The sequence below is a fragment of the Balaenoptera ricei genome, chromosome 3, assembly GCF_028023285.1.
Source record: "Balaenoptera ricei isolate mBalRic1 chromosome 3, mBalRic1.hap2, whole genome shotgun sequence".
Classification (NCBI taxonomy): domain Eukaryota; kingdom Metazoa; phylum Chordata; class Mammalia; order Artiodactyla; family Balaenopteridae; genus Balaenoptera; species Balaenoptera ricei.
The window spans coordinates 13373952-13662309 of NC_082641.1; the positions used below are offsets into that span (position 1 = coordinate 13373952).

A 288358-nucleotide genomic window follows, 5' to 3' on the forward strand; every position below is an offset into this window, starting at 1 on the left:
CAGAATGTTCTTCTCCACTTACCTGATTGGCAAACTTCTACTCATGCATCAACGCCCAGGTCCCGCCAGCTCCTCAGTGATGCCTTCTCCAGTTGCCTCAGGGCAACCTGACTGCTCCTGTGGACCGTCACTGCCCTCCACTCACCTGTGGCCTGACACTTACCATGTTGGGCGGCACTTCACCCACTCTGAGTCTCCCTGTGAAGCTGGGTCATTCCGTGGCCACAGCTCACGGTGTCTGGCACACAGCAGGTACCCCATCAATGTTTGTTCTGCAGATTAGTGGTTGAAAAGAGACAGACTGGATACAGGTCTAAGTTTCTATATATTTGAAAAGATTTTAAAAGTATTTCCAACTAATTTCTTCTTTTTTTTTTTTTTTTAACCACAAATGGTTTTGAGATTTAAGGCAGCCTGAGTTTGAATTACAGCATTCACAATTGAAATTTAATTGTTTATATCATAACTCATACGGCATATTAGAATTTTATTTATTTATTTATTGGTCCCCTGCCCACACTCCCGTGTGGCATGTGGGATCTTAGCTCCCCAACCAGGGATGGAAACCATGCCCCTTGCAGTGGAAGCATGGAGCCTTAATCACTGGACCATCAGGGAAGTCCCTAGAATTTTTACTTTTAAGCAGTGAATTCAATTCTCTAAATGCACCTATCCCACCCTCCACCCAGAGTGTTTGAGTCTCTATGTAATCGTATCATGGATTGTACATTTTGTTGAGTGGAAATTCTGCCAGATCCTTATTCCAATATTGATTTGTGTCACATATGGGTGTGTGAGTGTGTGTGGGCGTGTTAGGAGCTGGGGCCTATGAAGATGGTGAGGGAAGAAAATGGGTGTAGACAAAAGGGGCATCCAAAGTGCAAGGCCCTGGGAAGGAGGGGAAGCTTGGGGCACACTTTCCTTTCAGGCTGACAAACCCACTGTGCGTCTCATCTCCAGGTGTCTCTGCCTTGTGCACCCCATACAGGGGTTACAGAGAGAGGGTTTCCCATCCTCTGCCCCTCCTTGCTTTTGAGTGAGCTGATACGAATACAGAGGTGTACACTAGTTGGAATACAAACGTGTATGCTTGCTAAATACTGGAGCAGTGATAGTCTAATCTGTGTCTAAAGTCTCTTTATCTGGTATTTTTAACACAATGCTCTAAACAACAGCACCCACAATTATTCTCCATTAAATGTGGTGCCACTGATGACTTCCCTTAGTAATTAAAGTGTCCAGGACAAGTACCCACACCTGCGGGGCACAAATAATGGATTGCTGCTTTGACAGCAGGTCTGCATCCCTGGCTTCTCTATTAAACAGTCTGCCTTCCTGTCCCAGGTGGCAAAACTCAGGGCAGAGACCAGGTTGATAGGACTGATCTCCACCTCTCAGTGCCTCACCCAGGATTGTGCTCATGTGACGTCAGATTCAAACAATCAACAACACTCTCATTTCCTAGATGTACCCCGAAAGAGTGGTTGAATTTTCCTTCTTTCGTTACTTACTGATTCTTCATATTTCTGCAAATGGTCACATCTTTAATTCATTTGTGACACAGTTTTTCAACTGGGAAAATATTATTTCAAGTTTTGGTAGAATTTGCTATGTAGGAATCATAATGCTACCTGTAAATGTTAACTATTCTATTATGAATCATTCAAAGGTTATTTTTAGAAAATATTAATAGAATGTAAAGCATTTTACTTCATATGCTTTAAAATCTAATCATCAATTACTTCAAATGACCTACATGTCCAACTCCTGTTTCTAAGGAAAGCATGACCTCCTGCCTCCTCATCTATTCTGTTGCTACCCATTAAAATATGCCATTTACCTCTATTAGAAGGAGAAAAATGTGCAAAATCCCCAGGTATCACTATTTAGCAACCTGTTCCTGGGGAGTCAATAGCCTCATTTTTCTTTTCCTCTTTTCATTTGAAAAATACTTATCTAGTAAAAGAGAAACATTTCTCGCTGCTGGAGAATATATTTCCCAGGACTTCATTAAACCAAGTAATAGAATCAGTGTTTAGATGATTAAATAGGTATATAAGTTTTCACAAAAAGAAAATCTAATTAAGATGGTACTCATAGAAATCAAGACACGAATAATTAACAAAAATAATTGCGGCTGGTCTATGAGAGGGCTATGCAAATGTGAGGCAGTGTTATTATTACACGTGCAATGGTGTAACATTTTGGTGAGCTTTTAGGGTTATAAGTATGCAGGGTGCCCTGCCTGTGTAATATGTACTGCAGGACAGGCACACCTCGTTTTATTGCGCTTCATCTTTTTTTTTTTTTTTTTAAATCGTGCTTCGCAGACATTGCGTTTTTTACAGATTGAAGGTTTAGGGCAGCCCTGTGTCAAGCAAGTCTATTGGCACCATTTTTCCAACAACATTTGCTCACTTCGTGTGTCTGTGTCACATTTTGGTAATTCTTGCAATATTTCAAATTTTTCCATTATTATACTTGTTATGGTGACCTGGGATCAGTGATCTTTGATGTTATTATTATAACTTGAAGGTTCAGATGATGGCTAGCATATTTTAGATTTTTAGATTAAGGTATGTACATTGTTTTTTTAAGAATTAATGCTATTGCACACTTAACAGACTGAAGTATAGTGTAAACATAACTTTTATATGCTCTGGGAAACCAAAACATTTGAGTGGTTTGCTTTATTGAGATACTTTATTGCGGGTCTGGAACTGAACCTGCAATATCTTCAAAGTATGCCTGTAAGACTATTTTATTCCAATTATCTTTATCTTTTTACAAGCTCTCTGTACTGTTTCAGAAGTTAGAAAACAAGCCATAATTCCTAGAACTTGCATTCCTGGTGACAGGTTAATTCATCCCACGCAAAAAGTCATGCTCAAGTTTGCCAACCAGCCTGAGGCATGAGGAAGACCAGTGCATCACAGAAGCACCTCTGTGCTTCGTCCTTGATGGGCACTTTGGAATTTGCCCACAGCATTCTAAACTCTTCCCCATTGGTAGCATGCCTGAAAAATTACACATGGAGCAAAACGTTTGATAAAAATATATTTAAAACAAGCAAGAAAAAAATAGTTTTGACCTTAAGGATAACGTTCGTCATTCTTTTAACCAAGTAGAGTCAAATAATATGTATAATGATTTCAAGTACCAACTTATAAAAGATGTGATAAATCAGAAAGCAAAGAACAGGAGGACTCTTTTTTTCAGAAAAATGTATTTGCAATTCAAATGTTCATATAAAAAGCATAGATTTTAAAAAGTTCATAGATGTGTGTTTTTAGAAGTGCTATGGTTTTGCCATTCATTGCAATTACATTCCAAAATGTGCAGGGTGGTCCACACCGCACCTTCTTAGCTTTGTCACACTGAAGTCACTCTCATCACAACCTCCCCCGAGCTGTTATCTTCTGACAAATCTTCATGGCGCCTCATCCGATTGAACAGATGTAATAACATGTAGCCACACTGAAACCTTGGGGAGGTCAACTGTGTTGGGTGGACCAAGTTCCTGTTTCGTAGAGCCGTCAATGGCAACCATAAAGTTCTGCTTGTGGAAGACTCTCCCCGGCTACTTTCTTCGATGTCTGTGGCTTTGTCATAATTTAATACATCCCAGTGTAAGTTGACAGCTCGCCAGCGTTTAAACACTCTGTAAACTGCAGCTCCTTCATGGACAATGAGACCTAAATTTGAGGGAAAAATGAAAAAGACTGCTCATCATCAGAAGTTGAGAATGTTATTTTGTATACAAGTATGATTAAAGAAATAGTCAATTCTCTGTTACGCATCATCATCAAAAACGTGGTATTCTCACTGCTTAAATACTATGTCTAATGGTAAGCTACTACCTGTATTACGCAGGAGTTGTCAATATTCAAAAATAAGAATCCACTGACATGCAGACAGTAAAGTCATCATGGGTATAAATTACTTGCTCCATTATGGCTCAGAACATGCTTAGGTATTTACGTTGCCTTAGGAGAACCATTAGGTTCGTTTATTCATTCAGCATCTCTTTCTTGAGTGCCCACTGTGAGCCAAGCAATGTGTTAGGGACTTGGTCCCAGTTGGCAATTTGATTTGCGAAAGAGACAAATATCAAGGTCACTGCCATCTCCCCAGCTTCTAGAACAATGCCTGACACACAGGAGATACGATCGAACCTTTTGTTATTTTTCCTCTCCTCAACAATTCAACAGATATTTATTAAGCGCATACTTGAGAGCTTTATGTATATTATCTCATTTATTTCTCACCACCCCCTCACAAAGTAAGTATTAGCATGTCCCCCATTTTACAAACAAAAAGTTGCTCAAGAGCAGACAGGTGGCAGCAGTGGAGCAGGGATTCAAACCCAGGCAGGCGGGCTCCAGAGGGCTCTTTGCTGCTATACAGGGAATTGATGATTACACATTTCTGAGACAAACGTTCAGGAAAGTAAACAAAATAATACGGGAACCTTGGGGACTACAAACTAGCCATCCGTAAGTCGGATATGGTGCCCTGTTGCATAGCTCCATCTCCACCATCCACCCCAGATCCCACCATACCCTGCATTTTTCACACGTTTATATTTCAGTGTGTAGTCCAAAAGCTTTTGAATCTGTGACCTATCACAAAAAGGATTCCCTGGTGGGGAGGTCCCTTCAGATAGAAAAGTGGGGAGGAGCTTCTCTTAGAGGAATTTGAAATTCCATTGAAAGTTGGAGGAGAAGCCAATGAAGTCTTTCTTAAGATGGAATATGGCATGTAAGGAGGATGTGTCAGTTTTGACACAATTACTTTTAACCAAAATTTGAAAATGAGAAGATCCTATCACCTCCTAGCATTTAGAATCTTGGGAGTATGTCCTAGAGAAACTCTCATAAATATGAAAAAGGAAGCATGTTCAAAAATGTTTATTACATATTTGTTTGAGAAAAAAATCGCAAACAATCTCAATGTCCATCCTGAGAAGAATGGATAAATTGTACTGGGTGGATCCAAAGTACTACAGCAATGAAAGAGAAGGGAACAAAGTCACATGCACTAACACGGATAAATCTTAAAATAATAGTGGAAATCTCAAAGCCACATAACAAATGAAAATTTCAGAAGTATAAATGATTGGAGTGAAGAAATACTATACATTTTTATGGATACAGGTACATATGGTTAAAAATGTTAAAACATGCATGGGAATAATAACCATTAAATTCATGATAGTGGGGGGGGGGGTGAAATTGGAGAGAGGCTTCAAAGAGGGCTTTCTATTGTGTCTTTAATATCGTGGTTTTTTTAAGCTGGTTGGTGGGGATATGAATGTTTAATGTGTTATTCTACATACTTTTCATGTACCCAAATAATTCATAATTTCAAAAATTATGGAAAATTTATTTGGAAAGTTGACCTAAGATGGGTTGAAGAATAGACAACAGAAGTAAGGGAGACAGATAAGGAGGTTACCACATTATATGTGAAAAGCAGAGTGTTAGCAGCAAGGAGAACACAGAGAAACAAAGTAATAAACTTGTCAGAGGAAAAACTGACAGAAATTGTAAATGCAAGAAGGGGGAAAAAAAATCAGAGGCTCACATTTTTAAGGCTAGAAGACTGGGTGACTGAAAGGATGATAGTAACCTTCCCAGAGGTATAATGAGTATGGGTTTTGAACAAGTTTTTATTGAGGAGATTATTTCTTTTTTTTTTTGTCAACTAAAACAATGCCACATAGGTGATGGAGATACCCAGTCTTTGGAAAATCACACCTACCTAATATGAGAATTTAAATTTTACATCTATCCCTTACCAGGAGATAAACTTCTGGCACACGTGACTTAAGAGCATTCCAAAGATACTAACATAGGCCACTAAAAAATGCATGTGCTCTAATAAATAAAAACGTCTTAAGCCCAATTATTGTACACCACCAAAATAATGAGAAGTAATGTAAACTTCTGTTAATCATAGCAATTCACTTGTTTGATTCTTTTTTCCTAAGGAATAATCAGAGTTGACCCAACTGACCAGATGTTTTGGGGAAACAGTCAGAATTATAAGTCAAGACTACCAGATTTTAATTGGTAATTCTAATATTAGCTTTCTGAAATCTCCCTGGCTAATGATTTAACTTTTCTGGTTCTGTTTTTCCTTCTTAAAATGCAATTGCAATACCTAATCTATACATTCAGTGGGATGGTATGAATATAAACTGGAATTCATCAACTATAGAGCACTCAGATTTCTTTGGAGATGGTAACTATCTAAATACAAGACATTATTATTGATTAAAAAATCAATAGTGAATCTATGTGGCGAGGAGCATTCATTCACACTAATCATAAGACCATTACAGTCTGTGACAGGTTCATTCTTGGTAAGTGCAGTGACGGGGGGCTGACTTCACCAGGGGAAACCACTCATTTCACAGGATCCTCTTCTTTTTTTTTTAATGATTTCCTTTGAAAGGCCAGAAATCAGATCATTTACTCAAGCTGAAAGTCATTTTCTGGGAATATATTCCTGGTAGCACTTTTCTAAATATTATACATAAATCTACCCAACATGCAGAAATAAATCCCACAGGTTTTTATAGTACATTTTGAACTGAACTTAAAGAAAGAGAACTACTTGAAGTTCTCATGAAGACATAGTCCTCTTGAATTTCCAGCTCCATGTGCTGCTTCTTCATTGCATTCAGGTTATGAGTGATGTTTAGACTTTGCTTTATTCCCCATGAAAGTTTGGAATTACTCCTCATCCTCTAGAGGCTTAAATTTTACTGAAATAGGAGGAACCCCATCTCACCCTCCTTTGTAATGTACACTTTTCCCCTTTCTCCTTAAGATTTTTCTGGGGCAGTGGCAAATGCCATTTGTACTAGTGGTTACGAGAAGCCTTGACTACTGTGATCATTGAAATCCAGAGGTAAGGATTCATTTAACTCTAGTTCAATGTGTTGAGAATCTGGCTATTAAAAATCGTACTGCCCTCCTGTCTTACTGATGATAGGTCCCCTCTTGTTTCAAAACTGATCAGTTCACATCCTTGAGTAGCCTTCACTCTCTGTGTAATACCTCAAGTTAAGCCTTAAAATGAATCTGTCACCTTGACATTGCAGGTCATAGGAAGACAGGCTTGGATTTGCTTCATCTGAGTCACTAACTCTGAAGGGAAAAGCAATGATAATTTCTATAAAATGTAAATATTAAATATTTTATGCCAACAAGGTGTGATTCATGGGAACTTGGGGTTTTGAAATTTGAGGAGCGTGTGTGTGTAGGTGTCCCTGCGTGTGCAGTTCGTTGTTTCGTATCATTTTCTTGCCAGTAACATTAATTGGAGCATTCCCTTATTGATGTGCAAAGAAACATTTTTGTTAGGGAATAATCTTTAACGACAGAGCAGATTTAAGTATTTTCTGGTTTAATTGAAATAAAAGCACAGTGTTTTATGCAAGTAAAATATATCCCAAATTTGGAAGTGGTGCGTTAGCTGAAATTCTTACAAGGTAGTAGAAAATGGGCTAACCACCCACGAAATAATGGGAAGACTCTCAAGGTACACAGACTCACACATGTGCATGTGTGCGCACACACATACACACTCACCATTCGTCTATGTTTATTTCAATATAGACAAATGGTGTGTTACAATTAACAGAGACTTGCAAAATTTATGTTCAAATACAGACAAATGTTGATATTAACTACCAAACCACTAGTCTAACCATTTCACTTCTTGTGTTGCTTGTTTCAGCTTTTGTTTGAATAGATTTGGTCATTTTTCATAATTTAAAAACTAAATTTTTATCAAGGATCTGTTCTGTGCCAAGCGCTTTTACATGCACAATTTTCATTTAATCTTGACTGTGACTCTACAAATATGTATTATTGAATAGTTTCATTGTTAAGGAAATTGAGACCTAGAGAGATTTAGCCAATTGTCCTACATTATGAAGATATCAGCTCTGAGAAGGAAGCCCAAAACTTGTCTATATGTAAACCTTGACTGCTACAGTGCTAGTCATTCTAAATATCCAGTGGATGGCAGCCTCTCCTAGTCAAAGAATGACCAACTGAAAGAGATATTGCTATGGACTGAATGTTTGTATCTCCCCCAAATTCATATGTTGAAGCCCCAATCTGCAACATGATGGTATTTGGAGGTGGAATCTTTGGGAGGTAATTCATGAGGGTGATTAATGCCCTTATAAATAGAGGAAGAGACATAAGTTTTCTGTGTGTGTGTGTGTGTGTGTGTGTGTGTGTGTATGTGTGTGTGCATGCACCAAGGAAAGGCCATGTGACAATATAACGAGAAGATGGCTGTCTGCAAACCAAGAAGAGAGCCCTCACCAGACTGAATGTGCCAGCACCTTGACCTTGGACTTCCCACAGCCTTCAGAACTGTAAGAAATAAATGTTTGTTGTTTAAGCCACCCAGGCTGTGGTATTTCGTTATAGCAGCTCAAACAGGCTAAGACAGACCTGGTATATAAACTGCATCATCCTCATTTAAAATATGAGTAAATTAAGCCCTGGAGACTACGATTTGGGCAAAGTTATACAATTAGTTGCCATTTTTAATATCCTTGTGTGTCACCGACACTGTTTCATCTCTAGGAGTGCCAATAAAACAGTGCCTTCCATCTGTCCCCATCCTAGGAGAGAAAAGGGTTGAGGAACCTTATATGAAGGCAACACTGTAAGTGGTGAACACTCCATCTGGTAAGCTGCACTCATCCTGAGCTTTCCCAAGAAATGTAAGATCCTGATAACACAACCTAAACGCCTGTGTGCTGTTCAATCACAGAGACCCTTGGGAAAGCTAAAGAGCTCGCAGCAGATATTTGGCCAGAAAAGGCTCTCTTGATTGTGAAAATGTCCAAGATTTCTCAGTTAAATTTAACCATTCTCCCTGGCCAAGATTCTCATTCTCATTCTCTCTCTCTCTCTCTCTCTCCCCCTACCTCTCTCAGTGAGTTTCCATATAACCAAACTCTATACATATAATCTGTGTCATTCTGGAAAGTCAGTGTGCACCAGGAGCAGAATGGTGACTTTGGGGCCCCTATAGTTACAGTTAAGAAGAACAGATTAGAGAAGATTAGAGTCAACCTCATAAAGTGGCTCCATTGTTTAGTCCTTAATTCCCACTGGAACTTGGGGAAGACCAGAGTGTGGTTGCACAAAAGAGGGTTAACTAAATGAGACTGTGGCCCAAGATACACTTTGTTGGGATCATCGTTGCTAGAATGTAATCAAACGCATGAATCCTCCTGGCACATCTGCCTAAGATACTCTACATTTAAATGCCAACCATTATGGAAACTTAGATATAAGGGTAGAGGTAATCACTTTAAAAGTCACTCTTCCATTGTTGAATCTTGTTAATATGAATCTTGAAGAAATAACCACAAGTCATTTCTATATATACTGAATGGTTTTTGTTGGGACTCAACTATATATGAAGCTTAAAGTAAAACAAAAACCAGGAAAGAAAAAGAAAAGCAAAAATATAAAACTTAAAGAGAGATACAAAGATTGAAAGACAATACATATTCCATTACAGAAATCACTAAGCTCACAAAAGAAAGCTATCATCAGCTGATATCCTAAAATCTAGGCCTCTGGGAACTACAATATCCTGATTATATATGGGGATTTTTGTGAAACATATTTCCAATATTGCCCATCAGAACAAATAATGAAAAGAAATATCCTACATAAAATGTACTCATATCTCTAAAAGATGAGTTGATTTTTCTATTGTTGAATACTATATATATATATATATATATATATATATATATATATATATAGTAAGAACCAAGTTGAGAATGGCAGGCTGGTCATGAAAGTTTAAAGCTCAGGGGTTCAAACACAGATTCATCATTAGCATTGGTAGCAAAATCTTCTTTGTTAAGAAATGTGATAAGGACAACGAATTATTCAGAAACTTTCCACAACATGAAAACCCTTGACACTAGAGGCTGGCTAGTTTCCACATATGGGTGATCTAATCCACCTCACCCCCAAAGTAAAGAACAGCACACATGAAGAAATGATTATGACAATGATTATGACAATAGAGCCTAAATGACTGTTTCTCTGAGAGCACACAAAAGGAAATTCATGGTGTTTGTCTTACGACACTGCCACCCTCTATGTCTTCCTCTGCACTCAATGAAATCTGCCGTCATCAGCCTGGTTGCAAAGACCACATTCGTGCTGTTCCTTCAATGCTGATGACCAACACTGCCTGGGCACAGAACAAGACGCAAAGGGAAATTTTAACATGGAGTGTAACCTCTCACTAGCTGGCAGTGAGGGAAGCACCCCCTTTTCTAGAAGGTCCTGACATAGGTTGGATCTGGTTCTTAACCTACCATCTTTATTTCAGTTAACGATCATCCCCCAAGTCAGTTAAGCTGAAACCCAAGAATCACCTAGTCTATCCTCTTGCACTAAATTCTTCTAATTCTGTCTTCTTAGCAAATCTGAGCTAAAACCATGAAGCAGAGAATCATCTATCTGTGACCCCAATCAGTCATGTTGCTCCCTGAGGACAGGAACCCTATTCCTACTTCAATTACTGTCATGAACCCAATAGTTACAAAATGACTGTGCCCAGGCCAAAAGCCTAAGAGGCAGACATGGATTCCTCTCTTCTATTTCCAGGCAAAATAGGAGAATAAAAAAATGCTGTCCATTTATCTGACCACTTGCTCTTCTAAGAAGCCAATCCATCAATCAATTATTTTAATGATTTTTTTTCTTCCTTAGTAGAGAGGAGATTCCCCTGAACTTTCAATTACTAGCCCTGGAGCACAAATCTACCATAGGCATATTCACAGAATATTCCTCAAAAGCTGCAAACTTGTTATACATTATAAAATACATGGTATGTTAATTTTTAAAAAGAAGGATTAAAAGAATTCACTGGAGAGAAGAATTGTTATACTATCTAAGTTTCCATCCAAAAGTGCTTGAGGAAAAAAAGATCTATGGATATGATTATTTCAATAAAAGAAATAAAGGAATGAGTCCAATACTTTTATAGATAATAAAGGTATCCTAGAGTTCCCCTATAACTGGGAGCATGATTTAGAATCGGTTTAATTTCAGCTGAATGCAACTCCAATTCTGTCCTTCAATTCATGGACGGATGGAACACCTGGTAGCAAAGAGTAACATCATATCACAGAGATGAGAAGTTGTCAAACGTAGTCACTGAATTTCAAAATTAGGAAATATTGGGTATGATTTAACCCAACCTGTTCATGTGGGGGAGATGAAGTCTCTGAAGACCAGAGGAGTGACATGGCTTGACCAATGGGCCACAGTTAAGTGTCCAAGCCCAGAATCAGAGCCAGACCCCTGATGCCTGATCCAATGCACTCCCTCTGCAAGAACTCAGATCTCAGGAGCCACCCCTGGCTGAAGCTGGTCCTCACTGGTGTCTATTTGGCCCAAGGGATATTACACTGACTATGAAGTAGACAGAATCAAAATCTCTTTTCAGACTAAGATGGTCAGTTCTCCTCTGGCCTTTATTCTAAAGTGTGCATTGCAGCATCTGGGTAGGAGATGGGAGTGATCCTCCCAGTTTATAAAATAAATAACTCTGCAAACTTCAGTATTATAGTATTTGGTTAAAAAGCCTATCAATGTCTATCTTCTGTGTTAATTAACGCCTCAAGGATTGGGAATCTACTTTGGTAGATTTCCATTTGTTTCCCACACTCTGGACCAAAGCCAGTTCTTAGAAGGAGTCTATTAGTGCACTTTTCCTAGTGGCAAGTCGAAATATGTACAACTAATTTTCCCTTCCATCTCCAATGGATAAACTGTCTACTCCAAACTTGCAGATTATGATTTTATTAATCTTTGGGGTAAACAATACATGTATTGATTGTTCCATTTCAGGGGTGAGAACAGCATTTTAAAAGTTTTAATTGAAATATCTAATTAAAACCTGTTTATCTTTGGACCTGACATAGGCTATTTCACATTTGTTGGCTTTGCTTTTCATTTCTCTTAAATCACACAGACTGTGGGTAAAAATTCCAAACAGAAGCTGCCATCTCAGCGTAAGTACAGTTTCTAACTCTTTGAATTCATCCACATAACATCAGTAAGATTTTTTAATTGAAAAAGCAATAAAAATTTTTAACCTGAATATAAAAATGCTCAGACCTTAAGTTTCTTTAATATTCTATTCTGTGATCTAGCAAGAAAATTCAAGGTTGAGATGTGATTCTTTACATCAAGAAACTGTTTCACTCAGAATAATGCAAAGAGAGAGAAATGGCTTTTGGTATGGTATATTAAATACTTTCCATTCTCTTTACTAATGTTTCTGTATGTTTTGGTTCTATGAATTTACAATAAATAAAGGCTTCACAAATCAGCTAAATTATTTTGGGTTTCTAGGGAAAATTTTTTCTCCATTTCTGATCTAAAATCAGTAGTTTAAGAAAGTATTTATTCCTGATTCCATGCCTTAGGTGTTTGAGACAGCAACTAACGAAGTAGGTTCACTTTATTGAATAGACAACATTTTGTAAATTAGCCATTTGAGTTCACCATATAAGGAGATAGATAGAATTAATCACATAAATATTTTTACACAGGCTCTGGAGCCACAGTGTCCGGAGTCCAATCTTGGGTCCCTCTTCCAATCTGTGTGACCTCCGGAAACGGGTTAATGGCGCCTGAGTTTTCGCATCTCTGAGGTGAGGAGAACAGTACCTACACCTCATAGGGTTGTTGTGAGGACTGAGTGTGAAAATGCAGGTAAAGTGCTTAGAATGTTGCCTGGACCAGGGTAAGCACACTCTTAGCCATCACTGGAGATTTGGTTTTAAAACCTCCTTTCAACATATCTGGAAGCAGTTGAAAACATACACAGGCTCCATTTCTATGCTCCTCTCTGCTTCCTCATGAGCCAGAGACACCCAGTCAGCACACCGCAGTCCCGTACCCTCCGTGTTCTAAGTAGCAGCATCGTTTACAAAAATCATGTTCACACCCTCCGTAGTGAGAAAGTTCTTTGTTGCAAAATAGTGTGAAGCCAGGAGGCCCCCAAAGAGGTCGGTGCCAGTTCTGAAGAACAATCTCCAGGTTCTTAGGTTAAGGGAGCTGTGTCATCTTGTCATGGTTCCCATTACCATGGTCTACTCTGCTTTCTCTTCCAAGGAAAACTTCCCATGTCCAAGTTGAATTGGCCTCTTTAATAACCTCATTTTAGAGTAGCCTAGGGATGTACTCAGATCTCTCTAAAGTTGTTGCAATTGTTCCAACCCTCATGTGTTTAGAAATCACACAACCACTCTCATGGAAAACAGGAAAGACAAAGAAAGAGTGAAGTCGCACAAAACACACACACGCGCGAATGCTCACGTACAGAGTGAAGCCACAAGGGAGGTCCCCTCCTGACGCCTCAACTGCTCCCTACAATCTCAATGATTTGTCCCCTGGCTCCTGGATCTCCTCAGCCCCACAGACCCACACTCTTCAGGTCCATGTGGAAGACCTGACCATGACCTGACCTGCATAACCCTTGCCCTCCGCTGTCCCTCCTTCACTCCACCCTGGGCCTTTCCCTTCCAGAAACTGGTCCAACTGCAAAAGCCCTGACACTGTACCAGCACTGCTGACAACCACCACCTCCAGTGCTTCTCACTCACCCACTTTCTTCCTTTCAATGAGTGCACCCGTTCTACTTCCTGCAGACCTCGAGCCCCTCTATTGGGCAATCGTTCCCCAATCTGCCAGCTTCTTCCTGGCTCTGGCTCCTTCCCCAGCCACTGAGAAAGCAACCCCATCCTGGAATCACCCTCCACCACTCCAGGTGAAGGGCAAGGCTGATCTCGCTGCTGGTCTTCCAGCAGCTCTGCATATAAAACCTCAGCCTAGCCCAGTCTCACCATTTCACCGCTCTGCACTCACTCTCAGCGCTAGTGGGTAAGAATACACAGCCTCATAGCCCTGGATGTTGGGGCCACCCCCGGCCCAGCCCCGGGAGGGCACTCAATCATGCCCAGTGGTTCTGCATGTCTCCTGGCTCAGCTCCCCTCCCCAAAGCCCTGCGCTGCTGATTGTCATTTTTAATTCTCTCCGCAGACTCCTGTCCCCACGCTGTGCCTTCCCTGTCTCCACAGATGACCATACTATCTGCCTGCCTGAGAAAGGAGAGATCTTTGGCAAGGAGGACCATCCGTTTACCCTCCCAGAGCAGTGTGTGCGGCATCTCCAGCTGCGCCCACCCTCTGCGCCCCCGCCTGCCCATCTCAGGGGTGAGGGGCCCCTTCCTGTGCAAGACACGGACCCCTCCTCTGTGTGCTGGGCTCTATCTCCGCACCTCAGGGGCATCAAGCTGTCCCCTCCCACCTGGATTTTCAATCTGCCTTCTGATTTCTTCTAGGTCTGTCTTCTCAGCATTTTGCTCAAACCTTGCTCCTTGCTCCACCATTAAAACAAATAAACAGGAACTTTCCTCAATTCTGCCCGCCCCCCCCACCCCAGATTCTACCCTCTTTTAACTGTGCCCCTTTTTAGCCAAGACTTATAAACTTACATTTTGAGCCCCTTCTGCCTATCCCAGCCATTCTCAGCAATCTTGTGTCTATCCACTGAACCCCCATATTGCCAGATCCAGTGATACGTTTTGTCTTGATTTCACCTACTCTTGATAAGGCATCTGGCACTGTTGGCCACTTGCTCCTCTGCCCCCAAGTCCCTTCTGCACCTCGCCCGAGCCCACTCTCTCCTTCTGTGGCCACACTCCTCTCTCTGCCTGCTCTCTCTCTGTGTCTCACTGTGCTCCTTAAACTGCCACTCATATCACCCGAATCACTTTCCCTCGCAGACGCTGGTTTCAACCACCAGATATAAATCCCCAGCTCAAATTTCCAACCCTAAGTATGATTAACCTTCCCCCACCTGCACTCACATATATTTCTCTCCTGGCACTTTCCACGTTGTATTTTAATTGCTTATTTCCCTGACTGTCTCTTGCCAGCAGCTGGAGAGCAGGGAGGATGCTATATTCCAAAAGCTTTTCTGCAAAGGCCCAGATAGTAAATATTGTAGGTCATGCACACATCATGGTCCCCCTATGATGAGGCTGCAAGCACTCACTGACAACACATCAGTGAATGGATATGACTGGGTTCCAAGAAAACTTTTTTTATGGCCACTGAAATTTATATTTGATATAACTTTCATATGCAGTGAAATGATATTCTTCTTTTAATGTTTGGCCATTTCAAAATCATTCTCAGATCATGGATTATACAAAAAACAGGCAGCAGACTGTGAACTATTTGTATTTCTATCCTGTACTTTATTATTGGGACACAATAAATACCCAGTGAATGTTGGCCCAATAGATGACTAATACTTATTTGGCTAAACTGCCTCAACTGAGACAGGCTGAAAGAGTCACACTATTTCCTACGGAGGAAACAAAAGTCAACAATAACAATATATTTGGTCTGCTGCTTGGCTAATCATGTCCATGTTTCTCCAAAAGAACTTGAACTGTAGCAGGTCACAAGAGGGGAAGGTTTGGGGTTGGGTTTTCTCCCCCAGGAGGAGGCCTAAAGAGTTAACTCACTTTGAGAGACCATTTCAGGCACAGCCCTGAGGACAAGTAGCAAAAGCAAGCTCCTTTCTACATTCTCTCCTGGGGTTTTAAAGGCATGGATACCACTAATAACAAACTAGGATAATCATCTTTGGAAAAACTGGTAAACATCAGTGTGATCAAGGCATAGAATAGCCTATAATTGGTTCTTCCAGAGTAAAGAGATAATAACGGCCTGCTTCTCAAAGCATATAAAGGGTAAAGATCTAACGATGTTGAATTACAAGGGCCCATTCTGCCTCTCCGTCCAAGGGGCCTGGCTAGATTCTAAGTGAAGCTGGGGCATTTCCTGGGGCATCAAGCACACTAATACATTCTGAGATCAGGAAATAATGATCTGTGCTTGTAAAGGAATTCTGCTCTGAGAAATGATTCCAAACAAGTCAGGAGGGCATTCGAATCTGGTAACAGTCACGGCTGCAAAGATAACAGACCAACCAGCGCGGCCCACCTCGCAGGCCAGTCCTCGCCTGGGAGGAAGTTTGAAGGGAAGCCCAGGGGGGGCTCTGGGCCGGAGCAGAAGGTCTCTCTCCAGCGGCTGGGCAAGGGTCTCCCAAGTGGCCAAACTGAGACGCTGGAGGGACGTTGGTCCCCGATCAAATTAGAGATCAGGAAACAGAAGCAGAAAATGGAGCAGAGGTGGCTGGCAGTCCTCTCCCGTCTGGAGGGCAAACTGCGATAGGACGATTCAAAAAGGAAACACCGGGCTCATCGACTTCCTTAGTCATTTTGCCAGACACTGTTCGAGCTGAGCTGCGTTTTTCTCACGCCTTACGGTTCACGCAGACTCACCCACATCCGCGCTTCCTATGAAACTCGGAGCGAGACGAGGGCAACAACGCCTCCCATCACCCGCTGCAACCTAAAGTGCCAACCGGGCACTCAAGCAGCCTCTGCGTCGCCCCCCAGCCCCCCGCCTCCCCTCCGTGGCCGAATGTGGACCTACTGACGTCCGAGCTCCGTTTTCCTGAGTGACCCCGGTGGCTCAGATCCCAAACTTGGTGGTAGTGGTGGTGACTGGGGTGGGAGGGGGTGGAGAGTGATGAAAGGTGGGCTCCGCCCACCAAAAAAATCTACTTTACGTAGATTTGAAATCTTACGATCAAACTCCCTGACAATTTTAAATGGGTTGGCGCTGTACCATTTGGCGGCCCTGAGAAGAGGTGTCCCCACTTCCCAGAGAGAAAGTCTCTTCGATGCGGAGACGCCCCATGTCAGGTCACACTGGACTGACTCCGGGGTCCAGGCTGTCCCCCGGGAGGGCTGAGACGTCTGTCTGGCATCCACAAGCCGCTCTGCGAAGGACAGCGCCCCACAGGCCCTCGGGAGTGTGGTGAACTTGAGTGTTCTCTTGGTAGGTTTACATCTTTCTCCTGGAACTATTTGATAACTTTTATATTTGTCCATAAATATACTGCAGCTTAAAAAAATGCTATTTCTCTGTCACGACCCGCGAGCTGAACTTTTTATAAATCCCTCCAACTGCTGTCCTTTCAGTCACACATCTGTATGGTCATGACCCTGTGTGACAAGGTCAGAAGCAGAAGCCCTCTGGAGGGTGCTCCCCAGCAAACCCCTTTTTTTCCGCTCTAAATTATGGCATGTTTCAATTCCAATGTTAATTTCTTTCAGTAAGTATGTTTTTCACCTAAAATACTTCAAGAAATATTGTCACCTTCTGAATCATGCTGGGAAATGCCAGCGAGCATGGACAATTTTAAACAGGGGATGGTTTCAATGTCATTTATATTTTGCTTGGAATGCATTAGAATTTTCTTCCCTTAGTTGATTCACTTTCTTATGCTTTGCTTATGCTAATTGGGTTATACGTGTTGAAAATGAGCCACAGGAAGGAAGATGACCTAAACGCACCATTTTAGGTGGAAATAACCCTGGCATTCAATAGACAACTGGTCATCCTCCGTGGCAAGGACTCATTTGTGGTAACCAAGACTCTGATTATCCTGAAATTCTTTGTCAAACTTCTTCACCTTTCCTCAAATAATATCAAAAAAAATAGAAAACGTACACTTTACATTTCACATCAATAAAATGTTAAATCATGTGTTACTGTTAGCTGCTCTATCTGGAGAAAAAAATAGCAAAGTAAAGCAATACCAAAAGCAAGAGAGAATTACTGTGTCTTTTAAAAAGTAAATATAGGTCTTATATCATCAATCCAAAACCATAGGAATAGGTTGTATTTATGTATTTATTGTTCTAAAGTTCTATAATGAAATGTGAATAAAAGTTACCAACTGGTAACTCTAAATAGTTTTCTTACATGTGCCCAAGCAGCTTTAGCTAGATATATTACCAACTGTGAAAAACAGATTTTCAAAAGGGCCATGATATATATAAGAATTTATCTGAATTTAAAAAAAATTATTTAGATTTGAAACTTAGGAAAAGAAAACTTCATGTTGAAGAGTATGAGATTTCTGCAGAAGAAGCATTCTTCAATATGGACTATAATTGATACAGAAAGAAGAAGAAACTTTGATCAGATCCTCGTCCTAGTATATTTCAGGTTATTTTTGAATACCATACTGAAATACTGTATCTGCACTATAAACACTGCACTGATTCTTTTAGAAAATAAAATCCAGCAGGGGTGATCCAGATCACTGCCTCTCAAAACCCCTGGCTTCTCCATGTTTAGGAGCTCTGGGGTCAGTTTCTTCTACCTATTATACTGTTGACACTGAGGGGATTTCACTTTTCAATCTCTTCTTTTCGTGTAGTAAATGCTCCCTGAAATTGCTTTAAGAAAAATTGCTTCCCTCTGTCGCATGGCTCTGTGGCTAAAGTACCGATTCTGTTAGTGCTGGATCTCCTGATTATTCTATTTCTCAAATTCAAGTGCAAGCATGCAGAACAGAAGAGGTACACACACACACACACACACACACACACACACACATACACACAGAGGAAACCAGCAGCAACCAGAAGTACCTCTCAGGGCGCTTTTGAAATAATGAGATAAAGTATAAGATGATTGTTTGTGCCGTCCTGCTTTTGAAAGCTTCACGTGGCATCCCTGGTGTCCCCCAAAGATGCCAGGCAGGATGAGCCGCATAGCAGCAATGCCCACTCTTACTTTCTTAGATAAAATTGCCCCACAAACCTAAATTGTCATAGAATGGATCTTTAAGAAAACCACTAGAACGGGGTTAAATATAGTCCAAACTACAAATGACAATGTCAAAAAGCAAACTGTGAAGAGGCTGTCTTTTCTCCACTGTATATGCTTGCCTCCTTTATCAAAGATAAGGTGGCCATATGTGCGTGGGTTTATCTCTGGGCTTTCTATCCTGTTCCATTGATCTATGTTTCTGTTTTTGTGCCAGTACCAAACTGTCTTGATTACTGTAGCTTTGTAGTATAGTCTGAAGTCAGGGAGCCTGATTCCTCCAGCTCCATTGTTCGTTCTCAAGATTGCTTTGGCTATTCGGGGTCTTTTGTGTTTCCATACAAATTGTGAAATTTTTTGTTCTAGTTCTGTGAAAAATGCCAGTGGTAGTTTGATAGGGATTGCATTGAATCTGTAGATTGCTTGGGTAGTAGAGTCATTTTCACAATGTTGATTCTTCCAATCCAAGAACATGGTATATCTCTCCATCTATTTGTATCATCTTTAATTTCTTTCATCAGTGTCTTATAATTTTCTGCATACAGGTCTTTTGTCTCCTTAGGTAGGTTTATTCCTAGATATTTTATTCTTTTTGTTGCAATGGTAAACGGGAGCGTTTTCTTAATTTCACTTTCAGATTTTTCATCATTAGTGTATAGGAATGCAGCCTCTTCAATAAGTGGTGATGGGAAAACTGGACAGGTACATGTACAAGTATGAAATTAGAACACTCCCTAACACCATACACAAAAATAAACTCAAAATGGATTAAAGACCTAAATGTAAGGCCAGACACTATCAAACTCTTAGAGGAAAACATAGGCAGAACACTCTATGACATAAATCACAGCAAGATCCTTTTTGACCCAACTCCTAGAGAAATGGAAATAAAAACAAAAATAAACAAATGGGACCTAATGAAACTTAAAAGCTTTTGCACAGCAAAGGAAACCATAAACAAGACCAAAAGACAACCCTCAGAATGGGAGAAAATATTTGCAAATGAAGCAACTGATAAAGGATTAATCTCCAAGATTTACAAGCAGCTCATGCAGCTCAATAACAAAAAAACAAACAACCCAATCCAAAAATGGGCAGAAGACCTCAATAGACATTTCTCCAAAGAAGATTTACAGATTGCCAACAAACATATGAAAGAATGCTCAACATCATTAATCATTAGAGAAATGCAAATCAAAACTACAATGAGATATCATCTCACACCGGTCAGAATGGCCATCATCAAAAAATCTAGAAACAATAAATGCTGGAGAGGGTGTGGAGAAAAGGGAACCCTCTTGCACTGTTGGTGGGAATGTAAATTGATACATCCACTATGGAGAACAGTATGGAGGTTCCTTAAAAAACTAAAAATAGAACTACCATATGACCCAGCAATCCCACTACTGGGCATATACCCTGAGAAAACCATAATTCAAAAAGAGTCATGTACCAAAATGTTCATTGCAGCTCTGTTTACAATAGCCAGGACATGGAAGCAACCTAAGTGTCCATCATCAGATGAATGGATAAAGAAGATGTGGCACATATATACCATGGAATATTACTCAGCCATAAAAAGAAACGAAATGGAGTTATTTGTAGTGAGGTGGATGGAGTTAGAGTCTGTCATACAGAGTGAAGTAAGTCAGAAAGAGAAAAACAAATACAGTATGCTAACACATATATATGGAATCTAAGGAAAAAAAAAAAAAGGGTCATGAAGAACCTAGTGGCAAGATGGAAATAAAGACACAGACCTATTAGAGAATGGACTTGAGGATATGGGGAGGGGGAAGGGTAAGATGTGACAAAGAGAGAGAGTGGCATGGACATATATACACTACCAAACGTAAAGTAGATAGCTAGTGGGAAGCAACCGCATAGCACAGGGAGATCAGCTCTGTGCTTTGTGACCACCTAGAGGGGTGGGATAGGGAGGGTGCGAGGGAGGGAGATGCAAGAGGGAAGAGATATGGGAACATATGTATATGTATAACTGATTCACTTTGTTATAAAGCAGAAACTAACACACCATTGTAAAGCAATTATACTCCAATAAAGATGTTAAAAAAAAGAAGCAAACTGTGAAAAAGATCTGGAGGATACACATCAAAATGTTGAGAGGGGACATTTCTGCAAAGGAAGTGACATAACAAAAGGGCAGTGTGAGGGAAATCGTCTTTTTTAAAACTTTACATATTTCACAATTGTAAACACAAAATGTTTTTTAATTTGAATAGGCATATATTTATACTGTGAGGACGATTAAGACAATCTTTTAAAAGAACAGAAGTAATTCAAGTTTTTAAATTTTGTAGCCATAACCAGTTCCTTCCCTTATCATCCCAGGGAAGATACAAATATTTTCCCGACGTGGTTTTGGCACTAACTTGGAGTGTTAATGAGATTAGGTATAAGCACTGCTACCTCTGTTTCGGGAATCCCATTTTTCGTTTTAGTTTGTTGCTTCTACAAAGAGACTGAACTCACCTCATGAGGTTCTACCAGACACTGACGAGACTTGGTAAACTGCCCTCACCTTCCAGAGGCAAGGTAATCAAATGACTCCCCGTCCTTATGGCCGAGTCTTACTTAGTCCCTCATTTCTGTGAGTCATTCACAAACGTATTTCTCTCGTGGCCCAAGCTTCCCTTGAGTTACACGGCGGATGGAAGTGTTTTATGTGCGAAGCGTGGAGCTGAGACCCAGGTCCTGTGCCCGGAGCCTTCGCCAGGCATTTGCTTTTCATTTCTAAGTTTGCTAATCTTTCTTTGTCCACTGTGCAAATCTTCTTAGGGAGCCAATGCAGGCCTGCTGTGATTATTACTTCTCCCTAAATTGCTGACCCTAGGCTACAACATCTTGGTGATTTAAATCCTTTATATTAGTTTTCCTGGTGCACAATCATAGTCTGAATGCCATCTATGTAAATATTTAAAAGAGCTCCACAAATATAATACAAAGTTATATCTCTTTGTACTTCATTTCCTTAAGACGTCTCCCTCTAACAGCTCTTTGTTTATCTCTTAACCACCACCCTCTCACCTTTAATACCCTTCTCCGAATACTCTTGAACTCATTTTCACTTTATTCATCTCTCATGGAACAGAGTTACTTTATCATTTAGGAAATACAGCCTGTTTATATAGACAAGGTGAAACTTGTTCATCAAACCCTCACACATTTACCATTCCATCATCTAGAAATCTGTCCAATATGGTAGCCACATGTGATTGAGTTAAATTTAAATTAATTTAAATAAAATTAAATTTAAGATTCAGTTTCTCATTCTCACTAACTACATTTCAAGTGCTCAACAGCTAAATGTAGCTAGTGTCCATGGTATTGGACAACACAGATATACAACATTTTCATCATTGCAGAAAGTTCTGTTGGACAGCCCTGATCTAGGTATTTGAACAATAATGGTACCTAGACCCTTGGGATAATTCAAACTTTAACAGTAAGAAGAAACTGGATCTTGGGAAAGCAGAAAATGTTTTACATAAAAATAAATGAAAGCAACAAACAAATTTACTTTGCCTGGAAATAAATAAATTTCCCCAAGTAAATAAATTTTCTACAAACCTTTACTTTTCTATTTAACAATCCAATAAAAATCTCTTCCTAAACATTACATACACTGGCTGGATTATAACATTTTTTTGATTCTGCAATAATCTTCTGTGGATTTGCAGAATTCTTTTTTAAGAAGAACATTTATGAAGCTGTCAATCTGCTCCTTTTCATTTAGGTATAAACAAGTTTGAAAAGCTTGGATGAACAGGAATACGGGCATGTTTCCAACCACTTTAAAGCCCTCTGTATGGGGAGCCAATCCTACATCCTCCAACGGTGACAGCGGGGCCATCTCCCCACTTGCCAAGCATCCCTTCATCCATCAGCCCGCTTGGCTATCACTTCCCCCATGAAATCTGCCTGAAAATGTGCCCTCCCTGCATAAAACAGCCAGCATCAATCTCCCCCTGCTTTGTCTGACTACCATCTCCTGTGCATACATCTATCACTCTGCACATCCAGCTGAATTCTAGTTATTTCCACGTCTGTCCTGCTCTTGTGGCTGGGAGCTCTTAGGGGGACACGAAAGTGACCGACTCTCATTTGCATCCCCAGCACTTAGTACTGTGTTTGACACATACAAAGTTTATTGAACTGAGCTGAACAAATCGGACTCAGAGTTGAAAAGCCTGCTTTTCACTCTAACTCTGACTCTGCTCTTGCAGTCAGGGGTATCTGAGGTATAATCAATGTAATCTACTTTGTTACTGTCTACATTTAATTAGAAGACATTTTAATTAATTCGAAATGCTAGCAGGAGCTATTACCTGCTATGATCCAGTTGGCTATTGGTAGCCTACATGTATTTGCTTTTCTGACTATAGTGGTTTCTCAATTTCTTGGGAAAAAAAAAATAAGATTTTCTCTGGGTCCAAACAGGCTAATTAATGAGATTGCCAAATGAAATAAGCACTGTTGTTCAATCTGAATTCTTTAATATTTTTCAAAATATACATAAACTATCATATGATGGGATTTTGATTTGATGAACAAAAAGACAATGAAAAGTATTGTCAATATTTAAAACTTAGATAAAAATCCACTCTCCAAAGCTTATTCAGGAAAATGTCAATTGGTTTTTGTTCCTAAGAAACTCGACTTTATAAAAAGGGCAAACACCCAGATTTCAAAAGGGAGGCCCAAAGACGTCATACTTTGTCAAAAAGATCATTCGTTTATATGTATGTGCTCTTAAAACCAGAATCCTAATAATCTTGATTAAAAGACTGGCATTAACAATGAAAAGTTAAGATATAATAACTCAGCATTAAATGCAGGCTGTGTAATTCAACAAAATGATTTCCTAACCAAGAAATACATGGCCCTTTTCAGTGCTGTAATAAAGTCAACTGGAAGTTTTTTCCCTTCAGGTTGGATTGGGAGCCTAATGGCTCTTTTGCTTGTCATCTCCCCTTTTAATATCAGTGGAATACCACGTTTTATAACTTTTATGTTGAAATATAGAATAAACACTATTTCTGAATTTGCTGAGGGATTTGTAGAACAATTTTGTAATCCTTCTTAATTTAAAGCAATACCCCAGAGACTATATTTGTATAGAGATTTAGAATTTCCAAATGCTTACATATGCATTGTCACATTTAATGCAAATTGTTCATATACATGATTAGCTCAATTATTCAGGCAACATCTGTTCAGTTTATATATTATTCATGACATTTCCCTCCCTTCTGTTTTCGTTTCTGGCCTGAAATTTTATACATTTCTTTCTTATTAGTCTTATATTAGTAACAAGAGAGGAAAGAAGAAAAGGAGGTGAAATCCAAGCTGATCATATTTTTTAAATGTATAGAGTTCTTTTAGAAAAAAATGAGACTATTAAAACTGCTAGTTAAATTACGGGTCTAGTGAGTAGAGGCATTAATTTAGGTGGTTTAAAGTATTTCAATGTTTGTGACTTATTTAAATACTCTTAATCTACAACTTCCAGTTAATAGCACAATTATTTTATAATAGTTATTTCCTTTATTTAAGCCTGTGTGCTAGGGATGCTTATTCCCATCTTTATAGGTGAGAGAAGAGGAATATGGAGAGACGAAGTTGATCTATCCAAGCAGAGGCCAGCGTTACAAACCAAGGCACTTGATCCCAGGTTGAGAATCCTTTCCCTGAAATCAGCTGCTCTCAAGCTTCATCGCACCTTGGCGAGCTTGTGAACACAGACTGCTGGGGAGGGAGGCACCTGGAAGTTTCTGATTCAGCAGATCTAGGGTGGGTCCTGAGAATGTGCATTTCTCAAAAAAGCACTGCAGATGCTGCTGCCATGGGTGGCCCTTGGACCATTCTTTGCAAACCACGGCTGCCTCCCTCAACTCTTTTTACATCCTTTAAGCTGTAAACCACATCAGAGCAGGGAGTCTCCTGGATACGGTGCTGTCTCTCTACATCTCCATCTCCTATTGCCAACTGGTCACCACCACAATGCCTGTGGCACCTCACACACACCGGGTAGATGCTGCATGAATAGAATCAACCTCCATTTTCCCATGGTATAAGGGAAACAAGAGATGGGTTAAGTGAAACACGTATGGAACCTTTTTTGTACAGTCTATTTAAGCTAAAATGTACTATCCTTTATTTCTCTTCTAAGCCACTGAATTTAATAAGTGAAACAAAGAGGCACAGGACAGCAAGGAAAACTGTCCCCAAGTCCTTACCCTTCCAAGGGGCCCTTTATGCCCTCGGAGTCACCACACCACCATGTAAGACCTCCAGGTTATCAGTGCTCTCCCCAGATGTACAATATCGCCATTGGCACTAGTCAGTGCTTTCCCAGCTTTGTGAGGGGGATTTATTTGCTCCTATCCCTTAGAAATAAATGACTATCCTTCCATCGCCCACCCCAAATAATTTCTTCAACTCCTCCTTCTTTGTATTGCAAAATAGATCACTTTAAACGGGCATTATCCTGTTCATTTTTTCAGACTACTTGAGAATAGAGATGCTATGCTTTTTGAGAAAAGTGGCGAGATTGTGAAGCCCCAGATAGTCAAGGAGCTGGATAACCAAGGTCACGTGAACCACAACATTCTGTGTTAGATCCAACTGATGAAAACGTAAGAGCTGCAAGAAATGGATTACTGACAGTTTGTTAACGTTGAAGGTCATGATCTTACCTATGCACACTAGATCCATAAAACCATACATTCCATAGCAGATTTGGAAAAGGATGTCCTTCCTCTGCCACACTGCATAGGGGCTGAAGGCCGACCAGAGGAGCCAGGTCACACTCGCTATTAAGAACAGGGATCCTAGGATTACAGCAATCATCTGAACTTTCTCAACCAGTGTTATAGAAATGCTTTGCCACTAAAAGAAAAACAGAGGCATGTAAGAAAAAGGTGCTGTGTATAATTGAAAAAGAAAAAAAAAACATTTTCAGCCCCATGTTTCTCTTCATGTTAGACCCTTTTCAATCTGATCGGCCCCCAAACGAATTTTTCCATTTCATCCAGGCTATAAAAAATAGACAAGCAGATAAAGATTAATGAATGGCCTCTACTTCATTATTTTCAGTAATTCACCATTCTACAAGTTTAATCTAGTTTTATTCCAGATAACCACACTGAGTGTGAATGGCTGAGGAATGTTTAGCACCTAGGAATCACATTATCATCTTTCACATGTGCATGAAATTAAATACACTCTGAAGAAATATGGTGAGGACTCTTCTATTTGGAAATTTATTTTGCTCTTAAAACATTTGGCTACTGCAAAAAAAGGGAATTATCTCTTTTTTTATGAAAAAATGTAAAAAGCAAATAAATAAGCTATATAAGAACATCCGTGAAAGAGTCATTTAACACACTGAAATAATTATAAGGGAACTAGAAAATTGTATGTTATCTGTTACTGGTACATTTCATATGCTCAGATATTACTGGCCATTCATTATCTAATGAGTAATCCATGAAGCCATTCTTGTCAAGATTTAGAATTTGTACTTGAAGGAGTATCTTTGAAACTCACAAACTGTGTAAGCACACACCATTCAATGGAGAAAGTAATTTGGTGTCTGAAGCATCAACGTTTGAGAGGGTTTATAGTATAAATGATGAAAAATCTTTCAAGGGTGTTATCAACTTGAGAGAATTAATTAGTCATGTTCTCACTTTCACATCGCTGAGACAGAAACAAGACTAGAATTTCTGTTATGGTCTGCCAGTAAACAATGAAACTCAAAACAACCTGCACAATCTCCCTGTGTGTGAGAGTTACGGCTGCTGCAACATGTGGCTTGTCAAAAGAATCCCTAAACAGTTTAAATAACCTTGAAAAAACGAACTTGAACAGTCAGCATCCATTGGGTGAATCTGATATTTCCTTAACCTCTTTACTTACCTGGAGTCTGAATATGTGCATCCCCAGATAGGGGTCTATCACTACTCATAAATTCCCTCTTTCCCTCACTGCCTCTGTTTCTCATAATAAAGAATTAACATATAATGATTTTAAATATGCTTTGAACCTTGCATATTCTTAGATGCAAGGTTCTAAATTCTACACTTGTTAAAGATTAAATATCAAAATGCATTTGAAATATTTCATTCTCTCAGGTCATTTACTTCATGTTTCTCTTAAGAAAAAAAAAAACAGAACCAAATGACAAAGGTTGTAGATTCTATAAAGGTATTTCTCACCATTTTAATACTAAGATTCATTGATTGAAAAGTGGTTCTTGCTTTTACAATTTTGCATGAATAATAACTGAACTAGTCAATATAATTTTATCATTACAAATGAATCAATGTTGTATTTCAAGCACATATTTGAAGTTTTTTTTTTTCTTTACTAGCATCCTGACACAATTTTAAACACATTAATTTCAAATGACTAGGCATTTGAATTTTAAACCATTTTAAATTTGGTGTCACCAGACAAGTGTGAAGTGTCAACGTCTGTGGTCTTGTTTAGTTCTGATGCTCATTAAAATCTGCATTAAATACAACAACATGGTAAATGATATAGAAAACTACTTCCAACTAATATCCATCCTAGATGGATGCTATCATGTCTGTATGCACTATGTTAGCCTTTGTCAATTTGTTAATCACATCAAATAGATGAAAACAAATCATCGTTTTAAATCCATGAGGTAAAGGTGTCCAACTTGTGTGCGTGTGTGTGTGCTTGATTTTCCCATGATGTGCTACATGTTTCAAAATACATATGCCTGAAACACAGAAGTCGGGTAATCAAAAATGAATGAAGAGGATTCACCAAGAATGCGTTTTACATACTGAAATCTATTTTCCTTTTGCCAGGAATCCTTTATGTTCCAGATTCATTATGTGATTTTAGTGGAGTTAAATTTGGACAGCTCAATATTGTATAATTAATTCTATTTAGCTTCAGTTAGGCTTATTAATTAATTAGTCGATCCAGGCTGCCTGCATGCCAGTTCAGTAACAACACGGTGGACCCTAGCAGGCACTCGGATTTGGGTGAACTGGTGGGTATGGTTTTATGGTGCTGTGGTGCGTCCTGGGACAAGGAAACTGGTGGCTTTGGTCTCAGAGTCATCATGACTGCCAGGACCGGGAGGCCATGCTCAGGTGGCAGGCTTCCCACACACGAGGCTCAGCTGTTCCTTGACAAGGAAGGTGAATGAGCAAAGGGACAGACTTACTAGGAATAAGAAACATATGATATGGCTTATATGTGGAATCTAAAAAAAAACTGGTACAAATGAACTTATATACAAAGCAGAAATAGATCCATAGACATAGAAAACAAACATGGTTAGCAAAGAGGAAAGGGGGTGGGGAGGGATAAATTAGGATGTTGGGATTAACATATGCACACTACTATATATAAAATAGATAACCAACAAGGACCTACTGTATAGCACAGGGAACTCTACTCAATATTTTGTAATAACCTATAAGGGAAAAGAGTCTGAAAAAGAATATATATAATATATAATATATAATATATATTATATAACTGAATCACTTTGCTGTATACCTGAAACTAACACAACATTGTAAATCAACTATACTTCAATTAAAAAAAAAAAGAAACATCAATGCTTCACACTTGTTTGGTTTTACCAAATTTAAAATGGTTTAAAATTCAAATGCCTGGTCGTTTGAAATTAATGTGTTTAAAATTATGTCAGAAAGCTAGGAAAAAAAGAACAACTCTTGATTACAATACACTGGGAGGCTCAATTATTTACTATTATCATAGAAATTATTTTTTGTTGTGGATATAAGAAGTAATTTGGGATTTTTGAAGTTTACTTTTAAAGAAGGATAAACTGTTTAAAATCTATAATGAGCCCCTTAAAATTTTGGTTTTATGTCACTTCGCTAATAATGCAGATGTGCAAATGTGTCTGAAAGTGCATGGATATTCTTCACATACTGATGAACCCTAAAATTAATACCATTTCACTGAATAGCTAATGAGGACAAACTGTTATTGAAACAAAGTTTATTAAACCAATTATGAACTTAGGGATTTCCCTTTGAACACTGATAACATCTTGATAATTTCTTTTCTCACTATATACTGCTCTCTTATTTTTACCATTATGTGCGAAAAGTGGGATTGCTCACATTCTTCCCCTAGGAAAAATAATGCTGCTTCCTACCACTAGTGTCCCCACCTAGTGTCCTTGCCCTGGAAGACACACATCATCTACCAGGCTCAGCTTAAAGGAGCTGTGTTAATGGACCATTTGCTCGGACAATGAAAACAGAAGATGAGGATCTTGGGTCTTCTCTCTCTACCCCAATGGTATGCAAGGCCTGAATTTCAGTTTGTAAAGCACTTCTGAATCTTGAACAAAATTTGTCAACTGCTGAGCACACTTTTCTCCTCTAAAACTTGATATATAAGTATGTATATATATTTTTTCACTTAAATTTCTTCCCATATTTGGAAAGTAATATAACAATAACCAGATTGGCTTAGAGCCAATAATTGCTATTATTTTCTTTCTTTCCATAATATGTGAACATGTGTGACTCTTTTATAGCCCTGAAAAGCTGTTCACTTCTACACAACTATTGAACCTATTGTTTCTAGCAAAAATGGGCCCAATTGGTTCCTCTTTGGGAAATTCATTCTAATTTTGTGTACTAGAAGAAGTAATTAAATATTCATGGCCTGTATTTATCTAGGGCTAATATGTGCCAGGCACTTTGCTAAGTCATATGTACTAACTCATTCAATTCCCACAACAACCTTAGGAGGGAGGTACTATTATAATCCCATTTTACAGATACGGAAACAAGCAGAGATAAGTTAAACAATTTGCCCAAGGTTAAACACCTAGTAAGGACTGGAGTTGAGATATAAACACAGATAGTCTGACTTCTAGGTTCATGCTCTTAACCCTTATACTATTCTGTGTAGTAATTCCACTGAGCTCTGATAACAATTAATTGCATACCCCCCATCATTTCAGTGCCATGGCAATTTCCTGATAAAAGCTTCAAGTCTGTCTTCTCTGGTCTACTGAAATAGCTTTCTAGCTGGATGTCCAGCTGTGAGTCATTCGCTGATCCTCTAAGTAACTGCCCAGTCTACATTCCTAATGAAAGAAAAGCTGCCCCTGCTGGGCTGGACTCCAGGCTCCATCAAGGAGGCTAAATATTTGGTTCAGCCCATATTCCCAGGGCCTGGCACATAACTGCTGCAGGAAGGATGAAAAAAGGGATGTAGGAATATTACAAGGAAGAGAGGAAAGAAGAGAAGAAGAAAGTTGGAAGGACGAAGCTAAAGAAAGAAGGAAGGAAGGAAGGAAAGAAGGAAGGAAGGAAGGAAAGAAGGAAGGAAGGAAAGAAGGAAGGAAGGAAAAAAGGAAGGGAGGAAAAAAGGAAGGGAGGGAGGAGAGAGAGAGGTACACTCCTCAATTCAGCTTCATCTGATTCTTTGTATTCTCCCAAATGCCAGGTACTTTGGTCCCTCTCTGCCTTTGAGCACGTTCTCACCTGATGAAATCTCTCATCCATCCGTAACTGGCTATGATGCCAGCTCTTCTAAAAAGCTGTCCCCCTCCTGCCCCTCCTTTTCTAAGCAGAAATCCTCCTTAGGGACCCCACAATCCACTATGTATACTTCTGCTTAGTGTGTATTTCTTTCACTGGAATCCCAGATAGTTGTTTCTCTCCCTGTTGTCCGCGGACTGCATACCATGATAGCAGAAGCTGAGTCTCACCTCCCCTTATGTTCACCAAACAGCTGAACACACCTAGTCAATGCTTTAAATACACCATATCCTGATTTTAGTTTCCATCACCTATCTGATTGCCAGATTAACGTTCTCTCCACATCCATCCTATCATTGCCTACAAGATAAAGTTCAGCTCTGGCTAAACCACCAGTGAGTAGAGAAGTGAGAATTTAAACTCAGATCTGTTTCCAAAGCCTAAGTTCTTTCTACAGTGTCCTTCTCTCTGCATAACGTCTGCCCTTCACACCTTCTCTCTGCCTACTTAAACTGACACATTTTACATCTAAAAGCAAAACCAAAAAGGACAGAGTTACACCTATCTAAAAGGTAGCTGTAGGGGTGAAAAAAAGTCAACAAATGCAAAACGCAGCTCAGCAGAGTACTGACTAAATCTGACCTATAACTTTCCAGCTGCCGTCCTCACATACTTCTTGAGTCTGAAAGCTGCAGTTTATTAAATGAGTATTAACATAAAGATAACACTCTCAAGGAATTATACTTCTTTAATTTTAGTGAAGTTTGGAGGGAATTAAATAAACTCATATTGGAAATTTTTTAATATTCTCTTTATATATGACTGTTCAGAGATGCACCAAGTAAGGTCCATCAGCCCTGGAAAGATACAACGTGTGTGACCCCAAATTGGGCATCACTGTGTGTGAGGGTCCACGTTGGTGTGCCACCCTTCATGTGAAACTGGATAACTACCCCAATAATTACCACAGACTGCGCTGAAACCATGGCACTAATTGTTGCCCTTACCAATGAAATTATATCACAGGTTTACTACTGCCTTCAGACAAAAAAGGATAGAAGAAAAAGCTGGGAATTTTCTTTAAAGAAATGATGGGAGTCCAAGCCATGACAAGACCGAGTCTTCCCCTTGTATAAATCACTTCTAGCCAGTAAGATAAGAACCAGAGAAAGGAGTGCACTCCATCAGGCCTCCAGGAAGCTATTTAGAAAGACGCTCCTGTCGTTCCATTGTCTGAAAGAGTTGATGCAGCTTCTCAATTTAGAATCAATTTCCTCCCTGAAAATAACACGTGCTCAGAGGGAATGAGGCTGAACTCAGAGAAGGTAGATCTTTCAGTATGCATTAAATCACTCAGTCTGAAGCACTGTTTCATCTTTGTTTTTACAAGGTAGGCCAGATATGAATCTTAGCTAATAGGTTTGTAGCACAACGATTTATAGCGCACAGTGTGACAGGTGGGATTACTTACTAGTGTCACAGGAGAGGACACCTCCTCTTAAGAAGTGTCCTCTTCAGAAAAATGAATTTAGCTGAGACCTATTTTCAGTCTTCTTTAGATGGTGTTTAAATTGAACCACTAAAGTTGGGATTTGAAATGCTGGCAGAAAACATCTCAATGTGTAATCAATTTGACATGCGGATAAGACATTCCATTAATTATATGCCCATTCTTCGTAGAGTTGTATTTATAGGCTGCATATTAAAAATGATTTCATGGTTTAATATGCGTCTTCTCTGCGAGAAAAGCATTTTCATAGACTTATCAGACATGAGATAAAAGTCAGACAAAAGAAATTTGCTTTGTCCGAGAAAGGTGAAATCTAAACAACCTAGAGAAAACAATTATGGAAACATGAAACTGCTTCTTTTAAATGTTAATAAAATTGATAAAACTAGCAAGACTAACCAAGAAATGAAAGAGAGGATATGATGACGGATCCTACGGATGAAAAGAGAAGTAAAAGAATATTATAAACAGCTTTATGCTAATGAATTCAATTATACAGATGAAATAGACAAGTTCTCTGAAAAACACAACTTATCAAAACTGACTCAAGAAGAAACAGAATGTATAGAAATAGAATAAGGCTATATAAAATAAATTGAATTTTTAATCAAGAGCCTTCCACAAACAAATGAACAAACACCTCCAGGACCAGATGGTTTCATTGGAGAATTTTATCAAACATTTAGAAAACACAATGTCAATTTAACATATACTCTTTCAGAAAATAAAGGAGGACAGAATATTTCCCAACTCATTTTATGAGGTCAGCATAAACCAGATACCAAAACCTGACAGAAACATTACAAGAAAAAAATAATTTCGGGCCATATTCCTTATAAGCATAAATGAAAAAAAAATCCTCTACAAAATATTAGCAAATCAAATCCATCAATATATAAAAATAATAATGCAGCACGAGTGAGTGGAGTTTATCCTAGGAATGTAAGGTTAATATAACATTCAAATATCAATCAATGTCTAAAAAAAAACGGGAATAAAGACGGAGACCTACTAGAGAATGGACTTGAGGACATGGGGAGGGGGAAGGGTAAGCTGGGGTGAAGAGAGAGAATAGCATGGACTTATATACACTACCAAATGTAAAAGAGATAGCTAGTGGGAAGCAGCTGCATAGCACAGGGAGATCAGCTCGGTGCTTTGTGACCACCGAGAGGGGTGGGATAGGGAGGGTGGGAGGGAGACGCAAGAGGGAGGGAATATGGGGATATATGTATATGTATAACTGATTCACTTTGTTATAAAGCAGAAACTAACAAACACACCATTGTAAAGCAATTATACTCCAATAAAGATGTTAAAAAAAAACAGATAACTCATGAGAACCTACTGTATATATAGCACAGGGAACTCTACCCAGTGCTCTGTGGTGACCTACATGGGAAGGAAATCTAAAAAAGAGGGGATATATGTATACGTAAAACTGATTCACTTTGCTGTACAGCAGAGACTAACACAACATTGTAAAGCAACTGCACTCCAATAAAAATTAATTTTAAAAAATCAATCAATGTAACTGATCATAAACTAAAAACTAAAAAAGAAAAAGACCCTCTCAGTGGATGTGGTAAAACCATATGAAAAATACCCACTCACGATGAGAACTAGGAATGGAAAAAAAACTTTTTAACCTGAAAAGGGCATCTACAAAACACTTAAAGCTAGGATCATGTTTAATGGTGGGCGGGAAAAAATGCATCCCCCCTACAAAGATCAGGAATAAGACAAAGATATCTACCCCTATTATTTCTATTCAATATCGAATTGATATCCTAGCCAATGGAATAAGGCAAAAAAAAAAAAAAAAAGTATAAACATTGTAAAGGAAGAAGTATAAAATTGGCTCTATTTGTAGATGATATGATTATCTATGTAGGAAATCCTAGGGAATTGACAAGAAAACCTAATAGAATTAGGAAGTTAATTTAGCAAAGCCTCAAAGTACAAGGTTAATAAACAAAGATCAATTGGATTTAAACAGCAGCAGCAAGAAGTTGGAAAATAAAATTACAAAAATAATACTACATAAAAACATCATAAATCAGAAATTACTTAGGACTAAAATTTTTAAAGGACAATCTACAAATTATTGCTGAAAGAAATTAAAGAAGACCTAGATAAACGACACTTATGAATTAGAAATTCACTATTTTGCAAATAACTATTCTCTCTAAATTTAACTTTTAAAGTTAAAACAGAAGGAAAACAGTATCAGAAAAACAAATGTTTCTTGTTTACATTTTCAAAAAAGAAATCACTCATTTAGAATGATCATCAGTCAGTTGATATTATCGTTCTAATTTTAACTCACAGAGATTAAAGAAGAAGAACTTATCTCCATTTGTTAGCTGCAATTTCCATAAGAATTGGGCAGGAGAAAGCCCTCTGAACCACTTTCTTGTGGGGAACAATCTTTACTACCACTCGCTTGGCTGTTAGCAATGCATATACTTGGAGGGACAGTGTCTTGGCCACAGATCACTGCTTTGTTTAATTACGACTGGAACTAGATCCTGTGACCAAGAGAAAAGCAGAAAGGCTGGTGGGCAGCTTCCCATGTGTACTAGGGAATGTTGTGAGGGGTTCTTATTATTGTACAGGACCCAGAACATCAATAAAATATCTTCTTCCAGAAACATGGAAATCCCAAGAGGTTTGATAAGCCATGCCCCAGGTCTATGGAGCTATGCTCAGCCTGGTTTGTAGCTCAGGGAGAAGAAACCGAGTGCCTTGAGGTGAGGGTCACCTTGGGGGTTCCTGGGATGAGTGTCCAGAACTGTGTGCCTGGGTCCTAAGATTATGAAGTAGGAGAGAAATTTTCTTCCCCTAGGAAGGAAACCTCAGAGAGAAGACAGTCTCTAAGAAGACTTCCCTCGGGTATTGAGAGTCTTCCCAGCTTTCCTCATGACAATTGGGCTCACCCTCATGACAATGGGGTGGACACATGAATAGGCAAGGCTGCCCATTGACTTTAAGCCCAAGAGTGGATGAATCAGGACAAAGGTTAAACTGGCCTGAGGCCACATGGAACAGCAAAGGGGCCAAGAATTCAGGGCTGGGACAGAGTGATCAGAGAAGCCTGGAAAGTTTGAAAATTCAATTCCGGGATGCGAGAAAATTCCAAAGTGAATGGTTGGTCACTAAGTGGGAATCAAGACTAGCGGTTTAAAGTTAAAACAGAAGGAAAATAGTGTCAGAAAAACAAATGGACGTGGAGTAGCGAGGGATGCTAAACAGGAGAAGCGTCTGTGAACAGCCAGGGCCCAGGACACTAATTACACATGTGAGATGAGCCTTCTCAAACAATGTCTGTCCAGAAAAACCCTTCTAACAAAAGTTGTCCCTCATCCAGATCCCAAGTCTTTGGAAATAGGAGGCTGAGTCCCGGAGACTACCCTATCTGGCTGTCTCCAGATTCACAGGAAGACAGCAGATCAAAGGAGTAGGAGGTGTGACGTTTTCTCATAAGGGACGAGTATCCTTAGTTGGAAGGTTTCGCCTCACTGAGAAGAATCTCGCAAGTGACTGAGTATCAACAGGAGCAACAGCTTTTTGAACTAATAAGCAAGCATTATTTTAGCGACTATAGGGTATGGAGTCTACACGAGGATACCATAATTCTGGATCTCACTTAAGAAAAAGCATATTTATTCCTCCAGTTTTTTCTCCTAATTCTTTCAAAACCATCCACATCTCATTTCTCAATGTAATCTCTTTGTTTGTCTTGAATGCTACAGATTTCCATACTTTTCAAGGGCATGCTGATCCAGATGCAACAGTCTAAACGTTGAAATGGAAATACACTTCAGCTCTTCAGCATTCAAGAGCTTATACTGCGCTTTCCGTCCCTGTGTTAATTCTTTCTTGCAACAAAAGCAGGTGCTATCCATTATTTCAAATCAGGGAAATCTGCCCCAAGTGTCAACTGTCTAATACAGTTAATCTCAGTAACCAGATTTTGTCCCATATGAATTAAAAGTGTATGTCTGCATGTAATGCAATTTTGTTTCAATAGTCTTCTCAGTATTTGGTATTAATGATGTTTGAACACAAGCTCCCCAGGGGATCTCTAAGTAATTAGTAGGTGGTCATAATCCTATTTATTTGTTCTCTCCACAAGGAGTTGAAAGCTACCTTTGCTAAAGGAGCTTATTAAAACTCTCAGTGGGCTGTTAACTGTTTTCAACCTTGTTTTTGGAACAGAATTTTCATGGAAAGCAACTACCTTCCCATTTGAAATACTCAGTTCATGTGGACTGATAAAATAAATTTTCACATATTGAGGTATGGGGAAGTCATTCTGGCTTACACATGAGTTAATATGAATTTTATGCTAACTAAAACATCCTGTTTGTGGCCCATCAAACATACATTGTGCACCTGCTTTAATTATTAAAGAAAAGGGTGCACTGACCAGAAGTAAAGAATGTCCAGGTTAAAAATAAAGTTTAAATGTCTCCCTTCCTGGATGCCAATGCTGGTACTTCTTTGATAATAAGACTGTCTTCCCAGGTGCCAAGGCCATACTGTCTGGCTATGTATGTGCTGGTCTGTTTTTCTTGAAACCTTGAAGGAATGTATCCCTGACTTGTTTCACGTTTTTTCTTCTGACAAGATACAAAACTGTGCTGAAAACCACGCTTCTCTGGAGCAGCTCCTTGGAGTTATATGAGAGGGTGTCTCCTGGGATATACTCCTCAGTTTGCCTCAAATAAACTCTTTTCTATTCTTATTATAGATTGTTTATTTATTATTTTCATCAACAAGACCAAACACTGTATATTCTCCTGGTGGTCAGAAGAGCACCCTTGGTAATTAAGGACCATAGCACGAGTCAAGGTCCCCTCTTCTGTGTAATTTATGCAGAGTCTTTACATAGTGGTTTTCCTTGGCTATGGGGAGGCAGTATAATGTGCTGGTTCAAACAAAGAGCTGTGAATTGGCTCTTTGACCAAGTGAGTTATTCTTCTCATAAGGACCTCAGTGTTCTTCAGTATAAAGTGACATCTGACATAGTTGTCTCAGAATAACTGTGTACTGACACCTCCATACCTAGCTCTCCTTCCTTAACTGGGTTCTAGACTCTGAACCAGCGGCTGTAAGACAATGAAGCTGGTGAATCAGTAACACGGAAGACAGAGCCCATCAAACTGAGCATTGAACATGCAGTGTCTACTGCGTGAAACTGGGCTTTGCCTCAGTTCTTGGTTAGAGAAGTCTCACTGTGGGGTGACACCACCAACGCAAAGGTGCATGGGATTCTGCCGCCTTTAAATTTCTGACATGTATATGTTGTTCATTCAACATATACTTACTTACCGGCTGCCTGGTATGTGCCGGGCCCTACAGAAGGCATTAGACTGAGGAAAAAGTCTTTTTCTCATGGGATCACTCACAAATAGAAAAAGAAATACATAAGGCTTCCAGGACAAGTGAGCTGAGTTTAAAAGTTTAGGTTAAAAAAAAGGGCTCGGTGGAAAGAAAGTATGCTGAAGATTTGGCAGAGAGATGGGAAGGGCAGGCACAAAGAAGCATGTGCAAAGGAGCTAGCATATTTTGGAAATAGTGAGATTTTTATTGTCACTGGAGAGTAGAATTCATGTTGGCAGGCGGTGCGGGCCAGCTCATGAGGGGCTTCCAGGATTGGCTATGGAGTTGCACTGTACCCCATCAGGCAACGGCTGTTAGATAATTACAAGAAAGAGCGAGGTCTGAAGGTGACAGGATGCTTCCTAGTCCTGTCACACATACCACAGTGCCTGGGTACACAGCCGGTGCTCAGGGAGCTATAATTATTATTCCAAAGGCAAAAGAGCCTTAATTGAAAGCTTCTCTGAGACAGGGAAACCCTGAGCCCTCCATTTTTAGATGTTCCTAGAGGAAGTCTGATGGAGAACGATCACCAGTGTGTCTGGGGACGGCTACCCCACCCAGCTCCCAGATACACCTCAAACCGTGACCCATTTCCTGACATCCTGCCACGGTTAACATAACACTTTGCTTAAGTGCAAAAAATCCTTTCCACTGACATAAGAAACTATAAATTCCTTAAGCAAGATTTGGCAACTCATTAATCGCAAGTAAGGGGGAGGTGAGTGGTGGGAAGAATAGCTATGATATCTTCTTATATTTTATTCTTTACTTTGAGCAATATTTTGAACAAAACAAACAGATGAATGCTTCCTACTAGTTCCTGGAATTCCTCACCGTCTCGTAGTTTTCCCATCATAAAGGTTTTATAGGAATAATAAAGAAGAAGCTTTTCCTCACTAAAGAGAGCTTCCCTTTGCTTAAACTTGAGGTCATTTGTTCACATTTTAATTGAGAACCTGCTATTTGCCAGGCCAGGCAGAAGTACAGGATGGGACACTACTGTGAGATATGTCAGGCCCTGTTCTGGATACCTGAGTGTCCAGTGAGGAAGAGACACATGACAGGTGCCCGCAGGGCATCTCCCAGCAACCACATCTGTGCACACAGCGTTCTCCAAGTGCAGAGCAGAGACAGCCTTCATAATAGGGAGCCACAAAAGCATAAAGAAGGAGGTAATGTGCTCTGGGGTTTGGAAGCATCAGTAGGGGTTCATTAGGCAGAAAAGAACGTGCCAGAGAGAAGACCAAGCAGCTCTCACTCTTTGGCTACAGGTTTTGCTTTAATTTCATTTTATCTTTCACTCATCTTTTCTAATAGATTTGAGTTCAATTCCCACACCTAGTTTTGCAAGCCAATAGCAGTCAAATAGTGACTTCTTAGACCATTAACGTAAATATTCCAATATAAGACCTGGTTTCCACCTCAAATAGCCCATAATCTACTTGAGTGATGAGACCAATACATGGGAAACAGAGGGGGATCAAATAATGCAGCATGCAGTTAAGCCATAAACTGTGCAGAAGAGACTGTGAGTTTCATAATGGGAGTTTGGTGGGCAGACATCAATACAAACTCAAGCAATCTAGAATGGCTTCCTGGAGGAGATTGGCCTGCCTATGAATGGCAGGGAGAATATGGAGATGTACAAGTCTGAGATTAAGACCTTCCAGGCAGGAGCGACCTAAGCAAGGCTCCAAGGTGGGGAAATGAACAAGGGATGTTTCTGTGGTGCCCAATTTAAAGTAAGGCTGTGTCTGCAGAACCCCCGAGGAACCATTTGAGAAGTGATAAGCGATAGATAGAGAACAATCTGATAGATACAGAACATCCAGCAATATGACTAACTTTCTCCCTATTAAGTCATGCTGATACATGATTATCTGTTTACACGCCTGCTTCCCTGACCTCACTGTGAGCTCTGTGCAGGCAGGGATGGGACCTTACGGATGTCTGACTGAGTCCTTGTTACTTGGTACAGTGCCTGGCACATCAACAGAACTCACATTGGGTCAGTGAAGGAGACTTAGTTTTGCTTTTTCTCTTTATGTGAGTGATTTGTTTTGACAGCATGAAAGGACCCCAAAGGCACTGTAACTTTCTAGTGTAGTTCTCAACCAGGCCCAAAATGTCGATAGTGCCAAGGTCAAGAAACCCTAGTTTATCACACGTAAGACTAAAATAGATGCTGTGTTTGGATTGTGGCTGTTTTAGTTGTACTCTCTTCTGAACTTAAAGCATGCTTATCTTTAAAAAGAAATGAGGGGGAAAGAGCCTGATTCTTTTCAAGATAATTGCACTTAATTTCCTGGGAAACCTAACAGCAGTGATGTCCAAAGTGTGTCACGGGGCATCTCATCAGCCAGCAAACTGCATTACATGGTGACTCAGCCAGAAAATGCATGAGAAACAGTGCAGGGAGGATAATGTCAGATGGTGACTGATACGCTGACACGCTCAAGGTGCCTAATCAAACACAAATTCAAATTCCTTGTGGTCCTGCATGAAATAAGCTACAGCTATATTGTGACACAGGATGCTAATTTTTGAAATGAGGGATAGATGATTCAATGAAGCATTGATAAAGGAAGGAAAAGCATGTTGCTTAAGGAAAGATTTCTTTATAACATGGGCTAGATAGGGATGCATGGAAACAAACGAGGGAGCGATAGAGGGCGGAAGGGAGGAAGGAAGGATGGATGGGTAGATGGATGGGTGATAGGCAGATAAATGGATGGATGGATGGATAAATGGATAGATGGACAGACAGGCTGAGCTACCCTCATCCAAGGCCACAGCCAAGGTCACTGTTACATCAATAACTGTATGGTCATCCTGCACTGTGTCTCCATTCACAGAAATAACCCGGATTAGTAAAAGCAGCTGGCCTTTTCTGTTTTTGATTAGGAATTGGAAGAAAGCTATTCAGAAATGTTAGGATAATTCTAATATTTTGACACCAAACAGCTTCCGGATTAGGCAAATCAGAGAGGGAAACTACCTTACAAACTAAATGACTGTGCTGTTCTGCAGAATGGATAGCTCTTCAGATAAGAGAGAAAAGCAAAATCAGTCTGGTTCTGGGAGAAATGATGGGCACGTATGAAAAAAAAATGTGTCTACTGAGGAGAGACATCAGCCTATTCCAGATCTGAACATACATATCTGAAAACCTGTCCTCATAAAGACACATTTGGAAGGAGGCAGAAAGCTCTTCAGAGGCCCTTTATTTTACGGAAGGGAAAGAGTGGTCCACGTAGAGAAGTAAACTGCTGGGCGAGGCCACGAGCTGGCTGGCGGGTCAGCAATGTGACTGCTGGCATTGGTCCAGCCATCCTGTTACTCTGCCATGATGCCTCTGAACTCATCCTGAAACCTCTCGCTGTCTCCAACTGGGTCATCTTCTCACTCCTATGGGCTAATGTACTATTTATTCACTCTTAATTCTTTCTTGCCAGTCCCACGGAGACAGCCCATTACTTATGAGAGTGGCAGAAACCACCTGCCCCACAATGTCAGAGGCAGCTCGGGGAGGACCCTCGACCCTGGCCAGGGACCTGGTTGCAGGTCAGATGTTTCACAAAGCTGCTCCTGTACTTCTTCTTAGGAAATCTCTGTCTATCCTGAAAAACATTCCAAAATGATGCACATTACAGAAGGAATGAATATGAAATTATTCATATGACAGCTAAACTAGCTTTTAAGCCATTTTACTTATAAACAGGATTTATCTGATAGGAGATGTGAAGGCAACTTTTCTACAGCTTTCCCTCCCCCAAGAAATGCTTAGAGTGAAAAAAATAAACTAAGTGGTTTAGAGAAAAGAGAAGGGCTTGAGGGAAGTACTATTGATTTTCTTGTAAATTAGATTACCACATTATTGCTTTTTAGGAGGTTATATCCCTATTAAACAATAATTTATTCTTCAACAAACTTCTTTGACAAAAGTTTTGTAATTGAAAGCAGGAATGAATGACTGAAACTAAGCATACTTTGCAAACAGTGAAATAAGGCAACCTGTATCCCCAAATAATTAATAAATTATTAAATAGCTACAACAATATTAAATGCGCCTCCCCACTAAAAGAAATAAAGCCTAAATCTGGGCAAGTTAGAGCTAAGAGATTGGAGAGGGAGGGCAGGCCCAGGGCTGCAGTGACAGATGCAGAACTTGGAAGGTCCTGTCTTAACATCTATCAGGGAAGAGAAGGGGGACCTGCGGTGGCAGAACTGTCCCTATGCAGGACAAGCTCCAGAAGGAGAAAAGGAGGGGCACAGAGGATCAGATCTGTTCACTTCCATAAGCCCCAGTGGCCTGGGGCAGGGGAGGGAGGGTGAAGAGGGGGCTGCAAAGTGAGAGATTCGGAGTTGAAGTGGCCCAAGAGAGCAGGCACCACAAAACAAGGCCCATGTATTTCCTGGTAGCTGAGGCACATGAGAAGAGTGTGCTCTGGCCTGTGTCTCTCCTGCAGGTGCAGAAACAGAACTCTGCATAAAGAGCTCTACGGAGAGAGCGTGCGTGTAGTGTGTGTGTGTCTGTGTGTGTGTCTGTGTGTGTGCGTGCCCATGAAAAGGGAACACTGCCAGCCACTCCAGTAAACTACCACTGTTGCCCACCATCAAGCCATCAGCCCCTGCAGTGGCATCCACTGGTGTGCCCTGAGGGGAATGCAGAATGAAGAAAAACAGGAAATGATCTATATTCTGGATACTGGCCCTAGATAGTTAAGATGCATATCTAAGAAACAATTTCAATGAGTCTAGACTCCTGCATCTCCCATACATAGAAAATCACTATAATCATTTTTGTGTGATTAGCAGTATTTTTGATGTTTGACAGCGTGTTTTTTTCAGCAAAAACTCCTATATACCCTGGCTCCTTCCTCACCTCTTTGGAACTGTTCCTCAGAGCTATCTGAAAGGCTGGCTCCTGGGCTACAGTCCTCAGTAAGGTCCCCAAATAAAACTTAACTCACAACTTTTATGTTGTGCGTTTTTCTTCAGTCGACACACACGTGTATACGTGTGTGTGAGTGTGTGTGTGTTTATGACCACATACCTGTGTCCTCCTCCTGGTGTTGATGATGGTTAACATCACAAGCCTCAGTGTGGTCCAGCCTCAATGAGAGTCCTAATTCTGCTATTTCCTACATAACCTTGAAAATTTGCTTGACCTTTCAGAGCCTCAGTTTCCTCATTTGCAAAACAGGATAATAATACCTACCTCATAGGATTGTTGTGAGCATCACAGGAGATAATTTTCATAAAATGCTTAGCGGCATCCCTGGAACAGAAGTGCTCAATGAACTGCATCTAGCTATTAACTGTAAAAAAGACAGAGTTCCCAGAAATTCACCAGCTGAGCCCTGAGAGAAGGCAGGCCCAGGCATGTTTAATCCAACAGGCAAAAACAGCAAGTGCCACTTTCTTTTTTCCAGGACCACTGGTATAACATACCATTGACGTTCCATTTAGGGAATATATTTTCTTCACAGATCTCTAAAAAACTAGGCAAATTATATTCATATATTTTTATTAATTTAGAAAATTTATAATATATGCAATTTTAAAGGCCTCCTTTAGAAGACAGAAATGATAAGACAAAGAATATTGTTTAGGACACTAACTGAGACCGAGACCACAGAATTCAGTTTCCATACTTTTAAGATTGTTTTGCACAAGTGCATCATTACATCCTGTCACTGGACTCAAAGGAGACCAGATGTAGTTGAAGAAAACCATATAGCCCAGCCATCTACTGCACTTTTCCACTGCTTATATGTGGGCTACTAGTTGTGGGTGAAGACCAGCATTTTTCATATATGAATGCACAATTATAATACAATAAAATAAAACTATATAATATTAAACAGATATTTATTTGAACTAGAGAATATTAGAGGTCAAAAAAAAAAGAAGCACTTAGAAAGCCTACCTCAAGAAACAAGGAAAATCTCAAATATACAACCTAGGCTGCCATCTAAAGGAATTAGAACAAGAATAAACACAGCCCAAAGTCAGCTGAAAGAAAAAATATAATAAAGATCAGAGAGGAAATAAATAAAACAGAGGCCCCCAAAACAATAGAGAAGATCAGTGAAACCAAGAGTCACATTTTTTGAAAAGATGAACAAAAGTGATAAGCCTTGAGTCAGGCTCGTCAAGAAGGGAGAGACGACCCAAATAAACAAAATAAGAAATGAAAGAGGAGAAATAACAACTAATACCACATAGATACAAAAAAAATTTTAAAGAATAATATGAACAGTTACATGCCAACAAATTGGACAACCTAGAAGAAATGTTCAAATTTCTAGAAACAAAAACCTGCCGGAACCAAATCAGGAGGAAATAAACAACTGGAAAACTGTTCACTAGTAGTGAAATTGAATTTGTAATAAAAATTACTCTCAGTAAAAAAAAGCCCAGGACCAGACAGCTTCACAGGGGAATTATACAAAACATTTAAATAAGAGCTAATATCTATCCTTATCAAACTATTCCAAAAAGTTGAAAAGGATGGAACACTCCCAAATTCATCCTATGAGGTCACCATTACCTTGATACCACAACCAAAGACACAGACACTACATAAAAAGAAAATTACAGGCCATTATCTCTGATGAATATAGATGCAAAAATCCTCAGCAAAATCTTAGCAAACCAAATCCAACAACATATAAATAGGATAATACACCATGATCAAGTGGAATTTATTCCAGGGATGCCAGGACGGTTTGATATTTACAAATCAATTAATGTGATATAGCACATTAACAAAAAGAAGGATAAAAATCACATGATCATCTCAATAGAAGCAGAAAAAAGCGTTTGGCAAACTTCAACATCCATTCATAATAAAAACTCTCATCAATGTTGGTATAGAGGGACCATATCTCAACACAATAAAGGCCATTTATGACAAACCCAAAGCTAACATCATACTCAGCAGTGAAAAACTGAAAGTCTTTGCTCTAAAATCAAGAATAAGACAAGAATGCCAACTCTCATCATTTCCACATAATATAGTATTGGAAAGAGAAAGCAAGAAAAAAATCATGTTTAAAATCTCACCAAGAAGAATAAAATACCTAGAATAAACTTAACCAAGGAGGTGAAAGACCTGTACTATGAAATCTATAACACACTGATGAAGAAATTTGAATATGATACAAAGAAGTGGAAAGATATACTGTGTTCCTGTATTGGAAAAATTAATATTGTTAAAATGTCCATACTACCCAAAGCAATCTACAGATTTAACACAATTCCTATCAATATACCCATGACATTTTTCACAGAAATAGAACAAATAAACCTAAAATTTATACTGAACCACAAAAGACCCTGAATTCCCAAAGCAATCTTGAGAAAAAAGAACAAAGCTGTAGATATCATGCTTCCTGACTTCAAACTATACTACAAAAGCTACAGTAATCAAAACAGCACGGTACTGCCCCAGAAACAGACACACAGATCAATGAAGCAAATAGAGAGCCCGGAAGTACACCCACGTACTTATGGTCAATTAATCTACAACAAATGAGGCAAGAATATACAATGGAGAAAAGACAGTCTCTTCAATAAATGATACTGGGAAAACTGGACAGCTACATGAAAAAGAAGGAAATTAGAACATTTTCTCACATGGTATAAAAAGATAAACTCAAAATGGCTTAAAGACCTAAATGTAAGACCAGAAACCATAAAACTCGTAGAGGAAAACATAGGCAGAACACTCTTTGACATAAATCTCAGCAATATTTTTTGGATCCCACTCTTAAAGCAAAGGAAATAAAAGCAAAAATAAACAAATGGTACCTAATTAAACTTAAAAGCTTTTGCATGGCAAAGGAAACCACCAACAATACAAAGAAAACAACCTACTGAATGGAAGAAAATATTTACAAATGATGTGACTGATAAGGGGTTCATATCCAATACATATAAACAGCTCATACAACTCAACATCAAAAAAGAAAAAACCTGATTAAAAAATGAGCAAAAGATCTGAATAGACATTTTTCCAAAGAGAACATACAGATGGCCAACAGGCACATGAAAAGATGCTCAACATCACTAATCATCAGGGAAATGCAAATTAAAACCACAATGAGATATCATCTCACACCCGTCAGAATGGCTGTCATCAAAAAGAACACAAATAACAAATATTGGAGAGGGTGTGGAGAAAAGGAAACCCTCCTACACTGTTGGTGGGAATGTAAATTGGTGCAGCCACAATGGAAAACAGTATGGAAATTCCTCAAAAAACTAATAATAGAACAACCATATAACCCAGCAATTCCACTCCTGGGTATATATCTGAAAAAAAAAAATGAAAACACTATTTCAAAAAGATACATGCCCCCCAATGTTTATAGCAGCATTATTTACAATTGCCAAGACATGGGTGCAACCTAAGTGTCCATCCACAGATGAATGAATATCACAATGGAATACTACTCAGTCATAAAAAAGAATGAAATCCTGACATTTGCAACGGCATGGATGGACGTGGAGGGCATTACGCTAAGTGAAATAAGTTAGACTGAGAAAGATAACTACCATATGATATCAGTTATATGTGGACTGTAAAACATACAAGAAACTAGTGAATATAACAAAATAGAAACAGACTCACAGATATAGAGAACAAACTAGTAGTGACCAGTGGGGAAAGAGAAGTGGGGAAGGGGTAGTGTAGGGATAGGGAATTAAGAGGTACAAATTAATATATATAAAATAAATAAGATACAAGGATGTAATATACAGCACAAGGAATATATCCAATATTTTATAATAACTATAAATGGAGTATAACCTTTAAAAATTGTGACCCACTATATTATATACCTGTAACTTATATAATATTGCACATCAACTATACTTTAATTTTAAAAATCTCAGCACCATGATGTCTTTGAAAAATTTTTAAAAATACAATCCTCCCTCCTAATAACAATACTTTATTTCAAGAGCATATTTTTATTTTCAAAAGAAGGCTGTTATCTTAGTTTTTCACAGAGCTGGTTTATAGTGCAAGAATTAAAAGTTAACAGAAATCTTGGTTTTAATATGTAAACCGAGATTTATGCAACTCAAGAAAAAAATACAGAAAGAGGCTAAAATCTGAAAAAGATTTTTTGTGTTTCATTTGTTCAGTGATTAGGTTTGTAGGTCGATTGCCAACATGCCCTTTTTTCTTACTTCCAGCTTGGTTGTCTCCAGGAAAGCATCATTACTCTTGAGTAGTAATCTCCCTTTTTGGTCCAGAAGTGTCACATTGCCCAAACAGTAGATATGGAAGACCTTCTGGCATGTGCACAAGGGCTGACATTCTTGGAAGTCTTTTATTATCAGGAAGACATGGTTGCCATAATTATAAATATGAAAATGAAATACAATGTGTTTTCTCGTATTTTCCCTTGATTAAATCTACTTTGACTACTTGGATTGTTCTTTTAAGAAGAAAAAAAGACCTGTGTTGTGGAATCAAAAGCCATTAGTCTAAGCTTTTCTAGTTGATGGTATTTCTCTATGGCATTTACCTGCACACCATGGCTTACCCCGTTGTGATTATTTCATCCTTTTGCAGTGAATAAATTCCTGTCATCAGTGAAGGTCATGAATAAGATTGTGAGTCTTGACTCTGCAGTAACATTTTTAATGGAGGCTGAGGTGGGACTTTGTAAAGGGCATTTTGCAATGAGCATAACTTGAAATGAAATATTTACTCAACCTATTTCTTATGATAAAAGTTGTGAGTCGAATTTAAACCATTATTTTGTAATGAGGGCCCTCTCATTCCTTAATTCATCCATTTCCGTCATAACACTTGCATTCAGCATGCACTTAGATCCTCTTCCTGTGCTTCCCTGAATTGTGTATTTTGTGCTGCTGGCTTTCTCCTCAGGTGAGGAGCACTGTCAAGTGCAGCTTGATGTCACAGCCTCATGAGTTTAGGAGAGAAGAATGAACTCATCAGTAAATCTGAATCAAGAGCCCAGGAAGGTAGAGGAGAGGACAGAAGCAATGACAAGCAAAGAGAATACTGCTTCTTAAAAGAAGCATTTGCAGGAAGCATGCAAATTAGGAGTCATCTGGAATTTTTAACAAATTCGGTAAGAGGGACGGAATAAAAAGAGTGATATAAAAATCTTGTTATCAGTTAAACTGAAACTTGGAGCTTGTTTAGTTTTTTTAAACCTCATCTTCCTTTCTGGGAAAATTTCAGTATAAACAATTGGGTTGAGATCGGTATTGCAGGTTCCTCTGTGGGAAAAGGAAGCACAGTTTGACATGCATTTTGCATGCATTTTGTGAGGCTGAGCATCATTTACAGTGAGATGGCAAAAGTTTAGTGGCATGATTCTCGCCTTCAGAAATGTACTTGTTAATGACCGCCAATAGAGACACTGCAGGCAGCAAATAAAATCATCCTCTTTATGTTTCATTATGTCAAGCCAATGAAGAGTATTCTTTACGTTAGTGTCCTCAATCTTATCTGTCTGTCAGCAATCACAAAGTTGAATCTATCCGTAAGAAATCAAACTGACCGCACTTTGGTGCCTAGAGCCTGGGACTGATTCCCTCTCACCAGGCAATGTACTGCACTCACTACACTACCTCCATGACACGTGCCCCGTCTAACAGGGAGCTGGGATTGCCTGCTTTTCCATGCTTATGATTTCATCAAACAACTCTGAGTACCTCCAATGGCTTAGTTCCCTGTAACCTCTACCCCCAAATTGCAGAGGACTGATATTACAGGTGATTTAGAAAATCACTTCTGCTACCATATGAACTCCTCAAAGAAAGCAATACTGAACCACTGACTGTACTCTGTCTACTTTGACAGAATAAAAAGATCCTATAAGGACTTTAGAAAAATTAATCTTAGGTTACTGGAATGACAAGTAAAAGCTACTATGCTACCGTGCACAACGATATCACATTCTGAAATATTTGGAAAGAACTCAAAGGTATCACTTCATGCAATGATGAACAGGACTTCAGCATCCCAAAACAAATGGTATTCATGAATAGCATCCTTTAACATTTTAAAATCTCAAGGCTTGTAATTTTCATGGCTCTGGAAATTTAAACAAAACTATCTAAACCTAGGGACAAATGTTTAAGAAATTGAATTTGGGTAAAATTCCCAAAAGCACTCTTATAATAGAAGTTGCTTTCTCAGAGTCCCATCACCTCATGAAGGGTCAGACAGTAGGAAGTGCTAAGACTTTTTTCAGGCACAGGGATAAAAGCTCAAGGAAAAGAGCTGACATTGTCCAGCTAGGACATTTAAGGAGGACACAGATAATGGAGAAGAACTAAACTCTAATGTAAATGTCATTCTGGTGATTAGAACCTCAAAGCAATTATTTAAATTGCAAGTCAGAATTACACTGAGAAGGACAAATGCACAAACACTGCAGTGGCACCGGCAGTGGGGATCTTACCAGAGAGGTAATAACAGCAAGAGAGAGGATGAGTTTTACAGCTCTTCCATCTGAAAAGAACCACCTAACTTAACACACAGAGGAGGGGAAGTGGGTAAGCACCAGGATACCAGGATTGCTCTGGAAATCTCAAATTGATTTCTTTCAATCCATAAATAAATAAAATATGACTGAATCAGCTGTGCTGTAACATGGCTCATTTGGGATGCTGTGAATTATTTATTCCTGACTGCATACCCATTTGGCATGTTGACTCACTAACCTTTTAAAGCCATCTGATAAAATGATGCAAACTTTTCTTAAACTGATTCATTTGGGTAGATATGCTTCAGGACCAGCTTCTTTCTTTGCAGTCCTGAACTAACTTCCATTTATACATCCGGAAAAAACAACATACATGTAGGAAGTGCTCTACACAAAGCAACAGAGCACAGTCACACCCACATGCGGACTTGGTCCCTCAGGAAGGTCATAGGCCCAAGGAAACTGATGACTGCTTTCTTCCAAAATAAACTAGGAAATAAAACTCACTCGTTCATCCTATAACTTAGTGCTTACTAGGTGTCTGACGTGGGACGTGCGTTGGTGAAAAAACAGGCAAGATCCTGCATATGTGATGCTTACAGGCTAGCAGAAGATGCAGACATTAGAACAAAAATGGCACAAAGAAAGTGGCATGTAACTATACATTGTGACACTTACTATGGGAAAGCACAGGCTGCTCTGAAGGAGGAAAGTAGAAAGTACTCATCTGGGTTTAGGGGTTCAGGGAAGCCTCTTCAATCAAAAGGCTCTTTATCCTGAGACCTGAGGGATGGGTCTCAGGTCTCAGGATAAAGAATTCATCAGAAGAAGAGCCGGGGGACAGGTGTGCATGGCAAAGGGAAAAGCACTGAGCACCTGGGGGGATTTTGAGGAACACGTAGAACCGTAGATGAAATATGGCAGGTGAACATACAAGTAATGTGAAAGAAGCTCGAAGATGCAGGCATGGCCTGGGTCAGGCAGAGCCTGTGAGTCCTTTTAAGGACTGAGGTTTTCTTCCAAGCTCACAGGGGAACCAACCACTGAAGGGTTTTAAGGCAGGGGGTGATGTTTCCTTCACTGCCATATAGGCAGAGAATGGATCTGAACAGGAGAGAAGTAGAAAATCCATGTAAAAGGTCATTCAACTGGTCCAAATAAGAGGTGGCCATGACTCGGGCCAGATGGTGGCTTGAGAAGGCAAGTGAATGGGGGCACAGCACATGGAGATGGGGAGACTGGAGGAGGACAAGGTTTGAGGGGAAAGACCAAGAGTTCTGTTATAGACATGTAGTTTGAAATTCCCATTAAACATTCAAGTGGAGATATCAAGTCGGTAGTTAGATTTATGAGCATGAAAGAATTACCATATTCGATAGAGAAGGAAGAACCAGGATGAAAACCAAAACAAAACAAAGCAGTCAGAGAGATAAGAATCCAGGAGAGAGGAATCAAGAGCAATAGAAGAAAGGAAGAGTGCAGTGCCCACCGTGCCATGTTCTGGGATGTCTGAAGACCCCTCTTCCAGGCCATGACTGGGTTTGTCAAGAACAGTCTCAGGAAAGTAGCAGAAGAAGAATCTTGCTTAGAGTGGGTTGAAGAATGACAGGGAAGTGAAGAGGTAGAAACAGTTAATCATGGGCAATACTTTTTTTTTTTTTTTTTAAGTAGAGGGAAGGTTTGTTTGTTTGTTTATTTATTTATTTATTTATTTATTTATTTATTTATTTATGGCTGTGTTGGGTCTTCGTTTCTGTGCGAGGGCTTTCTCTAGTTGTGGCAAGCAGGGGCCACTCTTCATCGCGGTGCGCGGGCCTCTCACTATCGCGGCCTCTCTTGTTGCGGGGCACAGGCTCCAGACGCGCAGGCTCAGTAGTTGTGGCTCACGGGCCTAGTTGCTCTGAGGCATGTGGGATCTTCCCAGACCAGGGCTCGAACCCGTGTCCCCCTTCATTGGCAGGCAGACTCCCAACCACTGCGCCACCAGGGAAGCCTGGGCAATACTTTTAAGGAGTGTGATGGGAAAGAAAAAGAGAGCAGTAGCTGAGTGGGTCAAAGGAAGGTTTATTTGTTAGCTTTTGCTTTTTCTGTTCTGTTTCTTAGAATGGGGGGAGGAGACTATAGAACTCTATACAACTACTCTCGGAAATAATCTAATCGAAGAGGAGATGCTGAAGAGTCCGTAAAGAGAAGAAACAACCAGGGAACAAAAGCCTTGAGCTGTTGGGGGCTGAGGTCTGGAGCAAGAGAAGAAACATGAAGTCCTGAAGAGGCTACTATGTCCTCTCTGGTACAAGGTGGGGAGAGATCATGCAGGAAGCATCACTGACATTATACACAGAGCTTAGAAAAAAATTGATTTTAATCCAAACTCCCAGAGCCGTGAAGATTGGAAGCCTTGAGATTTTAAAATGTTAAAGGATGCCTACCCATGAAGACTATACGTTTTGGGATGTTGAAGTCCTATCAGCCAACAAAACAATTATGTTTACTGACTGCTGACAATACCTTTTAAGAATCCTCCAATTCTGAGTTTATTTCACCAGTTATTCCTCTAAGGCAAAGAAACCCAAGGCTCTGTGTTTTATTACTTCTATTTATAGTAATAAAAACTCAACCCACAGATTCAAATAAACATGCAGAATGAAATGAAGTAAAATGAACTAGCTTAAAAGGTACTGTGTCCTAAATAACCCTTCACAAATGGATTCCCTTAGGCTTTATGTCCATACTTCTGCCACTAAGTGCTTAACTCAAGGACCATGCCCTCCCAGCAGATGGTCCGAGGACAACAGCAGGGCCTGCACCTGAGTGGCATCCATGGGCATCCTAGAGCCAGTGGGGCCCCTGGAGGAGTTTCTGAGAACGGGGCTCCATTTCTTTCTGTAAGGTCACCTTGGAAATCTAAAGTCCAGCAGATTCATTTACTCATTCACTCGTTCAACAAGTATGTATTGAACATCCACCATGTGGCAGCCATGGTCCTAGGTGCTGAGAAAACTGTGGAAAATAAAACATTCCTTGCCCACAGGGAGCTTTCACTCAAGATGATAGAGAGCGAGAATAAGCAGGGGATGGCTTCCAACATATATCTAGAATGTGGTCAATTCTTACCACTTTCACTGCTTCCACCCTAATTCAAGTTGCCACCAAGTCTCACTTAAGATTATTGCAACAGCCTCCTAACTGGACATTCAACTTCCACTTTGCCCCTTTATGATCTCTTCTCCACAGAGCAGCCAGAGAAATACTTTTCAATTATTAATTCAGATATGTCAAAGTTCTGCTCCAAAGCCTCAGATGGCTTTCCAGCTTACATTTACAACTTACATTATGAATAAAATACAAACTTACATTTACAGCTTGCAAGGCTGCACTCCTCTCTGACCTCATGCCCTGCCACTCTCCTCAGGGTAGATCGCAAAAAAATGGCCACAGTGCTTGGCAGTTTGTCCCATCAAGACGTGGGGCCAGTTCCCCACCCGTTGAATCTGGGATTGGCCATGGGACTTGCTTTGACCAACCGAATGTGGCAGAAGTGACCCGCCATATGTACAAGCATCCAATAACCTGTTGGAAGAATATCAATGTGGACCAGAGACTGGCCATCCTGCCTGTGGTCCCCAAGGCCAATCAGCACTCAGCTTCCTGATGGCTGCCAGAGACACATGAGTGAGCCCCGTCAAGACCAGCAGAAGAACTGCCCAGCTGAGCCCAGCCAAATGCCCACAAATAGGTTACTAAGCTAAATGAATGGTCATTGTTTTAAACCACTAAGCTTTGAGGTGGCTTATTATGCAGCAAAAGCTAACTGATACATGTCCCCTTATCTGTTTCATCCCTGCCACACCCGCTTCCTTACCATTACATGAATACAAGTAAATTTTGTACCTCTGACCCTTTGCACTTGCTACTCCCAATACTTAAGAGCACTCCTCACCCAGATATCCACATATATCACTCTCTTCAGATCTCTGCCCAACTGTGAGCCCTAAGGGAGGCCTTCCCTGCACACACTATATAGAATTGCAAACCCACCACTCCAGTCCAGCACTTCTTTGTTTCTCTGCATAGCGTTTCTCACCATCTGACATATGAAATTTACCATATATTTAACCTATTTATTTGTTTTTAATCTACCTTGCCCATTAGAATATAAGTCCCATGAGGACCAGGACTTTCTCTTGTTTTGTCATCCTTATGTCTCCAGTAACTAAGACAATGCCTGGCACATGGTAGGAATGCAATACATATTGGTTAAATGATAAGCCAATGAGTGAATGAAACAAACTAGGAAATATAGGATAGTAATAACTACTATAGGGTTATGAGGTAGTAAGTGAACAGGTGCTCACTTTAGATTCAGTGGTGACAGAAGGCATCACCGAGGTGGTGACATTTGAGTGGACACCTGAATAAATTCAAGTTCTAACTATACAAGGTTCAGTTTGCATGTAAGTGTCACACCAATAATGTCACTGTCCCCAGTTGCAGCTGAGTCTGCTACAATGGCTGAGGGACAGTGTCCATTGATAGATCCAAAAAGCAAGGAAAAGCTTTGTACCCGTCCTGAAGTAGGTAGTTTTTCCTGTCCTCTTCATCAATTACACCATCAATATCATTATAGCTACACTATCACAGCTGCCAATAATCACATGAACCTTTTCAAGTGATTGTACTGTGCCAGGTAATGTCCAAGGTACATCATGGGTTTTAACTCATTGGCACTATCATTACCCTCATTGTCCAGACAGAAACTAGGAGACAGAGAATTTAGGTACTTTGTCCAAAGGCACAGGACTCAAAAGCAGTAGGACTGGATTTAAACACAGGCAATTTGAGCAATCCCACTCCTGGGCATATATCCAGAGAAGAACATGGTTCGAAAGGATACATGCACCCCACTGTTCATTGCAGCACTATTTACAATAGCCAAGACATGGAAGCAACCTAAATGTCCATCGACAGATGAATGGATAAAGAAGATATGGTACATATATACAATGGAATATTACTCAGCCATTAAAAAGAATGAAATAATGCCATGTGTAGCAACATGGATGGACCTGGAGATTATCATACTAAGTGATTAAGTCAGACAGAGAAAGACAAATATCATATGATGTCTCTTATATGCAGAATCTTTAAAAAATTATACAAATGAACTTATTTACAAAACAGAAACAGACTCACAGACTTAGAGAACAACTATGGTTACCTGGGGGTAAGCGGGGGGAGGGATAGATTGGGAGTCTGGGATTGACATGTACACCTACTATATTTAAAATAGATAATCAACAAGGACCTACTGTATAGCACAGGGAACTCTGCTCAATATTCTGTAATAACCTAAATAGGAAAAGAATTCAAAAAAGAATAGATACATGTATATGTATAACTGAATCACTTTGCTGTACACCTGAAACTAACACAACAGTGTTAATCAACTATGTTCCAATATAAAATAAAAACATTTTTTAAAAAGTACATTGCAATAACATGGATGGACCTAGAGATTATCACACTAAGAGAAGTCAGAGAAAGACAAATATCATATGATATCACTTATACATGGAATGATACAAAAAATGATACAAATGAACTTATTTACAAGACAGAAATAGACTCACAGACATAGAAAACAAATTTATGGTGACCACAGGGGAAACTTGGGGGAGGGATAAATTAGAAGTTTGGGATTAACAGATACACACTACTATATATAAAATAGATAAACAACAAGGACCTACTCTATGGCACAGGGAACCATATTCAATATCTTATAATATCCTGCAACGAAAATGAATCTGAAAAAGAATAGAAGTATATGTATAACAATCACTTTGCTGTACACCTGAAACTAATACAACACTGTAAATCAACTACACTTCAATAAAAAGTTGCTTTGAAAAATATAAAAACTAAAAAAATAAAATACCTATTTACCTAGAAAAAAAATAAACACAGGCAATTTGGCTCTGTCGCCCACACTCTTTCTCATCCACTACACACTGCCTCACGTGGATCTCAATGCCGTGTTCAGAACTTTGACAGAAAGAAACTTCTGGGCCCTGGGACCTAAGCATCATGCTTTCCCTGGGAAGCCTTGAAGCAGGCATGGGGCATGGGTCTAGAGAGAGGGAGCAGAGTCTCCCAGGAGAGAACAGAAAAGCTTCTCCACTTTCACAGTGAAAGGTGAAAGCCAGCCTTGTGCCATCTACTGACTGTTCAAGTTCCAGAACCCACTTTTGGTCAGCAATCTGAAATACCAGTGCTCATCACGTATGTGATATTCATGTTTATTACCTCTTAAGAGCCCAGCAGAAATAAGTAATATTTAAAGGAAAAAAAATTGTCTTTTTTCTGCCAGTTTTATTGAGCTATAACTGACCTACAGCACTGTATAAGCTTAAGGTGTCCAGCATAATCATACGACTTACACACACTATGAAATAATTACAGTAAGTTTAGTGAGCATCCGTCATCTCATATTGACACAAAATTAAAGAAATAGTTTTAAAAAATCGTGTTTCCTTGTGATGAGAACTCTTAGGGTTTACTCTCAACAACTTTCATGTGTAACATAGAGTGTTAACTATATTTCTCGTGTTGTACATTACACCCCTGGTAATGTACAACTGCAAGTTTTTATCTTTTAACTGCCTTTGTTCAGTTCCCCCTCCTCCACCCTCTGCCTCTGGTAACCACAAATCTGGTCTCTTTTCCTATGAGTTTGCTGGTTGGTTGGTTTTTGAAGTATAATCGACCTACAACACTATGTTAGTCCCTGGTACACAACACAGTGATTCGATATTTCCATACATTTCAAAATGATCCCCATGATAAGTCTAGTTACGATATGTCACCACACAAAGATATTACACAGTTATTGAATATATTCCCCACACTGTACACTTTATACCTGTGACTCATTTAGGAAAATATTTTTAAAACAAGGAGAATTACGCAAATGCCAGAAGCTCACAAAATGGCTTTCTTCTCACTGTGCCTAATAACTGCCTCGCTTTTCTATCTTACAGTGGTGGCCACGACGATTTTGCTCCATCGAGCCTGGAGCTCCGTGCAGACTTGTGGCTTTCTCCTCCTCCTCTCTAGCATTCTCTCATGACACACCTCAGTGGCCCTGGCTTCCCTCTGCCTTGGTTACCCAGCTCGTTCCTTTCTAATTGCAGATTAAACCACCTGGGCAGTAAGGCGAGGAGCCCGGTACAATGGAAGTTTGTTTGCCCCATTTCAGAATGAAGGGCACATCACCAAAACAGAGGGCCATGGAGATGTTTGAGAAAAACCAGACCACACACATTCATGTTCCCTGAAGAAAACACCACTGGTAAGACAAGCTCTGTTAAGCAGAAAGGCGAGTTTGCACCATCTCAGTCTTGCATGTGTTACCTACAATGAGTCATTCTTTCAGCAACCGTGCTGAGAGCCTGTAAATTCAGAGGCACTTCCTCACGACCTCACCTTGTCCATCACTGTTGAAAAGCCACCACTCTTCACACTCAACTCAGAAGCCACCTCCTCCAATGCAAACCTTTCCCTCTTTCAAACTCATCGCTTCTTGTTTGTTCCATTTATTTCCCACGTGTTATGGGCTGAATTGTGCCCACCCTAAAAAATTCCTATATTGAAGTCCTAACCCTCAGTATCGTATTTGGAGATAGGGTCCTTACAGGTATTACCACGTATCTTAGTCCATTCGGACTGTTATGTCAAAGTACCATAGATTGGGTGGCTTTTAACAAAAGACTTTTTTTCTTACTGTTCTGAAGCCTGGAAGTCTGAGATCAGGGTGCCAGCATAATTGGTTCTGGTGAGGACCCTCCCCAGGGTGGCAGACTGCCTTCTTATCGTATCCTCACAAGGCAGAAAGAGAGCTAGGCATCTCTCTGGCCTCCCTCTTCTTCTAAGGGCAATGATCTCATCATGGGGCTCCACCCTCATGACCTAATCACCTCCTAAAGGCCCCACCTCCTAATACCATCACATTGGAGACTAGATTTCAACACATGAATTTGAGACGTATACATACATTCAGTCCATAACCCCAGGTAATTGACGTAAAATAAGGTCATTAGGGTGGGCCCTGATCCAATGTAACAGGTGTTCTTATAAGAAGTGGGGATTTGAATGCAAAGACACATATAGTGGAAAGACCATGTGAACACACGGGAGAAGTCAGCCATCTACAAGCCAAGGACAGAGGCCGGGAACAGACCTTTCCCTCATGGCTCTCAGAAGGAGCCAGTCCTGCTGACACCTTGATCTTGGATTTCTAGCCTCCAGAACTGTAAGACTATAAATTTCTGTTGTTCAAGCCAGCCAGCATGTGGCACTCTGTTACAGCAGCCCTAGCAAACTCATACACCATAAATGGCCTTAGGATATGTCCTGTGCTGCCTTGTCACTGAATGCCTAGGGTTTTATTTTATGACTTGATTTGGTTACCTGGTATTGTTAGAATGTGGCGAGGATGACAAGGAATTCAAAGATGAGACTCAGTAATCCAGACAAAAATGACCCCTCTTCTCCGTTAATCCAAGAGAGGACAGAACCATGAGTTGTAGGCAAACAGTTCTACACGGGATGGAGAGTTGGATCTGGAGGCCAGCATAATGGACTGAAAGTAGACGAGCAGGGAATACAGAAGCATGTTTCCTAGAAGTGGAGTCAAGAGTGGAGGCATGGCCTCTTCCTCTATATGCTCTATTAATAAAGTTCGCTACTTCCCATAGGGCAGGCTGAAACATGCTACCCTACTAAGGAACCTCACATCCGTCCACTTCAGAGACAGCTACAGGGAATCTGGTGTTTGAGGCATGTCCTCAGCCTGTGACATCTCAGTTGCATAATCAAATTAAAACCCAAGGTAAGCCATGGTTTTGGAAATTCATTCACCAATTCAGGGTAAATAATGTCTCAAGATATGAACTGAGGTTAGCCTAATGCAAATTTGTAGACATGGTGAGAACTATCAGATTCATAAGACCTTCAAAAGGTTTGAGGCACATGAATAAAAATGATCTGCTTTGTTCAAACGTGATTGGAAACTATCTTTACAGAAACAATGTAATAGATCTGTCTCTCTGTTTTGCATATTAATCTTTGAAAAGGTCTTCGTAATGATGGATTTACAGCTGAGGTTCCCAAATTTTCTCGGTTCATGGAGCCCCTAGCATCACAGTAAATTTTCTCACATTGCCCCTAGGCCAAAAGAAATAGCTTACAGTTCAGTTTATGAAGTAGTCAGATCCAGACAATTTCTTAACAACTTAGCAGCCATTTGAAAAAATAATAATAATTGTCATTATTAAATGACCACAATTACTTGTAATAGAACATGTGACCCTGTTGGGCACTGCTCAGCTTCTCAAATTTTGGACTGAGAGAAGACACTGTCACCGCCATTCCCTGTTCCACATCTATCTTCACGGGTCACTTTCACTGTATCACTGCAATCCTGAAAATCTGACTTTACCAACTATGATATCATCAAAAGGAAACTTGAAACCTGAAACCATGAATTACCCTGAGCTAGTAATTCACCCAATTCCCAACAGGTGGTGCTGTATTTTCCTTGAAAATTTACAATAGCCGGTGGTATCCCCGGAAGTTTCTGGGCATAAATTTCCAAGCCAGAGATTTGTACACTCATTAGTTTATATCTCAAACACAACAATACACTTAAGGGCAAGATTCATAATTAACAGTAGAAGACACAAATCCACATCTTTGGATTTCTAATAATCTGTTAACCATTTCTAAGTTTTGGGCTGACTCTTCATCAAATCTGCTAGCTTTGCACTGGTATGAGGAAGGCCAGCTGAGCCATGTTCTTATTGTTTGATTAGGTGTGTATTATTATAATTGCCTTCAATCCAAGGTTTCTTTGCCAGAATATTTTTCAGCCTCTTGTCAGTTACGTGATGGTAAAGTGGAGTTTAAACCAAGTGTTGTGGTCTACGATATCAATCCCACAGGGTCCTGATGACGCGATATGTCACATTAAGCTGAAATGCAACACCAGTGAGGGTGACACTGCCAACCGCTCCTTCTTTGGAACATTGCTGATAGCATATTCATGACCATCTGACGTTTGAACTGAGCACTGGCACAAAAGCCAACCTGTATATTAAACATCAGTAAAGCTGCCTTTGTGTGGATTGAGGATAATACATGTAACTGTCCTAGAACTGGGATGGCACGTGGTTCAAGTTCAATAAATCCTATTATTATCATTATCCTAGAGCCCTCAGTGCTGTAAAGTCTCCAAAATGGACCCCTGCCATGTGGCTTTTAAAGTATGGAGTAACTCTCCAGCAATGCTGGAGCTGCCATGAAGAATCTAGCCCCAAGGCTGGCATCTAAGGATGGATTTGGAGCTTGTAAAAGTAGCCAAGACCTTAGGACTGTTTCATCCATGGACACCTCTCAGCTGGGGAACCCTGGCTACCTGTAAGTTCATACTGACCTCTGCTTCATAATATTATCTAAGGGAGCCATGTCAAGAAATCCAGAATATGTGGCCTGATTATGCGAAAATCTAACTGTATTTGCTCTGTGAGGGACAGAAAAGTTACATAAATAAGTCATAAGAAATTTAATACAAATCACTTTCAAGTTCAGCTGACAAATGTCAGGAGGCGTGTGAGGTAACCTACGTTTTCTCTATGAGAAAAAAGACACAGCAAAGACATGATGCCCCTGAAACCTGTACATACTAAGCCAATGTGATGAGAATTTCATCATGCTGATTTGTGAACATAACTTCTTGTCTGCAAATCTTTAGAAAGTGATCAGAGTATGTGCTCACTGTAAAGAATTCAGATGACTCCCTTAACTATTTTAGTTGAGCTTGGGTTTCTTAAATAACATCACTCCAGCTAATGGTTATTGTGCAAATTAAGCATTGCAATGTGATGCAGTCAAGGAGAAATTGTTAACGAAGGAATAAAGGAGTCATCATTTTAACATAACCTATGGATGGTTGTAAGCTGGGGTGGTGGGTGGAAGGAGCACATAGGGATCACTTGACATCTACAGAAAGGAGAATAAAGAATTAAGATAAATCACTTTCTCATCAGCACGGCGCTCACCAATTCCATGAAGTCACACGCCAAGAATGTGCCATATAAATGCCGCTAATTAACAACTAAATCTTTTACAAGAAAACGTTGGCACATAGACCAACTTTTAACACATGAATTACTTTGTACTTTATTTCAAATTATAATACTTTGCAGCTGGAATTAAACTTAAGTTCTTAATTGCAAAGCCTCTTTAGATTATTCTCATTGTTATAATAGCTACTTTTCTTTTTTTTAATGCCCTGCAGAGACATTTTATAAGCAAGAACTAAGTGCTTATAAAAATGAAAAATATGGAGACCTTCAAGATGGTGGAGGAGTAAGACATGGAGATCACCTTCCTCCCCACAAATACATCAGAAATACATCTACATGTGGAACAACTCCTACAGAACACCTACTGAATGCTGGCAGAAGACCTCAGACCTCCCAAAAGGTAAGAAACTCCCCACGTACCTGGGTAGGGCAAAAGAAAAAAGAAAAAACACAGGCAAAAGAATAGGGATGGGACCTACACTTCTGGGAGGGAGCTGTGAAGAAGGCAAGGTTTCCACACACTAGGAAGCTCCTTCGCGGGCAGAGACTGCGGGTGCGGAGGGGGGAGCTTCGGAGCCACGGAGGAGAGCGCAGCCACAGGGGTGCGGAGGGCAAAGTGGAGAGATTCCCGCACAGAGGATGGGTGCCGACCAGCACTCACCAGCCTGAGAGGCTTGTCTGTTCACCTGCTGGGGCGGGCAGGGGCTGGGAGCTGAGGTTCGTGCTTCGGAGGTCGGATCCCAGAAAGAGGACTGGGGTTAGCTGCGTGAACACAGCCTGAAGGGGCTAGTGTGCCATGGCTAGCTGGGAGGGAGTCCGGGAAAAAGTCTGGACCTGCCTAAGAGTCAAGAGACCATTGTTTTGGGGTGTGCGAGGAGAGGGGATCCAGAGTGCCGCCTAAACGAGCTCCAGAGACGGGCACAAGCCGTGGCTATCAGCGCAGACCCCAGAGATGGGCATGAAATGCTAAGGCTGCTGCTGCCGCCACCAAGAAGCCTGTGTGCGAGCACAGGTCACTCTCCACACTGCCCCTCCCGGGAGCCGGTGCAGCCTGCCACTGCCAGGGTCCCGTGATCCAGGGACAACTTCCCTGGGAGAACACAAAGCGCACCTCAGGCTGGTGCAACGTCATGCCGGCCTCTGCCGCCGCAGGCTCGCCCCACATCCGTACCCTTCCCTCCCCCCGGCCTGAGTGAGCTGGAGCCCCCAAATCAGCTGCTCCTTTAACCCCGTCCTGTCTGAGTGAAGAACAGATGCTCTCAGGCGACCTACATGCAGAAGCAGGGCCACATCCAAAGCTGAACCCCGGGAGCTGTGCGAACAAAGAAGAGAAAGGGAAATCTCCCCCAGCAGCCTCAGGAGCAGCGGATGAGATCTCCACCATCAACTTGACGTACCCTGCAACTGTGGAATACCTGAATAGACAATGAATCATCCCCAAATTGCGGCGGTGGACGTTGGGAGTAATGATATATATATTTTTTTCCTTTTTCTCTTTTTGTGAGTGTGTAGCTTTATGCTTCTTTGTGTGATTTTGTCTGTATAGCTTTGCTTTTACCATTTGTCCTAGGGTTCTGTCTGTCCTTTTTTTTTTTTTTTTCGTATAGTATTTAGCACTTGTTATCATTGGTGGATTTGTTTCTTGGTTTGCTTGCTCTCTTCTTTCCTTCCTTTTTTTATTACTTTTTAATTTTTTTATTTTTAATAATTATTTTTTATTTTAAAAACGTTTTAATTTAATTTAATTTTATTCTTTCTTTCTTTTTTGCTCCTTTTCTTCTGAGTCATGTACCTGACAGGGTCTTGGTGCTCCGGCCGGGTGTCAGGCCTGTGCCTCTGAGGTGGGAGAGCCGAGTTCAGGACACTGGTCCACCAGAGACCTCCCAGCTCCACATAATATCAAATGGCAAAAGCTCTACAAGAGATTTCCATCTCAACTCTAAGACCCAGCTCCACTCAACGACCAGCAAGCTACAGTGCTGGACACCCTCTGCCAAACAACTAGCAAGACAGGAACACAACCCCACCCATTAGCAGAGAGGCTGCCTAAAATCATAATAAGGTCACAAACACCCCAAAACACACCACCAGATGTAGACCTGCCCACCAGAAAGACAAGATCCAGCCTCATCCACCAGAACACAGGCACTAGTCCCCTCCACCAGGAAGCCTACACAACCCACTGAACCAACCTTAGCCACTGGGGACAGACACCAAAAACAATGGGAACTACGAATCTGCAGCCTGTGAAAAGGAGACTCCAAACACAGTACGCTAAGCAAAATGAGAAGACAGAGAAACACACAGCAGATGTAGGAGCTAGGTAAAAACCCACCAGACCTAACAAATGAAGAGGAAATAGACAGTGGACCTGAAAAAGAATTCAGAAAAATGATACTAAAGATGATCCAAAATCTTGGAAATAGAATGGAGAAAATACAAGAAACGTTTAACAAGCACCTAGAAGAACTAAAGAGTAAACAAACAATGATGAACAACTCAATAAATGAAATTAAAAATTCTCTAGAAGGAATCAATAGCAGAATACCTAAGGCAGAAGAACAGATAAGTGACCTGGAAGATAAAATAGTGGAAATAACTGCCACAGAGCAGAATAAAGAAAAAAGAATGAAAAGAATTGAGGACAGTCTAGAGCCCTCTGGGACAACATTAAACACGCCAACATTCGAATTATAGGGGTCCCAGAAAAAGAGAAAAAGAAAGGGACTGAGAAAATATATGAGGAGATTATAGTTGAAAACTTCTCTAATATGGGAAAGGAAATAGTCAACCAAGTCCAGGAAGTGCAGAGAGTCCCATACAGGATACATACAAGGAGAAACAGGCCAAGACACATATTAATCAAACTATCAAAAATTAAATGCAAAGAAAAAATATTAAAAGCAGCAAGGGAAAAACAACAAATAACATACAAGGGAATCCCCATAAGTTTAACAGCTGATCTTTAAGCAGAAACTCTGCAAGCCAGAAGGGAGTAGCAGGACATATTTAAAGTGATGAACGGGAAGAACCTACAACCAAGATTGCTCTACCCAGCAAGGATCTCATTCAGATTCGATGGAAAATTAAAACCTTTACAGACAAGCAAAAGCTAAGAGAACTCAGCACCACCAACCAGCTCTACAACAAATGCTAAAGGAACTTCTCTAGGCAGGAAACACATGAGAAGGAAAAGACCTGCAATAACAAACCCAAAACGATTAAGAAAATGGTAATAGGAATATACGTATTGATAATTACCTTAAATGTAAATAGATTAAATGTTCCCACCAAAAGACATAGACGGGCTGAATGGATACAAAAACAAGACACGTATATATGCTGTCTACCAGAGACCCACTTCAGACCTAGGGACACATACAGACTGAAAGTGAGGGGATGGAAAAAGATATTCTATGCAAATGGAAATCAAAAGAAATCTGGAGTAGCAATTCTCATATCAGACAAAATAGACTTTAAAATCAAGACTATTACAAGAGACAAAGAAGGACACTACATAATGATCAAGGGATCAATCCAAAAAGAAGATATAACAATTGTAAATATTTATGCACCCAACATAGGAACACCTCAATACCTAAGGCAAATGCTAACAGCCATAAAAGGGGAGATCGACAGTAACACAATCATAGTAGGGGACTTTAACACCCCACTTTCACCAATGGACAGATCATCCAAAATGAAAATAAATAAGGAAACGCAAGCTTTAAATGACACATTAAACAAGATGGACTTAATTGATATTTATAGGACATTCCGTCCCAGAACAACAGAATACACTTTCTTCTCAAGTGCTCATGGAACATTCTCCAGGATAGATCATATCTTGGGTCATAAATTAAGCCTTGGTAAATTTAAGAAATTGAAATCGTATCAAGTTATTTTTTCCGACTACAATGCTGTGAGACTAGATACCAATTACAGGAAAAAGTCTGTAAAAAATAAAAACACATGGAGGCTAAACAATACACTACTTAATAACCAAGAGATCACTGAAGAAATCAAAGAGAAAATCAAAAAATACCTAGAAACATATGACAATGAAAATACAACGACCCAAAACCTAAGGGATGCAGTAAAAGCAGTTATAAGAGTGAAGTTTATAGCAATATAATCCTACCTCAAGAAACAAGAAACATCTCAAATAAACAACCTAACCCTACACCTAAAGCAATTAGAGAAAGAAGAACAAAAAAAAAAATAAAACCCCAAAGTTAGCAGAAAGAAAGAAATCATAAAGATCAGATCAGAAATAAATGAAAAAGAAATGAAAGAAACAATAGCAGAGATCAGTAAAACTAAAAGCTGGTTCTTTGAGAAGATAAACAAAATTGATAAACCATTAGCCAGAGTCATCAAGAAAAAAAGGGAGAAGACACAAATCAATAGAATTAGAAATGAAAAAGGAGAAGTGACAACTGACATTGCAGAAATACAAAGGATCATGAGAAATTACTACAAGCAACTCTATGCCAATAAAATGAACAACCTGGAAGAAATGGACAAATTCTTAGAACAGCACAAACTTCCAAGACTGAACCAGGAAGAAATAGAAAATATGAACAGACCAATCACAAGCACTGAAATTGAAACTGTGATTAAAGATCTTCCAACAAACAAAAGCCCAGGACCAGATGGCTTCACAGGTGAATTCTATCAAACATTTAGAGAAGAGCTAAGACCTATCTTTCTCAAACTCTTCCAAAATATAGCAGAGGGAGGAACACTCCCAAACTCATTCTATGAGGACACCATCACCCTGATACCAAAACCAGACAAAGATGTCACAGAGAAAGAAAACTACTGGCCAATATCACTGATGAACATAGATGCAAAAATCCTCCACAAAATACTAGCAAACAGAATCCAACAGCACATTAAAAGGATCATACACCATGATCAAATGGGGTTTATCCCAGCAATGCAAGGATTCTTCAATATATGCAAATCAATCAATGTGATACACCATATTAACAAACTGAAGGAGAAAAACCATATGATCATCTCAATAGATGCAGAAAAAGCTTCTGACTAAATTCAACATCGATTTATGATAAAAACCCTCCAGAAAGTAGGCATAGAGGGAACTTACCTCAACATAATAAAGACCATATATGAGAAACCCACAGCAAACATCGTTCTCAATGGTGAAAAACTGAAACCATTTCCACTAAGATCAGGAACAAGACAAGGCTGCCCATTCTCACCACTATTATTCAACATAGTTTTGGAAGTTTTACCCACAGCAATCAGACAAGAAAAAGAAATAAAAGGAACCCAAATCGGAAAAGAAGACGTAAAGCTGTCACTGTTTGCAGATGACATGATACTATACATAGAGAATCCTAAAGACGCTACCAGGAAACTACTAGAGCTAAAGTAGCAGGATACAAAATTATGCACAGAAATCTCTTGCATTCCCATACACTAATGATGAAAAATCTGAAAGAGAAATTAGGGAAACACCCCCCTTTATCACTGCAACAAAAACAATAAAACACCTAGGAATAAACCTACCTAAGGAGACAAGAAACCTACATGCAGAAAACTATAAGACACTGATGAAAGAAATTAAAGATGATACCAACAGATGGAGAGATATACCATGTTCTTGGATTGGAAGAATCAACATTGTGAAAATGACTATACTACCCAAAGCAATCTACAGATTCAGTGCAATCCCTATCAAACTACCAATGGCGTTTTTCACAGAACTAGAACAAAAAACTTCACAATTTGTATGGAAACACAAGACCCCGAATAGCCAAAGCAATCTTGAGAAAGAAAAACGGAGCTGGAGGAATCAGGCTCCCTGGCTTCAGACTATACTACAAAGCTAGAGTAATCAAGACAGTATGGTACTGGCACAAAAACAGAAATATAGATCAATGGAACAGGATAGAAAGCCCAGAGATAAACCCACGCACATATGGTCACCTTATTTTTGATAAAGGAGGCAAGAATATACAATGGGGAAAAGACAGTCTCTTTAATAAGTGGTGCTGGGAAAACTGGATAGCTACATGTAAAAGAATGAAATTAGAACACTCCCTAACACCATACACAAAAATAAACTCAAAATGGATATAAGATCGAAATGTAAGGCCAGACACTATCAAACTCTTAGAGGAAAATATAGGCAGAAGACTCTGACGTAAATTAGAGCAAGATTCTTTTTGACCCACCTCCTAGAGAAATGGAAATAAAAACAAAAATAAACAAATGGGACCTAATGAACTTAAAAGCTTTTGCACAGCAAAGGAAACCATAAACAAGACGAAAAGGCAGCCCTCAGAATGGGAGAAAATATTTGCAAATGAAGCAACTGACAAAAGACTAATCTCCAAAATTTACAAGCAGCTCATGCAGCTCAGTATCAAAAAAACAAACAACCCAATCCAAAAATGGGCAGAAGAGCTAAACAGACATTTCTCCAAAGAAGATATACAGACAGTCAACAAACACATGAAAGAATGCTCAACATCATTAGTCATTAGAGAAATGCAAATCAAAACTACAATGAGGTATCACCTCACACCAGTCAGAATGGCCATCATCAAAAAATCTACAAACAATACATGCTGGAGAGGGTGTGGAGAAAAGGGAACCCTCTTGCACTGTTGGTGGGAATGTAAATTGATACAGCCACTATGGAGGTTCCTTAGAAAACGAAAAATAGAACTACCATACGACCCAGCAATCCCACTACTGGGCATATACCCTGAGAATACCATAATTCAAAAAGAGTCTTGTACCACAATGTTCATTGCAGCTCTATTTACAATAGCCAGGACATGGAAGCAACTTAAGTGTCCATCGACAGATGAATGGAGAAAGAAGATGTGGCACATATATACAATGGAATATTACTCAGCCATAAAAAGAAACAAAATTGAATTATTTGTAGTGAGGTGAATGGACACAGAGTCTGTCATACAGAGTGAAGTAAGTCAGAAAGAGAAAAACAAATACCGTATGCTAACACATATACGTGGAATCTAAAAAAAAAACAATGATTATGAAGAACCTAAGGGCATAAAGCAGAAACTAACACAGCTTTGTAAAGCAATTATACTCCAATAAAGATGTTAAAAAAAAAAAAGAACCTAAGGGCAGGACAGGAATAATGACACAGATGTAGAGAATGGACTTGAGGACACAGGGAGGGGGAAGGGTAAGCTGGGACGAAGTGATAGAGTGGCATGGACTAATATATACTACCAAATGTAAAATAGCTAGCTAGTGGGAAGCAGCCACATAGCACAGGGAGATCAGCTCGGTGCTTTTTGACCACCGAGAGGGGTGGGATAGGCAGGGTGGGAGGGAGACGCAAGAGGGAGGAGATATGGGGATATATGTATATGTATAGCTGATTCACTTTGTTATAAAGCAGAAACTAACACACCACTGTAAAGCAATTATACTCCAATAAAGATGTTTAAAAATAAATAAATAAAATAGTCTTAGGCAGAATTTTCCTGAAAAAAAAAAAGAAAAATATTAGCATGTATGATGGTCCTATATTTCTTAGGGCAAGAAAAGCTAAATGATATATTCTTCCTCTGGACCTGTCTTTGGTCCTAAATATGTGGTTTCAAATACTTCAAGAGTCTCATGTAATGGGACATGTAGAGTTAAGATTCTAATTGCAAAGTTAAGATTCTAATAAGTGCTGACATTAAATCAATTCACCATATTAACTGCTCAGCATAATACTGTTTGTTCTAAGCTTAAGATATGACATCTTCAGAAGTCCTGCTTTGATAAGCATCTACTTTTAATGGCCATGGACGATTTACATGGAGTTAAATTAATAACTTGATTAAAGCACTAAAAATTGGGGGCATATTTTTGAAGAGTTGTAAATCGTTAATCACAACATAAATCTACCTACTTACATCATCTCGACTCAATCAAAAAAAATAAAAATAAAAAGCATCTCCCACAGTTCTTCCAAAAATGAATGGTGGAGATAATTAAAGTCACATATAATTAAGTAATTAGATAATTAAAGCAGCATATCTAGAGTAACTCAGGTTTCACAGGGTATGGTGGAAATCCCTAGAATAACAGGAATTAATGGATATGCAATCATGGGGGCTGAGTATTCAATTAACATGGGCTAAGGAGTTCCACTCACTCTAAGTCACATTCATGTTTGGGATTCAGGCACAGAACAGAGACTGTCAAAACTCTTCAGAATCCTGCCTTTCCTTGCATTCAGGGTGGAGCCATGTAACTCAGTGGTCAAGAAGATCTGAGTGGCGAGATGCCAGCCACACCAAGCCTGGCCATAATATCATCTTATGTGATCCCCCCTCTCTCTTCCTTCTTCTCTGGATCCTGGAGGCCCCGTGTTGCAAACGGTTTATCTACAGGACAGAAGGCACTTGACCCATCTTGGACTGGAACATGGGCAAGCAGTTCTCTTTGGGTTAAGTCACTGAGATTTGGAGGTTTGACCCACATCAAAACCTAACCTCATTTGATTAATACAAGGCATGTCTGGGCAGGTCTGGTGAAGTGCCTGGGTCAACGTAGGAGAAGTTTACTTGCCTGAGTAACCAGCCCCCTGGACAAGGACTCAAGCACCACAATTACAATCTTCATTGCTCTGCAGAGAAGAGGGACTATTCTGAGTGTGGCAAGGCATCTGCTTTGCAGATTTCTACTCTGACCCAGCTCCTAGGACCCATGTCTAGTGCAGTGTGGGAGAGGGGAGGGGAAGGAAAAGCTATGTGCCAAATAGTCTTAGTTTGGGCCTCCACATCTCAATTCTGTCTTTTCTTGCTCTCTTCTTTATGAAACCATCACATTAGCTCCCCTGCCCTCTGGCTTCAGGTTGGATGTGGCTATGGGAGGAGCCTGAAGGAGGTCAGAGGGAGGGAGCAGAGTGAAGTTGGGGTATCTGCTCCCCCTGCTTTTCCTTACCTGACCATGAGCATGGCAGTGGCTACATTCTTCTAACCTCAGCTCACCTCCTCTTCCACAGCCACACCTCTGAACAGACAGTCTCCAGGAAGCCTCCACCTGCCCCTTCACACCCTAGGTGTCCACCATCTCTTATTGGTTCTCTTAACCCTGCTCACACCATCCACAAGACACATCCAGTGATCCATCTGTTTCCTACCAGGGCTGATGCAGGCCACGTGTAATTTAAAAGGCTAAAACTATCTTTATTGAAATTTCTGTAAGATGCCAAGACACAGGCAGCATTATCAGGTGAAGTGTGACCGAACAAAGGAAGTGAGGTGCTCCCCCATTCTGACTCAGGGCACAGTGCAGCTGGGCTATTTGCAGGCTCCCAGAAACCCACGGGCACATGAGGGCCCTAGTGAGTGAGTTGGCAGCCTCACACCTCTGGTTGGAGGGACCCGCAGGGACCATGCCAGTCTGCAGGCAGCTCAAATGTGGGCCCAAGAGGTTGCTGGGTACTTCCAGGCAGCTTTGCAAATTGCTGAACAACTACTAACTGCCAAGGCATACTCAAGCCCACTGAAATGACCCCTGGGGATGCCCAGGAATATTCAGGAAAGGGCCTGAAGCTGTTCAGGGTCCCTCTAGAGGAAGGAATGGCAAGAACCAGAGAAATAGAATTTAATGCTGTTGAAGTCACCAGCTATGTAATTCTATACTGACATGGCCTGGGGAGATAATCTTTCTTAGAGAAGGTGGTGTGGGAAAAGTCTCTGAGTGTAGAATGTGTCCTAACAAAAGAAATAACCTCCTTGGAATGAATTTTAGAGTTTACCAGTCATGTACTAAACTGTGTGTATGTGTGTGTGTGTGTGTGTAAAACCACCACTTCAAATGTGTCTTTCAAAGTCTGTAAGAAAACTGATCCAATATTCCAAAATTTAGGGGAAAAAATGTGAGTGAGCTTGACCATCTGTTCATACAAGTAACTAATAAAACACCAATTCCAGATGGATATTTAAACCTTAGACATTCACTTACTCTGCCCTTTGGTGCCTACTCGTTTTCATTTTCCAAAATGTCTCTTTTATTTTGTACATAAGACCACTCCCCTTTCAACATTCATGTTTATGCAAAGAAGTCCCATTAACCCTTGATTAGTAAGGGTTGATTAAAAGACGAGCTTACAGATAAATGTCTCTAATTTTAGTATCATAATTCAGTCCTTTATGTGGCAACTCAGAACTTATCAACTGTTAATCATAGTTCAGGCAATTGGCACAATTGACATGTAACTGACACGAGCTGCTAGGCTGCTGCTTACCCTGGAGTAATACTTTTTCTCATTTCTGAAAAGCCAGATGTCTTACAAATAAAACAGTATATGTTTGACCATCCAAAGACATTTATAGGTATTTAAAGCTGGGGAATGGCTGGGAATGTTTTCTATCATCTTCACACTATTATCAGTGTTTTTTGATTATATTTTCTTGGCATTGCTCAGGAAACCTTTTTCTAGCATATAGTTGTGCCCTTCATTTTCTTCTATAAAGCAATGTACTAGAACAAACAATTTTTAAAGTCACAGTTTACAGTGGAAAAATTTCCTTACTTTTCAGACAAGTGTTTTATATGAAAGAGCTATGCCAAATTTAACTTTATTTAATATAAAGATGTCCAAATAGAGATATTTAAAATATTTATTTTAGGGTTATTTTACATTCCTATTATACCTTAAGTAAAATTGACCTTAAGTAAATTGTTTTTCAAACAACTTGCTGACTGAGCAATACTTTATTTTTACACTGAGTTTCAGCGATTCCAAAAAAGACTGTATAAAAGATAGCTGTAAATTAAGTAAGATATTATTAATACAGTACCATTCTTGAGTTTGTTTTCAGGTATTTCAATAAAGAAATAGTAATTTTCAATTGACATTCATCCCAGTAAGTTACATAATTGTTTTGTTTGAGGTCATTTTATGCCACTTGTCCCAACTTAATTTTGTCCTTACATTGCACTGGGACTATGTTACCAGAGTGAGGAATGCCTATCAGTCAGACAAGGACCAAAAGAAAAATAAATCAAAATTAAAAAAAAGAGAATGCAGTCAAATTTGTGCTATGAAATACAAAGAGGATGAAATTTCCATGTTTTCCCTTTCTTAGCATTTCAAGATGTATTTCCTAGGAAATTAATAAAGACAAAATATTTCATCAGTTACAGAGAAAATGAGATAATTATTTATTGCCCTTAAGATTTTATCTAACTGAATTATGTAAATATAAGTAAAATCTCAATTTAGTAAATTCAATAGTTATAACCAGATTCAATTTTGGAAATTTGGTCCACCTCTCAGCTAATAATTCATACTAACTGCTGTGCTGATGGAAGCACCATCAATTCTAGGTGACAAACACACACATATTATAGGTGTGTTCATATTTTTACTAACCATTTGTTAAACGTTGGTCAGTGTTTCTAACCAATGAAGATCATGAGCTCTTCAAAAAGATTGTGTGTACAGACCTTGAACTTGAAGAATTCTGCTATGCTAAATACACTCAAAAATTAGGATACTGTGACACAAAATGCTGTGCTGATGATATTTGGGTATTATAAACATAGTTTTGTTGTTTTCCAGACTTCTGTAGAGCTGTGGGATGTTACAGAACAAAATCAGTGCAGTGTGCCACTCACTGGAAGACTACTCACTCTTTGGAAAATAAAACATCCTTGGTTCTGGTAAAAAAAAAAAAAAATATGGAGATTGGTTCAAGATGGCGGGGTAGGAGGACACGCTCTCACTCCTTCTTTCGAGAGCACCAGAATCACAACTAACTGCTGAACAAACATCGATAGGAAGACACTGGAACTCACCAAAAAAGATACACCACATGCAAAGACAAAGGAGAAGCTGCAATGAGATGGTAGGAGGGGCGCTATCACGATAAAATCAAATCCCATAACTTCCGGGAGGGTGACTCACAAACTGGAGAACACTTATACCACAGAAGTCCACCCACTGGAGTGAAGGTTCTAAGCCACACGACAGGCTTCCCAACCTGGGGGTCTGGAAACGGGAGGAGGAATTCCTAGAGGATCAGATTTTGAAGGCTAGCGGGATTTGACTGCAGGACTTCGGCAGGACTGGGGGAAACAGAGAATCCACTCTTGGAGGGCACACACAAAGTAGTGTGCACATCGGGACACAGGGGAAGGAGCAGTGACCCCATAGGAGACTGAACCAGACCTACCTGCTAGTGTTGGAGGGTCTCCTGCAGAGGCAGGGGGCAGCTGTGGCTCACCAAGGGACAAGGACACTGGCAGCACAAGTTCTGGGAAGTACTCCTTGGCGTGAGCCCTCCCAGAGTCTGCCATTAGCCCCACCAAAGAGCCCAGGTAGGCTCCAGTGTTGGGTTGCCTCAGGCCAAACAACCAACAGGGAGGGAACCCAGCCCCACCCATCAGCAGACAAGTGGATTAAAGTTTTACTGAGCTCTGCCCACCAGAGCAACAGCCAGCTCTACCCACCACCAGTCCCTCCCATCAGGAAACTTCCACAAGCCTCTTAGGTAGCCTCATCCACCAGAGGGCAGACAGCAGAAGCAAGAAGAACTACAATCCTGCAGCCTGTGGAACAAAAACCACATTCACAGAAAGATGGACAAGATGAAAAGGCAGAGGGCTATATACCAGATGCAGGAACAAGATAAAACCCCAGAAAAACAACTAAATGAAGTGGAGATAGGCAACCTTCCAGAAAAAGAATTCAGAATAATGACAGTGAAGATGATCCAGGACCTCAGAAAAAGAATGGAGGCAAAGATCGAGAAGATGCAAGAAATGTTTAACAAATATCTAGAAGAATTAAAGAACAAACAAACAGAGACAAACAACACAATAACTGAAATGAAAAATACACTAGAAGGAATCAATAGCAGAATAACTGAGGCAGAAGAACGGATAAGTGACATGGAAGACAGAATGGTGGAATTCACTGCTGCGGAACATAATAAAGAAAAAAGAATGAAAAGAAATGAAGACAGCCTAAGAGACCTCTGGGACAACATTAAACACAACAACATTCGCATTATAGGGGTCCCAGAAGGAGGAGAAAGAGAGAAAGGATGGGAGAAAATATTTGAAGAGATTATAGTCGAAAACTTCCCTAACATGGGAAAGGAAATAGCCACCCAAGTCCAGGAAGCGCAGAGAGTCCCATACAGGATGAACCCAAGGAGAAACACGCCGAGACACATACTAATCGAATTGGCAAAAATTAAAGACAAAGAAAAATGATTGAAAGCAGCAAGGGAAAAACGATAAATAACATACAAGGGAACTCCCATAAGGTTAACAGCTGATTTCTCACCAGAAACTCTACAAGCCAGAAGGGAGTGGCATGATATACTTAAAGTGATGAAAGGGAAGAACCTACAACCAAGATTACTCTACCCAGCAAGGATCTCATTCAGATTCGATGGAGAAATCAAAAGCTTTACAGACAAGCAAAAGCTAAGAGAATTCAGCACCACCAAACCAGCTCTACAACAAATGCTAAAGGAACTTCTCTAAGTGGGAAACACAAGAGAAGAAAAGGACTTACAAAAACAAACACCCAAAAATTAAGAATATGGTAATAGGAACATACATATTGATAATTACCTTAAATGTGAATGGATTAAATGCTCCAACCAAAAGACACAGGCTTGCTGAATGGATACAAAAACAAGACCCATATATATGCTGTCTACAAGAGACCCACTTCAGACCTAGGGACACATACAGAATGAAAGTTAGGGGATGGAAAAAGATACTCCATGCAAATGGAAATCAAAGGACAGCTGCAGTAGCAATACTCATATCAGATGAAATAGACTTGAAAATAAAGAATGTTACGAGATACAAGGACGACACTACGTAATGATAAAGGGATCAATCCAAGAAGAAGATATAACAATTATAAAGATATATGCACCCAACATAGGAGCACCTCAATATATAAGGCAACTGCTAACAGCTATAAAAGAGGAAATCGACAGTAACGCAATAATACTGGGGGACTTTAACCCCTCACTTACACCAATGGACAGATCATCCAAAACAGAAAATTAATAAGGAGACACAAGCTTTAAATGACACAATAGACTAGATAGATTTAATTGATATTTATAGGACATTCCATCCAAAAAAAGCAGATTACACTTTTTTCTCAAGTGTGCATGGAACATTCTCCAGAATAGATCATATCCTGGGTCACAAATCAAGCCTCAGTAAATTTAAGAAAATTGAAATCATATCAAGCATCTTTTTTGACCACAACGTTATGAGATTAGAAATCAATTACAGGGAAAAAAACGTAAAAAACACAAACACGTGGAGGCTAAACAATACGTTACTAAATAACCAAGAGATCACTAAAGTAATCAAAGAGGAAATGAAAAAACACCTAGAGATAAATGACAATAAAAACATGATGATCCAGCAAAATCATGGGATGCAGCAAAAGCAGTTCTAAGAGGGAAGTTTATAGCTATAAAAGCCTACCTCAAGAAACAAGAAAAGTCTCAAATAAACAATCTAACCTTACACCTAAAGAAACTAGAGAAAGAAGAACAAACAAAACCCAAAGTTAGCAGAAGGAAAGAATTCATAAAGATCAGATCAGAAATAAATGAAATAGAAACAAAGAAAACAATAGCAAAGATCAATAAAACTAAAAGCTGGTTCTTTGAGGAGATAAACGAAATTGACAAACCATTAGCCAGACTCATCAAGAAAAAGAGGGAGAGGACTCAAATCAATAAAATTAGAAATGAAAAAGTAGAAGTTACAACAGACACCGCAGAAATACAAAGCATCCTAAGAGACTACTACAAGCAACTCTATGCCAACAAAATGGACAGCCTGGAAGAAATGGACAAATTCTTAGAAAGGTATAACCTTCCAAGACTGAACCAGGAAGAAATAGAAAATATGAACAGACCAATCACAAGTAATGAAATTGAAACTGTGATTAAAAGTCTTCCAACAAACAAAAATCCAGGACCAGATGGCTTCACAGGTGAATTCTATGAAACATTTAGAGAAGAGCTAACACCCATCCTTCTCAAACTCTTCCAAAAAATTGCAGAGGAAGGAACACTCCCACACTCATTCTTTGAGGCCACCATCACCCTGACACCAAAAGCAGACAAAGATACTACAAAAAAAGAAAATTACAGACCAATATCACTGATGAATATAGGTGCAAAAATCCTCAACAAAATACTAGCAAACAGAATCCAACAACACATTAAAAGGATCATACACCATGATCAAGTGGGATTTATCCTACAGATGCAAGGATTCTTCAGTATATGCAAATCAATCAATGTGATACACCATATTAACAAATTCAAGAAGAAAAACCATATGATCATCTCAATAGATGTAGAAAAAGCTTTTGACAAAATTCAACGCCCATTTAGGATAAAAACTCTCCAGAAAGTGGGCATAGAGGGAACCTACCTCAACATAATAAAGGCCTCTATGACAAACCCACAGCCAACATCATTCTCAATGGTGAAAAACTGAAAGCATTTCCTCTAAGATCAGGAACAAGACAAGGATGTCCACTCTCACTGCTATTATTCAACATAGTTTTGGAAGTCCTAGCCACGACAATCAGGGAAGAAAAAGAAATAAAAGGAATACAAATTGGAAAAGAAGAAGTAGGACTGTCACTGTTTGCAGATGATATACTATACATAGAGAATCCTAAAGATGCCACCAGAAAACTACTAGAGCTAATCAATGAATTTGGTAAAGTTGCAGGATACAAAATTAATGCACAGAAATCTCTTGCATTCCTATACACTAATGATGAAAAATCTGAAAGAGAAATTAAGGAAACACTCCCATTTACCACTGCAATAAAAAGAATAAAATACCTAGGAATAAACCTACCTAGGGAGACAAAAGACCTGTATGCAGAAAACTATAAGACACTGATGAAAGAAATTAAAGATGATACCAACAGATGGAGAGATATACCATGTTCTTGGATTGGAAGAATCAACATTGTGAAAATGACTCTACTACCCAAAGCAATCTACAGATTCAGTGCAATCCCTATCAAATTACCAGTGGCATTTTTTACGGAACTAGAACAAAAAATCTTAAAATGTGTATGGAGACACAAAAGACCCTGAATAGCCAAAGCAGTTTTGAGGGAAAAAAACGGAGCTGGAGGAATCAGACTCCCTAATTTCAGACTATACTACAAAACTACAGTAATCAAGACAGTATGGTACTGGCACAAAAACAGAAATATAGATCAATGGAACAGGATAGAAAGCCCAGAGATAAACCCACACACCTATGGTCAACTAATCTATGACAAGGGAGGCAAGGATATACAATGGAGAAAAGATAGTCTCTCCAATAAGTGGTGCTGGGAAAACTGGACAGCTACATGTAAAAGAATGAAATTAGAACACTCCCTAACACCATACACAAAAATAAACTCAAAATGGGTTCGAGACCTAAATGTTAAGACCGGGCACTATCAAACTCTTAGAGGAAAACATAGGAAGAACACTCTTTGACATAAATCACAGCAAGATCTTTTTTGATCCACCTCCTAGAGTAATGGAAATAAAAACAAAAATAAACAAATGGGACCTAATGAAACTTCAAAGCTTTTGCACAGCAAAGGAAACAAACCATAAATAAGACTAAAAGACAACCCTCAGAATGGGAGAAAATATTTGCAAATGAATCATCAGACAAAGGATTAATCTCCAAAATATATAAACAGCTCATGCAGCTCAATATTAAAAACACAAACAACCCAATCCACAAATGGGCAGGAGACCTAAATAGACATTTCTCCAAAGAAGATATACAGATGGCCAAGAAGCACATGAAAAGCTGCTCAACATCACTAATGATTAGAGAAATGCAAATCAAAACTACAATGAGTTATCACCTCACACCAGTTAGAATGGGCATCATCAGAGAATCTACAAACAACAAATGCTGGAGAGGGTGTGGAGAAAAGGGAACCCTCTTGCACGGTTGGTAGGAATGTAAATTGATACAGCCACTATGGAGAACAGTATGGACGTTCCTTAAAGAACTAAAATTAGAATTACCATATGACCCAGCAATCCCACTACTGGGCACATACCCAGAGAAAACCAGATTTCAAAAAGACACGTGCACCCCAATGTTCATTGCAGCACTATTTACAATAGCCAGGTCACGGAAGCAACTTAATGCCCATCGACAGACGAATGGATAAAGATGTGGTACATACATACAATAGAATATTACTCAGCCATGAAAAGGAACGAAACTGGGTCATTTGTAGTGACGTGGATGGATCTAGAGACTGTCATACAGAGTGAAGTAAGTCAGAAAGAGAAAAACAAATATCGTATATTAACACATATGTATGTGGAACCTAGAAAATGGTACAGATGAATCCGTTTGCAGATCAGAAATTGAGACACAGATGTAGAGAACAGATGTATGGACAGCAAGGGGGGAAAGCGGCGGGGGGTGGGGGTTGTGGTGGGATGAATTGGGAGATTGGGATTGACATGTATACAATGATGTGTATAAAATTGATGACTAATAAGAAAATAAATAAATAAATAAATAAGCATTAAGAAACAATCTGATGATGACATACATTAAAGGGATAGACATAAAAGGGCAAAAAGCAATAACAATTTCATAGATGAAAACAACTGAGAAAGCATTATTAAACAAAGTCAGAGTGCTCAAAATATACTTCTAATTTGTCATTATTGAGGTAGAAGACAATCGTCATCACTCGCAAATCAAACCAGTAACACTGCCAGAGATCCAACCATAAGCTGACAGTCTAACTCCAGATGTGTTTATATAATAGGTACTACATTTTCCATTCTTACTGAAATTAGTTCACTTCCTAAATCTTTTTCCATCTGACAAAATTTATTGTGATCTATATGTCTGAAGGCTCATGTTAGTTTACCATGCAAATATGATCTGACAGGATCCTTCATTTTAAATAGATGAAATAATGGTGAATATTTACACATGCTTTAGATACGCATTTTAAAGCCAGCAGTAGCTTGACTCTTCCATTTAACAGAGGATAGCCTGGAGAACTAGGATAGAAGGACAGGCTCAACTAACACGGACGCACATGTAATATTAAGGCAAGTGCTACAACAGTTAAACATAATTCTTTTTTAAAAAGTTCCAAATTCTAATCCTAATGGCAATAACTCCTCATTACTTTGTAAGTAAGAAACCAAACAATCATTATGAAAGAAATAGCAGGCAGTAATGTAGTTTAATTCACAAGCAGTAACATAATCCCAGTAGAATTACCTTTTGTTTCGAAATAGAAGCAGAAAATAGTAAATTACAATTTGTTACTTATGATTTTCTCAACAACCAGAAATAGATTCTGGAAATATTTTCAATTTTGAAATATAGAAAATACAGAAAATTCTAATTATACCAGGATGAAGGTGAAAAAGTTTTAGACCCTGGTAGTAGAAAGAAAAGAAAAGAAAATACAATCTAAAATAAAATATGTTATCAGCAAAGTAGTGTAAAGAGTTGGGGGGAAAATAAAGAATAAAAAGGCAGTGGATTGATGGGACCTGGATCTGATTTCTCATTCTGGAATCATGAATGAATCATTCCTACCCCTTTGGGGTTCAGTTTCTTCCAGTTAAACCTGATGATCTCTTAGATCCCTTTCAGCTCAAATATTCTGGGAACACTGCCATCTCGCAAAGAACAGCTTAAACAGAAAGATCACTTTACTTTGTGCTTAGGAACTGAAATACATGTCCTTTTTTAATCTAAATACCTACTCAGTTCTCTCTTCTGCCAACTTCTGATGTGAGGTATTAAATAGCGGTGATGTGGCATTTAAAAGGGAGACACAATAATCAAGTCACAGATGCTCTGAGGTAGGGTAAGTTTCACCCACATAGACAGAACAGAAAAGAAAAGCAGAGAGGAAGCCAATGACTTCGGCCCAAGAGTGTAGTCCAGAGCCAGCTATGGAGGATTCCTTTCATCTCGGATCCACGGCCCCAGGGCAAGAGCTCAAAGCATCCCCAGCTGTGGCAGGACAATGTGGCAAGGGCAGCACTTCCTCTTACCTTTAAAGCAGAGCAGCTGCCATGTTCAGAACCAAGCGTAATGTGAGTTATTCTCAAGGTGTTTAAATGGCTTAAGAGCAAAGAGGAAATAATTATCTGGCTGAGAAGGAGAAGGTATAAAGTATAATGAGCACCATTCTGAATATGTTCCTTTTGGTCTGTTCTTACCAGCCTCAGGCCAGTTGAGTGTGTCCTATCAGTCCAACTTAGTCCCTATTTCAGGGCTCCATTCCTTGCTGGTCTAGGAGCTTCCATTTTGCATCCACCTTTGGCTTCTTCCTCCCTAACATGGTCCTCATAACCCCCCTATAGTGTCTGGACTGCCAGGACCAATGATGTTTAATGATGGAAAGTTTGTATAGTCCTCCCTGGTATCTGCAGGGGATTGGTTCCAGGACCAAAATCTGTGGATGGTCAAGTCCCATAGACAGCTTTCTGTATCTGAGGTTCTGCATCTGTTCATTCAACCAAGCTTGGATGTGTAGTACTGTAATATGAAAAAAAAAAATCCATGTATAAGTGGATGTACACAGTTCAAACCCATGTTGTTCAAGGGTCAACAGTACATGGAAATTTAGTTGTATATGGACAGCTTTTTACAAGCAAGGTACTAAGATATGGAAAAAGTTTCAGTAACAGGCAAATAAAGGGTTACATTTGGATTTGGGTGATTTATATTTAAAGTGTAAGAGAACAAGATGTGTGGAGTGTTAGCCTGGAGACCAAAAATAAGAGAGCTGACGTTTTATTAAAGGAACTCAAAGAACATTTTAGAAGACTTCTTGGAAGCCTCAGAAGTATGAAAGAAGCAATGCCTATAAGAACTAGAAGCAGAAAATAACAAGGAAAGAAAATCCTCAGAAGAAAAGTCAACAGGAACAGATAGAAACACAACTTACAAAGACAGAGGTAAAGATAAATAATTGCAAGGAAATAAAAAAATATAATAGGCAAATCAAAATTCACATTGGAGTAAGCAACTGACATTAACACAAGGAATAGGAATAGATACAGTAATCAAAGACATACTGAAGAAAATCTTCTTGCACTTAAAAAAAAAGAGTAAAATTAATTTTAAAATGTCTCTTAGATACATCCTAGAAAAATATTTGAAACAAAAGGATGAGGAAATACCCTAAAAGAATACAGTGAAAAAACAAAAACAAAAAAGAAACAAACAAAAACCAAACTAGTCACCTACTGTGGAAAATTAAAAGAATGTCCACAATTATCCCCTCCTCCCTTTATCCATGCCTTTTGCAATGCATTTTGCAATTCCTCCCGTTGAGAGGTGGAGGCTATTTCTCCATTCCTTGAATCTGGTCTGGTTCTGTGACTTGTTTTTGCCAATACATGTATCAGAAATAGCTGTGTACCAGTTCCAAGCCTCTTTGGAACCCTACCATTTGAACAAGCCAAGCTAGCTTGCTGAAGAAGAAAGAACTGAGTTGCCTTAGCTTAGGCCATCAGGATTCAGCCAGCCTGCCATTGCCCAAAATGCAAGAGATCTTGGTTAAGATCAGCAGAAACAACTCCCTACCCCACAGCTGACTGCAGACGCATGAGACACGCCAGCCAAGACCAGAAGACCACATAGACTGCCCAAAGACTAATAAACAATGACAAAGGATTATTGTTGTAAGACACTGAGTTTGGGAAATTTTTTGTTACACAGGGCTAGCTAACTAATTTACCTAAATAGGAACAAAAAATCGTCACATGCACACCCATGCACCCACATATTCATACACATATATTTGAAAAAATATGAAAAATCTTGAAACATTTGAAATGCCTTCAAAGGAAATAAGCAAAACTCTATACATCAACAGACAACTGGGCAAAGAATCTCTTTAGACAATTTACAGAAAAAAATACAAATGGCTAATAAATATCACAGTTTACACAATTCCACAGATGAAAGAAAGAAAAATTAAAGCAAAGAAATGCCAGTTTTCCATTTCCTATATTAAATTGACAACAAAATTTAAAACTCATAAGGCTACATGCTGAGGTTGGCATGGGAAGGCAACCACTCAAAACACATTCCTGGTGAGAATGTAAAATGGTACGGCCATTCTCATGACTAATCTCATATTTTGAGCCTGAAAAATGCTCATGCTTATGTTATATTTCTGTACATGTAGTACTTCACAATAAAACACTTAAAAAACAAACAAGCAAATTGGCACCGAAAAAACATCCTCATGCTCTTTCACTTATTAATTCTACATCTCGGACACTATCTTAATAAAAGAGTTATAAATATGGACAAAATTTGGTAATACAAGAACTTCAACAGTAAGGGAGTGACTGACTAAATTCTGGTATAGCCTTATCATTTAAAAGTATGCAGCCATTACAAAAACTATAAATAAAGAATATTTACCAAAATGAGATAACATAGCAATACAAAGAGGAAAACTTAATACTAAATTTTAGGTATTTAAATCATGACTAAAGTTTAATAAAATTATGTGTGTATATATATTTAAGACCAGAAGGAAACATAAAATCATGCTAAGTAATCTTCGTACCTGTAGGAGTATGATTATGGGTGATATTACACACACACACTCACATACACAGAGTTTTCAAATGCCCTACAGTAAGCATACATTAATTTAATAAATACAACCAATAAATACACTTTTTAAACAATTAGTTATATAGCAACCTAAGTGCCCATCAACAAACGAATGGATAAAGAGGTGGGGGGTGAGAGGAGGGAGAATTAGATGAAGGTGGTCAAAAGGTACAAACTTCCAGTCATAAGATAAGTAAGTAGTAGGGATGTAATGCACAGCATGATAAATATAATCAACACTGCTGTGTTATACAGGAAAGCTGTTAAGAGAGGAAATCCTAAGAGCTCTCATCACGAGGGAAAAATATTTTTTCTATTTTTCAAATTGTGTATCTATACGAGATGCTGGCCGTTCACCAAACTCACTGTGGCCATCAGTTCATGATGTAGGTGAGTCAGATCATTACGCTCTACACCTTAAACTCATACAGTGCTGTATGTCAATAATAAAACTGGAAGAAAAAAACAATTGTTACAGGTTTGGATGAATTTTTGAAGTCAATTCCTGGCCCAGTACATTTTATAATCTCTTCATTGGTCACTACACAGTGGCACAGTATATAAACTTAATAACTTTGGATCTTTCGCCAAACCAGAAGACTTTATGAATTCAGAATGACACTGTTAAAGGCTGAAGTGATCGGAAACGAACAGGATGAGATCCAAAAGGGACGTCTGCTGGGTCATTTACAGAGGATGCACTAATTACACAATGCAATACAGAGAGTGAGTGCAGGTGTGTCTAATACAGATCCAGGAGTTGGTGGACCAGGAGCTGAATGGATGTGAATTAGAAAGCTGTGTATAAAATCAAGTACGTTACTGAAAACTACATCAAAACTACAATAAAACATGAGATTAATTCCTCCCCACCCTACTGGCCATATATAGTCTTTATGAATATCATCTAGAGTTTTTCAGATCCAGAGTTTAAAAAGAAAAGTTCAAAGGAAAACATTATATAATAGTATCTCTTCAGGCAGAGATCATGTAGCCCAAAGGGAACACTACTGAAAAGTTTAGAAGTCTTAGGATAGGTGAAAGCTGCCAGTGACCAGGTGGTCTCCATGTCTACTGAGAAAATGCCCCCAAAAACCTTATGAGTAAATCATGTGATAATCATGCCAGCTCCCTCTCTCCCACCCCTGCTTCCAACGACATGCACAGTTACAGCCACATTTTTATTTGGCTGTAAAAGATGCGGGAAAAGATAGCAAAGACAATAAGAATGAAGGAGGGGAGGGAAGGAGAGTGAGGGAGGTGGGTGGTCGGGGGAGGTGGTGGGCAGAGAAAAGGAGGGAAAGAGGAGGAACAAACTTGGAAAGGTCTTCAATAGGAAGACAGATGCCCCTCTAAAAAGACAGAGAGAAGGTAGACCTGGGTTTGAATCCTAGCCAGTCCTGTCTCTCACTATGCCTCAGTTTCTCATCTACAAATTAAGAAGGATGATAAATGAAATATGATCTCTAAAAAGTCAGGGAGAAAGTGATGGCAGTTAGATAAGGAGATGCTATATTTGCATAAATGGTGTCCTAGAATAAGGAAAAGCAAAAGAGACAGATAAATACATACGTATGTACATACATACAGGTAAGTAATACAAGCACATGTTTAGAAATAAACAGACTGGAAGTGCACATTGGGTACCAGAAAAAAAAAAAAAGTAACAATAAACATGAAGCTAGTGGAATTCAACGATAAAGAAAAATCCTTTGGGCATCTAGATAGGATAAAGAAAAATCCTTTGGGCATCCAGATAGGATAAAGAGATAAATATATCTTGAAGGAAAAGACATGAGCTAACCTTGGCTTCTCCCCAGAAACATTCAATATTGAGACATGGTATAAGGCCTCCAAAGTCCTTGGGCAAAGAAAGCCAAGAGACAAATAAAAAACTTCAGCAAAATGCCTAGCAGTGATCACTGACTGCATTTAATCAAGGAATGAGAATTAAAGCCACCGTGAAAACAGGAAGAGAAGCCGAGAGGTGGCAGAATGCACTGGTTGACTCATCTTTTATAGCCAGGGTAAAAACATAACATTTAAATCCGGTAAAGGAAAAGAAAAAGAAAAAGAAATTTAAGCAGATTAAAAATATAAAGGGAAATAGAATAACTAAAAATACATAGTGTAATCAACTAAAATTAGGTGGTAGAAGGAAGAAATGAAATGTAGAAATAAGTAGAATTACACATATTTCTTCATGAGTCTTAGGAGGCATAAATAGATACTGGTTAAAAGATTGTAATTAACTAAATATAACTATGAAGCTATAGTTATAAAGGTTATCACTAAAAGAGTTATGACATAACTCAGGCAAGAATTTTCCAAATAACAGGAAAAAAACAAACAATTAAACTGAGACCATATAATTAAAAGTTAAGTAATAAAGCAAAGAATAGCATAAAGTATAATTACAGAGTTAAGACTAAATACATCTATTATAGTAAAAAACATATTTGCATTATGTGCAAAAGTCAAAACAAAAAGCCCCAGACTGGTTCCCAAAGAAAAAAACAAATTGTATTCTCTATGTCAGAAACACCTAAAATAAAGTGACTCAGAAAAGTTGAAAATAAAAGTCTGGGTAAAGGCATGCCAGGCAAGTACCAACAAAAAATCAGAAATCCTGATCTTAGTATCAAGCACACTGAATTCAAAGCAAATAGCATCCGATAAGAAAAGGTTACTTTAAAACTGCAAGAGAGTACAATCCACAATAAGCAGTTATAAATATGGCATCATCATTTATATAGCAAAACCTATATGAAATACAAAATCATAAGAAATACAGACTATTGAAATTTATTTCTGCTGAAGAAGGATCACATGAACAAGAAATAAGAATAAAATCACAAAGCTGTTCTAACTGATATATAAATGGAATTCCATATCTTAAAGCAGAAAATATGACTTCTTTACAAATCTCCATGGAATATTTTGACCATTTATTAGGTCAAAAATAAAGCCTCAATCAATTACAAAAATTAAAATGAAATAAAAATAATTTCTGTTCACAGTAAAAAACCAGAAAATCAAGAGATCCCACCATCTGAAAAATTTTTACTTCTCCAAGATATACTTTGTGTCAAAAATGAAATTAAAACCAAGAACACAGAATATGCAGAAAATAATAAAATGGAGTGCTCTCTATTGCAGTCTCTGGGATATAGCTACGATGTTCTGAAAGGAAAATGTACCACCTAAACTACTTATATCAATAAAAAACAAAGAGTCGTCTTTTCAAGTTAAGAACTCTAAGGCCAATAAATGAGATAAACCTCTGACTAACCAAAATAAAGAAAAAAAATAATAAAGTGAGAATACAGAAATAATCACAAATTGTTCATGAAATATATGAATTATAAAAACCTCTTGGCTGAAAACTATTATAATAAATGTAAAATCCTAAATGAATGGATGATATTTGTACATTACCAATTACCACAAATGAAACTGTAGTACATTTTTAAAGAATGACCCCTCCCAGAGATGCAAGAGGGAGGGTATATGGGGATACATGTATCACTTTGTTGTACAGCAGAAACTAACACAACATTGTAAAGCAATCATACTCCAATAAAGATGTTAATAAAAAAAAAAGAAAAGAATGATCCCTCCCAAAATGCACCAGACTTAATCAATTTCACACTTGTGAATTCTACAAATCCTTAAAGGAATGGATAATTTCAAGGCTATTTACAATGCACCCAGAAAAGGAAGAGAAGCTTTTGACGATTTCGACAAAGCCAGCATAACATCAACACCAACATCTGACAGAGACAGCACACCCACACAAAAAGAAACTATGGGCAAATTTCACTTATATTCTCAATGCAAAAATTTTAAATATGTGCTGTGAGCCCCAATGAACCAATTGTGCAGCTCACTGGGGCTCACAACAGGTGTTCATGGACTGTTCAAAGTTAGAGAATATGTCGACATAATTCTTTGTATTAGTAAGTAAAAAGAGAAAATTTATGTTTTCCACTAATTAATTAATTGGACAAAATTTGATAGAATTTAATATTTATCCACTTTTGATTTTTAAAAACTCTTAATAAAATAGGAAACGGCGACATCGCAACATCGTAATAACGACTAACATTTATAAAGTGCTTCTTACGTGCCCGGTGCTGTTTTAGGTGGATGTGTACCTATTCAGAGCTGCGCTTTTCTCTTCTCCTGACGTGCTGGTGCAGTAAGGCAATGGCAGTGGGAGCAAACGATGCAGGGGAGCAGAGCCCACACTCTAGGCTCCTGATTTCTTCTGAACGTTGCAGGGATCATCTCACTGCCAAACCAGAGGAAGAAACATCTAAAGCCTACCTCCCAGAGTTCTTTCAACCCTCTAGACAGGACACCTCAGGCACTGTGTACAAAGTGCTCTGCTTTATCCAAGAGCTGATGCATAACCCATCAGATGGCAAACACACCTGTGGAACATGCGAATATTTACTGAGTGCCTGCTGGGTGCCAGGCACCGTTCTAGGTGCTGGAGGTTTACCAGTAGAATAAACTGCCCTGGTCTGTCTCACATTCTGGTCCTAAATCTAAAAGCAGGAAGAAATGAGTAGTGCAAATCCTCTTTGTTAGTAGCAAACAGTCCCAAAATCGTAGGCACTGAGTAAAAGGAAAACAAAATTGCGGTCCTTCCCAAGGCGCCCACAGCGCGCACAGGCCGCGCAGAAACAGGAACTGTGACTACCTAGTCGTTTCCTATCGGCAAAATAAAAGAAGGGCGTCTTTGGAAAGTGATAAACAGAAACAGGAGAGAGATACACCCACCAGCAGCTAAACAATGGCCTGGGAACACCCGTATCTACACAGCAGCGTCACCTTAATATTTTGAAGGAAAATGACATTTTTAAAAACCAATAAAATTTTCTTTCCATTCACCTTGAAAATGTGAATTGAAGCTCAGAGCCAAGAAGCACGTGAAAACAATATATTCTGACCTTGAGCAAAAAGAGTGGCATTGCGTTCAAAACCTCTACGCTGTGGAAAGTACTTTCCAGTACCTGAGCACTGCATGCTCATTACCTCACAGCACAGGGACCCCTCAAGGCCTTTGGCAACCAGGATGCTGCTTGATTTTTAAGAGATTTCTCTCCCTTTTTCCTGGCAAATCACTTTAATACAGAGATTTTAAAAGGCAAGTCAGAGCCTCCCCGTGGTTTCCACATGAGTCACTGCCAAAAATTTAGAAGTCAGCCTTGTGATCATTTTTAAGAGGAAAAACAGCAGATTCTGCCTTATTCGCTGAGCATCAGCTCAGGCCAGTATGACTAAAATCCTCACTGGAAGCGCTAGCACCACTGTTTCCGAAACCAAAATAGTTATCAACAAGTACATAAAATGGAGGGGAAACTATTAAAGTGTACTCTATTTTGCAAAGGCAAGTCACTTCCGAGGTGAGATGTTTAAGAGGCAAAAGCATCCAAGAACTTGACAACCATACATGGCTTTCTGGACCACCTGGAACCTTCATCATCTCCTCTACCCACACTCACTTTCCTTGTTAAAATAACAACATGAAGAGTAATTCTGCTCTGGGACCATTGGGACAGATTTCAAAACTCCCTCTTCTGAGTCCAACAGTGTCTGAAGCCAAGTAGAGGGCTCATAACTCAACCAGATAAAAAATACATCATAGAGTAAGTACCACAAGGCAGCCTGGTTTTGCCCTGAGGATTCAAACTGCCGACAAGTTCCGGAGGCCAGCGTTTCAGTGGAGCACCGTGTGCCGTGCCATCTGGTGGACCAGGGGAAGTTCACCACCATCACTGCTTCTCTTACCCCTGCCTTCCTCTCCTTTGTCAGTCCACTCAGAGGGAAAGCCCTGCTTATACTTTGTGCGTTTTACCTTCTGTTGCATAAAAGCAAAGAGTATCAGACCTTAAAAGGGGCAAAACACCCTAAGCCCATATCTCCTCCCTCCTCCTTTCTCTGTTCTTTGCCCCCTCACCTGTCCTTGGCTCTCCACTCTGAGACTCTTCTAGCTGATTGCTTTGTTCCCTCCCTGTTTCTAAGATAGCACAGTGAGGTGGAGAGTCAGGGAGCACCGTGAACGTGCTGGAGTCGGGGAGGTAGGGTGGGATGGGAGAGGACAGCTGATGGGGAGACACATCTTGACCCGCCCTCTGTTCCTGCTTCCCAGTCATTCCCTGTCCCTCTAACAACTCAATGCCTGGCTGGCCTCCTGGGCCAAGGCAGTTCGGCTGCCCTGGTCCTCCCTGGCTGGCCTGTTCCTCCTCACTGTCTCCCAGGAGCTGGCTCACTGTGCCACTGAAGGTAGACGTTCCCCCTTCTGAAATGAACTTGTCTTTATAGAGTCCCTTTGGCCTCGCAAGCAGCTAACCTGAACGCCATTCAACAAGAACGTGTCCGTGGACGAGAGCTGTCCTGAGCAAGAGCCACGCACTAGATAGCATTCCAGGAACAAAGGAATTTTCCCTCAACTCCAATTCACTCTTTTTACCTCAACCAGACAGACTACAGCAAGGTCAAAGAGAGGGAGGCGGACTTCCCTGGTGGCGCAGTGGTTAAGAATCCGCCTGCCAGTGAAATTAAGAAAACACTCCCATTTACCATTGCAACAAAAAGAATAAAATATCTAGGAATAAACCTACCTAAGGAGACAAAAGACCTGTAGGCAGAAAATTATAAGACACTGATGAAAGAAATTAAAGATGATACAAATAGATGGAGAGATATACCATGTTCCTGGATTGGAAGAATCAACATTGTGAAAATGACTCTACTACCCAAAGCAATCTACAGATTCAATGCAATCCCTATCAAACTACCACTGGCATTTTTCACAGAACTAGAACAAAAAATTTCACAATTTGTATGGAAACACAAAAGACCCCGAATAGCCAAAGCAATCTTGAGAACGAAAAATGGAGCTGGGGGAATCAGGCTCCCTGACTTCAGACTATATTACAAAGCTTCAGTAATCAAGACAGTTTGGTACTGGCACAAAAACAGAAATATAGATCAATGGAACAGGATAGAAAGCCCAGAGATAAACCCACACACATATGGTCACCTTATCTTTGAGAAAGGAGGCAAGCATATACAGTGGAGAAAAGACAGCCTCTTCAATAAGTGGTGCTGGGAAAATTGGACAGGTACATGTAAAAGTATGAAATTAGAACACTCCCTGACACCATGCACAAAAATAAACTCAAAATGGATTAAAGACCTAAGTGTAAGGGCAGACACTATCAAACTCTTAGAGGAAAACATAGGCAGAACACTCTATGACATACATCACAGCAAGATTCTTTTTGACCCAGCTCCCAGAGAAATGGAAATAAGAACACAAATAAACAAATGGGACCTAATGAAACTTAAAAGCTTTTGCACAGCAAAGGAAACCATAAACAAGACCAAAAGACAACCATCAGAATGGGAGAAAATATTTGCAAATGAAGCAACTGACAAAGGATTAATCTCCAAGATTTACAAGCAGCTCATGCAGCTCAATAACAAAAAAAACGAACAACCCAATCCAAAAATGGGCAGAAGACCTAAATAGACATTTCTCCAAAGAAGATATACAGATGGCCTACAGACACATGAAAGAATGCTCAACATCATTAATCATTAGAGAAATGCAAATCAAAACTACAATGAGATATCATCTCACACCGGTCAGAATGGCCATCATCAAAAAATCTAGAAACAATAAATGCTGGAGAGGGTGTGGAGGAAAGGGAACCCTCTTGCACTGTTGGTGGGAATGTAAATTGATACAGCCACTATGGAGAACAGTATGGAGGTTCCTTAAAAAACGAAAAATAGAACTACCATACGACCCAGCAATCCCACTACTGGGCATATACCCTGAGAAAACCATAGGTCAAAAAGAGTCATGTACCAAAATGTTCATTGCAGCTCTATTTACAATAGCCAGGACATGGAAGCAACCTAAATGTCCATCGACAGATGAATGGATAAAGAAGATGTGGCACATATATACAATGGAATATTACTCAGCCATAAAAAGAAATGAAATGGAGGTATTTGTAATGAGGTGGATGGAGTTAGAGTCTGTCATACAGAGTGAAGTAAGTCAGAAAGAGAAAAACAAATATCGTATGCTAACACATATATACAGAATCTAAGGGAAAAAAAAAAAAAAGGCCATGAAGAACCTAGTGGCAAGACGGGAATAAAGACACAGACCTACTAGAGAATGGACTTGAGGATATGGGGAGGGGGTGGGGTGAGATGTGACAGGGTAAGAGAGTGTCATGGACATATATACACTACCAAATGTAAAATAGATAACTAGTGGGAAGCAGCCGCATAGCACAGGGAGATCAGCTCTGTGCTTTGTGACCACCTAGAGGGGTGGGATGGGGAGGGTGGGAGGGAGGGAGATGCAAGAGGGAAGAGAAATGGGAACATATTGTATATGTATAACTGATTCACTTTGTTATAAAGCAGAAGCTAACACACCATTGTAAGGCAATTATACGTCAATAAAGATGTTAAAAAAAAAAATTTACATACAACACAAACTATACAAATGTCTGATACAGAAAATAAGTGCAAAAATAACAGAATAGACCGACAGAGACTGAGTTAGAAATATAATGAGAATCTAGACTTGAACTAGACAGTGAGTAATAAGTAAATTTTGGAAGTCAAGGGGAATAGAAAGACAATTGGAAAATCAAGTGTTTGAAATAAATATTTAAAAAAAAAAAAAAAAAAAGAATCCGCCTGCCAATGCAGGGGACATGGGTTCAAGCCCTGGTCTGGGAAGATCCCACATGCCACAGAGCAACTAAGCCCGTGCGCCACAACTACTGAGCCTGCGCTCTAGAGCCCGCGAGCCACAACTACTGAGCCTGCGAGCCACAACTACTGAAGCCTGTGCGCCTAGAGCCTATGCTCTGCAACAAGAGAAGCCACCGCAATGAGAAGCCTGCACACCACAACGAAGAGTAGCCCCCGCGCGCAGCAACAAAGACCCAACGCAGCCAAAAATAAAAGATTTTTAAAATAAACAAATAAAATAAAATAATTTAAAAAAAAAAAGAGAGAGGGAGGCAGGTACTGAGAGAAGTTCGTCTTTGTCTAGCAGAGGGTGAGCACGGAGTGGCAGGTGCAGTCGTAATCCTCAGACCTGCGTTTGGGTGACTGCTCCCAAAAAAGAAACCTGGCTTAGACATCCTGATAGGAAAAGTTCCTCAAAACAGAAACTGGCAGGACATCAGAAGTCGTTTGATTTAAATGGATTGCAGTGGATCCCACTGTAAGAGCCGCCGTCCAGAGACCCACGTGCAGGGCTCCCTCCCCGTTCAGCCGTCCCTAGCAGTGAAGGTCACTCACTCGTGTTAACTGAAGCCAATTGACTTGAACTGACTAACAGAAATTCCTGCTTCTTTATCTCTGAACAAGTGATCCAGAATAAATTGCTTAACCTCCCCAAGCCTCAATGGACCCAACTGTAAAATGGGACTAATGATGAAATTAACATCATATATTTTCACATGGGATTACTGAGCTAATGCATGTGAAAGCACCTTATACATAGAAAAACAAGAAGAAAATGTTAATTATTGTTTCTCAGAGAAACAGAATTAACACTGTAAAATGAGTTTAGTAAAGAAAAAAGTCAAGAATATGTTTTTGAATCCTCTTTAAATATTCACTGAGATGACTTAATGCCCTTTAAAATAAGATTTATCAAATTGCTCCGAGACGCCCAGACCATACATCCTCTCCTGGTGTGTTATCATCTCAATCATCTTCCATCATCAGCAGGTCCTCACTTCCCTCTCCATAATGGAACACTTTCTAACAGCATCACTTACACTCTTATTCTCTCTTTTCTTCGTCCTCTAGCACTATTAAATGTGTGCTCACCGACCTTCTCCCCTCTTTATCCCATACATAATACTTCCTCTTGTTTTACCATCAGCCCGTTTGATTGATTTGGGGGGTTTTTGCTTTTAGTTAAAGCACGCAGCACTCTGATTCTTAATCAAAGCAACATATTGCAATCTGTTTATCAAGCACACAGAGGAATGCTCAGATATGAGTCACATGGCTCCACATCCCTTGAAACTATATATAGTTTAATAGCAAAGTGAGAAATTCATGGTGCCAAAGTAAGTGTCTCACTCTGCAGCGCCAAACTCTGTGATTAAAAAATAATTTTCAGTTTGTTATCTGAATTTTTAGGCTATTAGGCAAACATTTAAATTAAGTGGAAACATGAGGATAGCTGACTAAATTTTTCAGTCTTAATCTGGATTTTAAATGCCATGTGCACACAACAGAAAAAAAGGCAAAATTAAGAGTGACAGCTGACAGAAATGAGAAAAGGAGAAAGTACATGGAGCTTGCAGGAAAATCACTAGACAGAATCTTCCCATTAGAGTTAGGATAAGGATAAGAACCGGGATTCACTTAGACGTTACAGGTTAATAGAAGAGTGTTTAATACGTTCATTTAATGAAGCCAAAAATCTTACACCCTTTGAATGTGGGATGCACTTGCCAACTTGTTTTCAAAGAGCAAATTATGGAAGGAGGTGGGAGGAGGAAGGAACTGTATAGCAGAGAAACCTGACAAACACTGTCACAAACTGGGTGATCAAGGTCAACATCAATGGTTATATAAAAGTCCTGTTGGTAGCACGTACCCTTAATACAATGTCTTAAGGACGGCACTTCACGCCTATGGTCTTCCTCCCCAAAAGCCATAATCATAATCCCAGTGTATCTAAGAGAGAAAAACATCAGCATACCCAAACTGAGGGACATTCTAGCAGACACCTGACCAATACTCCTCAAATCTGTCAAAGTCATCAAAAACAAGGAAGGTCTTGAAAATGTCACAGCCACGAGGAGCCTAGGGAGACACGACAACTCAACATAAAGTGGTGCCCTGGAAAGGATTCGGAAAGAGAAAAAATTTATTGGGGGGAAATAGTGAAATTTTAGTAAAGTTTAATCAATAATAATGTGCCAGTGTTTCTTTCCTAGTTGTGAAAAGTGCACCATAGTTAATATAAGATGCTAATAATAAGGAAACCCAGGTGTAGGGTATACAAGAACGCTCTATACTAGGTGGCAGAGATGGAGATGGTCCAGTTGGAGGATGCTGAGCTCACCTCCCCTCATGAACACATCAAAACTACAACTACAGTGGAGCATCTCTCGCCGAAAGCAACCAGGAGACTGGCAGAAAGGCTCTCCTACAGGCAAGGCTGTAAAGAAAGGTCCACACAGAGTCTGGTAGGAAGGGAGGGGACCTGCACCCCTAGCAGGGGACACGGAAGAGGAGGAGGATATCACAGGCACAGTGATCCTCCCTAAGGAGCGAGGAGTCCGAGCCACATATTAGGCACCCCAGCCCTGGGGTCAGACACCAGGAAGATGAGTCCCCTTAGCTGGTTTGAACACCAGTGGGACTTACCAGAGGGCTGTAAGAAACCGACATTCCACTCCTGAAGAGCACATGCACACTTGCTCACTCCTGGTCACAGAACGGAGGCGGCAGATAGAAACTGCCTGGTCCTGAGGTTGGCTGGTCAGGACGGCCCCAGCGTGCAGCCCAGCCTGAACCAGGCACCTGCTCCGGCCCTTCTTGCTCTGGTCCTGCTCTCCACTAGGGCAAAGTTTGCCATTGCCAAGGAGAGTGTGCATACTTAGAGGAAACAGAACCAACTCAGACCCAACCTTGCCTCTAACAAGGGTGGAGGCGGCATGTACAAGTGTGCCAGTCCCTGCCCACATGTGGGAGGAGTGGAACTAGCTCCAGGGCAGAGAACAACATTCCCTGCAGGAGCAAAGCCAGCTCAGTCGTGAGGCACCAACCCCTCTGGCCCCGACTCAGCCTCTAAACAAAGGACCCACAGTGAGGACAAAGTGAAACCAGCACAGAAGTGCAGCCCCAAGCCACTTGCCACTACCCCAACCAAGGTGCAGACTACTGTCACACACTCGGGAGAAGCCCAATCCCTCGGGGCTTCTCCTCCAGCCCCTTGGGCCTCGACCTTACCCCTGATAGGATGGTGACCACCACTGAGCACAGGAGAAGCCCTGGCTCACAACTGGTTCTGGCTCTAGCCTTCCATCTCCAGCCTTGCCTCCCACCAAGGAGGTGGCTGCAGCACACCTGGGGGAAGATGTGACCTATGCTCCCTCAGATCCAGCTCTCCTACCAAAGCCTCTGGGCACACACAGACTGCATAGGGATGCTCCCACACAAGAACACCCCTTCAAGACTGGGATAGGTAGCTGTTTCACCTAATTTCATAGAGACAGAGAAAGTTAAAACAAAATGAGAAGACAGAGGAACATGTTTCAAATGAAAGAACAAGGAAAAATAACCTGAAAAAAACGCCCTAATGAAATAAATAATTTACCAGATAAATAGTTCAAAGCAATAGTAATAAGAATGCTAATTGAACTTGGGAAAAGAATAGATGAACACAGTAAGAATTTTAACAAGGAACTAGAAAATATATAAAAGAACCAGTCAAAGCTAAAGAATACAGTAACTGAAATGAAAAATACACTAGAAGGAACACTGTTACGCAGACTAGGTGATACAGAAGCATGCATAAGCAATGCATAAGCAATCTGGAAGATAGAATAATGGAAAACACCCAATCAAAGAAAAACAAATTTTTAAAAAATAAGGATAGTTTAAGGGACCTGTGAGATAACATCAAGCATACTAACATTCTCATTATAGGGGTCCCAGAAGAAGAGAGAGCAAAATTGGTAGAAAACATATTTGGTGAAATTATGGCCAAAAACTTCCTGAACCTGAAGAAGGAAACAGATACCCAGGTACAGTAAGCACAGAGAGTCCCAAACAAAATGAACCCAGAAAGACTCATACCAAGACATATATATCATTATTAAAATGGCAAAAGTTAAAGAGATAATTTTAAAGGCAGCAAAAGAAAAACAGAGTCATACAAGGGAAGCCCCATAAGGCTATCAGCTGCTTTTTCCACAGCAGCTTTGCAGAACAGAGGAAGCGGCATGATCTATCAGCTTAAAACAAGTAGATATAGTTATATTTAACATATATGAACTCCAGGGTAACCACAAATCTAAAACCTACAACAGATCCACAAAAACTATAGAGAAAGGAACACAAGCATAACACTAAAGAAAATAATCAAACTCTTTAGGGAAGAGACAAAAGAAGAAGAAAAGAACAGAGAAGCACTATAAAAACAACCAGAAAAAAAGCAACAAAATGGTAATAAGTACAGACCTATCAATAATCACTTTAAATGTCAATGGCTTTAACGTTCCAACCAAAAGATGTAGGGTGGCCGATTGGACAAAAAGACAAGACCCATCTATGTGCTGCCTACAAGAGACTCCAGAGCTCAAGACATACACAGAATGAAAGTGAGGGAATGGAAAAAGATACTCCATACAAATGGAAACAAAAAGAAATCTGGGGTAGCAATACTCATATCAGACAAAGTAGGCTTTAAAACAAAGTCTATAACAAAAGACAAATAATTATATTATATAGGCATTATATAAGCAATATAATGATAAAGGGCTCAATAAAGAAGAGACTACAGCATTCATAAACATGTATGCACCAAATATAGGAGTAAATATATACACCAAAGATTAACAGAAATAAAGGGAGATACACACTAATAATGAACTATCAGAAAGAGAAAACAAGAACACTATCTTGTTTAAAATTGCATCAAAAAGAATCAAATACCTAGGAATAAACTTAACCACAGAAGTGAAAGACCTATACTCTGAAAACTGTAAGATACTGATGAAGGAAATTGAAGATGATACAAAGAAATGGAAAGATATCCTGTGTTCATGGACTGGAAGAATTAATATTGTTAAATGCCCATACTACCCAAAGCCATCAGCATATTTAAAGAAATCCCTATTATGATATTCATGACATTTTTCATAGAAGTAGAATAATCCTAAAATTTATATGGAATCACAAAAGACCCTGAATTGCCAAAGCAATTTTGAGAAAAAAGAACAAAGCTGGACATATCATGCTCCCTGACTTCAGACTATACTACAAAGCTACAGTAGGCAAAACAGTATGGTACTGTCACAAAAACAGACACACATAGATCAATGGAACAGAGTAGAGCCCAGAAATAAACACACACACATATGATCAATTAATCTACAACAAAGGAGGCAAAAATATACAATGGGGAAAAGACAGTTTCTTCAACAAGTGGTGCTGGGAAAACTAGACAGCTACATGAAAAAGAATGAATTAGAACATTTTCTCACAGCATATACAAAAATAAACTCAAAATGTATTAAAGACCTAAATGTAAGATCTGAAACCATAAAACTCCTAGAAGAGAACATAGGCAATACACTCTTTGACATAAGTGTTAGCAATATTGTTTTGGATCTGTGTCCTCAGGCAAGGAAAACAAAAGCAAAAGTAAACAAATGGGACCTAATTAAACTTAAAAGCATTTGCACAGCAAAGGAAACCATTGACAATATGAAAAGACAACTTATGGAACAGAAGAAAATATTTGCAAATAATATCTCTGATAAAGGGTTAATATCTAAAATATATAAACAGCTCATACAACTCAATATAAAAAAAAATTTTTTAACTGGGCAGAAGACCTGAATAGACCATTTTCCCAAAGAAAACAATACAGATGGCTAACAGGCACATGAAAAACGCTCAACATCACTAATCGGCAGGAAAACGCAAATCAAAACCACAATGAGATATCACCTCACACCTGCCAGAATAGCTATCACCAAAAAGACAACAAATAACAAATGTTGGCAAGGATGTGGAGAAAAGGGAAACCTAGTACACTGTTGGTGGGAATGTAAATTGGTGCAGCCACTATGGAAAACAGTAAGGAAATTCCTCAAAAAATTAAGAATAGAACTACCATATGATCCAGCAATTTCACTCCTGGGTCTATATCTGAAGAAACTGACACCAATTCAAAAAGATACATGCACCCCAATGTTCACAGCAGCATTATTTACAATAGTCAAGATATGAAAGCAACCTAACTGTCCATCAACACATGAATGGATAAAGAAGATGTGGTACATATATACAGTGGAATATTAATTAGCCATAAAAAAGAATGAAATTTTGCCATTTGCAACAACAAGGATGGACCTGGAGGTTATTATGCTTAGTGAAATAAGTCTGACAGAGAAAGACAAATACTGTAAGTTTTTATTTATATGTGGAATCTGAAAAATAAATAAATGAATATAACAAAACAGAAACAGACTCACAGATATAGAGAACAAATGAGTGGTTACCAGTGGGGAGAGGGAAGGGGAGGGGCAAGATCGGGGCAGGGGGTTAAGAGGTACAAACTACTATGTATAAAATAAATAAGATACAAGGATGTAATGTACAGCACAGGGAATATAGCCAATATTTTATAATAACTTTAAATGGGTTATAAGCTATAAAAATGTTGAATCACTACATTGTATATCTGAAATTAATGTGATATTGTAAATGAATTATACGTCAATAAAAATAATTTAAGAAGAACACTCTATACTATCTTTGAATCTCTTCTGTAAAGTAAAACTATTCTAAAATAAAAAGTTTATCAAAATATCACAGATCATTAACTGGAAAAACTAAAATTAATTAGTTTCAATGCTAGCACTTTATAGGGCTCGGATAAATAGAAGGTAAATTTTGTTTTATTGTTGTTTCCACATCCTCAAATTCCAAATCAGGCCTCTCTTTCATCTTCTTGTCCCCCTTTCTGCCCTGGTGCTAGGTGTCTTCTGCTGCCACTAAACTGCCAAGGAGAGGCCTCCATCTCTAGCCAGCTCTCCCTCTAAAGGCCCTAAACTTAGTCCCTTTCCTGGCTCTACCCTGAACTCCACCCCCTGTTCCCTGGGAGTAACTAATCCATTCATTGATGTTAATGTATCAATAGCTCTTAAGTAATCTACAGGTCACCTGGAGTAATTCATTTAAAGACAACAAAATGAATTTAATGTGAAAGGTCCATAAATTGGGGGGTAAAGCAAGCTTTTCTGGACTTTTCCATCATGCCCAGGGAATGTTAGAGGGCCCACTCTTCAAGGAGACAGCTGGATGGAATGTGTAAACTAAATCTCAATGTCCTACTCAGACTTTAAAGAAAATCAACAACTAAACTGCTTTCATTTTGTAGTTATCTACTTAAGACCAAAAGTAAGTCCTTCCTGTGGACTGAATTATGTCCCCCAACAAAATCTGTAATGTTCAGGCCCTAATCCCCAATGTTACCGTATCTGGATATAGGATCTTTAGGAGGTAATGAAGATTAAATGAGGTCATAAAAGTGGGGCCCTAATCTGACAGAAGAAGAGAGTCCTCCATGTGAGGACACAGGAAGAAGATGTCCATCTACAAGCCAGGAAGAAAGCCACACCTGGAATCGCATCAGCCAGCACCTTGATCTTGGACTTCCCAGCCTCCAGGGCTGTGAGAAATAAAGGTCTGTTGGTTAAGCCACTCAGCCTGTGCTATTTTGTTATAGCAGCACAAGCTGACTAATATAGTTCTTTATGAAAGAAAAAGTAGTTTTAGAATATGGGAGCAAACATATTTACTCTCTATAAAATGATACTTGTTGAAAAGATCAGTTTGTCAATGTTGACAGAGTGTATTTTGGAAAAGTATAAACCCTGTCCCTTTTTTTCTCATTCCAGCACATGGTCTTATCCAATCGAATGCATAAAGATTTTTTCTTTATGGGAAAAAAGTGATTCACTGAATCACTATCTCCATATTTCAATACGCATGTGACACATGACCCTCAGATGGGTGCCCTACACACAGTACATTTCCTTCCTTTTCTAGATAAGTTTTATCCATATTTATCCAGGGAAAAAATTAGATAAAATTTTACCATTTTTATGCACTGAATCTTAAAAGAGGGTTCTGTGTGGCAGCATTTCAAATGCCTTATGTCTAATTCAGTTAATACTCCCCCAAATTTCATAACTGGGGTGCATCATCCAGTTGCATTCAGTTCGTGAACATCTGAATGCAAAGCTCATAATAATTTTCAAGAACAGGGGAAAACTGCTTGATTTTGTAAATAATTAAAAGAATTGGGACATAAGGTCAACCTCCTCAATCATGAGCGGCTGACGATCTTGTTCATCTCCCTGTGTAATTGCCAAGACCCAATGTGTTTCTATTTTATTAAAATAAAGGGGCAGGTAGTGTCCCTATGATCTCTCACAGTGGCCTTCTTTGTATTATACCAATCATTCTAACTCACCGAAGTTGATGCCTACTACTCATCAGTTAAAATCACAAGGTACAGACAAGCAAAGTCTTCGATTTGCTAAAAGCATCCTATTTTTTTTCTCTTTAGCTCTGATGACTGAAATAGTTTCAAAAAGAGTATTCATGCTAAGAAAGGAAGACCTCAACTCAAGACTGCAGAATTCTCTCTGGTTCACCACCACCTGGAGAAGAGTGAAAATATCCCTGGACTGGGGGACCGGGACTTCAGGGCTCACTCCACCAGCTCTATGATCTTGAAGGTTTGGAGTACACGATGTCTAAAGTCCCTGCAGCTCGAACAACTAAAAACCTGAAACTAATTCAAGGTTCTGATTTGAAAGGCTGAGAGAAGAAGGAGAAACTGTTTGGGGTGTGTTGTTTCCAAGTTTTTAAGTTTGCGGCACAATAGCTAAACGGGAGGATAATCAGTCATCTCAGTTCAGCTTTCTGCTGTGACACATTTGAAAGCAGTCCAGCTGGTGCTGAGGCAGAAATACAGGCTGTAGCAGGCGTGCGGCTTAAGCAGTACGACTCCTGCCTTCTATTACAGTGCTTTGTAGGAGACTAGACATTAAGGGTAAAACCGGAAATTCTAGCTTAGCTATTCTGTGCTAAAAATCTTTAAAAATGGAAACAGAGACTGACTGACAGAGACAGAGAAGATGCTGAGCTATAACAGCTTTCAGGTCAACCAGAGTGGAAACACTGGAAGCAGCTCAAGAGTTCTCAAATGAATTTTCTCAAAAGAAGGAACATTTCAAAGAACTCCCTTCATTTGCTCTCATGGTAGATGTCATGTTTGAGGTGACTGTGTTTAGAGTAGGTCACAGCCGTGACAGCACTGGTTTTGACTGGTTAATCTACAGGTGCTGCTACGAACACCTTGAACACTTTGAATCAATACTTAGTTTCTCTTTGCCTTCAACCGTAAAGCCCTTCCTTTAGAAAAACCTTGCTAATGCCAGCTGGCATTTACTGAGTGCTTACTCCATGCACCACATGCAGCATCTCATTTAATCCTCCCCAAAACTCTATGACACAATTACTATTATTATCATCCGCTCTTGACAACAGAGAAAACTGGGACACCGAGAGGTTAAAAAAGTGGCTCAAGTTTACAAAGCAAGTGAAAGCAGACAGACTCAAAACCTGACCTGTGGGATTATTAAACCAGGCCCTCACCTGCAAAGCCACTTGGGAGAAACAGCAGACCCTAGTTCTTGACACGGCTCAGCCATTAATTACCTCAGGGAGCTTGGCTACCTCATCCCTTCTTTGAGTAAAGAGGATTGGTCTAGATGATCTCTAATGTGTCCAGGGAAATCTAAAATTGGGATCACCCAGATATGCTGAAAGACCATGACTCTGTCCTAGTTATCTCAGAGAAGCCTGTCCGGGACAGTGGAGCCTACTGGATCTACTTATGCTAACTTAATATTGTGCTGCACACACAGCAATTCCTAACACTCTGCACGTTGGTTTGGAGTTAGCTGGGTCCATGTCTATGTCCGACTAGAAATCCTTGAAGGCAGGAAACATAATTCATCACTGCATTCCTCTGCACTGTCTAGCCGGTGTCTTGAGTATGATTCACGTTCAATGAGCACACCCCGATGGACTGAATCAGCTACGGAACCCAGGGAGGAACGGCTGGTTTATACAACTGTATATTCCAGGAAGTGTCTACGCCACCTGCAAGGCCACTGGGGTGCACCCTTGGTGGCACTAACATGTCATGAGGAAATTTCTATAAAGTGTGTTTTTCTTAATCTGCCTCTAAAATTTTGCACACTTTAGGAAATTTTCAGGAAAAATGGGGGGGGGGCAGTTGCATTCAACAGCACATCTACTTAATGAATGATCAGAGTACAAAGTAAGTGTGCTATTAGGAAGCAGAGGACATGAATTTAGTTTTTGTTAAAAGAAAAACAACTTGTAAGATTAAATTTATGGGAAAATCATATATGTGTATATACGTGTGTGTGTGTGTATATATATATATATATATATACACACACACACACACACACACACACACACACAATGAGTCAAAAAACATACACATCATAAATGTAACACTACTTCACGGTCCCAAGTTCAGATGATTTCTATACCCCTTACAAAACAATGGCTACCCAGAAATTGACCAAATTCAAGTGGCTACGTGGGATTTTCCTCTCCTCTTTCCTTCTTTCCTCACTAGCCCACACAGACCCCACCCCACCAACATTTGGCCATCTTCCCCTACCCCTGGCACCAAAGTCCAACTATAATTAGTATTGACCCTTGTCCAAATGCATGTGCACAATGGTGGGTTTGGTGATGAAGAGAGGGAAAGAGAGAGTAAGTCTCCCACATTTTCATGGCCGATTCCCCATCCCACCTATTAACTCTCCCCCAGCCAACACCTAGGCACCCTGTGGGCCGCCCCCTGCCCGTCTCCTTGCCCAGTGCCCTACCACCCTGTCCAGCACTGCTCCTGATCTGGAGCCCTGCTCTTCCCCCAAGCCTTCACCCCAGCTTCCAAGGCCTTCTTCTGAAACCTAAGTGAGGTCTTCCCAGAAAGTCATGAATACATCTTGTTTTAAAGACCTAGTGCCTAAATGAAATGAAGAATAAGCGCAATGGAAAGCTGAGATGAGGAAAGAGTCTTTTTACACTATGGATGCTTCCTGGTTGTGGTTAGAATTAAAAGTCGTAAGTACCAAAGTATTGGCAAGGATGTGGAACAGCTTGAGTTCTCTTATACTGCTGGTGGGAATATAAATTCGTACAAGCACTTAGGAAACTCTCTGGTGGAACCTACTGAAGTTATATATACATATGTCCTATAACCCAGTGTCGCTGACTATATATGGCCCAAGTTCTGCACCTTGCCCTATATCCATGTCCTTAGCAGTGTAACTTTGCAGTTTTTCCCACATCCATTGATACACTTTCTGCTCCTTGACTTTGGGCCCAGCCATGTGACTGGCTTAGGCCAATGGAACGTTAGCAGATGTTGCTTGCATGCTTTGTCATGTTCTCTTGTGCCTAAGCCACCTCCTTGAGAACAACATGTCCAGTGGTCCAAGGGGAAAGACAGCAGTGTAGCTGACCAATGGATGTGCATCTCTAGCGTGGCCATATGACAGAGTACTACACAGCAATAAGAAAGAGTTAACTACTGCGGCATGCAATGATGACTCTCACAGATTTAATGATAAGCTAAAGAAGCCCAAGACAAACAGTAAATACCGTAAGATTTCATTTCTATGACGTCCATAAACAGATAAAACCAATCTAGTTTAATAGACATTAGAATCATGCTTACCTTTGAGAGACCATCTACGGGGAGGGAGCACCAGGAAGCGTGTTGGGGACTGACCTGGATGGTGTTTACACAGGTGTGTCTACACACGTAGAAATGCATCAAGCTAGATTTGTGCACTTCATTCTCTATGAATCATTCTTCCATGGAAGAGTACATTATTACAAATAAATTACATAATTCTTAGGCTTTAGAGGGGTCGTGTGTCTGCTTCAGGAACAGCAGGAAGCTCTGGGAACCAGTTCTGGCTGCACCAAGAGAAGAAGCTGCACAGCTCAGAACCAGGATAGAGTAGGAGGAGGGGGTTTGATTTCCCAGGCCCTGGATGCCTGTCACGCGGTTGGAGAGAGTAGAGATGAGGAGAAGTGTGTTTCCTGCACCCTCAAATCCAGGAATCAATTCACCTGAGAAGCACAATATGTGCTGCTACTGGACATACAGGCTGACTGGCCTCCAGGGCAAGCCTGCTAAAGCTACACTGTCTCCGTGAGTGAAAAAGTACTGCTACTTCCAGACAAGTTAAATGCATTACCCGTTGGTAGGCTGAAGGCAGCCTTTTCTATCTGTGTAAACGTTCATGTTTACTTCTAGCATTGGTTACTCCCCAGCTTGCTAACTCATCCTCTGAGTTCAGCTCACACTCGCCACTCCTGGAAACTCCCCGCATGCAGCCCCTCACCCTCTCCCCCCTATTCACCACACTCTAGGCTTAGGTAGTTACCCGTTTCCAGTATTCTCACAGTGCCCTGGGCACAGCTTCATAGATGCAGTTCCCACACTGGATTGTAATTTATGTGCTTTTATTCTCCGCTAGGCTATAAGCTCCTTGAGTCTGAAGGCCACAACGTATATGTGATTCTTGGTGCCTGCCTCACTGCATCACACAAACTTTGTGGACGAAGGAATGCTTTACCCCAACCTAAGATGCTGTTCCCGCCTCTCCACCCATCCAAACCCTAACTTGGATAAATGACTCAATTCAAGTGCTTCCTCCTGTGTGAGACTCTCTTTGACCTCTCTGGCTACACTGAGCTTCCCCTTCGCTGAAACCCTGAGACCTTCAAGGGTTCATTGTAAGTATCTCTCATCACTCCCCATGAGCTTCGAGTTTGCATGTATCTTCCCAGTTAGATGTTTAATTATCAACGTCAATATTTTAGCAAATGTTTTTTCTAGCTATCTCTTTACATTCATAGATATGTTTAGATATATAGATATGAACCTACATATCTATTCAACTACTAAGTAGAATTAGAGCATAGATGTGTTCTGGAACCTCCTTTTTGTCCTCGAAATAGGTTGTAGAAATTCTCCCAAGTCAATACACTTCATTGGCTTCGTAGTACACCACTGTATGGTGTACTACACCATTATGGACGAGCATTTAAGTGTTTTCCAATATTTCTCTACCACAAACGAGGCAGAAATCAATATCTTAGTACATACATCATTTCAGACTGGTATAATTATATCCTTAGAGCAAACCTCTTGAGGTGTGATTGCCAAGTCAAAGAGTCAAAGATTTTATATTTGTATAAACATTCCTAGATTACTTTCCAAAAACAGTGTCAGTTAATAGGCCCAAATCCTTTGCCCAGAACCACTCCTCCACCACATACCACTCTTTGAGACTGATTAATTACTTTCTCTCCTAGAAGGACAAAAACCTGGCAGCTTAATTTTGCATTTTGCCTTAAGAGCGTGTGTGTGTGTGTGTGTGTGTGTGTGTGTGCGCGCGCGCGCGCACGTGCACTATTGAAAGGCGATGTCAATCAGAATTCTCCCTTCCATGTCTCTAGTTATTGCCACAAGTAAACATTTCAACTCTCACTCTTAACATTGGCAATAAACATATGAAAAGATACCCAATCTCCCCACTAATCAAAGGAATGCAAAATAAAATAATAATGACTGTTTTGGTTTTAGTTTCTTGTTGTTGTTGTCATTTGGGGGTGAAGGCAAAGAATAATATTCTCTGTTGAGGCAAGTGTGGGGAGAAGACACTTACGCTCATCGTTTGGCTCTCTTTCCTAACTGCGGTAGCTAGCACTTCCAGAACAATTTCAGACTACTGTGGTGATAGCAGCACGCTTGCTCTTATCCTCACACTAGTAGTTGTATTTCCAGCATCTCAGTCATCAAGCACAAAAAAGTTTTTAGTTGAACTTTATATTTTTATTTATATTTCACTCACAGTTCGCTTAAAATTAAATGACTTTTACCAAATGAAGTTTTTGCTTGTCTTTCAAGATAAATACACACTGATCGAGATGCTTACGATGGGTGTGATATAAACCAGACAGTTTCTACCTGCCTACCCGTCTGTGTAACAAAGAACTTTTTCAGTTTCTGTCCAAACATGAGGTTTGTTCCACGTTTCTGGACTAACGTACAAAAATATAGTTAAAACACATGTCCTGAGTGTATGTACAGCATAAGAGTAATAACTATTATCAAGATCCATGTCACAAACCGTATCAAGCCCTGTTTATTAATTTCATCTTAGAGAAATTAAGCCAGTTTTTGGCAAGATACAGTCTGATGTAAAGAAATCCTGTTTGAGACAAGATAGATATAAAACCACAGGATAAGATTACCTATAAACAGCTTTCACAGCAAAATCAGACATCCATTTCTTACCCTCAGTGAGACACAAATGGAGCCCAAGATGTTTCATCACTCCTTCCCAAAGTTTATGAAATAAAGTGCCCTCTGATGAATCCAATTTCAGGAACTGGCATTGTTTCTAAATTCTGCTTCCTCTATTTGGCTAAGAATAAATCTGTTAAAATATTAAGATATGCCAGTAAGTGGTATCATGTTTTCTCTCACCACCTGCAGCTACTTATGGTATCTTTGAACTAAAAGCATCTCTGCTTATTACTGTGATCAAGCACTGACCATGTCATTTGGACCACACAGAAAATAGATTACGTTAATGTAATGTAATACCGTAGATTTGTATAAAATAAATATTATGGCACTAAATGCACACATTTTACAAGCAATCAATCATTCACTTTATTTAACTTCCTTTATTGATGTATCATTGTCCAATGTTATACACATGGCTAAGATGGAAAAGTAACTCAGGCATCAGTTCTGCCCTCAAGTGCTTCCTGGTGTAGTGGAGAGACAAAACGTGGACACAGTTACAGAAGCACAGAAAAGATAAAGTGTCGTGGTGGTTCCAATGGGAAGATTACGCACATTTTGGAGTGATCAGAGATGTCTCAATGGACGCGTGGCTTTCGGATTAGACTCAAGAAGCAAGAGGAGATTTCTCCATGTAGAAAATAGAGAAATCGCATTCCTAGATGACAAAGGAGTGTCATCGGCACAGGAACTAAGACAGGGTTCACGGTTTGTGCTGGGAAAACAAGAATAACTCTTTGGCAGGATCACAAGAAGCAGCACAGCAAGCGGGCACACATTTGGTAGCTTCAGATATGGCCAGCTCAATTAAGCCCTTGACGTCAACACCATGCTAGGCAGCATGAACGTGACTCTGTAGGCAACTGGTAGTTGCTGAAGAGGCTCTTAAGAAGGGGTACAGCTTGCTCAGAGTTGTGTTTAAGATGTGGAAAAGGTGGAGTTCTAAGTATTTTAACAAAGATTGCACACAAACTTAAGTGTGGTGTTCTTTACACTTCAGGACACTTGTATTCAATAAACTGAGTCTTAACTGATAGATGTACGTACTGATAGAACTTATAGCAGGGACTGCTAATCATTGCCCAATACCTATTTATCCCTTTTGTTAAAGAACTCCCAAAATTAGGCTGGTCACAGGCTACCAGAATAAAGACCAAACAGTTCCTAGTTTGCCTTGCAGCTAGATGTGATCATTAGACTAAATGGTAGCCCATGGGACATAGTCTGAAGTGCTGTGCCCCACTTCTGAGAATTGGCCTCTAGACATTTCCACACATCTCTAGAGGAGTGTTCTTTCCCTTCTTTTTTCCTTTGCCCTGGAATGTAGATGTAATGTCTGGAGCTGAAGCAGCCATTATCGGCAATAAGATGAACTTGAGATGGAGGTCACATATATCAGGACAATAAGAGGAAGAGCTTGGACTCTGACACATGGAGCACCTGCACCGCCCGGAGCACCTTACCTGACATTTTTATGAAAGAAAGAAAGAAATTCTTTTATTTTCTGAGCTTCAGATATTTTGGATATTCACCACTGGCACCTAAACCAAATCCTATCTGACATGGTTGGGAAAGGAGCTTTCTGTAGCTACATGTCCAACAAATCTGTTAGCTTCACCTTAGGAACTCAAGAATTCTGTAAGGGGTGGGGCAAGTCATACTGGACAATCCAATTAAACTTGAGAAACTGCATCCAATAGCTGAAGAAAACACATTCTTTTCAAGCACACATTACACATTTACAGAAATTAACCATATAGCTGGCCAAAATTCAAGTCTCACCAAATATTGAAAGACTGAATTCATATCAAGTATGTTTTCTAATCACAAGGCTATCAGTAACACAAAGATAATCCTCATACGTTTAAAAATTAACTGCATGATGACTTGTTAATGTCTATATCCCAATTAGATTCTAAGTTATATAAGAGAAACTGACAGATCAAGCTGGCCAAGAAAAGGGGAAAAGTTTGTAATGATGTGAACGTAAATTCTTAAACAAATAAACATGATCTCAATCAAAAATAGGCAAAGGATATGAACGTATTTGCACACACACAGAAATGCCAATGGTTAGTAAACACAGAAAGCAGTATTCCACCTCACTAATAATTAAGAAAATGCAATTTAAAATAACAAGGTATTACTTTTATAAAACATTAATAATTTAGTTTACTAGTAATTAATAATTGATGATTTCCAGTGTTGGTGAAGATACAGAAAATGGCCACTGTCTTACACTGCTGATGGAGAGTCATATTAATACAGTGCTGAGGGTGGTCAATTTGGAAGTGTCTTTCAAAAGTTTAATGGCACATACTTCATAACCCAACATTTCCACATCTGGCTCAATCCTACCGTAATGTTCCCAACATGTGTGTAGGGTTATCTGCAGCATTTTTATTAACAGTGAAAAATTATAAACTACCTAAGTGTCCCTCAACAGGAAAACTGTTAAATAAATAGATTCATTCTGAAGAATATAATTAATGCATTAGTTAAAAAAATAATAGTCATATGTGATGACATACTGTCAAGTAAAAGAAACTAAAGAATAAGGCACGAAGCGAGGGAAAAATACTATAAATACACAAACATATATGTATATACATGTAAATGCCTTCTTCAAAAAGTACTAGAAGGCTACAGACCAATGTTTTAACAGTGATTACCTGGATTGGGGTGGGGCCTTGGGGGTAAAAAAAGAGAGGGATTATCCATTTTTACTGGTCTCTATATTATCTGAATTATTAAAATTTTAACATACTTTTTTTTTTTTTTTTTTTTTTATTTTATTATTTTATTTACTTATTTATTTTATTGAAGTATAGTTGATTTACAATGTTGTGTTACTTTCAGGTGTACAACAAAGTGATTCAGATATTCTTTTTCAGATTCTTTTCCATTATAGGTTATTACAAGATGTTGAATATAGTTCCCTGTGCTATACAGTAGGTCCTTGTTGTTTATTTTATCTATAGTAGTGTGTATCTGTTAATTCCAAACTTTTAATTTATCCCTCCCTCTCCCCTTTGGTAACCAACCATAACTTTGTTTTCTGTCTGTGAGTCTATTTCTGTCTGGTAATTAAGTTCATTTGTATCATTTTTTTTTAGATTCCACATATAAGGTTTATCATACGATATTTGTCTTTATCTGACTTACTTTACTTAGCATGATAATCTCTGGGTCCAACCTTGTTGCTGCAAAGTTCCCTCTTTGGAAGCCAGCAAAGGAACGTGCGAGCTGCCACCTAGGACCAAGTTCTTGCCCTCTGGGCAGAAATGTAACCACTCCCCGGAGCTGGCTTCTCAAAGAGCTATAGAAATGCTAAACAGTAACAGATCTGGAGGCAGAAAACAATGTGGCACTAATTGTTCCGTTTCCTCCGCTTTCCTAGCGGGGGAGGCTGGCCCCGGCTGCTCCGGCCATCCCACCGCGCTGCGCGCTTCTTTCTCGACTCAAGTATCCCGAGGACTGGGAAGGTGAAGGGGGAAGGCGCCCGAGGAGCAAAGATGCTCCCCACCCTCCGATCCGGGCAGCAACATACTTTTTATTATGTTTTCCTGAGTTACTTGTGTAGTTAAAAACAGTTCAGTAAATTATTAAATTTACCCCAAATCTCACAGTGATATGTGGTGACTCATAAACTAGGATTCAGTCTCCTTAACAGATCAGAAAGTGTTTTTCCATTTTCCCAAAATGATTTAAACTTTTCTGAACGCCAGAGAGTTTGATTGATCCTGTAAATGTGGGCACAACTTATACTGAAGCACCTCCAAGTGAGATACACTTTTCTAGATGCCCGTTCTTATAGCATTTGTGAGAATTAAGTCAGGCAATGCCTCTTAAGCACATAAGAGCTCAATAAATGGCAGCTATTATTATTATTATCAGTTAGAATCTCTACAAGCAGTCCTTGCAGTGCGACACAAACTTTACAATAAATGTGCTTATTTTCCGAGTTCATCAAAGGCTCAGCCACAGTCAGCCTGAGAAAGCGTGTACAAGGCGAGATGCCCGAATATACTCTAATCCTCCTACACCAGATCGCTCTCAACCACACTTAAGAAATATTTTCAGTCCTGGAAATGACATATTGGGATCTGCTTAAAGTAAACGCTTGTCTGATCTACATCACTTTACACTGTTGCTTGCTATGCAATCAAGTTAGTTTTAATCCATAAATATCTCTAAGTATACAAAGCAATATAATTTTTGTACTGAGTTCTGAATGGATTTACTAGATCCTTAAAAGATAATAATCGTACAATTTAATCATTGTAAAGTCACTTTGCTGGCACTGTTTGGTTTTGATCAGACATGTAGAAGAAATTCCATTATCAGACTCTGATACCACATGAGAAATGAGCTCTTTTCTAAAGTGCTGGCCAAATTCTGACTCACAATTGATAAGGAGTTCTGTGTTACTTTTTATATCATAGAACTGTCATCCATATATAATTAGCACCTTATCTGAAGTATAGTTTGCCTTCAAACTATAAACTAAAACTGCCTTCAACAATGGCCAATATTCTCCTAGTTCTTTATGGAAATACTAGTCTTATGTCAATGTGGAGCTGCTGGGAAATGGTTGAATGAATATGTTTTAATACAGAACGTGTAATGCAGATACATTATTGATGTAAGAATTTCTCTCCTTACTCCCAATGAAACTTCATGCTATTTCATTGAAAACTGTCCCAATTTGCTATCAACCCTTTGCTGCAATAGCACCATAAAATGAATATGCTCTGTATTTTGCTAAAGACTTAACTGCTGAAAACATGTTATTGTCCTCGTGAAATAATTTTAATTTACTTGTGTTTATTTCATTTAGCACCTATGGTCTGCTACTCAGACAAAAAAGCATTTACTAAGTAACATAAGCCATTTTTCTCACCCTATGAAAATCTAATGAAGAACATTTTTCTAGCTGTCCAAACTAAAACATACACGATCAAGATATTCAGCTATAAATTAACCATTCAGCAATTAACCATTAATTGCTAATTTATGCAATCATTATCATGTTTAGCTTTTTAAATCTTCTCTGAAATCTATGCTGGCCTCAAAATACTTTCCAATTTTTAATAAGGCAAGAGTATTACGTGTGTATCTTTATGTAAAAGGCAGTGTACTTCTTTTATATATTTATCTGTTCACTTAAAATCCGCCCCCCCCACTTTATCTCTATTTAAAATATATTTAATGAATGTTATGCTCCCATAGTCATCTATCGGAAGCCTCATGTACCTACAGGCCCCCACCCTGCCTGTGATGCTGGAAGCCACAGTGCTGAAATGGTTTTCCCCGACAGAGCATAACATCCTTTCCACCTTTTACCATGATTTCCTGTCCTTCTTAATAAATGAGTTACTCAGCCGAGAAGGCAGGGACAGTGTTACTAACCAAGTTCTTTGAGCTAGTTATGTATTGTTCATTTTCAGTAACTAATAGGTCACCTTTTCCAAGCATTGAACCAAGAGTAACTGTGGCCTCATTGCTCTGGAAAGGATAGTCACATGCTTCCAGACAAATAATCTGTTTGTCTAATACCCACTATTAATGTTCTTGAAATGCTTTGTACCTCCAAAATAAAAATATAGTTCCCATTTAAAAAAAGAAAATTCTATTTATCTTTCCTTTTTCCTTCCTCTATTTCCTTTTTATCTATTCCAGTTATTTCCAGGGTATAAAGCCTTTCCTGGGGACTCAAAACCAGACAGAAACACTCATTCTTCATGGTCCCTCCCCCGAGTGATGAACCTCAGGAGATGGCCGGGACCTCAACAGTTACCACTTAATTAAGGTTCCTCTGGTTGTTAACTAAGAACTTAACCCTCTTGGAAAAAATTTTCTCCCTCAAGCAAGATGGCCTGCCATTAGTAAAAACAATCAGTAGTAATTAAAAACCTCATTTTCACACATAGTTCCTAAGTTTTACATCATGAAAATTGCTTCTCATCTAATACTCTTTAAAAATGTTGCCCTGAGCAAAATAAAAGGCCCTCTTTGAAAAAGACTAAAGCTGAACAAAAGAAGCCAAAATATAATCAGTTTCTCTTTCAAATAATAAAACTGCCCCAATATTTGGTCAACAGTTTTCCTTAAATACATGAATCCAAATAAGGGATATTCTTTTTGTCTTATTTCAAAAATATCTAAAATACTTGATCATCAATATATTACAAATACTTTGGCAGAGACGCTAGATGTCATAATTATCTTCTGCTTAAACTTGTTGTACCCAAATATTCAATGGGCAATCAAAATGTGAATGTATTCCCTAAAATAACTTTAAATGGATTTAACATTCTGCTTGAGTTCACATGATTTATATTCTTAAACTATTTAATAAGTAGTTATTCCAAAATCTCTGAACAGACTAAAGTTTAAACCCCCAAACTTGCAAAGTAGAATAAAGAAAACAGACAATGTTTCATATAATCAAAATCTAATCAAATCGCGGCGGGGGGGGGGGGGCGGGGGGGGGAAGTGCCTTTTCTGAAACAAATTAGGTAAATAATAACAGATGTCAAAGCCTTTTAAGTAAATGGAACCTAGGCCAAATTTATTTTCAAATGAGATGGAAAAAATATATATAAATATCTCTAACCTAATGGAATTCTGGGCACCATGGGTCAAATTTCGAGAACATGACTGTAGTTATCAGGAGACACTAGAGGGCAGAGTTGCACAGAGAAGCTCTTCTGACATCTAATTAGCAAAAGGGATACCAATAATCAGATGCTTGCTCTTTATATAAACCCTCAAGATACTGACTTATCTTGAAAGGTTTTAGACTTTTAACAGATGATCTAAACTAGTCCAGTACAATCAAACAAACACAGGAAACCCACACTAGGGCTCCATGGAGAATACTTGTCCTAAGAATGATCTATCTTCCTTCCTACACATGTTCATGACTATAACATCTCACTCCCCATGAAACAACCATCACTTTTCTCCTGAATAAAAAATCTTACTAACCCACCTATGCTCATGCCTTCGAAAGCTAGGGGTTTTGAGTTTCAGAAGACATTTCCCATCAAATTTGGGGAATGGTTTATTCCAAGTACCATAAGCTCAAACAAAATTTGTCTCCGTATTATTAAAAGGTTTCTGAAGAGGAGGAAGAAGTGTTCAACCTTCAGAGCTCCTTTGTGTTCATTCTCTGTCAGTGACAGAGATTCAGCAAAGAAGCGCTGCCCGGCATTCCACTGCACTGATTAATGGAAGCCATTTATGTCAAGTGGATTTTGGAAGCTGAAATATCAATTTCTGTAGCTCTAAGAACAACATAAAAAGTCATTTCCCCTCTTTCAGCCACTGCATGACTTTCACAGTGGCCAAGTCATGTACAAGCCACATCAATAGCTCCTAATTATAGTAACTTGAAAATTACAGCCTCAAACACTCATTCTCCAAAGAGCCAAGTTTTCTAGATGGCATTCCATGAGATGATGGAGCTTCTCTTCAAAACAATCCATCTCAGAAAATGTGTGTTTTTCAACAGAAAAAAAGTGTATTTGTCCTAGAAGAGTGTTTTACTATCACTATATTTATAAAATATACTCATAAAAATCAGTATTAAAAATAGTTATAATCCAAATAGGCTGAATTTCTCATATGTTTCTCATATATGATGATGGCTTTTAAGATCCTAACCCCTTGATAATTCTGTAGCTTGAACAGTGAATGTGACAACATAAATATATATTTTAAATAACTCAGGAAGAGCAAATTGAGCATTTGTGATTCTTAGAATCTAGAATACATTTTTCACTATTTCTCCCTATTCTTTTTCTCTTAATACCTGTCTGATGGTACCCTTTTTTCCTGGCTTTTAAAACCAATGTCTTGAATATTCACCATAATATCCAAGATATACATACAATGGATCAAGGAAATTGGGCCCCTATTGAGGCATTTAATATATTGATGCAAATTATAAAACTATAGGCTGTAAAATATTGACCTCTCCAGTCCACTCATGGAAAACTAAAACTCAGAATGAAATGTACTTCAGCAGGAAAACTAATCATGGTAAACATTCACTAGTATATCCTATTTCTAGAAAGCCATAGATGAAGAATTTCTGTCAATCAATGTCAAAGATCATGCATTGGTGCCCTTCCCTAAACACTTCATCTAAAATTTTAACCACCCCTCTCAACATTTCATATCCCCCTTCTTTGCCCAGTGTTTTTCCCTTAGCACTTACCATTAATTAATTTACTAATTCTTTTACTTGGAATTTTTACTTGTATATCATCAATCTCCCTCTCTGGAATGTATGCCCTCTGAGGGCAGGGATTTTATTTCTTTTGTTTATTCTTTTGTTCATCTCCAGTCCCTAGAACAGTGCCTGGCACCTAGTAAAGTAATTAATAAATATTTGCTGGATTATTAAATGGATGAATAAATAAATGAATAAACAACAAATCCAAAACCTGGCAGAACTGTACGTGTTCCAACAGAATAATAGATCCTTCTAAATTGATAATTGTACAAAAAAGCAATCTCAACAACATTCGTTGAGTTTTGTAAGGCTCTATTTCAGGAATAACTACATACAGGTCCAAATAATCCAACTATACGCTGTCTGAAAGAGACACACTTTAGATTCAAAAACCAAATAGGTTGAAAGTAAAAGAAGAAAAAGATACATCATAAAACAGTAACCAAAAGAGAGCTGGAGTGGCTATATCAATATCTTAAAGATAAAAATTGTTACTAGAGACCAAGGACATTTTCTCATGATAAAAAAGTTGATCTGTCAAGAAAATTTAACACTTATAAATGTATTTGCTCTTAATAACAGAGCCCCAAAATATATAAAGCAAAAACTGACAGAATTGAAGAGAGAAAAAGACAATTCAACAATGACATTTAGAGATTTCAATACCCCACTTCCAACTAGACAGAAGATCAACAAGGAAATAAAAGACATGAACAACACTATAAACTAACTACACCAAGCACACCTTTATAGAACACACCACTCAACAACAGCAGAATACGCACTCTTCTTAAGAGCACATGGAACAATTCTACAAGATAGACCGTATGTTAGACCAAAATTCCTTACCCAAAACACTTTGGGCCATATGTGTTTCAGAATTCCAAATTGTACAGATTTTTAAAATATGATATGGTACATTTTTATTGTATTATGTAATATCCCACATGCTCAGCAGGATCTAGGTCAACATCCTGTAACCAATCACAATATTTCTATGGCAAAATATATGAAAATTGACACTACCTGAGATAAAGACTATAAATAGCTTCAACTCAGTTCAGGTGTTGTAATAAATTACAAAAAAATTTTTTAACTCTTGCTTCTACTTTCAAAGCATTTTTCAAATGGATCCACTTTTCTTCATCTCTGCTGCCATCATCCTAATATGAGCCCCTGTTATGTCCTTCCCACCCATCAGGGAGAATTTTAACAGCACCCCTGCTCTCAGCCCAGGCTCCTTCCAATCCAGTCTTTACAAGGCATTTGTTACTTTTATTATATTACTCCTCTGCCTGAGACTCTACAGTGATATCCCATTGCTCTTAGAATGAAACACACCTTCCTCACGATGGCCTACATGGTAAGGTGCATCCCTACTTCCCCAAGATCTCCTACTTCTCCTCACTTGTGGACTTCTTCTTATTCCCTTCAACACAACAAGCTCTTTCCTACTTAGAGTCTTTAGTCTAGCTGCTCCCCCTTCCAGAATGCTCTTCAAAGAGTTTTTTCAGAGGGGAATCATCATCAATCTTTAGATCTAAGCTCGGATGTCATCTCTTCAGAAAGACTTTCCCTACCCTTTCTATCTAAATACACTTAGCCTTCCCCATACCCTTTAAAACAAACAAACAAACAAAACACTGGGGACTTTCCTGGCGGTCCAGTGGTTAAGACTGCGGTGCTTCCACTGTAGGGCATGCAGGGCTGATCACCGGTCAGGGAACTAAGATCCCACATGCTGCACAGCGCGTACAAAAAATAAAAAAATTTTAAAAAATTTTTAAGAAACTGAATTTTAAAGTTGCTGTAGATGTACATAAAAGTTGCAAAGATAGTACAAAGAGTTCCCATATATGCTGCACACAGTTTCCTCTACTGTCAACCTCTTACATTGCTAAGGTACATTTATTTACAACTTAGTAAACCAACACTGGTACGTTACTATAACATTAACTAAGCTCCACACTTCACTAAGATTTCACTAGTTCTTCCCTAATGTCCTTTTTCTGTTCCAGGATTCCATCCAGGACACCACATGACATTTAGTCATCACGTCTCCTTAGCTTTCTCTGCTCTGTGACAGTTTCTCAGACTTTCCTTGTTTTTTCTTAACAGTGTTGAAGAGTACCGGTCAGGTATTTTGCAGACTGTCCCCCGACTTGCTTTGATCTGCTGTTTTTCTCATGGTTAAACTAGGGCTATGGATTTTTAGGAGGAAGACCACAGAGATAAAGTAGTCTCATCACATCATACCGAAGGCATACAGTAACAACATGACTTATCACTGATAGTGTTAAACTTGGCCACCGGGCTTAGGTAGCATTTGCCAGGCTTCTCCACTGTAAAGTTACTCCCTCTCCCCCTTTCCACTCTGTAACCAATCTACTCTTTGGAAACAAGTCACTAACTACAGCCCACACTCAAGGGCCAGGGGGAGTTGAGGTCCACCTCCTGGAGGGGACGGTATATAAATAAATAATTTGGAATTCTTCTGTAAGGGAGATTGTTTATTTCCCCCATTTACTGATTCATTCAGTCATTTATTTATAACAATATGCACTCATAGATGTTCATATTAGAATTTAGGTTATAATCCAAAACTACATTATTTGTTTCATTGCTCAAATCATTCCTGGTTTAGCCACTGGGGGCTCTTTCAAGTTGGCTCTTATGTTCCTTTGCTATGCCTCATCCTTTTGTCTTTTTGAGCACTTTATTTTCTGGAACAAGATACTCCAGTCTCATCTTGTGTAAGAATAGCACCTTGTATGAGACTGGTTCCTTTTACTGGAGAATGGTTTTGGAAACCAAGATCTGGTGCTAGGTAAACTTATTGTTACCGGGGTGTTACTATTAGGCCTTCTCAATAGACAGAGCTAGGAAATGTATGTGTGTATACTAACCCATGCACAAGCACAGATCTATAAATATTTATAATATTTATATAATATAAATATATATATAATATATTATAATATAAATATAATATAATATATAAATATAAATATAATATATAAATATATAAAAATATATAATATATAATATATATAATATATAATATATAAATAATATAATATATAATTTATATATATATAATATTTATATAATATATAAATATAATATAAATATAATATAATATAAATATTCTATAAATATTTCCATATGTAACCATTTGTATCTATATTAAGCAAAACATGAGTTTATACTGATGTTCCTACCTCTAATCCAGAATCACATGGTTCGTTGTAGGATTCCATTTTTTTAATCACTCAGATTCTTTTCCACTGGAATTATTAACATAATCTAAAATTACCTAGTTTGTTTCCTTATTGTTTGTCCCTCATCATCAAGAATTTAAATTTAGAAGCAGAGGTCTTGCCTGTTTTAACAAATTCTGGAGCTCTAGAACCTAGAACAGTGCCTGCAACATGGTAGTGGTTTATTGATCAGTGAAAAAATAATCAACAAAGAAGTACTGATTATTTAATTTATAGTAGAAGAAAAAAGATGAAATATTTTGAGGCTACCCCTTGATACGAGTAAGATCATCTTCTAAATGAAAAATAAACACATATTCATCCAACGCTATGCCCTGTTATATTAATAATCTCCACGCATTCACCATCACTTGGCATTGAAATTTCCCCCACAAGCAATTCAAGGAATGCTTGACAATTTTCCCCTAAAGTTTACTGTAGTAGAGCTTAATCATGTCCAAAATGAAAGTAACGTATTTCTACCTCAGATTTCCTCCTATGTAACATATACTATCTTCAGTCTTAGTAGGGTGTAGGTCAGAGAGAAGAGGCAGACAGGAGGTAGGGAGAGTCCTCACCCATCCTTACATGTTTCACTAAACTACCCAAGGAGGTTTCAGTGTCTTTCCCCCCACAGTCTAAGGACCATGTGTCACTCAAAGCTACAGTTAGTTGTAATTTTGTTGGCTTAGCATTTTTCTACTTCTTTCTACTGCTCAAATTGCTGAAAAGTCTTGTCTAGATCTGAAAATGCCTTTCATAGAAGCTATTGTGGTATGAAAGGTAAAGAAAGACAGTTTGGGAGGGGACTGAAAGGGATTTTGCATTCAAGATTTTCTTTAACCTTCCAGGTTTGCACTTGGGCATGCTTGTTGGTCCTAGAGAACACAATGTGGGCAAGGGCTGTCACCCCTGTTCACTATGTCTTTCTCTCCAAAGAACTGGGGGTTCCCCTGGAAACCTCCCATCTACTTGCTCCCACTAAAAAGATACGGGCATGTCAAGAAAAGAAAGAAAGAGGTGGAAGGAGGGTAAGAGAAATACTGAACGCTCAATGTATGCCTGGCAAATCCTGTGCTCTTTACTACTCTACTCTCAAGATTACAACTAATTTTACCAAAATTTGGTAAAGTTTTTAAAATTTTCTTTATTTTTTTCCTTTAAATTAATAGAGGGGACACTTACATACATACTGATATTAAAATCTGCAAATGTAACACAGAAAAGAAGTTAATACTGGGGCGGGGGGGAGAAAAGAGCAAAAGTATTTCCCGTGGCTTCTGGAATATTCTTTCACAATAACATAAGTAAAATCCCCTAATATTTGTGATCGATGTTATCCTTCTTAAGAACTTTTTTTTAAAAAACAAGCTGGGGCTTCCCTGGTGGCGCAGTGGTTGAGAATCTGCCTACCAATGCAGGGGACACGGGTTCGAGCCCTGGTCTGGGAAGATCGCACATACCGCGGAGCAACTAGGCCTGTGAGCTGTAATTACTGAGCCTGCGCGTCTGGAGCCTGTGCTCCGCAACAAGAGAGGCCGCGATAGTGAGAGGCCCGCGCACCGCGATGAAGAGTGGCCCCCGCTTGCCCCAACTGGAGAAAGCCCTCGCACAGAAACGAAGACCCAACACAGCCATAAATAAAAAATAAATAAATAAAATAAAATAAATTAATTAAAAAACAAGCTGAACAAACCAAGGCAAGCCTGTATACATTTCTTGAAATAGTTCCTTGTTTATTTGAACTATTTTGTACCTCGGAGCCATGACACATAAGTGTCAGTGCACAACTGCAGGTCCATATATAACAAAGGAGTGCCCAGAGGGTTCCCGAAATAAGAGCTTGATGCTCAGTTCATATGAGGAGGGCCCCCTATGCCCAAATTAAGCCTTGGCCACTTGCACATAATTAGCATACCAAAACGAGAAATGAAACCAAAAGGCACATTAGGGCAATGGAACTCTGTTACCATGTTAAGGATACACTGCCCAGGTGTCATCAGTCAAAATGAACTATGTCAAAGAGAAGAAAACCGGAGAAAAAAACAGGTTTTCAGACAGTAGCTTTCAGAGCATCTATACCTAAAGGAAGGACTGAATAAGAAATATCTCCCCAATAAGTTCTCTTATTGACTTTACCTACAAAGAAATGCTTCCAGGTTTTTGTCACATCTTCCCATGGGACTGCTTCCAGACCACCTCTACTTATGTGGGACTTCATTTGGCTGAATCATAAGAACAGCTGTTGAATTATGAGTTATGGGCACAGGCAAGAAGCTGTCAAATATCCAAGGATACAGAAAGCACAAGCCACAAGTGCAGTTTTTCTTGGCCAAGTCCTCAGTGTCTGCCATCCATTTACTTGTAATTGTAAGTGATTATCTTGTCCCCTCCCTGCCACTCTGAAGGGTCAGAAGCACTCTAGCTTTGCCCTCAGAGTCATCCCATTCTACTCTTAGAAGGTCCGAAAATAGAAGGAAGCTGAGTTTCCTTTGTTCCAATCCTTTCAGCAAACATCAGTCATATCACAGCAAAGCCACACGCCAAGACAAAGCAGGAAATGAGTAAGGGATTAAGAGTCTGTTCTCTTGCTGCCCTTCCCTGTGTTGGAGTATTGTACTCACCAGTGGAAACTCATGTTCGAAATTATGTTGCAGCTGTACAAACTGCTCATAAAAAAAAAAAAATCCGTCACCTTGTTTTCAGCCCAGTGGCAGATTTCACATCAAAAAAATTATACCCAGTAGACATTCTTAGCAGTTCATCTATATCCTCAATCATACAGTAAAATTTCCAACAAACTATTCAAATTCTCTGAACAAATGCTAGATGAAATCCTTCAACCAGTGACAACCTCAAGAAACCAAGTGTGTCACACATGGGTAATTTCACATTCACGGAGTCTTTTCTCATGACATTTTATTTTCTGAAAAGAGCAGATATGTCTCACTGGAAGCATTTTTTTTTATTCTACGTTTTTAAAAATAGATCCTGCTCTTAAGACTTCTTCCTGTGGTCTGAACATATTTTCCCAGGCAGATTCAGAAGAGAATTATCAGATCAATTTAAGAACAAGTTGAAAATTGACAGTAGATGGCTAATGGGTGAGCGGTAAATGCAACTTGTTTCCTTAAGTCCTATTCTCACTGCAGAAATATGAACATGACCCCCATGATTCTCTCTACCTTTCTAAAACACTCACTCATGTATTCATTCACTCATTCATACCACAAATACTCACTGAATACCCATAAAGTGACCGAGAAAATGACTGTCAAGCTACATTGAGCTGTGTCACATAATTTTTTCCAAAATCTGCCCCACTCAGATCTTCCTTTCTTCTACAGGCAGCTGAGTGGAGAGGCCAAGAGAGCAAAGAAGAGAAAGGAGTCGAAAGGAAAATACATTTAAAAAGAGCTAGAAAGAATGTAGAAAAGCAAACACATGTGGAGAAGAAAGTTCTGGAGAGTTATCACCATCGGGACCACATCAACCCCAATCCTCTCTGCATAAAGGATAAAAGCAAACACCAGTCCACGATGCCCTAAATGGTCCCCATCTTTTTTTTTTTTTTTTACTACCATCTCAGAACCATCTGGCTTTGAAACAAATTGTAAAATCACTGTACATATGGTCTATACAGTAAATAAGATGGCTATAGTAGTAGACAAAGTATAATTTACATATTTTATTCACTAGAAGATCATTAATCTGTTCTAGTGAGTAAAATGCAGATTTGAGTGTTTTGAGAATTAGTAAGCAAATGAAACAAAAATCACCTCAAAGGCCAGAGAGTTGCCTCGTGATGTGGTCTTTGTTAATTCTGACATTTTTAATTACCTACCAAATACGTCAGTACATGTATTTAAATATTACGCTTTAACATTGTTTCTTAGTTATTCAGGCATGATAATAAAAAGCTTCCCCTCTGCTCGTCATTTGCTATCAAACCTACAGAGAATGTTAATAAGAGCAACAGTTAGAGAAAAAGTAAAAGAAAAGTGGTGGCTTTACCACTTCAACCAGGCTGTATGTATGCAAACATTCTTAATCCATAAAATACAAACGCCTTGAAGTATTGCAACTGACAGCATGCAACACTGTCATGCGCTGACGTCTTCTTAATACACTTTCAAAATTGCAGTCAATTTTCAATGAGGATTTGTCAGCTTCTTCTGGTGCATCAGCTATGTCATGAGAACAACTTAATCAGTTCTGAAGGAGGAAATACCCCTTTCATGACAGAGCCCTACTTAGGAAAATAATGATCAGAGGGCCCTCAAGAATTTCATTAAAGTTCTATAAACGCTTTACAAATAGGTTCAGAAGCTGTACCTTAGAACAGTAGCCAAGGTGAACCTACTTGGTACCAACTTCCTCTCTAATTCAAAACTATCATGATGAACCCCATCACGATAAGAATATGGATAAAAATGAAAACTACTCTCCTTCCTAGGAGTCTCTCCAGTCATTCTCACTGCTGTAAGAAGACTTGCTGCTGACAGCCCATTTTAAGAGTTTAAAGGAAAAGCAGTAAGGGGAAGACTAATACAAAAGTTAAAGGCTGGTAAAGATGGCCAGGGCTGTACTATCCGCAAAGACAGGTGGCCCATCTGCAAGTCTCAATCCCTACCCCGCAAGTCCTTTGCCAGTCCTTTTCCAGTCCTTTCCTCTGGTGCCCTGAGTAACAAAGGAGGAAAGAAAGCTGATGGACACCACGATTCGCTGTGACTGATGCTGGACTACCTACCTGCCTGTGCCCTTTGCAAGTGCCCCTTGCCCAGGATCTCTGGGGGTTCTTCAACCTCCTGCTTTACTCACATACACCCCAACCACCAGGGGCCTTTCCAAAGCATAAACACACACTGGTACCCAGTGATGCCGAAGAGCACTGCCCTGTGCTTGGCCACATGCAAAAGCATCTCATAACTCCGCTTATGAGCTGACTCCAGTGAAGACCCACGGGGAGGGACGACTGGAGAGTAATATGCTCCCATGTGCTGAGATCATTATAGCTCACTACATCTGATTTTTTAAATGCTGATTCCTTCTTTATTTACAATAACAAATTTGGTCAGAAACCAAGGTGGGCTCGCCTAGAAAAAGCAGGGAGTAAATATCCAGAGATAAAGAATGATATGGAAAGAAGAGTCATTAACTTCATTTTGGTGACAAGAGATTGAAGGAGACAACAGGGACCTGAGAGCACTGCTGCTGTGAGCAAATGAAGGTCCCCATCTGTTAGCTGATTGAACAAGTAAAAATCATCAGAGCCAACGTTAAAATGGCACCTACTATGTGTTAGCACTCTTCTAAGCACTCTGTAGGTATATATGTATTTCATCCTCAAAATATGTGTAAAACAGGTGCCATTATTATCTTTTAAAGATGAGTTAACTGAGGCACAAATAGTTAAGTAACTCGTCCACGGTAACATAGCCATTGCCTTCCGTTAACACTCTATTTTCCTATGTTTAGACATTATAGTCCATCTCTTACAGAAAGTTTAAAGTTTCCCATACAACACTTCATCTAGTAAATGTTATCTCTTCAAACATCTCTATTTCTCGAAAAAGTACTGAAAGCATTCATAAACTTAAATATACTCGCTTAATTAGTTTAAAATATCACCATCTCAAAATAAATTTGATCTTATAGGTTCTTAGATTGCACTTATTTTATACCATACTGTGAGATTCAAAACAGAATTAGCTTTTACTCTTAAAATATCATTAACGTATCATCTTGAATATGGTAATCAATAAAAGAGTAGGAACGTAAATGCATGTTAATTATTTCTAATGTCTTAATTAACTCCTACTGCTAATGATACAGTAATCAAGGTTTAAATATATTGTAGAGGATACATCAGTTTTCTATTGGGTCATGTTTAAGCATTCAACGTGATTAAACAGATTAATCATCACTAAAATCTCACGAAATGGGGAGATTTAGACCCAAATTCTCAAAGAATTCTAATCTCAATGAGAAAAACAAGTAAAACTAAGGTTTTAGACACAGTGCAACATGTTTTCCTCACACACACCTGCTTCCTGGTTAGCTCTTCCTTTCCTTCTCTGCCCCCATGTCCCTCTGAGCACCCAGAGGTACATCATGGCAATAATCACTTCTGAAAGTGGTTTAGTATATGCATCAAGCACCACTGATGAAGTCAAACTCCCATACATTTTTTAACCTTCTTGATTTCTGAGCCCTGCGAGGGAAGTTATGGTGATGCCTGTTGACTGACCTGGACCTGATGAGGACCAAATGTAAAGACCAGAGTAGGTAGATAGTGCCATTTTAGAAGCTATCTCCTATTGTGGATTAAAGATGTCCACTCCCTTTAAAGAAGGGCAGACTCCAGAGGTGAAGTCTATTTTTCCTTCTCTTTAATCTGGTTGATCCTGTGACTTGCTTCAATCAAGGGAATGCAGCAGACATAAAGCCATGTCACTTCCAAGGCTGGGCCTTAAGAGATCTGTGACTTCCTCTTTTATGCTCCTGGAACCCAATCATCACATTGTGAGACATCCAAATCACATGGAAAGAGAAGTGAGGCACCAGCTGACAGCCCCAACTGAGCTTCCAACCAACAGCCAGCACAAACAGCAAGTCAAATGAGTGAGCCACCTTGGATGTTCCCATCCAGTCAAAACTCTAGTGATCACAGCCCCAGAATGATGCCACATGTGGAGAGGAACCTCCCAATTGATCTCAGTCAACCCGCAGACTCTTAAGAGATAATAAATGATGGTTGTTGTTTAAACCACTAAGTATATGAGGTAGTTTGACTATACAGCAATAGATAGTCAAAGCCTTTCTAGACCCTCAAAGAGACTCAGGCTGAAACCAGTTCCTGCTTGACTTAGCATAACACAGGATAAGTCGTGGTGGACCCAGAAACATCAGGATGGCTACAATGAAGTTGAAAAGAACACTTTTCAACGGGGGCACAGTGGCTAAGACCATGAACCTCGGAGCCAGACTCTTTGAACCCTGGCTTTGCCTTTTACTAGATATGCACCTAGTAGAGGTTATTTAACTATTCTGTTTCTCAGTTTGCCTTCATATAAAATAGAGATAATAATATTCTCTACCTCATAGGTTTATTTTGAAGACTAAATATCAGTATCACTACGTGTAAAGCACTTAGAACAGTGCCTGGCACAAAGTAAGTGTTCGGTAAATGTTTATTATTCTCTTGTACATCCAGGGAACCACCCACTCACAGCTACCGGAGGGCTCTATACTTAGAACAAAGGGATATGGAAAGTGAAGGGGAGGGCCATACGATGGTTCCTGTCTGATCCTGTACCATGAGGAAATGGATCTCTGCCATGCCATAAAAGCATGAATATGATAAATGCTAAATCTGATTAGCCTCACACCAGCAAGGGAGAAAACCAAAAATCAGAGTAAATGCTCAGTTTCTGGGTCATCAGTAACAGAAATGTCAGACAATCGGTCACATTTTATGTGAGAATAAACTACTCCTAGGTATAATAATCCACACTTTAGATTTTATAACTGATTTCTGTTCATTAAGTGTCCTGAGCTTTATAAGCACATAATGCAGTCCTGGTAAGTTATGTTCTCAGGCATGATCTGAACTATCATCATCATACTCATATCAATTTTGTTTCTAAATATTATTTTGCAGTTCACTGGAACAAACAGATCAGGCTACAGATTATGGCAGTTTTTGCATATGTCATAATAAAATTAATCCTAAATGTATTAGTAATACCAGGTTAGTTTTTGGCTTTTGGTTATTTTTTGTTTTCTTTTGATTTTTTTGGTCATATCATATACACACTTCGGGAACTGCTTTTGTTAAAATGATTATTGATTTTTTTAAATGAAGCAAAATACAGTAATAATTCATTTTGCTATAGGATTAGAATTAGTAAATAGTACTGTTTGCCCCAACCCTTTGTCTCTTCTCTATTTTAAAATTATATCAAGGACCTATTTATATTTACTTCAGAAGTAACCAGCCCAAGTGAATTAATATATTGTGGCCATAAGTTAAAGTTTTTGAAATATTTAGCAATCTATTTCAGCTCTTGAACATCTGACCATAGCACTTCTCATGGGACTTTTCACTGGAGCCTCAAAGCTCTCCATTTCTCATCTCCACATACTCTATTCATAAAATGATTGCAGATTCAATTATACTACTCATATTCTGGTATTTGGACAAGGTTCCCTCTGTTTTTCAAGAGAACTATGATGGATCAATAAATTGATACCAAGCAGTTCAATCAATTAGCAGTTCTGAGAAAATATGTCAGGTTTGTGCCTATCTTCACCATGATAACATCATTCATCCAAATTAGTTATTCCTCTTCTTTCCAAATTATTTATAAGCCTGAGGTCAGCTTGAGAAAATTCATACTTTCATTTCATACCTGCTAGTCATGCCTTAAATGGTGACTATCAGAGATGCAAATTAATTGCAACTGTATGAAGGCTGCACAAATTAAAAACTATGAAATTTAAATTATTAATTCAGCATCCAGATTCCTTCTGCAATCACTAACAATTTCACCTGTTTTATTGCTCAATGCAAACTAAATTTGGTAATTTAAATAGAAATAGAGAACACTAGACTTTATCACTTTGTTTCCCTCCTAACTTTAAGTCCTTCTTCCTTTTCCTTCCATTACCTCCTTCGTCTCTGTGCTTTGAACCTACTCTTTTATGTCTGCTAAACTTCAGTCCCATGTCACTGTCAGATCTCATCAATTACACACTATTCTGCTTTAATCTAAGATGTCATTCTTAATATTATTTTACATCCCACCAGTCTATTCCAAGAACCTGAATCCGTTCCACTATACCAAAAAAAACCAAAAGCCTATTTTTCCATGGGCTTTTGTCGGGTTATGGGCATTATGTTACTATGTGATTATGCACTAAAAGTTTTAAGAATATATACAATTTCAGTAGTATTATTGAGAGTAACTGTTGGGAATACTTCTGCATCCACTATGTAGCTGAACAGAACAATGAATGAAAGTAGCCAAAATGTAACTGTGAAAAAAACTCATATGAAAAAGAAAGCTTGGTTAAGTAAAAAGACTGTTCAGATTAGAACTAATAGGTTCAACCAAAGTTTCCAGACTAGTAAAGTTTTGCTTTACGTGCGTCTATTTTCTGTAAATGGAGCCCATTCAGGGTTTCAATGCTTAAATTAACAAAATAATTTGTGTAACATTTCTAATGAATAAAATTGAGTTAACTGAGTGTAAGACATTTGTACCAACTTGCCCTTTTAGAAACAAGGATGGGTATAATTTCATCAATAAACAACAAATAAAGGAGACCATTTGAATAAAAATGGCTTTTGAGTTTCTCAGATAAAAATGTCACAGATTTCTCAAAGCACATCTCTACAATTTCTAAATCTTGGTTTTAGTGTGATTTGCATAAAATGTCTTAAGTAGCATATGCAAATATTCTCATGTCTAGCAAAATTATTTCAGGGGGAAAAAAATGTCACAAATGTCTACCTGGCAAGGTTGCTTCATTTTAATGGCTATGACATGGTATCTGTAACAGCAGAGTTCACAGGTCCAGGAACCCCTCTCACTGATCCACTTCAGCAAGCACAGCTGATGTGTATACCGAACGGACCCATCACATCGGCAGGGGTTTAACAGCTCCCCCTGGAAAGAAAACAACTCAGTATGAATATTTATATTGTGTCTCTATTTTAAAAATCCAACACTTGCTTTCTTTTCTTTCAAAGTCATTTACCCAGAAGGATACAAGCATCAAACTCTATCCTAAAAAATGAAATTAAATGTTCATATCTCTGGTGGGAATGCAACTAAAGTCTTAAAACTATTTCAAAGATATTACTTAGAGTTATGACATAAATGTTCTACCAACATACGAAATGTCTGCGGGATACAGCTCCCAATACCCTAGGGGAAAAGCTGTACTATTAAATCTCTTTAATAACTTTTAAGTGGACGGTCAGATGCAATTCCTCTGCAGTTATCCTTAATCATTGCTAAAGAAGAAATGCATGCCGTCCCAGAAAGTAGCTTGCAATAGCATTATGCTTTTATTTTTTCTAACTGTAGCATCATAAATATTGACTTAGGGGACTATATTCTTGAAAGCCTGCATATTCTTATGCAATTTCCTTACTTTGAAAAATATTAAACCTAATGTTTTCTCAGACCACACATTTTGTAAGAGAGATGTATTATTCCTGTTGTCTCTGTGATTACTCGCATGTAAGTTTGCATGCACCTCTAATGGAGTTTATAATTTTAGAATTGTGTTTCTTTCTTTCACAAGGTCAAAGTACAGTTTTAGTTCTCTTATGAAAACTCTGACATGCTTTTCACCTCAGTGATACTGAGTCACCAAAATGGGCAATAAGGAAAGACCCTGCCCTTTTTGGTTTTGACATGACTCACCCCCTGTTTGTCCTCTAAGACTATCTGCCTCACGATACACCTGTAGAAAAGGAATATAGGTTTGTCTCTATGTATAAACCAGATCCATCAAGGAATTCACACAAGAGATACTTATGGCATTAACACTAAAACACCTGAGGAATGTGTAACTGCAAAACCAGCTGGAAAAAATAAAGTGTAGCCCAAAGCAAACACTATTCGCCACCGGGACAATTTTATCCGCCTTCACAGGAAAGGAAAAGGGAACGCGCAGGAGCCGCCGGGCGACCACTCAGCCCAGGAACCCAGAGGCGGGCGCTGTCCGTGGTGCTGAAAGGGCGCCGTCGGGAGCGGGAGCCAGCCAAGCCCTGCCGGACCCCACAGCCAGCTGCCCCGGGGCCCGCGGGCCTTACCTGCTCGGCGCCCTGGAAGCAGATCTTGCAGATGGGCTGGTGGTGCTGGTGCTGGTGCCCGGAGCGCCGGTCGCCGCCGCCGCTGCTGCTGCTGCGGCTGCTACATACCGAGCGCGTCTCGGGCTGCTCGCCGGAGCCCCGCCGCTCGCCCTCCCCGCCCGCGCCGACCTCCGGCTCCCCGGGGCCGCCCTTCCCCGCCGCCGCCTCCGGGACCGTCGTGTCCGGAAGGCGCCTCGGACCTGCCCCGGAGTCGCCAGCCGCGGCCACCTCCTGCCGTGCCGGCGGCAGCTCCTCGGCGCCGCTGCGCCGCGGGGCCACCTCCGCCGGCGGCTCGTCGGGCGCCGCGGGGCGCTCGGGGGACGCGGGCGGCGCGGGCAGCGGTGGCAGGTAGCGCGGGGGCGCGGGGACCGAGGCTGGCTCTCCTGGCGGCGGCGGCGGCGGCGGCGGCGGGGGCGGCTCGGCGTCCCCGCTCTCCTCCCCGCGGCGCCGACTGCCGCTGGGGCCGCCCTCAAAGCTCATGGTGGTGGGGCCGCCGCCGCCGCCCTCCTGCCAGCCCGGCTAGCGCGCCCGGCTCGGGCTGCAGGCGACGGGGGAAAGGAGGGGGAGGGAGGAAGGAGGGAGCGAAGCGGGGCGGGAGGAGGGTGGGGACGGAGGCCCGGGGCGCCGGGGGCCGAGGGGCGGGACGGGGAGGGGACGCGGAGGGCCCGCGGCGGCGGCGGCGGCGGCGGCGGCGGCGGCGGCGGCGGCGGCTGCTCCGCGGAGCCGCGGGCTTGGCTCTGAAGGAGGCGGTGCCGAATTCCGCGGCGCGTGAGAGCCGGGCCGCTGGGGGGCGGGGGGGCGAGGGCGGGGGCCAGGGAAACCGGGGGAGGGGCGAGGAGCGGCGCAGCGGAGGGGATGCGCCGGGGGGCGGGAGGTGTTTGGAGGGAACTGGAGCGGGGCGGTGGGTGTGGAGGCGCGGAGGGTCGTTCCCGGGAAGGGGGATGTGGAGGGGCGGGCGCGAACCCCGGGGGAGGTGCGGCGACCGCGGGCCGGCATTGGGGGCGCGGGGGAAATCCCTCAGGCGCCTCGGCCGACGCCGCCCCGGGGCCGCTCACGTGTGTTCCGGGGCGGATTACCCTCCCCAAGCCGCGCGGCGCTGCAGCTCTCGTGAGCGGGGCGGGTGTGGGGGGGGGAAGGGTCGGAGGCCACGGGTCCAGAAGCCGTTACTGGATGGGCGAGCGGGATGCCGCGGCGCCGGGCTGGAAGGGGCCGCGATGACCGAACGCGAGGCTCGCGAGGGCGTAGGGGCTCGCGAGACTGACGCCGCGGGCGCGCCCGAGCCGGCTAAGCGGGGGGCGAGGGCAGGGGCGCGTGGGCCCCGAGGACGAACGGGCGCTGCCAGGAGACCGCTTCCAGCCCTGTGCGCCCTCTCCCTCAAGGGCACGCTCACTGCCCCTCCAGAGCCCCCAGAACCGACGCCTCTGGAACCTGCATCCTCCCTCTGCCCTCCTCGCCCTCTCCCTCCTGCAGGGAGGATCTGGGTTTATTTGAAACTGTTCTGGTGACTTTGTGAATGTCGTTACCTGCAGTGGTTCCTCCTAGTGAACCCTGGTGCCACGTTCTGTGGCGGGCGGGCGGGCTCTTCCACCCTTGCCGTAGGGAAAAGGACTCAAAGGACACCTCTCGTGCAGAAGTTGCTGCAACCGTGGATTTCGGTTGTGTGCACCCCGAAGCCAGCTGGTTTCTCTATAGTTAACTCCACTCCGCAAAACCTCTACTGGGGCTTATCTTCCGGCAGGGCAACAGTGCCCTCAATTCTTTTCTGAAAATAAACTACGTTACCTACAGGAAACTAGACGGAAAACAGTGCACAGGCAGTAGTTTCTAAATTCGAACCGTGTAAACGCATAAAGCAATAGATTTATATATAGTGCAATGTGTCTAGTCAAAGCCTTGGTGATTTTCACTAGTGTAACCCTTTGATGTCTTTGACGCAACCGACTTGCTCTTCCGGCAGTCATTTTTGGCTGCATTTCATAGCTGAAGAGCCGGGATCAGATAGGCAAAGTAACTTGTTCAAGGTCACAGAACTATTAACACAGAACTTCTGAGCTCCCTGACGGCAGATTTTCCGGCCCAAACACTGAATGATTTTGTTTTCCCCCCAATTCTCTCTCCTGCCTCCTAAAACAATACATGGTGTGTTTCGTGGCACTGACTCCCATTAATAGTTAGATGTTCTTAAATGATTAAGATAAACTACCAGCTTAAGTTAATTTTTCCAGTATACATTTTGGCAGTAAGAAGTATATTTGCTTTAAAAAAAAAAAAAAGGTCCAGCTCTTTTGACAGAAATTGGTCTGGTTGGAAAGCAGAGACAGAGGTAGTAAAAAAAGTCAAGAATGCTTTGTTACAAATGGTCCCAGATGAAATAGTGCCCAGAAATGTCCTCTAACACTTAGCCCCCTCGGACCGGCTTATTTTTGGTGGCAGAATGGCAAGCAGCAAGCACGTTTTGTTAAAAATAATAACCCCTGAATGCCCTAGGAACTTATCACACTGAAGAAATGTGGTTGTAGATAATGCTTTCATTTTCAGTCTTCACCTGTCAAAATGACATTGCACAAGATTGTGTATTGCCACAGTCATAAGATAATCATAAGCCTTGATTCTAAATTCTTGAATTAAACGGTGTCTAAATTCAATTTATGACTAATACATTTCTACCAAGTATGATAAAGTACATTATTATTTGAAGGACAGCATAAAAGCTGTGGGTTCTGGATAAACAATGCACAGTGACTCAGGCAGCAAAGTAACATGGATGGAAGAAGAGACGGCCACAATGCTAGATGTATCCTCTCAGTTGATTGTTGGAAAATAACTCCGGTAAGAGAAAATTAACCTTCCTTGATATGGTGAGTAGCCACATAAAAACATTATTTCCTAGCATCTGTGACCTCCAAAGATGACCTTTCCATGAAAAAGGGAAACTTGTTCATGATCTTCAGTTAACTCAGTGAGTCTTCAATGGATCAAGGAAAAATACCTTTGTAACTTTGATTGCGTCCTCTGCCATAAAAATATAGAACAATGGGGAACACAAAAAGGATGAACCACTCTCAGCTGCTGGGACCCAAGTAGAAGAGCTGCTAGAGAGACACAGACATCGCATAAAGAAAAACAGGGCACCCACAGCCGCTGACAGTTATCCAATAGCCAACATGGATCCACCAATTAAAAAATGGATGAAGGGAGAGGCAATTCTATCAATTTGAGCAAATAGTGAAAGGCACATCCAACCTGCTTCAACCTATATAAATGAAGAGAAAGATATAAATACAACAAATGCTTGAAAAGTCTCCATTCTCATGTTTCTCCCTACCCACGCACCCATACATGCAGAGAGTTAAATATACCCTTTACCAAAAGAGGTCTTTCATTATGAACATGCAAACTCTTTAGACACAAGGAATCTCTTGAGTTGAATCCAAGGATGGAGGGGAGGTGGGAGGGTCCCAGGCAAGTATGTCCCAAAAATTTCTTTGGTGATATTAATGGATATCTGTAGGATATTCTCCTTGAACTTCCCAAGTGACCATGTCCTGAAGGTGTCCCCTGAAGTCACCTCAGGGATATTAGGTAGAAAACAATCCAGGCTACACTAGGTCAGAGTTGTTTCAGAATGACTTTGAAGCTATATTAGGTGTGATGACCTTGATGTGTCCTCCAATAGGAGAGTTAGCCTGAAGAGCGCTTTAAAATTGCCTTTCAGATGAACCTAGAGATTATCATACTAAGTGAAGTAGGTCAGACAGAGACAAATATTATATGACATCACTTACATGTGGAATCTTAAAAAAAAAAAGATACAAATGAGTTTATTTCCAAAACAGAAATGGACTCACAGACATAGAAAACAAACTTAATGGTTACCAAAAGGGAAGGGGGGGGGGGGGAGTAGGAAGGGATACATTTGGAGTTTAGGATTAACAGATACAAAGTACTATATATAAAATAGATAAACAACAAGGACCTACTGTATAGCACAGGGAACTATATTCAATTATCTTGTAATAATGGAAAAGAATCTGAAAAAGAATGTATATATACATATATATATCTGAATCACTTTGCTGTACACCTGAAACTTTGTAAACCAAGTATAGTTTCAATAAAAAATTAAAATTAAAAAATGGTCTTTCAATTCTTTTTAAGTTTAGCTTTTAGAGATGTTCCAAAATTTTGCACTTGGAACCTTTGAGGTGCATTTATTTGTCTCTGTGGTCACTGAGTACAGAACAGAGAATTCTCAACTGTCTTCAAATATCTGAGAGAAAAGAACTTGAGAACTCCAAGTATGTTATAGAGCAATAAGGTTATGTTGTGTGAGTGGGAGGGTAATTTTTAAAGAGGACAGTGAAGTGTGATCTGTGGATTGCGAGTACTTGGTGCAGAGTATAGCTTTGTCGTACACCAGAAACGAAGCAGTGTCAGCCCAATGCCATGTACAGAAAAGTCCACAATTTATGTCTCCTATTCTAACCTCTTGATTGAATTCCAGCCTTCTGTGTCAAGTCGCCTCTATGACTGCTCTGCTTAGATACCTAAGAGCTATTCTAAACTAACCCAGTCCAAAAGCAAACAACACTCTCAAACCTGCTCATTTCCCAGTCTTCATCATGCCAGTAAGCCAGTTGTTCACTCATCCAGTTACTTCAGCCTTGGAGTCATCCCTTGACTTTAATTGTTCCCATCATATATTCAGTGTATCACAAAATTATTTTGCATGTACTTTCAAAATATACTTCAAATTTCACTACTATATTTCACCTCCACCCCCGCCATCCCAGTTCAGACCAACGTGATGCACCAGGATCATCAAAATAGCCTGCTGTCACCCTGCTTCTTATTCTTGAAACTGTCCCCGACAGCAGCCTGGATAATCCTATTCAAATGTAAATCCAGTCATGTCATCCCACTGCTTGGTACCCAACAATGGCTCCCCAACACACTTGGTGCAATGTCAAAAATCTTAGCATGCCCTACCAATCCTCAGTCTAGCTCCTGGCTACATCTCTGAAGACATCAATCTCCATATCCTCTTTGCCACCCTCTCCCGGTCCCTATTATTCATTCCTACCCCACTGACTTCCTTGCTGCTCCCCAAGTACATTCCCTCCTCACTCCTCCAGTTATCATGGCTCACTCCCTCACTCCCCTCAGATCTTGCTCAGAGACACTTCATCAAAAAGACCTTCCTCAACCTTCCTAACTGAAATAGAATCCTCCACTCCCATTTTTTTGAACTCTAACCTTTGCCCAGTTTTACTCTTTTTCATATCAATTTACTATTCAACATTATATATTGATATTTACATATTGTGTGCATTTCTTTTGCTTTTTTCTTTCTCATCTAATATCTTCCACTGGAACACTGGCTCGACTGGAGACTATTTTGTTCACTGCTCTGTCCTTACTGTGCCTAGAACTGTGCCTGGTCAGAGTAGTGCTGGGCCAATACTTAGAGAACAATTATATGAAGAATTCAAGCAATCAAGCAGGTAATTATTAATCAGCTTCTGTGTTTAAGGCACTGTGCAGCTTGTTAAACCATAGTTTCCAGGTGGGAATGCAATCTGTAGGACAAGGAAGGATGTAGTCACAGCATTTTGGTGCACTCCAAGTGATGCCATTTTTTTTCATTGCTTAACCAAATTACCTAAAAATATTCTTTCCCTTAGTAATTTATATTTGCTGCCTAATTTGTCATTTGCTACCATGTATGTGAAGTCAAAGTCTTGGTTGACCTTGATCCTCACGTTCAATGAAGATATCAGAAATTCGAAAATGCACACCCTTGGTCTTAAGGGAAAGTGAAGGAGTGTGGATCGATGGTCTTCATCTCTGACCAATTTCATTGATCATGAATCATGCTCCTCTTTTGATTTTATACTACACTGCGTTCTAACATTTGTCAATTCTACCTGTAGAATTTGATACCAAACTCTCCTTCCATTTTTCTATCTTTGCCTCTTGTATCTCTCCACTGTTCCTTGTCCCTACCTTGGTCTCCCTTGGTCTCCCTTGGTCTCCCTTTCTCCCTTGGTCTCCCTACCTTGAAACCTGGAAATGTAGAAGGGCTTTTTACCTGACAGATTGAAAACATGGAAATATGTTGAATCACTATGTACACTGGAAATCCTAGACCTGACTGACATCTGGAATGCAGTTGAATCAGCAGGACCTGACAGGGCCACCCAAGCTTTACAAGGATCTTGAATAAAGCTAGCCCTGATTCCCCTCAGCTGAAAACCATCTATTTTTCTACCAAACTCACCTATTAAATATGATTTTTATGACCTCTATTATATTATACCTTGCCTTGTGGTTTGTTATGCACTTATCTGTGTTTTGTGTGTGTGTGTGTTTTTTTTTCCTCTTGTGCTAGATTGTAAGCTACTTGGAGTTTGAGCCTAACTGTTTAAATGAACCTTTTATCTTCATATACTCTGATGGCTGACATTAGTGGCAGCTCAATAAATGTGCACTAAGTAAATATTAACAGAAATCTTAATTCAAAAGAACTACTATTTACTTGTTAAAAGTTACTGATAGAGTTCTGCACAAATAACAACTCAAAGATAGCTATGCTTCCATGATGTTTGGATGAAGTGCAGTAAATTAGTTTATATACTAGACAGAGAACATGCTAGACAAAGGCAAACCCTTGTATGGGTAAAGGATTCAGAGTCCCTCAGGATCAATCTGAGGTTAATAAGTACAGTGAAACACCCGGGTGTCCTTTCTCTTCTCCCTTCCCCTGCCCACTCTTCCTTAGGATACTTATCTCACTCACCTAGGATGTGATCAGTTTCACCACCAATCTGAGAAGAGTGGAAATGAAGCAGGAAACATGCAAGGATGCTATGCCAGAGCTTGGCTCCAGTGGGGTCCTGGTCTCAACCCTGGTTTCTCTACCCGTAGAATCCTGGGGTCTCTACTCTTTCCACAGGGCCTCTGCCTAGATTAGGATCACTGGTCTGTTTCCCTCTGTCTTAGAAAAGTCCTTGTTCAGACAAGAAGAGGAGGCAACTCCACACCTACACCAGGTCACAAATTTCATACCCCATCCCCAATTCTACCTCAATCCACCCCTTTTCCAGACTTTAAAGTTTTCGGGAAAGGACCATGAGTGCCTCAGTCTGGAAGATGAGCGGCTGACCAGTCGCTGAAGTCATCTTCAACAGAATTACATCGTTATGGGTAAACAGCAACTTCTCGAAGAGAAATGTTGCTTTCAGGGGAATGACTGCTTGACAGATACAACTAGATGCCAACTCTCCCCACATTGTGGAATTTGACATCTAGCGCATACAATTTACAGTACTTGTCAGCTCCTTCCTCCTGCCCAGCTGAACTCCTGAACTTAGCCCCTCCCAGCTAAGCCAACAACATCAAACTGCACTCCAAAAGCTACAGAAATGCAAAATCGAGAGTTATAAACTGCAGCTATAGCAAGGCTTCTTAAATGCAGGAAGTTTTAAATAAGTGGACCTAACAGTACAATTAAAGAAAAATAACCTTTGATATTATAAGCATGAGTTCAACATATGTGTGTGTGTGTGTGTGTGTGTGCATGTGCACGTGCACGTGACCACATGTCTGTGTGGTGGGAGGATGAGTGGATGACTGGGTAGGGTATCTCACAAATGATGGGTATCATTGAAAAGAAAATGAGTGCAAGCCATAAAACACCATCTTTTTGTGCAATCAATAATCAGCAAGTGACAATTTTTGGTAATGCACTTTGAGAGATGGATGGACCTGACCTCAAAAAAGCCCTAATCCAACTAAGAAGATAGGCACATAGATATAAACATGTTACATACATTAAAAGTTACAGTAGAAGGATTAAAAGTGTTATGGAAGTACAGATATAAACAATTCTGCATGAGAAAGATGATTCATCCTAAGAAAACATTTCTCAGAGTGGGTATTTGAGCTGGGCTCTGAAGGCTAGATAGGAGTGTGCCAGGTACGATCCATCTCAGCAACAAACTCAATAGGTTAGAGAAACTGCTGTGGACCTTAGATTTAAGTGTGAAGACTATAGAGACAAGGAAGGATGAGAGAGGATATGATTCGAGCTCATAAAAAATGAAGATGGTGACAAGTAGGATAAAAGTGAACCTAATACATACTGAAATACTAGAAGAGAGGCACACCTTCTGTTAGAAAAATGTCACTATAAGTAGAATTTAGATCATTTAATTACCAAGAAGTCACTATCCCATCAAATGCAACCAGAGCCACCTAAGGACCAGGAAATAAGCAAATCAGCCTCCAAAAACCACTACAGTCCACCCCACACACTACCGCATAAAAATCCATTTACAAATGCTTCCACTTTCCTGTCAGGTGAGACTACTAAATCTGTTATATTTGATTTTAAATATAATCCTAATAAACATGCTTACCTAATTTCTCTGTCCACAGCAAATTACAAATAACAAACTTAGAAATGTAAGCAGAATAGCAGCTTCAGGAAACAACAGCTAATAATCCAGCCCTCTTGAAGAAGCAGATCCAGTGATTTTTAAACCTCCGCAGTTTAAGTGTTTATTTAAAAGCAAACAGCTCTATAGGCAGTGTAGTAAGCCACTGGAGGTCTGTCTGCCTTTTAGACTTGCACAATCACTGGTAATTTTAATGAAGGGTGCAAATATCCAAGAAACATTTACACCTGGGCATGTATGTTGATTAATCTGTAAGCATGATGAGACACGTGTTCATAAGACCCCCTTTCAACATGGTTAATTACAAATTTTTACCACTTAAAATATCCAGATTAGAAAGTTCCCTTATCCTTCTCTGGGCAACCCTCTGGGTCTCCCTCCACCCCCAACCCTGGGCTGTGCCCGTATTCAATCGCGCTGCGCCCTTGTGAGCATGCGCTACCAGCGCCCTCCCCTTACTCCACCAGCAGATGGCAAGTTATTTGAGGCCAGATCATTTATATACATATAAAATTTATAGTTTGTCCCCAGCGCTTAGTACAAATGCATTGGTATGTAATGGGTATTCAAAAAAGTTTAATATGATGAACAAGAGAAAAATGAAGTTTTTGTAACACTTTTAAAGAAGATTTATGTTAAAAATGAATGAGCCTCCAATTACGTGAACAATTCTTTTGCACTTACCAATGATAACTAAAATTGGTTGATCATTTACTGGGTCAGACACTGGTCCAAGCACTTCACATGTGTTAATTTGTTCAATCCTCAGCCACAGTCTGTGAAGCAGGTACTATTACCCGCGTTACACTGATGAGGAAAGTGAGGCCAAGGAAAATGAGTTGTGACGATTCAGGCAGCTGAATTGTGAGAGACAAGGGGCTGCCTTCACAACTGGGCACTCTGGCTCCCATGCCTGCACCCTTTACCACACAGTTATTTGCCTTCTGTGTCATTGAATTTATTACAGACCCGAAAAGAAACTTGTGCTACAAGAGGTGGCTAAGATCATCAACATAGCTTCACCAGTTTGAAAAAAAACTCAGTTTTTAAATCATTCCTCTACCCTCTGTTTTTGTAAGTTCAACTGTTTTACATTCTGTATATAAGTAAGATCATACATTATTCTTTTTTTTTCTCATTTAACAAATGCTCGCAAGTTTCATCCATGTTGTTGCAAACGGCAGGATTTTTTTCTTTTTTAATTTAATTTAATTTTTTTTATACAGCAGGTTCTTATTAGTTATCTATTTTAAACGTATTAGTGTATATATGTTAATCCCAATCTCCCAGTTCATCACACCACCACCACCCCCACTTTCCCTCCTTGGTGTCCATACGTTTGTTCTCTACATCTGTGTCTCTATTTCTGCCTTGCAAACAGGTTCACCTGTACCGTTTTTCTAGATTCCACATGTATGAGATAATATACGATATTTATTTTTATCTTTCTGATTTACTTCACTCTGTATGACAGTCTCTAGATCCATCCATGTCTCTTCAAATGACTCAATTTCGTTCCTTTTTATGGCTGAGTAATATTCCATTGTATATATGTGCCACATCTTCTTTATCCATTCACCTGACAATGGACACTTAGGTTGCTTCCATGACCTGGCTATTGTAAATAGTGCTTCAATGAACATTGGGGTGCATGTGTCTTTTTGAATTATGGTTTTCTCTGGCTATATGCCCAGTAGTGGGATTGCTGGATCATATGGTAATTCTATTTCTAGTTTTTTAAGGAACCTCCATACTGCTCTCCATAGTGGCTGTATCAATTTACATTCCCACCAGCAGTGCAAGAGGGTTCCCTCTACTCCACACCCTCTCCAGCATTTGTTGTTTGTAGATTTTCTGATGATGCCCATTCTCACTGGTATGAGGTGATACCTCATTGTAGTTTTGATTTGCATTTCTCTAATAATAAGTGATGCTGAGCAGCTTTTCATGTGCTTCTTGGCCATCTGTATGTCTTCTATGGAGAAATGTCTATTTAGGTCTTCTGTCCATTTTTGGATTGGGTTGTTTGTTTTTTAATATTGAGCTGCATGAGCTGTTTATATATTTTGGAGATTAATCCTTTGTCAGTTGCTTCATTTGCAAATATTTTCTCCCATTCTGAGAGTTGTCTTTTCGTCTTGTTTATGGTTTCCTTTGCTGTGCAAAAGCTTTGAAGTTTCATTAGGTCCCATTTGTTTATTTTTGGTTTTATTTCCATTACTCTAGGAGGTGGGCCAAAAAAGATCTTGCTATGATTTATGTCAAAAGGTGTGCTTCCTGTGTTTTCCTCTAAGAGTTTTATAGTATCCGGTCTTATATTTAGGTTGCTAATCCATTTTGAGTTTATTTTTGTGTATGGTGTTAGGGAGTATTCTAATTTCATTCTTTTACATGTAACTGTCCAGTTTTCCCAGCACCACTTATTGAAGAGGCTGTCTTTTCTCCATTGTATATCCTTGCCTCCCTTGTCATAGATTAGCTGACCATAGGTGTGTGGGTCTATCTCTGGGCTTTCTATCCTGTTCCATTGATCTATATTTCTGTTTTTGTGCCAGTACCATCTTGTCTTGATTACTGTAGCTTTGCAGTATAGTCTGAAGTCAGGGAGTCTAATTCCTCCAGCTCCGTTTTTTTCCCCTCAAGATTGCTTTGGCTATTTGGGGTCTTTTGTGTTTCCATATAAATTTTAAGATTTTTTGTTCTAGTTCTGTAAAAAATGCCATTGGTAACTTGATAGGGATTGCATTGAATGTGTAGATTGCTTTGGGGAATAAAGTCATTTTCACAATATTGACTCTTGCAATCCAAGAACATGGTATACTCCATCTGTTTTTGTCATCTTTGATTTCTTTCATCGGTGTCTTACAGTTTTCTGAGTACAGGTTTTTTACCTCCTTAGGTAGGTTTATTCCTAGGTATTTTATTCTTTTTGTTGCAATGGTGAAGGGCATTCTTTCCTTAATTTTCTTTCAGGTCTTTTGTTGTTAGTGTATGGGAATGCAAGAGATTTCTGTGTATTAATTTTGTATCCTGCAACTTTACCAAATTCATTGATTAGCTCTAGTAGTTTTGTGGTGACATCTTTAGGATTATCTATGTGTAGTATCATGTCATCTGCAAACAGTGACAGTTTTACTTCTTCTTTTCGAATTTGGATTCATTTTTTTTCTTTTTCTTCTCTGATTGCCGTGGCTAGGACGTCCGAAACTATGTTGAATAATAGTGGTGAGAGTGGACATCCTTATCTTGTTCCTGATCTTAGAGGAAATGCTTTCAGTTTTTCACCATTGAGAATGATGTTTGCTGTGGGTTTGTCGTATATGGCCTCTATTAGGTTGAAGTAGGTTCCCTCTATGCCCACTTTCTGGAGAGTTTTTATCCTGAATGGGTGTTGAATTTTGTCAAAAGCTTTTTCTGCATCTATTTAGATGATCATATGGTTTCTATTCTTCAATTTGTTAATGTGGTGTTTCACATAGATTGATTTGCATATATTCAAGAATCCTTGCATCCCTGGGATAAATCCCACTTGATTACGGTGTATGATACTTTTAATGTGTTGTTGGATTCTGTTGGCTAGTATTTTGTTGAGGATTTTTACATCTATATTCACCAGTGATATTGATCTGTAAGTTTCTTTTTTTTGTAGTATCTTTGTCTGGTTTTGTTATCAGGATGTTGGTGGTCTCGTAGAATGAGTTTGGGAGTGTTCCTTCCTCTGCAATTTTTGGAAGAGTTTGAGAAGGATGGGTGTTAGCTCTTCTCTAAATGTTTGATAGAGTACATCTGTGAACCCATCTGGTCCTGGACTTTTGTTTGTTGGAAGATTTTTAATCACAGTTTCAATTTCATTACTTGTGATTGGTTTCTTCATATTTTCTATTTCTTCCTGGTTCACTCTTGGAAGGTTATACCTTTCTAAGAATTTGTCCATTTCTTCCAGGTTGTCCATTTTATTGGCATAGAATTGTTTGTAGTAGTCTCTTAGGATGCTTTGTATTTCTGAGTGTCCATTGTAACTTCTCCTTTTTCATTTCTAATTTTATTGATTCTAGTCCTCTTCCTCTTTTTCTTGATGAGTCTGGCTAATGGTTTATCAATTTTGTTTATCTTCTCAAAGAACCAGCTTTTAGTTTTATTGATCTTTGCTATTGTTTTCTTTGTTTCTATTTCATTTATTTCTGCTCTGATCTTTATGATTTCTTTCCTTCTACTAACTTTGGGTTTTGTTTGTTCTTCTTTCTCTAGTTCCTTTAGGTGTAAGGTTAGATTGTTTATTTGAGATTTTTCCTGTTTCTTGAGGTAAGACTGTTTTGCTGTCAACTTCCCTCTTAGAACTGCTTTTGCTGCATCCCATAGGTTTTTTTTTTTTTTTTTTTGGCTGTGTTGGGTCTTCGTTTCTGTGTAAGGGCTTCCTCTAGTTGCGGCAAGTGGGGGCCACTCTTCATCGCGGTGCGCGGGCCTCTCACTATTGCGGCCTCTCGTTGTGGAGCACAGGCTCCAGACACGCAGGCTCAGTAGTTGTGGCTCACGGGCCTAGTTGCTCCGCAGCATGTGGGATCTTCCCAGACCAGGGCCCGAACCCGTGTCCCCTGCATTAGCAGGCAGATTCTCAACCACTGCACCACCAGGGAAGCCCCATCCCATAGGTTTTGGATCGTCGTCTTTTCATTGTCATTTTTCACTAGGTATTTTTTGATTTCCTCTTTGATTTCTTCAGTGATCTCTTGGTTATTTAGTAATATATTGTTTAGCCTCCACGTGTTTGTGTTTTTTTACCTTTTTTTCCCCCTGTAATTGATTTCTAATCTCATAACGTTGTGGTTGGAAAAGATGCTTGATATGATTTCAGTTTTCTTAAATTTACTGAGGCTTGATTTGTGACCCAAGATGTGATCTATCCTGGAGAATGTTCCATGTGCACTTGAGAAGAAAGTGGAATCTGCTGTTTTCTGATGGAATGTCCTGTAAATATCAATTAAATCTATCTGGTCTATTATGTCATTTAAGGCTTGTATTTCCTTATTAATTTTCTCTCTGGATGATCTGTCCATTGGTGTAAGTGAGGTGTTAAAGTCCCCCACTATTATTGTATTACTGTCAATTTCCTCTTTTATAGCTGTTAGCAGTTGCCTTATGTATTGAGGTGCTCCTATGTTGGGTGCATATATATGTATAATTGTTATATCTTCTTCTTGGATTGATCCCTTGATCATTATGTAGTGTCCTTCTTTGTCTCTTATAACATTCTTTATTTTAAAGTCTATTATATTTGATATGAGTATTGGTACTCCAACTTTCTTTTGATTTCCTTTTGCATGGAATATCTTTTTCCATCCCTTCACTTTCAGTCTGTATGTGTCCCTAGGTCTGAAGTGGGTCTCTTGTAGAACAGCATATATATAGGTCTTGTTTTTGTATACATTCAGCTAGCCTTTGTCTTTTGGTTGGAGCATTTAATCCATTCACATTTAAGGTAATTATCAATATGTATGTGCCTATGACCATTTTCTTAATTGTTTTGGGTTTGTTTTTGTAGGTCCTTTTCTTCTCTTGCATTTCCCACTTAGAAAAGTTCCTTTAGCATTTGTTGTAGAGCTGGTTTGGTGGTGCTGAATTCTCTTAGCTTTTGCTTGTCTGTAAAGCTTTTGATTTCTCCATCGAATCTGAATGAGATCCTTGCTGGGTAGAGTAATCTTGGTTGTAGGTTCTTCCTTTTCATCACTTTAAATATATCATGCCACTCCCTTCTGGCCTGTAGAGTTTCTGCTGAGAAATCAGCTGTTAATCTTATGGGAGTTCCCTTGTATGTTATTTGTCGTTTGTCCCTTGTTGCTTTTAATAATTTTTCTTTATCTTTAATTTTTGCCATTTTGATTACTATGTGTCTCGGCGTGTTTCTCCTTGGGCTTATCCTGCCTGGGACTCTCTGCACTTCCTGGACTTGGGTGGCTATTTCCTTTCCCCTGTTAGGGTAGTTTTCAACTATAATCTCTTCAAATATTTTCTCAGGTCCTTTCTCTCTCTCTTCTCCTTCTGGGACCCCTATATACGAATGTGGTGCCTTTAATTTTGTCCCAGAGGTCTCTTAGTCTGTCTTCATTTCTTTTCATTCTTTTTTCTTTATTCTGTTCAACAGCAGTGAATTCCACCATTCTGTCTTCCAGGTCACTTATCTGTTCTTCTGCCTCATTTATTGTTGTTCTGCTATTGATTCCTTCTAGTGTAGTTTTCATTTCAGTTATTGTATTGTTCATTTCTGTTTGTTCTTTAATTCTTCTAGGTCTTTGTTAAACTTTTCTTGCATCGTCTCAATCTTTGCCTCCATTCTTTTTCCGAGGTCCTGGATCATCTTCACTATCATTTTTCTGAATTCTTTTTCTGGAAGGTTGCCTATCTCCACTTCATTTAGTTGTTTTTCTGGGGTTTTATCTTGTTCCTTCATCTGGCACATAGCCCTCTGCCTTTTCATTTTGTCTATCTTTCTATGAATGTGGTTTTTGTTCTACAGGCTGCAGGATTGTAGTTCTTCTTTCTTCTGCTGTCTGCCCTCTGATGGATGAGTCTATCTAAGAGGCTTGTGCAAGCTTCCTGATGGGAGGGACTGGTGGTGGGTAGAGCTGGGTGTTGCTCTGGTGGACAGGGCTCAGTAAAACTTTTATCTGCTTGTCTGTTGATGGGTGGGGCTGAGTTCCCTCCCTGTTGGTTTTTTGGCCTGAGGCGACCCAGCACTGGAGGCTACAGGCTCTTTGGTGGGGCTAAGTTGGACTCTGAGAGGGCTCACGCCAAGGAGTATTTCCTAGAATTTCTGCTGCCAGTGTCCTTGTCCCTGCGGTGAGCCACAGCCACCCCTCGCCTCTGCAGGAGACCCTCCAACACTAGCAGGTAGGTCTGGTTCAGTCTCCTATGGGGTCACTTCTCCTTCTCCCTGGGTCCTGATGCACACACTACTTTGTGTGTGCCCTCCAGGAGCGGAGTCTCTGTTTTCCCCAGTCCTGTCGAAGTCCTGCAATCAAATCCTGCTAGTCTTCAAAGTCTAATTCTCTGGAAATTCCTCCTCCCATTGCCAGACCCCCAGGTTGGGAAGCCTGATGTGGGGCTCAGAACCTTCAGTCCAGTGAGTGGACATCTGTGGTATAATTGTTCTCCAGTTTGTGAGTCACCCACCCAGCAGTTATGGGATTTGATTTTATTGTGATTGCGCCCCTCCAACCGCCTCATTGCAGCTTCTCCTTTGTCTTTGGTTGTGGGGTATCTTTTTTGGTGAGTTCCAGTGTCTTCCTGTCGATGATTGTTCAGCAGTTCTGGATTTCTTTCTTTTTTAAGGCCAGATAATATTCCACTGTATATATAGATCACATTTTCTTTACCCATTCATCCACTGATGGGCACTTAGATGGTTTCCATATTTTGGCTATTGTGACTAATGCCACAATGGACATGAGAGTGCAGTCTTAAAAGATCATCTGAGGCATATTAAAATTTTTAAGAGTTTGAGTAAAAATTGATTCATATGGGACAGCATCAAATGTGGCAGATAGAAAGGAACTTCAGAGGTCTGTGCAAAATGAAAGACTTTTATAAGCAGAAGGAAGCAGGAACAAGGAAGTTATATGAGGTAAAAAAAAGTTGGTTAGTTATTGGAAGATTACTTTTCTTTAGGGGTGGCAGCAAGCTATCATGCAGATTACCTAACTAGTACTGATCAGGTGATTCCTGATTGACTGGTTTAAAATTTCATTTCTGGAAGAGCTGAAACTATAATTATGTCTCAATTTGGTGACATTGGGCTTAGCATAAGTAAATCCATCTTGGGCCTGTTGTTTTGTTTTTAACAGAGGTAAACTGAACTTTCATCTACATTTTCAGATTTTTGCTCCTGAGTAGCAGGGTAAGTTAGGGGGTGGGAGTGTTACATGCCTGACCTTTTGAGATTGATAGCATGATGTGTCAAAACAATACTCTTTTAATTGTTTTTTGACGCTGCTGGCAGAAACAAAATAACAGGAGTGGAGGGGCACTGAGTTGAGTAAGTAGGACATACATTTCCTGGTGTAATGTTAACTTAAAACAATAAAACAGACAGTTATTTTACCAGCATTTATTTGGGGGCAGCAAAGAATTGCAATTCAGGATGTGCAACTAAAGCAAAGGAGAGGAAGCTCTTTTATAGAGGAGAGAGGCAAACTGGGAACGACTGTTATAAACAAAAAATCCATTGGAGGAAACTGGGAATTTGAAATATAGTGGCTTTTCATTGGTTGAGTTGTGACAGTCTCTGATTGGCTGAGCTGTTGTCAGGCTAGGAGAAAATCTTTCTTCCTCCTGCCGGCAGTAGTAAGGTAGTGTCACTTCCCTCCAGAGACACAGGTATGTCTCTTCCTATTGGGATTTATGTTGATGTCCAGTGGTATGTGCATGACAGCTCTCCCTTCTAATCTCCTCACTCAGTTTTACTGAGGCTTCCCTTTATTAATTTGCACACCCTTCTCTGTGTACTGACTGAAAAAAAAAATCCTGCCATAGAAGAACTATTTACTTTAATGCTTCAGAGAATAATTCATTCATAAATCATGATTGAAAACAGAAACACAAGCCTAAAACTTACCCTAACTCTTTGTTTCTCAACAGGAAGCAACTTTGCCCCCTCTCGCTCCTATCTCCAGGTGACACTTGTCTGTGGTTGGAGGCATTTTTGATTGTCACAACTAGTGGGCTACTGCTTCTGGCCCCGAGTTGGGTAGAGGCCGGAGGTGCAGCCTAATATCCTACAATACACAGAACAGCTCCCAAAACAAAGAATTATCTGGCCCCAAATTTTAATAGTGCCGAGGTAGAGAACCCTCACCCTAGATAACAGCAGAATTTCCCCAAAGATCTGAGTAAAGGAGAAAGAGCTAAAAATTTTAAAGCAACACTAAAAAGGAAATGACAAATTATACAAAGGAGGATATTCTAATTTTTTCTTAGAATTAAAAAAAAGAAAGGTTAAAATTAGAGTTTTTTAAATCTTGAAAGAAGTAGAAACAATTAGGAAAGAAGGACAATGTCCAAAGACTAATTGAACAGGCTGTGCATAATACAAGAGCATATGCTTAAAATAAAACGCTAATTTAAAATAGATTAAAGTAATGCATGTGCATGACGTAACTCAGACTGGTGAGAGTCACTTTCTTTCAGCTTATTTTTCGTCTTTTCCAATGCTCAGTGGACAGCCTTCCCACTTATTTCAAAGTATATTTTGGCTCTGAGATTAGCTTTATAGAAGCTAAAAATTAGACATTAAAAATTATAGACTCCTGGTCATTTAGATTTTGAAACTCCTAAAGTAAAAGGACATGCTACTAAACAACGTGTACTAAACAATGATAAATATTTTGATGATGGTAATGAGAATGATATCTGTATTTCTAGAAGAGGTGTTAGTGATGATATGAAAAAAAATCTGACTAGTATAAGAAAATGTTATCCTAATAAAGTGAGTTTGAAACCAAAAACACACAGAAGAAATCCTCAATCATTAAAAAGATCATGTTAGTAACTCTTAAACAGACAAAAAGAAAATATTTAATATGATATTAGTTGCTTATTTTTCAAATTTTATCACTTATATATGAAGAGGAGCAGAATATGCCACCCCAAAATATGCCTCTTTGGCATAAGGATTATTTAGAGCTGATTATTTTTAAGAAACAGCAGACTCAGGAAAAGCTCTGAAAACTAAGAAGTTGCTCTTTGTAAGGGACATTCATATTTATAAGGAAAATCTCCATTTGTAAGGTTGTATCCTTCCCTGTATTAGAAAGAGAAGAATGACTCTAAATCTCTAGAAACTCTTGTCAATGGAGAAGGCAATGACCTAAATCTGCAAAACAACCTTATCCTTGTTTACTGTGCTTTCCCCATAACTGTACCCACCGTCCCAACACACACATATCTATCTTTTGTCTTTAATTGAAGATGGTATTTAAGGTGGTGGCTTGGGCCATTTCAAGGAGTTACTCAGTTTTCCTGCATATCTTAAATGTATACAGGAGGTATACATGTCATTAAACTTCTGTTTGTTTTTCTCCTGTTAATCCATTTTACTAACAGGGGCTTCTCAGCCACGAACCTAGAAAGGTAGAGAGAAAATTATTTTTTTCTCCCCTACCTATATGTTGTTTGTTGAAATTTTGAAAAACACGGAAAACCAAATAGAAAAAGAAAACAGTGACTCCTAATTCTATCATCCGGGAATAACAAACATGTGCATTTGTAGGGAAGGAACTTTTCTCTCCACTCTAGAAACCCCTTCCAAGGAGGAGGATCTTTGGTAAGAGGAGGAAAAGAGCCACAGTCTCCACTGGAATAATGATGCAGCAGAGGTAGAGTCAAAGAGTGTCTGCTAGGAGGGAAAAGTTATGTTGTGCAAATGCTTTCTTTTTGTTTCATACTTTTCTCTGAAGCACCCAGAGATACCTTCCACAAGCCCCTCCATTCCACCTGGGGGTGGGGGTAAACAGGAAGGTACCAACTGACTAGGTACCAATAGCCTCCAGGGAAGACAAAGACAAGGAAACTTTAAGATGGGTTTTAATGCTAGAGTAAGAGCCAGAGGAGAGACGGACCAATTACTTTAGGAGGGGACATAAGGACCAAGAACACCCTTATCAGCATAAGAAATCTTCTCTACAAGCTAGTCTTTAGGATGCATACTTATCAGAAAGATTTCCTTTAGTTAATTAACTAAACCCTCTAGCCCTCCCAAGCATTATGGCTCAGCTAAGGGAAATCTACTCTGCAGAGAGTATATTTTGATCATTTTTTTAATATCTTTCTAAAATATACTTTTTATTGGAGAGATGGCACCATATATTACATGGATGTCTCATTTATTTATTTCCTCCTAGGATATTTTGGTTATTGCCTATTCTTTTCTCTTTTTTCTATTTTTGGGTTTTGTTTGGTTTTATGTTTTTTATGGGAGAAGGGCAGGCCAGGGCTATTAGCAATAATGTTTGTATATGCATCAATACAGACATTTTTCTTTTCATTTTTCTGATTATTTCCTAAAGGAAAATCACTAAAGTAGAACCCATGGGCCAAACAGTATAAAATTGAAGCCATAATGGGATGGACACAGTACAGATGTAAAACCAAGCTGCAGTTACTCTCTAGGTTCCAGATGGCCCTGCCTTGAACTTTGAGAATCTCAACAGTTGCTGGCTGTGCTTGTTGAGATAGGTCCTTGACCTTTGCTTCCTGCAAAACTATGTAGGTATCTAAAGCTGGATCCATGTGGAACTGCTCAGTATGGCAGCTTGCTTCATCAACTGTGCAAATTAGAAGAGCCAGAGAGAGGGAATTCAGCAAGAGGGAAGTCAGTCTTTTGTAACCTACTCTTGGAAGCCATATCCCGTCACTTTTATTGTATTCTGTTTGTTAGAAGCAAGTGTGGGTCCAGCCCAACCTCTAGGCTTTTTCTTTCTTTCTTTTTATTGAAGTAGAGTTGATTTACAATATTAGTTTCAGGTGTACAACATAGTGATTCGATATTTTTACAGATTATACTTTGCTTATAGTTATTATAAAATATTGGCTATATTCCATGTTTGTGGATGTGAGATCCCACATCCCTCGTCATGTCCTAGGGGACCTGGGATCCTAAGGAACCTTGCATCTTGGGATGAGCTCCAGCCCGGGGCCCATTCCCAAGGCCTCCCACATCAGAATTCCTCCTTCACAATTCCAGAGGGAGTGAGGTGGGAATCAGTTCCAAAAGCAGCCTCTCTCTAGGGGTGGGGTTGGGGAAAAAACTAATTCTTTCTCAGCTGTTGCCTTTTCAGAATCTGGCAGACCACCAGTACTCGTGCTTTCTCCCGGTCCTGCGAATTTTTTGGAGCTCAAGTTACAGAGTGGTAAGGTTGTAGTTTCTCAGCTCCATTAGCATTTACTATTAATCAATTACCAACTGCTTTGTATGTCACAGAATTTTCGATTTTATTAAGCCACTGGCACCCCCCACTGGCTTTTCAATATCTTGTGGATTTATTTAGATATTCTAATTTTAATAGGGTTTGAGAAGGGAAGGTTCTAACTATGCCTCTCATTATGTAAACTGGACCAGAATTCAAATGTTCTTTATGTAATAAGATTGCCTATGTTCAAAATTAGGCTCCATCATTTACCAGCTGTTTGACTTGGACAAATTACTGTGCCTCAGTTTCCTTATTTGCAAAATGTGAATAATAGGACATAGTGTTGCCATAGAGAGACCCTGTTCAGGACACTCCATAAAATCTAGCTGTTGTTATTATTTTCTCTGTCATGTATATTGTAAAAGTTGTCCTCTACTTGTAATTCTGTATGTTTATGTGTGTATATGTATAGGAGTGTGTGTACATACCTTTATGCTTTTCAATAATAAAGGCTAGCACTTATATAGTACTTACCATGTACCTTTTAAGCACTTCACATATATTAATCTATGGTTCAGAAGGAGAAATTACAATGGAAATTAGAAAATATTTTGAACTGATAATGAAAACACAACCTAATAAAAATTATGGGGTGTGTTTTCCATTATGTTTCCTAATTACCCATCACTGGTGTCTTAAAAATGTTTTAGTTTCTGTTCATTTATTTTGAATCTAGTTTTAATGCTGAACAAAGCCTCAGGCAGAGGGCTTATGAGCTATTAGTTATTAGGAATTACCAGTCCCGGAAGCAGGAAAGAGGCACAAGGGGAGTGAAGGGGGGGAGATGGGCGATTCCACGTGAGCATGCGCTACGGAGATGGCTGCCTGTAGGTGTGCTCGCCCCGAGCCCAGGACCCACCCCTGAGGAGCTCTGTGAACTGCACTTCCGGTCTTGGCGGTGTGGGTGTCGGGGGATGTGAAGGGGATGGGGAAGAATGGCACATTCTTTGTCAAGGAAGGGGAAATACTTTACCAGTTTCCATCCCCTTCTTTCTCTCTGGGATATTAGCTCCTCAATGCCCAGCCTTGGCAGAAATCCAACCCAATAAGCTCCTTTCTCTCCAGGAACTTGGCCCCTCAAGTCCAAGCTGCTTCAGCTGTCTCTAAGCTTTCAAACAGAATCCCTTTTTCAATATATCCAGCTTTCCTGGTAGTTCTCCTAGAAGCATTGGTCTACTACAAACCGTATCATTGAGGTCAGAAGTGAAAGTTCACCTGTATGTTTTGATTTGTGATTTTTTTCATTTCTATTTTTCCCTAAATAAGAGTTTTAGTTTTGATTAACTCTTGGCCGAAGAATCATTAAGAAGTATATTGGGTTTTGCTTTTGTCAATTAGTTTTCTATTGCTGTTGCTCTAAAACTTGGTAGGTTAAAACTACAGCATAAATTATCTCACCATTTCTATGGGTCAAGAACCTGGGCAGGGCTCAGCTGAGTGCCCCTGGCTTAGCACCTGTCCCAGGCTGCAAGCAAGGTGCCAGCCAGGACTGAACCACCTTAAGGTTCCACTGGGAAAGGACCTGCCTCCAAGCTCACTCATGGGTTTGTTGGCTCAATTCCATTTTTCCAAAGGATACTGAAGTGAGGGCCTCAGTTCCGCCCTGGCTGCTGCCCTGTGGGGTCTTCAGTTCCTTGCCAGGTGGGCAGTTCAACAGGGCAGCTGGCTTCATCAACTGAGCAAGTGAGAAGAGCCAGAGAGAGGGAATTCAGCAAGAGGGAAGTCAGTCTTCTGTAACCTACTCTTGGAAGTAATATCCCATCACTTTTATTGTATTCTATTCGTTAGAAGCAAGTCCCTAGGTCCAGCCCACCCTCTAGGCTTTTTCTTTCTTCCTTTCTTTTTTATTGAAGTATGGTTGATTTACATTATTATATTAGTTTCAGGTGTACAACATAGTGATTTGATACTTTCATAGATTATAGTCCATTTAAAGTTGTTACAAAATATTGGCTATATTCCCTGAGCTGTAGCTTATTTATTTTATACATAGAAGTTTGCGCCTCTTAATCTAGGCTTTTTCTATGTTTGAAGAATCCCCCGTTGTACTTGGAAAAGCCTATAAACCTCTACAGAAAATGAAAATGTCAGACGCCGCATATTCACTACCTTCCTGGTGGCTGGCATACAGATATATGATCTATGCTTATTCACTGAGGTGTGCCACTGCAGACATTGAAATAAAAGCATCTTATGGGAAGAAACAGGGTGGCGGCAGCAGGGCAGTGGTATCCAAGTGCCAGGCACAGCATCAAGGTGGAAGCATTTCGGATCCAGCATTCAATACCTCTGCAGTCCAAGCTGTAATATCTTTGCCTGATTATCTGCCTACATCCTGGTTACCTGGACTCCATGCCTGATTCTGGGACCCTCTGGGAGATATTGTGAATTAACCAATATTTTTAAGTAAATTCCTTTTTTGTTAAATTAACCAGAATGGTTTTCTTTAGCTTGCAGTGAAGAAAGCTGAGTGCTCAAGTGTCCTCATTACCACTTTACTCCATTCCTTCTAGCGTCTTCATCAAGATCGGCAGCTCTCCATCTCTGCTCTTCATCTTCCATTTTCATTTCTTTTTTCTTGCTTCTTTTGCCTCACCTTTTTGTATTTTTGTCCTTTCCTGTGTATTCTAAGATATGTGGGTGTGTGTTTCACCTAATGATTTGTTTTTCTGCAGTATCAATGGGTCTTCAAATGACAACTTGACTTCTTTAATTTTTTCTTTGCATTGTTTTCAGTCTTCCCCTTTGCAATCAGTTATTTCTTATTTCTACCTGCCTCTCAGGTGTATTCTTATTCATGTGAGACTGGGATTTTCATCTCTTCAGCAATCTCTTCTTTCCAGAATTTATCTACTCTTAAATTGTATTGAGCATAAAAGCAAATGTTTCCCCCAACTAACCTTTGTTTTCCATAGTAAAATTTTAAATGTAGACTCTCTTCCTGTATCTTAAGTGCTATGTTCTCCGTCATCTGAGGTGCAGAATCCTTTCAAAGATCCACTATTATGAGGAATATAAGTTCCTTCAGGGGACTCACTATCCACCTGGTTACTCTTAGAATCATCTCAGATTTCACCTAGAAAGCATGATGATCTGCATGGCCCTGGCAAACATTTCTTTAAAATTTAGATGAAATCTAAAGTCACAGAACAAATATGGTATATTCTTTATAGTCTTGACTTCCAAACAGGAACCTTCAAAGGTAGAATATGTTGCTTATAAAATAGGTTAACATATAAAAAAATTCCACCACAATGTGATCAAAGTCAACTGACAAATAGCAAACTGCAAAACATTTAGCAATATTCATGTAAAGGTTAATGTCTTTAATGCCCATAAATATATATAATGCTTACTATAAATATTATTGATTTATTATAATGTATTGATAAGAAAGAAACCAATAATCTTATAGACATAGGCAAATGTCATGAATAGATAATTCACAGAAAAGGAAATATAAATATTTTTATACTTATGAAAATATATTTACCTCAAAATAAGAGAATTGCAAATGAAATACAATATGGCTGCATTTCTTACCTGTCATCTTGGCAAAATTATGTGGCACACTGAGTGGGCAAAGGTTTGGAGAAATAGGAACATCATACATTGTTATTGGTGGTGTAATTTTTGTACTATCTTTATGAACATTGTCAATAGCTATTAAAGTTTAAAATGTGTATACCTCTTGCCTCAGCAATTCCACTTTGGGGCTTTTATCTTACAGATGCACTTACACATACGCTTAAAGATAGTGTACTAGACTTTTTAATTGTGGCAACTTCTATAGCAGCAAAAGATTAAAACAACTTAAATTTCCATCAATAGGAAAATTATAAAATAAATTATAGGACATCATACGATGGAATACCATGCAACACTGAAAACACTGACATAACCCTGGTCATTCAAACATAGAATAATTGCCGAGATGTGTTGGAAATAGTAGAAAAGAAAACAGAGTCCTGGATAGTATTTATATCATATTATCACCTGAAAGAAATAAAAAGGAAGCACCTACCTAAATGCTGGATGTGCATTGATTAGTTCTAAAAGGATACAAGAAACAAGTCATATTATTGACTCTTAGAAAAAGCACTGTGTGACAGGTGGGCAAGGGTGGTATATAGAGTTACTTTTTACTCTGTGGCTTCTGTAGCATTTGGTATTTGACCATACACATGTTTTCAAAAATACAACAATCGAAGCCTTAATGAGATTGCATAATACAGCTGCCCATTTTTTTATGTACAAGTGTTTCAACTGTTCTGCTTGTGTATTTTTAATGGTAAAAATCGAGGCAGGAGTAATATGACTTTTGATCCTAAGATCCTCAGGCAATTTTTAAACCAAATAAAGGCTAATTTTAAAAAATAATGGAGGCAAAATTACTTGCAGAGGTATCTTGGCAGTAAATTCATTAGATAGTAAAATAGCTTTGAAGAATAATAGCCAATGCTCAAACGTTGGTCCTTTGAAATTAATATTGACCCAGAACTTGAGCAAATGACATTTAAAACACCTGTCCAATCCAGGATGTAAGCCCACATGTCTACATATGTGTAGATCCACAGTACACATATGGTACATTCTTTAGCTTCCTTGAAAACTGTCAGGTCTTTGATCTTTGCTCTGAAATAATTTCACCTATGTTGATGGTTTCATATTAAAAAAAAAAAAAAACTTGGTCTTAATCTTGCATTTTCTTTCATTTCTTCCTTTTTACTGGTTAAAATTATTGCATTTTTTCATCCAAGACTGCTGGATTCAGTTCATAATGTAGTTAATCTATAGCAGTCTTTAAAATAACATGCCAAGATTTTGAAAGGATTGGAGTTATATGAGTAAGAGTGGCTGCTTCATTTGTAATATTGTATTTAGGAAAAAAATTAAAAGGCCTTCAAGTCATTTTTCTCTCTAATAGACTAAGAATCAATTGAGTTAAAAAACAGACACATACACCTTGTATCTAATGGTGTTGGCCTATCCAGATATTTCAGAAATATTTTTGCTCAAAATTAGTGATAACTGAAGCAGGAATTCAAGTTCAAAAGGAGTTTATTAAATCAGTTTTTCTACTTTTGTGTAGGTTGAAATTTTCCAGTGTTAAAAAAAGATTTTGAGCATTGTTGACACCTAGGTTTATAATCCCCTCACTTCTCCTAACTTCTCCTTCTCTTTCCTCTCTTTAACCTCTTCCCTGCCCTTCCCTAAAAAGGAGGAGCAGTTGAGGTCACCCCATGAGAAATGGTTCATTCATTCAACAAATATTTCATGTGGGCTTCTGTGGGTGGCTCCCAGACCCTGTTCTAGGCTTGATGACCACAGTGTAAACAAGACAAAGTTCTTGGCTTCACAAGGCTTAAATCCTAGAAGGGAGGGCAACAAATAAGCAAGTATACTAATTTCAGATAGTGATGGGTATCTGTCTTCCATTGGTATACAGTCCCAAAATTTAGTGACTTAAAATGACACCCACTTATTTGTTCATGATTCTGTGCATTGTCTATTTGGGCAGGGCTCAGCTGGGAAGATTTACCTGCACCAGGAGATATCAGCTGGGTTCATGTATATATCTGTAGTAAGTTGGAAATGCCTGAAAGCTGGCAGTTGGCTTGGGTCGTAGGCTGGGAAACCTCAGTTCTCCACCACGTGATCTCTCCAGCAGACTAGCTCGGGCTTATTCAAATGATGGTCTCAGAATTCTAAGCTCAGCAAGTGAAGGCAAGACCTAATGCACAAGGAATTTTAAGTGTATGTGTGTGTCATATTTGTTTTTGCTCTATTAGCCAAACAAGTCACTAGGCCAAGGCCAAAGTCACTGTGGAGGGTGACTTAACAAGGGCATAGGCACAGAGAGGGAAATTATTGCAGCCATTTTTGCAAAAAAATATTCCATGTATGTCATGTACCAAGGATCCCAGATTCAGGCATTTGCATGCAGGTCTGGAGCACTGGCTTCCATGAGGTCCTGCTTACATTTTGCTTCTACATGTCTCAAAGTATATTTACTTTCTAAAAAAAAAAAAAAAAGTTTTCTTGTCCATTGGAAAATCCTGCATTAAACAAAATTAAACAGATATTTTTATCATTATGATTAATATCAGCATTATTCAGGGCTTCTCAGGGACTTAGACATACTACCATACAATGGGAACCCCTAAAATGGGAAATTTCCCTTGTAGCATTTCACAGACTTTTTTGACAACAAGGTGTCTTCCAAAGCAGATGTTACCCGAATCTATACAGTCGTTGCCATTAAGATTGTGGGTTCAATATTTCCAGATCTTCCAGGGATTCAAAACAAGCAAGAAAGGTTTTTTTTTTTAAATTTTATGTGAAATTGCCTAATTTGTAATAGATGTTGACAACTTGTTCAAATGTTTTTTAAAAAAATACACTATAAATAAATTTTTAAAAAGAAATACGCAAAATACAGCTACAAATCCAACATGGCTAGTTTATCCTTTATAGGACAAAAGGAGACTCTTGGGAAAGAACTCATGCTAATGGAGGGCAGGGTGGAGGCTCGGAGGTTTGGTGGAAGGACAAAAGGCCCAGCTGGAAGGGAAGGGCTTGTTCTGAGCACAGCACTGAGTCTGGCACTCAGATTGTTCTCAGCCCAGTACGAAAGATCTCACAGGAGTCCCCTTAAGGAGAGGACAATACAAGATTGAATACAAGCCAACAAACTGTTCTCTATAAGCTCCATGGGCACCAAGAGCTCAGGGAGAGCGAATCTCTGGGGAAAACATTGGTGGCCTCAGCTCGGTACTCTCAGCATCAGTGAAGGCTCTAGGCCTTGGTGTCCCAAGGAATCAGCAGGGCGAGAATCTAACTCTTTCTGATGAGTCCACTTTTCACTGATTTGTTGCTTGTCAATTGGAACAGAGATGGGAGAAAGGCAATTTTCCTACTCAGTTTTCCTATTGGAAGGAAGTTTTTCCCATGAAGCATGTTGACTGGGTCCATTCCTTTTCCTCATCTGATATGATGTATATTCAGGACTCCAACTTCAATGGCATTGACTGCTAAACTGCCCCCCTCCCCTGCACATCCAACCCCACATATATGTGTTTATGCTTCCATCTCTATTGCAGTAAATTGTATTTTTCAAAGCTGTGCCACCCACGTGCTCTAACGCAGTGTGACCTTGCCATCCCCCCCATCAACAGGTGGAGTCTCTTCCCTTGCCCTTTGAAACCAGGCTGGCTTTGTGAATCTCTTGTCATGTGTACAATGGAGAGAAGTGACTCTGCCTGACCTTAGGGAGGCCTTGCAGCTGCTGCCTGTTTCTCGTGGCTCCCTGGATCTACTGCAAAGTTCCTCAGCACCAGCACTATTGATATTCTGGGCTGAATAATTATTTGTTGGGAGGAGTGGGCGGGCGTTGTCCTATGCATTGAGGATATTCAGCAGCACCCCTGACCTCTACCCATTAGATGACAGGAGTACCTTCTCCCCCAGTTGTAACGACCAAAACTAGCTCCAGATCATGTTGCCGACTGTCCTCTGGGAGGGCAAACTCACCTTCCGCTGAGAGCCTCTGTTCTATAGGAAGCCAGCCAACACTGAAGAAGCTCAACTACTGAAGACCGCCGTGCTAGAGACGTTGCATGTAGGTGCTCCAGTGCACAGACCCAGCTGGAGCCCAGCCTGCCGGCCACCCTCTCCAAGGTGCTAGGTTCGTGAGAGGAGCCATTCTGGACCCTCAGACTAGTCCATCTGCCAGCTGAGTACCACTGGGTCATCTCAGTCAACTTCACTAGAGGCAGAAGAATGACCCAGCCCAGCCCTGCCTGAATTCCTTGCCTACAGAATCTATGACATTTAATTTTTAAAAAGTCTGCTTTTTTAACCCACTATGTTTTAGGACAGTTCGTTATGTAGCGCTAGTACGCTATGGAGCGCCTATATAGATGAAAAGAGAGAAGTAATGATGTTTTGTTATTTAAAAAAAAAAAAAAGGAAATTAGTATTCATTGCTTGTCCTTGGATGTTTATTTTAATTTTCATAACTTGCTGAGGAGCAAATGAAGTTGCTGTCACTGATGTAACACGTATTCATCGAGGGCCCATCTTGGTGCCAGGAATCATGTTGGATCCCAGAGACACAGAGACAAATATGACATTTTTGAATCATTGTATCTGTATAATTCCCTTCGTGTATCCTGTTATCAAACCAACATTCTCACTTTTGTGAGTTGGTGACCTTGACATGACCTTCATTCTTGTTTTTTTGCTTGTGCTCATGCTGGTCCTCTCTCTGGAACTTACTCCTCCCTCTCCATTTTCCTAAATCATGTCCACATTAGGGCCAAATCCAATACCACCTCGTTCACAAAACCTTATCTTATCCACTAGGCAGAATTACTTTCATCCCTTATTTTGACTTTCGCTCTTTTTTTCTTCCTCTCCCAAGCTTAATATTACATATTATCATCGTTACTCAGCATCTGGCCTTTCCACCTACTTCATAGAGAAAATGGAACCTGTGAGCACTGAGTTCTGTTGGCTTCCAGCTTCCCAATCCACAAACACAACCGCATCTGTGATGCAAGCAACCTCCTGTATTAGTCAGGATTCTCCAGAGAAACAGAAGGAGATAGGCAGGTAGGTAGAGAGAGAGATAGATAGATAGATAGATAGATAGATAGATAGATAGATAGATAGATAGATAGATAGATAGATGATAGATATTGATAGATATTGATATAGACAGACAGATAGAGATTTATTGTAGGAATTGACTCACACAGTTATGGAAGATGAGACAGCCCCTGACCTGCCCTTTGCAAGCTGGAGAACCAAGAAAACCAGTGGTGTAATTCAGTCCCAGTCTGAAGGCCTGAGAATAGGACCAGTGTAAGCCCCAGCCCAAGTCAGAAGGCCTGAGAACCAGCAACACCGATGTCTGAGGGCAGGAGAAGAAGGATGTCTCAGTTCAAGCAAAGAGAGCGAATTCTTCTTTCCTCGGCCTTTTGTTCTAGTTGAGGCCTCAACAAATTAGATGATGCCTGCCAGCATTGGTGAGGACCATCTTCTTTCCTCAGTCTACTGATTCAAATGTTCATCTCTTCCAGAGACACTCTCACAGCCACACCCACTTTACCAGCTCTCTGGGCATCCTTTAGCCCCATCAAGTTGACACATAAAATTAACCAGCACAACTCCTTAATTCCATTTTCATAGAACAACTTGTTTTCTTCAATTGAAAGCCACGCCGTCTCTGCTCTGGATACACAGTCCCCGACCTCTGGGAGCCAGGGTCCCTTTTTCTCCAAAATTTCTGTCTCTCTCTCTCTTTCCCCTTCATTAGCTCCAGCTTAAAATAATAACCCAAATCCTCTCACACTGATAAAGGGGAGAAGCCTTCTGGATTCTTTCTCTAAATCCACTCATTTGTCTTTTCAGAGTCAACGTTCTTGGAAGAGTTCTTTCCAATCACCGTCTCCACTGTGAATCCCTCATTGACTCTTTAATCTTATATAATTTCTACTTCCTCATCCCTATACACAGCCCTCACCCTCATCCCCATCCCACACTCATTCTATTAAAACTTCTCTGGTTAAGGTGGCCACTCACTTCATTGTCACTGAATTGCAGACAGTCTTCAGTCTCCATATCACAACTTTCTGTTATGATTGACGGTTGCCCACCTCCTCCTGCTTACAACCCCCTTGGCTTTCCAGGACACCATTCTCTCTTCACCCCTGCAACTCCTTCTTGTTCTTTGGGTTTGTTTTGGGGGGCGGGGAAGGGGGTGGCCTCTTTTCTCTCTCTGCACATGTGTAAATATTCTCTTCTCTTCTCACCCGTTCCTGCTTCTCTCCTGAGGGGCCACCTCAATGCTCTCAGACACTCTGGTAGCTTCTTCAGTCACCCAAACAGCTCCCAGTTCAATGCTTCCCAGTCCCAACCACTCTGCTGAGCCCTAAACTCATAGATTCAGCTGCCTCTTGGAGATACCCACTTAATTGTCCCTCGGATATCTCCAATGCTCCAGGTTCAAGACCAAACTCATCATCTGCCTGATTAAATATGTCCCTCCTAAGGTTTCCACCTTGGGGGCTAGCACTATTCTCATGGAAGCATCTGACAGAGCCGCCGTATCCTATCAATTACCAGATCCTAAGGATTCTGCCTCTGTTAAATTAGTCCACGTCCAATGACACTGACTCTGCCTTAGCTCAGACCCTCATCATTTCTCCCCTGGACTATTGCAGCAGTCTTTTAATTAACCCCCATCTCCAACTTTGCCCTCCCTCCAACTATTCTCCACTCCATTACAAAATTTATCCTTCTAAAATAAACATTTGATGACCTTGGTGACATGATTAGAATCTTCCTTGAGAAAGAAGTCCAAGTTCCTCAATCTGGCAGGTTGGGCTTTATGATCTGCTCCCTGCTCACCATTCCGATTCCACCTCTTGCTGCTTCATACCCTGCACACTGGTCACATTAAGTATGTTTGCAGTTCCTTGAGTGCATCATACTCTCTCATGTCTATGACGTGCCAATGAGACATTTTGCTCTATTATTTTTTTCTTCATCTTTTTGGTATAGCCTTCTCCCATCTTACCCCTTTCTTAATGGCTAATCTAATTAGATGAGTTAGATAAACCAAATATTAATGGATTATTGCTGTATTTAGAAGATGTGTTTGTAACTCAGCATAATAATGAAAGTATTCGAATTTAAGTATCTGGGTTTTTTTGACTATTAAGATGATTCAGTGTTAAAATACATTTCTCAGTTTTGTCCCCATAGAACATTTTAAAGCAGTTTTAGCAGCTGATATGAGCTTATATATCTACTCACTTATTCCCTCTACCCCAGGCACCCCCCACCCGGAAAATACACTCCATGAAGCCAGAGACCTCAGCTGTGTTGTTGCTATAGATCCCATATGCTTAGAACAGTGCCCAGAAGAGGGTGGAAGTCAATCCACATGTGTCCAATGAAACAGTGAATAAACGCTCAGTCCTAAAAAGCTCAGCCCAGTTGTCAACTCTTTGGGTAGCCTTCCCTGATGCTCCCAAAGGGGGATAGTGTACGATCATCTTCCCTGCGGCACCCCAGATTTCCCTCTGTGATTGCACCTAGAACAGCATATTGTAACTGTCAGTAACCCTGTCTCTTCCCACGGCCCCCTGCAACTGTATCATCACCTCCTTGAGAGCAGGGACTGTTTCTCTTATGTCTGTATCTGCAGCTTTAAGCATACTACCAGCCATTTAGTAGACATTCAATAAATGTTTTAAGTAAATAACCCCACTGCACCTTCTATGACCACATTCTACATTCTTTGTCTCCTTTGCTGCCTGCAAACTCTTTGAGAATCGGAACTTTTTTTCCCAAGTCTTTCTCCCACTGTCTATTACCATGCGGTTCACATTCTAGACACACAATAAATGCTGAATTAAATTATCATTAGTGTTTCATATGTTCAGATAAACCTAAATGGAGCTCATCAAAAACGACAAGATGTTCATTTTTCCACTGCTGACCAACATGATGCTAGGATATGGAAACAGATGGTTAGTTGTGACTTTTATAATTATGTGGAATACATTCTTTCAAACAACAAATTGCTAAGGAACCTTTGACATCTAGTCCATACATAATAGTTTGCATGCTTTCTGTTAGGATTTTGTACTAAGTTTCCCATATCTTCAATCAGGACCTCCTAGGAGGATAATTTCTATAGCCAGAGTGTCCAATCTACCACAACCTGGATAATATAGCCTGCAGAACAGTTCAACTCCCTTTGCTACCATTGTGTTCTCACCAGATCTATGCATTATTTGTCTGTTGGGTGATAAGAAGTAGAAAATTTCCTGGTCTACCTCCTGGACAGTGTTTACTTAGCCCTGGAAAATTCTGACTCTGAATCTCTTCTTGTGAGATTTTATATTTTTTGGAACATTACTCCTGACCTACTACGATTAGATGCATCAACATTTATTTTATAGTAGCTATAACTTAATTTCCTCAATACTTGATAAATACCCTTGCACCTATATTGAGATTTGGGAAGAAAAGAGGGTGTCCATATGATTTTGAAGATAGATCGCCTCAGCTGTTGGTTAATTTTATCCAAATTATGTTTAATCTTTTATAGTTTCTAATGTATATGAAAACATGTTTGCTTTTACTAATTCAAGTGTTAACATACTGATTATTTTGAGAATATAAATTTTAATCCCAGTAGAGTTGCACTGTATCCAGATTAGATTCTAAAATCAGACTATTTGGCAAAAATCATGTGTAGAAAATCACCCATCTGCCAAACAAAGGCAGACCTTCCTTCTCTCCCAAGTCCAAAGCGGCCTGATCTCTTCTTACATCACCATGGACTTGTTTCATCATTTCCACACCAAATGAAATCACCGGCTTGCATTTAAGGGCCATTTTGTATGAACAGCATATATGCAAACAAGAATTATTTTCAGTACTGTGACGTGATCATGAAACCAGAGGCGCCTGGGATCAACATCAGAGTTACCTCCCATTTAATTCTCACTTAAGAGCATGTGTTCTTTGGTACAATATCGGGCAGACCAACAACCATGTGGTGTCTCTCTCCCTCTGTCTCTCCAAGTTAGAGAATCCATAGAAGTTCTTTGTGCATGTTCGGTGTCTACACTAAATGTTTTCTTAACTGTACTCAATAGCTTATTTCAAACCCACCTGAAACCAAGAGCATGTCTGTCTAACCATCCATCCCAGCAGCTTCCCATGTCTGATCATGCAAGTCTGATTTCTCTTCTGCAGTTCTGAACTTCCCTTACTGTGGGCACTCACATAAGAACAAACTGTCTTTGTCTGTTTCTTCCATATTTTAATGAACATAGAAGAGAGTGCTGATGGCATTATGTATGGTTCTAGCTTTAGGACACTGCATTCTCTTAAATAGCTAAATAAGAAAATAAGGAGCACTCTATCCACCATCTCGGACCCTGTGGAGGACTTCTAAAATGACAAATATGTCTGGAGGGCTGTGGTCCAAGGCCATTTTTGCTGGTTATAAGTGGGGTCTACGGAATCAGAGGGAGCACACAGCTCTCCTGCAAATTGAAGGTGTATATGCTCGAGATGAAACCAAATTCTATCTAGGCAAGAGATGTGCTTATGTGTACAAAGCAAAGAACACAGTAATTCCTGGTGGAAAACCTAACAAAACCAGACTAATCTGCGGAAAGATAACTCGCGCTCATGGAAACAGTGGCGTGGTTTGTGCCAAATTCCGAAGCAACCTTCCTGCTAAGGTCACTGAACACAGAATCCATGTGATGTTGTACACTTCAAGGATTTAAACTTATTGAAAAGTAAATAAATAAAAGTGTGGGGGAAAAAAAAAAGACAAGAAGGCACAGCCTGCAGCAGACATGCCCCCCGCCCTGCCCTCCCCACCCCTTCCAATGGATTGCACTTCTGTGCTGGTGGGACCTGAATAAGGAGTAAGGGATTCTGCAAAGCCACTCACCAAACACTCCTTGGCACTGCCTGCCAGGGGATCTTGCCCGAACTTGACCCTCCCCTACCTGTGCCCAGGGCCCTGATGGGCTGGAGGGCTGCCTTCCCCAGCTGACCCATGGGATTCCGTCCCGGGCAGAGGGCAGCAGTACTCACAGGGTAGGGCCACGGAGAGGCAGGCTGAGTTGGGCACAGGGGCTCAGGAGAACTGGTTCTGGGGAGGCAGGAGGGAAACCTGTCGGAAGGTGGATCCGCACCTGCTTCCGAGCCCATGGTGCACGCTTCCTTGTCCCATAGGCTCCGCTCACGCAGCACGCATTCGGATGAATTAAAACTGAAGAATTTCAGGGCGGCAATTGCAGGAAACACCAAGCAAGGGGTCTTGCTGTGTAGGAGTTCCTGTGTGACTGTTGCGGCCACACCCTGGCTCCTCACCACCCCAGCAGCTAGCTGATTCTCAGCTGCAAGGAGCTGCTTTCTTCCTTTCTCAGAGGTGTCCATCTAGCGGCAAGAATTCTGGAGCCCAGCATCGAAAAGGGGTCAGGAGGTCTAACTGTCCACGTAAAGTGTCCAGCGTTTCACTTAATGCCCTTGTTTGCAGGGTCCGCATCCTCAGCCAGGAATTCCCGAGCCTGGATTTCCTGTTTCAGATTCTTCATAGACTAATTCTCAAGTCTTCTGCCAGGTAAAAAGAGCTGGAATCAGGACTGAACGGGAAGAAGGCAGGGGATGTGGGCAGGAGGATGGTAACTGCTTATAAATACTTGGAGACAATCTGTCGTCTGCAACCCCACGCTGAATACCCCATTTTTGGAGGCCTATGGTGTTTTTCATTTCCAAAAATGTCCATTTCTGGACTTCTGTGATAAAACTTGACTTGGCTTTTCCTCTCCAATTTTTATTTCAATTTCCTCTGCATTGCTAATTCAGTTACCACTCGCTGGTTTCCTTTCTAGCTTCCAAAATTATGTTGGTATTCTCTTTACTTCTATTCTTTTTACCCTATGAGCTTTTTCCTTTTCAAAAGCTCTCTAATTATCTTAATGGGGTTTTGCAAGGGCAGAATTGTTTGTACATGTGTAATCAAATCTACACGTTTAACTGAAAGTCTCTCTTTTTTATTTCCTTCCCCATTTTAAAACAGAAGTTCTCTTTCCCTTTTCTCCTCTTCCCCGATGGTTGTATACAGGGGATGCTGGTGGTGATTATATTTACAATTTAGGCTAAGAACGCAGGAGCCTGAGAAACGTGGCCTCAAATATGGAGGACACGTTGACACTGTATTGTCTGGAAAAGGGGTGCTTGGCTGCTGGATGACCCAGCAATAGCCCATACCAGGTACCTAATTCCTAACTGAACAGGAGCTTGAAGGGCACAGTGATTCCTGCTTCTCTAGAAACTGCATGTGTCACGATGGTGAGGCCCCAGCAGCAGCATCTGTGCCGTGGATTCCCCTGGCTCTGGACGATGGACCCAAGTTGGACCAACTGAACGATCTCCCCTCGGAGTTTGGACTTGGATCCCAGATGAGGGAATTAGGAGTTATCAGTAATCAAGGCAAATAAATGGCAGCACTCCAGAGGGAAGACCCTCCCATTCCACTGCAGAGGCCCTCAGAGCTACCATGGTCCTCACACACCAAGAGGTCCAGTGGGTCAGCTCTTCTTTGTGTTCCATGAGACACCACCTTACACCACACACATCCTATGGGTTCTTCCTTTTTTGTTGTTTTTTGGGTTTTTTGCTTAGGCTGGCTCTTGGTTGTTTTAATTTCACTCAAAATAACCTAAAAGAGTGAAAAGCACTCTTAAAGATGCTGCAGTCAGTTGCCGTGAAGCATTAGGGTTCTGAGCTACCGTTGCAAGAACCAATTATGTCCATCTCTTCCAACCTCATGTCAGTGACCTCACATGGGTAGCTTGGGTCAGCCATGGTGGGAGTATTTACACCACGAGAACTGGCAAATGCTACAATTCAGGGACTTGGGGTTCCCTCCCCTCTCCCCAGGAGAGCTGGTGTTTAAACATCTAACAACACACCACTGATTGTAATCTTAGGTGTAAATTTCCCTGGCCCTCAGTTTGCCCATCCCTAAAGTGGGTATAACACGTCTGCTTCTCTGTCAGAGATGTTAAGATTTAACCGAGGTAAAAAAAAAAACCACAAAAATTTTAAACTACTCCAATATTCAGTAACTTTTGACAATATAAATTAAAGAATTTAATTTAAATTGAATAATAAATTTTAACTAATAGCATTGATTATTAGTGACATGTCAAGGAGAAAATACTTTCTGAGAACAGGACATAGACTGGACATATACAATCTTGACTGGCTTATTCATAACTTGAGGAAATAAAGATAATAAAATAATACTCAAACATATTATGAAAATAAGTGAGTAAATTCTCCACCCATTTTCTTTAGCAAGCTACGACAACCACCAATCACAATCATAGCAGGAGAAAGCTAAGTTTGCTTAGTTTTACTGCCTTTTACCACCCTCCCCCCTCTTTTACATGGTAGGAAATTCAAAGAAGTTTTCTCTGAAAGATTAAAACAATCATCTAATCTGAAGGTGAAAAAAAATCAGCTGTCAGTATAACATATTATTATTTTATATTTGTACATGAATATATTTTACAAAGTGAATCTGTATCCCTTATCTTATTCATTTCTATGAACATCTATTTTTATTTTTGAGTTCCAATACAACTCTCACCTTGCCTTTTTTCCTTTTCTTACTATAAAATAGAGGTTCTCAGATAAAATATGGTCTGAATTTCAATTTCAAGTACAGAGTAAGGATGCACAGCTCCTACATTTAGATCCATATCTCGGGCTTTGTACTGTGTGCTCTGAACACTTGAATTAACATTAGCTCTGTGTCCCTCATTGAAAACAGATGTCATATCAAGACGTTGTGGATGTTTATCATTGCGAAAAAATATGCGTAAGGTAAGCAATTCAGATAACATTAGAAAACGACCACAAAATAGAAAACAGGTGTTCTTGTTATTTATAGGGTGCTTTTGAGAACACAAAAGAAGGGACAGCCTTTGTCCACTGGGACTGTGGTTGAAGGACACAATAGGAAATAGACCAAGTAAGACAGAAGGAGGAAGGCGAGCTTTACGGATGATATGTTACTGACGTTCCGTCTCATTTCTCTTCTTCCCTGACCCACCTCGCAGGTCTTCTCCTCCAAGGGGGAGAATTTTACTAGGGGATCAGATTCAAAAGATTTGATGAAACATAATTCTGAAAACAAATTTGCAAGGGAAGGATTTTGCTGAGAAAAACCTAAGAGAAATATGTTATTCACACATAAGAAACAGCCTAAAAAATTTTATAGGGCAACGGGGAATATCAAGATCTGGAGAAAATGATGAAAAGACTCTATATGGGCAAAGGAAGAATGAAATTTGACCAAAACAAGGGAAGGAAGGGATTCACAGGCAGTTATGATGCGTAACAGAGTATTATATGTTTATGTGCCAACAATTCAGAATTATAGAGCTCTCATGACCCACATTTGCACCTCTCTACCAGAATAAAAATTGCAAAGGGGGGCTTCCCTGGTTGTGTAATGGTTAAGAATCCGCCTGCCAGAAGCCATAGGCAAAAACTGACGTTCTTCAACTTTTGCGCTTAAAGGCGGTTTCCCCCATCCCCCTTTTCAGGTACCAAATAAGTGCTTGTCCACTAAGCCTCCTCCCAGGTCTTTTATCTTGAAACTTTATCTCTGATTTAGAATGTAAAACTTTGCCTCAGTAAAGGAATTTCAGGCATCATTGACCAGTCAAAGAAAGTTTTTTGCCCAATCCCATGGAATCTATTACTTGTGTATTTTACATAATTTTAATTATCTTTTTGCCCTTAAGGCAGGCAAAAACATATAACTTGGCAATGCTGATAACTTATTAGGGTTGAATACGTGAAATATTCAGAATGATGAAAGACTAAGCATGTTGCAAAACTGGATAATGTAATGGTTGTCGGCACAGCCGAGGGCTGGCTATAGGAGATCTTCTCAACAAAAGAAAGGCGGGTTTCATTACCATTTACTGCGATATTCTTATGTGTTACTAGCCTACATAGCCCATGCTTTCTGTAATCATTCAGCTGTGAATGGAAGTTTGAATGATCCTTGGCAACCTCCATGAATACAATTGTGACAATTTCTTCCACCCTACATTTATTCACTCATATTTTTACTCAGCAACTACTCTGTGTCACACCATGTTCATACTGTTTGTATGAACAGAAACATTACCTGCTCTTGTGGATCTTACATTACAGGTAAAGCAGGAAAACAAGCAAATACACACAAAAAAAATGTCAGATGGTGACAAAGTGCTCTTGAGAGACCTGATGTGATGGATCAAGATGGTGACTCCTTTTTTTTTTTCTTGAACTATAATTGATTTACAATATTGTGTTAGTTTCAGGTGTACAGCAAAGAGATTCAGTTATGTATATAATCTTTTTCAGATTCTTTTCCATTATAGATTATTACAAGATATTGAATATAGTTCCCTGTGCTATACAGTAAATCCTTATTGTTTACCCATTTTATACCTAGTGGTGTGTATCTGTTAATCCCAAATTCCTAATTTATCCCTTCCCCACCTTTCCCCTTCAGTAACCATAAGTCTGTTTCCTATGTCTGTGAGTCTATTTCTGTTTTGGAAATAAGTTCATTTGTATCATTTTTTTAGATTCCACATATAAGTGATATCATATGATATTTGTCTTTCTCTGTCTGGCTTACTTCACTTATAGGATAATCTTTAGGTCCATCCATGTTGCTGCAAATGGCAATATTTCATTCTTTTTTATGGTTGAGCAATATTCCATTGTGTGTGTGTGTGTATATATATATATAAATATATAGCTCACATTTTAAATTGTGTGACTGGAGGAGGTTTCTCTAAGAAGGCGATATTTAAATTAAGCAAGTATGCGTGGCAATAGGAAGCAGGCAAGGGAAGATCTGGGAGAAAGAACACTCCAAGCAGAGGAAATATGTGTCTTGGCATGAAAGGAGGCAGATGTGGCTGGAATGTGGTGGATGAGCAGGGAGGGTGTTAGGTGACGGTGGAAATGTAAGCTGGCAGCTCATAGAAAGTGGGCATCGTGAGCGGGAAAAGAGATTGGATTTCGTCCTGATTACTATGGGAAGCCTTTGTAGGGTCTTGAGAAGGAAAGTGAGGAGATGAGATTTAAATTTTTAAAAATCGCACTGGCCACTGTGCTCAGGATGGTTCGTAAGTCATCAAGAGTGAAAGCAGAGAAACAAGAAACGATCACAAGAGCTTACATGAAAGCTGTCAGTGGCTTAGATGAGGTCAACAAGAACAGAAACAGCAAGAAGTTGTCAGATCCAGGACACATCCTAGAAAGACCCTCAGTGAGAGTTGCTGATGAATTGGATGGGAACGTGTGGAGGGAAAGAAACAAATCATGAACTTTCTGCAGTGGGCTGCCAGCAATCCTTGGCATTCCTTGGCTTGTGGCAGCATCACTGTACTTGCTGCCTCCATCTTCACAAGGCTGTCTTTACCCTCTGTGTGTCTGTCTCCCACTCCTAATGATGACACCACTCATGGGAGTTAGGGCCCACCCTAGTCCAGTATGACCTCATCTTAACTTGATTTCACCTGCAAGAATCCTATTTCCTCTGGATGGACAAGGATTTTAGGGGACACTACACAACCCACTACAGTAGCCAAGGGGTCTGCACAGTTCTCCTCAAGGGACTGCTCTCGCTTTTTTTTTTTTAATTATTTATTTATTTATTTATTTATTTATTTATTTATTTATGGCTGTGTTGGGTCTTCGTTTCTGTGCGAGGGCTTTCTCTAGTTGCAGCAAGTGGGGGCCACTCTTCATCACGGTGCGCGGGCCTCTCACTATCGCGGCCTCTCTTGTTGCGGAGCACAGGCTCCAGACGCGCAGGCTCAGTAATTGTGGCTCACGGGCCTAGTTGCTCCGCAGCATGTGGGATCTTCCCAGACCAGGGCTCGAACCCGTCTTCCCTGCATTGGCAGGCAGATTCTCAACCAGTGCGCCACCAGGGAAGCCCTGCTCTCTCTTAAGTGAGCAGTCAGGCAGCACAGGCTTGGACAAGGGTGTCACCCAGGCTCATGAGGCTAAGAACTGCCTCATTGTCTTCTGAAGCCTGGCCTTGCAATGAGGTGGTAAAGAATGTTAAGTACGTGGAGACTCTACCTCTTAGCCTGGAGGGAGAGTAGGGTTGTGACTGGAGCATTAGCAACAGGTGAGTAGTAACACATGTACAGCAGATTATATCTCAACTTTGGAGGTGACAGGAAGCATCAGCAGGTGTTATGGCTTGAATTACATCCCCCCAAATTCATATGTTGAGGCCTTAACCTCCAGTGTGAGGTTTGGAGATTGGGCCTTTAGGGAAGTTATTAAGGTTAAATGAGGCCATAAGTGTGGGGCCCTAATCCACTAGAATTGGTGTCCTTATAAGAAGAGGAAGAGACACCAGGGATCTCTCTCCACACACATACAGAGGAAATGCCATGTGAGGTCACAGAGAGAAGGTGGCCAACTACAAATCAGGGAGAGAGCTCTCACTGGAAACCAACCCTGACAGAACTTGGTTCTCAGACTTCTAGCCTCCAGGACTGGGAGTAAATAAATGTCTGTTGTTTAAGCCACCAAGTCTGTAGTATGTTGTTATGGCAGCCCAGCCAACGAGGACAGCAAGTTTTCATTTCAGGTACAATAAATAGGAGTCAAATGCCCCACAGACATCAGTTACCATATTCTAGCCACTATAGACATTGCTCCTATGTCATCTCTAGCAACAAGAACTAAAATTATTTCATCCTTTTCCTTAGGTTTTCTACTTCTTACTTCATGCTCTAGTCCAAGCTGTTTTCCATTTGATTACTGCATGGGGAATTATTTTGACCCTTGATAACAAGTTTAGAAGCTTCTTGCAATCCAGTTTCACAGTTTATATTCACTCTAAGCTCTTCCTGGATGGGTTCCCTGAAAGAGCATACAAACGGGAACCAAGGGGTCACTTTGAAGGTTCGGTCTGGTTTAACATCTTTGTTGGCAACCTAGAAGAATGTGAAAACACCACAGTAATGAAATCTGATTCTAAATTGGGAGTTGCTGCAATGACAGAGGAATAAATTGAGGAGAAAACCACAGAGTAACTGAAATTCATCTTAGCAAGTTACAATCTAATATATCTGAGAACTGAAAAAGAATTCACAACATGAACTGTCAATGGATGAGTGAAGTCAGTCAAATATTAATGTCCTAAAAGACCTGAGGGTAATGGCAAACTTAATCATGCATGTTAGAACTGAGATGGGCTAGAAAATGATCAATGCTGTTTTGTACAGCAAGTAAGGAGGTAGTGTAGGGAAGGAAAATGTAGAGGACTGGTGAGATGACATCTAGAATTTTATAATGTATTGGATGTGTTATCACTTGGAAACTCCCTCAATCACAGACCAGTTGAAGTCATATATCAAAGGAAGAATGGAAGGAGAGGATTGACATTGGGAAAAGCAAGTTGAATGGAGGATTAAAGCAGATAAATACGAACTGGCAGCATTCCCAATTACTCAAAGTTACAGAAAGCAGTGTGCTTAGTAGGTAAGAACTTCAAAATCAGACTGGTTTTGTGTCTCCCATTCAGCCTCTTATTAGTTGAGGGACATTGGGCAAGTTGTGGAACTCTAGAAGTCTCAGTTTCTTGGTCTGAAAACATGAAGAAGCAGTAATACTTGATTCTTAGGGTTGTTTGAAGGGTGAATAAGATAGTGCATGTAAGAAATTAGTGCAATCTCCAATGCATACATTCTCAAGAAGTACTAACTACAGCAAGCGATAATAATAATAATGATCCACACATAATTAGATTTTTTATATTAACATACACACATTTTTGTCAAACATTTTTACCCTCTTTTAGTGATAATTTTTGCAAGGGAATTTTTCTAGACATGACATTCAACTTCAAGTTTCCACCCAACAATGTGACAGCCTCTACACCAGCAGAGTATTCATTTTAAGTAGTTCACTGTCCCCCATCACTTTCTCCACCACATAATTCTACCATCTGTCCTTCCATATCTTCTTAATCAGAATAGTCTGATAGGCAGTCCTGGATCTAGTGACTTTTTAAAACAAGAGAATATGGAATGAGAGCCAGATGGTAAATTTGAGCATATCTAGGACAATCACTTTATTTAGCTACAAAAACAAACAAAATTAAACAGTTGCTTCTCTTTTTAATCCATTGGTTTCCCTGGCCAGATAAGTCCTTGAACTTTTTTAGATGACAAAAAATTTCCAACCACTCATCAGATACCACATATCATTTCAAACCATGGGATATCAAAGAAAGAGCATATTTTGCTTCTGCCATTTTTAAAAGTCTCAGTCTTTGTGTAGTTGCTTTCTATTGTCTGTCAGGTTGTTTCTATGACTTTTAAGCTGAAGGGCAAATGGAGATCTTATTTTTAAAAAGGTAAATATTTCAAGGGAATTTCATGTGCACTAAGAGAAACAGGGAGGGACAAACTGTGATACCCGGCCCCCCCTCCAAGGTAAATGATGTAAATGACCAGGTTAAAGAATTTCCTCCTTGCTGAAGTCTGCATGCTGTTTTGCAAGCATTCCATAGAAATGAAGGTAATGAAGTGTGTTCCCTGAAAGGTCCTCTTCTGAGATTAGATCCTGGCTTGCCCCCCTATAGTCTAGAGCCTACCATATTAATTAACCAGATCAAACAAATTCCTTTTTCAATTGAAAACCTGTGGTCCAGTGGGCTTGATCAATCTGATACCATAAGAATAAAACCATTCTGGTCCCAAAGATTTTCCTCTGAGAAAAGAACTGAATGACAAAATACTTCTGCACCGCGTCCAGACACGTCAATTTCTTTTTTCAAATTGGACACTTTTCGAGGAGTTTGTAAAAACTATCTAGCAACCATGTGTAAACTAGATAGCTAGTGGGAACCTGCTGTATAGCACAGGGAGCTCAGCTTGGTGATCTGTGATGACCTAGATGGGTGAGATGGGGCAGGGAGGTGGGAGGGAGGTCCAAGAGAGAGGGGATACAGGTATACATATAACTGATTCACTTCATTGTACAGCAGAAACTAACACAACATCGTAAAGCAATTTTATTCCAATAAAATAAAAAATAAAAAAAAAGAATTATGTTGAAACAAAATAAAAAAAAAACTATCAAGCAGATTCTGGGGGAGACATTACTTTGAGATAATAGATCAATCATCTCAAACTATTCTGTGTCATCTTGGATTTTAATGCCATTGAAATAATGCTGGCCTTTAGGCTATTTCCACTGAGGCACCAAACTAACTTTTATAAATAATTATTAAGAAGTTTGGGGGGGGTTTCCATTTGATTAGCTCGTCAAATGTTTCCCTTCTTTTCTTTTCTTTTTTTTTTAACGTCTTTATTGGAGTATAATTGCTTTACAATGGTTTGTTAGTTTCTGCTTTATAACAAAGTAAATCAGCTGTACATATACATATATCCCCATATCCCCTCTGTCTTGCGTCTCTGTCCCACCCTCCCTATCCCACCCTTCGAGGTGGTCACAAAGCACCGAGCTGATCTCCCTGTGCTATGCGGCTGCTTCCCAATAGCTATCTATTTTACATTTGGTAGTATATATAAGCCCATGCCACTCGCTTACTTCATCCCAGCTTACCCTTCCCCCTCCCCGTGTCCTCAAGTCCATTCTCTACGTCTGCGTCTTTATTCCTGTCCTGCCCCTAGGTTCTTCATAACCTTTTTTTTTTTTTTTTTTTTAGATTCCATATATATGTGTTAGCATCGGTATTTGTTTTTCTCTTTCTGACTTACTTCACTCTGTATGACAGTCTCTAGGTCCATCCACCTCACTACAAATAACTCAATTTCGTTTCTTTTTATGGCTGAGTAATATTCCATTGTATATATGTGCCACATCTTCTTTATCCATTCATCTGTTGATGGACACTTAGGTTGCTTCCGTGTCCTGGCTATTGTAAATAGAGCTGCAATGAACATTGTGGTACATGATCCCTTCTTTTCTTAACACTGTGTTATGACATAACACCTGAGGAAGTGATATTTTCACATTAATAGTACTTTTTATCAGACATTCATTTTGCCTGAAGGAAATGTCTTCCTCAAGAAAGGGAAGAAGTAGTGATCTCCTTTTCTGTAGGTATAAACGTCAAAAGATTCCATATTCTACTTTGGAATTCAGTCACATTTAGAAGATTTTATTATTGATATTTAGGGAACTACTTTTCCCCACATAAAATTTGCTAATATATTCCAGATGTGTATCAATTAACCATGCAGTTTTTGGCCTGCAACTATAGATGACATGTTTTAATTCTGTTTCAGATGAATGTTATTCTAGCTTACTGAAACAGAAATGACAGAACACCAATTTGATTTCCACTTGTATGCTGTGTGTAGCAATCAAATAAGCAATTACAGAAGGCATGTTGAATTCTTTTCAGCTTAGGACATGCAGTTCACATGTCTCCCTGTCTGAGGCCCAGGAGTGTGGAACAAAAGACTGGGTACCTCAGGTGCTTTTATAACATACCCCACCTGCTCTCCAGGTGTGGCAAGCACCATATTTTGGTGAGTTGTCTTATGTCAATCTGGCCTCAGTTTGGGGCGAATACATTTTCTTTGAGAACTTGTCTGCATTGACTGGCAGTGTTTTTGGGCTTAGGAAAACAATCACTAAGAGAAGAAAAATTTATTTTTCACTCATACATGGGGCTTTTCTGAGGTCCACGTTTCTCTTTTTATCAAGTGCTTTGACTAGATAGAACTAATTCTTGATTTTTTTCTACACAAATTTTGTTAGAAAAATATTTTGTTCTTCAAGAGTCATTTGGACTTCTTTTTGTGGAAAAAAAAATAAAAACAAAAGCTGTTTCCTTGGAAGAAAAGAATAGACTTCTTATAACACCCACGTTTTGCTTCTGTCTCCATCAATGACCTGAATGATTCCATGCCCTCGTCAGCATCAAGGAGATAATGTCTCCCCCGATCTGCCTCTGTATGATCTTGTCTGGGATAGTTTGGGACATTTACGAACTTTAGTCTGTACCAATATGCATCATTATGCCCACGTATGATTGAATCATATATTTCCTGCTGCGTCAGGGTTATCCAGATACCTGGAGCGAATTCCATTTTGTTGTAGGTAAAAAAGCAAGCTGTCCTTCATTTACCATTTATTGCCTATGACTCGGAACTCGATTCTCCTAAAATGTCTTTGGTTATGGGAGGGAAAGGTTGGAGACTGTGTTTCTGTTATTTCCTAAAGAAAATGCGTCCTTTATTTATATCACTAAACCACTTCTGTCTCTAAATTGTTCTGCTTGTAATTGATACATTGTCCTTTAAATGCTTTTACACTGTGAGCACGGCATTGCTTTAAAAACAGTTTAAAAGTACTTATGCACCTGGAATTCTGTTCTGTGGGGAGGGAAATTAAAAAGAGAGACAAAGAAAGAGGAGGGAAAAAAGCTAGTCCTCAAAGTGTTTAAAGCTCCAGGGGTGAAATAAAAAATGAGGTGAAAAAATAGAATACAGTGAAATAAAATGTTTAATAAGTGTTGACATGCAGAGTGCAGAGTTCACTGGACATCTGAGAAAACCAAAATTGCAGGGAAGTGGAGACCCTTTCAGAGCAAGGATTCAGGGTTTTTCAGGATCCCTGAACCACCTGCATGAGACCCTGATGCTCTTAACAATGCAGGTTCCAGGGCCCTGTGCTGGCCCTGCTGAGTGAGAAGAGCTCAAATGAGACCCAGGAATCTGCATATTAACCACATCTCACGTGATTCATATGCACAATAGGTTCTGAGAGCTGCTTATATGTTCAGTCCAAAGCACTGAAAAATAGCACCGGGCTAATCCCCACCTGTCTAGATGGCCTTTAATTGATCAAATAACAAAACCAAATATACCTCTCACTTACCTCTCCCAGGTATCAAAGTGCTTTGAAGGGTGAAACTCTCTGTGGTGGAACATTCTTCTGGATGTCTCTCATCTCTCCCCTCCACACCTCCGACGGCCTCCCCACAGGTCTCCAGCCCCCTCCCACCCAATTCCCCAGAGAGCAGCCAGTCTTCTGAAAAATAACTTCCTCTTACTTTCCTGCCTAGAACCCTCCAGTGGCTTTCCGAAACGCTCAGAACACTCAGAATGAAATCCAGATACGTCTCCAGGGCCACCAAGGAACACAGGACCCAACCTCTGTCCTCTTCCCCCTCCAACCTCATTTCACACCATCGTCCCCCTTGATTTCTGCTCATGATTTCCCCGCCACAGATGCCTTCTTTCAGGTCCCCAGTAAACCTACTTCTCTTTAAGGGCCCTTGAACTTGTAACTGAATGGGCTAAACTTGGGAGAGAGGGTCCAATCAGAAAGGAGCCTTATTCTTCTCCTGACACTGGGCTGAAAAATACCCTGTTGAACTTCCCTTCCCGTGAAGACGATGCCCAACGGTTCTCTTAGCTTTCTGCTCATTTTCTAAATAAAAAATGTGTTCCCACCCCCAGTGTGAAGCTAGCCCTCCGCTCGGGAAGCAGCACAGGTTCCCAAGGAGCGGGATTTGTGGGAAAGATGCGACGGCTGGTTCACAGATCTGTGCTGTCTTAACTTGATTTGTCTCTGGCTTTCAAATGCCCTCAGTCCGGGCTGATACCCAAGTGTTAGCTCTTTCCTGCAAGGCTCACCATACATTCTTCAGAGACACCAGCACCGCTGACGACCACAGGGGCCTTGGTACAGCGCTCTTCCCTGATGTGAGACATGCGTTCTTGGAGCGGTTATTCAGACCTACATCCGCAGCTCCCCCATCCTATGCACACCCTTGGAATCCTCTCCCTCGCAGTCAGTCAGCCTGTGGGTCGCGGTCCTTCCAGGGCGTGCTGCCTTCTGCAGAGCCTACAGGGCTGGTGGGCACTGTCCCACACTGGGGCCCCACGGAGCCCTGGAGCCATCAGTGTCGCCCTGCTGCCCTCTCCTTTGGCTCTACCATGGCCGGTTTCCCCAGCCAGCTTCCTATCTTCAGACTTTTCCAGCCAAAACCTGGGCAACCGACTTCTTGCCACTCAAATCCCAGATTCTCCAAGAACTGCCCCTCACTTTTCTTTGATGGGAGGCTGGTCTCTGAGCTTCTGTAAGCAAGTCCTGAGAGACGGAATAGAATTCCAGTTTTCCCTTCTTGCAAACACCGCCGTCCCCCGTCCCCCAACCCCCAAAGAATGTTCAGCTGCTGCCTCTTGCCAATGACTTAGAGGAAGGACCAGAACTAGTTCCCTTCTACGCATGGAGAAAGATGAGCAAGTGCTGCCGCGTTTCCTTCCCTGCAAACGCACTTCAGGGCATGTTGCGCTCAGTGACTCTAGCTTTTCTTATACACCCTCCGTGTATGAGCGCCACGTGCACCTCCTAGCAAGTCCTGTAGGGGATGTTTCTAGCATCTCTCTTTAGAACTTGGGGAGATTTTATCACCCACTGCTCTGCGTTTCGGGAATTTAGTCACCCTAAAAAGAAAAACCCTATTCCTTAAGTTGTTCTGTTCTGATTGCTTTCGTTATCCATCCGTGCATAACAAACTCTCCCCAGAAGTAGTGACTTAAAACAACACGTTATTCTTTTTTACAGTTCTGTGGGTTGACTGGCCTCAGCTGGGTGGTTCTTCTCTTCTGTGTCGTTTGTGTTCACTCACTTGGTGGCATTCAATTGGGTTGGGCTGGAAAGCTGATGAAGTCTTCACCCAGATGGTGCTCGGTGTAGCCTCTCTTTATAGCCTGGGCTTCTTGACAGCATGGCAGTTTCAGAGCAGTTGAACTTTTTAAAAGGCAGCTGGCTTCAAAGAGGGAAAGCAGAAGTTACCAGGCTTAAAAGATAGGCTTGGAACAGGCATGTCTCTGCATCTGCCAGTGAAAGAAAAAAAGACTGCCTCTGGATAGTAGGAGTGGCATGCCCGTATAGAAAGGGAAGGAATTGACAGAAGCCATCTTTGGAGGCTGTGTATCATACTGACCCCTCTGCCTGGAATGTTCCTTCCAAAGATCTTAACATGGCCACTGGCCTCCTTCTCAGCATTCAGGTCTCAGCTCAAATGTCATCACTGACCTGCATCACCAAGGTCCTTGTCAACTCCACCCATCTCACATAACCCTACAGTCACTCTGAGTTTACTGTCTTCATTTCATTGCATTGTGTTTTGTTTATTGTATATTGACCTTGTTTATTATTATTTGTATATTGTCTCTACTTAGCCTCCCACTCCCTATGGGAATGTAAGCTCCCGGATAGAAAGGAACTTGGCTTCCTTATTCTCTGCAGTCTCTCTACATCATCCAGAAAAGAGAAATGACTCACTAACTCTTTGTGAAGAAATTAACACCTAGCTCAGCTCTACCATGTTCAAAGCCAGCTCTCAATAATAGGGGTTGATGATATGACCCAGCAATCCCACTACTGAGCATATGCCCTGAGAAAACCATAATCCAAAAAGAGTCATGTACCACAATGTTCATTGCAGTACTATTTACAACAGCCAGGACATGGAAACAACCTAAGTCCATCGACAGATGAATGGATAAAGAAGATGTGGCCCATATATACCATGGAATATTACTCAGCCATAAAAAGAAATGAAATTGAGTTATTTGTAGTGAGGTGGATGGACCTAGAGTCTGTCAACAGAGTGAAGTAAGTCAGAAAGAGAAAAAAATACCATATGCTAACACATATATATGGAATCTAAAAAAAAAAAATGGTTCTGAAGAACCTAGCGGCAGGACAGGAATAAAGATGCAGATGTAGAGAATGGACTTGAGGACACGGGGAGGAGGAAGGGTAAGCTGGGACGAAGTGAGAGAGTGGCATGGACTTATATACACTACCAAATGTAAAATAGATAGCTATTGGGAAGCAGCCGCATAGCACAGGGAGATCAGCTTGGTGCTTTGTGACCACCTAGAGGGGTGGGATAGGGAGGGTGGGAGGGAAGTGCAAGAGGGAGGGGATATGGGGATATAGGTATACATATAGCTGATTCACTTTGTTATAAAGCAGAAACTAACACAACATTGTAAAGCAATTATATTCCAATAAAGGTGTTAAAAAAAACAATAGTAGTGGTTGATGGACACAAATGTCTTTATATCTACCCAAGATTTCATGGGAGAGTAACATTTTTACAATATTTTAAAAAAATCTCCAGAACAGTAGAGACAATTTCTCAGTCAAAGTTTGACTCCAATCACACTTTGGATTTCTCCCGGATAAAATGTCCTCAGGTTTAATGAAACTTCTTAATGTTAATAAATGGCTAAACAGAATTTTATTTTCTGCTTAGTCAAGGGAGGATATTAATGTTACACCCTTGATTTTCCTTCTCATAATATGGTAATGCTGTAGTAAATCAACATCATTAAGGGGACCATACCTTAAGGTGGGAACGGACAATCTGCAGTTTTTATGCCATTATTTTTATTGGGATAATAATGATCATAGCTAAGTATCTTGAGCACTTAGCCTGAGTGCCTCGTCCTGTGTTAAGTGCTTCACGTGGACCAACTCTTGGGTTAGTCTAAGCACAATGATCAGAAGTGTCTTTTGCTGCCTTTGTGGCGAGTGTCTGTAACCTCTAGGAATATGCCCTTAATGAATATCACCATTTGAACAACTTCCTTCCTGATCCTCGGCAAACTCTACAAGAAGAGAGAGAGATACTTTGATATATTACCTTTTTTTATTAAAGTACAGTTGCTGTACAATACTGTATATTACAGGCATACAATATAGTGATTCACAATTTTTAAAGGTTATCCTCCATTTGTAGTTATTATAAAATATTGGCTATATTCCCCATGTTGTACAGTATTTTATATCTAATAGCTTGCACCTCTTACTCCCCCACCCTTATCTTTCCTCTTCCCTTTCCCCACTGGTAACCACTGGTTTTTTCTCTGTGTCTGTGAGTCTGCTTCTTTTTTGTTGTATTCACTGGTTTGTTGTATTTTTTAGATTCCACATGTAAGTGATATCACATGGTATTTGTCTTTCTCTGTCTGACTTATTTCACTTAGCATAATGCCTTCCAAGTCCATTCTTGCTGCTGCAAATGGCAAAACTTTGTTCTTTTTTGTGGCTGAGGACTATTCCATTGTACATATACACACCACATCTTCTTTATCTATTCATCAGTTGATAGACACAGGTTTCTTCCATATCTTGGCAATTGTAAATAATGTTGCTATGAACATTGGGGTGCATGTATCTTCTTGAATTGGTGTTTTTGTTTTTTTCAGATATATACCCAGGAGTGGAATTGCTGGGTCATATGGTAGTTCTATTTTTAGTGTTTTGAGGAACCTCCATACTGTTCTCCACAGTGGCTGCACTAATTTACATTCCCACCAACAGTGCACAAGCGCTCCCTTTTCTCCACATCCTCAGCAACATTTGTTATTTGTGTTCTTTTTGATGATGGCCATTCTGACAGGTGTGAGGTGAGTCCTACTGTGGTTTTAATTTGCATTTTCCTGATGATTAGTGATGTTGAGCATCTTTTCATGTGCCTGTTGGCCATCTGCATTTCCTCTTTGGAAAAATGTCTATTCAGTTCTTCTGTCCATTTTTTAATCTGGTTAGTTAGGCTTTTTGTTTGTTTGTTTGTTTTTTGATGTTGACTTATATGAGCTGTTTATATATATTGGATATTAGTCCCTTATCAGTCATACCATTTGCAAATATTTTCTCCCATTCAGTAAGTTGTTTTTCATTTTGTCAAAGGTTTCCTTTGCTGTGCAAAAGCTTTTAAGCTTAAATAGGTTCCATTTGTTTATTTTTGCTTTTATACCTTTTAACAGTGGTTACCCCAGCCCTAGAGTAACCATGTTATAATACACTTTACTTAAACATAAGACTCGTAAGCATTTCTTTCTTATTTTCATGTTAGTAGACTCTTGTCTCCAAAATAGTGTCTGTCTACTTCATCAAGAAATACTAATTGTATGAGTTTTAGCTGTCTCTATAAAATTGCATTTCTATTTAATGGCATCTTTCTATAAATAAGTAAGAACAATTGCAAGCTCAATAATTTATAAGTCTTATTATGTACCTCTGTTTATACCTTAAATAACAACTTTTGAACGTGAATCTGTAATTATATGATATGTTAAATGCTATTCTAAAACTCAGTTTTTATTAAAATCCTCCCAAACAATTTAAATGTGTTTTGACTTTCCAAATTGACCAGTTTTCATAGGCTTTTCACAAATACTATCTCATAAGGCATAAAACTAAGGAATGCTTGGAAATACGCCCATTCAGTTGTTGCCTCTCAGTGCCCATAACATAGCTGACTATTCCCTGCTGAAAACTCTGGTCTCAAGATCACTGTTCATTTAATTGATGGCTAATGTCTTCATTACACAGCTGTTGGTCCATCAAGAAGATAGTTAATGAACTTGGTAATATACATTGCATTAACTTTTTGCCCTAAGGTTAATCATGGGATTATTTTCAAATGCGCTTTTGATGTGCTAAGCTTCCCTAATAAATATGATTAAGTAAAATAAGTTGAGAGGAAGAACATCAATTCAATGAAAATTGCTTAACATTAGGCAGTAGGTTTATACTTGAGTAAAGGGAAATTTAGTGTCTGTACTTTATGGCTCTGAAAGAATATTTGGCTGTGACCCAGATGCTAAGCTTTACATGCACTGAGTTATACCAGGAACACTGATTTATACACCAATATGATGTTCTTCAACTGAGTACTATTCAGGGCCTTATTTTTGCATATAATATGCTCTTTTCCTCTTTCTTTACATCAGAATAAGCATTATACTTCTTAGCTAGAATAATAATAGAGGATATTCTAAGACTCAATCAATGAAAGGAATAAACAATGTTGAAATAGTAGACTCCTAAGAACAAAATGTGTTTTATTAAAGAAACATTCTCCCAAGCATTGTAAGTAAATTTACATTAAATATTAAAGCTTTCTAAAGAAAAATCTATTTACTCACTTAAAAAAAAAAAGAACAATGCAAAGTGCCCTTGCTATTGCTACTGAAACTACTTTTGCCAAGACTATCCCTCTAATATCCATCCTTCTGAGTGCTATAATTTTAGCCCTTACTGACTCATTCAATATTAGACTAAACTCTAGGAATAACAATAAACTGTTCAGCATTTAGAACAACAAAGACAGTAGAAACACATTTTGTGATACAATTCTCCTTATTTTATTAAGAAAAATAGTCTTGGATTTAAAGTTTCTATCATTTGTCCAGGTCTAAAATGATGTTTTCTAAAAACATTTTAATACAGTCGATTAAGTCACTTTCTTCTGTGCCAAAGTCCCAGAGAGACTATAATGATGACCTCAGTTTGGGAATGATGGCAACCACCATTGAAGAGAGGAAATTAGTTTATATTTGAATGGGATCCTTTTTTTTTCAAGTACAAAATTAGTACTCTCTCCCCTTAGCACAAAATGTACTTGCTAGGATAGATTCAAGCTTCCTTTACTCAGCCTTCCATCTGGCTTAATCTCAGCTGAAGGGGAGAATCACAAAGCAGATGTCAAGTCAAGGAGGATGGTCTGACCTCTTGGTTTAGAAGGCGGGGTGGGCAGTAGCTTCTACTTCTCCACTGGCTTCTTCCTCCAGACATAATCTCCATTTAGCCCGTTGCTTTAAGAACATGGGTTCCATTTCTTTTGTTGTTGTTGTCCGAGGTTTACTGAAAATATTACAGCACAGCAGAAAGATTCAAACGGCTCCACGTGGTGTTTTGAAATTCATCCCTCCTGTAGGCTGAGTGACCTGCAGTTTGGACAGACTGCCAAAGTCCAAGAGCTTCAGGATTTCCTTAGTGTCAGGATCTACTTCAGTGATTTCCTGATCCCGGGCTGAGACCTCAGGCTCGTAATTATCTCTCCTCTCCCTCGCCTCCTCCTGCAGCTTGATGGAGATACGTCTCACTGGACCACTCTGAATCCGCTTCATCAGATGTGTGACATAGCCTGCGATCTTGCTGTGGAGCTTCTCGCTGGGAATGATGGCGATCTCCTCGCACATGCGCTTGTTGGTGTGGAAGTCGTTGCCCGGGTGCTTGTAGTACTTCTCAATGATGACCCGGGCCGCCTTCTTCACGGTTTTGGTGCGGACATGGCCCGTGTTGGCGGTCCTTGGTAAAAGAGATCCATGTCTTTATTAGATGACAGACTTTAGGTCTCTGGAGTATTTTTCAGAGAAGAATGTTTGCTTTTCAAGAACAGCTACACAAAATAATCTTGAGCCAAAGTATTCTTTCTTTAGATTTCTACCAGAAGGGGAATAGAACTACAAAGTTTTATTTTCAAAACTCTCATGTTCAAGTCAATAAATATTTAAAGTCTATAAAGCACTGTACTAATGAGAAGACAGGGATTAGAAGAGTTGGTAAGATCGAACTGAAAAATGAAGACAAACAAAACGCCATATTTCTGCCTTTCAGTTGCTGATATCTTGTTGAAGAGACGAGGACATGTCCTAATAATCTGGTACAAACTGAGTTGTACCAAGTGATGCAAAGGAAGCTCAGACTCATTGGGGGTGGTTGGGATGTGATTATTGGGGAAAGCCTTTTGAGTGTTGACCATTGAGTTGAAGCTCCGAGGTCTTCAGCAAAGTGGAAGAGTGTTACAGACCCAAGAAGGAACTTGTACCAAGTCCCAGCAGCTTGAGGGCTCAGATTCCATTCTAGGAAAAAGGCTACAATGAGGGATGTATAGAGGATGTGATGGGATGAAGTGGGAGATAAAACTGTAAAAAGATGGAATGCCTTACTTATCCTTTTGTAATTTTTTTTGTCATTATTGGAAGTACATAAACATATATTCCCTTTCCAGAATGTGTCGTACTACCATAACACTATCCAGAATCCAGAAAATGATGCCAAACAGTTCATGCGTTTCCCTTTGACAACACTTCATCCTGTGATGAGTCCATCTCAGGGGGTCCCAAGTCAGTCTCCCCTCTTTAGCTTCTGGTACCTTTTCTCTTCACCTCTTCATCATGGCTTTCTAGATCAGAGGCCAGCAAACATTTTCTGAAAAAGGCCAGAGGGTAAATATTTTAAGTTTCACAGGTCAAACATTCTTTTTTACAGCTACTCAACGCTGCTGTTAAAGAATGAAAGCACCCATAGACAATAGGTAAATGAATGGTGTGGCTGTGTTCTGATAAAACTTTATTTAAAAAGCAAATGGCAGACCAGATTTGGACCACTGGTTATAGTTTATGGACCCCTGTTCTAGGACTATCAACTCCTTTGTCTTCTCCAAAGGATCTTAGTTGTTCCTACTCTCTGCCTTCAGTCAAGACTGCTAGTTATTTGACATCATCAGATTTCCAGTCTTGGTGAATCTGGGGTAGGACCTGATTTTGGAGGCAAGGATAAAAAGGATGGTCTTTTCTTGTCTGAACTTCAAGATGAAGGATCTAGAAGACAAAACTTTTAGCACAACTCTAGAGTGTTACTGTGCTTGAAGTGTCTCTCTTTTTTCTAGTTTTGCCAAAGACATCTTTCTGCTAATTTAGCTCATTTGGGCCAGGGCTTGAGAATGGAACTAGGTGTGTAATATATTCCAAGAAAGAGGTCAGCCAGAAGTGGAAAGATGGGAGATGAAGAAAAATACCATTTTGCTATATTTGTAATACCCAAACCTAGTTTTTGAGTGCCCACTATTTGTCAATCCACTAATTTTCCTTTAATTTAACTATTGTAACATGGGATCCAAAAAAATGAAGCATTTCAACTTAATCTATACACAGTGGAAAAATCCATTGGAGATTGTTGATCAGGAGAATAAGTGTTCAGAATTTTTTATAGAAAATATAATTCTGATAACAGTGTACAGTATAGAAGAACCAGTGGGCTTTAGTTAAAAAGTCTCAGTGGTTGTCAAGGGTTGGAGGGAGTGAGGGATGAATAGGCAAAACTAGGATTTTTAAGGCAGTGAAACTGTTCTGTATGGTATTATAATGGTGGATACATTTGATACATTAGTTCAAACCCATAGAATGTGCAATACCAAGAGTGAACCCTAATGTAAACTATGAATTTTGGGTGATTATGGTGTATCAATGTATGTTCATCAATTGTAACAAAAGTACCACTCTGATGCAGAATTTGATAAAGAGGGGATACTATACTTGTGTGAGAGCAGAGGGTATATGAGAAATCTCTGTACCACCACTCAATTTTGCAGTGAACCTGAAACTGCTCTAAAAATTAAATTCTACTTAAAAGAAGTCTCCGACAAGGAATAATCCCAGATTTCACTTGTGAGATGGCATACATAGGTGCCATTTATGGCCCTCGAAGACACCCTTAGTAAGCGCACAAAGACAAAATTTCCAAAGGGCAGAGTAGGGTTGGAAGAGATGCAAGGCGTTTGCCTTAAGACTGTAGTCTAGACAGAGTGCTGCTCTGTCAGTCAAGCAGTATGCAGGTTGTACTTTCCAAAATGACTGCAACAAAAGCTCCCATCCCACATTTCTTCTTCCTATGTGATGCTGTAGCTCCTCCCATAGACGTGTAGGGGCTTTGTTTCTCCCCTTGAATCTGACGAGAGTAGAACTGATGCTATGGAACTTCCAAGGTTAGGACATGAAAGTCTATATGGATTTCACCTGGAGCTCCTGGGACACTGTTCTGGAACTTAGCCACCATGCTATGAGGAAGTGGCAAGACCACACAGAGGTCAGGTCTAACTTTCTGGCTAAAGCTCCTTTTGAGGTCTAGCCAGTAGCCAGCATCAACCTCCTGACATGTGAGTAGGTGAGTCACAAGGTGACTCTAGCCCCAAACACCATCTGCTGCAATAGCATGAGAGACCCCACCCGCAAGCAAACACTGCCTAACTGAACCTAGTCAACACCCAGAACAATGAGAGAAAATAATAAAGCGATTTTTGTCGCTTTGATGTGATTCTTTACACAGCAATAGATAATCAAATAAGTACAAGGGGTACAAAAAGAGAGGCCCAGCTGGGTAGTAGCTGCTGTTTAATAAATCAGTAGAAAATAATAGTTAATAATATCATGTCTAGTTCTTATGTTCATTTTTTAATATTCTGATAAAGTGGCCCAAGATTCCTTTTAAGGACCACTATATTCCCCATCTTTCCTAAGAGTGCTAACAGGATTGACAAGATCTGGCTTCTCCAATGCAAATGGTCTGCAGGAGCCAGAAGCCTGGGAACATACACATCATGCTTAAACGACTAACCATGTATTTAATTTAAAAATAAAAAAACATTGCTCATCACTCAATAGGTACTAGGCTGATACACTCAAGTCACAAGATATCAAACCCTAGAAATACAGTGCATTTTTTAATTTTGCAAAAATTGCCTTTTTATCCTTAACGCATTAATTCATCTTTTACTTTTTTTGTTTTGTTTTGCTGATAGAGTCACATATCTCCTGGGATCACTACAAATCTTGATAAGGCCCTGTGGCATGTACTTTAACCTAATTATATCAGCAACTCCAATGGCCTCTCATTCACTTGGATGTGAAGAGATGCATGACTTAACAGGGTCACATTCTTGGGCTAATTCCACTCTTCAGTCAGCCAAGAGGCAGCTGCTTGAGCGTGTCCAAGGATGTAGAATGTGGCCACTCCTGCTTCCATGCCAACACCCGCCCCCTTCATTCTCTACAAACAAAATTCTCTCCCACTTAAGGGCAAAGGATAATATCACCTCCCTGGCTTCTGTTGCCCATTCCTTCCTCTAATTTGTCTAACCACATTCCTCACTTCTTCTCTCCATGACCTGAGATAATGTGTCTTTTCTACTTCAAGTCAAAATCTTCATCTTTTTTCTGAAGCCTACCACTTCCCATCCTCTCAGAGACTTTCTCCATAAAAAATTCTCTCTTTTCTGTATCTTCAACCTCTTCTTCTTTCCTGACACTTGACCCTCTGCCTATAATTTTTTTTAAATTTTCCCATTCTAAAGATTAACTCTTCCTTGTCCTTGTATCTCTTTAGATACCTCCCTATCTTCCTTTTCAACCAAACTTTTTGAAAATGTTGTCAATATTTGATTTCCCTTGCTCAATTCCTATTCATTCTTTGTTCTAGCATCATCTCAATATTGCCTACATCATTTGAATGGTTGGGGTCACCAATGATCTTCGGAAATTATTCCAAGACTCATTGACTTGCTCTTTGTAAATCTTTAGAGATTCTCAACCATTTCATCCTTTGGAAATAACCTATCTTCCCTGTTTTCCACATCACTATCTCCTAATTTGACTTGACTTCCCTCTTCCTTCCCTCCCTCCTTCCTTCCTTATTTTTTCTTTTCTCTCTCTCTCTCTCTCAACAATATATAGGGTCTTGTATTAGTCAGCTCAGGCTGCCATAGCAAAATATTATAGATTGGGTCACTTATAACAGAAATTTATTTTCTCAAAGTTCTGGAGACTAGCAGTCCCAGATCAGGGTGCCAGCCAATTCAGTTCCTGGTGAAGTTTCTTTTCCTATCTTGCATATGGTCACCTTCTCGCTATATTCTCACATGGAGTTTCCTCTGTGCATGCACAGAGAGTAAACAAGAGATCTCTCTCTCCTCCTCTTATAAGACCAACAGTCTATGGAATTCGGGCCCCACCCTTAACTCTTTTAACCTTAATTTCCTCCTAAAGATCTTATCTCCAAATACCGTCATGTTGAAAGTTAGAGCTTCAAGAAATGAATTTGGAGAGGGGACATACTTTAGCCCATAGCAGGTATAGTTTGTCACATAAAAAGTAGGCAGAGGCACACAGTTCCACGTTTGCTTGCAGGTTGGGCACCTCTCTCTTTCCCCTCTGATGCCCTTAGTGAGTTGTTGGCATTTACTTTCACACCTGTTACTTCAGAATCCCAAGATGGTTGCTACATCCTCAGAGGTTTTCCTTGAGAGGCTGAAACCAGGCAAACCTATGAGCCAAGTTCCTTTTTTTAGGAGCAAGAAAAATAATAGCGGCCCTCAGACTCCCTTTATTTCTTCCTAACCAGAACTGCCTCACATGCTCATGGATTGTCATATCAATGGCAAGGGGGATTTCCACAATTGATTTAGTCTAATCAACATCCACTTTCCCTGGGATAATGGAGGGGTGATTCTCCAGCACACAGGGTTCTGTCAGTCATGCAGGCAGGAGGACGTGGACATGGCTGACGTCTATCTTTCTGACTGCCCTCTCTCAGTCTTCTTCATAAAGGCCTCTTACTTCAACTGGCCCATTAAATTTTAGTCTCCAGGATTCTTTACTTGGACTAATATTCTCTCGATACTCTTTTCCCAGGTAACCTCATTTATGCCCACTGTTTGCATTATGCCTTAAACATTATAAACCCCCAAATCACTTTCTCTAGTCTAGATATCTTCTATTGGCTAAGCTTATATATATATCTAAAGGTCTTCCTGGCATTTCTACCAGGATTTTTCGCAGACATCTCGAAGTCAACATGTTGAAAAATGAAACTCGTTTCCATTTCCAATGCCACACATTCTCCATCTCTTTAGTACTCTCTCTGTTGTTCGGTGGAAACTTCTCATAACGATTTACCCAAGCAAACAAACCACTATTATCGTAGGTGCCTTCCACTCCCTTACCTGCCACATCCATTTAGTTACCAATATCTCACAAATTTCTACACTTTTTTTCATCCCTACTACCACGCCTTCCTCCTTCAGCTTCATTTCCTACTATTTCCTTTCTGTCATATTACAGTATTTATCAATCTAGGACCTGCTTCTAATAATGTGCACCTTTGTTTGCATACCTTTCATGACTGCCAAACTTTAAGGTACAAGAGAGCAGAGACCTTCTCTTTTACATTCTTTTTTTTTCTTAACATCTTTATTGGCATATAATTGCTTTACAATGGTATGTTAGTTTCTGCTTTATAACAAAGTGAATCAGCTATACATATACATATATCCCCATATCTCTTCCCTCTTGCCTCTTTTACATTCTTGTACCCATTGCAACCTGGTACATGGTAAGCCGTCATGAAACTAAAAGTTCAAGTCAACCACCAAAACTCATATATATAGAAATGACAATGTAATGTCCTTGCACAGGGCTTTCTTGGTCTTCTCAGCATAAGATACTTGAGGGAAGAATCTTTGTTGTTCCCTTCCTTTGTAACTTTCCAAAATACTGAGTGCAGTGCTTTTTTACTACTGATGACAAACACATTCAAAAATATCAATAGATTAACTCCAAAAAACAAAGCAATATGCTCTATAGTTGTGGATGGACATGGCATTGATATATTTTTCCATGTTGTATGTAGTGTTTTCCTGTCTGCATTACACTTGGACTCCCTGGAGTTGGTCACCATCAGAGTGTGTAATTCCGTAAAATGGAATCTTGGCTCAGATCAGGTCTGTAGTGTCTTCTCGATCTCATGTCTTGTGATTCCATGATTATAAGATTACTGAGAAAAGCAAGTTCATTTTGACGTAAATAAGCCCATGAACTGGGGAAGGAAGAGTGTTGTCCCTGATGATGTTCTGCAGTAACCGTTTGGCTCAAAAAAAAAAAAGAAAATAGTTTATTTTTAACACTATGGGATAAATCTTAATCTTCGAAGTTCTCAAAGGTATGATTTTCTTTTTGCAAAACACTATTTAAGGACATCAATATACCCCTTTGAATTTGGGTCAAAATTTGATGACATAGCATTAATGATTATGTCAGAACTACTGGAACAAATCATAGGTATTGAGATAGTCTTTCTTCAATGAAATTTTATCAGTGTAAAAGCTATTTCCAGAATACACCCCCATAATTAAAACTAAGATAGGATATGGGATTAAAATACCAAAAACAATTGATCATATTGAAACGGAGCAGGACCCTATGGTCCTTGCCCCCCATGTCCTCAGCCTGCCTTTTGTCTGTGAAAAAGTTTAGCCAAAGAACAAGTTTAATCAGAAAACGATTAAATGAGAAAATGCAGAAACAAAGGAAAACAAGAAGACTAAATAATAATAGTTTAGTCATTAAGCAGAGTCAAGGACCTTTAGTTCCTCCTCAAGGGCTATAGATAATATTCTGAGCCCTATCCTGTGAGCTGTCTTATAGATGCTGAGACCCCCACCAGGTGGAAGAAGTTAACTACAGGACAACCAGGCTGTAGCCATGACATAAGCTGCCACAGTTCCGAGAACTGGCCTCAAAGAAATGGGGACAAACTGACCCTGGAACTAAAGACTAACTGTACTTAAAACAATCAAGATGTTGCTGATCAGACCACCAATGACCAATCTCAAGATGACGGTCAGAGCTGACTGCTGTTTCTGCATGTAGCCCCCTTCCTCTATCCATAAAAGCTCTTGCCCCATGATTGTCAGTGTGGGGCGGAGTCGGCCTTTGGACAGGCATCTGCCCTCCTCATCCCCCTCCTCCCATTGCTGGCATCTGAAATAAAGCAAACTTTCCTTTCCACCAACCCGGCCTCTTTGGCTTTTGAGCGGCAAGCAGCCGGACCCCACTTTAGGTTACAATATCACATTTAAACTTATTTTGACTAAGTTGAGTGAAATTTGCTTTCCTTCTAAGAACACGTGATTTTCAATTAAATTACTAGAAATAAAAAATAAATTAGTTATCCTCTCTAAGTTCTTATTTTCATTCCATTATTGACCTCCTCCTTGCTTTGAAAGTTTTGCACTTGAGGGCTTCCCTGGTGGTGCAGTGGTTAAGAATCCACCTGCCGACGCAGAGGACACGGGTTCGAGCCCTGGTCCGGGAAGATCCCACATGCCTCAGAGCAACTAAGCCTGTGCACTGCAACTACTGAGCCTGCGCTCTAGAGCCCGCGAGCCGCAATTACTGAGCCGGCATGCCACAATTGCTGAAGCCCACGCACCTAGAGTCTGTGCTCTGCAACAAGAGAAGCCACCGCGATGAGAAGTCTGCGCACCACAACAAAGAGTAGCCGCCGCTTGCCGCAACTAGAGAAAGCCCGCATGCAGCAACGAAGACCCAACGCAGCCAAAAATAAATAAATTAAATAAATAAATTTTTTTAAAAAAGAAAGTTTTGCACTTGAAATTACCCTCTTTACTCATAAATTTATCTCATCTTTCTGAAAGTATGAGGAGCAATACACTTTATTTATACAGTGTTTTACCATCTGCAATGTCCTTTTTGATCTATTTAACCACATCTAAACCACATGTTAATCTCATGAAGCAGACAAACCAGATATAATTTCACGGATGAGAAACCTGTCACCTTTACCCAAGATCACATGATTAGAAAGTGATAAAACCAAGAGAAGACTCAATATCGTTTGATATTGAGTCTACTGCTCTTTGCAACTTGGCAACCATTCCAAACTCAAAAAATATATCTCCCTCTGCCTTTTATAAAACAGCATTAAGATCGCACTGAGATGCACAGAGTATAAAATTGCTGGTATACTTTTGATCTTTTCTTTCTTCTTGCCATTTCAGTTTTGAAATGGCAAACCTTGGGAAGGTATCTCAGGTTTATACAGTGAAAACTTTACTTCTCAGGACTTGGGAAAGTCTAGTCAATATTGCTGAAATAGAAAAAAAAACTGTTCTTCATGGAATATTCATAAGACAAATGTATTTTTAAAACTTGCAAAGCTGGCTGAGCTATAACCTCACAAGTGATATTTCAAAACATGTTAGAGGTCTTCTGCTTGTGGCCATAACAGAGTAACTTTACCAGACTAATCCTCTCACCAGAGACAACTATAAAACTGAACAAAATATAGGAAATGATTATTTTTAGATGTTAGACAATAGGCAACACAGATCTGTGATCCCCAAGGGGAACAGGGGAGGCTTAAGATAAGCATCACAGTTATACAAGCTTCTACCTGGAGGCAAATGGTAGGGCGGGGGAAGGGCGGGGAGCCCCAGCAGGGTGCAGGTGTCTCACTGGGCAGAGAAGGCAGATGTCATAGCTCTGGGCTATGAGGGTGGCTGGAAATTATGGGGCAGGAATGAAGAGAAGGGAGTCATACAGAAATGAAGCTCCAGAATTCTGCACGTGGTTCCCCTTACTCTTTGGTGCAATACAAAAGTGTGTATGCATAGGGCAGAACCCATAAGGCAGGGCAAAAACAGCTATCAAATAAAGAAAAATTACTGGGGAAATTTGAGTTGGAAAACTATTAGAACTCACCTAGTCTGGAAGACACTTGAGTACTGACCAGAGTGGAGACAACTCATTAAATATCCCTGACATTCAATGGAGATGCAGGGAAGGTCATGCTAATCTAGTTCCACAGTAAAAACTACTCTGAAGTGTCCCTAACAAAGCATAAAAATTATCCTTGAATGAGTTCAGCTTAAGTAAATGAATTACCTATCTGCTGGAACAAAATTCAATATTCTGTTAAGGAAGAATGTAAAAGCCAGCTCTTTAGCAACATAGCTAAACATAGTATCCAGTATATAACAAAACATTACTAGACATTGTGAAGAAACAGCAAAATGTGATGCAGAACCAAAAGAAAAGTCAGTCAATAGAAACGTAAATTGTTTATTTTTAGCAAAATGAGGTAGATCTCAAAAAACTTTGAATGTTTTGAAGTATGTTAGCTTTTTTGGAAAAGATTTTTTCCAAAATAGATAAAGGCACAAAGAGAAAAAATTTTAAAGGAGTCAGAAAGAAAAAAAATAAAAAGAGCAACCACTAACCTCATTCGAAATAATGTAAGCCAGACTACATTAGACTGACATCTTTAAAGTACTGAAAGGAAAAACTAAACCTAAAATCTTGTAAATATCCTCCAAACATGAAGGAAAAATAAAGACATCTTTAGGCAAACAAATACAGAAAGAATCTGTCATCAGTAGGCAAGCACTACAAGATATATTAAGAGAAGTTCTTCAGACTAAACGAAAAATGTTTCCAGATGGAAATTCAGTCTACACAAAGAATGGAGAGTTCCAAAAAAAGTAAATATGTAAATAAATATAAATTACTTTCTCTTGTGGCTTAATTCCGGAGAAAAATGGAAGTATGCTTTTACAAGTATACTTGTATACAGTATATATATATATGACAGTATATATATATATATATATATATATATATATATATAGTGGTCAGTAAAGAATGAATATTGTAAACTGAAGAGCAACTAATTTAAAGAAGAAAGAAAAGAGAAGAGGCATAGCTGAAAAACCAGTAGAGGACATAAAATGGTATCTTTAAAAATATTTAATCCAAAAGCAGGCAAGAATGGAAGAAAAAAAGAAAAAAGATCTAATGGGACAAAAACATAGTGAATACAAGATGGCATATTTAAACACAATCAATTATTTGGTAATTGCATCAAATTGCACTAGACTTTAATTAAAAGGAAAGGATTATCAGACTGAATTTTTTAAAAAGCAATATGCTGTTTATAAGAGAGAAAAGGATGGAAGAAGGTATACCTCTTAAATATTCATCAGATGAATGTTGGGCTGGCTATATTACTCAGACAAATTAGGCTTCAGGACAAAAGAATATTTTTAGAGGTAAAGAGGGACATTCTATAATAAAAATGTGGTCAACAAGAAGACATTAAAATCATAAATGTGTATACACCTAATCACAGAAATTCAAAATACAAGAAGAAAAAAACTAATGGAACAGAACGGAGAAATAGGATATTCCACAACTAAAGTTTTAGATATCAATACTCTTTCCTCAATGATAGAATAAGTATACAAAATGCTCTGTGTGGATACAGAAGACTTGAACAGCACTATCAATAACTTAACTAACACAATACACATTTTTTCCCAAGGGATCATGGAGAATTCATCGAGATAGACCATACGCCATGTCACAAAACAAATTACAAATTACAAAAAATTTAAAGAACTGAAATCATGAAGAGTACATTCTCTGACAACAAAGAAATTAAATTAAAAATGATTGAAAAATAGATATCAGAAAATTCCCAAATATTTGGAAATTAAGAAATCTATGTCTTAACCCCTTGCTCAAAGAAGAAATTAGAACATATTCTTAAGTGAATGACAATAAAAATATCACTATCAAAATTTGTGGGATGTAGTGTTTGAGGGAAATTATATACCTCTACTTGCCTATATGAAAAAGAGGAAAGGATTAAAATCAACAGTTACTGATTTCACCTTAGAAATCTAGGGAATGAAGTCTAAACCCAAAATAAGCAGAAGGAAGGAAACAGTACTGGTAAGAGTGGATATCAGTGAAGTAGAAAACTGATGAATAAAGAAAATCATGAAATCAAAATTTGGTTCCTTGAAATGTTAACAAAATTGATAACACCCTACCTTAACTGATTAAGATAAAGACAGAGAAGGCACAAATTATCAATACCAAGAAAGAAAGAAAGAACATCAGTAATGATCCATAGACATTAAAGGAATAATAAAGTTTATGAATCGCTTTATATCAATAAATTCAACAATTTAGATTAAAGGGCAAATTCCTTGAAAGACACAAATTACTAAAACTGGTGTAAGAGGAAACAGAAAATCTAAGTAGCCCTACAATAATTAAAGACATGTATTTTTATTCAAAAACCTTCCCAAAGTAAACTCCAGATAATTTCATTCATGAATTCTACCAAACAATTAAGGAAAAAATAATATCAATTTTACAAAATGTATTAGAGTTCAAAGCATGGTTTTGTCTTTATTCTTTGATTTTAAGAGTAGCTCACTAGTTTTAGAGATTGGCCCAATCTCTAAATGATATGACAATCATGAAAATCTTAAAAACTGTGTTGAGGAAATAGATAAAACTAAATGAGAACAAGAATCTAATTCAAAACACTGATATCTGTCATTCTTTCCTAAGCTAGGCAGGAAGCTGAGGGCACTAAGTGAGAGTTCAGATAGGTTTTACCATGCTCTGTCACAGGTATCCTATGCTGAGTTGAAACTATATGATCCTAGTATCCTGCCTCATTTTTCTTGTCTCTTTCATATGAGTCATTTAAATGTGCTGTATCTTCTTTCTCTTCTCCCATTCCCAGCAAAGAAGCTGCTACCTCAGCCTGGATGTGGAGAGAGGCCAGGGAAGCTTCTATGAAGACGTGATTTCTATGCTGAGCCCAGAAGTATGCACATGTGTGTATGCAGAAGAAGCAGCCAAAGAAGCCAGGAAAGCAGCATGGCCAAAGGCACAGAAACGAGAAAGCTTGCATTTCAAGAACTGTAAGAGGCTCCTCCATATTGGACCAAAGAGCAATTCAGTGGTGGGGGAACGGGGCAGAGGGGTCAGGGTAGATCACAGATCACATCTGAATGTGGCATCCTCCTGAGGATTTTATTTTCAAAAACAGGAAGTTACTGAAGGATTGCAAACATGATCAAATTTGCAATGGGCAAAGAATACTCTGATCATGCATTTGAGGGAGGGTGGACCTGTTCATCAGATATCGCAGTAGTTTAGTGCAAGACGATGAGGTCCTGATCAAAATTAGAGACAGTGGAGAACAGAGAAAGGGATACATATGGATACAGGGGCAGAGTCCATAGGACACAGTGACTGATCCAACATCAGGGGTAAGGAAGAGGAAGGAGTCTAGCTGATTCTAAGTCTTCTTGCTCAGATGGCTGTGTGGATAGTATGTCCTTCACTAAGATGAGGTCCCACTAGGGGACTAGAAAGTTACTATGCTTGCACTTGTGAATTGATGAGGTGTGAGGTGAAATGTGAGGTCTGATAGACATTTGTATATATACTGCACTCAAGAGAGAGGACTAGAGACCGATATTTGGGTTTCATCAGCACATAAAATGAATGTGCAACCAAGGTGTACATAAAATGAGAAAAAAAGATATATGTGGCTGATGTAGCCATGTGAATAGAAGAGATCTCCAAGATACAGAAAGAGGACATTACATAAGTAGTGTCAGAGGGGATTTTCATGTTATATTTATAAATATATCATTTCTATGTAAGCAAGAAACTTTCCTTGTTCCAGATCTAAGTTGTACATTCCTAACTCTGAGAGCGATTTCAAGGATGACATCTTTTAGTCCTAAAGGAAGCTACTGGAACAACAATAGAAAAGCTAACAGTCAGTGATTATGTCTTGATTATAAAATATTAGGGAAAAAACATTCAATTTATATGTACTAATGATGGTGGCACCACACGTTCAGCAAAAGTCAATTCTCCTCTAGCCTATAAATTTTACAATAAACTCCATCTCCTCTACAAAGGTCATGACCAACACCTCCTCCTTCTGGTCTTCTATTGTCACAGTAATACCCCACAGAGTTCTGTAAAGCTGTAATGCAATCTTTTTTTTTTTTAACATCTTTATTGGAGTATAACTGCTTTACAATGGTGTGTTAGTTTCTGCTTTATGACAAAGTGAATCAGCTATACATATACATATATCCCCATATCTCTTCCCTCTTGCATCTCCCTCCCTCCCACCCTCCCAATCCCACCCCTCTAGGTGATCACAAAGCACCGAGCTGATCTCCCTGTGCTATGTGGCTGCTTCCCACTAGCTATCTATTTTACACTTGGTAGTGTATATATGTCCATGCCACTCTCTCACTTTGTCCTAGCTTACCCTTCCCCCTTCCCATGTCCTCAAATCCATTCTCTAGTAGGTCTGTGTCTTTATTCCCGTCTTGCCCCTAGGTTCTTCATGACCATTTTTTGTTTTTAGATTCCATATATATGTGTTAGCGTACGGTATTTGTGTTTCTCTTTCTGACTTACTTCACTCTGTATGACAGACTCTAGGTCCATCCACCTCACTACAAATAATTCAATTTCATTTCTTTTTATGGCTGAGTAATATTCCATGGTATATATGTGCCACATCTTCTTTATTCATTCATATGTCGATGGACACTTAGGTTGCTTGCATGTCCTGGCTATTGTAAATAGTGCTGCAATGAATATTGTGGTACATGACTCTTTTTGAATTATGGTTTTCTCAGGGTATATGCCTAGTAGTGGGATTGCTGGGTCATATGGTAGCTCTATTTTTAGTTTTTTAAGGAACCTCCATACTGTTCTCCATAGTGGCTGTATCAATTACATTCCCACCAACAGTGCAAGAGGGTTCCCTTTCCTCCTCACCCTCTCCAGCATTTATTGTTTGTAGATTTTTTGATGATGTCCATTCTGACAGGTGTGAGATGATGTCTCATTGTAGTTTTGATTTGCATTTCTCTAATGATTAATGATGTTGAGCATTCTTTCATGTGTTTGTAGGCAATCTGTATATCTTCTTTGGAGAAATGTCTATTTATATCCTCTGCCCATTTTTGGATTGGGTTGTTTGTTTTTTTGACATTGAGCTGCATGAGCTGCTTGTAAATTTTGGAGATTAATCCTTTGTCAGTTGCTTCATTTGCAACTACTTTCTCCCACTCTGAGGGTTGTCTCTTCATCTTGTTTATGGTTTCCTTTGTTGTGCAAAAGCTTTTAAGTTTCATTAGGTCCCATTTGTTTATTTGTGTTTTTATTTCCATTTCTCTAGGAGCTGGGTCAGAAAGAATCTTGCTGTGATTTATGTCATAGAGTGTTCTGCCTATGTTTTCCTCTAAGAGTTTGATAGTGTCTGGCCTTACATTTAGGTCTTTAATCCACTTCGAGTTTATTTTTGTGTATGGTGTTAGGGAGTGTTCTAATTTCATTCTTTTCCATGTAGGTGTCCAGTTTTCCCAGCACCACTTATTGAAGAGGCTGTCTTTTCTCCACTGTATATTCTTGCCTCCTCTATCAAAGATAAGGTGACCATATGTGTGTGGGTTTATCTCTGGGCTTTCTATCCTGTTCCATTGATCTATATTTCTGGTTTTGCACCAGTACCAGACTGTCTTCATTACTGTAGCTTTGTAGTAGAGTCTGAAATTCGGGAGCCTGATTCCTCCAGCTCCGTTTTTCTTTCTCAAGGTTGCTTTGGCTATTCAGGGTCTTTTGTGTTTCCATACAAATTGTGAAATTTTTTGTTCTAGTTCTGTGAAAAATGTCAGTGGTAGTTTGATAGGGATTGCATTGAATCTGTAGATTGCTTTGGGTAGTATAGTCATTTTCACAATGTTGATTCTTCCAATCCAAGAACATAGTATACCTCTCCATCTGTTGGTATCATCTTTAATTTCTTTCATCAGTATCTTATAGTTTTCTACATAAAGGTCTTTTGTCTCCCTAGGTAGGTTTATTTCTAGGTATTTTATTCTTTTTTGTTGCAATGGTAAGTGGGAGGGTTTTCTTAATTTCACTTTCAGATTTTTCATCATTAGTGTATAGGAATGCAAGAGATTTCTGTACATTAACTTTGTATCCTGCTACTTTACCAAATTCATTTTTTTTTTTTTTTATTTATGGCTGTGTTGGGTCTTCATTTCTGTGCGAGGGCTTTCTCTAGTTGCGGCAAGCGGGGGCCACTCTTCATTGGGGTGAGCGGGCCTCTCACTATCGCGGCCTCCCTTGTTGCGGAGCACAGGCTCCAGACGTGCAGGCTCAGCAGTTGTGGTGCATGGGCTTAGTTGCTCCGCGACATGTGGGATCTTCCCAGACCAGGGCTCGAACCCGTGTCTCCTGCACTGGCAGGCAGACCCTCAACCACTGCACCACCAGGGAAGCCCTACCAAATTCATTGATTAGCTCTAGTAGTTTTCTGGTAGCATCGTTAGGATTCTGTATGTATAGTATCATGTCATCTGCAAACAGTGACAGCTTTACTTCTTCTTTTCCGATTTGGGTTCCTTTTATTTCCTTTTCTTGTCCGATTGCTGTGGCTAAAACTTCCAAAACTATGTTGAATGGTAGTGGTGAGAATGGGCAACCTTGTCTTGTTCCTGATCTTAGTGGAAATGGTTTCAGTTTTTCACCACTGAGGACGATGTTGGCTGTGGGTTTGTCATATATGGCCTTTATTATGTTGAGGTAAGTTCCTTCTATGCCTACTTTCTGGAGGGTTTTTATCATAAATGAGTGTTGAATTTTGTCAAAAGCTTTTTCTGCATCCATTGAGATTATCATATGGTTTTTATTCTTCAATTTGTTAATATAGTGTATCGCATTGATTGATTTGCATATATTGAAGAATCCTTGCATTCCTGGGATAAACCCCACTTGATCATGCTGTATGATTGATTCTTTTAATGTGCTGTAGGATTCTGTTTGCTAGTATTTTGTTGAAGATTTTTGCATCTATATTTATCAGTGATATTGGCCTGTAGTATTCTTTCTTTGTGACATCTTTGTCTGGTTTTGGCATCAGGGTGATGGTGGCCTCGTAGAATGAGTTTGGGAGTGTTCCTCCCTCTGCTATATTTTGGAAGAGTTTGAGAAGGATAGGTGTTAGCTCGTCTCTAAATGTTTGATAGAATTCGCCTGTGAAGCCATCTGGTCCTGGGCTTTTGTTTGCTGGAAGATTTTTAATCACAGTTTCAATTTCAGTGCTTGTGATTTGTCTGTTCATATTTTCTATTTCTTCCTGGTTCAGTCTTGGAAGGTTGTGCTCTTCTAAGAATTTGTCCATTTTTTCCAGGTTGTCCATTTTATTGGCATAGATTTGCTTGTGGTAATCTCTCATGATCCGTTGTATTTCTGCAATGTCAGTTGTTACTTCTCCTTTTTCATTTCTAATTCTATTGATTTGAGTCTTCTCCCTTTTTTTCTTGATGAGTCTGGCTAATGGTTTATCAATTTTGTTTATCTTCTCAAAGAACCAGCTTTTAGTTTTATTGATCTTTGCTATTGCCTCTTTCATTACTTTTTCATTTATTTCTGATCTGATCTTTATGGTTCCTTTCCTTCTGCTAACTTTGGGGTTTTTTGGTGCTTCTTTCTCTAATTGCTTTAGGTATAAGGTTAGCTTGTTTATTTGAGATGTTTCTTGTTTCTTAAGGTAGGATTGTATTGCTATAAACTTCCCTCTTAGAACTGCTTTTGCTGCATCCAATAGGTTTTGGGTCATCGTGTTTTCATTGTCATTTGTTTCTAGCTATTTTTTAATTTCCTCTTGACTTCTTCAGTGATCTCTTGGTTATTAAGTAGTGTATTGTTTAGCCTCCAAGTGTTTGTATTTTTTACAGATTTTTTTTTTTTTTACTGTAATTGATATCTAGTCTCATAACACTGTGGTCAGAAAAGATGCTTGATATGATTTCAATTTTCTTAAATTTACCAAGGTTTGATTTGTGACCCACGATATGGTCCATCCTGGAGAATGTTCCATGAGCACTTGAGAAGAAAGTATATTCTGTTGTTTTTGGATGGAATGTCCTATAAGTATCAATTAAGTCCATCTTGTTTAATGTATCATTTAAAGCTTGTGTTTCCTTATTTATTTTCATTTTGGATCATCTGTCCATTGGGGAAAGTGGGGTGTTAAAGTCCCCTACTATGATTTTGTTACTGTCGATTTCCCCTTTTATGGCTGTTAGTATTTGCCTTATGTATTGAAGTGTTCCTATGTTGGGTGCATAAATATTTACAATTGTTATATCTTCTTCTTGGATTGATTCCTTGATCATTACGTAGTGTCCTTCTTTGTCTGTTATAATAGTCTTTGTTTTAAAGTCTATTTTGTCTGATAGAGAATTGCTACTCCAGCTTTCTTTTGATTTCCATTTGCATGGAATATCTTTTTCCATCCCCTCACTTTCAGTCTGTATGTGTCCCTAGGTTTGAAGTGGGTCTCTTGTAGACAGCATATATATGTGTCTTGTTTTTGTATCCATTCAGCCAGTCTATGTCTTTTGGTGGTAACATTTAATGCTTTTGCATTTAAGGTAATTATCGATATGTATGTTCCTATTACCATTTTCTTAATTGTTTTGGGTTTGTTTTTGTAGGCCTTTTCCTTCTCTTGTGTTTCCTGCCTAGAGAAGTTCCTTTAGCATTTGTTGTAAAGCTGGTTTGGTGGTGCTGAACTCTCTCAGCTTTTGCTTGTCTGTAAAGCTTTTAATTTCTCCGTCAAATCTGAATGAGATCCTTGCTGGGTAGGGTAATCTTTGTTGTAGATTTTCCCCTTTCATCACTTTAAATATGTCCTGCCACTCCCTTCTGGCTTGCAGAGTTTCTGCTGAAAGATCAACTGTTAACCTTATGGGGATTCCCTTGTGTGTTATTTGTTGTCTTTCCCTTGCTGCTTTTAATATTTTTTCTTTGTATTTAATTTTTGATAGCTTGATTAATACATGTCTTGCCATGTTTCTCCTTGCATTTATCCTGTACGTGACTCTCTGTGCTTCCTGGACTTGATTAACTATTTCCTTTCCCATATTAGGGAAGTTTTCAACTATAATCTCTTCAAATATTTTCTCAGTCCCTTTCTTTTTTTCTTCTTCTGGAACCCTGATAATTCGAAAGTTGTTGCGTTTAATGTTGTCCCAGTGGTCTCTGAGACTGTCCTCAATTCTTTTCATTCTTTTTTCTTTATTCTGCTCTGCAGTAGTTATTTCCACTACTTTATCTTCCAGGTCACTTCTCCGTTCTTCTGCCTTAGGTATTCTGCTATTGATTCCTCCTAGAGAATTTTTAATTTCATTTATTGTGTGTTCATCATTGTTTGTTTGCTCTTTGGTTGTTCTAGGTCCTTGTTAAACGTTTCTTGTATTTTCTCCATTCTATTTCCAAGATTTTGGATCATCTTTACTATCATTATTCTGAATTCTTTCTCAGGTAGACTGCCTATTTCCTCTTCATTTGTTAGGTCTGGTGGGTTTTTACCTTGTTCCTGCATCTGCTGTGTGTTTCTCTGTCTTCTCATTTTGCTTAACATACCGTGTTTGGGGTCTCCTTTTTGCAGGCTGCAGGTTCATAGTTCCCATTGTTTTTGGTGTCTGACCCTAGTGGCTAAGGTTGGTTCAGTGGGTTGTGTAGGCTTACTGGTGGAGGGGACTAGTGCCTGTGTTCTGGTGGATGAGGCTGGATCTTGTCTTTCTGGTGGGCAGGTCTGCATCTGGTGGTGTGTTTTGGGGTGTCTGTGACCTTATTATGATTTTAGGTAGCCTCTCTGCTAAAGGGTGGGGTTGTGTTCCTGTCTTGCTAGTTGTTTGGCATGGGGTGTCCAGCACTGTAGCTTGCTGGTCGTTGAGTGGAGCTGGGTCTTGGCGTTGAGATGGAGATCTCGCGGAGATTTTCGCCATTTGATATTATGTGGAGCTGGGAGGTCTCTGGTGGACCAATTTCCTGAACTTGGCTCTCCCACCTCAGAGGCACAGCCCTGATGCCCGGCTGGAGCACCAAGAACCTGTCATCCACACGGCTCAGAATAAAAGGGAGAAATAAATAAATAAATAAATAAATAAATAAATAAAATTTAAAAATGAAATAAAATAAAATAAAGTTATTAAAAGAAAAAAGAAAAAATAATTATTTAAAAAAATTGTTTAATGTAATAAAAAAATGGGAAAGAAAGAAAGAAGAGTGCAACCAAACCAAAAAACAAATCCACCAATGATAATGAGTGCTAAAAACTATATTAAAAAAAAAAAAAAGACAGGCAGAACCTTAGGAGAAATGGTAAAAGCAAAGCTATACAGACAAAATCACACAAAGAAGCATACACATGCACACTCACAAAAAGAGGAAAAGGGAAAAATATATATATATCATTGCTCCCAAAGTCCACCTCCTGAATTTGGGATGATTCGTTGTCTATTCAGGTATTCAACAGATACAGGTACATCACGTTGATTGTGGAGCTTTAATCTGCTGCTTCTGAGGCTGCTGGGAGAGATTTCCCTTTCTCTTCTTTGTTCGCACAGCTCCCGGGGTTCAGCTTTGGATTTGGACCCACCTCTGCGTGTAGTTTGCCTGAGGGCGTCTGTTCCCCACCCAGACAGGACGGGGTTAAAGGAGCAGCTGCTTCGGGGGCTCTGGCTCACTCAGACCGGGGGGGAGGGAGGGGTACGGAGGAGGCGGGGCGAGCCTGCGGCGTCAGAGGCGTCGTGACGTTGCAGCAGCCTGAGGCGCGCCGTGCGTTCTCCCGGGGAAGTTGTCCCCGGATCACGGGACCCTGGCCGTGGCGGGCAGCAGCGGCTCCCGGGAGGGGAGGTGTGGAGAGTGACCTGTGCTCGCACACAGGCTTCTTGGTGGCGGCAGCAGCAGCCTTAGCGTCTCATGCCCGTCTCTGGGGTCCGCGCTGATGGCCGCGGCTCGCGCCCGGCTCTGGAGCTCGTTTAGGCAGCGCTCTGAATCCCCTCTCCTCGTGCACCAGGAAACAAAGAGGTAAGAAAAAGTCTCTTGCCTCTTCGGCAGCTGCAGACTTTTTCCCGGTCTCCCTCCCGGCTAGCTGTGGCGCACTAACCCCTTCAGGCTGTGTTCACACCGCCAACCCCAGTCCTCTCCCTGCGATCCGACCGAAGCCCGAGCCTCAGCTCCCAGCCCCGCCCGCCCCGGCGGGGGAGCAGACAAGCCTCTCGGGCTGGTGAGCGCTGCTCGGCGCCGAGCCTCCTTGCGGGAATCTCTCCGCTTTGCCCTCCGCACCCCTGTGGCTGCGCTCTCCTCCGCGGCTCCGAAGCTTCCCCCCTCCGCCACCCGCAGTCTCTGCCCGCGAAGGGGCTCCTAGTGTGTGGAGACCTTTCCTCCTTCACGGCTCCCTCCCACTGGTGCAGGTCCCGTCCCTATTCTTTTGTCTCTGTTGTTTCTTTTTTCTTTTGCTCTACCCAGATGCGTGGGGGAGTTTCTTGCCTTTTGGGAGGTCTGAGGTCTTCTGCCAGCATTCAGTAGGTGTTCTGTAGGAGTTGTTCCACATGTAGATGTATCTCTGATGTATTTGTGGGGAGAATGGTGACCTCCACGTCTTACTCTTCTGCCATCTTGAAGCTCCCCTCCCCCATAATGTAATCTTATAGCCACTCTTCAACAAGACACCGTCAATAACTTGATAGTAAAGTCGGAATGACATTTACTGTGAAGGTATTGACATTTAGCCTTGTGTTCATTTGGGTGTACAGTTTTCTAGTATTTGCAAAGGTAATTTATTTTTATATTCTTTTTCTCAGAGAGGTCCCCCAAATTACATGAGCTGCAGCACACCTGTACCACCCCCGGGTATGGACTATAATTCAAATGTTATAGACAATAGATTAGTAAGATGAATCTAGTGTTTTTTCATTCATTAAATTAAATGAATATATTTGAGAACTGGTTTTCACACTCAACTCTTCTGACTTTAGGGTCCATGACCTTCTAACTACAACTGGAGTTCTCCACCCTGTCTGTACACTTGAATTGCCCAATGGACATCCAGGGTTGAGAATCACTGCCTTACACTCCTTTTGTTAACACTTCTTATAGTTAAATACAGATTAACAATTTGAAAAAACTACATTCTCAAGGAAATTTCCCAAAAGGCAAAATAGTGGAACAAAGAAATGAAGTCTTTGCATTTATTTTTTAAGTAATCGGTTCGCTGATGATTCAACTGTGCCGAGTGTTAATGAACATTTAATCATACAAAGATAAGTTGTTTCTTCTTATCTGGAGAAATTCTAATATGGCAAGCAGACTATATTTGTTCTGCAATCAGTCATTGGTATTTTTTCTGACTTGGAATACATAATTAAATATCTAGTAACTCTCTGTGTTCTAATCTACATACGTTTGAATCAAATTATTTTTATTCAGGTTTTATTCAGTTGCCCTTTGAGCCTTCCATCAAGGACCGCCGTCCCCACTGGCATCTTCACTTCACTGATGCGTTGTCTCTTGCTCTGCATTCTAGGTATGGAGCTGAAAAGCATTTCCCTCAACAGTTGAGCTTTTATTAGCTTACATTGTCTAATTCAAGCATTAACTTTGCTTATAAAAGCTATTTTTTCAACCTATCTTTTCAACAGTTAACTTCCATTTCTAATAAGGACTAGAGAAACAAGAGCAATTATATGTGAGAGAAATTATTTGCATAGTTCCAAATTTCCCTGGATCCCTTGGATAAACAGTCTGCTTTTGCTTTGTTACTCCCTTTATCCATTTATGGTGGCACTTCTTACCCTCCATAAATGATTATTTTCCTCCTTTTAGGCAACTCAAAGAACCTGTGATGTAATGAATAGAGTAACTGACTAAAAGACTTAGATTCTGATCCATCTGAAGTGCTGTGTAAAATTGGCAAAGGTGATTAAACTCTCTGAAACTCAGTTTTTAAAAAAACTGTAAAGTTAGAATATAAATATGACTTCAGTCTAACTCACAGAGTTGGTCAATAACCAAATGTGATATTTGTATCATCTTTTATTTGACAGGAAGATATTTGCTCTTGGAGGGTCTTTGACTGCAAAATCTTGGACTGAATGCATGCAAATTTAGAAAGCTGTACTATGAAGTATACTCCAAATAAACAATTTATCCACCTAAGCTTTTCACCTGAGTGTGGTAAACCACAAGAGGCCAGATGTCTTTCTTCACTAATTGGAAAATATTATAGATATTCAATATTTCCTTTCATTTAGAAATGTCTCCGAGGAAGATATGGATTACCATATTTTGAGAATATGAAGTTTCTGAACGGTTTAAAATCTGATTGGCTTTGAGTAATTCAGGGGCCACTATTGATTGTTACACATGGGTATCTGTAAAATTAATTCCTTGTACAACATTATTTCTCAAAGTAACTTAAGCCAGTATCTCCAAATATGTGATGGTAAAAATCACAGCAAGGGCTAAATGTTCATTTAAATGTTACAGCCTAAACTGATACTCACTTGAGTCATTGAATGGGACAGGAAACACAGACATTGTTGAGTAAACTGAACCTCTCATTTGACAGATACTGAAACAGATTAAGTGGTTCTGTCAAGCAGCCGTTTTGTTGTAGAATTGGAATTAGAACCCTTAAATCAAAATGTAGGGCTCGGGAAGATGGCGTGGCGAGGCTTGGCGCAGAGAGGCTGGGGCTGTGGTCAGGCGTGGGCTCCGCCGGCGGGCGGCCGCAGCTGCGAGGAACTCACTGCGGCCCTGGCTCAGCCGCGGCTGCTCGGGCGCAGGTTTAACTTTTTTATTCAGCAAAAATGTGGATTCAGAAAAGCACCCAGGAAGGTTGAACCTCTAAGATCAGACACAGGAACAAGTAGTGAAGCATACAAGAGAAGTGCTTTGATTCCTCCTGTAGAAGAAACAGCCTTTTATCCTTCTTCCTATCCTATAAGGACTCTTGTAAAGCCTTTGTTTTTTACTGTTGGGTTTACAGGCTGTGCATTTGGATCAGCTGCCATTTGGCAATATGAGTCACTGAAATCCAGGGTCCAGAGTTATTTTGGTATAAAAGCTGATTGGTTGGATAGCATAAGACCACAGAGGGAAGGAGACTTCAGAAAGGAGATTAACAAGTGGTGGAATAACCTAAGTGATGGCCAGCAGACTGTGACAGATATCATAGCTGCAAATGTTTTTGTATTTTGTTTGTGGAGAGTACCTTCTCTACAGCGGACGATGATCAGGTATTTCACATCCAGTCCAGCCTCAAAGGTCCTTTGTTCTCCAATGTTGCTGTCAACATTCAGTCATTTCTCCTTGTTTCACATGGCAGCAAATATGTATGTCTTGTGGAGCTTCTCCTCCAGCATAGTGAACGTTCTCGGGCAAGAGCAGTTCATGGCAGTGTACTCATCTGCAGGTGTTATTTCCAATTTTGTTAGTTATGTGTGTAAAGTTGCCACAGGAAGATATAGACCATCACTTGGTGCATCAGGCGCAATCATGACTGTCCTTGCAGCTGTCTGCACTAAGATCCCAGAAGGGAGGCTCGCCATTATCTTCCTTCCAGTGTTCACGTTCACGGCAAGGAATGCCCTAAAAGCCATTATTGCCATGGATACAGCAGGAATGATCCTGGGATGGAAATTTTTTGGTCATGCAGCACATCTTGAGGGAGCTCTTTTTGGAATACGGTATATTACTTATGGTCATGAACTCATTTGGAAGAAGAGGGAGCCTCTAGTGAAAATTTGGCATGAAATGAGGACTAACGGCCCCAAAAAAGGAGGTGGCTCTAAGTAAAACTGGGGTTGGACAATACTGGTACGACTGGTCCATTCTGCCTGAAACCCTAGGAATGCATCGGCCCTGGAGTGACCACACCTTTGCTCCTGCCTGGAAGACACTGAGCATCTAGCTTTCCCAGTATTTTAAACTATGTCCCCAGTACATGTCTCATTAGAAAATGAATTATGACAAAGTTGTGAAATAAAGGTTTATATCTCTAGTTTGTAAAAAAAAAAAAAAAAAAAAAAAATGTAGGGCTCTTTTAACTACTCCATACTAACTATGGAGATATTCCCCTGAATTTTCTCACTAAAATAGCAAATATTTAAAATTGCAGGGGTTAGGGAAAGAATATGTTTAAAAAGTAAGAAGGCAAAGTATTTAGATTTTTATCAAAGATTTAACAAGGATTTCCATTTTATAGTTTGATATCATAGGAGAGATGTTTCATTGATATACCATCTGAGTTCTTGGTTCCAGCATAGATTTTCCTCGTAGACTATTAAAGCCTAGTTAAAACATATTTAATTTAGTTGCTTACTCATATTTGCAGCACTGGTCTTAAGTTGAGATTTAATTGTAGAAAGCATTATACTAACTTAATCTCATTGGAGTTCATTTTATTATTCTTATGTAGCAAATTGCAAAAAATTCACTTAAAAAAAAAAGAGCAGAACAATTGCATATAAACTCTTTCCCAGTGGATCAATCACTTTGAAATCCACTAAACAGCCTAATGAGGCAAACATTTTCCCTTGCTCAAGGCCAGCATTTAGGTGCACATTTTCAAAGTAATGATTACCAAGATGTTAACAGTGTTAAATATTGTCAGTTCTGCAAAATTGCATGTGGGGTATTCTGGACATTTTTAATCTGGACAAAATGTAAAGCAGGGGAAATCACCTAGAAAATTTAGCAAACATAGTCTTGGCTTTGCCACTGGAGTGGGAGAGAAGACACCTTACACTGTTGCTTATGCTACAGCTGTTCCCAAATTCTTGTGTGGCATTTGCAAAGAGGAATGCTTTCCTCATAAATGTGTAACTCCAAGGTTATGGCCTTTTCTTTAAGAAGTAGGCTTCATCCCAGTTGTTCACTCTGAAGAGGGGATCGCAGGAGCTGGATGAATACTTCCATACCTAAATAGAACTTGTTTTTTCTGATAAAGAAAAGAGTTCCCAAACATCACGACGGTAAAAGGGCCTGAAGCTGCTTGAGCCCCAGCTCTATCATTGATGCTGGAGAATCCCTCTACCCTCTCTGGGACTCGGTTTCTTCTTGTGTAATATGATGATCCCTATGACCCATTCTGTGCCAACTTTGAATCCTCCCAAGTGTCCAACTTCACTGTTCAAAGCAGGCTGCTTCTTCACCAGAGACTAAGATTACACCAGAAGTCAATGTTTTATTTTGTTAAATTCTGTGCTACAACCCTTTCTCTGTGAATGAATGAATGAATGGAATATGAATAATGACACATATAGGAGACAAGGGAATTAGAAGGCTGCATATGTGGTCATTCATTGTAGAGTGGCTAATAACCTCAATTACTACAAGGTGTGTCAGATTCAAAGGAGTGAACAAAAAGCGTGTCTTCTAAAAAAAAAAAAAAAGCCCATTTGAAGTAAATTATTTTTGTGAGGTATATTGTTTGCTGCTCTCTTTCTGTTTCATATACACAGAAAGAGCATATTATACTTTCACATAAAATCCACTCAGAAAACAAAAGTGTGGCAGGAGGAGTTCACTTTCTGCAGTAGGATGTATCTGGTGAAACATTCCATCCAGTTTTTAGAAACAAATCATCCATTGCAATCACTATGCTGTAGTCTAGAAAGAGCAGAGCACCAGGAGATGGGAAAACCTGGATCTGTACCCCCCGAAGGAAGGGGTCACATTTTTCTTGGTTTATTTTACCTTCCTAGAACTTAGCTTGGTGCATGGCACATAGAGAGTACTCAAAATGAGGACTTCCGCTACAAACTCTGCTGCCTCCTAGGTAAGTGTCCTGCTCCAGGACACTTTTGGAAACAGAAGTTGAGGCAGAGCTGTGTGCTACGACTTCCTTGGGAGGTCCCACCCCAAGGCAGTAGGAATAAGGGAGAAACAAATTGAAGGTGGTACGTATGCTGCAGGAGACAGCTAGTTCCCAGCACAGGATGCCATCCAAAGATGCCATGTAGAAACCCTGAGCCTCAGATCCATCCACCAGGGGAGAGGAATTTATTTTTTTCAGCTCCTACTTGTGTCCTATCCCTCACTTTACCCCTGACAACACTGACTGTCGCACACCTGAGCGGTGTGACCCGGCTGTGCTGGGTAGCTGCTGGAGCGGCCACATTGCGTTACCTACCGTACAGCGCCTCATCTGGGCCCAGGGGTGATGGCAGGAAGCAGGACCACGGCTAAGCCAGGCTGACCTTCGGCGCAGGGGCGGCTCTTCCTTCAGAGGCATCATGGAGGCCGTGCCCAAGGCCAGCACCCCAGCGCACCCACCCCACCAGGAGTGGAGGCTCAATGGGTCTCTCCGCTGAGCCGGTGGCCAAGTCCCAGGAAGCAGGCAAAGCTAAGCGTAGCCGGGGGGCTTGCGGGTTGTTGAAGGGGGTCAGGAACAGTGTGGCATTTTAGAAAATTCTCTGACCCAGGTCTCGGTTTCTTCAGCTTTAAAATGCTGATCACATACATGTCGTAAGAGTATCATGAGGATAAAAATGAGAGTCACGGGACTTTAATCTTCTCATCCTTCTCCTCCCTCTCTTGCATGCATCCTGTAAACCTCCAGCACAGGAAGAATGCCCCCACCGATAAGCTCTCTGTCTATCACCGGGAGATGCTAAAAAAATATCACACAGCCCATTAAACTGGTGTGCCGGCCTCAAGTAGGCCCTCCTCACCGACACTCAGCCTTGCTGCTTTTCCCCACTAAGTTTGCTCTCTTTTCTGCACCTTCCCCTCCGCTCTCTATTCTCAACACATGTGCTTGTCCAGGGACAGACACAAGTTTTGGAAGCCCTGGGGGTTATACGGTATTGGGAATCCCTTTCAAGAAAAAAAATTACAAATATGAAATTTGGTCTGAAAGTGAATATTTATTTTAAATGAGCAAAGAAAACACACCAAATACTAGAGACTCTGGAATCCAGGTCCTTTTCTTCTGAGATCTCTTTAGACAATCTACCAGAAATGCTTACTGATTTCAATTTGGTTTACCTTCCTAACACAGAATACCCAAGAGTAGCATTTCTCAAACCTCAAATTACCTCTGAATTTCTGGGGAACTTGTGAAAATGCTGATCTTGATTCAGTAGGTCTGGATGGTCTCTGAGGGTCTACATTTTTTTTTTTTCTATCCTTCTCTTTCCAACTGACATATCTGTATGAAGCCAAATTCTCTCTATAAACTTCAATTAAAACAACATATCTTTTTTTTTTTAACATCTGTATTGGAGTATAATTGCTTTACAATGATGTGTTAATTTCTGCTGTATAGCAAAGTGAATCAGCTATACATAAACATACATCCCCATATCTCCTCCCTCTTGCTTCGCTCTCCCACCCTCCCTATCCCACCCGTCTAGGTGGACACAAAGCACCGAGCTGAGATGCTAAAAAAAAAAAAAAAATCGTTTGTATTCAGAACAAAAGAAATATTGTATGCAAAGAAAAACCAAAAATGCAAATTAAGGAAAACATCCATTGTGCTGGCTTTTTCTGATAATCCACTTGCACATGTTAAAAAAAGAAAAAAAAACCTATGGAAAAAGAGAAAGCCAACAGAATATTTCAGGGAAATAAAATTTTCAAGTGAAGAAACCAAAGAAAAACAGGTTTTAAATGTGTATTTGCATTTGGACTTGAAAGATCTCAGTGTCAGGAATAATAGGGTGCAGCTTCTTTTTTTTTATTGAAGTATAGTTGATTTACCATAGTATATTAGTTTCATAACTTCTTTTTAAATATGGGAAAACCCACCAGGAAATCCAATGTGAGGTGATAGATCCCCATCTTACTAATTCTAAAGGGGAACCGTATGGCACCCCAAAGGCATGGAAATACCCCAGAAGTGCTCACATGCACACACACCGTCATACTAGTCACACTTTACTAGAGAGATTTTCCTAGAATATATGTGTTTTGTAGAAATCGCCTTGTTTGCCTTTCATTAACTCGGGCTGTAGGAATGAAGGGTGAAGCTAGTGTAATGTCATGATGCATTTGTTCGTAGCCTTCTTATATCCCAATCTTATGGAAAAATGGTCTGAGAAGGGAAAGAAAATCATTAATTTTTTTGTTTCCATTTATAATTTATGCCCCCAACTGTTTCTCAAATGGGTGCGAACTCACAATGATCCTGGTTACTTGACCAGCTGGGAACAGAATTATTAAATTATCCTTTGAAAATTGAAAAACAAAACAAAAACATATCACAACAGATTGAATGTAGAAGCATGTAGGAGAATCCAACTATATTTTATTAAGCCAGACATGAAAGAGATTTGCAAAGATGTAAAACAATGCCATTATCAGTAATTTTTAAAATACTGCTTTACAAAAATTATGTTATTTATGTGAACATGAATTGGCTTATTACTCATTTCTAAATGGATTAATAAACGGCTATTTTAAATGTTTCATGGTTTTAATTTCTAACAGGGTAAACATCACTAGATATAACTCACGTTAACAAAAGCTCTTTGGGCTTCTCATCAGTTTTTTAAGTTTAAAGGGGTCCTAAGACCAAAAGATGTGAGAACTGCTAAGTTAGTTGATCTGGAAGGTTTATTCCACTTCAAAAACTTCATTATACTCTTGTGTTCAGAGTTCCAGGCAAAACAATAAAAAATTAGATTTGTTCTATCTTTTCATTCTAAGACATAGCCTAACAATTTAGTATAAAAATTGAATTTTACCTACATTTCTTTTATTTATTTTTAATTTTTAAATTTTATTTCATTTATTTTTTTATACAGCAGGTTCTTATTAGTCATCAATTTTATACACATCAGTGTATACATGTCAATCCCAATCTCCCAATTCATCCCACCACCACCCACATGCCCCAGCCACTTTCCCCTCTTGGTGTCCAGACGTTAGTTCTCTGCATCTGTTACTCAATTTCTGCCCTGCAAACCGGTTCATCTCTACCATTTTTCTAGGTTCCACATATATGCGTTAATATACGATAATTGTTTTTCTCTTTCTGACTTACTTCACTTTGTATGACAGTCTCTAGATCCATCCACGTCTCAACAAATGACCCAATTTCGTTCCTTTTAATGGCTGAGTAATATTCCATTGTATATATGTACCACCACATCTTCTTTATCCATTCATCTGTCGATGGGCATTTAGGTTGCTTCCATGTCCCGGCTATTGTAAACAGTGCTGCAATGAACATTGGGGTACATGTGTCTTTTGGAATTATGGTTTTCTCTGGGTATATGCCCAGTAGTGGGATTGCTGGATCAAATAGTAATTCTATTTTTAGTTTTTTAAGGAAACTCCATACTGTTCTCCATAGTGGCTGTATCAACTTACATTCCCACCAACAGTGCAAGAGGGTTCCCTTTTCTCCACACCCTCTCCAGCATTTGTTGTTTGTAGATTTTCTGATGATGCCCATTCTTACTGGTGCGAGGTGATACCTCATTGTAGTTTTGATTTGCATTTCTCTAATCATTAGTTATGCTGAGCAGCTTTTCATGTGCTTCTTGGCCATCTGTAGGTCTTCTTTGGAGAAATGTCTAGTTAGGTCTTCTGCCCATTTTTGGATTGGGTTGGTTTTTTTTTAATATTGAGCTGCATGAGCGGTTTATATATTTTGGAGATTAATCCTTTGTCCGTTGATTCATTTGCAAATATTTTCTCCCATTCTGAGGGTTGTCTTTTTGTCTTGTTTATGGTTTCCTTTGCTGTGCAAAAGCTTTTAAGTTTCATTAGGTCCCATTTGTTTATTTTTCTTTTATTTCCATTACTCTAGGAGGTGGGCCAAAAAAGATCTTGCTGTGATTTATGTCAAAGAGTGTTCTTCCTATGTTTTCCTCTAGGAGTTTTATAGTGTCCGGTCTTACACTTCGGTCTATAATACATTTTGAGTTTATTTTTGTGTATGGTGTTAGGGAGTGTTCTAATTTCATTCTTTTACATGTAGCTGTCCAGTTTTCCCAGCACCACTTACTGAAGAGACTGTCTTTTCTCCATTGTATATCCTTGCCTCCTTTGTCATAGATTAGTTGACCATAAGTGCATGGGTTTATCTCTGGGCTTTCTATCCTGTTGCATTGATCTATGTTTCTGTTTTTGTGTCAGTACTATATTGTCTTGATTACTGTAGCTTTATAGTATAGTCTGAAGTCAGGGAGTCTGATTCCTCCAGCCCCATTTTTTTCCCTCAAGACTACTTTGGCTATTCAGGGTCTTTTGTGTCTCCATACAAATTTTAAGATTTTTTGTTCTAGTTCTGTAAAAAATGCCACTGGTAGTTTGATAGGGATTGCATTGAATCTCTAGATTACTTTGGGTAGTATAGTCATTTTCACAATATTTATTCTTCCAATCCAAGAACATGGTATATAACTCTATCTGTTGGTATCATCTTTAATTTCTTTCATCAGTGTCTTATAGTTTTGTGCATACAGGTCTTTTGTCTCCCTAGGTAGGTTTATTCCCAGGTATTTTATTCTTTTGTTGCAGTGGTAAATGGGAGTGTTTCCTCAATTTCTCTTTCAGATTTTTCATCATTAGGGTATAGGAATGCAAGAGATTTCTGTGCATTAATTTTGTATCCTGCAAATTTAGCAGATTCATTGATTAGCTCTAGTAGTTTTCTGGTGACATCTTTAGGATTATCTATGTATAGTATCAGGTCATCTGCAAACAGTGACACTTTTCCTTCTTCTTTTCCAATTTGTATTCCTTTCATTTCTTTTTCTTCTCTGATTGCCATGGCTAGGACTTCCAAAACTATGTTGAATAACAGTGGTGAGAGTGGACATCCTTGTCTTGTTCCTGATCTTAGAGGAAATGCTTTCAGTTTTTCACCATTGAGAATGATGTTGGCTGTGGGTTTGTCGTATATGGCCTTTATTATGTTGAGGTAGGTTCCCTCTATGCCTACTTCCTGGAGAGTTTTTATCCTAAATGGGTGTTGAATTTTGTCAAAAGCTTTTTCTGCATCTATTGAGATGATCATATGGTTTTTATTCTTCAGTTTGTTAATATGGTGTATCACATTGATTGATTTGCGTATATTGAAGACTCCTTGGATCCCTGGGATAAATCCAACTTGATCATGGTGTACGATCCTTTTAATATGTTGTTGGATTTTGTTTGCTAGTATTTTGTTGAGGATTTTTGCATCTATATTCACCATTGATATTGGTCTGTAAGTTTCTTTTTTAGTAGTATCTTTGTCTGGTTTTGGTATCAGGGAAATGATGGCCTCATAGAATGAGTTTGGGAGTGTTCCTTCCTCTGCAATTTTTTGGAAGAGTTTGAGAGGCATGAGTGTTAGCTCTTTTCTAAATGTTTGATAGAATTCACCTGTGAAGCCATCTGGTCCTGGACTTTTGTTTGTTGGAAGATTTTTAATCCCAGTTTCAATTTCATTACTTTTGATTGGTCTGTTCATATTTTCTATTTCTTCCTGGTTCAGTCTTGGAAGGTTATACCTTTCTAAGAATGTGTCCATTTCTTCCAGGTTGTCCATTTTATTGGCATAGAGTTGCTTGTAGTAGTCTCTTAGGATGCTTTGTATTTCTGTGGTGTCTGTTGTAACGTCTCCTTTTTCATTTCTAATTTTATTGATTTGAGTCCTCTCTCTCTTTTTCTTGATGAGTCTGGCTAATGGTTTATCAATTTTGTTTATCTTCTCAAAGAACCAGCTTTTAGTTTTATTGATCTTTGCTATTGTTTTCTTTGTTTCTATTTCATTTATTTCTGCTCTGATCTTTATGATTTCTTTCCTTCTGCTAACTTTGGGTTTTGTTTGTTCTTCTTTCTAAAGTTCCTTTAGGTGTAACGTTAGATTGTTTATTTGAGATTTTTCTTGTTTCTTGAGGTAGGCTTGTATAGCTATAAACTTCCCTCTTAGAACTGCTTTTGCTGCATCCCATAGGTTTTGGATCATCGTGTTTTCATTGTCATTTGTCTCTAGGTATTTTCTGATTTCCTCTTTGATTTCTTCAGTGATCTCTTGGTTATTTAGTAACGTATTGTTTAGGCTCCGTGTGTTTGTGTTTTTTACTTTTTTTTCCCCTGTAATTCATTTCTAATCTCATAGTGTTGTGATCAGAAAAGATGCTTGATATGATTTCAATTTTCTTAAATTTACTGAGGCTTGATTTGTGACCCAGGATGTGATCTATCCTGGAGGATATTTTGTGTGCACTTGAGAAGAAAGTATAATCTGCTGTTTTTGGATGGAATGTCCTATAAATATCAATTAAATCTTTCTGGTCTATTGTGTCATTTAAAGCTTCTGTTTCCTTTTATATTTTCATTTTGGATGATCTGTCCATTTGTGTAAGTGAGGTGTTAAAGTCCCCCACTATTATTGTGTTACTGTTGATTTCCTCTTTTATAGCTGTTAGCAGTTGCCTTATGTATTGAGGTGCTCCTATGTTGGGTGCATATATATTTATAATTGTTATATCTTCTTCTTGGATTGATCCCTTGATCATTATGTAGTGTCTTTCCTTGTCTCTCGTAACATTCTTTATTTTCAAGTCTATTTTATCTGATATGAGTATTACTACTGCAGCTGTCCTTTGATTTCCATTTGCATGGAATATCTTTTTCCATCCCCTCACTTTCATTCTGTATGTGTCCCTAGGTCTGAAGTGGGTCTCTTGTAGACCCATATATATGGGTCTTGTTTTTGTATCCATTCAGCAAGCCTGTGTCTTTTGGTTGGAGCATTTAATCCATTCACGTTTAAGGTAATTATCAATATGTATGTTCCTATGACCATTTTCTTAATTGTTTTGGGTTTGTTTTTGTAGGTCCTTTTCTTCTCTTGTGTTTCCCACTTAGAGAAGTTCCTTTAGCATTTGTTGTAGAGCTGGTTTGGTGGTGCTGAATTCTCTTAGCTTTTGCTTGTCTGTAAAGCTTTTGATTTCTCCATCGAATCTGAATGAGATCCTTGCCGGGTAGAGTAATCTTGGTTGTAGGTTCTTCCCTTTCACCACTTTAAGTATATCATGCCACTCCCTTCTGGCTTGTAGAGTTTCTGCTGAGAAATCAGCTGTTAACCTTATGGGAGTTCCTGTGTATATTATTTGTCATTTTTCCCTTGCTGCATTCAATAATTTTTCTTTGTCTTTAATTTTTGCCAGTTTGATTACTGTGTGTCTCAGCGTGTTTCTCCTTGGATTTATCCTGTATGGGACTCGCTGCGCTTTCTGGACTTGGGTGGCTATTTCCTTTCCCATGTTAGGGAAGTTTTCGACTATAATCTCTTCAAATATTTTCTCGGGTCCTTTCTCTCTCTCTTCTCCTTCTGGGACCCCTACAATGTGAGTGTTGTTGCATTTAATGTTGTCCCAGAGGTCTCTTAGGCTGTCTTCATTTCCTTTCATTCTTTTTTCTTTATTCTGTTCTGCGGCAGTGAATTCCACCATTCTGTCTTCCACGTCACTTATCTGTTCTTCTGCCTCAGTTATTCTGCTATTGATTCCTTCTAGTGTAGTTTTCATTTCAGTTATTGTATTGTTCATCTCTGTTTGTTTGTTCTTTAATTCTTCTAGGTCTTTGTTCAACATTTCTTGCATCTTCTTGATCTTTGCCTCCATTCTTTTTCCAAGGTCCTGGATCATAGTCATTATCATTATTCTGAATTCTTTTTCTGGAAGGTTGCCTATCTCCACTTCATTTAGTTGTTTTTCTGGGGTTTTATCTTGTTCCTTCATCTTGTACATAGCCCTCTGCCTTTTCATCTTGTCTATCTTTCTGTGAATGTGGTTTTTGTTCCACAGGCTGCAGGATTGTAGTTCTTCTTGCTTCTGCTGTCTGCCTTCTGGTGGATGAGTCTATCTCGAAGGTCTACATATTTGACAATGCCCAGGGCATGCCCGGGTGACAGTGGTGTTGCCCAGCCACAAACCACACTTCAAGTAGCGAGGCTAACTCACAGCATTTGCTGTGGCATGTGCATTTTTTAATATATAATTTATTTTTTATTGAAGTATAGTTGAATTACAATGTGTTAATTACTGCTGTACAGGAAAGTGACTCAATTATACATATATACATATATACTCTTTTTCATATTCTTTTCCGTTATGGTTTATCACAGGATATTGAATATAGTTCCCTGTGCTATACAGTAGGACCTTGTTATTTATCCATTCTATATATACCAGTTTGCATCTGCTAACCCCAAACTCCCAAACCAACCCTCCCCCATCCCCCTCCCCCTTGGCAACCACCAGTCTATTCTCTATGTCTCTGATTCTGTTTCAATTTCATAGATAGGTTCATTTGTGTCATATTTTAGATTCCACATATAAGTGATATCGTATGGTATTTTTCTTTCTCTTTCTGACTTCACTTAGTATGATATCTCTAGTTGCATCCACATTGCTGCAAATAGCATTATCATTCTTTTTTTATGTCTGAATGGTATTCCATTGTATATATGTACCACATCTTCTTTTTCCATTCATCTGTCGATGGACACGTAGGTTGTTTCCATGTCTCGACTATTGTGAATAGTGCTGCTATGAACATAGAGGTGCATGTATCTTTTTGAATTATAGTTTTGTCTGAGGGATCAAGAAGCTTAAACTTCTTGAATTTCATTGCCTTCAGGTATCAACCACCCTACCCTTCTGATGCCTAACAAAGGGGCAATTCAAAATGTTGGTATAGATGTTGAGAAAGTGAATAATTGTAGCAACTGGGTAAAAGATCTTTTTCTAATTCTTACTTTCAACCTAGCTGAAGGAAAACCGCATCCTTTTGTCAACCAATAGGCTATTTAAAATGATTTTTGATATATACTCTCTGATTTTTGCCATAAACCTCAGAAGGCATTTAAAGAAATGAATGGCACTGCTAGAACAAAAGTCCTTCTGTTCTTGTCTACTTAATTCTGTGAAAAGTTTTCTCAGGGAATATATTAATAAAAGTAAAAAATAGGAAAAGTATTGATGCAGAACTCTGTCTCATTTTCACAAAAAATAATATTGAACCTTGGATACTTAAATTACTTGAAGAAAAATCTCCATTTATCTCTTTAACAGGCACATTTCTAGTAACTTTTATATGTTTAACAATAACTTATCAAATTGTATAATGCATCCTATTGTCTTGACTTGTATGCAAATATTAATTGTAAGAAATATTTAACCCAGAAGAAAAATATTTAATACTTAGAAGATTATGGTTATGGGACTTTTTAAAAATTTAATTTCAGTGTCTATAATTTGTTGCAAACATTGCTCAAAAAATGATTTCCAAGCATAAAGATATGATAAAATTCTGTAGAAGAAATCAAATGGAAATAAGACTATAAGGGAAAAAGAATGACATAAAATTTCCAACTCATTCATGGATATTTTAAGTAAAATTTCTGAATATCAAATTGTGATTGTATGTGGATTTCCTAAGTAAATTTTAAAAGACCATACAATAGTTTTATCTTAAAATTTCAACATGCCTGTGATATTTTGATTTATAATAACGAGTATATATAGACCCTTTGTCTTCATCTCCATTTCTAGCACAGAGCTCCTAAAACCCTTGGAATTTGTAAAAGAGTGATGGAGGTGTCTTTTATTATGTTAATAAGGTGGCTTTGGGACTCTCCCTAAGGATGGGCTCTAATAATCAGAAGAACCTTGTGATTAGAGGGTTGGAACTTTAGCCCCACACCCTGACCTCCAGGAAGGGGAGAGGAACTGGAAAATGAGTTCAATCACCAATAGCCAATGAGTTAATCAATCATGAACATGTAATGAAGCCTCCATAAAACTGAAAAGAATGGGATTCAAAAAGCTTCCAGGTTAGCAAATACATGGAGATTTGAGGAGAATGGTGTGCTCTCAAAGGGCACGGAAGCTCTGAGCCCTTTCCCACATACCTTGGTCTCTGTATCTCTTCCATCTGGATGTTCCTGAATTATATCCTTTTCTAATACACCAGTGATCTAGTAATAAAATGTTTCTCTGAGTTCTGTGAGCCCCTCTAGCAAAATTAATCAAACACAGGGAGGGGGATTGGGTCACTGGAACCCCCAATCTAAAGCACAGAAATACAGGTGACAACCTGGACTTGTGATTGGCGTCGGAAGGGAATGCAGGGTGCTGTCTGTAGGACTGAGCCCTCAACCTGAGGAATCTAATGCTAGCTCCAGATAAAGAGTGTCAGAATCGAGTTGAATTGTAGGACACCCTGCTGGTGTCCGAAAATTTCTTGTTGGTGGTGATGCTGAAAGCTCGGCATCTGTGCACTGGTGCCAAATCAAATCTCAGAGACAGAGTTTTGGGTGAAGTAGAAAAGAATAGCTTTATTGCTTTGTCAGGCAAAGGGGGACACAGCAGGCTCCTGCCCTCAAAAACTATGTGTTCCAACCCAGGGGAGTTTGATAAGGAGTTTTATGGCAACGGTTCAAGGGTGGAGTTGCTGATAAGATAAGGGTGTGTGCAGGGCCTGCACTCCTCTAATCTGGTCTCAGGTAATCTTTTTTTTTTTTTTTTTAACTTTTTTGGGGTTTATTTATTTTATTTATTTATTTATGGCTGTGTTGGATCTTCGTTTCTGTGCGAGGGCTTTCTCTAGTTGCGGCAAGCGGGGGCCACTCTTCATCGCGGTGCGCGGGCCTCTCATTATCGCGGCCTCTCTTGTTGCGGAGCACAGGCTCCAGACGCGCAGGCTCAGTAATTGTGGCTCACGGGCCTAGTTGCTCCGCGGCACGTGGGATCTTCCCAGACCAGGGCTCGAACCCGTGTCCCCTGCATTGGCAGGCAGATTCTCAACCACTGCGCCACCAGGGAAGCCCCGGGTCTCGAGTAATCTTGATGAGCTTCTCTGGTATGAAGAATGCTGACATCTTCCATTTGTTGCGTTTTAATACTATAAAGAGTTTAAAGACATTGTTACGTGTCTCCCTTGAGGAGGAACCAGGACCCTGCCCCCAGGCTGCACTATTGTTTCTTGGCTGCCCCTCCCTTGTCTTTGTATCCCTTCCCTTCCTGGATTAGCAACTGTTCGAATCTGCCCTTTGGAACTCAGGAAATGTCATGGAGGTTGGAGTCTGTTTCCTACAAGAAATGGGGGACAGAAAGGCTTCCATGCCCAGGACCCCCACAGGGTCCTACTCAGTTTCAGTGGGAGGCACACACACACACACACACACACACACACACACACGTTGAAACTGGGTACAGAACCCAAAAGAATGCTGAAACATATATATTTTTAAACATATATATTTTGAAATTACTTAAAATTATGATGAACATTGTCCACGTACCACTGTGCTGGGGGTACACAGTTTTCCTAAACTTCTTAGAGCTTCTATGAGCCAATGAAGTCTGGGGATCATAGCTCTGTGCAAGCTGTCTCCACGTGTCCATGGCTTACTCCACCATCCACTCGAGTATGGCTCTGCCTCACCCTTTAGCAAGGCCACTCTAGCTCAAGTCATGAATGTTCAGCACTTGTATGACTTCATCTCAACTAATTATTGCTGCAAGGACCCTATTTCCAAATACACTCATATTCTGAGGTACTAGGGATTAGGACTTCAACATATGTTTTTGGGGAGACACAATCCAACCCATAAGAGTGACCAAGTCTCAGAGTTTTCTTTGATAAACACTCAAAACCCACTCTCTTCTCTTCACTCCCCAGGTTCTCCGATTTCAATGGCCCCTCATCTTGTCTCCTTTGTGTGGACTCCTCCTCTCTTACCTGACCTCTCAAGTTTGGAGTACCAGAGCCTCCATTCCGAGCACATTTCTCACTCTGAGTCTCCCCTCCTTGAGGTCATCCATGCCCTCACTTTCCCATCCCCAAATTGTCAATTATCTCTTATCCTGACCTCTCCTCTGAGCCCCAGACCCAAATGTCCAACTGTCTACTTAAAATAACCTCTTAGTTATTTCACAAACATCTCCCACCTACTGCTTCCCAAATTAAATTTCCCATCCCCCTCTCCATCTGCTCCCCTTCCAGTTCTATCTCAGTAAATGACACCCAAATACCCCCAGTTGCTCATGTCAGTAATCTGACCATCATCCTGGATATCTTCCTCCTTAAAATATATCTAGAATCCACAGAGCATTCTCGGTTTCCCTTGCCAATACCCTAAGCCACACCACCATCGTCACTATCCTGAAAACACTGCACTTTGGGTAAAATCCAAAGTCTATTCAAAGCCTTCAAGGTCCCCACATGTCATAATTATTTAGGCAAATGTACCTGTGTGAGACGTCACTGTTTATTTGATCAAAGCGTAGACATTATGAAGTTAGAAGTCTACTTGTAGATTTCAGTCTGGTAGAAATAACAACTCCAATTATTATACTTGTATGGTCCCATAAGACACTAACCAATTTTTTATCTATTAGAAAATCTGTTTCTGCATTCCTTTGGCTTTCTGATTATACACATCTTTGTTCCACGAATTCTTTGAATCAGCCTTGTGATCCTGCTGGTTCCCTCATTAACTAACAAGAATACAATTTTTGACATGTGCTCCTTCTATAATTGAATAAGGACAATGTTTTTAACTTTCCAAAAATTAGACTTTGTTTTGGAGATGGTTAAACATGTCCAAGTGGACTTCCGAGCCAGAACCAATTAAAGTGTTTTTCCAAGAAGTATTCTGCATGGACTCGTCTTTTCTAGGCCTCCAGGGTAATTTTCCAGCAGTACTGGAACTTCACTGTTTCTTCTCTTTTTTCTTTAACCTGATGCCAAGCCCTTCCTTTTCCTTTCAAATCTTGGCCAAATTTGGTTCTGGTTCTGGTTTGTGTGGAAGTCTGCAAGCTCTCTTTGTGTCTGTGCGCTTATGTGTTTGCACGTAGCTGGTAAGTTATTGTTGTGATTGCTGTTGTCGTTGTTATTAGAATGATGGCTAGGAATCTGGTTTAATGGTTTGCCCATTTAATGAGTTGTGTTGATTGAGCTGGTGAAGGGCGGCAGTTTCCAGTTAGTTAGTCTTTTCTCTTTTCTTGCTTACATGTGATCACAAATAAATTCAGAGAGAATAAGCTTTTTGAGAGCTAGACTGGTGAGGCTTTGTGTTTCTGTGTTCTCTCTGACTTGTGAGATCTGTGACTGAAACTACAAGCTCTTTGGATACCTTGGTGTCTGTAACCAGAAAAGACCTTTACCACTCAAATATTCTCCTATCTCCAGAGGTTGTTATTGAATTAGATTATAACACCTCTTAAGTTAAAAAACTTCTCTTCTGATTGTTTCACAGAAATAAATGTGTGCTTATATAAATCAATTATTTGCCAAAATTTCCAGAAAATAAAAAGAGTTTCTAATATTTTATTATGCTAGCCTTTTAAGTAAAACAAAAACCAAAATGAACTTGTATCAGAAACTACTGGCTCAGAAGCTCTTTTATTTTTATTTTTAATTTTTTTTGTCCACACTGCAAGGCTTGCAGGATCTTAGTTCCCCAACCAGGGATCACCGGGGGCCCCGGCAGTCACAGCGCCAAGTCCTAAACATTGGACTGCCAGGGAATTCCCAGAAGCTTCTTTTAAATAGGAACTTGGGTTCCCATATTTAAGGTGAATCTTTGGACAAGTCAGACTTGTTTTAATAATTTTGATTTACAAAACACAAGTAACACCTAACAACTATATGTCTTTTCCCTGAGGTTATCAGTGAAGCATGTAACACAAGCACGAAATTCCACTTTGTTTTCGCATGAAGGCACTAGTTCATCTGATATCTTAAATGACTTATACTGGTTTATTGACCAGAAAACTAACATTCTACATAATGTGTAGGCATGTAAAAATATAAACTTATGTGTTCAAGTAGATTGAAACATGAGTCTAACATTTTTAGAACAGTAATTATGTTTTGTAGTATATCAGCTTGAACAGAATTTCTAAGGTTCTTAGATAACATTACACCTTAGACAATAATTAAAATGAGTTAGTTGATGGAGAGTCTTTGAATATCAAGATAATTTCTGTGTAAGATAGAATACTGAAACACAGGTAACTAAGCGTTGTATACACACACACACATATACCAAATATACACATCTCATTACGTATACATGTATAGCAGAAGTATAGCATTCTAAGCATTCTATAGCTTAGAAAAATAAGGAGCAAAAGTGTCCTGAGTCAGGATTCTCTTTAGTACAGAAGGAGAAAACTTCATAAAACAGAGCGCTAATCCAAGATCCTCAGAATAAGAGTTATTATGTAGGGCTGAATGAATTGATGAGTGAATAGTTTGTATTGATTTTAATTTTCTATTTTCTCATGGATTTATAATAGATCTGTTCTCTTTCTTCTTATGCTGTCCAAGGTCGGGGGAAAATGATTCCTTCCCCTGAGCCCTTCTATCTCCAAAACACTTTCCCTTGCTTTCCTCACAGCCAATTCACAATGCCAATGGCCAAGAGATATTGACCAAGACACAGACTGGCTTGAAAAGAATCCAAGTTTGGGTTTTCAACTGATGAGGTTCTCTCCAGACCCTTGCTATCTGGGCTGGCTTATTTCCAAAGACCACTGCCCTCACTGTATGCTGGTTATTATCTAAATGACCTTCTCATGCAAAAGACAGAATATATTTTGGAATTTTTTTTTCATTTTTCTGTAACTTCGACACAGAAACAAAATTTATTTCAAATGAAATAATTTATAGAAAACCCTTCTTTTGATGAATATTCAAGCTTATTATCATGGCAAAGCAGAAAATCTAGGCTTCCTATATGAGTATTCCAGTCTCACAGTTATTTTTTAACTCTTCTCCCCTTCCTATCAGCCCCTTCCCATCCCATACACACATCCAAGCATCTGCCCTGCCTTTTGGGATTTACTACCGAAATAGCATACCTGTTTTCCCTTTATTCTCCGTCCTACTGCCATAACCTAGCTAAGACCAGAGTTACATCTAACCTAAACTGTGCCCACATCGCCCTAACCCATCTGCCTGACTCCAGCCTCGTCCGTCCTTCAGCCTAACTTCACTCATCCCATTCCCAACAATCTGCAGCCTTAATTACCCACACAAAACCCACTTGTAATCATATAATCACTCTGCTCGCAGATTAAAACTCAAATCCTACCACGGAATTTCAAGACCTTCTACCATCTGGTCCCACCTTAATTTCCCTTTTTTAAAAGTTTTATAGATTCCTCACACCTTCTGTTCACAGAGGTCCCTCTGCTTAGAAAGCCTTTCTTTTCTCCTTACCCGCACCCTATCTGCATTTGCAACTTTAAATTACAATTATAATTGTCAACAGTTTTCTCTAAGAGTGTTTTCTGATCCTTCTTCTTATGCCTGTTAAGAAAAATTGTCTAAAACTTTCCTGGTCCCTAGTAACATTGAGCATAACCTTCTTCTCTGTGTAAGATCATTTATTGCTCTTGCTTTCAAGTAGGTGTCAGTGGATTCCTTTGAACCAATAATGCCTCTACATCGATTGTTAAGCTTTAATTCTTGTAGAAGAATTAGAATACTTCTTCCTGTTTTCTATTATCTCAGGTGATTTTTCTTGGGATTCAGGATTTCGAATGACATCCCCAAGAAATGTCATATAGGAATTTCCGCATGAAAACACTACTTTCAATGTCATGTATAAAATAGGCTCATATAAAGATTATTTAATTATCTCAGGAAAGGCCTCATTTGACTTTACTATTTACTATTAATTAAGGGCTTAGACTCTGTGAAATTATGTTTACTTGTACATTTTATTCTGGTAGAAAACATAATCCTCAAGGTTACGATTTTACTGCCCTTTAGACCTTTACCAATTTTGTATCTAACCTACCCATCCTATTCTAACATTCTTTTCTCAAAGTGCCAATAAAGACCCAGTTCCTCAAAATGCTCTTTGGAGCAGCTTTATCATTTTAGTGTTTCCCTCATTAATGAGTTAATAAAACTCTGACTCATGTCATTCTATATTGGCATGAGAATCATATTTTAACTTTTTTTAGAAATTATATTTTAACACTATCATTTGGAAATGCTTTATATGACTCCTCTTAATTTCCACAAAATCTACCTCACTCATGGTTTTCTGTGCTATCCATTTTATTAAACTATCAGCTCCTGGAGGTCAGGGCACTGGAAAAACTAATATTTGAAATTGCTAGAGACTTTATACAGTGTCTTACAAGTTGTAGATGCCCAATAAATATCTGATAAATGAAAGGGAAAGTATAAATGAAAAATCGACTTTTTTTTATATAAAGTATCTTAAGAAATCACTTTAATTGGCAAAATTGTTTTTAAATATCTATTGAAAAACATAGATTCCTCCTGCATATTTTACTAGAACAAGACTCCAGTAGCCCTCAATGAGCATGCTAGTTTTGATATATTCTTTTAATTAAAAAAAGTTGTCTAAAGTAGCTATAATTATCACTAAGGGAAAAGGCCGAGTATCTTCAATACCATACCCTTAATATTTGTTCTTATAAATAACAAATCATGTCACTCAAAGTAAATGATCATAATAAATTAAATAATCATTGAAAGCAAATTGGAAAATTTCCAACATAATTTTGGTATAATAAAACAAATCTCTCTGATTAATACATAAAACAATTAAGGCAATGATTTATGTCTTTGTTTTTTAAAATTTCACTTCACTTGAAGTTCTTGAAGCCTGAGACCACCTGAGTCAACCAACATAACTTGGCATTGAGACTGAGAACTGAGACCACCTATGTTAATGTGACCTGATTGTTCCAGGTAATTCATGCTCCAGAAGATAAGACTGTAAACCAATAATTAACTATACCATTTGCTTCAGGAAATCTTTGCAAGCCAGTTTATCAAGGCAAACAATTTGCTCATCTGGGCAAATAGCTCTCTCATCAGAATGATTTGCTCACCTTGTGCCAACAGCTTGCTCATCAGAACCTTGCTTTGCTATGTTCGCCAAACCTGTATTTTCAAGCCATGGGTCTTAGGGTTAGGGTTAGGGTTAGGGTTGGGGTCAGTCCCTGTTTGAAAGACCCATCTTAAGCACTTGGCCTAAACCTCAAAACTTTAATAATAATAATAATAATAATAATAATAATAATAAACTCCTTCCCTAACTTCCTCCTTTTAAGATAAGGTGATGATCTCCTTTACTGCAGGAAATTTAGTGAACTTGGCTTTGCTTAGTCAGCTGGTCTTGGGCTAGAGTCAATCAGCATGCTAAAATCAAAGATCGCAAAAGAATTACCCAGTACTTAAAAAGCTTGAGTAGTAGTAAATTTTATGATAGTGTTCAATTATTCTGTTGTAAGTCATTGGCTGAAAATGAATACTGCAGTGTAAAGGATAGAGTTAGACCATTAAAGGATACTTGGAGTTTATAGCTAACAATGTCATAGAAATATAATCTGAACTAGGCAAGTGGTACATCTGTCTTATTCATCTATATGACTATGCAATGCCTCCCATTAGGAAGATGGAAACATGAAAGAGTTTTGAAGTGCTTGCAATCCATCTTACCCACTCAATATTTACTGCTCAGAATTGGCTCCAGGCAAAATTCTGGAACTGACATGGTTTGTCATTGAAATTCCCATTTTCCCTTCTTTCTAGTTTTTCTTCTCTCCACCCTTTCAGAAAACCAAAACCTTCCTGTGGGCTTCTTGCTTCTATTGCCCACCGGCCTGGACCTTATCTGTAATTCACCCGATGTATGATTGGGTTTCCCACTATGCTTTATCCTCCTTACTTCCCCTCATCCCCTGCCTGAAAATCCAGCTATTTGTCTGTGCTGTCTCCTCCATTCTTCTTTCTCCTGAGGCATTTTCATTTGAAATCATTTTTTCTATTGAGATAATAAAAAGACTTATCCCAAGTTAAAGGAATTTCAGAAAAAAACTAAGAAAAATTTGGCAGGACCAGGGAATTCCCTACATTCATTCGTTTTCATGTGTCCTTTTAGTGTGTATGAAACCCCAGTCATACTGACACTAAGGTAATTGAGACTATTGTAGTGCGTGGGCAAAAATAGCCAGTAAGAAGAATAAACTAAGATATTATAAGAAGCAACCAGATAAATCCAGAGGGTGTGACGTTCTGGAGGATAACACATCCAGATACATCAACAATTTAGTGTCGTGAAAAAGAAGACTTTTCTAGATCAAGGGTGAGCACATCTTTTTCTGTAAAGGGCCAGATAATAAATATTTTAGACTTTGTGGCCCATATGGCCTCTTTCACAACTACTAAATTCTGTCTTTATAGAGTGAAAACAGCCATGGACAACACTTAAATACATGAGAGTGTCTGTATTCCCATTTATTTACAAAAACAGGGAACCTGATGGCTTTGCCCTCAGCTCTTCTAGATTACAGACTTAAGACAAGTTACAATACACAGTACTGATTTAGATTCTTCTTGGAAAAACCAGCTATAAAGACATTTTGGGTATAATTGGGGCAATTTAATATGATTTGGATACCAGATGGGATAGTTTTAGTTACATGGAAAAATAAAAAATATTAACTGACAAAAGAAGATCACTCCCTACACATTATATATCATACTATTTCATGTGGTAAAAGATTTATATGTATAAAAATATAAAGCCATCTTTATTAAAGTGCTTTTTGTGTTGGGAACATAGTGTCTTAATTTTCTTTATTTTTAACTTTTTTACAATTTACATTCACTGATTTTGTACTAGTAAAGTTTGTTTTTAATTTTAAAAAATACAGAAGAAAATTATTTATTCAAAATCTTAAATAAATGAGTATATTACTCCAGTGATTAAAATGAAGAAAGCCTTAAAATTGCATCTTTTAATTTTTGTATAATTTTTATGATAGGAATATAAATAAGCTAATTTCATTTTAAAATATATTTTGTAGGATGAACTAAAACAAAGATTATTCCACAAAGAAATAAGTCTCCAATTGTTTTAGACTGTATTTCTAATTTTTGATGGTTTTTGGAAGTGTTCTCCAGAGAATAAGAAATAGACTTCACACAAACTTGTGACTTATAAATCACATTTATTATTGCCCACAGGAAATTTCATACTTAATGTATGCAATGAATTATGTGTGGCAATAAATGTGTGTCATTAAAATATATATATAGCTATTAACTCTGGATTTTACATTTTATTAAAGGAATTCTGTAATGCATTTCTAAGTGGTTGTCATTTAACATATCTGAGACTAAATATACACAAGGTGAGTATTTCTGAGTAAAGTATCATTTGACTCAGTTTTTGACGTTTTTTTACTTTATTTTGATCTTCCTATAATAAATTTGAGACTATAATGGCAATACTTGAGGAGGCGTATTTGGTTGCATTTCATATAAATATGTAGTAGAGAGTTAAAAGAAGTCCCCAGGTCAGATGATGACAACTTCCTGAACACGTGCTCAGGGTCCTGTTCCCACACCATTGGAATAGTGGTTTCCACACAAATGTAATGAGCCTTCTTAGATAACACGTTAGACCTCTATGGACTTCTATTTCCTCTTTAAAATGAGGCAGTTAGGATGAATTCTTCTCTAAAGACTCACTTAAAGCTGATATGCTATGGCTTACTAATTGTGTATCTCATTCATTCTTTCATTTTCCATTGTTTCTTTATGCATGAAAGAATAAACACAGGGTAGCTGGCTCCTTCTCTCCCAGTCCCAATGCCCTCATGTCATCTTCTATTTGTCCAAAGCCACCCTTCCCAACCCTGCTATCCCTCTGCCTTGAGCAGCCAGGATCTGCTTAGCACTTGCCAGCTCTCCAGGGCCCACCTTGTCTCTATAGTTGCACCCTGACGTGCACAGCAACTAAAAAGTGATTGTAAGTTTCCCTTCTTGCATCCTCTTCTGAATAATCTCTGTACTTGGTGAACTCATACTAAGGTCAGATATCATTGTATCATTTATCATTAAATAAATAAAAATAATGGCCAGAATAGCAACAGAGACAGTGAAATTTTTCTTTATAAAGCTTTGCATGTAAAATCATGCCAAAAAATTAAAATAATAAAATAAGTATTGCAGTACACAACAGGAAAAAATGTTACTTTATTGGATTGAGTTGTGTCTCCCCAAAAGATACCAGGGTCTTTGAAGATGTAAATAAGTGAAGGATCTCAAGATGAGATCATTCTGGATTAACTGGGTGATCCCTAAATCCAAGTATAAGTGTCCTTACAAGAAGAAAGAAAAACACAGACACAGCGGGAAGGTGTGAGAAGCCGGAGGCAGACCTTGGAAGGCTTGCCAGCAGTCACAGGAATCTAGGAGAGAGGCATGAGATTTGCCCTCAGAGCCCCCAAGAGCAATCAGCCCTGCCATCAGCTTGATTTCAGATTTCTGGTCCCAAGGAACGTGAGAAAATAAATTTCTGTTGTTTTAAGCCATCCGGTTTGTGGTAAGAAACTAACACCATAACGAATTAGTACTTTTTATTACCAAAACTGTATATATATATATTTTTTAATTGTTTCATTTTTTTTTAAATTAATTAATTAATTTATTTATGGCTGTGTTGGGTCTTCGTTTCTGCGCGAGGGCTCCTCTAGTTGCGGCAAGTGGGGACCACTCTTCATCACGGTGCGCGGGCCTCTCACTATCGCGGCCTCTCTTGTTGCCGAGCACAGGCTCCAGACGCGCAGGCTCAGTAGTTGTGGCTCATGGGCTTAGTTGCTCCACGGCATGTGGGATCTTCCCAGACCAGGGCTCGAACCCGTGTCCCCTGCATTGGCAGGCAGATTCTCAACCACTGCGCCACCAGGGAAGCCCCAAAACTGTATATTTTTAAAAAGGGCAAAAGATTTATGCCTACATATTGATTTAGCACAGTAATGAATAATAGCATAACAGTTTCTATTTTCAAACCTTAACTTTGCACATTTGTCAATGACTTCATCAACATTGATCTTCACCCATCCATGTTCCAAACACAGCATAATAAGATTTGTCCATCTATTCCCAATCATAGTTGATTGAATCACCCTTTATATTTATTTCCTTTTAGAAGAGTGTCTTTCATGTTAAGCCACAGATCTATAAGTAGTTAGAAAAAGTCTTAAAGGCAAGAATAATTTTGGTACAGATTCATCAAAATCCTATTTCACAAGAAATTCCAGAAACCACAGTGTTATCCAGGTCTTTGCTATCCTTTCTATCAACTTTTAAATTTCTCCCCCATCAAAAAAAATTTTTCTAAACACCAATAAAAAATCCAAATGGTCACATAGGGAGGCAGAGTTAAACTATCTCAAGTTTCCTCTTGACAATCAGGGCTATCACTGTTTACTTTGGATCCACTCTTTACAAGCAGGAATACGCAGTATCAGAGGTATAGAAGACACCAACCTTACACCTTACAGAGAGCTTGAGCAATTCTGAAGCTTTACTCCAAAAGGAATGTGAGTGGCTGACCCCCGTCTGTGGTGCAGACTGACTGTGTAACTGAATTCTCCAAATTAACTTTCACACAGAATACATTTGTCGTTCAAGGACAGCATTTAAGTGTGCTAATCTGAAGCTCATTTTAACAATGAGAAGTGCAGCAAATGTTTAGATCTGACACCAGGACCACATTTGTGGGGAGGCATAATTGATGATCACTGACATGGATTGGAATTGGTGATGGCACGGTGATGATAACAGACCAACTTTTAGTCCAGTGTAATTACTGTTTACAAGTTCTCTACAAACCGTGCACCCCCTTATTCCCTGCACCCTGGGTGGACCTCTCCCAAGACCCCACCTTCGGTACTCCGCCATCATGAAGGACAAGAAAAAAGTTGTATTCATTTCCTAGGGCTGCTGTAACAAGGCGTCACAAACTGGGTGCTTAAAACAATAGAAATTTATCCTGTCACAGTTCTGAGGCTCTGGGTAACATCCTTCTTTGCCTCTTCCTTGCTTCTGACAGTTGCCAGCAATCCTTGTCATTCATTGGCTCGCAGTGGCATCCCTCCAAACTCTCCTCTGTCCTCATATGGCGTTCTCCCTGTGTGTCTGTGCCTGTGTCCAAATGTCCCTCTTTTTACAAGGCCACCTGTCATTTTGGATTAAGGCCCACTGTATGACCTCATCTTAATTACATCTGCAAAGACCCTGTTGCCAAATAAGGTCACATTCATAGGTACCAGGGGTTAGGACTTCAACATATTGTTTTGGGGGGACATAATTGAACACAAAACAGAAGTTTACAGTTTCTCAGTGCTTACTAACTGAAACATTTTGCTTTTTATTTGGTGGAGAGATCTCTTGGGGTAACTCCTTCCTGATCCCACAGATGATTCATTAAGATAGTAACAATTCTTTTTTAGTGGCAATATACTCAAGAGCATATATCTTTTCGTATGTATATGACAGATGTTAAAAAAAACACAAAACCTTGAATTTGATTTCTTCAAGCCATTTACAAAAAAGTCATGAAATTTTGTCTCATTCATTAACATATGTGCTTTTTTCTGGAGGTTCTCTTTTTTATTCCTATATTACTGGAAATGTAATCGTTTCAACCACTTGGCTTTATGCTGGCATTCTGATTTTTTTTACCACATATATATATACCCTTTTCCCTCTAAACTTTAATTTCTTGGATAATTTCTAGTCTTTTAACAGCTACCAATAATTTGTCCTTTTTTACGTAATCAAACTTTCTCGTACATATTCAGCTTCTCCATAAAGCCTTAGATAATTTAAAAAATTTTTTTCACATCTAGCTTGTCAAAAGGTTGGGAGGCCATCTTAAATTAGGAGATCTTGTAAAATTCTGCCCTTCCCTCATATATAAAAATTTTTGTCCATTTATACGTTGCTTCTCAATTTTCTTAAAAACCCTGAGAATCCTTATCTCTCTTTTCCCTCTTCCTCTTATTTCTTTAATACTGAAACATTTTCCGTGCTGTGTTGGGTTCAGTATTGTATAGATATTTATGTCCCTCAACTTTCCTTACTATTTCATCATTTTAGTCCCTATCTCCTTAACACTAAAAACTGGAGGGTCCACTAGCCAGAGAGAAGGCAATCTCTTCCTGCCTGCCAAAAGACCTGTGACTTCATCACATAATAAAAACAATAGTAATGTCATTTTATGTGTGTGTAATTTATACCGTGACTACTGCCTAAAATGCTTTGGGAAGTTTATAGAGAAATTAGATATTCAATAATCACAGTTATTGAGACCAAAAAAAAAAAAGTTTTTTTCATGGTGGAGAAGTTTATTGTGTGGATTCTTATCTAAATGACTTCAGAGATTTGCTTAGATAACAATTTTAAAGAAGATAAAATGTTTTTCATGCCTGTACTTAGCATTCAACCCCACCCTCACCCCCAAATTGAAGTGAACATATAGAACTATAATTAACTGAAGGCATTTCTAGCAAGAAAAATCAGATTGAGCCCAGAGATGAAGCTTTTTCATGATCTAACATGGTGCAGGGTCTGAGAAGAGGAACCCAAGAATCTGGATATCTCCTATCTAGACTTATGGTAAATTGAAGGCACTAAGAGTTAAGATAAGGATCCCAGCAGGAAAGAGAATCCACCCTGGATGATTCAAACACAGAGGCTCTAATGAAGGGACTTCTCCCAGAGTTATGGATTAGGGTTAAGAGAGAGTGTCAGGAGAGGAAGTCTTTTCAATCCTAAGACTGCAGGGGCAAGGATGGGAATTAGAGTCACAGGAGCCCAGTGAGACTTGGAACCTTAGGTCAGGGACCATGGCTGTAGTTTCCGAGGGAATCAGCCACTGAGAAAGAAAGGCTCCTGAGGATTGGAGGAGGGAATACCCAGCCCCGCTCTCCTCCCATCCTCTGAGGCTCTGCCATTGCTTCTCTTTGGCCAACCCCAACTGGAAGGGCGAAGGAGCTCTGGGGGTGTAGCCCACAGATACCAGACTTCCAGGGCAAAGAGCAGGATAGAGAAGGCTAAAGGACACAACCAGGAGGACAAACAGAGACCAGCCAGCACAACACTGAATCAGCAGAAACTAATAAGCCCAAAGGCTTCCATTTTATTGTCTGAATAAAGTGTTATAATTTTGAGTCAAGTTTAATTTCACACCATGAAATTCACATCATTCAGGATTACTGAAAAATAGCAAATAAGAGTGAATAAAATACACATAAGGACTTGATCCACATCTGAATCACTTTCAAAGGTCACTGGGCTGGGGTGTGTATTTTTTTTTAACTTAACTATTGTCATCACTAATGGTTGTTTGATCAAAATGTACTTCTGACTATGCATTCCACCACTGAACACCATGTGAGCTCTATCAGGCAATTTTCAAAGTGAGTTCTCTCATTTTATCTAAACAGACCCTCACACAAGGGGCGGAAGGTAGGTAGGACAAGAAAGCAGAGAAATATAAACCTCTGGTTGGAGGCTGACCCTTCAAGCGTCTGGCTTTGTGCGTTGTGCCCAAATCCTAAGAAGAGGAGGTAAGCCGCTCAAGGTCACACAGTTAGCAATAGACAAACCAAAATTAGAACCCAAGTCGGCCTACCTTTAAGTTCTTTCCATTACACTACACCCACTTGAAAGATAAGTACACACGTTCCGAGATGCCACCAAGCTTATCAGAGAAGAAGCCTTACCTAGCGCAGCTTAGTACATTGCATCCAGAGAAAGTGGCCATCAGGAAAGGCATGTCCCGGATGTGCAGAAAGAGGGAAGCCAGCCCAGAAGACCAGCAAGAAGGTTCTAAATGGGAGGGTCCCTTTCCCCTTAATTCCCGACCTTGGGTACCACATGCAACGTGGCCAGTGGGGTTATCTTTGGCCTCAGACACAATGTGCCCTTCTCCAGAATTCCCTCTTTGGGGGAAGGCCATCTAGGTTACTCTAAGGTCATGGCTCAGTGGAAATAAAACAGGAGATGGAGAAATTATGGCCCCATTTACGCTGCTGTGATGAACTGTGAGATAAATTGCACTAAAGACGATGCTGTGATGTCCAAAATGAAAAAAAGAAATGAAGGAAAAATAATGGGATTTTCCACGCCAATGAAAAGATAGCATAAAGATATGCAAAAGTAGGAAGAGAAATAATAACGTTAATATGAAGACCTAAAGTAAATAAAAACCAGAGACCCTGAAGAATGCTTGCCATAGTGTAAATGTCATGCCCTTTAATACAACTGTTGACTTCAGAACAGATTGTTATTGAAAGGCCAGTGTGGTGAGCAATTGTATTTTCTCCTTTAGAGGTGTTCCATCTGGCAGTGAGAGGGGACATTTGTCACTGTGTGTGTGAGACCTGATTAGGCTGACACCACAAACAAATACATTATACATTGGAGGGTGCTTTAAAATGATACTATATTGTATGTTATTTCAAATCGGTGGTCTCCATGTTTAGTATATGTTTATTTCAAATTCTATGTGACCAGTGAAGAAACTTGAACTGGTATTTTAAACAAAGAAGAAGTATTATCAAACACATTAATAAGGATCTAATTTCACTTTTCTTCCCAATGGTCATCAATATTTTTAAACCAAGGGGCCCTTCAGCTTTTACAGTCACTGTTGCCTCATAGAAAGAGGAAATACAGTTGAATTTTGCAAACATATCAATTTCACACATACTGCATTTTCGTAAGTGGAATTTATCTAGAAATCAGTTTATATTCACAGAATAGAAGAAAAATTAGAGAGCTAGGAGATCTGAATGGTTTTCTATCACAATAGAACTGGAAGGGAAAGTTAAACAATACATGTGTTAATTAGGAAATGACAAGAGAGACTTGGAAGTGGAAGGGGCAACTTCCGACACCTCTGTGAGCTAAGGAGGTACATTGCAGCAGCTGGAGGGAGAGAGTGAAGCTGAGTGTTTGTAAATGCAATCAAAGGAAAGCACTACACACGCATAAAACACTAATTTTCATCAGTGGGAGCCCATGTGCTGTGTGCGTATGTGTAGACAATTTATTATTATCATCACTATATATAACTCCAGTCATTCTGAGCTAGGAAAGAACAGCTGTCTCGCGCGAGACAATGTGCCTCTGAGGAGTCTCTAAGTAACTCTTGGAGCAAAGCAGAGCAATCAAGACTGATTAAAAGGATAACATTTAACAGCAGTCGAGGCAAAGTGAAGCGGGAGAGGGAGGGAGAGACCATTACACCTAAAATCAGGTTTGCATCATCCACAGGTATTAACTACACCCTGTAATCATACTGATAGCTGTTTACCGTCATGATTACTTATTCTAATGAGGAAATTAAGAAGTCCTTTGTTAGACCACATATCTGGTTATGCAGGAATCAATCATCTCATGTTCCTAATGCACAGAATATGAGGCTCATCCTCATGCATTTGTATAAAGTACAAACACAGCAGGCATGAAAACTCAAATTATTGATGTTCTCACCAGAGGCATTACCCTGAGAGGTTATAGATTTATTCCAATGATGCCCTCCAAAACTTCTGAACTCCTCTTTGGGAGAGTTTATCAGTCTTTCAAGAGTTTATCTCTCTCTCACACACACACAAATACACATACACACACACATGCAAATACACACACATACGTGTGAACACAAGAGTCAGCTGATTAGAATATGGTGATTCTAGAATTCGGGGGGCATCATTTTTTACCAAATGTACATTATCCAAGTTTGCCCATCATCACTCAATAGTAGTTCACCCTTTTTTCTGTAATAATAACTCCCCTGACATTTAGCTGGTATGTAATACATGAGCACAGAGAATAAGGACAAATTTCTCTGCTTTCCACACAGTTAGGTAGGCATGGTCGAATGACCAGCTTCTGGCCAACTGTGTATTAGTGTAGATAATGTGTGCAACTTTGGGATTATTGCCTTAAAGGGAAGTGGTGTGCTCTACCTTCCCCCCCCTCCTCCTTCCTTCCTGGATGATGAGGCTTCTTGAAACAACCAAAGGGTAGAATTATAGTGATGACAGATCGACAAGACAGAAGGTACTGGGCCCCTGGAGACTCTGCAGAGCAGAGCCATGACACCAGCTCAGACTCTTAGTGAGAGAAAAATAAACTATCTTGTCTAAGATTTGCTATTTTGGATTTGAGTCACTTAAGGACAAATGGAACTCCTGACTGATAGAGTTGTTTGAAAAAAATTGGATCTATCTATCAACCTGCCACTATGATCACAAGTATTCAAAAGGATCTATGTGAAACAATTCTCAAAGAGATGCTGCAGAAAATGGCTCAGCCATTGAATTGTGTTCTCTGGCATCCGTGTAAGAACAGTGGTCATGTGGAAAGGAACATGTCAGTGTAGGTTTAAAAAGTATCAGTCACATCACTTTTTTATTGAAGTATAGCTGATTTACAATATTGTGTTAGTTTCAGGTGTACAGCAAAGTGATTCAGTTATATCTGTATTCAGATTATATTCCATTATAGGTTATTATAAGATACTAAATATAGTTCCCTGTGCTATACAGTAAATCCTTGTTGCTTATCTATTTTACATACAGTAGTTTGTATCTGTTAATTACTTTTTAACTATATAAGTATTATTATATAATTATGTAAGTACACCCCGGAACAAATGTAGATCAACAACCTAATGCATGTCTGATCATACTTGCATTAGCACACCTGTCATCACCAAATAAGGTAGGTAAGAATTCAAGTCATCTCCTTTAAATTGGTAAGGAAGCCCAAGAAATTTCAGGACTTCCTTTATAATCACATAAATCTCTTAAAAGTTCCATTAGAATATATCAAGCTTCCATAGGATAGTAAGGCTACTAGAAAGTGTGCAATCTTTGTCTTTCCATAAATGATTATGGTTGTTAATGTTGTTTTCTGCTCATCTGTGGAATTCCAACTTCCAGGAGGGATTTACTATTTGAAAATCTGGAGAGCTCCGGGAGCAGGGCTGACATTGAGGGGGTCTGTGGTGGTGAGACCTGGCCAGGTGTTGGCAGTCAGCTCTGGGCCGGTATCAGGTATTGATTGGTGCCCTTGCCCCACCAGTTGCTAGGTATTTTGAGCATCTCCCATACCTGCTGGTGTCCAAAGGGCTTCACTCCTGTCCCGGCTGCTGGAAACACAGAGTGAATGACAAAGAGCCCTGGGGTGAATAGTCCCCTTCTACTCTAAGTAACAAATATGGGAGAGAAGCCAGCTAGAGAAGGTGATAGAGGCCAAGTCCGTGGAGGAATGGTCTGTCAAACCAGGAGTAGATCAGAGCCTTAACAGAAAGGAAGTAAACTTTCAAGGCAGAAATAACCTTAGAGGAAAAGGTGGAGGTTCGCACTAGAGAAAAAGACTGGATGAGGAAGAGAGAGAGCAAATCAGAAGCCGGCATGCAGAGATAAACTGGAGAGTTGGCTAAAAAAAAATCTCCAGATCAGGTTTTCAGGATCCAGTGGAGAGCATTCAGAGGCCACCCAGTGATGGCGCCAAAATTGCATCTGGGCAGGAGGGATACTTAGACCTTGAGCAGGGTCTAAGGCCCCTTTCTCTTACACCTTCTCCTCAATTAATGTTGGAGTTCCTTCCTTTCTCCTGAGCTGCTCAGACATTGATTGACCTCCTCTGGTGGTATCACAGAGGTAAGAGGAGTTGGGGGAGGTTTGTTTGTTTGTTTGTTTAATTTTAAAGATTTTATTTACTTTCATTTATTTGGGGTATTAAGAAAACTCAGTCTAAGTCTTAAATATTTTTTATTATTGTTGTTTATCATTTTTAGTGTTTAGGGAACTTTCAAACATATGCAAAATTGGGGGGAAAAAAAGCATGATAAATTCTCAGGTCTAACAATATTGTTTATCCATAATCACCACAACCACCATTCCACTCCTGGATTATTTTAAAGCAAATTTTCGGCAATCACATAATTTCATGCAGAAATATTTCTGTCTATAAAAGCTAGAACATGAATTTTAACTTACACTGAAGAGACCATTTCTCCTGTTCTTTGCAAAAAAAGACAGTTTTGATCTTATTCGATCAAAAGGACGAATTATTAATGTACTTCTCTCCCTTGCTCAGTGTTTTCTGCCTCAGAATAAATTCAAGCATGATAAATTACTTAACTCTCCTCCTGTCGACCCTGGAAATTCTACCAGTTGCTCAAGGTAGTTAGGAAGGAACAGTACTATATCAGTTCCTTTGAAAAATCTAAGAACTTATCTTTCACACTGGTTTAAACAAACAAACAAAAAAGAGGTTGCTAAGGGGAAGGGTTGGGGGGAGGGATAGATTGGGAGTTTGGGATTAGCAGATGCAAACTATTATATATAGCAGGGATAAACAACAAGGTCCTACTGTTTAGAGCAGGGAACTATATTCAATATCCTGTAATAAACCATAATGGAAAAGAATATGAAAAAGATTATATATATATATATATATATATATATATATATATATATATATATATGTAACAGAATCACTTTGCTGTACAGCAGAAATTAACACAACATTGTAAATCAACTATACTTCAATAAAATAAATTTTTTAGAAAAAGGTATACTCTCACACTATATAGATGTCCAAAATTTCACTTCAGCCAGAGTAGTTCAGTACACTGCCATTATCCAGACCCCTTTACATGATCCATATAGGTCCCAACATGAATCTCCAAGTTTATTCCCTGTCCATTAGTCCTTCCTGCACATAGCCTTCAGGGGCATGTGTTGTAAATGCTGTGCTCATCGTGTCACTGTTCTCTCTCAAGAACCCATATAGCTCCCTATTACCTAATAATCTTCTACTTGACTGCTTTTATGAAAGAATCTCCACCTGTTGTGATTCTATTCTTATCCATTTATGTCTCTGCCTCTCCTTTCCAACCACATCAAGCTCTTAAATACAATAGTCACACAGTTTGCTCTTCCTTGGCATTAAGTAACTTTTCCCCTGTGATACAGTTTTTCTCTTTGGTACAATTTACCATGCTTGGATGTCATTGTACCCATTTGGGTGCCATTTTTCCCTTTTGAATGAGATCACATAGCAAACCAAAAAACTTTACCATAATTATTTTTTCATAATGAATATCACAGGTAAGTTGTTCTTTTGGGTACCAAAACAAGGCTACTGTCGAATTAAAAGCACTAATGAGTGGAATTCAGATTCTTTGGTTGGACTGAAGCTAAGAGTAATGCCTACTTTACTTGCTAACCTTATTATAGCAAGCATTTGCCTTATAGAATTACAGTTTTGTGAAACATGATTTGACATAAAGTGACAATGTACAGTGATAATTTATGAAATAATGGAGTGTTATGTGAAAATATGTCTTAGACTCATCTATTCACTCAGTAAATTCTTACTGAGCACCTATTATGTTCCAAGCATTGAGTCCTCATTCTAGGTCCTAAGGATATATCAGTAAACAAAATAGACTACATCCATATATTCACATAATTAAAATTCTAGAGGAGGATACTGAACATGAACAATTAAACAAATAAGTATATCATGTAATCTCAGGTGAAAATAAGTGCTATGAATCAAAATAATCCAAGATTAAAAGAAAGAGATCAATGTGTGAGGAGGCTATTTTAGCTAAGGTGTTCAAGAAGGTGACATTGGAGAAGAGACCTGGAAAAACTTATAAGAACAAGCTCCTTAAATCTCTTTTAGAAGAGTGTTTCCAGAAGCAAGAAGAACTACAATCCTGCAGCCTGTGGAACAAAAACCACATTCACAGAAAGATAGACAAGATGAAAAGGCAGAGGGCTATGTACCAGATGAAGGAACAAGATAAAACCCCAGAAAAACAACTAAAGGAAGTGGAGATAGGCAACCTTCCAGAAAAAGAATTCAGAATAATGATAGTGAAGATGATCCAGGACCTCAGAAAAAGAATGGAGGCAAAGATTGAGAAGATGTAAGAAATGTTTAACAAATATCTAGAAGAAATAAAGAACAAACAGAGACAAACAATACAATAACTGAAATGAAAAATACACTAGAAGGAATCAGTAGCAGAATAACTGAGGCAGAAGAACGGATAAGTGATCTGGAAGACAGAATGGTGGAATTCACTGCTGCAGAACAGAATAAAGAAAAAAGAATGAAAAGAAATGAAGACAGCCTAAGAGACCTCTGGGACAACATTAAATGCACCAACATTCACATATAGGGGTCCCAGAAGGAGAAGAGAGAGAGAAAGTACCCGAGAAAATATTTGAAGAGATTATAGTCGAAAACTTCCCTAACATGGGAAAGGAAATAGCCACCCAAGTCCAGGAAGTGCAGAGAGTCCCATACAGGATGAACCCAAGGAGAAACACGCCGAGACACATACTAATCAAATTGGCAAAAATTAAAGACAAAGAAAAATTATTGAAAGCAGCAAGGGAAAAATGACAAATAACATACAAGGGAACTCTCATAAGGTTAACAGCTGATTTCTCAGCAGAAACTCTACAGCCAGAAGAGAGTGGCATGATATACTTAAGGTGATGAAAGGGAAGAACATACAACCACCATTACTCTACCTGGGAAGAATGTCATTCAGATTCGATGGAGAAATCAAAAGCTTTACAGACAAGCAAAAGCTAAGAGAATTCAGAACCACCAAACCAGCTCTACAACAAATGCTAAAGGAACTTCTCTAAGTGGGAAACACAAGAGAAGAAAAGGACCTACAAAAACAAACCCAAAACGATTAAGAAAATGGTCATAGGAACATACATATTGATAATTACCTTAAACGTGAATGGATTAAATGCTCCAACCAAAAGACACAGGCTTGCTGAATGGATACAAAAACAAGACCCATATATATGGGTCTACAAGAGACCCACTTGAGACCTAGGGACACATACAGAATGAAAGTGAGGGGATGGAAAAAGATATTCCATGCAAATTGAAATCCAAAGAAAGCTGGAGTAGCAATACTTATATCAGATAAAATAGACTTGAAAATAAATAATGTTACAAGAGACAAGGAAGGACACTACATAATGATCAAGGGATCAATCCAAGAAGAAGATATAACAATTATAAACATATATGCACCCAACATAGGAGCACTTCAATACATAAGGCAACTGCTAACAGCTATAAAAGAGGAAATCAACAGTAACACAATAATAGTGGGGGACTTTAACACCTCACTTACACCAATGGACAGATCATCCAAAATGAAAATAAATAAGGAAACAGAAGCTTTAAATGACACAATAGACCAGATAGATTTAATTGATATTTATAGGACATTCCATCCAAAAACAGCAGATTACACTTTCTTCTCAAGTGCACACAAAACATTCTCCAGGATAGATCACATCTTGGGTCACAAATCAAGCCTCAGTAAATTTAAAAAAATTGAAATCATATCAAGCATCTTTTCTGACCACAACACTAAGAGATTAGAAATGAATTAGCGGCAAAAAAAATGTAAAAAACACAAACACATGGAGGGTAAACAATACGTTACTAAATAACCAAGAGATCACTGAAGAAATCAAAGAGGAAATCAGAAAATACCTAGAGACAAGTGACAATGAAAACATGACGATCCAAAACCTATGGGATGCAGCAAAAACAGTTCTAAGAGGGAAGTTTATAGCTATACAAGCCTACCTCAAGAAACAAGAAAAATCTCAAATAAACAATCTAATGTTACACCTAAAGGAACTTTAGAAAGAAGAACAAGCAAAACCCAAAGTTAGCAGAAGGAAAGAAATCATAAAGATCAGAGCAGAAATAAATCAAATAGAAACAAAGAAAACAATAGCAAAGATCAATAAAACTAAAAGCTGGTTCTTTGAGAAGATAAACAAAATTGACAAACCATTAGCCAGACTCATCAAGAAAAAGAGGGAGAGGACTCAAATCAATAAAATTAGAAATGAAAAAGAAGTTACAACAGACACCACAGAAATACAAAGCATCCTAAGAGACTACTACAAGCAAATCTATGCCAGTAAAATGGACAACCTGGAAGAAATGGACACATTCTTAGAAAGGTATAACCTTCCAAGGCTGAACCAGGAAGAAATAGAAAATATGAACAGACCAATCACAAGCACTGAAATTGAAACTGTGATTAAAAATCTTCCAACAAACAAAAGTCCAGGACCAGATGGCTTCACAGGTGAATTCTATCAAACATTTAGAGAAGAGCTAACACCCATCCTTCTCAAACTCTTCCAAAAAATTGCAGAGGAAGGAACACTCCCAAACTCATTCTATGAGGCCACCATCATCCTGATACCAAAACCAGACAAAGATACTACTAAAAAAGAAAATTACAGACCAATATCACTGGTGAATATACATGCAAAAGTCCTCAACAAAATACTAGCAAACAAAATCCAGCAACACATTAAAAGGATCATACACCATGATCAAGTAGGATTTATCCCAGGGATGCAAGGATCCTTCAATATATGTAAATCAATCAATGTGATACACCATATTAACAAACTGAAGAATAAAAACCATATGATCATCTCAATAGATGCAGAAAAAGCTTTTGACAAAATTCAACACCCATTTAGGATAAAAACTCTCCAGGAAGTAGGCATAGAGAGAACCTACCTCAACATAATAAAGGCCATATACAACAAACCCACAGCAAACATCATTCTCAATGGTGAAAAACTGAAAGCATTTCCTCTAAGATCAGGAACAAGACAAGGACGTCCACTCTCACCACTATTGTTCAACATAGTTTTGGAAGTCCTAGCCATGGCAATCAGAGAAGAGAAAGAAATAAAAGGAATACAAATTGGAAAAGAAGAAGTAAAACTGTCACTGTTTGCAGATGACCTGATACTATACATAGATAATCCTAAAGATGTCACCAGAAAACTACTAGAGCTAATCAATGAATCTGCTAAATTTGCAGGATACAAAATTAATGCACAGAAATCTCTTGCATTCCTATACCCTAATGATGAAAAATCTGAAAGAGAAATTGAGGGAACACTCCCATTTACCACTGCAACAAAAGAATAAAATACCTAGGAATAAACCTACCTAGGGAGACAAAAGACCCTTATGCAGAAAACTATAAGACACTGATGAAAGAAATTAAAGATGATACCAACAGATGGAGATATATACCATGTTCATGGATTGGAAGAATAAATATTGTGAAAATGACTATACCACCCAAAGCAATCTAGAGATTCAATGCAATCTCTATCAAATTACCAGTGGCATTTTTTACACAACTAGAACAAAAAATCTAAAAATTTGTATGGAGACACAAAAGACCCTGAATAGCCAAGAGTCTTGAGGGAAAAAAACGGAGCTGGAGGAATCAGACTCCCTGACTTCAGACTATACTACAAAGCTACAGTAATCAAGACAATACGGTACTGGCATAAAAACAGAAACATAGATCAATGGGACAAAACAGCAAACCCAGAGATAAACCCACGCACCTATGGTCAACTAACCTATGACAAAGGAGGCAAGGATATACAATGGAGAAAACACAGTCTCTTCAATAAGTGGTGCTGGGAAAACTGGACAGCTACATGTAAAAAGAATGAAACTAGAACACTCCCTAACCCCATACACAAAAATAAACTCACGGGGCTTCCCTGGTGGCAGTGGTTGAGAATCTGCCTGCCAATGCAGGGGACACGGGTTCGAGCCCTGGTCTGGGAGGATCCCACTTGCTGCGGAGCAACTAGGCCCGTGTGCCACAATTACTGAGCCTGCGCGTCTGGAGCCTGTGCTCCGCAACAAGAGAGGCCGCGATAGTGAGAGGCCCACGCACCACGATGAAGAGTGGCCCCCGCTTGTTGCAACTAGAGAAAGCCCTCACACAGAAACGAAGACCCAACACAGCTAAAAATAAATAAATAAATAAGTAAGTAAGTACAATTAAAAAAAAAAAAAAAGAGTGTTCTTCCTATGTTTTCCTCTAAGAGTTTTATAGTGTCTGATCTTACTACTGACGCGCAAGCTCAGTAGTTGTGGCTCACGGGCCTAGTTGCTCCACGGCATGTGGGATCTTCCCAGACCAGGGCTCGAACCCGTGTCCCCTGCATTGGCAGGCAGATTCTCAACCACTGTGCCACCAGGGAAGCCCCAGGAAGAACACTCTTTGACATAAATCACAGCAAGATCTTTTTTGATCCATCTCCTAGAGTAGTGGAAATAAAAACAAAAATAAACAAATGGGACCTAATGAAACTTCAAAGCTTTTGCACAGCAAAGGAAACCATAATTAAGACCAAAAGACAACCCTCAGAATGGGAGAAAATATTTGAAAACTAATCAACGGACAAAGGATTAATTTCCAAAATATATAAACAGCTCATGCAGCTCAATATTAAAAAAACAAACAACTCAATCTAAAAATGGGCAGAAGACCTAAATAGATATTTCTCCTAAGAAGACATACAGATGGCCAAGAAGCACATGAAAAGCTGCTCAACATCACTAATTATTAGAGAAATAGAAATCAAAACTACAATGAGGTATCACCTCACACCAGTTAGAATGGGCATCATCAGAAAATCTACAAACAATAAATGCTGGAGAGGGTGTGGAGAAAAGGGAACCCTCTTGTACTCTTGGTGGGAATGTAAGCCACTATAGAGAACAGTATGGAGGTTCCTTAAAAAACTAAAAATAGAATTACCATATGATCCAGCAATCCCACTACTGGGAATATACCCAGAGAAAACCATAATTCCAAAAGACACATGTACCCCAATGTTCATTGCAGCACTGTTTACAATAGCCAGGTCATGGAAGCAACCTAAATGCCCATTGACAGATGAATGGATAAAGAAGATGTGGTACATATATACAGTGGAATATTACTCAGCCATTAAAAAAACGAAATTGAGTCATTTGTTGAGACGTGGGTGGATCTAGAGACTGTCATACAGAGTGAAGTAAGTCAGAAAGAGAAAAACAAATATCGTATATTAAAACATATATGTGGAACCTAGAAAAATGGTACAGATGAACCAGTTTGCAGGGCAGAAATTGAGACACAGATGTAGAGAACAAACATATGGACACCAAGGGGGAAAGCAGTGGGGGAGTGGGGGTGGTGGTGTGATGAATTGGGTGAATGGGATTGACATGTATACACTGATGTGTATAAAATTGATGACTAATAAAAACCTGCTGTATAAAAAAAATTTTTTTTAATTTTTTAAAAAAGCCCTGAAAACCCTAAAAAAAAAGAAAAAGAGTGTTCCCATGAAAAGAGTAGAAAGTAAAAATCCCTGGGCCAGAAATGATCTTGGTGTATGTAGAAATCATCAAGAAATCCAGTGCAGACAGACTGGAATAAACAAAGAGGAAAAATGGTAGGCGGTCCCTGAGATAGGCAGAGGCCAGATCATGTAGGAGTTTATAGACCATATTAAGGTGTTTGGATTTTGTTCTATGTGTGATAGAATGCCATAGATTAGGTTGGAAATACACTGACTTACATATTAAACGTTCATTCTTTGGGAGTTATGGTAAAGGAGCAAGGAGATTATGGTGACTTGGACCAGGGTGGTAGAGGGTGAAGTGATAAGGATTAGGGTTGGATTCATATATATTTTAAAAGTAGACCCAACAGACCTTGCTGATGAACTAGAAATGGCATATGGAGAAAAATAAGGAATCAGGAATCAAATCCTAGATTTCTGACCTGAATAACTGGAGGAAGAGTAGTTTGGGGAAGGTGAAATCAGTTTTGAGTTGGAAATGTTAAATCTAAGATACCTATCAGACCTCAATGAGAAGATGTTGATGAAGCAGTTAGTTATGAGTCTGGAGCTCAAGAGAGAGCTCAGAGAAAGAGGCATAGATATTGAGAACATCCTCATGTAGTACAGAGATTTAAAACCCTGAGATCAGAGAGAAGAACTTTGAGAACTGAGCTGTGTGACATTCCAACATTAAGAGAAGGGGAAAGAGAATGGATTCATCAAGAGAGTGGAAGGGAAGAAGCCAATGAGATAAACAGAAAACAATTAGAAAGTCATAGAAGGCAAATAAAGTAAGTGTTTCAAGAAGGACAGAGTGGCTGTGTCAATGTGCTGTAGTTCAACTAAAATCAGTCTCGAGAATTTTACATTGGATCTGACGAGATGGAAGACGTTAGTAACTTGGACAAGAGAGCTTTGAGGGGGTGGGGTGAGTGAATAAGGACAAAAGCCTACATAGAGGGGATTGAAAAGAATATCACAGGTGAAGAATTAGAGATGGAAAATATAGACAACTCCTTAAAGGAATTTTGCTTAAAAGGTAATCAGAGGAGCGGGGCAGTTCCTGAAGGAGATTCTAAGGTCAAGCGAGGATATTTTTTAACATATGATACCGTGTAGCCTTTCTGTATAAAGATGAGATGAATGCAGTAGAGAGGTAGCAATTGATGGTGTAAGAGAAGCGGTAACTACAGGGGCCAAGTCCCTGAGTCAGTGAGGTAGGATAGGATCCAAGCACAGGAAGAAATGTCAGCCTGAGATAGGAGAAGGCACTCTCCATCATGTCAACAGGGCAACAGGCAGGATAGAAGGACTTAGATGCCATAGTTGATAGATTTGCTGGAACAGAATAAGGTTGTTCTCCTCTGACTGCTTCTTCTTTCTAAAGAGATGAGGAGTGAGATCATCAGTTCAGGAAGCGAAGAGAAAATGTCAAACAACTGTCTCAGAGAATTGAAAATTCATTGAATAAGGAAATGTAGCATATTTCTGAGGTCCCACTTGAGATTCTTGTGGTCACGTGTTTTCTCCAGCCACAGTCAGCTGTTCTGGTGCAGGTGTGGAACAAGTGTCAAGAGCTCAACTTAACTAGAGTTGGGATCTTACTAGTCAAGTACAAAGGAGGGAGCAAGTGCTTGAGGGTATTTGTAAGGGAGTCATAATAGTCGATAGAACAGAGAATCTAAGTTGGATGAGGAGGAACGTATGGACATTAGAAAGATAAAGGACAGTTAAAAAAAAAGAGGCAGGTCAGTTGATTGGAGGTCTTCATAGAGTGGAAGAATTCTTGGAATGGGATTTTCTAGGGTCAGTGAGCTAGGAAGTGAGGAGATAGTGTCAGGGTCAGGGTATGAGACCCTCAAAATTAAGATAATGTTGGTTGTTCAGAGACTAGTTATGACAAGACCTAGAGTATAACCATTCTCTAGAGCAGAGCTACATAATATGGTAGCCACCAGCCATGTGTCTACTGAAATACAGCTAGTTCAAATTGAGATATGCTGCATGTGTAAAATACACATTAAATTTCAGACTTGGTGTGAAAAAAAATGTTTAAAAAATCATTAGTATTTTATATTTATCATTTGTTGAAATGATAATATTTTGTATATATTGGGTTAAATAAAATATACCACTAAAATTGATTTCACCTGTTTCTTTTCACTTTTTTAACGTGGCTCCTGTAACATTTAAAATTGCACATATGGCTCACATTTGTGACTCACATTTTATTTCCAGTGGACTCTCCTGTTCTGGAGGAGGGGTTGTGGTGGGGTGGGGGAAAAGAGCTCTGGAAGTGAGGTAAAGGTAGTGAGATGCCAAGGGTTGGGAAGATCACGTAAATGAATGTCAAGATCACCAGGAACAGTGCTGGGGAAAAAGGCGATGAACCAGGGAATGAAAACCTCAATGACTGAGGATGCAAGCAGGATGTCGATCAATAAACTACAACCAGGAAAAATAGCAGATGATGGATTCTGATGAGGGGCTTATAGGGGTTCTTGAGGGAGAAGAGGAGACATTGTCTAGAAGTAGCAATGAGGAACAGAAGGCCTCCTACCCCACTTCCAAGCCATGTGGTACATACATGCTGCGTGTTTTTTTTTTTTTTAAGCATCATATGAGTAGTTTATAGGAGAATCAGAGTCCTTAGGGAATGAGTTTTAGTTGGAACTAAAAGCTCAAAGTTTGTGCAGAGAAGAGGTTAAAAATATGGGATTTTGCTGATGGCAGATTATTATGCCAGTGGCAGAAGATTCAGAGAACTGTGTGACTGGTTGGATTTGGAAATGTATAGAATTAGTGCCCTGCTAAGGATGAATGACCTGGGAAAGTTGGATCTCTGGTGACTTGGAAAGCAGGGTAATTAAACCTGATGCTCCCACAAAGAATATAGATGACCTGGTCTATTTCTCAGCTCCACCTTAGGCTTGCTCTCTTGGCATTCATAGGAGTGACAGAGTGGTATCACTGAATAGAGGGCATCCTTCTGTGTTCCTACCATGAACACAAGCAATTGGAGGTGTGGTGGTGGCCAAAAGCATAGAGAATTTTTATGATCTACAACTGGCCTCCAGGCTGCATTTTAAGATGTGCTATTCAGGTTGTTTTTTTATATATTTGCTTGGTATAATGGGTTGAATAGTGCCCCCTGCCAAAATTCATGCCCATGCTCAGAATGTAACCTTATTTGGAAAGAGGGTATTTGCAGGTGTAGTTAGTTAAGGATCTTGAGATTAAATCATCCTAGATTTTTGGGTAGGCCCTAAATTCAAAGATTGGTATCCTTATAAGAAGGAGAGGGGACGCAAGGACACAAAGAGAAGAAGGCAGTGTGGAGTCATGCACCTGTAATCTAAGGTGCACCAAAGATTGCCAGCAGCCATCAGAGGCTAGGAGAGAAGCATGGGATGGTTTCTCCCTCCAGAAGCACCCAATTCTGCCGACATCTTGATTTTGGACTCTGGCTTCCTGAGCTGTGAAAGAATAAATTTCTGTTGTTCTAAGCCGCCCAGTTTTGCTAACTTGTTACTACAGCCCTAGGAACCTAACACACTTGATAATACGCTTACTGGGGAAAGGGACTAGGGTTTCAGAGTTATACTCTATCTGAGAGTCACCCATGTTGCTAGGCATGTCATCAGCATTAATAAACATATTTTGAGTTAGCCCAACCTTGTCTCAAGTCCATGGGTATAAAATTTCTCAGACCCTTATACTATCCATATAAAGAAAAATTCAAGGAGCTATTGAAAGCCATTTCCCTACTCTAATGCGCCTTATGTGAGTGACATAAAAGGTGAGCAACATTGTTTCAACCACCTGGACACACGAAGATGAATCCCTTAATTTACCCCATTTCTCCCAATTAGTGTTTGTAGAGCCAGGAGGACTGCATGTATTTTTCTAAATGGCTGTTCTATTGAGGTCAAGTCACCTTATTACTTGCAGAAAGGCAAGTTCAGGAATTCCATTAAAGTTCTGAAAAATGCTAACCTCTATCCAACCAAGCATTTTTACAAAGTCCATTTGGGCTTTAGGAGAGTAGAACACAGACATAGCAGTGGCATTAAGCTGTGTATCGACAAAGCCATTTTCTACCAAATGACCTCCTGAATTTCACTTTCTAGATTGAGAAGTGGCAGCAGTTGTAAGTTGACAGCTGGCTGTGTTCTTTTGAGTTAAATGATGCTTTTTCCCAAAATGACACTGTTCGCTCATAGAACTTTAATATTATGGACAAATTATTTAGAAGATTTTTTTTTTATCAGCTGTCTAACAGGTTCTCTCCCCACTGCAGAAAGGCACAGAAGGAAATGTAATATACTCCTGTAGGTGGGAGGAGAGACCTGGAAAGCATCAGTTACTGCTTAACCCAAAAGGCTTTGGGAAAAATAAGGCTGAAAGATTTAAAAGGAGTGAAACAAAGAATGTTTCAGCCCTTGAGATGATGGAAAATCCTATATCCTCCCCCTGAGCCCCATCCAAGCATGAGCATGGACATTTTCTCGCCATCCTAGCATGTTCCTACCTGCCATCGTATATCTGGTATTTTTTACTTTGAGGACAGAGGGGAAAAATGAAAAGAAGGGAATGGTGATATACTCAGGAAATAGCAAGAGTGGGAAATGGGGGTGGGGCTAGAAAGAGGAAGGGGTAAGATTTACTTTTGCTTGAAGTAAAGCAGTATAAAAGTTACAAAAGAAAGCAGTGCAGAGTTTTCTTTATTCTGCCCTCCCTGTCTTCACCTCAAAGATTGATGGATGGGCAACAGGAGGGGGTTGGGCACAGGGTAGGCGGAGGCAATACAGCCTGACCAGAATGATGAGTGCCTTGTGTTGACAACCTTCCCAAGAATGATCCCAATAAACCGGGCTCTAATTTAAACAGCAGGAATCCTGTTTTTCCACTTTCAGGGTTATGATCTCTGGGGTAGAAAGAAGGATCCACAGGTGATGCTGACTAAATTGATTTGACAATATTATTCATCTCTCTTAACTGTTCCAAGCTTTTTTTGGTGCTTTTCTCTACTAATATTTATTTTTAAATAAATGATACATTTACACATTAACATGAGAAATAGCTCTGCAGAGTTGTAAGCTGTGGGAGATATATACTTATTTCAATGATGATACTATTGCTTAAAATATTTGAGGGGCTCTTTTCACGAAATTGCTTTCAGACCTATGTCAAATCCTTTAGAAACTGCTCAGTGGCATAGAAGTTTAACCTGTGAGTATGGGTGGGCTTTCTGGATACAGTCAGAAGTCACTCAGAAAGAATAACAGTAGTTGGAGGTGAGTGATTAGATTTGGTGATAACATTTTTGTAAAAAAAATGTTCGTAGAAAATATGCCATGATCTAGTGAAAAATGCTCATTATTGGCATAACTACGTCAGAGAATAATCAGTTGATTTCTAGTAAAGTTGAAGAAACATAGACCTACTCCCAGGCAGCAATCCCAGAGAATTCTCAGCTGTACACACAAGGAGATACAGACAAGGACTAACGTGTACAGAAGTGTTTATAATGGTGAAGAGGTATATTTACACAATGTAATACTACAGTAGCCAAAGCCACATGTATCAACATGGATGAATCTGAAAAACATAATTTTTAACAACAGAAAAATATTTCAAATGGATATATACAGTAGGATGCAATTTATATAAAGTTTTTTAAAATATGCAAAGCAATATAAATTGTTTATGATTACATACATATTAATGAAAGTATAAAAACATGCATGGGAATGATAAAGAACAAATTTTAGGAGGGTACTTAACTGGAGAGGGAGGAAGGATCATGGGAATGAGGAGGCATATATAATCTACCATATCCAACAGATTTTATTTCTTAGGAAAAAAGGCAAGGAAAATTTGAGCAAATATGGAGAAGTAGTGCAAGTTGACAAATTGGTGAGAATCTGAGTGTTCACTATATTACAACCTAACACTTTTCTAATTCTTTGAAATATTTCATTTTGGAGGAAAAAACAAAGACAATGGGACATCTCAGGGTTTTTTGGGTTTTTTTTTTTTTTGAGTCAACAGACTCAGAGACTTTCAAGTTTCTGACTAAGATATGTGATATTTTGCCTACACTGGGTAAATTCTACAAAATCAAAGGTACAAACAGCCACAAAATAAGTCAATATTTTCCTCACTTGTTATTAATTAAGCATACTTTTTCAGGTTTCAGGTATCTTGGGATTTTATAGCATAGATGATTTTGGCATAGATAATTTTATAGAATAGATGATTTTATAGCATAGATGAAGTTGTTTTGAGAGCATCCTGTTCGGGTGCTGTTTTCTTGCAGAAGATCAGGACAAATGCAGATCATATACATACATATATTTTATATATATATATACACATACACCCACATAGAGAGAGATATATAAATTTAATATATAAATATATTAAATATATATTAAATTAATTAAATTATTTAATTAAATAGATTAAACTAATTAATTAAAAATATAAATGTATATTAAATTAATGACCTTGTTCAGTATCATTTTGCAGAAACTTTCCTTAACTTCAATTAATCTTTCAGACTGAGTCTATTCTACTTCTTAAACACTTTACAGTTTATGTGTATCTGAATCAAAGAAATCTGTGACCCTTTCAAGGCTTTCAGTGGATCTTTGAGTGGTTAAACCATTCATTCATTCATTCAACAAATATTTGCTGAGCAACTACTATGCAGCAGGCATTGACCAAGATAAAAACAAAAAAACTCTCCCTTCAGGGAAATTACAATCTAGTAGAGGAAGTCAGATGAGTCATGGAGATTTTTAAAAAGAGAGAGAGCAGAACAGGCAATTTGGAAACCGCAGGAAAGGGAAAACAGATTCTACGTTAGATACTGTGGCCCTGATAGATCTTTCAGAGAAAGTGCTGTTTATGTGAAGAACTGAGGGAGCTGAGGAACCAAGCTGTGTGTTTTTCTGGGGTAAAAGCATTTCAGGAGGAAGAGATTCCAGTGCAAAATCCCAACGGAGGAGACGTCTAGAATGTTCTAGGGAGCTGTGACTGGAGCAGAGAGACAAGGAGAAACAGGAAGGAGATGGGGTCTGAGCGGTGACAGACATTCAGCCCTTACGCCAGGGTGAGGCAATTCAGGCAGCCATCTTCCAGCACAAAATTAAGAAGTTCCCAAAACTCAGCACTCAAAAAAATAATACTTTATGGCAATATCCTTTAAAAGTCAAATGAATGCAAAGAAATCCATGATGGACGAAATATCAAAATCTAAATGAAGACATGATCAGGATCTGATTCAATTGACTGATTTTTCCTTGGCCTCAGGGCCCACTATAGGTCAACCTGGCACTGATACTGGTCCTGTCTTTAGTTAAAATTTCGATATTTGATTCACTGTGGATTTTTTGCATTAATTTTGCTTCTCAAAAATATTTCAGTGAAATGCTATTTATGTCAGTGTCCCTTAAATTTTACACTTGAGACTATTGCTTCATGTGCCTCACTCTAGTCTCAGCCTTGAAATCATTTTGAAATTTAACCAACACCACCCCTGCCTTCTTAAACAGGCTTTATTTTTAGAACAGTTTTAGATTCATAGGCAAATTGAGAAGACAGCACAGAGGGTTCTCATATACAACACACCCAGATTTCCCTATTATTAACACCTCACATTAGCATGGTACACTTAACTGTAGTCAATGAACCAATATTGATATGTTCTCGTTAAAGTTGATTCAGCGTTCCTTAGTTTTCACCTCGTGTCCTTCTTCCGTTCCAGGATCCCACCCAGGACACCACATTACATTTAGTCATCAGGTCTCCTTAGGCTCCTCCTGGCTGTGGCTGGTTCTCAGATTTTCTTTGTTTTTGATGACCTTGACAGTTTTGAGTATTGGTCAGGTATTTTGTAGAATACTCCCTACTGGAATTTCTCTGATGTTTTTCTCATGATAAGACTGGGGTTATAGGTTATCAGGAGGAAGACCGCAAAGGTAAATGGCCATTTTCGTCACATCATATCATGGGTATTTACCATCCACGTGACTTATGACTGTTGGTATTGACCTTGGTCACCTGGCTAAAGTAGTGTCTGTCAAATTTCTCCACTGTAAACTGACTCTTTTATTGCCTCTTCCTTTCCATACTGGAATGCAGTCACTATTTGCAGCCCACAGCTACAGAATGGGGAGCTGTGCTCTCCCACCTTGAGGGTGGAATATCTGAGTAAATTATTTGGAATTTTTCTGCACAGGAGATTTGTCTCTTCTCCTGTACTTGTTAACTTAATCATTTATTTATATCAGTATGGGCTCGTGTATACTTTTTTCATACTTTGGGTTATAATCCAATACTAGTTTGTTTTGTTACTCAAATTCTTCTAGTTTGGGCCATTGGGAGCTCTTTCAGTTGGCTCCTGTGCTCCTTTGACACACCCTATCATTGTATGGATATTTTTTTGGAGAGAAAGGTGGGGTAACAGGCACTTCTTTACTTTCTGATGTTACCAGATGCTCTGATCTTGTATATGTCCTGCCTCAGTTCTAGAATAAGCCATTTCTCCAAAGTCCTGGTTCCTTTTATTTGAGACTGTTATAGAAAACCAAGATCAGGTGTTTGATGTGTTTATTGCTGCTGGGGTGCTCTCCTGCCTTCTAAAAACCCAATATGACAGCAAAAAAAATAAATTCCTGATCGTAACATTACTCCATCTCTTAATTGACTATAATGGATATGTCCAATAATTTATCCTTGGTTTATGGAAATGCGTGGAAAATTTGGTATGAAATCTTTGCTCTCTGAGCCAGAACTCTTGTGTGGACGAAGAAAAACATTCCCTTAAGTTCAAGACTGAGCATCCACGGAGCCACATGCTGCCCTGTTCAGCGTAAGTGGAAGTGGCCTTGGCAATCACTCTGCCCTACTTCCTTAAATCACAAGAAAAATTCAGCCTCATTATTCTTTAGACATGTCACATTCAAGCAAAACCAAAACGTGTCATGGAGATGCCGGGTCCTTTCATGATCCCACTGATCATATTAGGGAGAGGCATTTGACGGGGACAAATGTTTTCAACTCCCCCCCAAAAGAGACCCAGTTGGAGCCAGTTTCCCCCAGTCTCCCATAAGCCCTTGCTGGCATCAATCTCATGTTACTAGATCACTTTGTTACCTCTAAGACCATGTTGTCCCTTAATTATGGTTCTTCTTACATTACTTATTTCATCCTACCTCATTAGCACAATATTGAAGTCTCTTCCCAGTGATGTGGCAGTAATCAGCCATTTATTCAAATTGTTTTAAGATAAGGAATCATCAGTATACCTTTATTCATTGAGGTAGAGGAAGTAAATTCCAAAGCTCTTCTGGAACATAAAGAAAGACAAACTTGTTCAGATGTCTTCTAAAATTACAAACATTAAGTATTATCACCAATTATGACTAATTAGCATTAAAAAGGATTTTTTAGAAATTAAAGGCTACATTCAATAGGGCATAATAATAATCCCTAAAGTTTAGTTTCCATTGTTACAGACACACTGTGACAATTTTTACAGCTATTACATACAGATCAGCATTTTATTCTCCTAAATGATTTTTAGCCTGCAACTAAACAGTTTCTTTTAAGTGGTTATGCCATTTAGAATTTCCACATCTGCAGCTCAGCTGTCCCAGTATATTTTTGATAGTAAGATAACTAGTCAGAAGAACTGAAGCTCTCAGCTCTCACTTTTTAATGAGAAAATGGTTACAACAGTTTTGGGCAGAAAAGAGATGATTGAAACTGAATCTGCCCTTCAGAGATGATGAATATGTTTATTTCCCAGATTGTGGTGATGGCAACACAAGTGTATACACATGCCCAAACTCAACAAATTGTCTACATTAATTGCGTGTGTGTGTTTGTGAACTAATTAAACATCAGTAAAGCTGGAAAAATAATACTTTATCTACCTTGAAAGTGTGTGCCCTCTTGATCCAGTTGGGAGATAGCCAAAGCCGCAAGGTGGTCGGAAATTTTCAACTTCATGGAAAATAAGCATGTGCAATGGTTTGAATGGTTGTATCTCCCCAAAATTCATGTGTTGAACTCCTAACCGCCCCCAAGTCAATGGTATTAGGAGGTGGGCCTGTGAAAATTGTTTCAGTCATGAGAGTGGAGCCCTCATGAATAGAATTAGTGCTCTTATAAAAGAGGATCCAAAGAGATCCCAACCCCTTCCACCATGTGAGGACACAGTTGAGAAGGTGCCCACTGTGAACCAGGAAGAGGACTCTCATCAGAACGTGACCTTGGTGGCACCTTGAACTTGAACTTCCAGCCTCCAAAACTGTGAGAATAAATTTCTGTTGTTTATAAGCTACTCAATCTGTGGTATTTTGTTACAGCAGCCCAACTGGACTAAGACAGCATGCAGATTAAACATGAAAATCTCTTCTCCACATAGAAGGCAGTTCCCTTTGAGATTTCCTTGAGCATCTTCAGTATATACGACAGAAACCATTGGCGGGAGATTTGAACAGTGGTTGGCCAATTGAAACTTGGGTTGGATTTTATTTATGCACCAGCCGTGGTTAAAATAGAAGTTCTAAGATTTGGAAGCAAATCATCTCAAAGCTCCCAAGAAGTCCTGTGGACATTCACCACCTTTCTGGAGCTCAGTCAGACGCTTCTATTTTCAGTCCCGTGTCTAAAAGAAAAAGAGAAATTAGCAATAATATATATTTTGAAAAGTTGTGGCCAATGTCTTCTTATAGTGACAGACGTGGATGAGACTGGGAGAACTTGCTCATGACAGCAACATTAGTAGTTATTGATAAGTGATGTCTTTGATGAACCTTGTTGTGAATTCAGACTCTGCTTTATCTTTTATGCCAAGTTCAGTGAGTGAGGCTTCTTGTACCTGTGAATGAAATACTTCATCACATATTTTCAGTGCTTTGCAATAATTACATTAGTTACATTAATAATCTAGTTGACCACTGGGGAGTAATAAGATATCTCATAGGCCTTCCTGTAAACATTTCTTATGGGGAGATACCCAGTTTTAGATTACTTATTGCTGCTGCTTATTCTCTGCTCTCCCTGAAAGAGGCTAATACAATCCTGCCTGTTGCTATGTGACTTTTAGTGCTTCCCTGTGGGGGTTAGTCCTCTGCCCTGTGCTACTTGGTCACATGGCTTGCTTTGGCCAGTGTTACATCAATAGAAGTGATACGTATCACATCAGAGAAAGCATCTTAAATGTCATCATATGATTCCACTCTTGCTCTCTTCCCTCTGCCACAAGAATGGAATGTCTAATTAGAGGCTGTTCCTTCAGTCTAGAAGCCCAAGGAAAAAGCTATTGTTCTTTTAAGTGATTTGGGGGCTATTTGTTACTGTAGCACACCTACTGAAAACTTACTAATATAGCCTGTATCAGGTACTTGTTCACTATCCACTTGGCACTATCTTATTCCAGCCTCCACTCTGGCTGCCAGTTCTGTGCATGTTTCTGCCAGCTTCCTGCAAGGTCAGTCTGATAGCCACCTTGCTTGAACCTGTGTGTGCATCTCTTGATTTCTGCCACGGGCTTCTCTGTCTCTGCAGCATGGAATGTCCATGAGAACACATTTGACATTTTCACATGTAATACTTAAAAAGTACGAGGGGTACAAAGCTACCCTTAATAAATGGTAGAGTGGAGTCAATGGAAAAACTCTTCCTACTTTTGTCCCTCACGTAGTCAGTTCTGAGGCATTTTTCATGAGGCGCATCAGAAGTTCCAGCAGAATAGAGCGCTGGCTGCCCAGGGGATTGGCCAACTCGATAACGCATCTCTGTAGGCGTTGCTTTCTTCTCTGTTTCATTCCTTACATCCTGCATTCCTGCTCCCTGGAATCACATTCCCCAGTAAACTATCTGGACACGAGGAGTCGTAGACTCAGGCTCTGCTTTCAAGGAACCATCTCACTTTTCCATTTGCTATAGATTTTGTGAGAAGTGGGTAGAGCACCCGGCCATTTTGGCCCATTTTCTGCCCAAACCTTGGCTACTTTACGGTTTGAAGTTTCTTTGTAATGTTTCGCTACCCCTGTTGATTCTAGATGATGTGAACTTTGAAAGCATTTTTGAGTCTATAGGGGCTTCACCATTTCTTCTACAATGTGATCTGTGGAATAAGTGTCCTTACTGCTCTAATAGACAGAATAATCCGAATTTGGAAATAAAGTATTTTTTAACTCCTTAAGTTAGTGTTAGAGTGAGGAACTCACTGGGCTTTCCTCCCTGTCTGAATCATTAGGTAGCTGCTGGATCACTCTATTCCAAAACCCTGATCTTATCTTTGAAATAAATGAGTCATGCCACCTTTGCACATGTGTACACTTCTGTCATCCTAAGAATAGATATACTATCACTAGAATATATTCTTATGGACAGCATTCCTTCCATATAAATAAAATCAACCTGAATACTCAGAATATTCAGGCCCCCAATGGGAAGGATAATCTTCTCTCTCTGTTGTCACAGCTTTGCTCAAATCCGCACCCAATGTAGAGGATAACTTTGGTGGTAGTTCGAGCCACACTGAAAGCTAGAGCATTCAAATCATGGTGTTATTTCCATCACCCACCCACCCCCTTATTTGTGTGTGCCAAGCCATAAGCACAAGAGTAAGGGGAGAGTATTGCCAAGTAGCTGTCTGGAGAGCCCCCAAATAATTCAGTGATTTGAAGCATTTCCTGCAAGTCTCCAAAACTTGTGTGTCTGTGCGTGGGTGTACATGGGTGTGTATATGCACACTCATGGGTCTGTATATGTGTGTGTATGTGTGTATGTATGGGTGTGTCTGAGTGTGCATATGTGCATACATTTTATATGTCTGTGTGCACACGTGTGAACATGCATGCTCACACACACACGTACAAATCATGAAGGATTGATTGTGAAGAAGGGCGGCATCTGAAAGATCTTCAGAGGAGACGGACCAATTGAAAGAGACAAGAGCAAAGGTGCAGTTTAAGAAAGAGGATTACCACAGTCTTGGCCAAGCTTTCAGCCAGAATAGCTACTTAATGATCACTACACCAATGAGAATCATTTCTACAATCGTCTACCATTGATATAAATGTTAACAAATTTTGGAGAAGTAGCCCGCACGCAAGAGTGAGGGCAACAAGTTTTACTACTTGGGCAGAACACACAGAAGGCAAAGAACTTTTCCTTTCCTGGTGCTGACAACAGACAGGGATCAGGTCTTCTTGTGAGTCCTGCTGACAGGACCCGCTTATTGCAGAGGTGAGGTCAGGGTTCTGGAACAGGCTGATGCTGGGCTCCACAGTGATCAGAGGGGAGGCCTGCCCCGTGGCGCCCTCATTCTGGTGAAGGAGCCAGGGTTTCCTCTTCTGTGCTTTATTGCAAAACAACTTTACCCCTTTTTTCCTCCTCTATCCTAAGCTTCTGGGTCTTTTCCCCTCCTCTGTTGAGCATGAGTTTTTATTTTTAAAATGAATATATTTAATAATACATCAGTCATAATTATCTTATGGTACTTAATTATCTTTTATCACTGGCAGTTATTTGGTGCCTTTTAATTCCTTAAAAAACTTTAAGTAAATATAGAATATTAACTTCTTAAGTATTGAATTGATTGAAAGTTCCAAGATTTCATTAGGAACTTTAGAAAAATACATTAAATTAACTTTAAAGAAAAATCCTTTTCCTTGATATTAAGAATCTTCTTAAAAAATTACACTTGAAACATTTTCCCAGATAATTTAAGTACACGATTTTTATAGGGACATATAATTTGTGATATTGTTTGGCTATGACAGGAAACATTTTTTAAAAATGAGAGTTATTTACATTATAATTTAACTTAGCCGTACTCCCAGGTTGACATTTATATACTCTTAAATATTTGCATAGGTAATAATAATGTATTTGACTTATAAAACAAATGTAAGAAAGTTTATTTAATTTAGTCTTTGTACAAAAAAATCCAAAATGTTCTGTTTTTATTTTTATTTATTAGAATATGGCAGTAACTTGCTCTATCACAAAAATAAGACATATAGTCTTATTTAAAACCAAAACTCACAGCATAATTTGTCAAATGATTTGCCTTGAGTGGGTATATTAAGTGAACCTTAAAATTTAAGTGTTACCGTTTATTTTACCATGGACAGTTGCAACCTTCTAATTCTTGGTTTGAAAGTCTTAAAACAAAATATTACCAAATACAACTTTTCCAACTCACTGTTGTCTCAGACAGGCTGTGTCCTTTCTCAGGCTCCCTCGAGAGAGATACTGCTGTCAAAGTTAGAAAAGTGGCAAACTCTGACCCATCTTTTAGATCCAGTCAAGATGTGGCCCAGAGGTGTGACTCACACAGGCTCTCAGAGCTGACTGTGCACATCACTTTGTGGCTCCGTGGTCAGTGACGTCATATTAGTAGCCTAAAATCAGCCCTGGTGGGAATATTCATACCACAGAAATCAGCAACTCTACAAATGAGGGTGTGTGTTTTTCTTGTTACTGAGAGCTGGTTGTTACCATTTATCAGCACATCGCTGATACAACCTCATTTGTGAAGACCCAAGTGAACCAGGCAGAGCCTGGGTACTAATGGACAGAGACTGGGTTAGCCTGTGGAACCCAACAATCCTAAAATCTCAGGGTCTTATCAGAAGAGAGGTTTATTCTCACTCGAGCGGGCCCTGCTGCCCGTCTGAGTGATAACTGTGTTCCACGTGGAGACTCCGAGAGTTAGGCTTACAGAGACCCATCCTGTAGCTGCAGCATCTGGAATACATGATCTCCATGGTCAATGCCGCAGGGCGATGGAGCATTAGAGATGCTCACCTGGAAATAAAATGCTTTGGTGTATTAGTTTCCTGCTGCTGCTATAACAAATTACCACAAACTCAGTGGCTTCAAACAATACGAATTTATTATTGTATAGTTCTGGAGGATCTTACTGGGTTAATATAAAGGGATTGGCAGGACTCTGTTCTTTCTGGAGGGTCTAAGGAAGAATCCACACCTTTTCTAGTTTCTAGTCGCTGCCTACATTCCTTGGCTTATGGCACGTTCCTACATCTTCAAAGCCATCAACATAGATTCTTCAATCTATTCACTCTGGTCCCTGCTTCTGTTGTTACTTCTCCTCTTTCTCTTCTGCCTCCTTCCATCTTTTAAGAACCTTGTGATTACACAACCCACCCTGATAATCAATCAGGATAACCTGCCATAAGACTCTTACCTTAATTTTATCTGCAAAATCCCTTCTTCCCTATAAGGTAACATTCATAGGCTCCAGAGATAAGAATGTGTACATCTTAAGGGGGCCACTATCCTGCCTGATTCAATGGGGCTGAACATAGTACAGTGGTCCAACTTTTTCAAGAAAAATAAACATCTTCAGTCTTTGAAAAGGTTGGAATTACCATTATTAACTCAGTCTCCATCCCATGTTTTAAAATATTTGTGTGTGTGTGTGTGTGTGTGTGTGTGTGTGTGCACGCCCATGCATATACACATATACATACAATACAGATACATACTATTCAATTCCTTTTCACGTTTGCTTCTTCAAAAACCATTTTCAGATGATACAAATTTGGGGGCAAATCCTTCAACTTCCTGATAGGAGTAAAGAGGAGGTGGATTCCCCACACATTTCTATCAAAGAACTGTGCCTCTCTTGTGATCCCTTATGGTTCAATTTTATAAGGGATGCACATTGGAACTTAAGTCCAAGAGTTAGGCATTGTCACAAATCCTGTGCACTCTCCAACAGTTTGCAAGCCCTCCTTTTCTTAGTTAGGGACTCCTATGATCACTAATAATCAACCCCTCACATAAGTTTTCACATCGGTAGTTCAGAGACCTAGAGTACCCACCATAGCTCTATGTTGCCCTTTAAAAGAATTTAATTTTATAAAAAGAACTATTTCTTCCCTTCCTTCCTTTCTTCCTTCCTACCTTCATTCCTTCCTGCCTTCCTTTCTTCCTTCTTTCCTTTCTCTCTTTCTAATGATAAATAGGATTACAAGTCTCCAGAATTTTAAAGCCCTATACTAAAAATCCAATTTTAAAAAAGTAAATATATTTTGACACAATTTGGTTCATAAAACAGGAAAATTTGCCTTTAAATCATAACCTTTAGATATGATTTTTCTTTTGTTCAAAAGATACAAATTAAAAACAAATGGAAAATCTTGCAAGGTAAGTATGTTGACCAATAAAATTCCTGATGATTCATAAATATTCAAAAAACATTGCATTTGATGTATTAGAGTTGAACAATACACTACCTAATCTGATATCCTGTTGATTAGAAGAAATGTGCTTCAAAACCTCTGTGTTTGCACTTGGCCAATTATAGACATCTATTTGGGTGAAAATATGTATACTAAGCCATTTCCCCAGACAATTGTATTATATGGTCCAAAACTTGGTTGTTACTTTCCTCTGCCATCAATTTTACTTCTACTGAAGGCTCTTTCTTTTCCCACCTACTGTCTTCAGAGAAAGAAGAATGCACACCATTTAATCTGCCTAAAAATCCAGAATCAAAGAATAAAAAATCTTTTTGTTTTTAAGGTTCAGAGTGATCAACTCTCCTTGGCAATCACACAGGTTACTACAATGGGAAATGCAAAAATCTCGGGGCTCACAAAGCTTAATTACTCTCCATATTTACTCTGATCCCTTCCTAGCAGTCTGCATCTCCGCCTTAATTCATGGCTAATAGAGGTCAGAGTTAGGGTTAATAGCCTGCAGCTCAACATTCATTAAGTCATTCCCTGATCATTAAAACATCCTGAAAGAGCTTTGTGCTGAAGTTTTAATAGCAGCAATATATGGAGACTTGCTGTTCTCAACTACTAATAATGTTCTTTTATGACAGTAAGGAAGTGTGTGTATCCAACAGCTACTTTTAATCTTGATTACCAGTTCCGCTCTCTTAACATAAATTCAAAAACCAATTTTTAGGAAAACTTCCAGAATGAGATTTCATGCATTAGAATTGTCTGACCCAGGAGCTAGGGTCACAGTTCTGGGGATCAATAGTTCTCCTGGTGCTGATAGAACCAGGTATGGGAAAGTGCCCTGGAGCTGGTCTGGAAGATACCTTTAGTCCTGGCAATCTCTTCAGTCCTTCCAGCAGACACTAACTGAGCATCTGTGATGGAAAGGCTCTGGACTGAGGATACAGTAGTGAACAAGACAGATATGATTTTGTGGAATCTATATTTCAGCCACCTGGAGATATTCCCTGGCCCACATTAGACTGAAGAATCTGGAAAATGGTAAAAAGAATCACATAGTTCTATGTCCATCATCAAGGTTGAGTTTCAAATACATTACAAAGGTTTGGGTGTGTAGCTACTCATATAATTTTAAAAGCATAAAACAGTACTATAGATTGTCTCTTAATACATATATACGTCTTGTATTATGGGAAAAAACTCAGTAGTCTTCCACATGAATCAGGAAAAACCTAGGCCTCCCTCCTGGGTTTCTCTTTTACTACCCATACAGAACACTTCACTTCTGATACTTCTGGGCACCATATGTGTGGGGATTTTTCCCCCATCAAACAATTCTGTGACATCAGCTGGGTGTCCTACAATTTAACTCAATTCTGACACTATTTACCTGGAGGTAGCATCAAATCCCATAAGTTAAGGGCTCAGTCACACGTGACCATCCCCCACTTCAGATACCAATCACAAGCAGTAGCTCCCCAGGTTACCTACAACTTCTGTCTGAGTTGGTTAAAAATCATAGGTTCCCATGACCTCCACCCCCTTGGATTAGGTTATTTGCTAGAACAGCTCCCAGAACTCAGGGAAACACTTACTTACATATACTAGTTTATTAAAGGATATGATAAAAGATACAAAATGAGCAGCCAGATGAAGAGACGCACGGGACACATTCTAGGAGGGTCCCCAGCAAAGGAGCTTCTGTCCTGGTGGAGGTCAGGTGTGTCACCTTCCCAGTACGTGGATGTGCTCGCCAACCTGGAAGCTTCCTGATCCTCATACTATTGGGATTTTTTGGAGGCTTTCTCCTGTAAGCACTGCCACGGAGGGAGAAATTTCTCCCTCTACGCCTCTTGAGTTCTTGTGGCTGGACTAACAATAAAATTGACCCAAGACAGATTGAGAGAAGAAAAAGAAACACATTTCAATTTGTGGGCACAGAGGTCTCATAGAAATGGGACCTACAAAGCAGCCAAAGCAGGCAGCTTTTATACTTTTCAGACAAAGAAGCAATAAATATATGAGGAATTGACAGGACAAAGAAACTTAGGCTTTGGGTGCTTAATTAGTGAAGAATCTAAATAGTTTGGGCATGGAGTAGTAGATAGAGAAGTGACAGGGTTTGTTTGTATAGCCTTCTTGGCCTCGAGTTCCCCATCTCTGGCTATAAGGGTGTCCTTCTACCTCCAGATGCAGGGGGTGCACCTTTCACGTAGGAGATTTAGTTCCTGCTTTCAGAGAGACAGAGAGGAGGGTCAGAGTGTCCCTCTTGCCTTGGTCCTTTCTTAAGTAACTTTAATTCAAAATAATCAATATGCCATTGAGGCATATCTGGGGACAGCCTGACATGGACCCCAGCAGTTACCGCCTCTGAAACTTCCTTGCAAGTTTTTGCATATTAAAAGTTGAGCTGGCAGATGGTTTCATTTCACTGAACCAGTCTTGACAATAGGTCAGTTCATTTAAACTCATTTCAGGAGGTGGTGATGCGGGTCAGCTCCCAAAGTAAGGCCTACCTTATGCAAGCAATCAGGTATTTAATAAGAGGCGTGTCTATGGAAACATAAGGGAAAACAAAGGTTAATGATTGGAGCAGATTATAAACCAGTTTCTGAGCCCAAGGGCAGTCAGTCAAGATTTCTAGATGTCAGAGGTGAAGCATCTTTTGCAGTTTGATATGTTTCTGATGATGTCATCAGATGTTCAGGTAAACTTCCTGAGTGGCTCAAACAGCGACAGGCATGAAGCTCGTTTAAATATGAACTGCTGTGGCAATTTCTCTGAAGTTTATGTCAAGTTGTCCAGCTTCAGTTTGCAGGGCTTCAGGAAAAAGGGAAGTTTTAGTTCTCAATGATTCCAGGTTAAAAGGGTAAGAGAAAATTGAAAATATTAGTTTGGAGAATTGTGGCCAGAGATTGGAGGAAACTAGAAAAATTCATGATCCAGGTTAGTTTTTAGGTAAATAACTAAACCTCAAGGAAAATTAATAATATTAAAATCGAATACCTAATATAATAACTATTATTTATTATAGTTTCTACTGAAACATAATTTTTCTATCTAAAATCACCCTCATTTCTACCAAAGATAGCCAAATTAAGCATAATTTGTTGGCAAAATAAGTCTAGTTTCAATAAACTTGGCCTGATTATTTACATAGATTTAACAAGAATAGTGCTTGATCATATAGGCTCTTTTTAGTCTGTTTTGCTGAAACTTGTCATAAGGAATCTCCAGATTGAGCTTTTAATAGCTTCTCGAGGCTAAGAAGCCAAGCCAAATATTTGCCATCAGACTTTGCCTGCAATACCTATAGATTTGGGTGAATTCCTTTCTTCTTGGGGTCTCTAAAATATCCTGAGGTCCCTGTGGCTGCCAGGAAGTGACCTCCTTACTCACCTGGTAAGGCTTCTAGGGACCCTGTAAGCAAGGTACCAGACTGTTTTTCCAAGGGACTTTATTGGCTCTGTACAGTCAACTCTGTACAGGAACATTTTTATTAGTTCCTTAAAGCTGTCTGGTCATATCTGAGTCTATGTATGTCTCTCTCAAATATGACATTGCAGTCAAAGCTTTGGTAATAAAATCAGTGTTTCCATTTGTGTCCTTTATAAGGAGAATAGATTCTTACTGAACTTATGAAAATAACTCTATTACCAAGAAAATAAGAACACTCATTGATAGTTTCTGAATTCTGAAGGGATCAGGTAGGGAGAAAAAGAAAAATGTTTCAATTTTGGTTACAAAGCTATAATTTACCAAATTACTCTAAGGTATACTTAGCTTAAGGGAAAAGAGGAAAATTTTTCCTTAAATCTGGAGAAACAAAACATTTTTAAAAAATCAGTACTGTCTTTCAAAAAATTAATTAATCATCTTCCTCAGTTCATTTAGCCCTATATAATTAATTCTTGTTCTGCTTGATCTTTTGTTAGAAGTTTTATGAAGCCATCAGTTTTCTTTTAATTACAGATCTGTAAACTCTTACCCAGTTCAGTGGTATGATTTGAAAGTTATCAGAAATTTGTATTCTAGAGTACTTGTCAGATTCCTTTCCAAAAATTTCTCTGAAGATAAAACACATTTGCAGGAAGCTTTTGTAAAATCATCTGAGTAAAATAACAACAGTCTGTAAATGATAAAAGACTTAAAATGTACATTAAAGATCTGATTCATTATAATGGATTTGACAAGAAAATTTGGTTATTTCTGTGACACATTTTAAGATAATAACTAGAATTATGACTAACACTTAAGTCACATACAAATTTTAGGAATTTCATATAATTTCTAGAATACTTATATTAATAACATTTACTCATACAATATAACCTGAGAAGGTTTATCATAATTTGACAATGCTTCACATGTAATTTAATACACCAAATAAGTTTAATTCATTAAATAGCTCTCTTTTATAAGGAGAGAAAACAAATCTTTTGAGGTACTCCAGGGGCCCTCTGAAAAACTTTGACGTTATTTCTAGGTCAATAAGATTTCATTTAGAATTTGATTTTGGGTAAGTTTGTCAAAAATATCAAAATGGTTTTAAAACACATGGTCGAATAGGATCATACATCATTGTGAACCAATACTTAGGTATCCATTTAATCAAAGACTTCGCAGGCAAATGCAGAAAATTAAACAGTTGTTAAAAGCCTTACCTCTTTTAATATTGAAAAGACTCAAGGTTTTTTTTTTCTTCTATGTAATTAAATACCTGATGAAAACAAAATATAGAATCTTTGTTTTTCTAGACAGATTACATTAAAGGTAAAAAAAATCTTTATTTACAATTTCTCATTAAGAGCATACCTATAAAATACAGTGTGTGTGTGTGTGAAAAAAAAAAAAAAAAAAAAAAAAGAGCATACCTAAGTGTTAATCAACAGATGAATGGATAAAGAAGATGTGAGATATACATACACACACACACACACACACACACACACACACTGGAATACTTGCTCAGCCATAAAAAAGAATGAAATCGTAACATGTGCAACAATTGTGCCATGGATGGGCCTGGAAGGTGTTATGCTTAGTCAAATAAGTCGAATAGAGAAAGACAGATACTGTCTGTTATCACTTATATGTGGAATCTAAAAAATAAAACAAATGAATATAACAGAACAGAAACAGACTCACAGATATGGAGAACAAACTAGTGGTTACTAGTAGGGAGAGGGAAGGGCAGAGGGGCAAGATAGATGTAAGGGATTAAAAGGTACAAAAATAATACGTGTAAGATAACTAGCCTAGAAGGACATACAGCACAGGGAATATAGCCAATATTTTATAATAACTTTAAATGGAGTACAACTTACAAGTATTTTGAATCACTATGTTGTATACCTGAAACTAATAAAATATAAATCAACTATACTTCAGTAAAAAAAAAAGCATAACAAATAAAGAACAAATAAATAAAATTAATTGCACTCAAAAATAATTTTTTAAATTAAAAACTTTGCCCTTTTAATGGAAAGTAAAAACAAATTTTAATTTTGTTCCAGCTTATTTTTGATATTAAAACTCATTTACATAATTAAATTTATTCCAATGAAATTCCTTTGCAAATATTTCCTTTTTTACAAATTTTCTACAACTCTCTGTGTCTATTTTAGTTTGTCCCTTGTTCTCTTTCCCATTTAGAAATAAAGAGCTTTAGGACAAAATCACTTTCTTTTTCCTTAACAAAAATCTCCATTCCTTATGTGTTTTTTTCAAACCTTTTTTCATATCTTACATTTCGTATTATTTCTAGTAGCTCTAACCACACGTATTAATTAGATTTCTTAATCCTTTGAAACCTTAATTTTTGGGGAAAAAATAAAGAAAATTGCAAACTGTGTTAGTGTTTTGTGTGTTGGCAAATTTATAAATACATTTCATAATTTCTAGAAACATACGCTACTTCATAGTACATTCTTTCAATAATGCACAAGATATACTTATTTACTAATAGACCCAAAAATATTTATCCTCTCTGTAACAAAAGGTCAAAAAGTAGGTAAACTTAGAGCTGTTTAGCACTTAATGTTTCAGTATTTTATATCATTTGGAAATGATCTAGACATTCAATGAATTCCTATTATTTTATTTAATTTAGCAAAACTCTAAGGGTGTAAATTACCAAAGAGATTTAGAAAACTATTTAAGTAGACATCATAAAACAATTATCGTTTGAAAGTTCACCTAAAAACTCTTACTTACATCGATTTAATACATTTGTTCTTAACAATCAGACTACTCATGATAATTTCATGAGACATTAGTTAGTCATTGTCTTAAATTTTGTGGGTTTTGTTCATTTTTTGCTGACAAACTTTGCAACAGAGACAACGTGAGCCCATCTGACTAGTAAACAGAGGTAGAACAAAATTTGTTTATCTGCATTATATTTAATGCTAATAACTCTGAAGACATACCTGTATTAATTAAACCAACAAGCTTAAAATGAGATTTTATTTACCAAAGATTATCCTAGATCACATGAACTTGAAATACATTTGGGTGTATTTTTATTATAGTTTTGAGATTTTTTTGTGTGTAAGTGTATAAGCCAATTAAATAGAGCTCTTTCACAAATTACTTTTGGCAATACCATTTGAAGGTAAAAAATACCGTATCTATAATGTTCACATATAGATAGACACAACCAGAAATCTCATAATTTTCATTTTAAAACTTTAATCATGAATCAGGTACAACAGAAAACTCACCAGTTTATAAATAACTGTTGGAATAAATCATTTACTCACTCCAATGGCTAAAGTTTTTATTATTTGTGAAGAACATTTTTAAGATCTGTATTTGCCCTTGACAAGCAATTTTTAAGGAGACTACAATTTAGAGTTTGGGCAAGAGACTTCTTCTAGCAGTTTGTATTTTAAAAGCCCTCTTTCCCTCTGTTTTTAGTTTCAGATTCTAGTGATTGAGTTAAGCCAGGCCCAGCCTCAGGTGATTGTGGGCTGTGTTTATCTTTCAAAGGTATGATAAAATTCATAACTTTAAGGGACAAAGAAAATTTTTTTCCTAGGGGTTTTGGAGTATATTTGTCTACTATCATAAGTCTTAGGTTGATGATTATTTAAAATTTTTTCTTTTTAAGTACAGAATACATTTGCTCCAATATCCTGATTTTTTATATCTACAAGCATCTGAGAGGAATAGGTGTCATTTTGGGATTGGTAAAGGTAAGTGGGCATTGACTTGTTTTTAGAGGTGTAGTTCTGATTTTGTAGAGATTAGCAAGACAAAGACAGTTGCTTTTATTAGTCCTTAAATACTGGCTTCCAGCTGATCAATTTCCTGATTATTTGTAGGAGGGTCTGGGGAATTGCTGAGGAGATGGGGCAATTTTTCTTTTTTTTTTAAAGAAGAGGAATTTACATTGGATCTTTATTTATTTATTTATTTTTTTTAAATATTTTATTTATTTATTTATTTATGGCTGTGTTGGGTCTTCGTTTCTGTGCGAGGGCTTTCTCCAGTTGCGGCAAGTGGGGGCCATTCTTCATCGCGGTGCGCGGGCCTCTCACCATCGCTGCCTCTCTTGTTGCGGAGCACAGGCTCCAGACGCGCCGGCTCAGTAGTTGTGGCTCACGGGCTTAGTCGCTCCGCGGCATGTGGGATCCTCCCAGACCAGGGCGCGAACCCGTGTACCCTGCATTGGCAGGCAGACTCTCAACCACTGCGCCACCAGGGAAGCCCTGGATCTTTATTTTAAGTCTAATTTCTGTTCTTTCACCTGAATAAGGGTTCCCTAAGGCTAGCCACTATTACTTTTCTTTTCCTTTCAATTTGATTCTCTCATTAGTACCAATATGACAGCTGTTTATTAATTATGAGAGCTCTCAAAAATTTCCATCCAAATATAGCCAATTTAAAGGATCCGTCATCTGGTTATCGACAAGTAGGATCTCATATTAATCTCAGATAGTGACTCAGGGAATTCCCTGGAAGTCCAGTTGTTAGGACTCTGTGCTATCACTGCTGAGGGCATGGGTTCAGTTCCTGTTGGGGGACCTAAGATCCCACAAGCCGTGTGGCAAAAAAACAAACAAACAAAAAAGTCAAATCAAATAGTTACTCAAACCAATAAGCCTTTTTTATGGCTTAGCTAAAGACACAAGAGGCATCTCACAAGAGAATATGTAGCTGTCATGAGATCTAGAAAGTTTATTCCCAGAGTTAGTCTAATAAGGTACCTTTCATTGCTGCAGGTGGTAAGAATGGTGCAGTGAAAATGGTGTCTCCAGTTTCCTGTGAAAACATTGGATGCCTCTAAAGACAGACCCACTAATCTGTGACACCAGGTAGGCACTCCAGGAATGGGACTTTTCCAACACTAACAAGGCAACAAAGGTTGAGACAACAAAGGTCCCTTATGGACTGGAACACCTTTTGACAAAGTCTCCTGAGAGCTGGCACGGCCAGACAAAGAGACTGTTTTGCTTGTGACTTTGTGTCTCGGAATTCCAGTCTATTTGGCCACCAGATTCACCTGGTAAATGTACCTTCCAGATGGCAGAGACTAGTGCAAATACTCTCAATAGACACAAAACCAAGCTCTCAGGACATAGAACAAGATGGAATGAAAACCCCATCTGGTTTTTTACATATAGGACCCGTGGCAAAGGTTGTCTATATAGATGTTGGTCTGGGGAGAACCATTAACTCACCAGCTGGCTCAAAGAGCAAGCTTATAGGCCCTATGCCTGGCATTCTGCCCTATGGTTCTTCCTCCTTATGACAAATGACACAATAGACAAAGACAAACATCTCTGGGAGGAAAGAATCCATAAAAATGGAGAGTACTCATTTACAAACACCAGAGTTGCTATATTGCAAGAAACTAGCTCCACAAATATTTTCTCCTGCTAATCTAAATTTAGAGAGAGAGGAAAGGACTCTTACCACTTTCCCTTCCACCAGACCTCACAGGTAGAAATCTGGAAGGCAGCTGTGGTAAGAAATCTTACCTTCTGTTGGTCTCTGTCAGAATTCCTTCTTCTCTGGGAAACATCAGTTTTTACTCTTAAGAGCTTCAACTGATTGGATGAGGCCCAACTGCGTTATAAAGGATGATCTGCTTTACTTAAAGGTATTTCATGATGTTGCTGAAATACCTTCCAGCAACATCATGACTAGTGTTTGACCAAACAGCTGGGCACAATAGTACAGCCAAAATGACATATAAAACTAACCATCACAGGCAACCAGTATGATGGTAGCATTAAGTTCAGTAACACAGGAAGGAAAATGCTAGAGCAGAAAAATGAGTTTGGTTTCAGACATGTAGAGTTGGAAATGCCTGTGGAACCACTGAACAAGCTCTGAAACTAACAGAAGTGTGGTTGGACTGTGCCAGTAAAAAGGGAAAGAAGGGATATATATAGAAGAAGATGAGTTAGCAATTTCAAAAGAAGATGAGTTAGCAATTTCAAACACTAGAGAGAAAAACAGACACCATCAAATTTGCTGATGTGGAGGTCGATCATAAGACTAGTGAGAGTGTTGAGTGGAAGCTGAGAAGGGGAAATAGAAAATGGAAGTAGTTGAGTACAAACCACTCTTTAAGAACTCTTCCCTGACAGCCCACTTATTTCCAGGAATATCAGATACAGCAAAATAATATTTAACAAGAATTTAGACAGCTCTTTGGAGAGTCATTAACTGGAGTCCAAGACACACTCAGGGGAAGGGGCTGAACTAGGCAAGGGACATATTGTATTCCACAACTGCCTCGTCCTGTGTGCCTTCTGGAAAACCACTTAACCATTCTGATGCTTAGTCTCCTTTTTTACAAAACTGGAATAATTATACTTGGCTTACAGAAATAGTGTGAGGATTAAGTTATATTTATATATGTAAAAGTAACAGTAAATTGAAAACAGAGATGCAATTATTAGTAGCTATTATAAATTGTTATTCCCATTAAGCATTTATCCAATAATAAAAGGATCTTAACATCTAAGAATTTGGTCAACCTTCCTTTAAAGCCTATTTTATGCTCTTTTAGAGAAAACCATTTAGATTTATTTCCTAATTTTATAGAGCATAGACATAGATCTTAGAAAATTGAACCTCAGAAAACATTTTAAACATTTAACTATTACTTGAATTTTTTGAAGCATTAAAAACCATGTGGTTAGCCTTTCTGCTTTTCATATTTATGAACTCAGGGCTATGGTAGAAAAATTTCAACATGAAGCTGTACTGGCATTCTTAGCTAATTAGAGTTAGCAGTCTTTTGGATTATTTGAGCCTTTTGTTAGCTAGGCAAAAAGACAGCTAAGTTTTCATTAGGCAGAGTTAAAGACAATCCATTTTTTAAAATAATTTTTCATCAATTATTTCCTTCCCACTGAAGCAAGTTACTGTGAATTCATTACAAAGGAAAAAGAAATTTGTTAAAAAAAGAATTGGTGACTGACATGCATGAGTTCCTGCTCTCTGAAGATAAGACACTGATGAGCCATAGGGGTAGAACAAAGACATGATGGGCTGTTCCTTGATGTGTCCATGTTTACAACAGGATGACAATAAGATAACCTCTGTACTCTGATTCCTGATGTGAACAATGCATATTTATAGCATTTAACAAAGCTCTCAGCTCCTTCATTGTCGTCATACTATTCCTATTATGTAGGTGAGATTCATTCATAAACATTTATTGACCTATTAGATCTACTAGATTTATTGATCTATTAGAATGTTCAAAATTCAGAACACTGACAACACCCAATGCTGGCAAGAATGTGGAGCAACAAGAACTCTCATGCCTTGCTGGCGGGAATGCAAAATGGTACAGCCACTTAGGAAGACAGTTTGTGGTTTCTTGCAAAACAAATATACTTGTACCATAAGATCCGGTAATCATGTTCATTGGTATTTACCCAAAAGAGTTGAAAACATATCCACACAAAAACCTGCACACAGATGTTTGTTGCAGCTTTCTTTATAATTGACAAAACTTGGAAGCAACCAAGATGTCTTTCAACAGGTGAATGGATTCATAAACTGTGGTACATCCAGACAGTGGAATATTATTCAGGGCTAAAAAGAAATCAGCTCTCAAGCCATGAAAAGATATGGATGAAACTTAAACGCATATTACTGAGTGAAAGAGCCAGTTTGAAAAGACTACATACTGTATGATTCCAACTATGTAAAGTTCTGGAAAAGGCAAAACTATGGAGACAGTAAATAGATCAGTGGTTGCCAAGTGCTGGTGGGGTTGGAGGTTGTTTGGGGAAGGATAAATAGGTTGAGTACTGAGGATTTTTAGGGCAGCGAAAATACTCTTCTGATACTATAATGATGGATACATGTCATTATACTTGTGTCCAAACCTACAGAAGATACAGTACCAAAAGTGAACCCTAATACCAACTATGGAGTTTGGGGAGATTATGACGTGTCAATGTAGGTTCATCAGTAACAACTGTACCACTCTGGTGTAGGGTGTTGATAATGGGGCGGGGGTTAGACGGGAAGTCTCTGTACTTTTCTCTTAATTTTGCTGAACCTAAAACTGCTCTTTAAAAAGGAGTCTTTAAAAAGAAAGCAAGGAACCATTTTATATATATACAGCACTTCCTATGTGCCAGGCATTGTCACGGGTGCTTGGGAATATCCCCATGAACTGAACAAAAGGACCAACGTCCCTGCTCCCATGGAGCTTCTATGGAACAAGGATGTATTCGGTGCCTTTGGGATGCTTCATCCTCTCCTGGACTATGTAGGAGAGAGAGCACCAAGCAGTTAAGAAAGCGAAAAACATTCATGAAGGTAGAGCTTAGCGTGTGCGGTGATGGGCAATGGGCAGACGGAAATAAGCCTGGAGGAATAAAATTTGAGCAAGGCAGTTCTTTGTGGGCAGAGCCTCTAAGTGGAGAGAAATCAAGGCCAATTCAATATGTTTTTCCTTAGTTTACCAGTGTATCAAGAAGATAAAGAAATGTCAAAAAGGGATTGTAAAAATTAGGTATTTTAAATCTTTGCACTTTAATGCTTCAACACGAATATGTAAACATCAATGATTATGTAAATAATCTCATTTGGAGATAAAACAAGACATATAAATTTGTGATCTTCCATTAGTGTGAGGCTGCCTCTCCCAAAACACTTGTGCACACACACACACACACACACACGCACACACTGCCCAGTGCCCACACAACGCCCACTTAAGAAGTCGTCCTTGTAAGGAGTGATAAGGATTGGGAATTTTATCATAAGAGCAATGGGAGTCCTTGAAAAGAACTGAAGCAGGAGAGTGACATCATCTCATTTGCAGTGTTATCAATTTTGGGAAATGGATTAAAGAGAGGCAGAATTGGAGACAGGAGAAGTTGGGACCTGTTGCTGTGATCCACACTAGAAATGGGGGGTGGTCTAGACCAGCACAGTTGTTCTGCCACGAGGTTTGAATCAGAAAAATATTTGGATGGATGGTAGACTCAGCAGGACCTGATGTCTGACTGAATCAGGGACATGAGGGAGACAGAGGAAATGGTTTGCCAGTCAAAATCGTCAAGCTACTTTCAGCTATATTAGGAACTGAATGTTTACATCCTCTCAAACCCCATATGTTGAAGCCCTAACCCCCAGTGTAATGGTATTTGGAGGTAGGACCTTAGGGTAGTAATTAGGTTTAGATAAAGTCATAAGGTTGGGGCTCCCATGCCGGGATAAGTGTCCTCATAAGAATAGAAAGAGGGACTTCCCTGGTGGTGCAGTGGTTAAGAATCCACCTGCAAATGCAGGGGACACAGGTTCGAGCCCTGGTCCCGGAAGACCCCACATCTGCAGAGCAACTAAGCCCGTGCACCACAACTACTGAGCCTGTGCTCTAGAGGCCACGAGCCACAACTATTCAGCCCACGCGCCTAGAGCCCGTGCTCCGCAACAAGAGAAGCCACCGCAATGAGAAGCTCGTGCGCCACAACTAGAGAAAGACCGCATGCAGCAACGAAGACCCAATGAAGCCAAAAATAAATAAAATAAATAAATTTATTTTTTAAAAAAAAGAAGAAAAAGAAGAGAAAGAGACCAGAGCACTTTCTTTCTCCACCATGTGAAGGCACAGCAAGAAGCCAGCCATCTGCAAGCTAGGAAGAAATCCTCTCTAGGAACTGAATCTACAGGTCCAAACTTGATTTTGGACTCCCCAGCCTCCAAAAATGTGAGAAATATATGTCTGTTGTGTAAGTCACCCATTCCACAGTATTTAGTTATATCAGCCCAAGCAAGCTAACAGTTTAGAACATAACATCCATTTCCATAGCATCTTCACTTCCTTGAATAGCTTTTCATCCATACAACCTCCACTGGTTTTAAATCATTCATATTACAATGTAATTGAGTGTTTCATTTTCAAAGTAGTTTGCAAGACTATGTTGACTGCAAAGAATTTTCTTTTCAAAAATAATGCCTTCATGGATCTCCTTCCACTCTCTAACCTTTCTATGAAGCTCCCACTTTGAGTAGCTTTCTGACATTTGTGATCTAATTCTAAAATGTTATTCCCTCCCACATGTGAATAAACATAAATTCAGATGTGGCTCAAGCATGCCTTTACTATTAAAAAGAAGTTATTGAAAGCAATTGTCACAGATGAATGACATATTCATAAACACCATTCAAAAATAAATACCTAGTGTTATAGAAACACTAAATTTTATTTCAAGATTCAATAATATTTCTATCTTTATTAAATTTGAAAAATAAATTTCAGTGAAAGATAGCTGCAAAATATTCTGCAGTATATGCCTCTAGAGAAAGGCCACACTCTTCCATGGAGACGTGTCAAGGCTAATGGATATATTCAAAGGTTAAATTGCAGGACCCTAGACCAGGATTGATTCATGCTGCTTTATAATTTCATGCCCGGGTCTACCCTAGTTGGTTAGCACACCGTACTAATGAGGCCAGTGGCAACAGTTCAAATCCCCAGGCAGGCAATTTGCTTTTCTCTGCTTGTGGTGATGGTTGTAATACCTATCCCAAGTCAGGCATCAGAAATGTGTGTCAGTCATCGCTGTGTCAAGAGACAGTGCCAATGGCTTAATGAAAATCTGTCCTTTCCATTAGAAAAATATCTCAAAACACATGTGCAACTATGAGGTGTCACCTTCAAATACAATGAGTAGAACATTCCTCGTATTAATACAACAAACAAATTTCCTGCCAGAAGCAAGTCATAACTGTCACCAAGAATGATGATCTTAAATTAGAGTCCACATGAATAATTTCTTCATTTTTCTTCGTTGACCAAACAGCACTAAATTTACCATTAAGTAAAACTATGTGAAATGCACATTTACCTGCTTCCTTCCTGCCTCCCAAAATTGTTATGAGAATGAATCAGATAGTATCTTGGAGGCATTTAAAATAATAAAATATTAATCTCAATTGTCCCCTTCTGACTCAGTGGGGGAGTAGATGTATTGAGTTTTCACAATATGAAAGCAAAGGGTGATGTGCAATTCAACCTCCAACAACAGTTTATTCAGAAAAGGAAAACAGAATTTCAAGCCTGCTCTTTGAGGAGAAGAGTTGAGTGAGTTAATGATAAATTGGTCACATGATGTAGACAGAGCCATGGAGACTTCTGACATAATCATTCTCAGATGTTCGGTTCAGCAATATTCACTGTTGAACAGAATTCAGAAGATGGTCAGCTCACCTTACAAACTATGTAGGCTTTGTATAACTGATTCACTTTGCTGTACACCTGAAACTAACACAACATTGTAAATCAACTATATCCCAATAAAAATTAAAAACTATGTAGGCTTTATTAACAATAGGTGTCACTGGAACACAGTCCCACCTGTGACATGGGGGATCTCCTTGGCATGAAGACCTGCAAGAGATGCTTGGCTAGCTGACTAACTGAATATACAATAGGCCCTTAAATAAAGGAAGAGAAACAGAGGGATGGAAAATTACGCAGGTCCAGGGTCTGGCCTTTAGATTTGTAGCTGACTGAGTCCAGAATCCGCAACTCTAGAAGTCACCCTTGAATTGTTCTTAGGTGTATGTGATCATTCATTTAAATTGTTCTTCTCATTCATGCCTAATCATTCTACTTCCTAAATGTTACTCAAATCCATCCTTTTCACCCCATCTCCTCTGCCACCTCTCTGGTTCTGATCACCACCTTCCCCTACCTGGATTATGTCAATCGTCTTGTAACTCCTTTAGTCTAATTTTGTTTCCTTCCATTCTCTTAGCCATATTGCTGCAAGAGTGATCCTTAGAATAAAGGCAAATATGTCTTAAAACCCTCAGTGGCTCCCTAGTGCCCTTCAAATATAAGACAGTCTCCTTAAAATGGTTTGCAAAGCCCTCAACAATGGAACCTCATTTCAAAACTCCCATCACACATTCTCTGCTCCAGCTGTACCAACCCTTTTCCAGTATCCCAATATGCTGTTTTTTCCCCTCAGCTTTAAAACTCACCAATGTTTTTCCTTTTGATGAAGTATCTCTTTCCCAAGCCTCCAGTCCACTCAACTCCCACCCACCCTTTAGACATCAGCTTAGGTGTCTCTGTCTATCTTTCTTGAGGAGCCTCCTTTGACCCCGGACTTGGTTCCAACACTTTGTTTTCTGCTCACTTAATACCTTATACCTCCTGGTACCCTTGTAATGTATAGTCATACTAAGTGTAGCAATCAATTTAAATTTTTTCTTTCCTGTTAGGCTCCAAGCTCAGGGAGGCAAGGGGAGGGTGTATCTTGCCTACCTTTGTCTGTAACGAGAACAAAAGCTCCATGAGCGTAGGAATTTCTTTTATTTTAACTATATCTCTATCACCTAAAGCAGTTCTGATAATAGCAGACATGAAATAAATTCTTGTTGAATAAATAAATTGGCAATGGACCCTCAATACATGTTTGTTAAAAAAGAACCCATGGCCCTTCTACCACATGAACACACAGCGAGAAGGTGCTGAGTATGAATAAGGACGGGGGCCTTCACCAGCATGGAACCATGCTGGTGCCTTGATCTTGGACTTCCCAGCTTCCAGACTGTGAGCAATACATTTCTGTTGTTTGTAAGGTGTTTTTTTTTTTTTAATTAATTAATTTATTTATTTTTGGCTGTGTTGGGTCTTCGTTCCTGTGCGAGGGCTTTCTCTAGTTGTGGCAAGCGGGGGCCACTCTTCATCGCGGTGCACGTGCCTCTCACTATCGCGGCCTCTCTTGTTGCGGAGCACAGGCTCCAGACGCGCAGGCTCAGTAATTGTGGCTCACGGGCCCAGTTGCTCCGCGGCATGTGGGATCTTCCCAGACCAGGGCTCGAACCCGTGTCCCCTGCATTGGCAGGCAGATTCTCAACCACTGCGCCACCAGGGAAGCCCGTAAGGTTTTTTTTAAAAAGAAAAATAATCCATGAAGGAAACTCAAGTCCACACAGAGCTTTTAAAAAACAGGACCTCAAAACAATCAAACTCATAGGAAATATTTAAACATCAGAATGATGATTTATTTATTATTTTATATCAGGAGAATGATCTACATCCATTCTTTGCTCAGAGCACTGCCTCCTAGCAAGAAAGTGTGATCAGAGATCAAGAGGTTATTGCATGAACAGAGAATTAATTTTAGAAGGGTTAGAGGTCCTAGGGGATACCGCCACCAAGCCAGGGACGCCGGATGCATTGTATTCCTTCTTTGTACATATTTCTTTTTTTAACTTATTTTTTTGAAATATAGTTGAATTACACTGTTGTGTTAATTACTGTTGTACAGCAGAGTGTCTCAGTTATATATACATTCTTTTTCATATTCTTTTCCATTATGGTTTATCACAGGATATTGAATAAAATTCCCTGTCCTATACAGTAGGACCTTGTTGTTTATCCATTCTATATATAATAGTTTGCATCTGCTAATCCCAAACTCACAGTCCAACCCTCTCCCACCCCCCTCCACCTTGGCAACCACAAGTCTGTTCTCTACGTCCCTGATTCTGTTTCTGTTTCATAGACAGGTTCATTTGTGTCATATTTTAGATTCCATATATAAGTGATAGCACATGGTATTTGTCTTTCTCTTTCTGACTTATTTCACTTAGTGTGATCATCTCTAGGTCTATCCATGTTGCTGCAAATGCCTTTTTTTTTTTTTTTTTTTTGTACCACATCTTCTTTATCCATTCATCCATCGATGGACATTTAAGTTATTTCCATGTCTTAGCTATTGTGAATAGTGCTGCTACGAACATAGGGGTGCACACATCTTTTTGAATTATAGTCTTGTCTGGATATATGCCCGGTAGTGGGATTGCTGGGTCATATGGTAATTCTATTTTTAGTTTTCTAAGGAATCTCCATACTGTTTTCCACAGTGGCTGCATCAACTTACATTCCCACCAACAGTACGGGAGGGTTATTTCTAACTGATGGAGGCCATGACTGTGGGGTGGCAGGAGATAGATCTGATCCAGATATATCCAAAGAGGCCAATACCGCTGTTCAATACTAATCAATACTGTTCCTCAATGCTCAGTCCTTTGTTTATGGTCAATGCACGAGCAACAATTTCCTCTTCTGCAAAACAGAGGGTTAAGCTATTGAATCTCTAAAGTCTCTTTCAGACTTAGTATCCTTTCAAAATCATAGAAACTAGGACTTCTCTGGCGGTCCAGGGGTTAAGACTCTGCAGTTCCACTGCAGGGGACACGGGTTCGATCCCTGGTCAGAGAACTAAGATCCCACATGCCGCACAGCAGGGCCAAAACAAACAAACAAAAAATCATAGAAACTAAAAGTCAAATAAAATCATGGGTTTTGTCATTAAAGAATCCATTGATACATGACCAGAACTAAAAGCCCTAGAGCTAGGAGTCTCATGATAAAACTTCTTTCTGTGCTTTCCTGGTTATACTCTGGGAAGGTCAGTGAAGGTATCTTAATTGGCCTAATTAAGAGTTAGAAGATCAATCTCAAAAGACAAAATACATAATTCTAACTTTTAGATTTGAGCATAGACTGTAACAAATAGCTTTTCTGGAAAATTTGAAGAAAAAAAAAAAAAACAACACTTTCCCCTACTTGTTTACAGTGTCAGCCTTTTTCATCTCTCTGAATATCCAAAGCTGAAATATGACCTGGTTTACAAAAAGAGTTGGCCTCACTTGCTGTAACAAAATGAATAGCACTTTTTAAACTTTTTAATATAATCAGATATCTAGAATGATAAAGGAAAATGCTCTCCATTACTATGTGGGGATATAAATTTGGTAATAAATAGAGTTCTCTATAACACCAGACTCCTATAATACATGTCTGACCTTTCTTTCTTCTGCCGCTGCCCTGTCAACACCAACGATGATCTGGGAATGGAGACAGAGGAAGGACATCCACCCGGAGCACTGAAGAAGAAGAAATTAGCTTAAATGAAAGGTAGAGAGATTTCTTTTGGGTATAAGGGGAGACTCTTCATCTTTGCTATGATAAAATACTGAAATAGGCCAATCAGAAGCCATGAAATTTCTATCCTTGTGGAATTTTCTATAAAGGCTAAAAAGAATTTTCTGCCTGGGGTCCTTCATTTGTTCATTCATTCATTCATTCATCCATCCATTCATTCATTCATTCCTTTGCTAGAAATGACTGATTACCTGATGACTGATTACCTAAATATGTACAAAACATATTTCTCATCCAAAAGGCAGGACTCGGGACCATGTGGTCTCTTCAGGTTTATGATATTTCTCAAATGTTGTGACACATGCTTGAATATGCACATGGAGAGAATGGCTAAGAGAAGATGATCTGGAGAAGCATTTTTATGTAGAGAGAGCCTAAGCCAATTGTTGACTATCAGATATGGCTCTTTGTGATTGAGACGTTTCTGAGAAATGAGGGCAGGTGGTCCTGTGTGAATTACTTCAGAGGGGAAAATGGATAGTGATCTCCCCATTACCAAAGTTATCCAAAAACTGATGACAATCTGTCAGGTACTAGAAGAAAGTCCCATATATTGTTTAAAGAGAAGACCTCTAAAGGGTCTCTTCTATGAAAACAGAACAGTTGGCCAAATTGTTGAATAGTAATGTTAACTGTAGTCACCCCGAGAGATAGAAAATGGGTCAGGGTCATTGCTATGCATGCACGTGCACACACACACACACACACACACACACACACACACACAAACTCAGGAAAGAATTAAGCTTAATTCCAGACTACTAGTTTGATTTCTATTTTTTAAATTGTGATAAGTTATGCCAAATTCATGTTTCAGCACCTTAAAGAGGAGATACAGGAAAACAACCCAGGGTAGTATTCAACAACCTATATAGCATAGGCACCAGCTAATCAGAATGGGTTAGAGCAAGGTCCCAGTAGCCCCTTGCTATGCCAGGTGTTGTCCCTTATTTACTGGGTCTGGAGACATCCAGGGGTACCTGAGGGGAGAGTCAGGAAAACTGGGGACAGGACAACTTAAAGGGAGACTTTGAAACAGTGGTTATTTATCAACTGGTTTAGAAATATTTTCCTATTTTAACAAGCAGTACCAACATAGAAGGGGCCTACGGATTGGCTATCAGTCCTGAAACAACCACCAGTGTGAATCTAGATACTGCCAATCCCGCCACATCCACCCTCCTCCTTGACAGAGAAGCCTGAGGGAAGGAAAAGAGAGAGGCAATCCATCTTGATTTATCTAGGCTCGTCGTTCTCTTCTGTGTGACACAGCCACTAATAAATGGGGGAAAGACTGGCTGAGTTTCACAACGTACAAGAGAAGATCAGGCTGGAGGGTCAAATACAAAGAGGATTTCAATGACTCCACGTCAGATAGGAGAAACCGGGAAACAATGCCCCACAAGAGTTTGTTTTGAGACCAGTGATGTTCACCCACTTACCAGTTTTATTTCACTTTATACAATAATGCCTGTGATAATTAGCACCTTGATGGAAGCTGGAAATAAAGAGATCGAATTAGAGGTTAAGGAAAGTATGAATTAGCAGTTGTGGGGAATGCCTACACTTTTGAAAGACCAGCACAATTTCAAGTATCATTGGCCACCAAGAAAAAGGCAAGAAAGAAATTTCACACAATAAAGTCATCAGGTTAGGTAGGAACAAATGTACACAAGCATAAGATTATGTTGACAATTTATGTGTAACTAATATATTGATGCCTGCCATACCTATTACTCCAGCTTTACCTATTCATTCATCTACTCAAAATATTGAACCCCTCCCCATTCAACCCTTTAAATAGACTTATTAAAGTGTTCTGTGGGTTGAAAAGCACCATATCAATGCTTGCTTTAATATTATAATAATCAGTTGGTTCTCCTTGAAGCAGAAATCATGTCATAGCCTTCCATAAAACTAATTTTAATTACACAAGTAACAATAAATCCATTCCTGTTTTAAGATGAAAAAATACTAAACATTAAAGAAAAAGTTGAGTGACCATATAATTTATTATCTGAACAAAGACACTCTTGAGGCTGAATGGAAGTGCATTTAATTGTTATACCAGGACATCAGGTATAAACTGAGATCCATCAGACAAATCGGGACTTTAGGTCACCATACAAATAAGAACCCTAATTAAAGCACCTTGAGAAGATCCTTTTGGGTCTTCCCCCTAAAAGGCTGGGTCTTCCACCTTCCCCAAAGGTAACTACTGCTGTTATTTGAGAAGATTGACAATCTGAGAGTGTTTAAAGTTCATAAAATGTTTGCTAGAAAGTCAGAAAACTTTTTGTAGAGTCAAGGAAGGTAAAGTGAGATAAGGAAAACAGAAGTGAAATGCCCTCCCAGCACATTTTAGCTCTGCTCAACAATGTTTAACTCTCATCAGTTGGCCTTAAGAAGTATTGGCAAAAGAGATCCACCTTACTATGGACAGGCTCTCAGAAACCTCTGATCAATTCTTTTCCTGATTTACATGGCCTTGAAGGACTCTTACTTTCATTTTTGGAAATAAGTCACTCAAGATATCTCCCCACAAATATTGTATTTCGATCTGCAGTTGATGCAGAGATGCACTTAAATTGGGGAGGCGGGGCGGGGGGAATTATTGCTAACTTGTGATGTTCTAAAGAGAGCAGATAATGTGCATCCAATACCCCAGAGGTGAAAGTTATTGGGGAAAACTATTCTCCTTCTTTCATTCATTGCTCCTATTGGCAGGAGAGATGTATCAGACTGGTGAGGTCAGGAGACAGAGCTGAGCAGTGCCAGATTCAGTCCCTTTAGAGAGACATGGCCTTCTGCAGATCAGACATTCTCTTCAGCTAAAAGAACAGAGCTCACCTGTTATCTGAGCTGGGCCAGGAACAGCTGGAATAAGTTTTCCGAATTCAGCAGGAGTATTATGATGTCTGTTTGGCCCACATTTAAAGCCATGTTTCCCCACCAACTTAATCAATAATAAAGCCAACTTCTTTTTTACTCCCCATCTGTCTTTATTCTCTGGCCTGTCTCTCTCCTGGCTATAAAATCTGGAGAAAAAGATGAATGTCATTTATTGTTCTTCCAAAATTCCACATGTAGCTCTGATTGATGAAGTTTCATTACAACTCTTCATCATCTGAGACCACCATGTTGAGTAGAAGCAATGGGGCTGCTGACCCACATGTGCTGTTTTCCCTAGTACCTCTGTGACTAATAGCACATATTTCTGTGTAGTTCCCCAGGGTCAGTTGTGAGGTGTAGGGTTACAGGATAGAGTCTCTTCTATTAATAGCCATAGAGAGTAGAAGCTTGAGGAGCTTCAAGATGGCGGAAGAGTAAGACGTGGAGATCACCTTCCTCCCCACAAATACATCAGAGAGTAGAAGCTTGTCATCCTGAAATTATTAGCATCACACCCTATTGCGGTAGCTCTTAACTGTTTTAAAAGCACAGACTATTAAATTATCATATAGATATGAAATGTAACCCTAGGAAAATGAACATATTCAAAAAGCTTGGCATCCAATTTTACCAACTTCCTGAACCCCCTGAAATAAATGGTTACAAATCCTGCAGCCTACTCAAATGAGCACATGACCCAAATCCCTCACCTCTAACTGGCTGGCAGAAAAGGACAGAATCCTAGGCTCTCAGGTACAAAGCAACTTTCACGCTCATCAGAACGAACTTCTCATTTTAGACTCCAGGAAACAGACCTAGAATAAGGTTGTTTTAGGTTGTGACAGGTAAATCCCTTTGAGCTCCTTAGGATTGTTAATATTTCAAGAGCACGAGGCCTATTTTACCTTGTGCAGAATCCCTGAAAGTCTTTCCATCCCAAAATTGTACTTCCTCTGTACTAAATTACTCTACATATGGAAAAGCAAGGACCTGAAAGAAGTTCCTTCTGTTTCTGGAACAATTAAACTATCTTCATGAGAATAGCTGATGTAGGTTGCTCTTTGGAAACAAAAAGAAACCAAATGCAAATAGCTTGAAAAAATATACTGAACACAGTTCCAAAGCCCAACAGAACCTCAATAAATGATCATTATCTAGCAATGGAAGAGATACATTTAAAAACAAAACAAAAAAACAAAAAAAAACACCCACTGCTGTTTTATGTAACTCTCACTACATATTTTCTGTAAACATATCATTATATGAAAATCTGTGACAGCCCCGAGGTTCTGGGCAAGTAGCCAAAGTGATTCTAGGCCACACCGTCCAGACACCTCTGTCATGGAAATCCATGTACCTGCAAGAGCATTACATCACCTGGTCATGTCTTTTCTTACTTTAGTCAGCATGGCTTAAGGTCTTTCTAATTTTTTTATTACTTCTTCCTTCTCCCATGACCACACAAATTTGTCATTCCTCCCAGGTTTTCTCAGCCTTGTCACTCCACATTTGGGGCCGAATCCATCTTTGTTAGGGTGGGGGGATGGGGTGGGCGGTGGCAGTCACGTGCCTTCTAGCATATTTAGCAGCACCCTTGGCCTCTACTCCCCCCTCCCCAGCTGTGACAACCAAAATGTCTCTAGATCCCACCTAATGTTCCCTGAAGGCAAAATCACCCTCGTCCCAGGTTGAGAACCACTGCTTTAAAGGAACAGCTTGAAATCAAGAAGGCAAGTCAAATTTAAATTTGGGAAAGAGTCGAGAGCTGAAGGGCCCTAAGAGGACTCCTCCCTCATGGTAGGAGGCTGCTTGTTTTCTTCCCAACGATTTTCTTAACGCAGGAGGCCTCTCCATATGCCATCCACTGGAAATTCTTCCTTATGACCCAATAGCCTCCTCTGCTTCAGGACCATTTCCTCTTGTGGTTTACTGTGCCACCCTTGCTAGTTCTAAACTGTCCTGTAATAGGATCACTCTATGTTTGTGGGGAACACCAGATTTATTTCATTCAGACAAATCATCAATGCCGCATTTTCTTAACGAAAGGAGATGGGGCGACTGGAAAGACAGTGGGGAAGAGGCTTAGGGAAATGCGCCTGGTCAGTGTAAATTTACCTGATGAGCACAGTGTCTGACCCACTGATTCTAGAAAGTACTTTGCAAAGTTGGATATTTTTGAGATAGCCCTCAGGATGCCAACCATTTATCCCTGGAATCAGAATCTAGCCAAATGGAATATGGGGAAGAGGTTTCCAGTATACCTGCCTGTGCAGTACCCTCATTCAAATTCCCTTCAGCTCGCTAATTTATGGCACAACTCCATCCAACTCCAGAGCCAAAACGCAATAATGCAGCTCATTAAGAGTCACCAGGGAGTATTTAGGAAACATGCAGAAGGAACAGTTCCTCTCTTTCCTCTCCCTAGAGTCTTATTTCCACTCTAAGATTTTCTCCAGTTCTTCTAGTTTGAACAACTAAAAATTGGCTTGAAAAATAACTTACCACTATAATTCATCTCTGAGCTAGTTTTTTTTTAAACTTTTATGTTTCCTGAAGGGCATGTGATTCAGTTCCAATTCCAAATTCCAAATGAGCAAAATGAACTCATATTATTCATCTCCAGTTACATAATTCATGTCTCTAATTCTAAAGCACCCAATTCAAATAATAAATAAACAGGAACTCTTCTGGTGCATTCATTAGAAATTCACCATTCTTTCTCCCTCTTCCCTTATGCTGTCGACTTCACAATTTTGGTAGTTGTTTTAGAGCCTGTCGAGCAGCAAAATCAATACCTCATTAAGTCATTTCAAATCGGTGAACTACAGCTGTTTCAGCCCATGAGCATGAAATAAGGTTTCATCAATAGAATCCCAGGCTCTGTCTACAAGAAGACAAAACAATTGGGTAATTTAGTCAATTCTGTTTTAAAAAAAAAAAAAAAAAGTCAAATGAGTTGTTTGGTATTGGGTAGGCCAAACAATAACTTGCCTGTTATTTTTGTCACATACACAGGCCACAGAACTGATAGAGATTGTCATGATTTTCCTAGTTCATTTCCCTGAGTTTCTGTAAGACTATAAGCAGAAGAATGCCTATTCTATCCTTCAGTGTTGCCAAGAAAAATCCCCTGCCAATCGCCCATGAGCATGCTCCTTCCTTATCTGAAATGACCTAAGCATGAGAGTGACCAGCAATTATTCAATGAAAACTCAGCACTTACTATGAAGAAAGCCCAAGGTTAGAGAAATTTTTAAAAGATTATAAGACATGGATCCTACCTTCAAATGGCTTATGGTTGAGGTAGGGAGCCAAGACTAGCCTACATGGAAGAAAATCCAAAACCTGCCAACAGTCTAAGGCAGAATATAACTCATTGGTCAACAGCAAGAACTAGTGGCTAAAGTCAGAGAAATTCCAAAGAGAAGCAAATCATCAGTCAAGGTCTTGCAACATTAAAAAATAATAATAAATTGTTAGTTAATGAAGTCTTTACCTAAATTCCAAATTGATTATATATGCCATATCCAAAGCAGTATTCTTCTGTATTAGGAGAATATATTGACTTTGTTAGCAAATTATTCTACGTATTACAAATTAAATGTATGCATCTAAAAGCAGGTACTTAACCAAGGGATAGAAATGGACTCATAACTATGAAATCATCCAAGAATCAGAATAGCAAGATCTGACCACTTCTGGCAGATGAATAGCTCCAGGTAGTGAATTCTAACTTTTTAGAAGAAATCGAAGACCCTGGAAGCCTTTAATCTACAGAGCCCTCGCACAGCCTTGCTGAGGATTACAGGTGCCCTTGGCAAGCACTGCCTTTCTGGACCCGTTTCTCTTTATACTCCTCACCTATTTTCCATTCCTTTTTCAATGCTAATATTTCTTCTTACCTTATTTTTCTTCCCTTTCAATTATTTTTAAATCTTTTTATTGACACAAACATACATCCAGAAAAGTATGCAGATATTAACACATAACTCAATTTTCATATGTAAAGTCAACATAGCATGGAATCAAAACCTATATGAAGAAATAGAGCATTGCCAGCACAGAAAAACCCTTTTGGTCCCCCTTCCAGTCACTGCTGTGACTTCTAACAGAGATGATTAGTTTTGCTGGGCTTTAAACTTTATATAAATGGAATCATATGACACGCCTTGGCTTCCTTTGTTCAAAATTGTGTTTATGAAATTTGCATCCATGTTGCTGTGTGTAACAGTAGTTTATATATTCACATTGTTCTTTAGTATCCTATTACATGAATATACCACAATTCATGTATCCAGTCTACTGCTGATGAGCACTTAGGCTGTTTCCATTTTTGGGTTTTATTACAAAGAGTGCTGCTCTGAATATTCTTGGTAAACACATTCCACATTTCTGTTGGGTGATACCCAGGAGTGGGACAGCTGGTTCAAGAGGTATGCATAAGTTCAGTTTTAGTAGATATTGTTAGAGTTTTCCAGAGTGGTTGTACCACTTTACCTTTCCAACGGCAGTCTATGAGAATTCTAGTTTCTCCGTATCTTTGGTTTGTCAGTCTTTTTCATGTATCCATTCTTATGGTTAAACAGTGGCATCTTGCATTTTAATTTGCATTTTTCTGAAGAACAATGATATTTCACCACTATTTCATATATTTATAGGCAATTTGTGTATGTTACTTGCAAAATGCCTATTCAAGTCTTCTACCTATTTTTCATCCTTTTTTTATTGATTTTAAAAAATTCTCTATATATTGTGTTGAAAACACCTTCTCCCATTATGTGGCCTGCCTTTTTACTTTCTTAATGGTAAGTAGTTCCAGAGTTGGTGAATTCAGTAGCTTACCAATATCAGCTTTTCTGTAGGTCTCTTGACTTTTCTTCCATGGTTTCAAGACAGCTGCCACAGTGCCACATCCTATCACAACAATATTTTTGCAAAAGTGAGAAGGAAGGAGGAAGAAGGTTTCTTCTTACATGTCTACTTCTTTTTATCTGGGAAGAAAACCCTTCCCAAAACCTCCTTCATTCCTTCAACAACAGACTTCTCAGGTTTCATGAATCAGATCTGGGTCACATGCCAACCCCTAAACTGACAGAGAGAAATGGGGTTGCTATGACTGGCTTAGAACAATAGTAATTTATCTCCAGAGGAAGGGGCCAATAAACCATCACTGACAGTTTTCTGAACAAAATTGGTATTCTTTTAGCAAGGAAGAAGAAAGAAGGGAAATTGGCTAAGAAAGAGCCACATCTACCACACTCCCCAAGTGAACTTCAACTGAAATTTGAGGAAAAAGCAAGATAAAAAATAGCCATTTAAAACCGTAAATTAAGCTTAAATTTAATTTTAATTGAAAAACATAATAGGGTGTTCAAGGTATTTATTTATAGTTAAATAAGAATAACAAAGGTTTCAGCTAAGAAATATATCTATATCCCTAGTTATATCTGACATACAAAGAATGGATTTAAATTACCTTGGAAATGTTTGTATAAACAGGCAAATATAATCACAAGATAGTGGCAGGTCTTGGTATGATTTCATCATAGTAATGGAAATAACTACCCAATCAATTGTAAATTATTAGACTATAAATTATTTGGGAATAACAATTGTGTCTGTATTAACAACAGCATTATACAATTATGGACAATTTGACATTAAATAGGTCAGATTATATTGTCTCATTTGAACCTCTTAACAACTCCATCATGTAGACAAAGCAAATGCTATTATCTCCATATTTATAGATGGTGAAAATAAGAAAGAGGTATTAGTAAGGAGAAATTAATTAAAATTAACTAACAGATTAAGAGAATGTGTTCACTAAGAGCGCAGAGCTTATTCACACAGTTGACTAGTACTCAGGGCTCTTGCTTCCCAGACCATTTATCTCTCTACTATATCCATCCATTTATCAATTCATCTATTGACTTATGTAATAACTAAAGCTCATTTATGATGAGCAAACTAATGACATGTACTTATGTTAATATTTCTAAGCTAAAGATTTCCATATTTAACTGATGGCTACTTTCTCTGAGGGAGGAAAGAGGGAGAACATTTTTACCTATTCATTTACTTCATTGTTTACTTGATCTAACATCCTAGAAAAGATATCATGAAGGTTAGTCCTCCAGTATACTCTGGCCCCAAGTGTGCCATGTAATTGCCAGGACAAAGTACTAAACTTTTCTTTTTCAAAGCTCCCTGGTGGTTATTGCTAAGGGCATCTTGCAATCATAGTAAGAACCACAAGGACTGGTCCAGCCACAACACTGGTTATCAATGGGCTGAAACCAGCACAAAACAAATGGGTTTGCCCATGTTTATAGACCGAAGAAAAAAAAGGCAAAGGGAATAAGAAATTGAAAATCAAGGAGGAAACGATGTGAGGAAATAAGGTCAAGTATCCAGGTGGTAAATAGCACCTTGTTAGGAGGAAGTATACCTCATCCTAGGACTGAATGACTAATGCAAGGATGGGCTGGAGAAAATAAAATTCATATATGGGCAAGAGGCTGGGAAGATAGTAAAGTACATGCCAATGATTTTTGGAGTGCATAATAACTATATGATAATAATAAAAGTGATAAAAGTGTTTGGTGTGCAAGACATTTTGCTAAGCATTTTACCTGAATTATCTCATTTGATCGCTTTAGTAACCCTGTGAAGTAGATGCTATTATTATTATGTCTATCTTGCAGATGAGGAAACCGGGGTTGGGGCAAGATTAGCTTGCCCAAGATCACATGGCTAGTGCAGAGCCAATACCTTAACAATCAGCACACCACTGAAACTCTATGGCCATGAGAACCCTATTTTCACTGGTTCCATCTCTTAGTGTCAGAGAGAATGTGAGGACCAAGGCTTGGAGACCCTCCTTATAGTATTGGGCAGAGATGTACATCCTTACCTGGGCAAGGGATGCTAAATAACAAATAACTGAGGTTTTTTTTTTAAATATATTCCACTTGCTAACAAGCATAGCATGAAATTTTCTTGGTTTACATAAGCCTTAAGTGGTATGTGATCTTAGTGTTCTATTGTCTAAGCTGATTATTCTTAAAATATTGTTATAGTTGAATTGGTATTTAAAAGAGTTAATTTTTACAATCTGTTTTGAAAATTAAAGTAGCTGTCTCACTGCCTCTTCAATAAGTGGTGCTGGGAAAACTGGACAGCTACATGTAAAAGAATGAAATTAGAATACTCCCTAACACCATACACAAAAATAAACTCAAAATGGATTAAAGACCTAAATCGAAGGCCAGACACTATAAAACTCTTAGAGGAAAACATAGGCAGAACACTCTATGACATAAATCACAGCAAGATCCTTTTTGACCCACCTCCTAGAGTAATGGAAATAAAAACAAAAACAACCAAATGAGACTTAATGAAACTTAAAAGCTTTTGCACAGCAAAGGAAACCATAAACAAGACAAAAAGACAACCCTCAGAATGGGAGAAAATATTTGCAAACAAAGCAAGTGACAGAGGATTAATCTCCAAAATATACAAGCAGCTCATGCAGCTCAATATCAAAAGAACAAACAGCCCAATGCAAAAATGGGCAGAAGACCTAAATAGACATTTCTCCAAAGAAGACATACAGATGGCCAACAAACATATGAAAGAATGCTCAACATCCTTAATCATTAGAGAAATGCAAATCAAAACCACAATGAAGTATCACCTCACACCAGTCAGAATGGCCATTATCAAAAAATCTAGAAACAAATGCTGGAGAGGGTGTGGAAAAAAGGGAACCCTCCTGCACTATTGGTGGGAATGTAAACTGATACAGCCACTATGGAAAACAGTATGGAGGTTCCTTAAAAAACTAAAAATAGAACTACCATATGACCCAGCAATCCCACTACTGGGCTGAGAAACCCATAATTCAAAAAGAGTCATGTACCACAGTGTTCACTGCAGCACTATTTACAATAGCCAGGACATGGAAGCAACCTAAGTGTCCATCGACAGATGAATGGATAAAGAAGATGTGGCACATATATAGAATGGAATATTACTCAGCCATGAAAAGGAATGAAATTGAGTTATTTGTAGTGAGGTGGATGGACCTAGAGTCTGCCATACAGAGTAAAGTAAGTTAGAAAGAGAAAAACAAATACCGGATGCTAACGCATATATATAGAATCTAAAAAAACGCTACTGATGAACCTAGTGGCAGGGCAGGAATAAGGACACAGATGTAGAGAATGGACTTGAGGACACAGTGGGGGAAGGGGAAGCTGGGACGAAGTGAGAGAGTAGCACTGACATATATACACTAGCAAACGTAAAA

General features: G+C 39.3%; 4 protein-coding genes across 4 annotated transcripts; 2 read left to right on the forward strand and 2 right to left on the reverse strand.

Moving 5' to 3' along the window:
• Nucleotides 1–3164: 3164 nt before the first annotated feature.
• Nucleotides 3165–127657, reverse strand: MARCHF11 (membrane associated ring-CH-type finger 11). Its single transcript, XM_059919216.1, has 4 exons — nt 127139–127657; nt 125826–125981; nt 25501–25693; nt 3165–3695 (listed from the first exon to the last, which is right to left on the reverse strand). The coding sequence occupies exons 1-4, from the start codon at nt 127655–127657 to the stop codon at nt 3373–3375; spliced, it is 1191 nt and encodes a 396-aa protein (XP_059775199.1). The 3' UTR covers nt 3165–3372.
• Nucleotides 127658–160579: 32922 nt separating this feature from the next.
• Nucleotides 160580–160918, forward strand: LOC132363531 (large ribosomal subunit protein eL33-like). The gene has a single exon (XM_059919215.1). The coding sequence runs from the start codon at nt 160580–160582 to the stop codon at nt 160916–160918; it is 339 nt and encodes a 112-aa protein (XP_059775198.1).
• An 18962-nt stretch (nt 160919–179880) lies between these two features.
• On the reverse strand, nt 179881–181218 carry LOC132362394 (small ribosomal subunit protein eS17-like). Its single transcript, XM_059916819.1, has 2 exons — nt 181211–181218; nt 179881–180350 (listed from the first exon to the last, which is right to left on the reverse strand). Exons 1-2 carry the CDS (start codon nt 181216–181218, stop codon nt 179933–179935), a joined length of 426 nt encoding a protein of 141 aa, XP_059772802.1. The 3' UTR covers nt 179881–179932.
• Nucleotides 181219–203031: 21813 nt separating this feature from the next.
• Nucleotides 203032–204380, forward strand: LOC132363533 (presenilin-associated rhomboid-like protein, mitochondrial). The gene has a single exon (XM_059919217.1). The coding sequence runs from the start codon at nt 203039–203041 to the stop codon at nt 204173–204175; it is 1137 nt and encodes a 378-aa protein (XP_059775200.1). The 5' UTR covers nt 203032–203038; the 3' UTR covers nt 204176–204380.
• Nucleotides 204381–288358: the final 83978 nt, after the last annotated feature.

What these genes read in the sequence shown, in the direction of transcription:
- MARCHF11 (XM_059919216.1), bottom strand. Translation starts at nt 127,657, where the DNA reads ATGAGCTTTGAGGGCGGCCCCAGCGGCAGTCGGCGCCGCGGGGAGGAG. An exon ending in GCTTCCAGGGCGCCGAGCAG is followed by an intron (nt 125,982 to 127,138) that starts GTAAGGCCCGCG and finishes TTTTCTTTCCAG; the next exon opens with GGGGAGCTGTTAAACCCCTG. An exon ending in TATGGATCTAGTGTGCATAG is followed by an intron (nt 3,696 to 25,500) that starts GTAAGATCATGA and finishes CCTCAAATTTAG; the next exon opens with GTCTCATTGTCCATGAAGGA.
- LOC132363531 (XM_059919215.1), top strand. Translation starts at nt 160,580, where the DNA reads ATGACAAATATGTCTGGAGGGCTGTGGTCCAAGGCCATTTTTGCTGGT.
- LOC132363533 (XM_059919217.1), top strand. Translation starts at nt 203,039, where the DNA reads ATGGCGTGGCGAGGCTTGGCGCAGAGAGGCTGGGGCTGTGGTCAGGCG.